The following is a 215,135-nucleotide window of genomic DNA, read 5'->3' as shown; positions in this document are numbered from 1 at the left end:
GCAAGAAAATCAGAATGAATAGTTCATCTGGAGGAGCTCTAAGAAATGTATTTGTAGCACAAAGCTTTTGAGGCCAGAACCTACTTCATCCAATGATGAGCAAACAAAGGTTGGCTGGATATTAATAAATAATCATTCATGTAAAAGAATGTGACTTTAACATTCAGTTACTGGTTCAGTGACAACACCACAGCTTATACTATAGTCCACTTAGAAATATTTTCAACAGGCTGTTCCACAATGCCAGCACGATGACTAGTCATGCAGGAGCTTCCTTGTCATGGTTACCTGACAATGCATGGCACAGTTTAGTTGGTGGGATTACTGTGTGAACTACTTCACGTGGTAAAATTCCTACAAGGCACAACTGGGCTTCATAGTACACATATACAACAAAATATAGAGATGTGAGAATAAAAAAATGGCAAACTAGGCATTCAATTTCCTACTTGCTAGTGTTTTTGGAATTTTGTCAAATTGGAAGCATTCTTGTGGCAGCCATGTTAAAAACTCCTTTAGGAGTTACTTCATTACAAATGTGGTCATACACACACACACAAATAAAAAGTGGAAATCCTCTAGTTATCATGCTTGACAAATGAAGACCTAGACAACATGAACTATAGAACACAGACCACCAGCAATGTTTAGTGACTCACATCTTCTGGTTTTGCTGGGTGCCTGACAAGCCCAGATTATAATGTACAATTGGAGAAATTGTACCAGGGCTCTTGCCAGAAGAATATCTAGTGAAACCGTGGAATAAGTGTAATGAAATGTGTTTGCCAAGAGTCTCATGAACCTGATCAGGAGAGCTTTAAACTAGATCATGAAGGGGAGGAAGACAACACAACAGATGACAGAAGAACACCTGGTACTGGGGATAAAACTTCATTGTACAGGAACTTTCCATGTACAGAAAACTGAGGAGGGTATTGACAAGCTGGAACATCTACAGAAGAGGGCAAGAAGATGATCAAGGGTCTGGAAACCAACCCATATGAGGAACAGTTGAAGGAGCTGGGTATGTTTAGCCTGGAAAAGAGGACAGTGAGAGGAGATAAGATAGCCATCTTCAAATATCTATTTTTTTTAATTATTAAATATTTATTAAATTTTCCAAAATTAGAAAGACAAAATTACAAAAGCAAAAAGACCAAGTACAACAAAATAGAAGAAGGGAAAAGGGAAAAAAAGCAAAAACCCAAAAATACATAAAAAACACCCTCCCTCCACCCCACCAACACAAAAAGAAAAACCATAAACATTCAAAAGGAAAAAATTTCCATTTTTCAAATTCCATCTTTCAATAACTTGTTTCTTCGGCCTCCTCTCACCTCCCTTCTTGTATTCCAGTTATTAATCGGATCAGCAAATTCTTTCCATCTTTCACTGCTTACTCACTTATTTACCTTGGTCCCTTTAAATCTTATTCTCCCATCAAGTAAGCATCTAAAAAAAAAAATTGTCCATACTCCAATTCACTAAATGAAAAAAAGAAAGAAAAGAAAAAACCTTAGATCTTATACCCTTAAATCCTAATATCATAGACCCTTAAATCCTAATATCTCAAATCTTTATCTTATTTCCACTAAAGCCAGATAGATCATTCCACCATCCCCCAAAAGTCCCCCAAAAATCATACAATATTATACCAAATACTATTTTTAAAAGTACCCAATTTCTCCCACCATCTCTTCCCCCTGGTTTCGGATTCTGCCAGTCCTTTTTACAAGTTTTATCAGTCTTTCCTGTCAAATCATCTCCCTGAACTGTCCGCAAGTTTCTTTCCCAGCCTAAAATTGAGTCCCAAAGAACATCTTTCCCGACGTCTCCTTTAATCCTCTTCAGCACGCTTGCCCAAACTCCATATTCCACTTTGTAGACCAAGCAATATTCCAGAGCATACTCCACAGTCTCTTTGGGGTTGAAGAAATCCATCTTTCCAAACTTTCCCACAGTGCCACCCTCCAACATATTGATCATCCATCCTACTTTACTCAGTTCAAGTGGGGCACTGCCTCTCCAAGTCAGTCCTTCAACCTCCATAGCCTCAAACTTAAATTTATGTCCATCAATTTGAGGCCCTAATATTGGGGCTTCCACATAAAATTCTTCTTGCAGGAACAGAACCGGTTTTGATTGTCCGATCCTCTTATCCGATGCTCGTCCTTGCAAAATTGGTTCCACTTCCCGAACCGCATCTGTTGAATTACTTGTTTTCTGTACCAAACTAGATACATTCCGCTTCAGATCAGAGATGCCCTGTTCAAGAATGCCCACTTTCTCTATAACTTGTTCCAACAGAGCTATTATTCTATCAGCCATGTTCCCAGGCTTTTCTTGTTTTTCCAGAGTTATCTACTGCTCTTCAAGGTCACTTGTCTGCCAGCTCCATGAAATTTTCCATCCAAAGATGTAACAGAGCAGTAACAGTCACAGTTTCTGAATGCCCTCTATCTGCCACAGTTTCCTTGGTTATTTTCCATTTAAACAAGGTTACAAAATTACAGATCAGCTCCTTTCCTTCCAAATACCACAAAGTCAGTACGTAGAAAAATAAATCTCTGATTGTCCTTCCATAAAGATATACTCCCTTCCTCCGTTATTGTTATTTTTAAGTTGTAAAACTTTTTGACAGCCCGATCCCAGGCTTGAGACGGTAGTGAATCAGGTCGGTTTTTGTTTGTTTGTTTTTTTACAGTCCTGCAGGTCTCAATCATCCACCAAAGAAATCTCCCCCTCTTCCCCTGCTTCCGAGGGGGGGTTTAAAAAAACTTAAATGATGAAAATTTATACTTTGCCAAGTGCTTTTCATAAGCTCCAGCTTAAAGCGGCTTTGCTTTGTTCTTTCTACAAAATGGAAGGTGGGCTTCCTGTTTAAACCTTCACGTTCAAGTGCCAAATTCAAAAAAAATTGTAATCCAATTCCGTTTACTTACGAAGTTTATTTAAGTCCAAATGTCCACAGGAAAAGTCGGCGCTATCTGGTAACAGCTGTGCGGCTTCACTCCCCGAAAACAGCGATCGATTCGATGTGCCGCGCCACTCACCCCACGTCGCTCCGGAGCCCCGAAACCGGGTCTCCCCGCGAGTAGGGGAGGCGCAAAAGGCATGTGCCGAATCCCAAGCCCACGGTCTTCCTCCGACCGTGGTTTTTTGCGGGTCTCTGCCTCGCCGTGGCGGTCAGGCCCTTCTTTCCAGAGAGCGGTTTCCTCCGAGACGGAGGAAATCCGCCATTATCCAGCCGCGCCAACCCGAAAGCCCGCCATCTTCAAATATCTCAAGGGCTGTCACATGGAAGATGGCACAAGCTTGTTTTCTCCTGCTCCAAAGGGTAGGGCTCAAACCAGTGGCTTCAAGTTACAAGAAAGGAGATTCCTACTAAACTTCAGGAATAACTTTCTGAAAGTAAGAGCTGTTCAGCAGTGGAAAAGACTCCTTTGGGAGGTTGTGGACTCCTTCCTTGGAGGTTTTTAAGCAGAGGTTGAGTCTGCAGTTAGTCCTACAATTAGTCCTGCAGTCGTTAACAGTCGTCAAGAGGTTTACCATACCCATCTCCTACTACCATTCTGAAAAAACCCCACCCCACCCCACCCTCCCACTATATATAAGGGTCTGGTGACTTCTGTTTCAGTGAATCTGGAGAAGTGTCCATGCACACGGAAGCTTATACCAGAACAAACTTGGTCGATAAGTTGCTACTGGACAATTTTTTTAAAAAAATAATTTTATTTTGACTGTGTCAGACCAACACGGCTACCTACCTGAATAGGTAATCATTATTAGGGATATGCTGTACAGGGGAAACAGCTCCCTTCACCCCAACAAAACATCTGGGCACCCAGGTGAGCTCCAAAGATGGCACAGCTGCTGGCAGAGCTGGAAGTTCATGGCTAGTAACCTTCCTGACTTGCAACTTATCCCACATCATACACATAGCTGCTGCACCTTCCCTGTGCCATCAGCCTTTCCTTTCAGGGCAGTTCAGTTGCCACAGGGGACTGGAACTTTTGCTGCAATGTGTGGCACGGTGTCCTTAAGCAGTCTACAATTGCTTCTCCAAAACATATTGTTACATAATGGGTGATGATAGGAACTTCCAGAGGTGACCTCTTTATGGGTCTGTTTACTTGTAATGAGAGAGCGCTGGAAACTTGTGGCTTTTTGAGATTTATTTGCTTACAAACAGGCTCCTAAAGTAGGCTGCCATTCATTATAAAATCCCCAGACTGAAGGCTGCTTCTGGCTCAGCTAACTCCAGCTAAAAGCTCTTAGCTCTCCAAATGTCACATCCACATTTCTGTTTACCCCGCTGCTTTACCCTGGGAAAAACTAAATGAGAGCAAACAGCAATCAGGGTTTCCACGGGCTGCTGTTTCTTCCAATTTAGAACTGGAGGGGGTTTTCTGGGGGAAAGCGGCAAGGCAAAGGCAAAATTGCTCCAAACATTGCTTTCTAGGCATGGGACAAGCGGGAGTTTGGATCAGTGCTAAGTGATGGGTTCTCTGCTCCTATCAAACTTGCCTCAAGCTGTCTCCATCTCCCTCCCTTAGACTGTGATGAGTGAGATTTCCACTAGGTTCCTTTTGTCTACCATTAGGGTGGCAGGTTATACAAAACAAAGGGATAGACTCAGTGCCGGATTTACGTATAAGCTACACAAACTATTGCTTAGGGCCCGAGTGCCCCCCCCCCAATTAATTGTATTTCAGTTCAACAATTACTTTGATAAAATACATATTTTGTTATGTGCATATGGCTATAGATTAGTTCATAAATTACAATATAGCATATAGGTAAATGTAAAGGGACCCCTGACTGTTAGGTCCAGTTGCGGACGACTCTGGGGTTGCAGCACTCATCTCACTTTACTGGCCAAGGGAGCGGGTGTACAGCTTCCGGGTCATGTGGCCAGCATGACTAAGCCACTTCTGGCGAACCAGAGCAGCACATGTTTACCTTCTCACCGGAGCGGTACCTATTTATCTACTTGCACTTTGATGTGCTTTCGAACTGCTAGGTTGGCAGGAGCAGGGACTGAGCATCGGGAACTCAACCTGTCATGGGGATTCGAACCGCCGGCCTTCTGATCAGCAAACCCTAGGCTCTGCGGTAAATGTAATGAAAAGTGTTTGCCAAGAGTCTCATGAACCTGATCAGGAGAGCTTTAAACTAGATCATGAAGGGGAGGAAGACAACACAACAGATGACAGAAGAACACCTGGTACTGGGGATAAAACTTCATTGTACAGGAACTTTCCATGTACAGAAAACTGAGGAGGGTATTGATAAGCTGGGAACATCTACAGAAAGAGCAAGAAAATGATCAAGGGTCTGGAAACCAACCCATATGAGGAGCAGTTGAAGGAGCCGGGTATGTTTAGCCTGGAAAAGAGGACAGTGAGAGGAGATAAGATAGCCATCTTCAAATATTTACTGCTATACCATTTTATGACCTCAGTTCTTAATGGCATACTGATCAGCAAATCAGTGATATAACTACAAATGAGGTCAATGAAGATAAGGCAGAAATATTGCCACCTGACAGCTGTTGCTGTCTTATATAGTAATGGCCCAATTTCTAGAGACAGAACAGCAATCTAGCTGTAAAGCAAGTACGATTTGCTCATATAATCGATGAGCTGGAAGTTATATTAATAACACTACTTAGCATGCATAGACATGCATCTTTAGAATATTTTAAGCACTCCACACATTAAGTAATCCTTGCAGCTCCCCTGTTCATAGAATCATAGAATCATAGAGTTGGAAGAGACCACAAGGGCCATTGAGTCCAACCCCCTGCCAAGCAGGAAACACCATCAGAGCACTCCTGACATATGGTTGTCAAGCCTCTGCTTAAAGACCTCCAAAGAAGGAGACTCCACCACACTCCTTGGCAGCAAATTCCACTGTCGAACAGCTCTTACTGTCAGGAAGTTCTTCCTAATGTTTAGGTGGAATCTTCTTTCTTGTAGTTTGGATCCATTGCTCCGTGTCCGCTTCTCTGGAGCAGCAGAAAACAACCTTGCTCCCTCCTCTATGTGACATCCTTTTATATATTTGCACATGGCTATCATATCACCCCTTAACCTCCTCTTCTCCAGGCTAAACATGCCCAGCTCCCTTAGCCGTTCCTCATAAGGCGTTGTTTCCAGAACTGGGCACAGTACTCCAGGTGAGGTCTGACCAGAGCAGAGTACAGTGGCACTATTACTTCCCTTGATCTAGATGCTATACTCCTATTGATGCAGCCCAGAATTGCATTGGCTTTTTTAGCTGCCGCGTCACACTGTTGGCTCATGTCAAGTTTGTGGTCAACCAAGACTCCTAGATCCTTTTCACATGTACTGCTCTCAAGCCAGGTGTCACCCATCTTGTATTTGTGCCTCTCATTTTTTTTGCCCAAGTGCAATACTTTACATTTCTCCCTGTTAAAATTCATCTTGTTTGTTTTGGCCCAGTTCTCTAATCTGTCAAGGTCGTTTTGAAGTGTGATCCTGTCCTCTGGGGTGTTAGCCACCCCTCCCAGTTTGGTGTCATCTGCAAATTTGATCAGGATGCCCTTGAGTCCATCATCCAAGTCGTTGATAAAGATGTTGAATAAGACCGGGCCCAAGACAGAACCCTGTGGCACCCCACTAGTCACTCTTCTCCAGGATGAAGAGGAACCATTGATGAGCACCCTTTGGGTCCGGTCAGTCAGCCAGTTACAAATCCACTGAGTGGTAGCATAGTCAAGACTGCATTTTACCAGCTTCTTTACAAGAATATCATGGGGCACCTTGTCAAATGCCTTGCTGAAATCAAGGTAGGCTACATCCACTGCGTTCCCTTCATCTACCAGGCTTGTAATTCTGTCAAAAAACGAGATCAGGTTAGTCTGACATGACTTATTTTTCAGAAATCCATGCTGACTATTGGTGATCACAGCATTCCTTTCTAGTTGCTCACAGACTGTTTGCTTAATGATCTGCTCCAGAATCTTCCCTGGTATTGATGTCAGACTGACTGGGCGGTAATTATTTGGGTCCTCTCTTTTCCCCTTTTTGAAAATAGGGACAACATTTGGCCTCCTCCAGTCTGCCGGGACTTCGCCTGTTCTCCAGGAATTCTCAAAGATGATTGCCAGTGGTTCTGAGATCACATCTGCCAGTTCTTTTAATACTCTTGGATGCAGTTCATCTGGCCCTGGAGACTTGAATACATCTAAACTAGCCAAGTATTCTTGTACTAGAGGGGGCAGGGTTTCTGTTGAGGCAGGTGATTAGCTGTGGGAGGAGCTTATCAGTGTTTGCAGGGCAGCGGCTGAAGAAGGAGCCAAAAGGGGTTTCTTGTGTGTGTGATTCTTGTGGCTGATTAGCTGCTTTCCCTGGTCAAAGGTCAGAGGGGGCAGGGTTTCTGTTGAGGCAGGTGATTAGCTGTGGGAGGAGCTTATCAGTGTTTGCAGGGCAGCGGCTGAAGAAGGAGCCAAAAGGGGTTTCTTGTGTGTGTGATTCTTGTGGCTGATTAGCTGCTTTCCCTGGTCAAAGGTCAGAGGGGGCAGGGTTTCTGTTGAGGCAGGTGATTAGCTGTGGGAGGAGCTTATCAGTGTTTGCAGGGCAGCGGCTGAAGAAGGAGCCAAAAGGGGTTTCTTGTGTGTGTGATTCTTGTGGCTGATTAGCTGCTTTCCCTGGTCAAAGGTCAGAGGGGGCAGGGTTTCTGTTGAGTTTAAACCATCTTTTAGATTTAGGGGAGCTAATCTCAAGCCCAACGACACATTCTCAAGATGGAGGGGGAAGGAACAGCTGCAGTCGCCTGCGGTTCCTGCGCAATGTTTGCCATCTTGCCAAAGGTTGCAGGCAGCTTTACGTGCAGCAATTGCATGTTGATTGCCCTCCTAAAAGACAAAGTCCAGCAACTGGAGGAATGTGTAGCTACGCTCCAAAGAATTAGAGAGCTGGAGCTCTTCTTGGAAGCAACAGAGCACACCGTCTCCACCAAGGAGGAGACAGGGGACTCCCCTGAGAAGGAGGCTAGTTCACCAACACAGGAGCCCGATATGTGGAGAAACGTGACTCAAAGAAGTAGGAGGCCCAGGGTTCGCTCTGATTGTCTAGAAATACACAATCGCTTTGAGGTCCTCTCCCCTAGCATGGAAGACGAAGAGCAGACTCCATTTGAGGATCTCTCCCTCATTACAGTCGATCACGTATATGAAGATGAGCAGCAAAGTCAGTCCTCAGGGAATGTGCAGGCGACCTTGGAACGGACCGCTCACGGAAGAACCCTGACCAAACCTAAGAGAAGGCGTGTAGTGGTGATAGGGGATTCCTTACTGAGGGGAACTGAAGCAGTGATCTGTGGGCCTGACAAGATGTCTCGGGAAGTGTGCTGTCTCCCCGGGGCTAAGATCCAAGATGTAACTGAACGACTGCAAGGAATCATAAAACCCACTGACAAATACCCCTTCCTCTTGGTTCATGTGGGAACCAATGACACTGCAAGCAATAGCCTCCAGAAGATCAAAAGAGACTACGAGGCTCTGGGCAGGAAATTAAAGCAATTAAATGCACAAATCGTCATCTCATCTGTCCTCCCAGTTGAACGACGTGGCCCAGGGAGAGAGAGGAAAATAGTGGAAGTAAACAGCTGGCTTCGCAAATGGTGTAAACAGGAACGGTTTGGATTCTTAGATCACGGACTGCAGTTTCTTGAGGATGGACTTCTGGCAAGCGATGGGCTGCACCTCACAACGGTTGGGAGGAATGTTTTTGCCAAAAAACTAAGAAACCTCATCAGGAGGGCTTTAAACTGACTAATGCGGGGGAGGGAGACAGTGCTCCTGAAGGTAGGAGTCTATTAATTGATGAAGATGATCATCCAAATGTCATAGACCAAATGGAGCAAACAGCAAGCAGACCTAGTGGTGGGAGGAAAAAATCCTTAAATAAGAGACACGGGGGAATGACTAATGGACTTCAATGTCTGTACACTAATGCACAAAGCATGGGAAATAAACAAGATGAGCTTGAGCTCTTGGTACAGCAAACTAAATATGACATAATAGGCATCACTGAAACCTGGTGGGATAAGTCCCACGATTGGAATGTAATAATGGAGGGATACAATCTATTTCAGAGAAACAGACCAGACAAGAAAGGAGGAGGAGTGGCGTTATATGTCAGGGATGTGTATACCTGTGAAGAGATCCAAGATTTAGAACCTCAAAGCCAAAGTGAGAGCATTTGGGTCAAAATTAAGGGAGAGAAGAATAACAGTGACCTCATTGTGGGAGTTTACTATAGATCCCCAAGCCAAACGGAGGACATAGATGATGCCTTCCTGGAACAGATGGCCAAGCATGCAAAAGGAAGGGAGATAGTAGTAATGGGGACTTCAATTACCCAGATATTTGTTGGATGTCAAACTCAGCCAAGAGCATAAGGTCAAACAAATTCCTCACTGGCCTTGCAGACAACTTCATTGTCCAGAAAGTGGGAGAAGCAACAAGAGGAACAGCCATTTTAGATCTGGTCCTAACCAATGTCGATGACCTGGTTAATGGGGTAGAAGTGGAAGGATCATTAGGCGCAAGTGATCATGCTCTTCTGAAGTTTACTATACAACGGAAAGGAGCAGCCAAGCATACTAGGACTCAATTTCTTGACTTTAAGAAAGCCGACTTCATAAAACTTAGGGAAGTGCTGGGTGAGATCCCATGGACAGTAATACTAAAAGGAAAGGGAGTTCATGATGGCTGGGAGTTTGTTAAGAGGGAGATAGTAAAAGCACAACTTCAGGCAATACCAATGAGACGGAAACATGGAAGGTGCCTAAAGAAGCCAGGGTGGCTATCTAAAGAACTTTTAACTGAGTTAAGATTTAAAAAGGATGTGTACAAAAAATGGAAAAGGGGGGAAACCACCAAAGAGGAATTCAAACAAATAGCCAGCACGTGTAGACACAAAGTCAGAAAAGCTAAAGCACAGAATGAACTCAGGCTTGCTAGAGAGGTTAAAAGCAACAAAAAAGGCTTCTATGGGTATGTTCGTAGCAAAAGGAAGAACAAAGAAACAGTGGGGTCACTCAGAGGAGAAGATGGTGAAATGCAAACAGGGGACACAGAAAGGGCTGAACTCCTCAATGCCTTCTTTGCCTCAGTCTTCTCCGATAAAGAAAACAATGCCCGACCTGAAGAATTTGGAGGAAATGATTCAGCAGAGGAAACACAGCCCAGAATAACTAAGGAGATAGTACAAGAATACTTGGCTAGTTTAGATGTATTCAAGTCTCCAGGGCCAGATGAACTGCATCCAAGAGTATTAAAAGAACTGGCAGATGTGATCTCAGAACCACTGGCAATCATCTTTGAGAATTCCTGGAGAACAGGCGAAGTCCCGGCAGACTGGAGGAGGGCAAATGTTGTCCCTATTTTCAAAAAGGGGAAAAGAGAGGACCCAAATAATTACCGCCCAGTCAGTCTAACATCAATACCAGGGAAGATTCTGGAGCAGATCATTAAGCAAACAATCTGTGAGCACCTAGAAAGGAATGCTGTGATCACCAATAGTCAGCATGGATTTCTGAAAAATAAGTCATGTCAGACTAACCTGATATCATTTTTTGACAGAATTACAAGCCTGGTAGATGAAGGGAACGCAGTGGATGTAGTCTACCTTGATTTCAGCAAGGCATTTGACAAGGTGCCCCATGATATTCTTGTAAAGAAGCTGGTAAAATGCGGTCTTGACTATGCTACCACTCAGTGGATTTGTAACTGGCTGACTAACCGGACCCAAAGGGTGCTCATCAATGGTTCCTCTTCATCCTGGAGAAGAGTGACTAGTGGGGTGCCACAGGGTTCTGTCTTGGGCCCGGTCTTATTCAACATCTTTATCAACGACTTGGATGATGGACTCAGGGGCATCCTGATCAAATTTGCAGATGACACCAAACTGGGAGGGGTGGCTAACACCCCAGAAGACAGGATCACACTTCAAAACGACCTTGACAGATTAGAGAACTGGGCCAAAACAAACAAGATGAATTTTAACAGGGAGAAATGTAAAGTATTGCACTTGGGCAAAAAAAATGAGAGGCACAAATACAAGATGGGTGACACCTGGCTTGAGAGCAGTACATGTGAAAAGGATCTAGGAGTCTTGGTTGACCACAAACTTAACATGAGCCAACAGTGTGACGCGGCAGCTAAAAAAGCCAATGCAATTCTGGGCTGCATCAATAGGAGTATAGCATCTAGATCAAGGGAAGTTATAGTGCCACTGTATTCTGCTCTGGTCAGACCTCACCTGGAGTACTGTGTCCAGTTCTGGGCACCACAGTTCAAGAAGGACACTGACAAACTAGAACGTGTACAGAGGAGGGCAACCAAAATGGTCAAAGGCCTGGAAACAATGCCTTATGAGGATCGGCTAAGGGAGCTGGGCATGTTTAGCCTGGAGAAGAGGAGGTTAAGGGGTAATATGATAGCCATGTTCTGATATATAAAAGGATGTCACATAGAGGAGGGAGAAAGGTTGTTTTCTGCTGCTCCAGAGAAGCGGACACGGAGCAATGGATACAAACTACAAGAAAGAAGATTCCACCTAAACATTAGGAAGAACTTCCTGACAGTAAGAGCTGTTCGACAGTGGAATTTGCTGCCAAGGAGTGTGGTGGAGTCTCCTTCTTTGGAGGTCTTTAAGCAGAGGCTTGACAACCATATGTCAGGAGTGCTCTGATGGTGTTTCCTGCTTGGCAGGGGGTTGGACTCGATGACCCTTGTGGTCTCTTCCAACTCTATGATTCTATGATTCTATGATTCTACTATCTCCTTAGTTATTCTGGGCTGTGTTTCCTCTGCTGAATCATTTGCTCCAAATTCTTCAGGTCGGGCATTGTTTTCTTTATCGGAGAAGACTGAGGCAAAGAAGGCATTGAGGAGTTCAGCCCTTTCTGTGTCCCCTGTTTGCATTTCACCATCTTCTCCTCTGAGTGACCCCACTGTTTCTTTGTTCTTCCTTTTGCTACGAACATACCCATAAAAGCCTTTTTTGTTGCTTTTAACCTCTCTAGCAAGCCTGAGTTCATTCTGTGCTTTAGCTTTTCTGACTTTGTGTCTACACGTGATGGCTATTTGTTTGAATTCCTCTTTGGTGGTTTCCCCCCTTTTCCATTTTTTGTACACATCCTTTTTTAATCTTAACTCAGTTAAAAGTTCCTTAGATAGCCACCCTGGCTTTTTTAGGCACCTTCCATGTTTCCGTCTCATTGGTATTGCCTGAAGTTGTGCTTTTACTATCTCCCTCTTAACAAACTCCCAGCCATCATGAACTCCCTTTCCTTTTAGTATTACTGTCCATGGGATCTCACCCAGCACTTCCCTAAGTTTTATGAAGTCGGCTTTCTTAAAGTCAAGAAATTGAGTCCTAGTATGCTTGGCTGCTCCTTTCCGCTGTATAGTAAACTTCAGAAGAGCATGATCACTCGCGCCTAATGATCCTTCCACTTCTACCCCACTAACCAGGTCATCAACATTGGTTAGGACCAGATCTAAAATGGCTGTTCCTCTTGTTGCTTCTCCCACTCTCTGGACAATGAAGTTGTCTGCAAGGCCAGTGAGGAATCTGTTTGACCTTATGCTCTTGGCTGAGTTTGACATCCAACAAATATCCGGGTAATTGAAGTCCCCCATTACTACTATCTCCCTTCCTTTTGCATGCTTGGCCATCTGTTCCAGGAAGGCATCATCTATGTCCTCCGTTTGGCTTGGGGATCTATAGTAAACTCCCACAATGAGGTCACTGTTATTCTTCTCTCCCTTAATTTTGACCCAAATGCTCTCACTTTGGCTTTGAGGTTCTAAATCTTGGATCTCTTCACAGGTATACACATCCCTGACATATAACGCCACTCCTCCTCCTTTCTTGTCTGGTCTGTTTCTCTGAAATAGATTGTATCCCTCCATTATTACATTCCAATCGTGGGACTTATCCCACCAGGTTTCAGTGATGCCTATTATGTCATATTTAGTTTGCTGTACCAAGAGCTCAAGCTCATCTTGTTTATTTCCCATGCTTTGCGCATTAGTGTACAGACATTGAAGTCCATTAATCATTCCCCCGTGTCTCCTATTTAAGGATTTTTTCCTCCCACCACTAGGTCTGCGTGCTGTTTGCTCCATTTGGTCTATGACATTTGGATGATCATCTTCATCAATTGATAGACTCCTACCTTCAGGAGCACTGTCTCCCTCCCCCACATTAGTCAGTTTAAAGCCCTCCTGATGAGGTTTCTGAGATTTTTGGCAAAAACATTCCTCCCAACCGTTGTGAGGTGCAGCCCATCGCTTGCCAGAAATCCATCTTCAAGAAACTGCAGTCCGTGATCTAAGAATCCAAACCGTTCCTGTTTACACCATTTGCGAAGCCAGCAGTTCACTTCCACTATTTTTCCCTCTCTCCCTGGGCCACGTCGTTCAACTGGGAGGACAGATGAGATGACAATTTGTGCATTTAATTGCTTCAATTTCCTGCCCAGAGCCTCGTATCTGTTATCTGAGCTTGGTTTTATTTTCAAATTGCAAGGGGTGGGGGAAAATATCTGCCAGTAGCTTCTGCTTTTGAAAATCATCCTCAGTGCTTTGGAAACTAAATGGATCTATGTAAAGGAAGATCATTCAAAGTGCATTGACTAATCTTTGGATTATCACAGAGACCTGATTGTACAATTCTCACGTTTCCTGAAGCACGCATGCTGATTATATCAAGGATCTGTGCACACTGTTAAGAGACCTAGGATAAGGGATATGTTTGGAGGTAGCAGCAGTTTTCCTCAATCAGTCTTATACACAACGGCCTTCACTTTCAGTTCTGCTATTTTGTATTGCTTCTCTTGAGTCACATCATGGAGTCATATTTAAATGTAGATGAAAGGGAGTATCATCTACATAACTACTTTCACGTTGTGGTGCAACTGGAGTTTCCAGTTTTTACAGATGCCACGCATCTGAACTACGAAAGTGAGTAATACAATACATGAGTAATATCTATATACCATAAGTATGTCCTGAAAATGACATAATTTGGAAACTGTTAGCAAAATCAGCTATTCTAAAGTCATTTCCACCCAATGGTTCCCACTCAAGGAGGTGGTGACTGCACTTGTAACCAAGGTTCAAAGGTTGTTAGGTAGGAGATTGTCTAGGATTATTGTATTTCAAATTAATATATAGGTTTAAGATTTGTGTCAAATCCCATGTGATAGCATTCTATCTAATTCAAGAAAAGTATCAGATATACGGAATGTGGACCAGCCTGGGTCCAGAAGTCAGACACGTCAGACTTCTTACATTTATATCCCTCCTTTCTTCCATGTGGTTCCAAGGTGGTCTCTTATCCAGGCACTGTCAAGACCCAGACCTGCTGAGCTTCAGCAAAGTGGTGGCGGCATTTACCGTATTTTTCGTTCTATAGGACGCACTTTTCCCCCTCCAAAAATGAAGGGGAAATGTTTGTGTGTCCTATGGAGTGAATGCAGGCTCCTTGGCTTCAGCGAAAGCAACGTGAAGCCTCCAAAGCGCAGAGGGAGCGCTCCCTCCATGCTCTGGAGGCTATGCGTTGATTTTGCTGAAGCCTGGAGAGCGAGAGGGGTCAGTGCGCACTGACCCCTCTCGCTCTCCAGGTTTCAGGGATAGCCGCCTGAAGCCTTTGGAGCGCAGCGGGACCTTGCGCTGTGCTCCAAAAGCTTCGGGGTTAGCTGCGCAAAGCCTCTGCAGGGCACTGGGGTGAAGGCACCCCGCTGCCCTGCGGAGGCTTGAAAGGCTGTCCCTGAAGCCAGAACAGCGAGATGGGGTGCTGCGCAGCCCTCCGTCTCACTGTTCTAGCGTCGGGATGGCTGCGGAGGCTTGAAAGGCTGTCCCCGAAGCCAGAACAGCGTCTCGCTGTTCTAGCTTGGGGATGGCTGTGCAAAGCCTCCGTAGGGCAGCGGGGTGAAGGCACCCCGCTGCCCCGCGGAGGCTACAAAGGCTGTCCCCGAAGCCTCAAGCCTTTGGAGTGCAGCAGGAACTCGCACTGCGCTCCAAAGGCTTTGGGTCAGCGAAAGGAACCCGAAGCCTTTGGAGTGCAGTGCGGGGTCCCGCTGCGCTCCAAAGGCTTCAGGGATCTTTGAGGCTGGCGGTGGGGGAAAGCAGTGCTTCCCCCCACAGCCAGCCCCACAAGCTCGGGGGGCAGCGGCAAGGCTGCACGCAGCCTTTGCGCTGTTCCCCGACCTGCTCTTAAACGCACCTTGAATACTCCTTGTTTTAGAGGAGGAGAACAAGAAAGAATTCCCCCCCCCCCTTCTCCCCCTCCTATGGTCCGGTGCGTCCTATAGAGCGAAAAATACGGTAGTCTTCACAAGATATTCAAGGACATCTGATCATGAATCCATGCAGACATTCCAACTCTACACAAATGGAAGAGTTCAGTGATCACTTGAGGAAGGCTCATACTTGCATTGTAAGCTAAAACTACACTATCACATGCCAACATGGGCTTAGCCAGATTTTTAGTTGGGGCAGTACTTTTGTTAGCGGGGCAGAACTTCAGTTTGCTGTGTATTTTTATTGAATTTAATTTATTTAGGGGCAGCAGCTGCCCCCCCCTACGTCCATGCATGCCAACATATGCAACAAACACCAGCAACCACTTCTCTGCCAAACAGCCTTGAGTGCAGCATTGTATTGCAGAAATGGTGGCAGGGAGTGGTTTCTTTTGCAAAAAAATCTCCAGAAACCTGTGAAAGGAGAGTTGTAGAGAGAAAGAGGTTATTAAGGAAAAGCTTAAATCCCCTGCCTGGTTACTAGAAAAGCTAACCAACAGACTAAAATTGACACGGGGAAAAATAGAAGAAGATGCCATCACCCTGGTATTGCATACACAGCCCAACAAGTCAATGACAAAAACCCACCGACAGCATGCGAAGCAAGATGGCTCACTTGAGCCAGCAATCACCTCCCCATACAAACAAATCTCACTTCCGCCAACTAAAGACAACCAACCATGCACCCCCCTCACTGCCAAGGAAATATAATAAACGGATAGAAAGAGAACCTACCCAAGTGACACTGAATTGTAGGACTGATTTCATTGCCTCTCGTTTACTGAACTGTAATCTCCCATATTCTATTTTATCGAACACTGCTTCAGTGACTTTTTGTTGCGAAGAGGTTTATAAATCTGCAAATGCGCCTTTTCATGGGCTTATTTCAAAACGCTGTCAATGGTTTAGAATCATAGTTCAGGAGTCCTCTTCTATGCTCATATGCTTGCCCAAGTCCCAAACTCCAGAACGCTGCTTTAAAGAAACAAAATCCAATTTCTTCCTATGTCACACACTGGCCTTTAGAATGCCACCGTGGTCCGCCTTCGAATACGAGGACTTTTGTGCCCCTGTGTGCATCTTCACAGAAAGGTAGTTTTCAAATCTCCATTCCGCCATCGCACGGCACCAGTCAAAATCCTCCACTAGGAAATGTCCAGAACCACAGAAGCCCTAATGAGGTGAAGCTGATGATCCTTGGTACATCTTGACAGGCCCTTTGAAAGCGACTAAGGTGTAGAACAGATCTAAAGGGACATTTCAAATAGGTGAAAGTCACGTGCTACGTTAAAATTGGTATTTATACTTGTAGAATACTACACACTGTTGCAAGATCAACACGCGAGGTAACACCACAGGTGCTTGGAGCATCATCACTCTTTAACCCCTGTGAATATCAAGCCATGTAACATGCTACACAGCTTGAGTTTTCCTTGTACAGTACTGCCATCTGCTGCATTTTGACATTATGACCAGCAGCAGTGGAGAACCCACACACACACATGCACTAAAATTAGAAAATAAAAGATAGTAAGTCCACTCAAAAGTATATGCCTTGTGCCATAACTTTCTGTTTCTTTAATTTTGCAAGCAGCACTCTGTGGCATAATCTGCAGAAATATTTCAACAGATGCAAAAGGGCAGAAACTGCTGTTCAGTAATTTGCTTACATTTCCCATCATGCAAGCTTGTGCATTACAAATCTTTTTTAATTTCCCGATTTTGTGAACAAATGCAAACTAAAACAGTCAATCATTCTAGTTTGCGACACACAGCATGAATCCCACTTTCTAGTTATTCTTTGGGCTCACTTGTTAAAAATTAATCATCCTAACGTTAGAAAACCTCCTCTTGAGAGCTATATATAAAAGCTGAGCAAACTCTTTTTCTGGCTGGTCCGAAAGTAGTGGAATACCAGACATTATTACAGTTAGTTTCACTAACCTAAGTTCCATCCCACTACTAGCTTTGACTGGTCTTTTCCCCCATCCCTTTTTTGGTTTTTTAAATAACCAGTTTTATAAACAATGATCATAGGAATAAATGATAAAAATAAATAGACCATGTCTTATGTCATTTGTTTGTCACAAAAATAGCACAATAAATTTACCATAATATCTACAACATATGGTTCAATGTGTAAATTTTTGAATCATAAACTGGTTTTAATAAAAACAGAAACAAAGGGGAAACAGGGTAGAACAGATTTAACAGGTAACATTCAACATTACATAGCTAAACCCTTTGTGGTTGGCTTAGAATAAGTATGAAAGATAGTCATTTTTCCTTTTATGTTACCAATGAAACAATATAAAGTTAGTCTATTGATGAACGTGGAGGGCGGGGGGGGGGGGAGTTCAAAGTGAAGAGGTTTTGCGAGACTCTGGAGGTCACCCCCGGAGGTCAGCTCCTGCTGAGGCTGCAGAGATGGTAACTCAGAGCTGCTGCCTTCCCTGCTGTTTTGCTACACAAGCAGCGCTGCCGAGTGACCTGGGCCGGGGGCATGGAGGTCCCTCTGGGCCTGGAAAGCACCAGCTGGGCTGCGGGAGTTGCCAGGAGGAAGCGTAGGAGGCGCCACCCAATAGCCTTCGGGACTCCCCTCCACCCTGGCTGACTCCTGAGCCTTTCCTTCTCCTGAAGATATCTGGCAAGGCAGTGGATTCTTCCTTTCTCGCCAATGAATCGAGCCACAAGGCAGCGGAGGTTTTCCTTCTCCCGGATGCAAGGCAGGGGTCCGCTAGAGTGCAGGGCAGATCTGGAGCGCTGCCCCGGCAGCAGGGGCGGCAGGGGGCGCTGCGGGCAACGCGGCCTCCTGGCGAAGCCGACTTCCGCCCGATGGTGGGCGGGGCCGGGGGGAGCCGCAGAGCTACGAAACATGGAGAGGGGTCCCGGCCCGCCCTGCGCCGGGCACTTCCGGGCTCAGGCTGCCTTCCATCCACGCGGAGACGGGCGCGTCCGCGAGAACAACCGGTGCTGCGCGGGGGGGGGGGGGGGCGTTGAACATTGATGCCGGAGGAAGGGGGCAGCTCGGAGGCCCGTCTCCCTCCTGGGGGAGGCGCCCCCGCTTGAAAGCAGGGCTGGTCCCCGAGCCCCCCAGGCAAGCCGGCTCGGAGCAGGGCTCTCTCCTGGCAGGGAGGACCACCAACACAACACGGGTGCTGACCCTCCACACGTGCCGAGGAGGAAGCGAGCAGGGGAGATGGCAATGCTGTCCTCGTTGTGCGGAGCTGGAGTAGCCTTCACGTCTGGTGTGGACGGAAGGAGAGCCATTCCGAGTCTCCCTCTTCCCCGAGGCTCTTCGCATCCGTCTGTCTCAGGAGACAATGGAGTGCGCCTTCGGGGGTGACTCCGGGCGCCTGGAGGTCCTGGGCTGCCCAGAGGACAAGATCTCTCTTGATCCTCTGACCTGGTCCAAAGGGAAGCAGATCAATACATTGGGCATGTTATGTGATCCGTGATCCGTTTTCCTGAGCTTGAGTCTGGACTAAGGATTCGGAGCTGCTGTGTTCTGATTCCATACAGGATGTTCAATCACAGAACTTTTCAGGATTTGGGCCTCTGCCATTGGCCCTTGAACTCTTGAGTTGTGATTCGCAGGTTGGAAGTTAAGACAGCAAATCACGTTGGAGATGGGAGTGGACCAGGCTTTCAGAAATGTATATAAGCAGTTGCTTTGCCCGTTTCCCAGTTATGTAGTTCAATGAAGGTTCTTGCTGTTATCACTGTCTTGCCATGTGGGGACCCACCTACAGTTCAGGGCACCAGCTAGGCTGCAGGAGTTGCCAGAAGGAGGCAAACAAGTGGCTTGAGAGACAGGTGGTAAAGTAGCAGATAAAAAGGCAAATGGCCCTGGAAGGTGAAAACCCCCAGAACAGAGGCCTCGTGGACATTTTTTTCGTACTTTGCAATGGTGCTTTTTTTACAGCAAAACCCAATTGTCAAGAGTAATCCAGTATTAAATCCAGAAATCTGAACATGGCCCAGCAGTTTTGCATCCTGGTCCACCAAATATTAAGAATCCCAAGCAAGCAAGGTTTATCCTATTTCTTGTAGTGGCCGGTGCTTCACATGGTGCCTTACAAATAGTGCAAGCTTATTTATTACACCATGTCTGCACATTATTTCAGCCTTGCAATAAAAAGCATAAAGCCTGTTAGTGACTGATCTGCCTGTTTGGAGAGTCCACCTTTTCTCTGATGTGCAAAGGCTGAGCACGGAGTCCTCCTCTCTGCTGGTACATCCTGTGCCTTGTTATAGGCAGCTTCCCGTCTCCCACATTGGATAAACCTTTCCAAAGTTTCAACAAAATTGTAAGGGACAAAGAGGCAAAATGTGGAAAACCACATGACTAGAGCACAAGAGCACCATTTCAAATGGCTAGTATGCCTTTATTCTGGTCATTTTTTATTTTTTACTGTTAATGATCCGTTACAGCCTCATAACAGGAACCTCTTTCGGCTGAAGAGCAAGGTTTTTTTAAATTCCCTATATCTAGACCTTTAAGGACTTGCAGACCCAATTCAATAGGCAGCTTCCATTTTAAAATTTCAGTCTGCTAAAAGCTTTCCTATTCGACAAAACTCATGCAGGAAATTGAGATATTTTAAGACCTCATCTCTGATTTTAAATTTTTTTCTTTTTACATGGCTTTTGTGTCACTGGTTTCAGCAGCTATTAATGAGGATATAACCAAAAGGCAAAGAGAAACATCTGCAGCCTGCTCCTGGATCTCTGCTCCTTGGTGGGGAGATATTCCAGGAAGGGCTAGAATCTGCACTCATAATTTATTCACTTATGAGTATATATACCCTGCCTACTAACTGAAAGATGTGAAAGGGTGTGTGTGATTATAGCAAAACCAAACAGGAAAAGAAAAGAGTGCTCTGCAGTTATAAATTGATTTTATTTTGAAAATAATGCTATTATTAATCCTAGGATAGGAGGAAAGCTTCAGAATTAGGCATTCAAGAAGCGTTTGTTAAATCCAAAACTTTTGCTATATAAAAAGGTGATAATGGAACTCCCTTGCATTGCTCCTTTAAAGCAAAAGGTTACCAACCTCTCTTCAAAGCCTGACACCTTCCCTGCATCTTCCATATAAATATATCTTTTAAAATTCTTCCAGGCCTTTTAAACCCCTGCAATTTTAACAGATTATGTGATTGTCATGTTTTGAGCTATTGCTTACAAGCTGTGTAACTTTATCTTTGCTTCTCTTTCTGCCAGGAAGGATTTTCTTTAAATGCTGCAAGCTGTAATTTTTATAATAGAGGAACCCCCCCCCCCATTTAAGTGTGTTCAATTCATGCACAACTGTGCATATGCGTAGCACCAAAAACCCAATGGGGGAGAGACCTGAAGAGCCTCTACAAAACCCCAATGCACCTCCAGCCGACAAAGACTCCCTGGAGCCCAGAGGGCGTCCTCTTTAGGGTCTGGAAAAGAGCTCCTTGCAAGCTGAAGTCGCAGCAGGGTGCCCCCCATTTTTGCACATTTCACTTATGCGCGCAGGGGACCAGAACGTTACCCCCGTGTAAACGGGGAGTCGCCTGTACAGAATTTCTAAAAGGTTTTAGTGTTTTCATGCTGGGTCTTTACCGAGCAGTCATCTCTAACTAGAAGCCAGAAACACATGAGGATGCATTCAGTGACAAAGGCAAGCGGACTGCAGTCACAAGAGAAGCCCACGGGGGGGGGGGGCAGGGGGGAGGCAAGAGCTGAAAAAGCAGATGCAAAGGTATGAGAGAGGAGCCAGGAGGTGCACCCAGTGAGGAACTGGAGAGTGATGGCAGAGACCAGTGAGGAAGAAGATGTGTCTCAGCATCAAAAGCATCTGGAGGTGTTGGGCACAGGTGTGTAGACACACAGGTGTCTTTGCCCCCACCGATGATGATCCTTCACAAGGTCCTGTAGCCCCTGGGCAGGAAAAGGGCTTCCTCCACCCCCCTTTCAAACCCTTAAGCCTTTGCTTAAGTCCTGTGCCACAATGTTTAGGAAGACCCTTGTGGTATCTCGGAGATTTTGTCCAGTGACTTCAGCAGTTCAGCCACCACCTGCAGCTCTTTCGCGCCAGAGAGCAGCTGCCTGGAATGAAAGCAGGAGGTTGTTAGAAAGAAAGGGGGGGAGGGATGAATGAATGAATGTGAGAGTGACTGCTTAGGCCAGGAATTACTTATTTATAAAAATATTTGTATGACCACTGTATCATAAAGATATATATCAAAGCAGTTTACAGCAATAAAAACATAAAACCATACAATAAAAACCACAAAAAGTTAAAAACAAACATCCATTAACCATTGTAGAAGGATGCATTCTAAATTGTCCATGGAGGCCTAGCAGAACAAAAATGTTTTCAGCAGGTGTTTAAAAGTTGGCATTGAAAAAGTTGGCTTGCTGAATCTCCAGTGGCAGAGAGTACCACAGGACTGGACCAAAGACAGTAAAGGCTCAGTTTCTTGTTACTGTCAAATGAACCTCACCAAGGAACGCCCAACAGCCCTCCTGCAGATGATCTTGGTGATCAAGCTGCGGCATAAAGGTCTGGGATAGAAGAGTTCAGGGGCTCCCTGAGGCACCCTGGGCCTATTGAACCTGGCACAGCAATAAGTGGGCTTACTGGCAACTCCCTTATCCCCAACTGCACCCTTGGCAGGTTTTCAAGGAGGCCATGAAAGCATTTGGCTCAGAATAGAAGCTGGCCTACGCAGACATGGACATCTGAGTGAACTTTGGGGAACCCGGATAAAGTGGACCAGAGACTGAGCTGCATTCCTGAGCTGCACACAATTCAAGAGAAGCCCAAGCTATTACTTCCATCTCTTTCGATTACAGATACAGGTAACTCCCATCCTGAATGCTAAGGGAAGTGCAGGGCTTGGGGGCGGGGGCTCTGCCAGGGTCCCAGCCCCCCCCTGCCTCCTCCTCAAAGCTGGGCAAGTACTTACAAGGCTTTGGCATGTCATACCGGTTGCAGACAGATCATTAAAAAAACACAATACTCCCCTAGTAACACAAAATGCTGGGCTCCCTCTGTTTCCACCCAACTCGGACTTGTCCACACTGAACATCTGTGGCTCTGTGGGATTTCACATAGGAGGCTGGAAAATGCCAGAGGCAGAACTTGGGAGAGTCTGCCTGCAAAACTAGCCCTCTGCTACAGCCCTTCCCAAGTTTGTCTTGATGGCAAGGGCTGAGGACTGAAACCATGCTTCGTTTTCAGGGTTGTAGCTCCACACGCAGAAGGTCCTGGGTTCCATTTCCAATGGAATCTGCGGGAGACCCCCTGCCTAAAACCCTGGAGAGCTGCTGCCAGTCAGTGTAGACAATACAAAGTTAGATGGACCAATGGTTCTGACTCTGTAGAAGGCAGCTTCCTAAGTTTCTACCCTGTTCCCCTTTTTAACTCATGGCTGCTGCTTTGAAGTTTCAGGGTCTTCAAGGAAGCGGCCTGTTGGGGGCTTGTGGAAGTCGGCTGGAGTTCATCACATCTCTCGCTGTGTGCTGGAGGCCCAGCAGAGTCTTCAGAGATGCCTTGGCTATGGGGAAAACTCATCTCCCACACAGTTCAGAGGAACCAAGTGCTTCTTGTCTCCACACGCAAGACGAATCTAAACACTACTGACTACTGTATTGGCCCGAATATAAGCCACACTTTTTTTTCCAAATTCCGACTGTGAAAAGTTAAAGTGTGGCTTAAATTCGTTACCTTACAAAAATTGGCTTTTACAATATCGCTGCTGAAACAGACATATGGTAAAATGGAACACTATTTTTTTTATTGCCGATTTGCAAGCTTGAGACTGTTGTGCAATTAACCCACAGCATTTTATTCTACATTTGCCATTTACAGGTGTGAGTGCCTGCGGAATTGTAGCAACTGAATAGCGATTTCAGTGATTGTTTGGTAACTTTTGCTGGCTTGCAAGATCGAAGGCTTAAATTGGCTCAGTTACAATTCTACCAACCACAGCAATTTTCAGCCTGTAACTCAATTTTAAGGGAGCGGCTTATATTCGGGTATTGTCTTTTTTTCCTCCCCCCCCCCCCTAAATTTTAAAGGTGCAGCTTATTTATGGGTATGGCTTATATTTGGGCCAGTATGGTACTATATAGTTCTTTAGGTCTCTGAATTAAAGATACATGTGGACAGAGAGATCTGCTAACACATGGTCTGATAATGCCAAAGTTGCAGGTTCCCTCCCTGCATGGGACAGCTGCATACTCCTGCATTGCAGAGGGTTGGACTAGATGATCCTCAGGGTCCCTTCCAATTCTATGATTCCATGCTAGCTAATGCTACTGAGTAAAACCCATCCTCACAGTCTCAGTCAAACAGGACCGGACAAGGAGAAGACAGAAGCAGTGCCCTAGAGACTGTTATCCTTGTCTTCTCATTCCTGAAACAATGAGGGCGAATGTCTCTGCAAGTCAAACCACTGACCGCTGATGTTGCTATGTTGCCTGGCACCTTATCTCAGAGCATGTGTGTGTGTGTGTGTGTGATGTGCCAACTCAAGGCCTGGACTGCGTCATTTAACTCATTTGTTTACATCACGCAAGATGGCTCATCTATCTTTCGTTGAGTTGCAAGTTGATTTTAATGTACAGATGCCGGATGTTGAAATGTACCTGATGGATGGTTGGGACTTTGTGATGACGGCGAGGAGATTCTGCAAGGCAGCACTGGCATTTTGCTGCACTATGGCCAGGTTAGCCGAGTGGCTAGATTTCAAGGCTTCATTTTCTAACCTGTAGTTCTCCACCTGAACCTTTAAGGTAAAAAACAGGAGGGGGGATACATCAGTGGCTCACCACCCCCAGCTACAGAGACATGTGGATAAAAAGCACAGAGGAGCTAGCTCAAAGGATCCTGGAGATGCCAGCAAGCAAGATTAGTTGAGGATGTTATTGCAAACAATGCAAGTCTGCTAAGCAGGTTTTTTTTTAAAAAAAGCATTTTTCACCCTGCTTTTTCTGCCAAAACGTGTATTTAAAGCCCTTGGCTTCCCCCAAAGCATCCTGGGAACTGTAGTTAACCCCAAATAACTATAACACCCAGCACCCTTAAACTACATTTCCCAGGATTCTTTGGGAGAAGCCAGGTGCTTTGAATTTATGGCGTGTAGCTAGCCACACACACAACACGTGGTCTGGGCAAGTTTCCTGGCAAAGGAGTTCAGCCGTGTCTCGCCTTCAACCTGCAACGTCTCCTCAGCCTCATAAACAGAACAGAAGCGCCTGGGGGCTGGGTCAGGCCAGGGGCCCGTCTGGCTCCTCACCCTGTTCTCACAGGGGCCAACCAAATGCTCATGATATGATGCAAGCAAGAGCCAACTTTCCCCTCTCGCCCTTTCCAGCAACTGGGATTCAGAAGCTGCCTCTGCCATCCTGGCTAGGAGCCAGCTTAGTCCTCCCCTCCTCCCTCAATCGGTCTAATCCTCATTTGGAGCCTTCCAGGTGGGTGACCTTCATGGCCTCTTGCGGGAGAGTCCCCCAGTTTAACTCTCCACCCTCCTCAGCTTTGCCTTAGCAGGTGCTCAGAAACACAAATGCTTGGCTTTTAAAAAGGACTGAGAAGAAAAGGAGACCCAACGGAGCAGGCCCCCAGGCCGTACCTGGAGGAGGGCGTTGTGCTGCTTCAGCTTCACAGTGCTGGTTTCAGCCTTCATGGCCCGTTTCTGGAATAGAGAAGAGAAGGGCTGGTCACTGGAGCCGGAAGAATAAAAAGGGGGGGGGGGCGGGGAGACCCTGAGGTCCCGCTATCAGTCAGAGGCAGTAGGCCTCTCACGACCAGCTACCTGGAGCCACATGCCCTCCTTGTGGGCTTTCCACGGGGGGGGGGGGGGGAGCAGCGTCCCACCAGAGTCTAGGAGCAGAATCCCCCCACCTGCTCGCTGTTATGAGCTTCCATTACAGATGGATCACATTCCCGTTTCGCACAGCTTTCCAGGGGCCACACGCAGGACCAGAGGAAAGAGTGCAGAGCAGCTGAGATAAAGTTGACCTTTTGTGCAGTTGGCATCTTTCTCCAGGCCCTCAGAAGGCAGCCTTCTCTCAAGGACACCGTCCAGGCTGGCAGAAGCCCTCAAGGGGGCAGGAAGTAAGGCTGATTTGGGGGTGGCCTGTGGAGGGTCTTTGGGGCTGGCAGCCTCTCCACGAGCTGCTGGGAGGAGCTGCCCATTGCCCCACCACCACCAAGAGATGGGTCAAGCGAGAGGGGCAGGTAGAGAGATCTGCTTCCATCTGAGATCTCAGAAACAAATTGAGGATAACAGAGACCACTGTCCCCTACAAACCAGGTGTATTATTCAGCAGTTGAGACACAGGGAAGAGTGCCCATTACAGAGCCATCCCAGGGCTGGGAGGACCACGGTCTTCCTCCCCTGGCAGGCCAGACTCACCGCCATCAGCTCAAGGTTCTCCTCCACCTGCTGCACCATCGCCTCCAAGTCCCGCGTCTCCTTCTCCTCTTTCCGCCGACTCTCCTCCAGGGTCCTTTCCAGCTGCTTGATTCTAGTTTACAAAAGGCAACAGCAGGGAATCAAGCATTGCCTTTGGGGGGGGGGGGGCTCCCTAGCTCAGCAATTCCCAAACTTTTGGGGGCCACCACCTCCTTGCTTCCATATATTCCTCCCCCCTCGGTGCCCCCTACCCTATAAACAGAATCATTCAGAATAGTGGTTTGCACAGCGCACTAAGGTAACAGCAGAAAAAAAGTTCAAAACAGTAACAATTTATTGCACCTTCATTCAAAATCAAATTAAAACTATTTAAAACAAATTAACAATTGAAGCTTTTAAACAAAACAGATTTGCTGCCTCCTCCTTGCCTCTTAGCGCCCCCCCCCCATCTCACTGCCTCCCAGTGGGATTGGCCATTTTAGTAATCACCTTAGCTGATAAAGGACCAATTCAATTAGTATAAATTTGCAAGAGCATAGCAATACTTTGCAAGTGTGAAAGCCATCATCTCAGAAGAGATGACTCTCCCCCCGCAGGCCCATTCATGGCAAGAGAAAATGACTCTTCAAGAGATTCAAAAAAATTGCAGGTGCAAATATTAAGGACTTATATTAAAAATAATACTATATGTGCTGCTCAATTGATTGGGAACACGTTTTAAGATGACTTAAAGGCATTCTTAATCAATGAATCCAAGTGATTGATTCACTGTTGAAGTCATAACAAAAATACTTTTCGAGGTTTGGTTTGGTTTTTTTTTTTTTTAAGGGCTTGTTATTTAGCTATGTTGGAGGATTTTTTTTGCGAGAAACAGAGTATGTGTACCTCTCTGCCTGACTCTCAGAAACTGCTTGAAGATGGCTGATCTTACTCCTAAACTTGGAATTTTCTTCTTTTAACTGCAAAAGGAAGAGCAAAAGAAATACCTAATTGAACAAATGTTTGCCTCGTATATCAGTAGCAAAGTTGTTTGGATGAAACTGGATTAAGACAATGTGTATTTTGAGATAAAGAAAAACATGAATATCCAATTTTTTGGTCAAGGACCCAGGTTTGACTCTGTTTGCTCTGTCTGCAAAATTAAAGGGATTTTGAATTATTAGGGGGGGGGGGACCGAGGAAGAATCCAGAGTTCATGGAGCCCAGAGGATGAAGTCAGGATGTTGAAGGTGCCTTTAGGGTAGCCATATTTCAAACAAACCAAGACATATCAGGAATTTTCCTGATGTATGGCAAGCCTACTTTAAGACACCAAAACCCCATCTCTCCACAACCAGGTTCCTGGCTGGGATCCACACTAGTACAGGGCCTCCAAGTAGCCTTTGAGCAGTCCCTGGGGTGAGTTTCAACAGTGTGTGTGATTTGGGGGAAGTGGGGAGTGGAACAACTCTCACTGTTAATTATAATAACCACCTGATGTTTTTAAATACTAGTTTACAACAGTCTTGTTAATAATTTTAATGTTTATTGTAAGCTACTCATAAGATTTGTTACATTCAAGAGGCATATGAATAAAACAAAAAATTAATGGGGGGGAGATACTGCTCCTCCCGAAAAGCCTGAGGTGAACACAGGCCCCTGGGGGCCCATATGGTCCAGCCTACACAGAGGCCCCAATGGAAAGCCCACAAGCGGGGCCTGAGTGCAACAGCAACTCTTCAGCTGTGCTCCCACCAGCTGGCATTCCGGGGTAGACTGCCCCTGGGCAGGGAGGCTCCTGCTATCCCACTAAACCAGGCATAGGCAAACTCAGCCCTCCAGATGTTTTGAGGCTACAAGTCCCATCATCCCTGACCGCTGGTCCTGTTAGCTAGGGGTGATGGGAGTTGTAGTCCCAAAACATCTGGAGGGTCGAGTTTGCCTATGCCTGCACTAAATATTCATATGGAGAACTAAGCTGGATTGGCCCAAAGGGAGCCCATCTGGTCCCGCCTCCTGTCCTCACAGTGGCCAACCAAGATGCCGCAACGAGAAGCCCCAAAACAGGACTGGAGCAAGAGCTCAGAAGCATTACTGCCTCCAACAGGGGCGGCGGCAAAAATAAATTGGGTGGCAGGAATTAAGAAGGGCTACAGAACACTTCCTTCCCTTGCCCAGCCTGGGACTTGAGAACCTCGAAGCAGACCCATTTGCCAGGGAGCAATCCTGGCCTCCCAGCTCATTCAGGAGACGTGGAAGGAGGAGCATTAGGAAGAGACCCAAGCAGCCTACAATTCAGATTCCCATCTTCCTCACTTCTTCGTAAGTCGGCTGGCAAGGAGGCAGATAAAAGCTGTCCCCCCCGGCAGCTCCATCCACAGGCAAGCTCTGGTCCTCCTTGGCCCCCAGCTTCCACGGAGTAAGCCTCTGGAGCTCAGACAGGTCAGAGGGATTGCAGCAGAGAGAGTCACGGGTGCTGTCCAAGGAGGTGCTGGGCATCCTGCCCAGGTGGGCCTCTTCAACGGCTGATGGCTGGTAGGTGCTGCTCCATTCGCTGTCCTCGTCTTCATCCTCCAGCGAGGAGTTAGTTGCCATTGGGTTCGGCGGGGGAAACAGCTTGTGGAAGGCCACATCCAAAGACCCAGGGGACGAGGTGCTGTCGTCCAGGAGGAGTGAGAACCTGGAGGAATCCTAAAATGTCAAAGGGGGGAAATCTGTTCTCAGCCTAAGGAAGAGCCTTGGGATACTTCAAAAACGCAGCCCATCACTCAGGAATAGAAACCCATGGATACCTGACTGTAGTTGCTTAAGAGCAGCCCAGAGAGAAGCGGCTCCGCTGCAGCTCCCAAACACCGTGTGTGTGTGTTTGTGTGTGTGTGTGACTCTCCCCTCTCCCCTGCCTTTGACTCCCAGAGGGGGCTGTAAGGGCCTGCCTGAGCCTGAGGGGGTGCAGGCAGCACAGGCACAGCTTTCCCACCGCTGGAGGAGGAGGGGGGAAAGGAGGAGCCATGCAGGACAGCAGCGCCCCCCTCTCACCGCGCAGCCCCTTGGCACCTGGGGCAGGTCTCTCCTCCCGGCCCCCCCTTTCCTCCGCCAGTAGCCTTCTCTCTGCAGAGCCACTACTCTTCCCACCGGTGGCGCAGGAAAGAGGGAGGCCTGTGAGTGCGAGGAGGTGTGGGAGGTTCCTCTGGGGGAGGGGGACTCAGCCACTTGCCCCCTTGATTCCTGGTGCCCCCCATCGCCTGCTTTGCCCCCCAGGCCTTACCTTGGGGCTGCTGGTGCTTGACCCCGAGGAGGCCAGGGCAACGCCGCTCAGCCCCTTTGCTTCCTCCAGGACAGGGGCTGCCAAATACTGGTTCTTGCTCCGCACAAACTCCTTGAAGGAGAAGGGGTTGGCCTCTTCCTCCTCAGGTGCAATGGAAGATCCAACTGGAGGAGGAAGCCAAGGAAGGAAGGAAGCCTTACAAACAGGGGAAGGAATAAGAGGGAAGATCTGGGACTGGGGGGGGGGGATGCCCACCCCCACCCCAGGGATGCTCATTTTGCTTGCAGCTGCAAACACACACCTGCCTTGACTATGATAAGGGGCGACTTTTATGGCTCCCCCTGGAAAAAACAGGAGAGACGCCTAGCAGTTAGAGCAAGGGCCAGTCCACTGTCCCTCAGACCTTGTGGGGGACCAGACTATTTTTTGGGGGGAGGGGATGAACGAATTCCTATGCCCCACAAATAACCCAGAGATGCATTTTAAATAAAAGCACACTTTCTACTCATGTAAAAACACACTGATTTCCGGACTGTCTGCGGGCCAGATTTAGAAGGCGACTGGGCCGGATCTGGCCCCTGGGCCTTAGGTTGCCTACCCATGAGTCAGAGCTTCAGGCTCGGGCCTGGAGAGAGATTCTGGTGGAGCCCCCAGGGGGCATGGCCTGGGGAGCCTCACCTACCTCACAGGGCTGCTGTTGTGGGGATTCAGTGGGGAGACCCGCCCTGGGGTTTGGAAGAAGGGTGCTGTACTAATTTAATTAGTTAATAATGAAAATCATGCCCCCTTTAACTCCCTGGGAATACAAAAGCAGTCAAAAGCAAAGGACTAGTCCCAGAGGGGACTTCCTCCTCCTCCTCTCGCTCGCTCGCAGGAGCCTCGGCTGCCACTTTCCTTTCAGGCGCTTTTTACAACAAAGACCCTCGTTGTTCTTGCCGAGGCAGCGCTCCAGGCAGCTACTGCTGAGCCGCTTCCAAGGGAGGCGCTCTGCACGCGCTCAGGAGCACCGCCCTCCGAGCTCTGCTTCTGACCCTCTTCTCTCCCGGAGCCCCGCCCAAGGCGCTCTGCCCATGCTCAGAGTCCTACCAGCGGGGCCCGCCCGGGGCGGCTGGCGCCCGAAGGAGGCTTCGCCCGCGGCGGGAGGGCGGCCGGGCCCCGCCATGGAGCCGCGCCGAGGGAGCCCCGCCCGCCCCCTTCCCGGGCTCTAGCCGAGCAGGCGCTTCCGGGCGGGAGGGAGAGCCAAGAAACGGCAGAGTCGCACGCGCGGGCCACGACTTCCGGCACTCCTTCGGCACTTTCTCTCGAGGACAAGCACGACCCGCCCCCGCCCCCCCCCCCGCCGCTCCTGGGAACTGTAGTTTGTTCCGTGTGGCAGGAAGGACTGCGGAAGCAAGGGGCTTTCAAGCCCGTCGCAGCCCCGCCCGGCAGGCGAGGGGGAGAAGGTGCTGCATCCTCCGGGAAAGGCCACGTGGAGCTGCAAGGGGCCCCGGGGCCCCTAGTCCAGCCCCAACAAGGAGCAGCGGAAACAGGATCAAATCTCTCTTCTGATGAGAGCAGCTTTTGCATCTCATTTGGAAACCAAGGACCCAGAGTCTGGAGGAAGAATGCTTGAAGTCCAGTGTGAAGTTTGCACTGTCTGTGTTGATCTGGGGAGCCCTGTCATCAGCTGGTGTTGGTCCACTGTGCTTCATTGAGTCCAGGGTCAACACAGCCATCAACCCGGAGATTTTGGAGCACTTCATGCTTCCTTCCGCAGACGAGCTTTATGGGGATGCTGACTTCATTTTCCAGCAGGACTTTGTCACCTGCCTACACTGCCAAAAGTACCAAAACCTGGTTCAATGCCCATGGGATTACTGTGCTTGATTGGCCAGAAAACTCACCTGACCTGAACCCCATAGAGAATCTATGGGGCATTGCCAAGAGACAGATGAGAGACATGAGACCAAGCAATGCAGAAGAGCTGAAGGCTGCTATTGAAGCATCCTGGTCTTCCATAACACCTCAGCAGTGCCACAGGCTGATAGCATCCATGCCACGCCGCATTGAGAGAGTAATTGATGCAAAAGGGGCTCAAACCAAGTACTGAATACATATGCATGCTTCTACTTCTCAGAGGTCCAATATTGCTCTATTTGCAGTCCTTGTTTTGCTGATTTCATTTAATATTCTAATTTTCTGAGATAGTTAATTTGAGGTTTTCATCAGCTGTACGCAATGATCATCACAATAACAAATAAAGGTTTGACATATCTCGCTTTGCATGTCATGAGTCTATCTCATATATTAGTTTCACCTTTTAAGTTGAATTACTGAACTAAATGAACTTTTCCACAATATTCTAATTTTCTGAGTTTCACCTGTAACCTCCCGTATTCTATTTTATCGAACACTGCTTCAGTGACTTTTTGTTGCGAAGAGGTTTATAAATCTGCAAATGCGCCTTTTCATGGGCTTATTTCAAAACGCTGTCAATGGTTTAGAATCATAGTTCAGGAGTCCTCTTCTATGCTCATATGCTTGCCCAAGTCCCAAACTCCAGAACGCTGCTTTAAAGAAACAAAATCCAATTTCTTCCTATGTCACACACTGGCCTTTAGAATGCCACCGTGGTCCGCCTTCGAATACGAGGAAATTTTAAGAGAGATAAAACTACACCAAGTTCAATATATGCAAATGATAAACCAAGAGATTGAATGGAAGATTAGACAAATGAGACAGAAGACTTTTGAATCGGCAAATAAATGTGGGAAATTATTGGCGTGGCAAATGAGGAAGAGGCAGAAATTAAATACAATTACTAATTTGGAAGTGGAAGGCAGAAGTATACAGAATCCAGTAGAAATCAGGAGTGCTTTTCAAAAGTACTTTAAACAGCTATATTCACAACAACCACAGAAGGAGTAGGACATAGAGGAATTCCTGAAAGTAAATGGGCTACAGAAAATATCTCAAGAGAATAAATCTAAATTGAGTTACAAAATAACAGAGCATGAGGTTGAAAGTGCCATTCAGAATATGCAACTGGGCAAATCTCCGGGACCTGATGGACTGACTTCTAGATATTATAAAACATTGAATGACTGGCTGATTCAACCCTTGAAAGAAGTCTGTAATGACATATTACAGGGGGAAAAGGCACCTGAAACGTGGAAAGTAGCTTTTGTTACACTTATACCAAAAACAGAGTCTGAAAAGGCTCAGCTTAAGAACTACCGCCCTATATCATTGCTTAACGTGGATTACAAAATCTTTGCAGACATTTTGGCTAGAAGATTAAAGAAAGTTCTAGTAGAGGAGATTCATAAGGACCAAGCGGGCTAGACACTTATCTGACAATGTGAGAAATGTAATTGACATTTTGGAACTACTACAAGAGAAAATTAATACCAAGGCAGTTTTGATGGAAACCAAACTCTGGTTAAACACATGGAACCCCTGAAATCTCACACTATTCAGAGATTGGGGTGGTGTGTAACAATATGTTTATGTGTTTTGGGGTGCATGGATCAGTTGTCACTTTCTGCTGCTGCCCTTTCTGTGCCCACAATTTCCTCAGTGCTTTCATTTCTTTCCTGGCTGTGCTCATAACTATTGCTGGTGTCCTCCTGAATGAATATATATTTCTCTCTCTTTTGAATTTTAAGACCAAGCCTGCCAGTTAGCTTATTCAGTTAAAGTCAGTTCAAGTAGTAATCTGGAACTTCATGCTGGAGGCAACCACATGGCGAGAGGAGTCAAATGCATTGTGTGAAGGAAATATGGGAGGTATTATAGGATATTTGAGGGCTCCGTGTCCTTCACTGGTCTCACTTGAGGCAGCTGAGGAATGGAAGAGGGAGCGGGGAGATATACTGAAAGGAAAAAGGTGTCTGTTTTAAACCATGGCTGAAGTTTGAGTAAAGCAGGGAGAGGCCAAAGTCTCTACTCCTGCGGATTCAATGTGCAGGGTTCAACTACGCCAGTCATAGGAGCCAACTCCTAGGGGCTGAGGGGGCTTCGCCTCCCCCCAATAAAATATTGGGGGGGGGGTTGCCATTCAAATGGTGTGCGCACACCATGGCATGTGATCAATTGTGAAGGGTGGGGCTTACCTGCCCCTCCCATATTTTTTTCAAGTTTGTACCCCTGACTCCAATTTTCATTTGAATGGGGAAAACATGGATTAACAGCTAACTGATGCTCAAATGTGGGCAGCCAGCCCTGAATGTCAACACTGACCTTATCACTACAATATCCACCCTAATTTTTGTATTCTTTTTGTGCTTTATTTTCCTTCAACCCCATGGCTTAGAATCATAGAATCATAGAGTTGGAAGAGACCACAAGGGCCATCGAGTCCAACCCCCTGCCAAGCAGGAAACACCATCAGAGCACTCCTGACATAAGGTTGTCAAGCCTCTGCTTAAAGACCTCCAAAGAAGGAGACTCCACCACACTCCTTGGCAGCAAACTCCACTGTCGAACAGCTCTTACTGTCAGGAAGTTCTTCCTAATGTTTAGGTGGAATCTTCTTTCTTGTAGTTTGGATCCATTGCTCCATGTCCGCTTCTCTGGAGCAGCAGAAAACAACCTTTCTCCCTCCTCTATGTGACATCCTTTTATATATTTGAACATGGCTATCATATCACCCCTTAACCTCCTCTTCTCCAGGCTAAACATGCCCAGCTCCTTTAGCCGTTCCTCATAAGGCATCGTTTCCAGGCCTTTGACCATTTTGGTTGCCCTCCTCTGTACACGTTCCAGTTTGTCAGTGTCCTTCTTGAACTGTGGTGCCCAGAACTGGACACAGTACTCCAGGTGAGGTCTGACCAGAGAAGAATACAGTGGCACTATTACTTCCCTTGATCTAGATGCTATACTCCTATTGATGCAGCCCAGAATTGCATTGGCTTTTTTAGCTGCCGCATCACACTGTTGGCTCATGTCAAGTTTGTGGTCAACCAAGACTCCTAAATCCTTTTCACATGTACTGCTCTCAAGCCAGGTGTCACCCATCTTGTATTTGTGCCTCTCATTTTTTTTGCCCAAGTGCAATACTTTACATTTCTCCCTGTTAAAATTCATCTTGTTTGTTTTTGCCCAGTTCTCTAATCTGTCAAGGTCGTTTTGAAGTGTGATCCTGTCCTCTGGGGTGTTAGCCACCCCTCCCAGTTTGGTGTTGTAATGGTTCTAGGGGTTGCTCATGTGTAAGCTTGTCCCAACCTCTGGCTGGGTTACCTTAGTGAATCTTTCCTGTCCGGGCAGCCACTCGCCCGTGACTGTCTCAATCACTGGCAGAATCCGTCAGTGGGCGTTTCTTAAACTTCTTCCAGCAAAGAAGCTCTTTGACGCCAAGTCTTCGCCTACTCTCCCTGCGTGGAAGCCTTCTGTGCAAGGAGGGCGTAGGCAGCGGAGGACCCTTCCTCTCCCCGCTGGTCCCCGGCAAGGAATCATGGGACCGCCTCGCCGATTCCCCCATCTGCCCCCCTTCTCCACTGGAGCTACATTGATTCTCTTCCCCAGAAGACGGGCTGCCTCTCCCACTCCCGGGACACTCTCTGGGAACCCTTTGGAGCTTGCTCTCTCCCTCGGACACTGATGGCAGTTCCCTGACAGGTGTCATCTGCAAATTTGATCAGGATGCCCTTGAGTCCATCATCCAAGTCGTTGATAAAGATGTTGATAAAGATGTTGATAAAGATGATGAGTCCAGTATCCAAGTCGTTGATAAAACTGATAAAGATAATGTTGAATGTTGAATGTTGATAAAGATAAAGATGATAAAGATGTTGAATGTTGATAAAGATGTTGATAAAGCTTCTTGCTTTGTGTAACACCTTGGCCAATGAAAAATTCTGAAGACCTCAAAAGCTTACAACAGTTTTGTGATGTCTTGGTTGGCCATAATAAAGTCCATACAGGAATCAAGTTCTGTCCCAGCTAACACACCATGACTCTGTAGTAAATTTTTTTGCCAAACTGTGGCTTTTGGAATAATAACAATAGTCTCACATATGAGATATTGCACAAATCACTATATGCCACTCTCACCCTCTTCACCTTGTTCCCTTAATTCCAGACAAAACCCCAATAGATTACAACCAAAGAAATTTAAATCAGGCTCCATGCGATGGACTTTTAAACCTGCTTTGAAAATTAGGTTTGCAAAAACCTAAAAAGGAAGAAAAATGGTCCAAGTGAAGCTTAACAGGTCTGATTTCAATAATGTCAAACCCTGAATTTTATGTAGCATGTGTAGGGAGGGGGGATTAAGAAGAAAACAGAACAGAATGAAATGAAATTGAGATGAACGGAAAGCGAGACTATGGATTCATGACTTTTAAAAATTATGTCTCTCTTTCCCATCCCCCAGTGCAGGATACTCTATAGCAAAATATAATGAATCAGCATTTGTTCCCCATTCATTTCTCAGGCAAGGGAAAGCAGTGGAGGGCAACATTCAGAATGAGGTCTGGTTAAGTTTCATGTAAGGGAATTCCTGTGTGAATGGCCTTTGTGTTGGCTTCACACCTGCTGAGCTAGGAGAAGCATAAGAGCTCCTTTCATTGCTCCAGTTAAAGCCTGTCACAAGGATGACATCATTGCTCCCACAGACATTTTAATGTGGGGCTCTGGAGCCAGCCTTTCAAAATGCTTGACAGATCAGAATCTGAACATCTTAAAAACAAAAAAGCAAACCCAATTGTGTTTGGCTAGCGTGCAAGAGCCAGCACAGTTAAGTTACAGGGCTGGTTCGGGGAATTGTGCTTCGAGAGGGCAGGGGCTAAACAAACTTTCCCATGTTGTTTTTAGACAGCGATGGGGTCCGTGGTGAAAAGTGGCTTTTATGCTCGCCTGAGTCTTGGTTAAATATCTCAGATACCACAAGAGCTTGAGTCTCAATGACAGGGAATGCCTGACTTTGGCTTGTTCTCAAATCCTCAGACAAAGGACACCACAGATGGCCATAGTGGGTGTGAGTAGATAGATAGATTAAGCAAAGAAAGAAAAAAATCATTAAGTGAGACTTATGAATACAGCAGAGGGTTTTATTACCGCGTGCCTTGAGAGGTCTTTGTTCACTGTTGTGTCTGCAAATATGAAAATCAGGAGGAAGATTTGGAGGAGGGCACCAAAACATTCACACATTTCTCTTGAATTTCAGGTGAGGCTTCAGCCATGGATTCAATTTTATGCATGCTGGCAATATGAGGTTTTGAAAAAACTAGCACCTTTAAAGTCAATTTGGAAGTGATTTAAGCAACAGCTAGAATGACATGTGGAGAAAGATGAAATTTAGGGGCGGCGGGGGGTATATGAAACATTTGACCCTGCTATCCTTGTAGAGTGGCAAGTTGTGCTACAAATGAAAATCTGCTGTCACAAATTTGAAAATTATCAAGAGGAGAGAAAATTTCAGAGGAATTCTCATGGTTTTTGTTGCGTTTAACTTTTTGTGAGCATCCTTCCTTTCATCCTCTGAGTCATCTCTCTTGTAGTCTGCATTCTACAGCCTCACCATCTGCTCACAAATCCTGAAAACTCCATGACGTTGGAAGGTAGGAATACTCCCTGCAGTGTGCTTGCCAGCTGTTCATTGTTGGTTTTTAAAGTGAAGTATTCTTAGTTTGAAATAAATCAATGTAGAAAAGTTTTTTTGTTTGATTTTTTAAAATTCCCTTCAAAACAAAATTGGTGACTGCACGGATGTCAAGCACTTGGTTCCAGCCTCCTTCACTTCCTGAACTTCCACTAAAGTCCAGGCGATGGCATCATGGAAGCATGCACAGCCTGCAGAGCACTGGCAAAAAGTTTAATGGAAAGAAAAATATGCAGTCCACTCTTGGTCATCTCATAACTTTAAGGGGAGCTTATCCCTGGACCCACTGAATTTCTGAATAAATGATAGAGCACCCTACAAGGAAGGCAGAAAAATGGAAGCTTTCTTCATGGGTGAAGACCACTCTCAAGAAATCAGAGGACAGTTTTCAGCACAGCACTATAACATGCAGGAAAAAACCATTGCAGCGTAAGTGTAATGCACACCAATTGTGATTATTAATATCACAGAATTGTAGAGTTGGAAGGGAAGCCAAGGGCCCAACCCCCTGCAATGCAGGAATCACAGCTAGATCATCTGTGAGATTCCTTACTGGCCTACAGGGCTTTGCAATCCCATGGTACAGAAATTCAATTCAGAGGCATATATGCATTGGCGAGCCAACTTTTGCCATCTTTCCGTCTCTTCTGAAGGACAAGATTTGCACAAAACAACAACATCATATTTTTTTATATATGCTGCCCATCTGACTAGTTGCCCCAGCCACTCTGGGTGGCTCCCAACAAAATATTAAAAATAATAAAACATCAACCATTAAAAACTTCCCTGTACAGGGCTGCCTTCACATGTCTTCTAAAGGTTGTATGGTTAATTATCTCCTTGACATCTGATGAGAGGGTCTTTCACAGGGTGGGCCCACTGCCGAGAAGGCTCCTGCCTGGTTCCCTATAGCTTCACTTCTTGCAATGGGGAAATCACCAGAAGGCCCTCGGAGCTGGACCTCAGTGTCCGGGCTGAATGATGGAGGTGGAGATGCTCCTTCAGGTACACAGGAAATAGGCCATTTGGGGCTTTAAAGGTCACCACCAACCCTTTGAATTGTGCTCAGAAACATACTGGAAGCCAATGTAGACCATAGATCCTTTAGGACTAGTGTTATATGGTCCTGGTGGCTGCTCCCAGTCACCAGTCTAGCTTCCACATTGTGGATTAGTTGTAGTTTCCAAGTCACCTTCAAAGGTAGCCCCACGTAGAGCGCACTGCAGTAGTCCAAGTTGGAGATAACTAGAGCATGCACTACTCTGGCGAGACAGTCTGTGGGCAGGTAGAGTCTCAGCCATTATACCCAGTGGAGCTGGTAGACAGCTGCCCTGGACACATAATTGGCCTGCACCTCCATTGACAGCTGTGAGTCCAAAATGACGCCCAGGTAGTGCACCTGCTCCTTCAGGGGCATGGTTACCCCATTCAGGAACAGAGAGCCCACCCCCCGCATACCCTGTCCCCCAGAAACTTCTGTCTTTAGGGATTCAATTCAACCTCAATCCGTTAACCACCCTCCACCCTCCACCCACCTCCAGACACTCACATAGGACATTCACTGTCTTCATTGGTTCTGATTTAAAGGAGAGGTAGAGCTGGGTATCATCCACATATGGGTGAACCCACAGCCAAATCCCCCTGATGATCTCTTCTAGTGATTTCACTAGGAGAAACAGTTTAATAACCACTAGTTCAAGGGGGTCTGGGAAGACTCCCTCATAGAGGGAAGCAATCACCACTCCAGAGCCCATTGCCCAGCCTGGCTCACTTTTATGAGCCAGGATGGGCAAGGATAAAGCATCCTTTGTCCAAGCATCCTGTCCATATTCTCGGAGGTAACAGGTTTAAATTGAACCCATGCAACTTGACTAGCAGAGCTCTGGCACTCACCCGCCCAGGCCTTGCTACCATGGTAGAGTCTACCTCTTTCTGAATCTGAGTGATTTTATCTGCAAAAAAACTTTGTTACAGGAGATCTTGGAGTCTTCTTGGACCCTGATGGCAACAGTGGTTCTGTTAGACTACAAACCACCTGAAATAGTCTCCTGATGCTGTTTTCCGCAGATGCAACAGAGGCAGTGAGGAAGGTCCTCTTCACTTTTGCTATCACCACTTGGTAGGCTTGACATTGAGCTCTAACCCCGGTTTGGTCTGATTCAGAATGAGTTTTTCATCACCAGTGCTCTAGCTTTCTCAGCGATTGTTTCATTGCCCTCAGCTCTGGAGAAAATCATAGCACCGTCCAGGTTCCATGCAATTGGAGAGGGCGCTTTGGAGCCAGACAGTTGTTAGCCTTGATTAACTCAGCATTCTAGCGGGCCACCAGTGAATCAGCTGAGAGGCCATCAACATGGGATAAGACATCCCCTACAGAAGCTATTGTGGATCCATTAAGTGGCAAGGGCACACCATTCAAATCAGTCCCACCTCCCCACAAAGGGGAAGGGTTACAGAGAAGTTTGGTTGCACCAGGAAGTGATCTCACCATGGCAATTATTTTGTTCCACTGGAACTTAGGGTTAAATCACCCATGTCAACAGAGGTAAACACCAGATCTAAGGCATGTTCATGAGTAATGTCAGATTTATTCAGGGACAGCCCCACGGACGCAATGCTTTCCACAAAGTCTTGAGCAGGCCCTTTTAAGGTAATGTTGCCATGTGGAAACAAGAAGAAATACCAACTAAAGAAGAGTGGCAAGAGAAACTGATGAACTATGCTGAGATGGTGAGACTAACAGGGAAAATTCGGAACCAGCAGGACCAGACTTTCCTAAAGGAATAAGTTTTTGATATATTTGGAAAGCAATTGTAATCAATTGAAATCGTTTGTAGGGTTAAAAGAAGTTTTGTAAGGAGTAATTTATAAATTATTGTGAAAAGAATTAAGAATAGATGTATTGGAAATTTGAGTTTATAACAATAATTATAGTAACAAAATGCATAATTAGAAAGACTTTAGAAAACCACCAGTTGAGGTTGAAGGAAGGCTGTGACCTGGAAGTGTCTCCGGACAGCGCTGGCCCCCGGCCTCTTGAGTGAGATGGGCGCACAACCCTAGAGTCTGTCAAGACTGGCCCGTACGGGCAGGGGTACCTTTACCTTTACCTAAGTGATGTTTGGACACCTTTTCAGAGCTTGAAGTATGGGTACCCCCAACAAAAATTTAAAAATTTGGCTGTATAATTTGGAACTGATGTGATTTAGAACTGATGTGATTTGATTGGCCTGTTAATAAAAATTATATATTTTTTAAAAAAGATAACTGGGCAACACTGGCCTGTGAGTGCTCCAATTGGAGAACAGCCTTTACCAAAGGCTTTGAAAACACACAAACTCAGGACGAAAGGACATGCTAGGTGGAAGGCACGCTTGGCAAACCCTCACCTTGATCAACCCCTGCCCAGAAACCTATGTCCCCACTGTGGAAGGACGTGTGGATCCAGAATTGGCCTCCACAGTCACATGCAGATTCACTGTTAAAACCGTGTTCACGGAAGACAATCTTACTCGGCTACAAGGGATCGCCAAAGAAGAAGTGACAATTTACAGACCCTTGGTTTCATGAAGCATTTAGAGCAACCAGCTTCATCTGGTTGCTTTTGAATCTCCACTTCCCAGGTCCAGCTATTTCCGTTAAAAAAAACCCAGTTATCTGCTTCACATATAAAAGATTGAAGTGTGTTGACATCATTAGAGCCTAACAGAACATTTCAAGTACAATGGACTCTCCAGTGCTCTCTCCTGTAGCTGCAAATTACTATGGATATAAAAGTAAATGGAATATGATGATATACGTGACATCCAGACAGAAAACATTATGCAATATTCAATACTCAATGCAATTTCATATATAGAGGGAGATCAATGCACACAAAATGTAATCAAATCATAAAGATGTGTTTGCCTGAATGCATCTATGGATAGTGCATCTATCTTACTCTATTCAAATATTAAACCAAATATTAAACTGAAGAAAGGTGCATACTTGAGTGGCCTGCTTTAAAGGGAGGCATTAACGGCCCTTAGCATCTTCAAAGGAATGTGATAACATAAGACCATTGGTTTCTCAACAATAACAGCAGCATTCAGTTCCTGGAGATGCTTTGCACCTTCCTTCTTGACATTTGAACCCGCTATTGGTCTTGCCAGCTCAATCCACCAGGGCCTGTCTTCATATGCAGGGGAAGTCCTTAACTCCTCGAGGGTTTGAGACCCATCAGCCACCTTCACCTGGTTACATACAGGCCACCATGAAAATGTTAACCCTTCAGCTGAGGAAACAGAACAAAACAATATTATGCAGGCCACCCACCTCATCTCTCAGCAGCAGCATAAGCAATCACTCCCCCCACTCATCTCACAACCAGGGGTTATAAATGCTCTGGGACATCTCAGTCTCTTATACTGGGCACCCCAAAAGCATAACCTCAAGGTTTCCATATGAACCTACTCGGACCCTGAGATCAACTTCTGAGGTCCTCCTTCATGTGCCCCCTCCTCGAGAGGTCTGGAGGGTGGCAACACAAGAACGGGACTTCTCTGCAGTGGCTCCCCATCTGTGGAATGCTCTCCCCAGGGAAGTCCGCCTGGTGCCTTCATTATACATCTTTAGGCACCAGGCAAAAATGTCCCTTTTTAACCAGGCTAGTGGTTGATCCGATTTACATCATATGCCCTTTTAAAATGTGTTTTTTTGGGGGGGGGCTGTTGGGTTGTTGTTTTTATTTTTATTATGTATTTTGTGGTATTGTATCTTGATTTTATTCTGTGAACTGCCCTCAGACCCTGAGTATAGGGTGGTGTATAAATTCAATAAACAACAACAACCACCCTAAGTATGGAATACATACATTCAGTCTCTGACACACCTGGAATACTTGCTGCATACAATGAACATTAGTGCGGGGGGGGGGGGGCTTGAGTGCTGTGCTTGGGAATGGGGGAGCATTCAAATCTGTGATCCTTCCACCTGGAGCCTGAAGTACAGTCCAGGGAATATTAGCTGCGGTTCAGTTATTTTTTTTTTACAGGAAACCTACCATAGAGGATTCTCGTTTTGGCCACTTCCAGAAACATTTCCAGGCTACGTGAGCTGTAAAAGAATTTGGCAGCTCTGCATTCTAAGCAACAGCAGAATGAGAAGTCCGTTTCCCAATAGGACATTTTGCTTGGACCCAGCCCAAAGACGTAGATTCCACTCCAACATCTCTCTTTCCATTGGAAAAGTTCATACTCAGACAATGTGGCTGAGACCCATGCCTAATTGAAACTGTCCAAGCTCAGTTGTTTACATTTTCTTTTGAGTAAGGGAGCATGTGCTGCAAGACACCCCCTCCCCAGAACTTGCGGGGGGGGGGGGGGGAGAAAAACACTAAAAAGGCACAAAACAAAACTTTCAAGATGCTGATATTTAGTGGAATCCATTTGGTTAGCAATGATCGGTTGCTAAAACATTTGCAAAGAAAAGACATTGTGTGTGGATGTGGATTAATTTTTCTGTATCAACAATCATGCCCTCTTATTCTGAAAGGTACATTATGGAAGGAAATGTAGTCTATGAAGCAGCTGTTTTAAATAAGAGCTATTTCAAGGGTGTACATTCAGGTCATGGTATCACAGCTGTTCAGCTGCAGCTGCAAACAGTTCTGTGACATGGAAAAGGAGGAGAAAACTCACAGAAGGAATGTTAAAAGAAGTACTTTCCTTTCATACCTGAATTAATAGAGCAAAAATAAATTTGAATATTCAGAAATAAAAGCCTGCCCCATTTCTAACATTGGGCTTTGTACTATTAGATTTGCAAACATTTCTTTGACATTAGCAGTTGTATTTGAAATGCAATGCTCTGAGCTTCATCATCTGTTGGGGGAAGAGGAAAGTTTATGTGTGTGTTTTTAAATAGTCTTTTATAAGCACTCAGCAGGCAGAAACCCACCATTAAAATAATTAAAATGAATTAGCATTCATAGCATACAAAGATTAATGCAGACAACCAGCTACAAAGTGGTGACTTGACCGTTGTATTTATGTAATCACATAGCAAGTTGTGGAGTCTTAGCATAGATCTGGACTTGCCTGGTAAAGCCCTTGTACACCACCTCAGAGTTTTACTACCAGAAATCTGTGTATATGTTTTATAAACTAAGATCAATAAAAGTCCTCCTTACCACTTGCAGGGTAATGGAGCAAAAGCAGCCCTACCAAGTGCTGAAGAGAATTTCTTTACAAATCCACACTGGGTTTGAAATTTAAGGAAGCAGAGTAGCAGCATAATATAATTCTCACTACCTAGCAAGATGCTATAGACGAGCTGAAGAAGTGGTCATAGCCATATGTAGTTACAGAAATTTATGTTTGTTTGTTTGTTTGTTTGTTTGTTTGTTTAAGGAGAGAAGATGGACAGTAGCCTGTCAGTCACTGGAAATGTATTGATCTTATTGAGGGTGACAGGACAAACTTTGGAGGCTCTAGTCTAGAGGCTTTGGGACGTTCAAAATCCTGGTGCGGAGATGCCCCACTTTGCCCACAAGAGGAGCCGCCCCCTGCCCATGGGAGCACCAATGCAGGAGCAGAGTTTGACAGAGCTAGCAGCCAAGTTTACCTGCTTCACCTTGCACAACCATTTTTTTTAAAAAAATAGGATTTTCTTGTTTAGTGCTACTCCAATCTCCAAGCAATGCAAGATTCCAGGGGTGCCAGGCACTTACTCAGGGTTCAGTCACCTTGGAAGGAGGGACAACAGAGACGGTGGGGTCTTTAGGATCTGTGGTTTACTTATACAAATATACTACTTTAGCACACCATGGAGGGCCTCACAGGATCTTGCTTCCCCCATAGTCACATCCTTAGCCTATGATGAATAAGCCCTGTGATACTACTTTAAACAGCCATGGCTGCCCTGAAAGAATGACTCTTAACTTTGTTAAGGGAACTCAGTTGTTAAGAGACCTCCTATTTCCTTCACAGAAACAGGTTTCCTCCTGGAGCTGGAACTCACTGGAACTCTTGAGTGTTCTTAAGAAGCCATGACTGCTTCAAGTGGTGTCATACTACTTTAAATGTATGTTTAAATACGTGGATTCAGATTCAGTCATCAACAGGAAAACAGTGCCCAGCCTGGTGATAATACAATGAATGATGCAAAGAGAAGCTGCAGCCCAAGGCAGGAAAAGAGGTGGTAAAGGAACATCTGGGGATTTAAATGATTTCAAATGAATGCACAATTCCAGGGCCCAATGAGCTGCACCCAAGGGTACTTGCAGATGTAATCTCAGAGCCTCTGCCTATAATCTTTGTGCTTTTTTTGAGAACAGGGGAGGTCCCTGCAGACTGGAGGTGGGCAAATGGGGGGGGGGGGAGACCCAGGTAACTTGACCAGTGAGCTTGACATCGAAACCAGGAAAGGTCCTAGAACAGATAATTCAACAGTCACTCTGTTAGCACTTAGAAAAGGATGCTGTGATTACTAAGACCCAGCATGGGTGTCTCAAAAATAAATCATGCCAGACGAACCTCATTTCTCTTTTTAATGGAGTTACAAACTTGGTGGATAACAGGAATGCTGTAGACATAGTGTATCTTGACTTCAGCAAGGCTTTTGACAAAGTCCCCTATGATACTCTAGCAGAGAAGCTGGTAAAATGTGGTCTAGACTCTAGACAATGTTACTGTTTCGTGGATTTGTAGATGTTTGACTGAGGGAACCCAAAGACTGCTCACTCATAGCTTCTCATGTGGGGTGCTGCAGGGTTCTGACACCAAACTGGGAGGGGGAGCTAATACCTCAGAATCAGGACTAAAGATGACCTTAAGAGATTGGAGAATGGGGCCAAAGCTTGAAAATAAATTTCAGTAGGGACATACGTAAGATTCTACACTTAGGCAGGAATAACCTGATGCACAAATATAAGATGGGAGACACCTGGCTTGCCAGTAGTACACACTTCAATGCTTCTGAAGAAATGAGAAAAACCACTCATATACCTGCTTTTTCAGTGATGTTGCCAAGACAAATCCCTGAGCCAACAGTATGAGAAAATAATTATCTCCAAGTATATATTGTCTAAGCACAGGCCCTAACAATTTATCCTGTCAACATTTGCATCCACCCAAGTGTTGGCATGCCTACTTTTAAGTACAGCCTTGGGCAATTAATAATAATGATAATAATAATAATAATAATAATAATAATAATAATAATAATAATTTATTTATACCCTGCCCATCTGGCTGGGCTTCCCCAGCCACTCTGGGTGGCTTCCAAAAAAATATTAAAATACTGTAATACATCAAACATTAAAAACTTCCCTAAACAGGGCTGCCTTCAGATGTCTTCTAAAAGTCTCATAGTTGTTGTTCTCTTTGACATCTGGTGGGAGGGCGTTCCACAGGGAGGGTGCCACTACCGAGAAGGCCCTCTGCCTGGTTCCCTGTAACTTGGCTTCTCGCAGTGAGGGAACCGCCAGAAGGCCCACGGAGCTGGACCTCAGTGTCCGGGTAGAACGGCGGGGGTGGAGACACTCCTTCAGATATACTGGGTCGAGGCCGTTTAGGGCTTTAAAGGTCAGCACCAACATTTTGAATTGTGCTCGGAAACGTACTGGGAGCCAATGTAGGTCTTTCAAGACTGGTGTTATGTGGTCTCAGTGGCTGTTCCCAGTCACCAGTCTAGCTGCTGAGTTCTGGATTAGTTGTAGTTTCCGGGTCACCTTCAAAGGTAGCCCCACGTAGAGTGCATTGCAGTAGTCCAAGTGGGAGATAACCAGAGCATGCACCACTCTGGCGAGGCAGTCTGCAGGCGGATAGGGTCTCAGCCTGCATACCAGATGGAGCTGGTAAACAGCTGCCCTGGACAAAGATTTGACCTGTGCCTCCATGGACAGCTGTGAGTCCAAAATGACTCCCAGGCTGCGCACCTGATCCTTCAGGGGCACAGTTACCCCATTCAGGACCAGGGAGTCCTCCACACTCGCCCGCCTCCTGTCCCCCCAAAACAGTACTTCTGTCTTGTCAGGATTCAACCTCAACTTGTTAGCCGCCATCCATCCTCCAACCACCTCCAGACACTCACACAGGACCTTCACCGCCTTCACTGGTTCTGATTTAAAAGAGAAAACAGTACTTCTGTCTTGTCAGGATTCAACCTCAACTTGTTAGCCGCCATCCATCCTCCAACCACCTCCAGACACAGGAGCTTCACCGCCTTCACTGGTTCTGATTTAAAAGAGAGGTAGAGCTGGGTATCATCCGCTTACTGATGAACACCCAGCCCAAACCCCATGATGATCTCTCCCAGCGGCTGCATGTAGATGTTGAAAAGCATGGGAGAGAGGATGGAACCCTGAGGCACCCACAAGTGAAAGCCCAGGGGTCTGAACACTCATCCCTCCCTCCCCACCACTTTCTGAACACGGCCCAGGAGGAAGGAGCGGAACCACTGTATGACAGTGCCCCCAGCTCCCAGCCCCTCAAGACGGTCCAGAAGGATGTTATGGTTGATGGTATCAAACGCCACTGAGATATCCAATAGAACTAGGAAACAGCTCTCACCTTTGTCCCTAGCCCGCTGGAGATCATCGACCAGTGCGACCAAGGCAGTTTCAGTCCCATGATGAGGCCTGAATCCCGACTGGAAGGGATCCAAATGGTCCGCTTCTTCCAGATGTGCCTGGAGTTGTTCAGCAACCACTCGCTCAATCACCTTGCCCAAGAATGGAAGATTTGAGACTGAGCGATAGTTGGCCATCATGGCCATCTAAAGAGGGTTTTTTAAGAAGCAGTTTAATAACCGCCTTTTTCAGCGGGTCTGGGAAGCTCCCTCACAGAGGGAAGCATTCACCACCCCACGAAGCCCATCGCCCAGCCCTTCCCGGCTAGCTTCTATAAGCCAGGATGGGCAAGGATCAAGGAGACAAGTGGTTGGTTTCACTCGTCCAAGCAGCCTGTCCACATCCTCGGGGGTAACAGATTGGAATTGATCCCACACAACAGGACAGGACTCTAGCACTCTCCCGCCCCAGCCCTGCTCCCATGGTGGAGTCTACCTCTTCTCGAATCTGAGTGAATTTATCTGCAAAAAACTTTGCAAAATCATTGCAGGAGATCATGTGGCCCATACTGGGCCCTGATGGAACAGGTGGTTCCGCTAAATTGCGAACCACCTGAAAGAGTCTCCTGCTGCTGTTTTCCGTAAATGCAATAGAGGCGGTGAAGAAAGTCTTCTTCGCCGTCGCTGTCGCCACTTGGTAGGCTCGACATTGAGTTCTAACCCGTGTCCGGTCAGATTCAGAATGGGTTATTCTGCCACCAGCGCTCTAGCCGTCTCAGTGATTGTTTCATTGCCCTCAGATCCATAGAAAACCACGGGGCTGTCTGGGCTCCATGCAATCGGAGAGGGCACTTCGGTGCCAAATAGTCAATAGCCCTGGTTAACTCCACATTCCAGTGGGCCACCAGGGAATCAGCTGAAAGGCCATCAACATGGGATAAAACATGGGTTTGCAGCAGTTGGAAATAGATTTTTACATGAGTACTTTGGGTTTTCACAATGAAAGAAAACACTCAGATCTAGGCTCACAGAACAAGTTAAAGTCATTGTGACCTTACAGGGAAACAGAAGCAGGACACATAATGTTGGGTTGACCAGGGGTCAACAATGTTTTTTGAGGCCAGGCCGGTCCACTCCCTGGCAGACCTCTCATTGGGCTAGAGCGTGCAAGCCTGTGTAGGCGCACACACTATTTCCAGCACATTTCCGGAATGGAGGAGCGCCTGTGTGCATGCGCACACACTTCCGGAAGTCGGTCCCTGCAGCGAGAAAAAAAATGGCACCGCGGGGAAAAAGCACGGAATCCACACGCCGATCCACAGAATGGCCATGGGCCTTAGGTTGCCGACCTCTGGTTTATACATTTAAATGCCAAACTGATCTGCATAGTCTCAATGGTGCAGAAGAGTACATTTGCTTTGTTAAAATGTTTGGTGTCATATGACTGCACACGAGCAACTTTACTTACTAGGAAACTAAAATATCTGAATTCTGTAGCATACAATGGATGAATGAAGCCATTACAGGGATTTCCTATATTATTGTTATAGATCTTGGGGGGGGGGGGGGCTAAATGCTTGGGTTTAATAAATGTTTGTATTTAATTAGAACTGGTGTGTTAGGACAGGTAATAGAAAGACACATGCATATTTAAGATGTGGACTAAAAGGTAAAGGTAAAGGACCCCTGAGAGATAAGTCCAGTTGCAGGTGACTCTGGGGTTGCGGTGCTCATCTCGCTTTACAGGCTGAAGGAGCCAGCGTTTGTCCACAGACAGTTTTCCCGGGTCATGTGGCCAGTATGACTAAGCCGCTTCTGGCGCAATGGAACACTGAAACCAGAGCAGCACACAGAAACGCATGTTGATTGCCCTCCTAAAAGACAAAGTCCAGCAACTGGAGGAACGTGTAGCTACGCTCCAAAGAATTAGAGAGCTGGAGCTCTTCTTGGAAGCAACAGAGCACACCGTCTCCACCAAGGAGGAGACAGGGGACTCCACTGAGAAGGAGGCTAGTTCACCAACACAGGAGCCCGATATGTGGAGAAACGTGACTCAAAGAAGTAGGAGGCCCAGGGTTCGCTCTGATTGTCTAGAAATACACAATCGCTTTGAGGTCCTCTCCCCTAGCATGGAAGACGAAGAGCAGACTCCATTTGAGGATCTCTCCCTCATATATGAAGATGAGCAGCAAAGTCAGTCCTCAGGGAATGTGCAGGCGACCTTGGAACGGACCGCTCACGGAAGAACCCTGACCAAACCTAAGAGAAGGCGTGTAGTGGTGATAGGGGATTCCCTACTGAGGGGAACAGAAGCAGTGATCTGTGGGCCTGACAAGATGTCTCGGGAAGTGTGCTGTCTCCCCGGGGCTAAGATCCAAGATGTAACTGAACGACTGCAAGGAATCATAAAACCCACTGACAAATACCCCTTCCTCTTGGTTCATGTGGGAACCAATGACACTGCAAGCAATAGCCTCCAGAAGATCAAAAGAGACTACGAGGCTCTGGGCAGGAAATTGAAGCAATTAAATGCACAAATCGTCATCTCATCTGTCCTCCCAGTTGAACGACGTGGCCCAGGGAGAGACAGGAAAATAGTGGAAGTAAACAGCTGGCTTCGCAAATGGTGTAAACAGGAACGGTTTGGATTCTTAGATCACGGACTGCAGTTTCTTGAGGATGGACTTCTGGCAAGCGATGGGCTGCACCTCACAACGGTTGGGAGGAATGTTTTTGCCAAAAAACTAAGAAACCTCATCAGGAGGGCTTTAAACTGACTAATGCGGGGGAGGGAGACAGTGCTCCTGAAGGTAGGAGTCTATTAATTGATGAAGATGATCATCCAAATGTCATAGACCAAATGGAGCAAACAGCAAGCAGACCTAGTGGTGGGAGGAAAAAATCCTTAAATAAGAGACACGGGGGAATGACTAATGGACTTCAATGTTTGTACACTAATGCACAAAGCATGGGAAATAAACAAGATGAGCTTGAGCTCTTGGTACAGCAAACTAAATATGACATAATAGGCATCACTGAAACCTGGTGGGATAAGTCCCACGATTGGAATGTAAAAATGGAGGGATACAATCTATTTCAGAGAAACAGACCAGACAAGAAAGGAGGAGGAGTGGCGTTATATGTCAGGGATGTGTATACCTGTGAAGAGATCCAAGATTTAGAACCTCAAAGCCAAAGTGAGAGCATTTGGGTCAAAATTAAGGGAGAGAAGAATAATAGTGACCTCATTGTGGGAGTTTACTATAGATCCCCAAGCCAAACGGAGGACATAGATGATGCCTTCCTGGAACAGATGGCCAAGCATGCAAAAGGAAGGGAGATAGTAGTAATGGGGGACTTCAATTACCCAGATATTTGTTGGATGTCAAACTCAGCCAAGAGCATAAGGTCAAACAGATTCCTCACTGGCCTTGCAGACAACTTCATTGTCCAGAAAGTGGGAGAAGCAACAAGAGGAACAGCCATTTTAGATCTGGTCCTAACCAATGTCGATGACCTGGTTAATGGGGTAGAAGTGGAAGGATCATTAGGCGCAAGTGATCATGCTCTTCTGAAGTTTACTATACAACGGAAAGGAGCAGCCAAGCATACTAGGACTCAATTTCTTGACTTTAAGAAAGCCGACTTCATAAAACTTAGGGAAGTGCTGGGTGAGATCCCATGGACAGTAATACTAAAAGGAAAGGGAGTTCATGATGGCTGGGAGTTTGTTAAGAGGGAGATAGTAAAAGCACAACTTCAGGCAATACCAATGAGACGGAAACATGGAAGGTCCCTAAAGAAGCCAGGGTGGCTATCTAAAGAACTTTTAACTGAGTTAAGATTAAAAAAGGATGTGTACAAAAAATGGAAAAGGGGGGAAACCACCAAAGAGGAATTCAAACAAATAGCCAGCACGTGTAGACACAAAGTCAGAAAAGCTAAAGCACAGAATGAACTCAGGCTTGCTAGAGAGGTTAAAAGCAACAAAAAAGGCTTCTATGGGTATGTTCGTAGCAAAAGGAAGAACAAAGAAACAGTGGGGTCACTCAGAGGAGAAGATGGTGAAATGCAAACAGGGGACACAGAAAGGGCTGAACTCCTCAATGCCTTCTTTGCCTCAGTCTTCTCCGATAAAGAAAACAATGCCCGACCTGAAGAATTTGGAGGAAATGATTCAGCAGAGGAAACACAGCCCAGAATAACTAAGGAGATAGTACAAGAATACTTGGCTAGTTTAGATGTATTCAAGTCTCCAGGGCCAGATGAACTGCATCCAAGAGTATTAAAAGAACTGGCAGATGTGATCTCAGAACCACTGGCAGTCATCTTTGAGAATTCCTGGAGAACAGGCGAAGTCCCGGCAGACTGGAGGAGGGCAAATGTTGTCCCTATTTTCAAAAAGGGGAAAAGAGAGGACCCAAATAATTACCGCCCAGTCAGTCTAACATCAATACCAGGGAAGATTCTGGAGCAGATCATTAAGCAAACAATCTGTGAGCACCTAGAAAGGAATGCTGTGATCACCAATAGTCAGCATGGATTTCTGAAAAATAAGTCATGTCAGACTAACCTGATCTCATTTTTTGACAGAATTACAAGCCTGGTAGATGAAGGGAACGCAGTGGATGTAGTCTACCTTGATTTCAGCAAGGCATTTGACAAGGTGCCCCATGATATTCTTGTAAAGAAGCTGGTAAAATGCGGTCTTGACTATGCTACCACTCAGTGGATTTGTAACTGGCTGACTGACCGGACCCAAAGGGTGCTCATCAATGGTTCCTCTTCATCCTGGAGAAGAGTGACTAGTGGGGTGCCACAGGGTTCTGTCTTGGGCCCGGTCTTATTCAACATCTTTATCAACGACTTGGATGATGGACTCAAGGGCATCCTGATCAAATTTGCAGATGACACCAAACTGGGAGGGGTGGCTAACACCCCAGAAGACAGGATCACACTTCAAAACGACCTTGACAGATTAGAGAACTGGGCCAAAACAAACAAGATGAATTTTAACAGGGAGAAATGTAAAGTATTGCACTTGGGCAAAAAAAATGAGAGGCACAAATACAAGATGGGTGACACCTGGCTTGAGAGCAGTACATGTGAAAAGGATCTAGGAGTCTTGGTTGACCACAAACTTAACATGAGCCAACAGTGTGACGCGGCAGCTAAAAAAGCCAATGCAATTCTGGGCTGCATCAATAGGAGTATAGCATCTAGATCAAGGGAAGTTATAGTGCCACTGTATTCTGCTCTGGTCAGACCTCACCTGGAGTACTGTGTCCAGTTCTGGGCACCACAGTTCAAGAAGGACACTGACAAACTAGAACGTGTACAGAGGAGGGCAACCAAAATGGTCAAAGGCCTGGAAACAATGCCTTATGAGGATCGGCTAAGGGAGCTGGGCATGTTTAGCCTGGAGAAGAGGAGGTTAAGGGGTGATATGATAGCCATGTTCAAATATATAAAAGGATGTCACATAGAGGAGGGAGAAAGGTTGTTTTCTGCTGCTCCAGAGAAGCGGACACGGAGCAATGGATACAAACTACAAGAAAGAAGATTCCACCTAAACATTAGGAAGAACTTCCTGACAGTAAGAGCTGTTCGACAGTGGAATTTGCTGCCAAGGAGTGTGGTGGAGTCTCCTTCTTTGGAAGTCTTTAAGCAGAGGCTTGACAACCATATGTCAGGAGTGCTCTGATGGTGTTTCCTGCTTGGCAGGGGGTTGGACTCGATGACCCTTGTGGTCTCTTCCAACTCTATGATTCTATGATTCTACCTTCCTGCCAAAGTGGTACCTATTTATCTGCTTGCACTTTTTGGCATGCTTTTGAACTGCTAGGTTGGCAGGAGCTGGGACTGATCAACTGGAGCTCACCCCGTCGCTGGGATTCAAACCGCTAACCTTCTGATTGGCAAGCCCAAGAGGCTCAGTAGTTTAGACCACAGCGCCACCCGCATCCCTCAAGATGTGGACTAGCCATTGTTAAACCCCTGGAATTAGCATGTGTGTAGAGTTAATTAACCTAGGCACACTTCCTGGGTTGTGTCTTGGACATTGTAATCTTAGCCAAATCAACAAGTGTTAATGAACACAAAGGCTGACTTCCTTGTGAGGTGACTGCCCGAAGGGGATAAACAGGGAGTATCAAAGGATTAGGTGTGAACACAACACAGTATCAAAGGAAATATGTGTGAGAATGCAAATGCGAGGCCTCTCCCTGAGGTAGAAAAGGAAAGCAGCGAAGCTATGAGCTTAGAGCTGGAGTCAGGCAACCAGGAAACAAAGAACGGGGCAGTTAGGCTGGGTTATGCTCTGCAGTGCAAGAGAGGCTGCAGAGAAAGGAAGGTGCTGTTATTATGGAATAAGTTGTTCTATGGGGTGCTGCTATGAGCCCCCCCCCCATAAGTAGGCTCAGGCTGTATATATGTGTAAATAAGCCATATTTGTAGCTGGTTGATAGACAGAACCCAAGGAACCCTCAAAATCCTCGAAAAAAGTGACAAGTGGGGTGCCATAGGGTTCTGTCCTGGACCCGTTGTTGTTCAACGTCTTTATAAATGACTGAGAGGATGCTCCTTAAATTTTCAGATGACTCCAAACTGGGAGGGGTAGATAATACATGGGAAGAGAGAATCAGGATTCAATATGACCTTAACAGATTGGAAAACTGGGCACAAGCTAACAAAATGAATTTCAGCAGGGACAAATGTAAGGTTCTGCCCTTATGCAGGAAGAACCAGATGCACAAATATAAGATGGGATATACTTGGCTTGCCCGGAGCACATGTGAAAAGGATGTAGGGGTCTTAGTAGACCACAAGCTTAGCATGAGTCAACAGTTTGATGCAGCAGCAAGAAAGAGCTAACACTATTCTCGGCTGCATCCACAGACGTATAGTGTCCAGATCAAGGGAAGTCATATTCCCACTCTATTCTTCCTTAATCAGACCACACTTGGAATACTGTGTCCAGTTCTGGGCGCCACAATTTGAGGAGGATGTTGACAAGCTGGAGCGTGTGCACAGGAAGGCAACCAAGATGATCAAGGGTCTGGAAACCAAGCCTTATGTGGAAAGGTTGAAGGAGCTGGTATGTTTAGCCTGGATAAGAGAAGACTGAGAGGAGATATGGCAGCCCTCTTCAAATATCTCAAGGAGGATGGAAGATGGAGCAAGTTACAAGAAAGGAGATTCCAAATAAACATCAGGAAGAACTTTCTGACAATGAGAGCAGTTGGATAGTGAAATGGATTCTCTCAGGGAGTTTTGGGCTTTTCTTCCTTGGAGGCTTTTAAGCAGAGGCTGGATGGCCACCTGTCCTGAATGCTTTAGTTGAGATTCCTGCATCACAAGGGTTGGACTACATGACCTATGATTCTATGAAAATGAGGCCTCCCAACTTCTTCTGAGGTTGGCTCAGAACCTTAGGAGGCCTACTCTGCAGACAGCACTTCAACCTCTGCCCAGCCTGCAATGCCTGCACCTTCCCTGAGCCCACAAGGCGCTGGCTGGCCTTGGGCTAATGGTTGTTTCGCATGTAGCAGAGAAAGCTGACATCATCTGTCCACTTGACCCTGTCGGAGCCTCCTTACGACCGAGCTGTATCCAGGCTCTTCCTCCGGTCGTGTCTTCAGAATCTCCTCCGACGTTGATTAACAACCTAAGCCTTTGAATGAGGCGTCAGGCACGTTCCCCATTACGCAGAGTATCCAGACAGCAGAAGGAGCCGAAATATGTGCTACATTGCTAGGTTTATTTTTAACTATGCAGAACAGAAAAGAATATGTGTCTGCTCTCTGTGAGAGACAGAAAAAAACAACAGAAAGAAAGAAACAGGAAACCAGTAACATCAACATCCGTCTCTCATCTCCCGTGAGACTTCCAACAGTCTGGAATGTCAACAGAGTCTTGTGACTCCAATAACTGCACAGTGGCATAACAGAAACCTAACAGACCCGTCATGGTCTGACCATGCCTTCCTATGGGCTGCGCCTTCATGGCGTGTGCCTGTGTACACACGCATTTGTTCCATTCGCATAGTGGCCTTGAGCAACCTCTGAAGGAAAACGGGCAGCTGGGAGCACCTTTGGCAGCCCCCGCTTGCAGGTTCTCCAGCTGTGCTCCTTTTCTGAGATGGCTATTCATGTCCCTGTGTTACAGTTCCTGCTTTCCCACTGTGGCTTCATTACAGATCGAGGCTCATCCCAGGCAGGCAGAAACACAATGTGTGGAGCTGGTCAGTGATGGGGGGAGGGGCTGATGAACCCCCCAGGGGTTGGGGAAGTTGGGGGGCTGCCCCCCCAGCCAGATATTCCACACTCTGGTACTGAAGGAACAACTCTGGGGAAGCTTGACTCTGTAGTCCTTTTTGGCTCAGGATTGTCCTTTTTCATGATGTATCTTTCTCTTTATGCCTTCCTAAATGGTGCTTGCTCAACAGATTAGAACCCTTTGATGCTTTGGTAAGAGGGCTAAAATGCTAAATTACAGAAATTTGTTTTTCTTTACATTTTAATGTACTTTGAGGGACTATAGAATTAGCATATGACCACATAAACTTCCAGCTTGCCTCCTGGGGATTTCTCATTGAAGGTTTGCATGGTTTTTGTAATCTAGCCAAATGTTAAATTACTGCAGCTTCAGGATAAAGTTTCAGGTGGTTTTCGGGGAATAAAGCCACAGAAAAGAGAAGAAGAAGAAAATATGCTGCTTTTATGTAGCTACCAAATTTTTAAAATCTGTTAATATCTAAAGAAATGGGGGGGGGGGTGCAGAGGGAGGAGATGGGGAAGAGAAGCTGCTTCCCCCTCTCAAACCAGGATATTGAAATCTGTAATGGTAATAAAACATTGTATTTTTAGAGTGGGCCCCAAGCATTTCATTTACTTTCCCTCAAGCTTATACTGTAGGGGTTGCAGACTGGGGGTCAGGGGAAATGGTGCCCCAGGGCTGCTTCTCCTGTGTAACAAACTGAGGTGGGAACAAGGTGGCAAAACAAGCTGTACCAATTAGATTGTTAGAGCTGGAAGGGATCCTGAGGGTCATCTAGTCCAACCCCCTGCAATGCAGGAATCCAGCTAAAGTCAATGACAGATGGCCATCCAAGCTTTACTTGAAAACCTCCAAGGAAGGAGAGTCCACCCCCTTCTGTGGCAGCTCTTACTGTCAGAAAGTTCTTCCTGAACTTTAGTCGAAATCTCCTTTCTTGTAACTTGAATCCATTGGTTCGGGTTCCATCCTCCAGACCAGGAGAAAACAAGCTCACTCCATATTCTCTTATCATACTCTTATCATATTCATATCATACTGGGAGGGGTGGCTAACACCTCAGAGGACAGGATCACACTTCAAAACGACCTTGACAGATTAGAGAACTGGGCCAAAACAAACAAGATGAATTTTAACAGGGAGAAATGTAAAGTATTGCACTTGGGCAAAAAAAAATGAGAGGCACAAATACAAGATGGGTGACACCTGGCTTGAGAGCAGTACATGTGAAAAGGATCTAGGAGTCTTGGTTGACCACAAACTTGACATGAGCCAACAGTGTGATGCGGCAGCTAAACAAGCCAATGCAATTCTGGGCTGCATCAATAGGAGTGTAGCATCTAGAACAAGGGAAGTAATAGTGCCACTGTATTCTGCTCTGGTCAGGCCTCACCTGGAGTACTGTGTCCAGTTCTGGGCACCACAGTTCAAGAAGGACACTGACAAACTGGAACGTGTCCAGAGGAGGGCAACCAAAATGGTCAAAGGCCTGGAAACGATGCCTTATGAGGAACGGCTAAGGGAGCTGGGCATGTTTAGCCTGGAGAAGAGGAGGTTAAGGGGTGATATGATAGCCATGTTCAAATATATAAAAGGATGTCACATAGAGGAGGGAGAAAGGTTGTTTTCTGCTGCTCCAGAGAAGCGGACACGGAGCAATGGATCCAAACTACAGGAAAGAAGATTCCACCTAAACATTAGGAAGAACTGTTCGACAGTGGAATTTGCTGCCAAGGAGTGTGGTGGAGTCTCCTTCTTCGGAGGTCTTTAAGCAGAGGCTTGACAACCATATGTCAGGAGTGCTCTGATGGTGTTTCCTGCTTGGCAGGGGGTTGGACTCGATGGCCCTTGTGGTCTCTTCCAACTCTATGATTCTATGATTCTATTCATTGTGCACTTTTTTTTGGGGGGGGGAGGGCTGGCATCACATTTCTAAATGCTCCTTTCTGTATAAAAACTCTTCTGAGGAAGCCAGCTGGAAAATCCTTGGACAGACAACTGTTTTCTGAATTGCTCCTTCCTATAATAGTAAAAGGGACACGGGTGGCGCTGTGGGTAAAACCTCAGTGCCTAGGACTTGCCGATTGCATGGTCAGCGGTTCGAATCCCCGCGGTGGGGTGTACTCCCGTCGTTCGGTCCCAGTGCCTGCCAACCTAGCCGTTCGGAAGCACCTCCGGGTGCAAGTAGATAAATAGGGACCGCTTACCACCACGAACGTAAACGGCGTTCCGTGTGCTGCGCTGGATCGCCAGATGCAGCTTGTCACGCTGGCCACGTGACCCGGAAGTTTCTGCGGAGAGCGCTGGCTCCCGGCCTATAGAGTGAGATGAGCGCAAAACCCTAGAGTCTGGCAAGACTGGCCCGTACGGGCAGGGGTACCTTTACCTTTATAATAAAGGTAAAGGGACCCCTGACCGTTAGGTCCAGTCGCAGACGACTCTGGGGTTGCGGTGCTCATCTCGATTTACTGCCCAAGGGAGCCGGTATGCAGCTTACAGGTCATGTGGCCAGCATGGCTAAGCCGCTTCTGGCAAATCAGAGCAGCGCACGGAAACGCCGTTTACTTTCCCAACGGAATGGTACCTATTTATCTACTTGCACTTTGACGTGCTTTTGAACTGCTAGGTTGGCAGGAGCAGGGACCAAGCAACAGGAGCTCACCCCATCGCGGGGATTCGAACCGCCGACCTTCTGATCGGCAAGCCCTAGGCTCTGTGGTTTAACCCACAGTGCCACCCACATCCCTTTTCCTATAATAGTAGTTGCAGTTAAATACAGATAACAGCAGTTATAGCATGATGTTTTTCTGGTTTTTTTCTCTGCAGCATAATAGATGCTGCTGTGAGGTTTTATTTTCGTGGGTACCGGTATATCAAATGCAAGTGTGTTATTAGTTATAACCAATGACAGGAAAAAGAAAGGCTGAATATTAAATAATAACTTAATAAGGTACATGGTGTACCCCTCTGTCCCAGCAGCAGAGAGAATTAGCACTTGGGTCACCTAATAAACAACTGCTTTAGCTCTTAATGCGCTGATACAACTTTAATTGAATTACTTCTAGTACAACATACATCTCCTTGGTAAAATATCAAAATTATATGCCTAGTCTTTAGAATTTTTCTTCTTTGTTTTTGTACTTAAAAAAATCACATTATACAGCTGGAAACATGTTATGTACTGAGTTGAATAGGATCCAAACTGCAGCAGTCTGATTGGTCCTAGAACAATGCAGCAGTATGATTGGTTGGCCGGAACCACCCAATCATGCTCCAGATATAAGTGTATCCACAACCTGATTGGCTTACAGTAGAATTCCAGAATTAGCCAATCATGTGCAGCCCATTGTGTAAATAATGTATATAAAGCAGGTACTTTGAGGGGACTTACATTCATTCCTCCTCACCACTATGAGCTGAATAAAGAGCATGAAATCACTTTGTGACTGAGTATATTTCAAAACAATATTTGAAGGGAGGTGGCAAATTGTTCTCTTAAAAATGATTGGTAACCCTTGAAAACATTTCAGATGCACAACATTTACAACCTCACCACTTAGACATCTTCCTTCCATCCGCTCCGGCTTAAGAGCCTTCTTCAGGCGTATATGTGTCTTCCTGTTGAACTGTGTATCCACAACCTGATTGGCTTACAGTAGAATTCCAGAATTAGCCAATCATGTGCAGCCCATTGTGTAAATAATGTATTGTGTACATTGTGTACATTGTGTAAATAATGTACAGAAGAGAAGTGGAGAACCTCTGGTCTATGGGACCCTCTTGGTCTGCCAGGGGTCCATGATGTTGCCCTGCCAGGCCATTTCTCCCAAACCATGCCATCTGCCCCTCCGCAGACATCACACAGTGGAGGGCAGGATTCAGTCCTCCTGGGTGCTGCACATTCCATGGAGGGACAACTGCAGCACTGTGGATTGAACTTCCTTTCATCCACTGGAGAGTGAAGGCTTCAGTCCTGCTGGTGCTGCTTTGCTGGATGGGCTGGTGAAGCAGACCCCTCCTCCACCAGCTAACTTGACTACCCACCCATCAGTCACCTGACAACACCATGACGTTAGATGTTGACCCCTGGGGGTGTGGGTGGGGGGGGGAGATAAAGTTCTGGCATACAAGACCAAAATGGTTCTCCAAGCCTGGGGTCATGGTATGTGACAAAACACATATGCTGCATGCAGAAGAATATCGACAAATCCTTCTGCCCCTTGCCTTTGTGCTTTCTCGTTGGCTGTTTCATTTGTTGTATTTATTTATTCAACATCTGTTTGGGCTATGGGGTTGTTGAAAGAGATTTAAGGAAAATAACAGCATATGTCCCTGTACTAATAAAGGACAGATCTTTGCTGCCACAATGAAGTTTCCACATGCTCTCACACTGTATTGAAACCTGTAAACTCCATTTGTCTCTCCTTGCCCTCTTCCCCCCTTCTCCTTTCCCCTCCCCCTCCCTCCCTTCGTTTCTTTTTTACACTGTATAGACCTTGCCTTTTTTGCTGAAAGGCTGTACCTTTTCTGAACTTTATAGTAGCTTGTGCAGAGGTCAGCAAACTTTTCCAGGAGGGGGCCTGTCCGCTGTCCCTCAGACCTTGTGGGGGGGAATGAACGAATTCCTATGCTCCACAAATAACCCAGAGATGCATTTTAAATAAAAGCACACATTCTACTCATGTAAAAACACGCTGATTCCTGGCCTGTCTGTGGGCCGGATTTAGAAGGCGATTGGGCCGGATCCAGCTACCGGGCCTTAGTTTGTCTACCCATGAGCTTGTGTGTCTGTATCAAATGTAACTTTAGTAATGTAAGTCTGTGTAAGTTTGTCACTTTTAGATGTAAAATGTAGTCATCATGTTGCATGGGAAGGATAAAGTAACGAAAACCTGTCAGAGAATGGACGCAAAGGCGCAGCGACACCCACTAAGTCTGCTAGCCATGAATCTCATTCATAAAAACTATACATTCATTCACAAAGAACACAAACTCCCATTCACAAAATACAACTTCATTTACAAATGAAAATCATTATTATCATCCTGCATATCCTTGACAGACTACAGGCAAATCGTTCAAATCATGTCTCCTTATCAGCCCACTCCAAGTATCACACGGATTGCTCTGCAAACAGAAACGTACCAGTAAATGTGTCACAAAATAGTTTGCATAAGCTTCTTGCTGACATCACCCAGGGAAAACAATGTAAATCACCCACAAGCACTGTTGTTAACATGGATGTTTACCCTGAAATGTCATTCACCTGCAAATCCACTCACTCTGTGCCTAGCCTGAAGTCTTCTGTAATCCATTGTCCTGTATGTAAAACCAAGTGTATAAATATCAGGGCTTGTCCTTTGTTCGGGGTTCCTTCTCTTGAAGCAAGGAACCCTGTTACAACAGAATTCTCTTTGTTTGCAATAAAGAACAGGCTTACAAGCCACCTTGCTTTGAATTTCCCGGTTTGGTCTCTATTCTTTATTCCCGACCAAGAGCCTAAAGCGTGCCTTTTTGGTGGTTACAGTTTCCCTTAAGGAAGGTAACATTTTTGGGTTTAAATTCTACTAACAGGGTCATAGGAACAGTTTTAATTATCCCAAAACCAAGGCCAGATTATAATGGTGCAATTGCACCAAGGCCCATATCTGCAAAGAGAAAGTAAGTCTCTAGCTCTCCTAGAACTGTGCAGACAACTATCTAAACATTTTTTGTGAGTTGAGCCAACCTTGCTGTGACTTCTTTCAGTGTTTTTAGCCTAGGAGTGGTCAGAGTTGCAATTGAGAAGCGAGCTTTTTGGAATATAGGTTATAGTATTCCCTGGGGTCCCAAAGTTCTCTTTCATTTTTCATTAATGCCTCTAAAATCTCCCTTTTCTTTTATCCTCTCTGCTTCCTTCTGTACGTATTTTCTAAATAAATATCACGACTGCTTTACTGGCATCCCATACTACCTGAATTTTGGTATCCTTATTAAGATTTAATTCAAAATAATCTTCTAAAGTTTTTTGTGCTTTTTCTAAAAAAAACCCAATCCTCTAACAAATCCTCATTTAATCTCCACCTAAAAGTGGACTGAGTTTCATTTTGCATTTCTAAAGAAACAGGGTTATGATCTGATATTGTTCCTTGCATTCAACTCTAATTCTTTAGACACCCATATTGCATTTTGGGAACTGGAGGCAGGATGGATTTTGGAAGGGAATGGAGTTCACGGTCTTGCTTGTCCATCTCTATATATCAGGGTCACTGTCTGAAGAGACAACAGAACCATTAATTGTTTAAACCACAGAGCCTTGGGCTTGCCAATCAGAAGGTCTGCGGGCAAACGTCGGCTCCCTCGGCCAGTAAAGCGAGATGAGTACCGCAACCCCAGAGTCATTCAAGACTGGACTTAACTGTCAGGCACCCTTTTTTTACTCAAGGTGGAGGAGGATGCAGGTGGATCAAAACGCTAGATAGGGAGGACACATGTGGACTGAAAGCTACCCCTACCCAACAGGGCCTGTATTAGCAGGTGATATAGTCCTAGAATGGTAGAGTTGGAAGGGACACCAAGAGTCATCTAATCCATTTAACTCTGTTTAAAAACCTCCAAAAAAGGAGAGTCCACCACCTTTTTTTTTTATAATATTTTTATTAAGGTTTTTACATAAAAAGAAAAAAACAACAGAACAACAAAAATACAAAAATACAAAACAACAAAAACAACAACACAAAAGAGAAAAAAAGAAGAAAGGATAAAAACAATTCCATTTTCATAGTATTCCTTGCATTTACTTATTTCCCAGACTTCCCCACACCTCCCCTCACTGTATTCCAGTTCATATATTTGTCCACCACCTTTTGAGGGAGTCTGTGTGATGTTAACATATGAGAGTGCTGGAGGTGAAATAGTTAAACAGGTTACCCAATCAGAACCCAGGGGGGTGGAGTCAGAGGGACTATAAAACCAGCTCTGGGAGGGGCGAAGGGAGTTCGTTGGGAGTTGGGTGGTTGGTTGGAGTGGGAGTGAATTGGGATAGAGTCTGTGGGTAGGTTGAGTTAGTGTAGTGAAATAAGCTGAGTCAGGAACAGTTAGGAGCTAGGAAGACAAGTAAATATCTGAAAGGTGGTTTAGTGAGTGAGAGCAGGTACTGGAGGTTATAGGTCTGGATAGGCACCCCATGACTGTAATTGACTGAGACCGTTTATGAAACCACATGCTTGTTAAACTGCAATAAATAAGCAGAAGTTTATGTTCCAATCTAACCCTGACTGGACTCAGTATTTTACCAGGTAGGGCCTAGGTGGTGGCAGCAAGACATAAAGTGGTGGCACAGGGATCAATTGACGGTGAAACGTCCGGGGACCCTGTGTGATCACCACAGTCTGTTCCACTGTCAAACAACTCTTATGAATTATTCTGAACCACAACTTCAGCACACTTTATTTTAACTGGCACATGCCAAAGTCAACAAAGTGAACCAGATCATTAACGGTGCAAATATTTATGCCCAATAGTAAGAAAATGCTTCTCAAAAGTCTTATGAAATTTTGCTTAGCTTTGTACATATTGGTGTGTACATCTGATTTGTTGGTATAAGTTGTAAGTAAACAAGTTGGAGTTCACATACTTTAATATTGTTCTCATGTTCTCTAAACATCCCTTTTAATTCAACAAATAGGCAATTTAGTCATAGGTCAAGCATTTATCACAAGGCTTGAATCCACAATGTTTAAAAATGTCTGGGGAACTGTTGTTAGAAAAAAATGCCTGAAAAAATAGCCCACTTTGATATTTTACAGTGATTAAAAGAATTCTAAGGTGTTCATTCACTTACAGTCCAAATGAACAGGTTTTAAAAACAAAATTTTTATTCTAAAAGAGTGTCATGTTACTCTATTGGTTCCTGGATTCTGCTTCCTTCTACATGTCCAGTTCAAATTTTTCTAACAGTGAATTCTTTGTATCTCAACTAAAAAGGAAGCCCGAATGATTTCAGTGGGACTTACTCTACTGTAGGTATGTCAGAGAATCCTAACAAAAAATGGAAATAGGGACTGAAATTGCCCTTGTTCACTTCTGTTTGATGTACAGAATGGAAATCAATGCACACATGTGCACACATGTGCACACATGCACACTTGCTTAACTAATATCTAAGGCTCCGTGTAGGTTGCTGTTGTCATGCATTTCTCAAAAGTGCGACATAAATTTCAGCTAGAAAATTAGTCTTGTGTTGAATGTTGTCCTCTGACCATTCCCTCTTATGTCTGACTCTTCAGCAAGATATGCAGTCAAAATATGAAACTCCTGTCCTTCCCTCTTTTTATTTAGAAATAGTATTCTGAGTTCTTAACCTTTAATAACACTGGCCTGTCACCAAGAACTTTGCATGCCATATTGTTCAATGTCTGACCCAGTCATGTCACATTCTAGAATAAATTGTTCTTCAAGGTTGGCTAGGTTTTTCTTGGATTCTTGTAACTCAATGATGCTCAAACTGTTTTCTCTGGGCCACACTTACAGAATAAAAATATGTTTGTGCCACACCAATTTTTAATTGATTTGAAACACATTGGAAAACAAATGGAAACAAAAACTAGCAGTACTTGATTTTGGAAAGATATCTATCTATCTACCTAATCTACAAAAAAAATTTTTTGGATGTGAACACAGGTTTTGACGTTAACTGAGCCTGATATTTCCAATTCAGTCAAGAATCTGTGTTTATGTGTGTCTCAGGGTCTGCTAGAGTCCCAATGCTTGTGGTGGACTCTGGAGGCTGAGCCAGTTCTTTGGTGGCCAATCCATATGGCTCTTCTAGTCAGTGAGCAGGTAAGCTGCATGGAAACATGAAGCGGGCGCAAGCTGCATGTGATAAAGGTGGGACCAGAAGCAGCCAAGTCTCCACAGGCTTCCCTTGAGATGAGTCTGCACACCACCTGGTGTTCCTCAGAATCCACCAAAGAAAGTTTTCCCAGAACAGAAAACGATGAAGGAAGGCTGAGGAAGAGTGGCCTGGAGCAGTCCGGCAAATGATTACCCTAAGAACTGAACAAAGCAGGGACTGCAATTCCTTCCAAAACGCTGATGACTTTAAGGACAATAATGGATGGGCAGGGCCTGGAATGCCAAGTACTTTTCATTTAGTAAGCCTCTACCCAACCTATCGATGCAAGTTTCATGCCATATAATGGCCAAAGGATCCTATGTAGTTTCTAGCTGAGCAGAGCTCCCGGTCCCTGGGTGAGGGGCAGGGCAGAGAGCATCCCCCAGCCAGGGAGGGAGGCTGGTGGAAGAGGGCAAAACTCCCAGGTGAGAGCAGCGAGGGTCCATTCTTCTGCACGTGGAATAAAGGTTAAGATATAATTGCAGTTGAGGGTCTTGTATTTCTTCTCCTTTCTTTTTTCTTATTTCTCTGCTTTAGATTAGTTTGCCTTATTGTATTTTATGTTGAAAACTTTTAATTAAAATTGTTTTAAAAAATACGGTATCTCCCAGCCAGGTAACTTGGGTATTGTAGGGGAAGGTGGAAATGTTTTCCCGTAAATGTAAATTTAGACTTAATCCAAAAATCAGTGGAAAATATGCACTGGAGGAAGTCTCTCTGTTTCTTTTCTGCAATTAATTACTAGCTAAGTACAGTGGTACCTCGGGTTAAGAACTGAATTCGTTCCAGAGGTTTGTTCTTAACCTGAAACTGTTCTTAACCTGAGGTATCACTTTAACTAATGGGGCCTCCCGCTGCCACTGTGCCACCGTCGCACGATTTCTGTTCTCATCCTGAAGCAAAGTTCTTAACCCAAGGTACTATTTCTGGGTTAGCGGCGTCTGTAACCTGAAGCGTCTGTAACCCGAGGTACCACTATAGAGACAGGTATTTTTATTAGATATAGCAATGAGTGTCTTGCTTCTACATTGCATTTCACATGCAGTCATGTGAACTGTTAACACACAAGGAAGGGACATGCCAAAAACACTCTGTGCAAGATGTTGACAGCAGCCAAATGAATTAATAGCCACAGAGAATTGGGGGGAGGGGGGAATCACAGCTGCCGCACAGAAAAAGCGAAACATATGTTGTACAATTCCCTAGGAAATTGCTTCTTTTATAATTTCTTTCTAGGAAATGCTTGTGTTCAAATACTATAATAAGCAGACAATAATTGATTGCAAATTGCAGATGTGAATAGTTGGAATGTGACAATCCTAGAACTGCAGGCTCCCCCAAATGGAACTTTCAAATGTAGGCCATGTGTTGCTTAACTCAGGAAAGGGTCAGCTAACTTGAGGCTCAAGCTTTCTGGCTGTAGTAAAGGTAAAGGTACCCCTGCCCTTACGGGCCAGTCTTGACAGACTCTAGGGTTGTGCGCCCATCTCACTCAAGAGGCCGGGGGCCAGCGCTGTCCGGAGACACTTCCGGGTCACGTGGCCAGCGTGACATCGCTGCTCTGGCAAGCCAGAGCCGCATACGGAAACGCCGTTTACCTTCCCGCTAGTAAGCGGTCCCTATTTATCCACTTGCACCCGGGAGTGCTTTTGAACTGCTAGGTTGGCAGGCGCTGGGACCGAATGACGGGAGCGCACCCCGCCGCGGGGATTCGAACCACTGACCTTTTGATCGGCATGCCCTAGGCGCTGAGGCTTTTCTGGCTTTATTGGGATGCTAATTCCAACTTCTCCCCCTGCCCTCCAGGACAAAGAGGTTAGAGCTTTGGGGGGGGGGCAACATTGTGGTCTCTTCTCTTCCCCACAAAGAGATTTTGCCTCTGAAAACCAAACAATATGTTTTTTTAAAAATGCTTTTTATTGATTTTTCATTTAATACAAACAAACAAAGTACAATAATATTCAGCAATCATTTACCCACATTCTTTCCCAACACACTGCCAAGCATTGACTTCATTCCCTCCCTTCAACAGGTTTTCTTACTTCAGTCACCTTTCCACAGTTTCTTATTATATCCAGTCCAGTCTACATCGTAAGATTTATTTCAGTCCTGCTAGAGTCTTCAAATTTCTGCAGTTATTATTTATATAATCCATAAATTTACCCCACTCTCTTTGGAATTTTGTTTCCTCCTGGTTTCGGATCCTGCAGGTCAGTTTTGCTAGTTCTGCATAATCCACCATTTCGTCTGCCACTCCTCCACTGTTGGCAAATCTGGTACAAAGTTCTAGCAGCAGTCGTAGCATACATAAATAACCTTTGATCTGCTTTTTCTATTTCCTCTCCCATCAAGCCTAGCAAAAAAGCTTCCAGCTTTTAGGGAAAGTATATTTGAACATCTTTTTCAATTCGTTATAAATCAGTTCTGAAAACTGTTTCATTTTCTCACATGTCCACCACATGTGGTAAAAATCTCCAACCTTATCTTTACATTTCCAACATGTCTTACTACTCATCCTACACATTCTCACCAATTTAACAGGTGCCAAATACCTGTTCATCGGCTCCTGGGCTGCTGGAACTGCCGCTGCCAGCACCGATACTGGAGAGGAACGGGGGGGGGGGCGCCCGTAGCAAACCGCAGCCCCCCCTGTGACCTTGACCGAGCCAGGACCAAGTGCACCCAGCCATCCAGAGCTCCGAGGTCAATATAATAAAAAATTATATAATAAATTTTATCTTTATTTCTACTTCAAATCTTTCTTTGAAAAATTAAAATGGCAGTGCCCAGAAGAGAGCCCTGAACCAGCACAGGCCACTCCACCCCAGACACGCAACTCCTTTTTATTTACCATTTCCCCTTATTTTTTCCTTTCATCTCACTTTTTACTTTTCATCCTCATTTTTTGTTTTTTAAAATCAGGCCCCCTTTTTAGCCTGTTTGTCAGTCTGTTTTTGAGGGGGGAGCCCTTTCTCCCACCACCCCCTCCTTTAAAACAAAACCTTTCCCCATACCACTGCCACTACTACAGTTTCCTCTCCCTCTCCCTCCCCCACCCCCTTTTCTTCTTCTTCCCATCTCTCCTCTTACTTCTCTCTTTCTCCATCCCCCTTTCTCTTTCCCTCTCTCCATCCCCCCCTTTCCCCCCTCTCTCTTTAAAGAAAGCACATACATACACTCATACACACATACCACTGTATTATACTTTGCCCCTCTTATACTATAGCTAAAACTATCACTGCAATCTGTTACCACGGTTATTACACTACTTTCTCTCCTTCTTTCTCCCTTTCTGTCTTTTTCTCCCTTTTATTTTACTCTACTTTCCCCTTCCTCCTACCTTCTCCCCCTTTCTCCCCCCTTTTTCTTTTTCTTTTTTTCCTTCTTCTTCCTCTTTTCCCTCCACCCTTTGCCTATATTCTGTTTTGTCTGGTTCTGTTCCTGAACACATTCCTAACCCCACCTTCCACCTTAATTGGACCCCAGTACCCCTTTTGTGTATATGAGTGTGCAGGCATGTACACACGGGTGCACCCACAAATACCTAATTACCCCCTAAACAACACTTCCCCTGGCCCCACCCCTCTGGTCTCTCGCATCTCTGCCTGCTAACCCCCCTTTTTATGTGAACTGTCTGTTTGTTGGTCTACCTACCTGTTAGCTTACCTGTCCCCCTCCCTGCTCTGGCGGCACTGCTGAAGTGACTACAGGAACTCCAAAGAAGTTCTTAAAACACAGCCTAGACGCAACACAAATGGCCACCTAATCTGAACGCTCTGTAAAAGCCACCAGTCAACAACATCTGTTCAGCTCAGCAACCCAACAACACCCAGGAACCATCACCACCACCACAACTCCTAACCACAACACGCCCTACTCCAAGAGGACACCAAGCAGACCCCAAACCAAAACCATTAAGGAGATTGAGATGACACCAACCAGGGAGATGGCATATAGTGCTGAGACCGCAACACCCCTTCAAGATGACGACCACCCAATAACAAAATGAGATCTGAGGGAAATGGAAGTGAGATTAGCAGAAACACTGAAGGCCACAGTGGCTCCCCTGCAGGTATTAATCAACGATCTAACCTCCAAAATGAAACCTCTAGAGAACAAGAACCAAATGCAAGAAAGAATAATAGAGCAATACTGGGAGGAGAACGCACTTGTGAATAAGAAATTGGATGAACTGGTAAATAACAGTAAATAACTGGAAACAGAAAGCACAGAAATGAGAATCAAACAGGCGGACCTCAGAGATCGCAATAGACATTGCAACATCCGCTTCTGAAACTTTAATAAAAAAGCAGAAGAGAAAAGCCTAATGGTACGCTGGCTGAAAAATACAATCTCAAACCTGACTTGAGGTAGACAACCTGAAGAGGGCTCACAGAGCCCTAAAACCTATGCTGAAACCCAGTGGCCCCCCCCTCCAAGAGACATCACCGTGTGCTTCTCACACTACAAAAAGAAGGAAGAGGTATGGAACAACCTCAGAAACTCAACCAACCTGCGATATGGAGAAACCCCCATATTGGCCTTACAGAATTTATCTCAGGATACCCTAAACTGGAGGAAAAGCCTACATCGATGCCCCCAGCGTCTCCAACAAGTAGGGATCAAGTACTGATGGGGCTTCCCTTTCCATCTCATCACAACAACCAACACAACACAACAGCCACCAACATACCTGAAGCCTTGCAACTACTGAAGAACCTCGAACTCGACCTTCCACTGGAATGGCAACCGACAAACCCACCAAGTGACAGTCACAACCATGATGAAACAACAGCAAAGAATTGGTTGACAGTAAAGAAGAAAAAGAAACAACATAAGTGGCACGACAATGCAAACCAATACAGTCAAGCATCATGCACAGAATTATCCCGCCAGCCATATGACACAAGAAACCAGACCAAGATTAACCAAACCAACTCATCACAGATGTACAACCCTACAACAACCCTAGCTGAATGAAGCAACCGGAAAAAACCACAAACTGAAGGACTGGTGATTCTCCCCCCTCTTCCCCTCTCTCCTCTCCCCCCCCCAGACTATTGATATAGTTAACACCATCAACATCCCCCCCAACCCTGCACCTCCACAGAAATCCCCACCCCAACACCAGTCCAGATGACCTCAAACCACATTCCCCATCACCCATCACCCAACAACCCATAACCCACACCTTCAGCATCCCCCTACCCCATACTAAGGAAAAACAACTCCTCCAACCTTAACAACACAACCCACAATCAGGCTAAAATCTGATACCCAACCAGCACAATGGTGGCACCAGAACATACCAAGACCCACATCCCCACCCCAACATACCAATGATTTTGCTAATAACATTGGCAACATTGCTTATGAACCCTATACCTGACATTGGCATCACAAAGACTCTTCACACCGCCTCGCACCCCCTATCGCAAACGACAGGGGGGATGGCCTGTCCCTGAACATGGCCCTCCACACCAGCTGAGACCTAGGACCAACCGGCTAAATGCCAGATGGCCCAAAATACCCCAAACAAACACCTATATGACTACATATAGGAAATTCTCTACAACCTACCCCCTATTCTTTAACCCAAATCTAACTCTAATCCCACTAGTCCCCCACCCACCACACTCTAGATCAGCACAACCCCATTGGTTTGTTAAACAACACGAAGTGAGAGACACAGGACAACCCGGACAGGTTGGCAGGGAATCGCCCTACATAATAGATAAGCAAGATGGCTAACTTAAAAGCAATTACATTAAATGTGAGGGGGTTGGGAAACCCCATAAAAAAATGCATCACCTCATACATAAATACCATGAAACTACACATCACCTTCATACAAGAAATACACAACCCACCCAAAGGGAGCAAACTCCTGAATGACCCCCGCTTCAGTCAACAATGGGTTGCACCTGGCTTAGGGAAGGACCGCAGAGTAGCTATAGTACTCAGTAGAGACCTGAACTGTTATGCTGGGGAAGGTTTAAGGACCGCCCACTCCCAGATTCTGCTAGCAACTGAGCAGACATGGACTTGAGATGCTCTGCACTGTAAATATTTTTGTACAGATAATAAAGCCTGGAAAAGACCAGTGGGAGTCTTGCCTGTTCACTCTCAAGCAGCCACGTTGGCATATAACAGCAATCTGGGAGTTTCTGAAGTTGCTCTGGGGTAGCTGTGAAAGGCAGCACGATGAGCAAGCCAGGGACAGCCGCTGAGATGGAGCAGGAGAAAGCAATGAGAGCCCTGATGGAACAGGGCCTTGGAGGCTTATGTAGCTACTCTGTCAACCCGGTTGGAGGAGCACCCAGCACAAGACAGCCAGGTCAGAGTTACTCCAATTGGGAGGAAGGTCCCAGCGCTGGTGAACAAGTTTTTGGGGGGACAGGACTACAATGCTTTTAGAACAATATGCGTTGGACTTGAAAGAAGGGGAGTTGGCTAGTGACAGGGAAAAAGTTGCTTTCGTAATTGGACACCTGTAGGGGTGTGCTAGAGAATGGGTGAGGCCCCTCATAGGAGTGGGAAACGATGCCCTAAAGAACCTAGCCAAGTTTTATCAGGTGATGGACGCTATGTTCTTCAACGACGTGGAGGGGAGTGTGACGCGACAGGAGTTGCTGAATTTCCGGCAGGGATCTCTGACCGTTCGAACTTACTGGTTGCGCTTTGCGATGCTAGTGAACAAGTTAAGCTGGGATTTAGATTCTGAACCCCTGCACACTCTTTTTGAGGCAGGCTTGAATCCAGAGGTGAAAGATGAATTGTCGAGGGGTCCTCATCCGCGTTAACTAAAGCGGCGTTAGCCATCGGAGTTCAACAGGAGGCACGCGCGCAGGAAAGGCAGGAGGCCAGAGGGGAGCGTTTCCATGGTAGCCGCATTCCTGATGCCAGCAGGGGCTTCCCACAGGCTGCCACCAGCAGAGTCGATGGAAATCGATGGAGCCTGCATGCGGGAGTTTTCAAATGCTGATGGTCTCAAGAAGAAAGAGGGGTGATATGATAGCCATGTTCAAATATATAAAAGGATGTCACATAGAGGAGGGAGAAAGGTTGTTTTCTGCTGCTCCAGAGAAGCGGACACGGAGCAATGGATCCAAACTACAAGAAAGAAGATTCCACCTAAACATTAGGAAGAACTTCCTGACAGTAAGAGCTGTTCGACAGGGGAATTTGCTGCCAAGGAGTGTGGTGGAGTCTCCTTCTTTGGAGGTCTTTAAGCAGAGGCTTGACAACCATATGTCAGGAGTGCTCTGATGGTGGTTCCTGCTTGGCAGGGGGTTGGACTCGATGGCCCTTGTGGTCTCTTCCAACTCTATGATTCTATGATTCTATGGAAGGGACTGGAAGTCAGCCAAAAAATGTTTTATCTGTCAGCGTCCTGGGCATTTCGCAAAGGCCTGTCCCCAGAAAAAAGCCTGGCAAGGCATGGTGGGGGCAGCTGGTGAAGAGGAGGACGGAGAGAAGGCTCAGGTACAGGGAAACGAAAGAGCCTGGCTGCAGACCAACAGGGGCAGCAGCCAAGCGGGCGACCAGTGGAAGAGCCCCAGCCAGACCCTCCCAAGGCGAGTATAGCCGTGCAAGCGGTCCTGGAGCTTCCTAATGGGCATCCAATAGAAGTCCAGGCCCTTTTAGATTCTGGAGCATCTTGTAACTTTTTCAGCAGAGACTTCGCTTTAGCACACCAGCTACACCTGTTGCCACTAGATTTCCCCTTGCAAGTGACCACCACTGATGGGAGAGAGCTGCTGGGAGGGGAAGTGATGCACCAGACACCCCCCGATGAGGACGAGGGTTTCCAGGCTTGTAGAAACCATTGCCTAAGATCCAAGATTTAGAACCTCAAAGCCAAAGTGAGAGCATTTGGGTCAAAATTATGGGAGAGAAGAATAACAGTGACCTCATTGTGAGAGTTTATTATAGATCCCCAAGCCAAACGGAGGACATAGATGATGCCTTCCTGGAACAGATGGCCAAGCAAGCAAAAGGAAGGGAGATAGTAGTAATGGGGGACTTCAATTACCCAGATATTTGTTGGATGTCAAACTCAGCCAAGAGCATAAGGTCAAACAGATTCCTCACTGGCCTTGCAGACAACTTCATTGTCCAGAAAGTGGGAGAAGCAACAAGAGGAATAGCCATTTTAGATCTGGTCCTAACCAATGTTGATGACCTGGTTAATGGGGTAGAAGTGGAAGGATCATTAGGCGCAAGTGATCATGCTCTTCTGAAGTTTACTATACAACGGAAAGGAGCAGCCAAGCATACTAGGACTCAATTTCTTGACTTTAAGAAAGCCGACTTCATAAAACTTAGGGAAGTGCTGGGTGAGATCCCATGGACAGTAATACTAAAAGGAAAGGGAGTTCATGATGGCTGGGAGTTTGTTAAGAGGGAGATAGTAAAAGCACAACTTCAGGCAATACCAATGAGACGGAAACATGGAAGGTGCCTAAAGAAGCCAGGGTGGCTATCTAAAGAACTTTTAACTGAGTTAAGATTAAAAAAGGATGTGTACAAAAAATGGAAAAGGGGGGAAACCACCAAAGAGGAATTCAAACAAATAGCCAGCACGTGTAGACACAAAGTCAGAAAAGCTAAAGCACAGAATGAACTCAGGCTTGCTAGAGAGGTTAAAAGCAACAAAAAAGGCTTCTATGGGTATGTTCGTAGCAAAAGGAAGAACAAAGAAACAGTGGGGTCACTCAGAGGAGAAGATGGTGAAATGCAAACAGGGGACACAGAAAGGGCTGAACTCCTCAATGCCTTCTTTGCCTCAGTCTTCTCCGATAAAGAAAACAATGCCCGACCTGAAGAATTTGGAGGAAATGATTCAGCAGAGGAAACACAGCCCAGAATAACTAAGGAGATAGTACAAGAATACTTGGCTAGTTTAGATGTATTCAAGTCTCCAGGGCCAGATGAACTGCATCCAAGAGTATTAAAAGAACTGGCAGATGTGATCTCAGAACCACTGGCAATCATCTTTGAGAATTCCTGGAGAACAGGCGAAGTCCCAGCAGACTGGAGGAGGGCAAATGTTGTCCCTATTTTCAAAAAGGGGAAAAGAGAGGACCCAAATAATTACCGCCCAGTCAGTCTGACATCAATACCAGGGAAGATTCTGGAGCAGATCATTAAGCAAACAATCTGTGAGCACCTAGAAAGGAATGCTGTGATCACCAATAGTCAGCATGGATTTCTGAAAAATAAGTCATGTCAGACGAACCTGATCTCATTTTTTGACAGAATTACAAGCCTGGTAGATGAAGGGAATGCAGTGGATGTAGCCTACCTTGATTTCAGCAAGGCATTTGGCAAGGTGCCCCATGATATTCTTGTAAAGAAGCTGGTGAAATGCGGTCTTGACTATGCTACCACTCAGTGGATTTGTAACTGGCTGACTGACCGGACCCAAAGGGTGCTCATCAATGGTTCCTCTTCATCCTGGGGAAGAGTGACTAGTGGGGTGCCACAGGGTTCTGTCTTGGGCCCGGTCTTATTCAACATCTTTATCAATGACTTGGATGATGGACTCAAGGGCATCCTGATCAAATTTGCAGATGACACCAAACTGGGAGGGGTGGCTAACACCCCAGAGGACAGGATCACACTTCAAAACGACCTTGACAGATTAGAGAACTGGGCCAAAACAAACAAGATGAATTTTAACAGGGAGAAATGTAAAGTATTGCACTTGGGCAAAAAAAATGAGAGGCACAAATACAAGATGGGTGACACCTGGCTTGAGAGCAGTACATGTGAAAAGGATCTAGGAGTCTTGGTTGACCACAAACTTGACATGAGCCAACAGTGTGACGCGGCAGCTAAAAAAGCCAATGCAATTCTGGGCTGCATCAATAGGAGTATAGCATCTAGATCAAGGGAAGTAATAGTGCCACTGTATTCTGCTCTGGTCAGACCTCACCTGGAGTACTGTGTCCAGTTCTGGGCACCACAGTTCAAGAAGGACACTGACAAACTGGAACGTGTCCAGAGGAGGGCAACCAAAATGGTCAAAGGCCTGGAAACGATGCCTTATGAGGAACGGCTAAGGGAGCTGGGCATGTTTAGCCTGGAGAAGAGGAGGTTAAGGGGGGATATGATAGCCATGTTCAAATATATAAAAGGATGTCACATAGAGGAGGGAGAAAGGTTGTTTTCTGCTGCTCCAGAGAAGCGGACACGGAGCAATGGATCCAAACTACAAGAAAGAAGATTCCACCTAAACATTAGGAAGAACTTCCTGACAGTAAGAGCTGTTCGACAGTGGAATTTGCTGCCAAGGAGTGTGGTGGAGTCTCCTTCTTTGGAGGTCTTTAAGCAGAGGCTTGACAACCATATGTCAGGAGTGCTCTGATGGTGTTTCCTGCTTGGCAGGGGGTTGGACTCGATGGCCCTATGATTCTATGATTCTATGATTCTTTCATGTGGCCACATTGGCAGGACCCCCATTATACTGGGAATGAGTTGGTTGGCACTCCATGACCCAGTGGTGTCGTGGCATCAACGATCCCTTACCTTTGGGTCGGCTCACTGCTTGGAACACTGGGGGGGAAGGAGCTGCGAGTGACTATGGCCAGGGTTGCTGGGGTGACTCTGGAGGAGAGGGAGAGCGTTCCACAACAATATGCAGATTTGAAGGAGGTGTTCAGTGAGAGGGAGGCTGACAAGCTGCCCCCCCACAGGCCCTATGACTACCAGATCAACCTGGTCCTAGGGGCCAAGCTGCTGGTGGGTAAGCTGTATTCGATGTCTGACCAAGAGATACAAGAGTTTATTGACAAAAATTTAAAGAGGGGTTTTATAAGGGAATCCAAGGCAGTGGGGGGGGGGGCAGTCCAGTTTTCTTTGTGCACAAGCGAGGGACAAAAGAACATCGTTTGGGCATGGACTTCAGGCTCCTGAACAGTTTAACGGAACCCATGGCATTCCCCATGCCCAGAATTGGCAATGTTTTGGCGTGAGTGAGGCAAGGAAATTTTTTTACCAAGCTGGACCTCAGGGGGGGCGTACAACCTGATTAGGATGCGGGAGGGAGATGAATGGAAGATGACCATGTTCACCCCCCTTGGGGCATTTGAATACCTCGTTATGCCGTTTGGATTACAATCAGGCTCTGCCTGCTTTCAAGCCTTTATGCACCATGTGTTGGGCCCCCTGCTGTACAAGAATTGTGTGGCCTTTTTGGATGATGTTTTAATCTTCTTGGAAAATGAAGCACAGCACGTGAATGGCATCAGGCAAGTGCTGGAGAGATTGAAGAAGCATCAGTTGTCAAGCTGGAGAAATGCCAATTCCATGCTCGGGAGGTCGAGTTCCTGTGGTACCGACTGTCGGACAAGGGGCTGGCCATAGACCCGGAGAAGGTGAAGGCAGTGCTGGACTGGAAGAGCCCCAAGACAAAGAAGGGTGTGCAGCAGTTCCTGGGTTTCAGCAACTTCTACAGGACGTTTATCAAGAACTTTGCACACTTGACAGTGCCAATAACTGATTGTCTCAATGGCAAGAAGTTTGCGTGCACAGCAGGCCTTTGAAAGTTTAAAAAAGGCCTTCGCATCTGAGGAGCAGCTCCTGCACGTGGATCCTGGGAAGCCCTTGAGGGTGGAGACAGACGCTTCAGACTGAGCCATCAGAGCAGTTCTGTTGCAGCAAGGCCCAGGGGAGGATTGGAGGCCTTGTTCCTTTTTCTCCAGGAAGCTGAGCAAATCAGCAAAATTACACTATTTATGACAAAGAGTTGCTAGCCATATATGCAGCTTTTAAGCAGTGGAGACCCTTTTTGATCGGGGCACAGCACCAGATCCAGGTACGAATGGACCACAAGAACCTGGAATACTGGCACACAGTGCGCATGCTCAACCAGAGACAGGTCAGATGGGCGGAGGCTTTCTCTCAGTATAACTTTAAGATACAATACGTCCCTGGGGGTGGGGAAACGTGAGAGCAGACGCACTTTCCAGGAAGCCGGAGTACATGGAAGGGGAAGGACCGCCTGTGGCCAGGCAAATGTTCCAAGATGGTCATGTGGGGGAGCACTGACAGGGGAGGAGGAACTGGTTGGCTTCACTAGAGACGATGAGTTTGCTCAAACTAAAATTAGGTCACTTAGAGATGGTAAGAGAGAAAATGGGGGTTTTGAGGAGAAAGGAGGGCTCTTGTTCTACAAAGGGGCACTGTATGTACCGGGAAAGCTATTGAGGGTCAAAATCCTCAGACAGCTCCATGACAACCCCACAGCTGGGCATTTTGGGCAACATAAGACCATGTTACTAGTCCAGGCAGTTCTGGTGGCCCAAGGTAAGGGAGGATGTACAGGAATATGTCCGAGGGTGTGCCAGGTGTCAGAGGGCCAAAGGGCCAAGAGCAGCACCAGTGGGGTTACTGGAACCCTTACCAACACCGGGGAGGCCCTGGGAGGTGGCATCCATAGATTTCATGGCGGATCTGCCCAGGTCACGAGGAAAGATGGCGGTGATGGTGGTGGTCGACCTGCTGACCAAAATGTGTCACTTCGTGGCATGTTCCCACGTGGTGACAGCTGAGGAAACGGCCAAGCTGTTCGTAGATCATGTCTTTTGACTGCATGGGACCCCATTGAGGAAAGACCCCATTGCGAAAGAAAGTTCACCTCACGGTTCTGGCGTAAACTCATGAGCCTGTTGCAGGTAGAGGTGAGCTTCTCGACAGCAAGACACCCAGAAACCAATGGGCAAGCCGAAAGAACCAACGCCATATTGCAGCAGTACTTACGCTGCTATGTCAGTCAGAGGCAGAATGATTGGGTGGAGAAATTAGCACTAGCTGAGTTTGCATATACCAATGCTGAACATGTGTCCACTGGGATGAGCCCCTTTATGGTCAACTACAGGTGTCACCCCAGGGCCTTCTCAGGACGGGGCAAGGGGGAATGGAGTGTTCCAGTGGCAGAGCAGTTTGCAGAAGAGATGGAGGCTTTGCACCAGCAGCTCCAATTGAACCTGGAAAGGGCCAAAGAGGTATATAAAAAGCACACAGACAGGCATCACAGGCCAGGAGAGGTCATACAGGTGGGGGACAAAGTGTGGTTGTCATCCCAGGGGTTGCCCTTAAGGTGTGTGTGTGCAAAAAACTGCAGCCTAGACAGCTGGGGCCCTTTGAGGTAATCCATCAGGTCAACCCAGTGACATTCAGGCTGAAATTGCCGGACAGCATGAGAATATATCCGGTGTTTCATAGGTCCTTACTTTCACCTTATAGGGAGGGACACGGCTCCCCGGGAAGGGAGGAAGGGGTGTCCAGCCATCCACACATAGAGGAGAGGGAACGCTGTAATGAAGTAACAGAAATACTCGATTCCAGGTGGAAAGGGCACCAGATAGAGTACTTGGTGGCCTGGGAGGGGGAACCCAGCTCAGAAAACGTGTGGGTTCCCGCAGGCTCCATCACAGAGGAATATCTGGTGGAGGAATTCCATGCTCTGTTCCCACACAAGCCAAAACCCCAAGAGAGGTTCTTTGACGAAGTGTTTGGACCCACAGAGGACGAGGGGGACTTCGTAGGCTTTCCATCCTCAGGGGGAGAGGACAAACTACGGGACGAAGTCACGGAGCTGTCTGAGGGGGAGGAAGCTAACTGGGACTTCCTGTCAGCAGCAGGGGGGCGGACACGGGAGGATGGGAAGCAATTTTTGAATCCACAGAGGACGATGACTATTCTTTCCAGGGTTTCCCCCTCTCTCCTACCAACGCCCAGGAAGGGGATGCTGTTAGAGACCCCACCAACGGGGAGGGGGGTCTTGAGGGGGGGTGGATGTCAGGGAACTGCCATCAGCTCAAAGGCAAGAGGTGGAAGGGCAGTTGTGTCACAGGGAGCCTCCAAAGATTGTGCGAAGCAGCTCTTCCTCCGGTGAGGAGGGAAGCCACGCCTCCAGTGGGGAAGGGATGCAGGGATCAGAAGATGCTAGAGAGAGCCGCAAACCAAGCCTGAGCAAAGCGGGGGGGGGGGAGGCAAGTCCTCCTTTGCCAACGCCCTCTCTGTGCAGTCGGTTTGTGAGCAGAGAGGGGAGGAGAAGGATAGGGGTCAAAAGACTGTTATGCTGGGGAAGGTTTAAGGACCGCCCACTCCCCGATTCTGCTAGCGACTGAGCAGACATGGACTTGAGACGTTCTGCACCGTAAATGTTTTTGAACAGATAATAAAGCCTGGAAAAGACCGGTGGGAGTCTTGCCTGTTCGCTCTCAAGCAACCACACTGGCACATAACAATTGCCAACCAAATACGCCGTATAATCCCATATATACTAGAATATGAGACAAAACAATGGATACACCTAGAGAGGGACACAGTTGAAAATACCTGCACCACAGCATACCCTCTCCTCCCAAACAAACTAAGGAAAATTCCCACAACACTTCACAGGTTCACACAGACCATGCTCAAAGCATGGAAAACAGAAATAGGCAAACTATCCCCAACCCCATCCCCACTAACTCCCCTGGCGTAGTACCCATTATTCCACCATGCAGCACAAAACCTCCAGGTTAAAACCTGGCAAACCAAAGGCGTATATCACCTAATAGACTTCTATAAAAATAACAAACCTTTGTCAACACAAGAAATACAAGACAAACTAGAAGACACCCAAATGCCCTGGTTAACACACCACCAATTACATGCCCTCTTAAACAATCCAGTAGTAAAATCAGCAGCAACTAGGCCTCTGACAACCTTCGAAAACCTCCTCCTAACAACAAAGGGACACGGTAGAGGGATGGTATCCGCAATATACAAAATACTACTCAAAAATGCCATGAACTCCCTAGACCCAATCAAAAAACAATGGGAGGATGACATAGGCTATGAGATTAACCCCACTCAATGGACCAGAATGTGGTCTAAACCCCCCTTTAAATCCATATCAACAAAAAGAAAAGAACTCACTCTGAAACAGGTGGTACCTAACACCAAGAAAACTAGCACTAATATGCCCAGGAACCTCACCAAAATCCTGGAGAGGGTGCACCTCCACAGGCACATACCTCCACATGTGGTGGGAGTGCCCCAAAATCCAACTATTCTGGACAACAACCATATGAGAAATATGTAAAATAACCAAGCAAGTATTAGAAATCACCCCAGAATTGGCCTTACATCTTCCAAGACAAAAATGCCCACTTACACCACAAAGAACTCATAACCCACCTACTTTCAGCAGGCAGAAACATCATAACCAGACACTGGAGAGACCCATCAGGAGCAAGCATGGACCAATGGTACCAAATAGTATGGGAAACAGCCTTACTAGAAAAATTAACCAATAAACGGAAACTGACATGGGGACAAATAGAAGAAGATGCCTTCTTATCCCTTTTATCACACACACAGCCCAACAAGACAATGACAAAAATCCCCCAACAGCATACAAATCAATATGGCTAACCTGAACCTAAACACCCACCCACCCACCCCACTCACACATGAAAACAAAGACCGCCACAGCCAACCACAAATGAACAACCACACCCTGGGCCAACCCCAACCTCTCTCACCATCAAAGGACCACAAGTGAACAGCAGAGAACCTGCACAAGCAACGCTGACACCAAACCCCATATACATTAAGCAAAATAGAAACATCATCACCCAACCCCACCCATCTTTCCCCCCTCCCTCCCCCCTTTTCTTCCTAACGTCTCAACAAATGAAACTGATTTGTAAAAATGTTACATGGAAAAATACAAGAGAGAGACATTGCACATACTTTTGTAAATCAAGAAAATCTTTAATAAAAATACATTAAAAAAATATAATGCGTTCAATCTCACTGTCATTCTCATCAAACCAGTCCTGGTGTTTCTTGGCTTGGTATCCAATAGTTTGTTCACAAGCTGCAATAATGGATGTTTTTAACTTGGTTCAGTGTTCCTCAATGTTATCAGGGAATTCCAAAAGCAGATAGAGTTGTTTGGGAGCCGTCTCGCTTAATAGGATCTTGAAGGGCTTGACTGTTCATTTTGTGCCTTGGTTTCCTTCCTTGAAGCCTGTGTTAAGATATAATATTGATAGCCACCGTGGAGTGTATTAATCAGTGATCTGTCCAGCACTCATTGGTACTCATCATAGCTCTGGTAAGGAGCACATCATGACGATCTTCAGCTCGGACAATTACATAGTCTAGGAGGTGCTAGTGGTTTGACCGAGGCTGCCTCCAAGATGTTCTTAATTTATTTTTTTGTCGAAAGGGTATGTTGGTAATAACAAGGTTGTGCTTCACATATCGTCAAAAGTAAGATTCCGTTCTGGTTGCTGTTCCCAATTCCTTCTTTCCCAATAGTCCCAGGCCACTGATCGGAATCTCACCCAACTCTTTCATTAAAATCACCCAGGAGGATAATTTTATCTTCCTTAGGCATCTCTGATAGGATGGTATCCAGCTGAGAGTAAAAATTTTCTTTACTGTTTTTATTGGCATCCAGTGTTGGTGCAGAAGCGCCTGTTGGTTTCTGGCAAGTTTTTTTCCGACAGGTTGAAAGTCACTCATTAATGCCAGCAGGGACATCTGACAAGAGCTTTACAAGATCATTTTTGATAGCAAAGACTACTCTATGTATTTGACGTTCTTGTTCAGGTAGACCTTTCCAGAAGAATGTGTAGCCTCATTTTTCTTCCTTCAGTTGTCCCTTACCTGGTCTTTGAGTTTCTTGAAGTGCTGCAATATCGATGTGAAAACGTCACAGCTCTCTTGCAATGATGGCAGTTCTGCGTTTGGAACGCTTATTATCTGTGCTATCCAACAAAGTCCATATATTTCATGTTCCAAAGTTCAATTGTCTTTTATGACTGCTGGTGGTGACCCCACTGGGCATTGGTAATCCAGTCAGGGGAAAAGGGAGGCAGACTAAGTTTAGGGCACCTTTTCTAGCCCCTCCCCCTTTTGGGGTGAGCAGAGTGGATCCTAAATAGGGCTGCTCAGTCATGGATGCAGCTGCCGAGCTGCTCAACTGCCTCATTCCTTGAGTCAGAGCGACTGAATCTGTATCCACCGCCCATGTGCTGGTTCATGACTAGGGGCTTCCAGATTTCACGGTCCTGCCCCCTTTACCATTTGCTGATTGCCATGGGACTTTTAGGGGTTTGGGTTTGGGATGGATTTTTGAAAGATGCCTGTGCGAGAATTTGTTTTATGTGTGTAGATCAGTGCACACTGACCAATGCAGAGTCTTCACAGTAAGGCTTTGTTCCTCTGGCATGAGAACCGGTAGATTCTTATCTGCTGCAGCCTTCATCTGCCTTCACAGCCGTTGTAACATACCGCTTGTTATCTTTCGCCTGTTCTGCCGTTGAGGACTTCTTGGATCATTCTTTGTCTAGCTCCTTCCCTTTGACCTTAACACCTTGGGTGACCCTGCTGGGAGTATGAGACTTCCGACAGCTTTGCTCACAAGGGTCATACCAGCAAGTGAGAAAGTACCAGCCAAGTGAGGACGAGGGAAGGCATGGGCACAGAGGGCACCATCACTAGTCATGGTGCTCACCATCTTGATTCACAACCATTTCCTGAACAAAGGGACTAATGACAGTACTTAAGTGGCAAGGGATGACACTTACCTTGCATTAACTTGTCTGACTAGTTGAGCAATAGATTCCCCCCCCCCATTAGATTTTAACCCTTGCCTGATATAGGACCCCCGGAATTAGAAGGGGCTCAGGACACCATGCAGATGGGCTCCAAACTCACAACAATATATAGGTTACTCTGGGAGGTAGTTTAGACTGTCCTATGGGAATTCCATGGACTTCATAGCTGGTTGGGGTTAGGGTTAGGGTTAGGGTTAGGGTCTGGGTCCTCCGGCCTATTCTGACACTTTAACCAGGATACCTCACTGCCTAGTTCAACATTCCCCAAACAGATCTAACACAGGGGTAGAATGCTTATCAATATTCACAAGGCTTTGTCAATCTGTTATCTGGATGTCAGTTAAAGCAATGACGCTGCATTATTTTCAATATATAAGAGCAACATCTGCAAAATATCTGAACTTCTTTCAGAAGCCACACTCTCTCCCTCCTCTTAACAAAACCAAAGCTTGAGAACATCTAAAAACACACATGTCCATGTGACTGTCTCTTGACAAAGAAAAATGAGAGAATGCAAGCTGTAGAAAAACAAAATGTTCTTTGGACAAGTCTCACATTTTGTTTTTCATTCATTGCTTTTACATTGCTTTTTGCCAGTTTTGTTGTTGCTGAGTTGCTAAATCCCACCCCACCCCCCGTAGCTCCTGTGCTCTTCCCCTGGGGGTGGAGGAGTCCAGGAAGTAGGTGGTTTAGGAACAGACACAGCTGGGTGCATTACAGATGTGCGGACTGCAAAATGAATTGCCATCATTTAGGTCACCTGGTAGAGAGCGCCAGGGAGGAGTCAGTGGTTGCATAGGGCATGTTGGCACCAATGAACTGGGGAAGGCCTGGAGGCCTGGCAGTGAAGTTTAGGTTGCCAGGTGGGATGCTGAGAGCCAAGATCTCTCTGTGGAACTACCAGTTCCATATGAAGGGCCAGTTAGACAAGCACAGCTTGCCCCATGGCTGGATGAGAGGGGGTTAGATTTGCTAGGCTCTGGGGAACATTTTGGGAGAAGACCAGCTTCTACAAAAGGAGTGGGCTCCACTTGAACTGGGATGGAGGTAGACTGCTAGCACCAAAGATCAAGAAGGTGGAAGATTAGCTTTTACACTGATGGGAAAGGGGGCCAATAGGAACCGAGGACGGTCCAGTTCGGAACAAAACTTCATCCCAAGATGAAGGTGGAAAAATAAGATAATTTAAGTGGGAGAGAGCAGCACAAGGCATTGAGAGTGCAGGGGCCAGAGCACCCCAGGCTAAAGCGCAAGTGCCAGAAACCTTTGGAGAGAGAGCCTGCATGTAAGGATTTCTGCATCAATGCTAGAAGCCTCCCAGCGAAGAGGGGTGGGCTGGCATGCTCCATCTGGAAAGGAAGCACAGGTGGAGTGGGCATAACAGAAACCTGGGGGAATGGAGAGAAACAGCAGGAGACAGGCACCTCTGGATACAAAGTCCATAGCCGGGGAAGGGAATCTCTGGCCAAAGGGCAAAACATGGCTTGTCAGGGGTCTCAGTTTGGCCTGCGGCTCTATCTTCCTCAAACCACACCTGCTTGCCCCACACCGGGCATAATACATGAGAAGGATACAGACTTCAAAGGAACAATCAGGAGTGCATCGTTAAACTGTGGAACTCCCTCCCACAAGAGGCAGTGATGGCCACCAACTTGAATGGCTTTTAAAAGAGAATTGGACAAATTCATGGACGAGGAGGAGGAGGAGAGGAGGAGGAGGAGGAGGAGGAGGAGGAGGAGGAGGAGGAGGAGAGGGCTATCAATGGCTAGAAGCCAGGATGGCTCTGCTCTACCTCCACACTTGGAGGCAGCAAGGCTTCCAAATACCAGTTGCTGGAAACCACGGGAGGGGAGAGGTGCTCTTGTGCTCATGTTCCGTTCGCTGGTTTCCACAGGCATCTGGTTGGCGACTGTGAGAACAGGATGGTGGACCAGGTGGGCCACTGGCCTGATCTGGCAGGATCAAAGTGAGCTCCTGAAGGCTCCTGTGGTTGGATTCAAGGCTTTCTTCCACTTCCACAGTGGTTTTTGTGCAGATGCTCCCCTCTCCTGGAGCAACGCAGGCTCCAACCATCCAAAGCGCCAGTCATCGGTCTGGGAGTGCCCTTTGCAGAGAATCATAGACTTGGAAGAGACCCTGTGCCAGAGCAGGTGTCAAGAGAAGGCCAGCAATAGCCCACAAGGTGTTGGGGTAGTTAAATCTTTACTCAACTACACAAAACAGTGAAGGCTTAGTGAGCACAGCAACTTTTTCCAGTAGATCTTGTCCTCCCCCAGGTCCTTCCCAATCAATATGAGACTTCTTAGCCTTTGCTCCACCCTCTTCATACATCTGCAGGTTCTGGGAGACCAGGGGGGAGGACTCCCGGGTTTCCTCACCAACCGGCCTCATCTCTGCCTCTTGAGCCCCCTCCTCTCCAGCCTCCACCTCTGCTTCTGATTCTGGACTGTCCTCTGCCACAGCCTCTTCCTGCTCAATGAATCCTCTTACCTCTTCAGGTTCCAACACCTCTTCCATCTTCTCAGTCTGCCCCCTCTTCTCCATCTGACCACTCACCACTGTCCCACCACCACTTCTGGGGCTCTGAGCCTTCTCCCTTTGGGGGTTCCCCAGCCGATTCTTCCCACCACTCCTCTGCATCCAGCCAGTCCATGATATCATGAGGGTCATCTAATGCAACCTCCTGCGATGCAGGAATAATACACAGCGGTTCCTGAGAACCAAAGACCCAGGTTGCTCTCAGGAGCTCAGGAACCCCATGCAAAGGATGTTGGAAAGTAGGTGGGACAAATTGCTCGTCAATCATGTCATGTCATAAGGATGCCATGTGATTCAGAGGTGGGTTTTCCCACCCACCTGCCAGAGTTGGCCTGTGTGGGGACAGATAAAGATCTGCTCCATGTAGTCAAAAGTTTCCCAACCCATGCTCAATAAGAAGGCTAAGGAAGGATGTGGGGCCATTTTCTTTGCCAACAAGTTGGAAACGCCAAAAGGGGAAGACTCCTTGCCCAAAAATGTTTTGGGTGACACTGGGCCCCAAGAGTAAGTTAGTACTGAAGGTGTGTTCCAGTCACAACAAAGAGACAAAATGTCTAGATACCCTAAATTGTTGGATGGCTTTTAATACATAGGTAGGAGAAAATATCTCAGATGCAATTTATCCCTCCAGGTTCCCATGTGTTGAACAGAGTTTAAAAGTCCCACCCTTGGCAGCAAAATCAAAGCATATAGGAATAGGCTGTGAAGCCTTCATTAAATTAAGCCCAGCTGTGAAGCAAGCTGACTTCCCCTTTTCATTTAACAAGGACATCAGACAACAGATTGTGGAAGTAAGCTTAAAACGTGATTTAGTTACTCATGGTCATGCACCCAGCTATAGAAGCACTAAAAGCTATGCAGATAAAATACTTATATTTACAGTAGAAACAGTCTCAGGCCCATGTCTCACAAGGAGCAAGCAGATGTACACCCTCCTGCTTGAGAAATAGGTGGGGAGAGAGGAACAGGAAATTACATATGCTGCTTTCCTCCCAGAAGAGGAGTGGAAATGACACCACACAGAGCCCTCTCTACCAACTGCATTTCTGTGGTCTGAGTCTTTGCCTATCAGCAATATTGCTGTGTGGTCATTTGCCCCTAAACTTACCAACTAGCATGGTTGGATTTTGACTGCTCTCTTCCACATAACTGGCTGTGCTGTAGAACAGCTGGTCATGGAACTGATCATGGAACTGGATTTAATCTTAAGTGGAGCTCAGGGCCTGGTGCAAGATGCAAGAGTTGTTGAGCTGGAATTTGGAATCTCCCAATGTAACTGGTCTGTGGTAGGTTGAATTAATTTTTTTCAGACAGCTGAAAAAATATTTATTTATTTGGAACATTTGTACCCTACTCTTCGGTCTAAAAGTATCGTAGAGGGGCTTACTATCAGTTGAAACAAGGACAGACCCTACCCATAACTTTACAATCTAAAAAGGAAAAGAAAGACACACAAGGGAAAAGGAACAGGGAGGGAAGAAGAAAAAAATCAAACTCGGGTTCCAATTCTTAAACAATAGTTCTTATAATGTCCAGCTGTCACAATTCAAGGGCAGGAGGTGCCTGGTGGAGCTGGTTTTTTGGCAAAGCTGTTGGAATGAGCCCTGCTTCCCATCTCTCCTCCTGGGGCAGTCTCACAGAATGGCTGCCCCCATTAAGAGGTTAACAGAAAATTTATTGCCATAAGGTATGGTGAAATAATCATCATCATAATTTGGTAGTGTATAGTCACCCATCCTTAAACAGACCCTGGACAATTTTCAATAAAATACTAACAGCACAATATAGAATAATAATTAAAACCAATAGTAAATAGCAGCTGAAGAAACAAAGAGCAGCTTCCTTGTATAAAATAAAATAGTTTACAGCCTGGATTTAAAGCACAGCATCATCATCATCATCATCATCATCATCATCATTTATTAGAATTATAGTGATTAATGGTGGCAGCCCCTTACACCGATGACCCTAAAATATAACCTTCATGCCAATAAGGTCTTAGCCATGAGAGCCAAATGGGCTCCCAGTGACCAAGTATGACTGTCTCCACTGTGCCCAACTTTCCCAGAGACATTTGGTTGGTCATGGCTGGAGACGGAGGCCTGGCCAGAAGACCTTTGATCTTACCCAAGAAAGCAAAATGTGACAAGAATGAAGGTTAGAAGCTACAGCTGGCAATCCAAGAAGCTTCCACTTCTGCCGCTCCCCTTTTAGGAACATGCAGTATAGCAGATGGGACCCACGAAAAGCAGACTGGTGTGAGGAACTGGTTGCTGGCATGGAAGGAGAGAGTCATCTGCAGAAGGGCTGGAGGGATCCCCATGTGCAGACTTCAGATGTGGCTGGACTGCAGCTCCCTCCATCGCTGACCACTGGCCATGCTGGCAGGGGGGCGGGGAGCTGGAGTCCAACAACACCTCAGACCCTCCAAGTGCCCCCGTTTTCTAGGGACACCCCTGATTTAGAGAAGCTGCCCTGATTTCTGATCTGATTCCGGAATGTCCCGCTTTTTCTTAGGACATACCTATTTTCATTGAAGAAATGTTGGAGGGTATGGAGTTATCCGCCCTGCCCCCCCATGCCGCGTGAAGACAATCCTATATAGGGAAGTTTTTTTTAATGTTTAATGTTTTATTATATTTGTATATATGTTGGAAGCCGCCCAGAGTGGCTGGGGCAACCCAGTAAGATGTGTGGGGGTATAAATAGTAAAATTATCATTATGGAATGGGACGTCCCTATTTTCAATGGAGAAATGTTGGAGGGTATGACATCTTGAGGGCCATAGAATAGCGCCCCCCCCGTGTCCTATAACTTTGGAATATTCTAAACTGCTGAATTGCTGACTGTATCCCTTAATTTAGCAGCCAGGGTAGGTGGAAACAATCATAACTAAAAACAACACAAGCTCATGTCCTATAAATCACCCATCTCTTTCAGATTAAATGCAGCCAATTTATTCCTCTGATGAAAACAGTTTAGTTTACAGTAGCTAAAAGCAATGAGTAACATTTGGCCTTGGTTAAGATTCAATGGCTCAGCAAGCAAAGCAAGTTTAAGACTTTATTTTTTACATATTTTTGCAGCAGTTATGTCTAAGGAAAAAAGTTACTAAACAAAGAAATAATTGTGTTGATTAGACACAGCAAAGTAACCTAACATTGAACCCAGCAAATGTTTTTGCTGATATAATTCTATTTTAATTTATGACCTTCAAGCTGATACTATTGTTCACATAGCATTTTAAATATTTAGCTTGGAGTTGCAAGCTCTCGATACATTGGCAAGCAGCAAAGGCAGCAAGGCTTGTCTTTTTTTATCCCTTACTTTACAAATAGCTGTTTTTATTATTTCTGTAAAACATCTGCTTGGATGTGCATGGTTTTGTTTTTAAAGAAAGGCTATCACCAGTTATGTTAGGGGAAAACCCAAAGTTAGAAGAGTTAAATTCTCCTCAGAGTATCATGATGTGCGCATAGCTCAGCAATGACATTCTCATTACTGAATGGCTACAATATTGAGATCCAATATGCCAAACAGAACTCATACATCAATCGCATCGCCTGAAATGCAGTACTGGTCAGTGAGGCTCATTGGTCCACACATTCTGATGTGAGGTATTAAATGATGAGTACATGACCCATCTTTCATGGCAGGTGGGCGGGTGGGTTCTCAGTCATGCACTACATGCATGCAACCTGTGGCAAAATGCTTGTTACAATGCCTGATTTTGAATGCTTGATTTTGTTTAAACAAATCAGGAGGGCCCCTAGCTCAGCTCTTGCATGCAGAAGGTCTTAGTGTCAGTCTTCCTGGCATTTCCACGAAAGCATATTTATGGTATGGGAAAGCCAAAGTGCATAAAAGTTTATTAGGAAGAATTTATATATGGTATGGGATAAATACAAAAAATTGTTAGAAAGGAAGACACCGTGGTGGCTTTCCCCACTTGAGGCTATATCAGTGGGGAGGATGGGACATGAGACGTATTAACACAAGTAGCTCAAGAGATAAAATTAAAGAGGTTTGGAGAGCTAGGGCAACAAGTAACTGGCTACAATATCATCAAATTAATGAAATATTTAAGTTGGACAAAAAAAAATGGTTTTTCGAATCTCTAAGCAATACTTCAGGGATGGGTGTGGAGCTATGGTCTAAACCACAGAGCCTAGGGCTTGCCAATCAGAAGGTCAGCGGTTCGAATCCCCGCGACGGGGTGAGCTCCCATTGCTCACTCCCTGCTCCTGCCAACCTAGCAGTTCGAAAGCACGTCAAAATGCAAGTACAGTGGTACCTCTAGATACAAACAGGATCCGTCCTGGAGCCCCGTTCGCATCTAGAGGTAAATGTAACTAGCGACGGCATGTCTGCACATGCAAGTGTTGCTTTTCGCTGCTTCTGCGCATGCGCAAGGAGCGAAACCCAGAAGTAATGTGCTCCGTTGCTACGGAGTGCATCTCGTATATGCTCAACTTGAAGCGTATTCAACCTGAGGTATGACTGTAGATAAATAGGTACCGCTCCTGCGGGAAGGTAAACGGCATTTCCATGCACTCCTCTGGTTCACCAGAAGTGGCTTAGTCATGCTGGCCACATGACCAGGAAGCTGTACGCCAGCTCCCTCGGCCAAGAAAGCGAGATGAGCGCCGCAACCCCAGAGTCATCCGTGACTGGACCTAATGGTCAGGGGTCCCTTTACCTTAAGCAATACTTCTAGGACCAGAATGAAACGTTATAGGGATAATGGGCATCCTTGCCTTGTTCCCTTCAGGCTTGACCCAGGAGTGGGGCTGCCAGTTGCAGCTCAGCCGCTTGTCGGAAGTGAAGGCTGGGTAAGTGGAGGGTGAAGAGCACTGTCTGTGCCTCACCCAGCCCTCGCTGCTGACAGGCGGGCACTCACGCACCAGGCACTCACCCACCTGCACAATGGAGATCTCTGCTGGGTATGTGTGCCTGGTTTGCACCCCCCTCCCCATTGTGTGCCTGGGGCAACAGCCCCCCCCCCCAGCACCTCCATGCTACACCAGTGCACCCAGGGGATTCTCCTTTTATACCGTCTCCCCCTTTCAATCCACATAAATAACCCGTTCACTAGAAAACCAAAGGAACACTAACATCAAAATTGCAATTTTATGATAAAATTCCTTGTTGAAGACTCACTTGTATGGCAGTTTTTGCACCCTTCTAGTTGACAAGGTCTCCTGTGAGGGGCATGTCTGGAGCCCCATAATAGCAACTCTGTTGTTTTCCTTGCTAAAGTTCTTTTTGAAATTGGTTGGATAAGTGCCCTGGCCTACCAAGCGGCTCTTCACAACCTAACGCTATTTCAGTATGCAATAAATAAAATTTCCCAAGAAACAATCTGCCATCTCCCAAAAAAGGCCTAGGTTGATGAGAATTTCATTGATAGGGTGCCCCAACAAAATTATTCCTAAAACTTTATATATCTTATCTAAATTCAGTAGGAGGAGAGATTGGGTGATTGCATGCTGACTTCTTGGTCACTTCATGCCTGCTAGGCCAAATATGATGCACTATGCAATGGTTCAAAAGTTGGGAGCTGATCACAAAATCTAGACAATCTTGTTTTTCTTGGGGGGGGGGGGATGAAATGTGCAATCCCACTGGGCAGAGAATCACATGCTACTTGCTCAGACATGATTCATGCAACTTGATTTAGTAGACAAATCATAAGTTTCCATGAAAAAGAAACTGTATGATATTTATGACCCAGTACAACATGATATTTTAAGCTAGATGATTGACTTGTTGATGAACCAAGGAGCAGTTTGGTCAGTGTTCTGATTGCCAAAGCTCTCTCAAGTCAGTGAAATATGCACTCGTGGAATTGGTGTCTCTGTGTTTCCAAGAGAGCTCAGCAGCACTCATTTTCTGGCAAGCAATTCACATCGCATCGTCCTCTGAGTCAACTGGAAGAGACCTCATGCTTTCCCCTCTCCTATCAATCCTGCTTGCTGTCGGACCACTAATAAACATGCTCCCGCTATTTTTAGCTTGACTTTGGCCTTTGTTACAGAAAGTTTTAAGAATTTCATAAGTGCTTTTCCACCAGTGAAATGCAAATGCATATGAATGGCAGCAAAATACTTAGGGGTGATGTTTGATTCTCATATTTTGGTGTTTCATACAGGAATTAATGGGAAGAGAAACTTAGAGGGTTAGAAATGAACACCCCAAACCCAGCGTAAGGGAACTGCCTGCCCTTGGATTAGAACCATGCGGGAATGGAAATAATTTATTTTTATGAAGCCACTATAAAATTTTTCACTATTGTCAGGAATGCGTATGGTTGCTCACGAAGTAAACAGCCCAGGACTCTGACCTGCCTTTTACAGTTTTTATTGTGTGCAAAACTATGTACAGTGCAGAAGTCCAAAATGCATGTCTGCCTCAATCGCTAGCAGATTCCGAGAGTGGGTTCTTCCGGTTTCCCCTCCAGAATAAAAACGGGGCACCCCCACTCTCCTCCTCTTTTCCTTACGCTTAATTCCCTTGTGAAAACTATGCAATGGAAGCTGCACGTCACTCTCCCTTTCTTGCCTGGGATTGGTGCTGTGGCTCACAGAAGCCTCTGTGAGCCTTTGTTCCACCCCCTCCCCCCTTGTCTCTTCTTCCATTCCTCCTGAGGTGTTGCCTTCACCAGTCTTTGACGAAGTGCTACTGCTCAGCAAGGGGGGAGGCTGCCTGTACGTTCCTGCCTCCCTCCCCTCTCTTGATGGCAGTTCCCTGACATCCATGGACTTCCAGGTTCATATGTATTATACATGTATATTGTTTACGATCAGTATCTGATACCCAGTTTTTCAGTTGTACAAAATAAAGTGAAAAAAAGAAAGAGAAGAAACATAATACAATATGTGAATATATGTGGGAAGGTTTACTTTAGCAGAGTTAAACAATCCCCTTTATAAGTTTATGCAGTGATCAGCTTGTTGCATTGGCTATATCAGGTCTGCATGTGGTTGTTCATAGAATCATAGAATAGAATCAACACTGTTGTTGTTGTTTAGTCGTTCAGTCGTGTCCGACTCTTTGTGACCCCATGGACCAGAGCACGCCAGGCACTCCTGTCTTCCACTGCCACCCGCAGTTTGGTCAGATTCATGTTTGTAGCTTCGAGAACACTGTCCAACCATCTCGTCCTCTGTCGTCCTCTTCTCCTTGTGCCCTCCATCTTTCCCAACGTCAGGGTCTTTTCCAGTGAGTCTTCTCTTCTCATGAGGTGGCCAAAGTATTGGAGCCTCAGCTTCACAATCTGTCCTTCCAGTGAGCACTCAGGGCTGATTTCCTTAAGAATGGATGCGTTTGATCTTCTTGCAGTCCATGGGACTCTCAAGAGTCTCCTCCAGCACCATAATTCAAAAGCGTCAATTCTTCGGCGATCAGCCTTCTTTATGGTCCAGCTCTCACTTCCATACATCACTACTGGGAAAACCATAGCTTTTACTATACGGACCTTTGTTGGCAAGGTGATGTCTCTACTTTTTAAAATGCTATCTAGGTTTGCCATTGCTTTCCTCCCAAGAAGCAGGCGTCTCTTAATTTCGTGGCTGCTGTCACCATCTGCAGTGATCATGGAGCCCAAGAAAGTAAAATCTCTCATTGCCTCCATTTCCTCCCCTTCTATTTGCCAGGAGGTGATGGGACCAGTGGCCATGATCTTCGTTTTTTTGATGTTGAGCTTCAGACCATATTTTGTGCTCTCCTCTTTCACCCTCAATAAAAGGTTTTTTAATTCCTCCTCACTTTCTGCCATCAAGGTTGTGTCATCTGCATATCTGAGGTTGTTGATATTTCTTCCAGCAATCTGAATTCTGGCTAGGGATTCATCCAGCCCAGCCTTTCGCATGATGAATTCTGCATATAAGTTAAATAAGCAGGGAGACAAAATACAGCCTTGTCGTACTCCTTTCCCAATTTTGAACCAATCAGTTGTTCCATATCCAGTTCTAACTGTAGCTTCTTGTCCCACATAGAGATTTCTCAGGAGACAGATGAGGTGATCAGGCACTCCCATTTCTTTAAGAACTTGCCATAGTTTGCTGTGATCGACACAGTCAAAGGCTTTTGCATAGTCAATGAAGCAGAAGTAGATGTCTTTCTGGAACTCTCTAGCTTTCTCCATAATCCAGCGCATGTTTGCAATTTGGTCTCTGGTTCCCCTGCCTCTTCTAAATCCAGCTTGCACTTCTGGGAGTTCTCGGTCCACATACTGCTTGAGCCTTCCTTGAAGAATTTTAAGCATAACCTTGCTAGCGTGTGAAATGAGTGCAATTGTGCGGTAGTTGGAGCATTCTTTAGCACTGCCCTTCTTTGGGATTGGGATGTAGACTGACCTTCTCCAATCCTCTGGCCACTGCTGAGTTTTCCAAACTTGCTGGCATATTGAGTGTAGCACCTTAACAGCATCATCTTTTAAAATTTTAAATAGTTCAGCTGGAATACCATCACTTCCACTGGCCTTGTTATTTGCAATGCTTTCTAAGGCCCATTTGACTTCACTCTCCAGGATGTCTGGCTCAAGGTCAGCAACCACACTACCTGGGGTGTACGAGACATCCATATCTTTCTGGTATAGTTCCTCTGTGTATTCTTGCCACCTCTTCTTGATGTCTTCTGCTTCTGTTAGGTCCTTACCACTTTTGTCCTTTATTATGGTAATCTTTGAACGAAATGTTCCTTTCATATCTCCAATTTTCTTGAACAGATCTCTGGTTCTTCCCATTCTGTTGTTTTCCTCAATTTCTTTGCATTGCTCATTTAAGAAGGCCTTCTTGTCTCTCCTTGCTATTTTTTGGAATTCTGCATTCAATTTCCTGTATCTTTCTCTATCTCCCTCGCATTTTGCTTGCCTTCTCTCCTCCGCTATTTGTAAGGCCTCATTGGACAGCCACTTTGCTTTCTTGCATTTCCTTTTCATTGGGATGGTTTTTGTTGCTGCCTCCTGTATAATGTTTCGAGCTTCCATCCATAGTTCTTCAGGCACTTTGTCCAGCAATTCTAAATCCTTAAACCTGTTCCTCACTTCCACTGTGTATTCATAAGGGATTTGGTTTAGATTGTATCTTACCGGCCCAGTGGTTTTTCCTACTTTCTTCAGTTTAAGCTTGAATTTTGCTATAAGAAGCTGATGATCTGAGCCACAGTCAGCTCCAGGTCTTGTTTTTGCTGACTGTATAGAGCTTCTCCATCTTTGGCTGCAGAGAATATAATCAATCTGATTTCGATGCTGCCCATCTGGTGATGTCCATGTGTAGAGTCGTCTCTTGTGTTGTTGGAAAAGAGTGTTTGTGATGACCAGCTTGTTCTCTTGACAGAACTCTATTAGCCTTTGCCCTGCTTCGTTTTGAATTCCAAGACCAAATTTGCCAGTTGTTCCTTTTATCTCTTGATTCCCTACTTTAGCATTCCAATCCCCTATAATGAGAAGAACATCCTTCTTTGGTGTCACTTCTATAAGGTGTTGTAAGTCTTCATAGAATTGGTCAATTTCAGTTTCTTCAGCACCAGTAGTTGGTGCATAAACTTGGATTACTGTGATGTTAAAAGGTCTGCCTTGGATTCGTATCGAGATCATTCTATCATTTTTGAGATTGCATCCCAGTACAGCTTTCGCCACTCTTTTGATGACTATGAGGGCCACTCCATTTCTTTTACGGGTTTCTTATCCACAGTAGTAGATATGATGGTCATCCGAACTGAATTCGCCCATTCCCGTCCATTTTAGTTCACTGATGCCCAGGATGTAAATGTTTATTCTTGCCATCTCATTTTTGACCACATCCAACTTACCCAGGTTCATGGTTCTTACATTCCAGGTTCCTATGCAATATTTTTCTTTACAGCATTGGACTTTCCTTTCGCTTCCATGCATATCCGCAACTGAGCGTCCTTTCGGCTTTGGCCCAGCCGCTTCATCAGCTCTGGATCTACTTGTACTTGTCCTCCGCTCTTCCCCAGTAGCATGTTGGACGCCTTCCGACCTGAGGGGCTCATCTTCCAGCGTCATAACTTTTATATACCTGTTGTCTTTGTCCATGGAGTTTTCTTGGCAGGGATACTGGAGTGGCTTGCCGATTCCTGCATGTGGTAACTAAATACAAAAGTTTACCAATCATTGACTGATACTCATTGTTGTCTGGCAACGGATTTGAATTCTCCTGATTCTTTAAGAAGTCAGTGGCCAGGGGTGTAGCAACTGTGTTTGCAACTTGCATCTGCATGCTTTCAATGAGGTCATGGATCTTTTGACTTTGATTCAGTCGTCGTACATAAAGTACTCACATTTGCAATCACTGGGCCTTTTCTTTGCAAATTGCTTGCCAATGGGGATTTCTTGGGTGTATTTCCTGACTCCTCCTCTTCTAAATATCTCATCTTTGTCCAATACTCCGGTGGTTCTATGGTTATCATTCTGTTGTGGCCATTGGATCTATTATCAATCTCTGCCTCCGGTTCTTTAATCTCTTTCAATGTCTGGCTCATAAGATCAAGCCTCTTGATAACTGTTTGTTGCTCTTCCTGAGGGAGATTCCTAAAGGAGCTGAGAAAATCCTCTTCCAAAGGATTTACAGAGTGCTCAGATTCCTGAAGATGAATATCTAGAGGAATCGGCTGTTCCTTTTGGCTCACCTGGTTATTTTGATGTTGGGCATGATCCTGCGAATTCAACTCAGGCATGTCTGTTTCCTCCCCACCTGTCAAGTTTTTTTGTGATGTCATTACTTCCATTGGGGATGCAGGCATTGGTTTTGTGGGCCCTTCTGAAGCACTAGTCCTCATCTTACATAAGGGTGCAACAATAGAATTGCGAAATACCCGGGTTGGAAAAACTCTGCTTGACAATCTGTTCAGCTTGTGAATCAGTGAGGGCAGTCTAGTAGAGGAAAAAGTTAACATAATTTTTTGGCTTTGATTTATGGTATTGTTACGGTAAAATCTGGGTGCGAGGCTGCTCTGCCACCCAGCTCGTCGGACTAAGTCCACGGGTCCCTGCGGAGGAAAATGAGTTCAGCCGGAGACAGGAGCAAACTGCAGAAGATCCAAGTTTATTGCGCAACAGGTTCAAGGCGAGATTGAACAGCGAGAAAGGGGTGACATGAACTTTTGAAACTGTTATGTACTGAGGTTCTCACCCTGGGCCAGCAGGGGGTTACTGTAGATAGTTTTCACTCAGGTCCACGTCAGTTATTTTAGGCGTGAAACCCTGGGTTGTTGTTGCTACAATGTTGACAGACGGCTCCTATAAAAGGAGGCCGGCTGAGCTGTTTGCTGTTCAGTCTGTCCAGCTTACAATAAAGAGCTGCTCTGGAGAAATCACTGTGTCGTCTGATATGTTCGCCCACAACTTAACAGAAACTTCCCTCCATGTCCCAGAATACAGTGCAAAATACATCCCAGTTACATCATGAATACATTAAGAAGAGGTTGGGTTACACAGATTACATCATGAATACATTAAGAAGAGGTTGGGTTACACAGAATTAACATATGGAGGAGGGAGGGGGGAATATGCAGAGCTGGAGATATGCGCAGATAAGTACATCCTGAGTACCGGTGATGAGAAGACAATGGTCCATGTATGCATAGTCTGCCACATGGCATTGCCCAGAGGAAAGGCTTGGCAGAGTGATTTGACAGGATTAGGGTCTTGACCCCTTGCTTGAGGGATTATGGAGGACAGGGGAGGTGTCATGGAGTCCTAGAGAAATTGAGCAAATTGGCACGTTGATTTTCTATGAATTTTATAGATTTTAGTCCCTTTTGACATTGACAATTGGAAATAAATTGATATATTGTAGCGAAGAAGGAGGTGAAGAAGACATGCCCCCCCCTTCCGTATCAGTCCCCCATTCGGAGATAGATTTGCATTAAAAGTTCTGTAAGAACTTGCAAATCTTTTCTCCACACCCTAGATTTTGGTGATCTCGTACTCCCCTTCCCCCAAGTGCCCATTTGCAAGTATAGCAGTGCAGATAGCTGGATATAGGATTTTACTTAAAAAGAACATCTGTTGTATTTTGTTACTAAATTACTTGTGCCATTCTAGCTCTTGGGAGAAACATTTTTCTTTTCTTTTTTTTATAATAATATTTATTATTTTTCCAGAAACACAAAAATTACAACAACAAAAGAGAATCAAATACAGCAAAATAGAGAAAAAAGAAAAAAGGCGAAGAAAGCAAAAACCCAAATATGCATAAAGAAAAACAAGGAAAAACCCACACCCTCCCTCCACCCCTCCCACCAACACAAAAAAAGCCAAAAACAAAAACATTCAGAAAAAAAGATAAATTTCCATTTTTCAAATTCTATTTTTCAATAACTTATTTCCTCGGCCTCCTCCCACCTCCCTTTCTGTATTCCAGTTGTTAATCAGGTCAGCAAATTCTTTCCATCTTTCACTGCTTACTCACTTGTTTACCTTAATCCATTTATACCTTGTTCTCTCATCCACATCGCAATTTAGGTAAGCATTTAAAAAGAAGTTATCCAAGATCCAATTCACCAGATAAGAAGAAAAAATGAAAGAAAACAAAAAACCTTAGATCTTATACTTTTAAATCATATACCCTTGTATCTTAATGTCTTAAATCTTTATGTTGCTTCCACTAAAGCCAGATAGAATCATTCCACCATCTCCCAAAAGTTCTTAATCATGCCATATTATACTGAATACTATTTTTCAAAATTCCCAATTTTTCCCACCATCTCATCCCCCTGGTTTCGGATTCTGCCAGTCCTTTTTACAAATTTTATCAGTCTTTCTTGTTAACAAATCAAATCCCTAACCCGGTTCCCTTATGTCTGAGGCTCTCAAGTCGTCTCCCTGGACTGCCTGCAAGTTTCTTTTCCGGTCTGAAGTTAAGTCCCAAAGAGCTTCTATCCCAGCATCTCCTTTAATCCTCTTCAGCATGCTTGCCCAAACTTCATATTTCAGTTCATAAGCCAAAAAGTATCCCACAGCGTACTCCACAGTCTCTTTGGGGTTACAATGCTCCATCTTTCCAAACTTTTCCGCAGTGCCACCCTCCAGCATATTGATCATCCATCCTGCATCCCTCAATCCACAAGGGCCACTGCTTTTCCAAATCTGCCCTTCGGCCTCAGTAACCTCGAACTTGTATTTATCTCCATCAATTTGAGGCTCTGTTATTAAGACATCCACATGAGATTCCTCTTGCTGAATCAGAACCGGTTTTAGTTGCTTCGTCCTCTTCTCCAGTACTTGACTTTGTGAATTTGGTTCCTTTTCTCGAGCCATATCTGTTAAATTGTTCCCATTCTGTACCAAAATCAATACATTTTCCCTCAGATCAGAGACACCCTGTACCTGAAGGCAGGCTTAGGTTACATAACAAGCAAATAAACTATACCAGAGGGAAGTTGGTCCTGAGGTGACTGCAACTGAGCAGTTATCTTTCAAAACTACCAGTAACCGACAAACTGGTTGTCACAGCAACATGGAGGCCGTTAATCCTTTGTTGGAATGTTGCACTTGACTGCACCTTTACATCCCACAATATACAGGGTGAGTCTTTTAAAAGAGGCCCTGTGGAACATGTGTACTCTGTATCCACGGGACCTCTTTTAAAGGACTCACCCTGTATGTGTGTGTGTGAATACGTATATAATTATTAATAACCTACCATATTCTGTATAAACTTGTTCCAAATGTCATTATATTTATCTGAACAAAGTCTGTGTCTATAAGCAATCTGTTCATATGTTGGGAGTGCTGTCATGTCTTCAATCCATTAGTTAAAGCTAACAGGACCAGTGGTCAGGGATGATGGGAAATGTAGTCCCAAAACAGCTGGAGGGCCAAGTTTGGCCATCACTGGGTTAAAGGAAACCATAGTTTTGTTCTTCCAGTTCATCAATACCAGTCTTTTGGCCATAGTTGGGGCATGTAGAATTCATTTTTGTTGTCCAGCTGTCAACTTCCATATAACAGGTATACAATTCAAAAGAATATTTTCTTCTGAAATTTTCAAGTTTTTCCATACAGTCAGATTTGTACAGTTCAACACTTTCTCCCAAAACCTAGTGAGAAAAAGTCATTGTAAGAACATATGCTTCAAAGAGGAAGTATCCTTATTACATCTCAAATAAATACTAAACCAAGACTTCTACAATACAAAATAATATTTAGAATCTATTGTACTCCACTACATTTGTATATAAAAGGACTGTCTAGCGCTGCTCTTTGTTGGTGAAAGTAATAGACTCTTAACATCCACTATTTGAAATTTGACTGTTGACTCGATACAGTACATAATATTTGACACCTGTTGATATTGGACAGTAAATTATATATATTTAGTACTGGATCTTCACTGTTTGATAAACTGTAACAACTAATTAAACTTGGTCTCGTTGTTTTACCAGTAATGCTAGCTGATATTCAGTATCAGTAGTTGGACAATATTTGATGTACACATGTGCCATGAGATTCCAGTTATCACTTGTTGTTCTTGGCATCCATTTGATGGTTGCAGCGCCTGCTGTGGCTGTAGAGACAGGAGATGCAGGAGAGACAGTTTTGTTGCAGCTGGGGCAGAGGAAGGCGTCTGGTGGTGGTGCTGCAGATGCACAAGCCTGGGCAGTGTGTCTGGAGGTCCTGGACTGCCCAGATGACAAGACACCCCCCTTCAGCTTCTCTAATATGGTCCAAAAGGAAGCAGAGCAATACATTTGGCACCAGCTTGGTTGCAAAAGTTGCCAAAAGGAGGTGTACAAGATGCCACTACATGATTTCTATCGACGCATATCTTACTTTTGTGCTCTTGTAGTTTTGAAGTCTTTTGATGATCAGCAATATTTCACCCAATTGCAAAAAGCTTGTGAGTTTGTCAAGAAAATGAGTGCGATCATTAAAAAAAAAGAGTGAAGAGGAGGGGCTGTTTCCTGGGGCTGTTACAATCATATCACTAGGCTAGGGCATCTTGTAATGCGAAAAACTCTCTTACCCACTCTGATAACATATGATATGATTCACAACCCACATTGGAACGGCTTCTCTGATGCTTGGAGATATATAAGACTTGTTGGTTCATGTTTTGCATAGCTGTGACCTCGGGTATTCCAGTTCTGCATTAATGACATTCTGGGCTAGTTTAAACATTTCACTACACTTACAACTATATAATGATGAGCAGTAAACTGCAAGCAAAAATACTCAGCCCCCCCACTTAGTTAGAAGAAAGGTTGAAGAGGAAAGAAGGTGGGGTTTTTTTGCCTGCAAATGAAAAATAAACATAAAGACTATCCTGTTAAGGGCACATTAATAGTTACAAAACAGCCATCAGAATTAAAACATAAAACTACTAGAAAGGGGAAATACACAGTCAAATATCTTTTTAAACAGCTGCCTCTTTGATAGTGGTCTAAAGCAGTAAGTGAGGTGGCCTGATGGAACTCATTTGGCAAGGCCTTCTCCTGGGAGGAGGCCACTCCAGGAAAGGCTTGAGCGCCTCATGGTGTTGAAAGGTCTGGAGCAGAGCTTCATGGGAATCAAAGGGCAAACAAGTTTTCTCCAGCCACCTGCAGGAACCACGTTGGAGCATGAATGTGCTTGTGATGGTTCACTGTATGTCTATTTTGGATATATGTATGCATGTAAATCCCTTTTAACTAGAGAGGTGAACTTGGGACTTTCTAAATACATTGTGCAGAGCATATGCTCTGTCTCTGAGTATTCCTTCTCTAATAAAGTTAGAACATCAAGTTTATGGGTGCTCATGGTCCATGACAAAGTTACATGCCACCAGGCACATATCAAGTTGGAAACTTGTAATTGGATACTTGGATATGCTGGAGCATTTCTGGTTCATATACATACTTAGGTTAGGTAAAGGTAAAGGTACCCCTGCCCGTACGGGCCAGTCGTGTCCGACTCTAGGGTTGTGCGCCCATCTCACTTAAGAGGCCGGGGGCCAGCGCTGTCCGGAGACACTTCCAGGTCACTTGGCAAGCGTGACGAAGCTGCTCTGGCGAGCCAGCACCAGCGCAGCACACGGAAACGCCATTTACCTTCCCGCTGGTAAGCGGTCCCTATTTATCTACTTGCACTTAAGGGTGCTTTCGAACTGCTAGCTGGGCAGGAGCTGGGACCGAAAGACAGGAGCACACCCCGCCGCGGGGATTCGAACCGTTGACCATGCGATCGGCAAGTCCTAGGCACTGAGGTTTTACCCACAGCGCCACCTGCGTCCCATGCATACTTAGGTTACTTTTCTTCAAAAATAAAATAAAACAATTCAAAAGAAAACAAATTCAGACTCCAAGGTGCTGACAATGCCAAGGTTGCTTATTGATCCCCATAAGCGACAGCTGCATATTCCTGCATTGAAGGGGGTTGGACCCTCAGGGTCCCTTCCTACTCTATGACTCTATGAGTGGCTCTATGAGACAGTGGCTTTTTGGGGGTGGGGTGGGGACTGTATTCAACCATCCATGCAATACAAAAACGTTTTGTAACTAGCAGTCCATTCATCTACAATTACAATTGTCTCGTGGGGTCAAGGTCACAAAGACCTTGAGTATAAGACACCTATCGCATAATATTACAAATTATTGATAATGAATGCAATTTATTTCATTCTCTTGACAATTATCATATTTGAGTCAATTTACTTCCTCTTTCATGGCTTTTGGCAGATCACGCATTAAATTATGAATGACTCCAATTTCATTTCAGCATGAGTGCAGTGTCTGCATATTCTAAACCTGAATACAAAGCCTATTACTTTGCTTACATTGAAATATGAGCTTAGATCACACCTTTTTGTTATTGAGCAGCATATAAATCAATAATAATTATTGTATTTTCAGTTGCAACATTTCCCCAAAGCAAACACAGGTTGCTAAGCTCACCATTTGCGTATTGACAGGCATTTCCATTGCTTACCTGTTCAAGCCAGATGAAGAGGCTGGAAGCAGATGCCCAGAGGTAGGATCATGATGCCGCTGTGATGTCAGAAGGGACAGCCGGCCAATCAGCAGCCAGCCAGCCAGCCAGCCAGCCAGCCACCCCCCACTGCTCTTGCTGATGTTGAAGCAGCCTCCTCTGCTCCCTCCCCCGCTGCTGCCAGGGGACAGTCCCCTGGGTGGCACTGCAAAACCAGCTGGCTGAGAGGCTCCGGTGCTGGCTGAGCACAGGGGTCCCCTTGGGAAGGGGACGTTCATGTTTTACTGTGGAGTTTGCCCTCAAGTTGCAGGTTGGTGAAATGTAAGAACTGATGAAGAATTCATGGCTGCCGGGGCTTCACAGGATTTGACTTTAAAAAATAAACTCCTGTCAGTGTACCTGCCCTCCCACTTAAACTTATGCCATTATTTAAAACAGCATAGCTAGTAATGTTGTTTTAGACGTCTCAGGTCCATGACTTACCAGAGTTCCCAACTGGTGCTCCCATGTGGGCAGAAGTCTTCGGTCCTCACTGCCATGGCATTTTGGCTCCCCACACAGGGAGGGGGCAGAGCTTGCTCCCTCTGGGAGCCAATAGAAGGTTTTCTTAGGCCACTGGACTTGGGTCAGACTGAAGGTTTCACTGAGTCTGGTCCACTCCCTTGTCATAAATAGGGACCCCCCCAACAGCTGACCTCATCAGTTTATTGGCAACTTCTACAACCATCTGGCCTCTTCCTTTTGCTTGTTATGTTTCATTTTTATGCTGTTTCATTGTTATGCTCATGGGTGAATTATCTGCAGAATTTGCTGTGGGCTCCAGTCAGACTGCTTCCCTCTCCTGGAATGAAATAACATTTCTGCTCCAAATACCGGTTGCCGCAAACCTACAGGTGAAGAGAAACACACTTGGGCTGTCTCCACAGGCAGAGGACTCAGAACTGTTGAATTCTGTGGGGTTTTATTTGACTCTATATTTGTGCACATGTCTGTGGGATGTGGGGCACATCAAACCTGCCAGCTTCATTCATGCCTTCAAGAACAGGAGTGACCTTAGCCAGAAAACTGGCTATGGTTCTGCTACTCCTGGACTCAGCAGGGTAGGGTGATGAGCAGGTCCACACATGGCATGGAGCCTCCCCTTTTGGGGTCTTGAGATCATTGAAAAGGCTGTAAACTGCTCAGAAGCTGTGCTTCTCAGATTTGGAGCAGACCCTGTGCAGACAAAGGGCATTTCCACAGCTGGTCCCCTTGGAGCCTGGGCTCACCTAGATCTAAGTCCTGGTCCCCTTCTAGAGCCTGATGGAGGAACAATATTGGTGCATAATGTAGAGGAGAACTTTATTGCTTATACTGTGTTATTATTTGATGCATGTCCCACTGCTTTAGTTTAGTTGTTATCATTTATTGTTTTTAGTTGTTATTGTTGGATAGCTCCGTTGGTAGAGCACGAGACTCTTAATCTCAGGGTCATGGGTTCAAGCCCCACATTGGGCAAAAAATTCCTGCGTTGCAGGGGTTGGACTAGATGACCCTGGTGGTCCCTTCCAGCTCTACAATTCTATGATTCTGCTGCATTTCAGTATTTCGGGCACTGCCCTGCCCTGAGAGAGAGATAACAGCTCAGGAGAATATGTCATGAGAATACTTGCTCACCCTAATGTTACCATCATGTGGCGCCCTCAAGCCTTCCAGATTGAACTACAAGGTGGTCAAAATTAACAGGGCTGTCCGCTCTGTGATTATGCATCTCGGTGGCTGAGTGGTAAACCATACTGACATTAAACCCAACAGGACCAGCTTAGGGGAATGAACACTGGCTGGATGATGTCAGGCATTGCCTGGAGGAATGGTTGGTGAAGAAGAAGAAGAGTTTGGATTTGATATCCCACTTTATCACTACCCAAAGGAGTCTCAAAGCGGCTAACATTCTCCTTCCCTTTCTCCCCCACAACAAACACTCTGTGAGGTGTGTGGGGCTGAGAGACTTCAAAGATGTGTGACTAGCCCAAGGTCACCCAGCAGCTGCATGTGGAGGAGCGAAGACGCGAACCCAGTTCACCAGATTACGAGTCCACTGCTCTTAACCACTACACCATGCTGGCTCTCCAGTGAACTGCTAGTGGGTTTTCAGTTCTAGGTAGTCTTGGCAGTGAGATCACGATTTTGTGGTCTCGGGTGGAGGTTTTAGGCCTTGGGCAGAATCCTTGGGCAGAACCGCCCCTGAACCGAGCCGTCCGCTTGGCAAGTCCCCACATGCTGTGCTAAACCAGCACAGCGCAGAGCGGGGACGCGCTTCCACAGTGCCGGAAATCACGTTTGTGGTGCATTTCTGCTTGTCCTCTTCTGTTTAATGGTTGGTCTTCTCTCCACTGATTCTGCAACGGCATGAGGTAACAAGAACACAAAGAGGAGGCAAGCTCAGGATGGCTTGTTTTCTGTTTGAACTACCAGCCAAACATTCCTGTCTGTGTCCTGAAAGAGCCCTCCTTCCATTGCCCACATCCTGTCAGATACGGACTGCATTTCTATGCAAAGTTCCTTGGGAGTAAGTCCCACTGAATGGGATAGGATTGCTTCTGGATAAGCATACAGAGATTAGACTTCTAAACCGTAACCCTAATCTAGTTTACTTGACCTATGTGGGTGTTTTTTTTTAAGGGAATGGAGCCCAGCAACTTTCATGCCTCTTCAAGAATCACTTTAGTGTTGTAGATCCCAGTTAGTTAGTTAGTAGATCCCAAACTGAGTAGGCGATGGGGAGATGGTAACTCATGAGCATTGTTTTTAGTTATTTGGGTGGACAGGCAGAGTCCCCACAACCCCAGGCAACCCCTGAACAGAATAATGACTCAAGACAATGTGCTATGGGATTAAAATTGGCCACAACTTCATTAAATTTCAGATGTAGGGAGACCTTGGCTCAGGCATTGGGCGTTTATCCTTCCCAGTTCCCAGCCGGGGATCTGGGAGACATCAGGGTTATCCAGAATGTGTGGGGATTGGGCCAGCTCTGGAGAACATATGTTTAAGCAGAGAGCCCACCCCCTCCATTTCACCGCCGTTGGAGGGGAGAGTAGTGACAACCCTTTAACGGGGAACCCTGAGATCACCGCCGCAAGGGGGGCATGGGTCACCGTTTCATGCCCCCCCCCCCTTTTAGGAAGCTAGACCAAGGCCTGAAACCGCCAAAGCTGTGATGTTTTGCTATGGGAAAGGCAAAACCTGACAATGCAGAAAAATTCCTTTCTGGCCCTTTAACAGCGACCCTGATGTAGCAGCGCCTGCGGACCTGTGGAAAAGAAGTTAACCTGCAAAAGAAGACTTAACTGAGGGAGGGCAGGGTGGGAGAAGCTCTGGAGCCAACTGATGCTTTGCAGGTAAGATTCACCTTCTGTTGTGTGGTCAGGGTGGTCCCTCCCCTTACCCTGGCAACAGCTCCCCAGACGGGATTGGGCGATTGGCTGAGGTAGGCAGAGACCTCCACGTATCCAGCCTGGAGAGGATGAAGCCAGCCTGAACTACCAGGAGTCGCACTGGGATCCGGGGGGCTGCGCGCAACCACACAAAAGGTGCTCCCATTTGATGTGTGGAGCGGTCATCCCAGTACTTGGCATACAATAAAAAATTCCTCATAAAATTTACAAATTGATACAATGAATCAACCAATCATCAGATCAATATTGTGTGTGGCTCCAGCTTGTTTCCCTCCCCATGCATCAATGATAGAAATAAGGTTCCCATCCTTGGATTAAACTGATTTTTGGCAAATCTGTTACTCCCCTGGTGCTCTTCTACAACTCAGCATGCAAAATGTTTCATTATGCCTTGTTGCACTCTTACAAAATGACTATGGGGTGGCTCACACAACTGAAAGCTAACATCTGACAAAGCCTTGAACTCCATTTGCCCTTGCACAACAAAGGAGATGCGTTTGCCCATCCAGCCAAGCCAGACATAGTGATGAACTGTGCATGTTTGCCCACCAGGAGCTTGGCTAAACTCTGCACTGTAGCGCCTGCCTGAACTGCAACAGCCATGGGGGAGGCGGGGGTGGAGGGTGGTCAAGCACTTGGCCAGCAGCCATGCATGGCTGGTGGGCTGAGTTTGGCTCAGAGTGCCATGCATGCTGGATGACCATTAACTAACCAACCAACCAACCAACCAACCAACCAAACACACACAGCACTCACCTCACTGTTGGCATCAGAAAAAAAGATAATTTTGAAAAGCACACGCATGGCAGTTGAAGGTTGATGCAAATCTTTCCATGCACACTGTGCTGCTGGCTTCTGCCATTTGTGAAGCATCAGTTTAATGACGCTCATCTTTCCATGTGAGGAGCGATTACTTGAAAGAGAAACAAAGTAAGCTGGGGCCCATTCACACCAGATGTGGTTCCACCTGGAAGAGTATTCTCCCAACATGCTCAGGGAAACAAGTGGCAGCCTGGCAGAGAGAAGGAACTCCAGTCAGGAACAACCAGATGGTGAATAGAATAGAATAGAATAGAATAGAATAGAATAGAATATAGAATAGAATCATAGAGTTGGAATAGACCACAAGGGCAATCGAGTCCAACCCCCTGCCAAGCAGGAACCACCATCAAAGCACTCCTGACATATGGTTGTCAAGCCTCTGCTTAAAGACCTCCAAAGAAGGAGACTCCACCACACTCCTTGGCAGCAAATTCCACTGTCGAACAGCTCTTACTGTCAGGAAGTTCTTCCTAATGTTTAAGTGGAATCTTCTTTCTTGTAGTTTGGATCCATTGCTCCGTGTCCGCTTCTCTGGTGCTCACAGATTGTTTGCTTAATGATCTGCTCCAGAATCTTCCCTGGTATTGATGTCAGACTGACTGGGCGGTAATTATTTGGGTCCTCTCTTTCCCCCTTTTTGAAAATAGGGACAACATTTGCCCTCCTCCAGTCTGCCGGGACTTCGCCTGTTCTCCAGGAAGAAGTTAAGCTTTTGAGAAACCTATGTCACTTATTTCACAAAACGAACCAGATTAGCCACTAGAAAGGCGACTTGTGAGACTATTGAAACCTCTTGATAGGAAATGAGCTAATCTCTTTTCTCAGCTCAGCTGAGAATTAGTTGTCTTTTTTGCAAGTATTTTAAATTGGTTTTCACATGTGCATAAAAAACATAACTAGACAACAAAATTCATGGATCACTGCCTTGCCGTGGCGAAGGGGCTTGAAGAACTCAGAGAAGCTATGAACTATGCCGAGCAGGGCACCCAAGATGAACAGGTCATAGTGGAGAGTTTTGACCAAACGTGATCCACCTGGAGCAGGAACCGGCAAGCCACTCCAGTATCCCTGCCAAGAAAATTCCATGGACAAAGACAACAGGCATATAAAAGATATGACGCTGGAAGATGAGCCCCTCAGGTCGGAAGGCGTCCAACATGCTACTGGGGAAGAGGGGAGGACAAGTACAAGTGTTTGCAGGGCAGCGGCTGAAGAAGGAGCCAAAAGGGGTTTCTTGTGTGTGTGATTCTTGTGGCTGATTAGCTGCTTTCCCTGGTCAAAGGTCAGAGGGGGCAGGGTTTCTGTTGAGGCAGGTGATTAGCTGTGGGAGGAGCTTATCAGTGTTTGCAGGGCAGCGGCTGAAGAAGGAGCCAAAAGGGGTTTCTTGTGTGTGTGATTCTTGTGGCTGATTAGCTGCTTTCCCTGGTCAAAGGTCAGAGGGGGCAGGGTTTCTGTTGAGGCAGGTGATTAGCTGTGGGAGGAGCTTATCAGTGTTTGCAGGGCAGCGGCGCGCGCCAGTTTGAACCATCTTTTAGATTTAGGGGAGCTAGTCTCAAGCCCAACAACACATTCTCAAGATGGAGGGGGAGGGAACAGCTGCAGTCGCCTGCGGTTCCTGCGCAATGTTTGCCATCTTGCCAAAGGTTGCAGGCAGCTTTACGTGCAGCAATTGCATGTTGATTGCCCTCCTAAAGGACAAAGTCCAGCAACTGGAGGAACGTGTAGCTACGCTCCAAAGAATTAGAGAGCTGGAGCTCTTCTTGGAAGCAACAGAGCACACTGTCTCCACCAAGGAGGAGACAGGGGACTCCCCTGAGAAGGAGGCTAGTTCACCAACACAGGAGCCCGATATGTGGAGAAACGTGACTCAAAGAAGTAGGAGGCCCAGGGTTCGCTCTGATTGTCTAGAAATACACAATCGCTTTGAGGTCCTCTCCCCTAGCATGGAAGACGAAGAGCAGACTCCATTTGAGGATCTCTCCCTCATTACAGTCGATCACGTATATGAAGATGAGCAGCAAAGTCAGTCCTCAGGGAATGTGCAGGCGACCTTGGAACGGACCGCTCACGGAAGAACCCCGACCAAACCTAAGAGGAGGCGTGTAGTGGTGATAGGGGATTCCCTACTGAGGGGAACAGAAGCAGTGATCTGTGGGCCTGACAAGATGTCTCGGGAAGTGTGCTGTCTCCCCGGGGCTAAGATCCAAGATGTAACTGAACGACTGCCAGGAATCATAAAACCCACTGACAAATACCCCTTCCTCTTGGTTCATGTGGGAACCAATGACACTGCAAGCAATAGCCTCCAGAAGATCAAAAGAGACTACGAGGCTCTGGGCAGGAAATTGAAGCAATTAAATGCACAAATCGTCATCTCATCTGTCCTCCCAGTTGAACGATGTGGCCCAGGGAGAGAGAGGAAAATAGTGGAAGTAAACAGCTGGCTTCGCAAATGGTGTAAACAGGAACGGTTTGGATTCTTAGATCACGGACTGCAGTTTCTTGAGGATGGACTTCTGGCAAGCGATGGGCTGCACCTCACAACGGTTGGGAGGAATGTTTTTGCCAAAAAACTAAGAAACCTCATCAGGAGGGCTTTAAACTGACTAATGTGGGGGAGGGAGACAGTGCTCCTGAAGGTAGGAGTCTATTAATTGATGAAGATGATCATCCAAATGTCATAGACCAAATGGAGCAAACAGCAAGCAGACCTAGTGGTGGGAGGAAAAAATCCTTAAATAAGAGACACGGGGGAATGACTAATGGACTTCAATGTCTGTACACTAATGCACAAAGCATGGGAAATAAACAAGATGAGCTTGAGCTCTTGGTACAACAAACTAAATATGACATAATAGGCATCACTGAAACCTGGTGGGATAAGTCCCACGATTGGAATGTAAAAATGGAGGGATACAATCTATTTCAGAGAAACAGACCAGACAAGAAAGGAGGAGGAGTGGCGTTATATGTCAGGGATGTGTATACCTGTGAAGAGATCCAAGATTTAGAACCTCAAAGCCAAAGTGAGAGCATTTGGGTCAAAATTAAGGGAGAGAAGAATAATAGTGACCTCATTGTGGGAGTTTACTATAGATCCCCAAGCCAAACGGAGGACATAGATGATGCCTTCCTGGAACAGATGGCCAAGCATGCAAAAGGAAGGGAGATAGTAGTAATGGGGACTTCAATTATCCAGATATTTGTTGGATGTCAAACTCAGCCAAGAGCATAAGGTCAAACAGATTCCTCACTGGCCTTGCAGACAACTTCATTGTCCAGAAAGTGGGAGAAGCAACAAGAGGAACAGCCATTTTAGATCTGGTCCTAACCAATGTCGATGACCTGGTTAATGGGGTAGAAGTGGAAGGATCATTAGGCGCAAGTGATCATGCTCTTCTGAAGTTTACTATACAACGGAAAGGAGCAGCCAAGCATACTAGGACTCAATTTCTTGACTTTAAGAAAGCCGACTTCATAAAACTTAGGGAAGTGCTGGGTGAGATCCCATGGACAGTAATACTAAAAGGAAAGGGAGTTCATGATGGCTGGGAGTTTGTTAAGAGGGAGATAGTAAAAGCACAACTTCAGGCAATACCAATGAGACAGAAACATGGAAGGTGCCTAAAGAAGCCAGGGTGGCTATCTAAAGAACTTTTAACTGAGTTAAGATTAAAAAAGGATGTGTACAAAAAATGGAAAAGGGGGGAAACCACCAAAGAGGAATTCAAACAAATAGCCAGCACGTGTAGACACAAAGTCAGAAAAGCTAAAGCACAGAATGAACTCAGGCTTGCTAGAGAGGTTAAAAGCAACAAAAAAGGCTTCTATGGGTATGTTCGTAGCAAAAGGAAGAACAAAGAAACAGTGGGGTCACTCAGAGGAGAAGATGGTGAAATGCAAACAGGGGACACAGAAAGGGCTGAACTCCTCAATGCCTTCTTTGCCTCAGTCTTCTCCGATAAAGAAAACAATGCCCGACCTGAAGAATTTGGAGGAAATGATTCAGCAGAGGAAACACAGCCCAGAATAACTAAGGAGATAGTACAAGAATACTTGGCTAGTTTAGATGTATTCAAGTCTCCAGGGCCAGATGAACTGCATCCAAGAGTATTAAAAGAACTGGCAGATGTGATCTCAGAACCACTGGCAGTCATCTTTGAGAATTCCTGGAGAACAGGCGAAGTCCCGGCAGACTGGAGGAGGGCAAATGTTGTCCCTATTTTCAAAAAGGGGAAAAGAGAGGACCCAAATAATTACCGCCCAGTCAGTCTAACATCAATACCAGGGAAGATTCTGGAGCAGATCATTAAGCAAACAATCTGTGAGCACCTAGAAAGGAATGCTGTGATCACCAATAGTCAGCATGGATTTCTGAAAAATAAGTCATGTCAGACTAACCTGATCTCATTTTTTGACAGAATTACAAGCCTGGTAGATGAAGGGAACGCAGTGGATGTAGTCTACCTTGATTTCAGCAAGGCATTTGACAAGGTGCCCCATGATATTCTTGTAAAGAAGCTGGTAAAATGCGGTCTTGACTATGCTACCACTCAGTGGATTTGTAACTGGCTGACTGACCGGACCCAAAGGGTGCTCATCAATGGTTCCTCTTCATCCTGGAGAAGAGTGACTAGTGGGGTGCCACAGGGTTCTGTCTTGGGCCCGGTCTTATTCAACATCTTTATCAACGACTTGGATGAAGCGGACACGGAGCAATGGATCCAAACTACAAGAAAGAAGATTCCACCTAAACATTAGGAAGAACTTCCTGACAGTAAGAGCTGTTCGACAGTGGAATTTGCTGCCAAGGAGTGTGGTGGAGTCTCCTTCTTTGGAGGTCTTTAAGCAGAGGCTTGATAACCATATGTCAGGAGTACTCTGATGGTGTTTCCTGCTTGGCAGGGGGTTGGACTCGATGACCCTTGTGGTCTCTTCCAACTCTATGATTCTATGATTCTATGATTCTATGAACTTTCCCAGATCCAGAGCTGATGAAGCGGCTGGGCCAAAGCCGAAAGGACGCTCAGTTGCGGATATGCATGGAAGCGAAAGGAAAGTCCAATGCTGTAAAGAAAAATATTGCATAGGAACCTGGAATGTAAGAACCATGAACCTTGGTAAGTTGGATGTGGTCAAAAATGAGATGGCAAGAATAAATATTGACATCCTGGGCATCAGTGAACTAAAATGGACGGGAATGGGCGAATTCAGTTCGGATGACCATCATATCTACTACTGTGGACAAGAAACCCGCAAAAGAAATGGAGTGGCCCTCATAGTCAACAAAAGAGTGGCGAAAGCTGTACTGGGATGCAATCTCAAAAATGATAGAATGATCTCGATACGAATCCAAGGCAAACCTTTTAACACAACAATAATCCAAGTTTATGCACCAACTACTGGTGCTGAAGAAACTGAAATTGACCAATTCTATGAAGACTTACAAGACCTTATAGAAGTGACCAAAGAAGGATGTTCTTTTCATTATAGGGGATTGGAATGCTAAAGTAGGGAATCAAGAGATAAAAGGAACAACTGGCAAATTTGGTCTTGGAATTCAAAACGAAGCAGGGCAAAGGCTAATAGAGTTCTGTCAAGAGAACAAGCTGGTCATCGCAAACACTCTTTTCCAACAACACAAGAGACGACTCTACACATGGACATCACCAGATGGGCAGCATCGTAATCAGATTGATTATATTCTTTGCAGCCAAAGATGGAGAAGCTCTGTACAGTCAGCAAAAACAAGACCTGGAGCTGACTGTGGCTCAGATCATCAGCTTCTTATAGCAAAATTCAAGCTTAAACTGAAGAAAGTAGGAAAAACCACTGGGCCGGTAAGATACAATCTAAACCAAATCCCTTATGAATACACAGTGGAAGTGAGGAACAGGTTTAAGGATTTAGATTTGCTCGACAGAGTACCTGAAGAACTATGGATGGAGACTCGAAACATTATACAGGAGGCAGCAATGAAAACCATCCCAATGAAAAAGAAATGTAAGAAAGCAAAGTGGCAGTCCAATGAGGCCTTACAAATAGCGGGGGAGAGAAGGCAAGCAAAATGCGAGGGAGATAGAGAAAGATACAGGAAATTGAATGCAGAATTCCAAAAAATAGCAAGGAGAGACAAGAAGGCCTTCCTAAATGAGCAATGCAAAGAAATAGAGGAAAACAACAGAATGGGAAGAACCAGAGATCTGTTCAAGAAAATTGGAGATATGAAAGGAACATTTCGTTCAAAGATTACCATAATAAAGGACAAAAGTGGTAAGGACCTAACAGAAGCAGAAGACATCAAGAAGAGGTGGCAAGAATACACAGAGGAATTATACCAGAAAGATATGGATGTCTCTTACACCCCAGGTAGTGTGGTTGCTGACCTTGAGCCAGACATCCTGGAGAGTGAAGTCAAATGGGCCTTAGAAAGCATTGCAAATAACAAGGCCAGTGGAAGTGATGGTATTCCAGCTGAACTATTTAAAATTTTAAAAGATGATGCTGTTAAGGTGCTACACTCAATATGCCAGCAAGTTTGGAAAACTCAGCAGTGGCCAGAGGATTGGAGAAGGTCAGTCTACATCCCAATCCCAAAGAAGGGCAGTGCTAAAGAATGCTCCAACTACCGCACAATTGCACTCATTTCACACGCTAGCAAGGTTATGCTTAAAATTCTTCAAGGAAGGCTCAAGCAGTATGTGGACCGAGAACTCCCAGAAGTGCAAGCTGGATTTAGAAGAGGCAGAGGAACCAGAGACCAAATTGCAAACATGCGCTGGATTATGGAGAAAGCTAGAGAGTTCCAGAAAGACATCTACTTCTGCTTCATTGACTATGCAAAAGCCTTTGACTGTGTCGACCACAGCAAACTATGGCAAGTTCTTAAAGAAACGGGAGTGCCTGATCACCTCATCTGTCTCCTGAGAAATCTCTATGTGGGACAAGAAGCTACAGTTCATAGAATCATAGAATCATAGAGTTGGAAGAGACCACAAGGGCCATCGAGTCCAACCCCCTGCCAAGCAGGAAACACCATCAGAGCACTCCTGACATATGGTTGTCAAACCTCTGCTTAAAGACCTCCAAAGAAGGAGACTCCACCACACTCCTTGGCAGCAAATTCCACTGTCGAACAGCTCTTACTGTCAGGAAGTTCTTCCTAATGTTTAGGTGGAATCTTCTTTCTTGTAGTTTGTATCCATTGCTCCGTGTCCGCTTCTCTGGAGCAGCAGAAAACAACCTTTCTCCCTCCTCTATGTGACATCCTTTTATATATTTGAACATGGCTATCATATCACCCCTTAACCTCCTCTTCTCCAGGCTAAACATGCCCAGCTCCCTTAGCCGATCCTCATAAGGCATTGTTTCCAGGCCTTTGACCATTTTGGTTTGCCCTCCTCTGTACACGTTCCAGTTTGTCAGTGTCCTTCTTGAACTGTGGTGCCCAGAACTGGACACAGTACTCCAGGTGAGGTCTGACCAGAGCAGAATACAGTGGCACTATAACTTCCCTTGATCTAGATGCTATACTCCTATTGATGCAGCCCAGAATTGCATTGGCTTTTTTAGCTGCCGCGTCACACTGTTGGCTCATGTTAAGTTTGTGGTCAACCAAGACTCCTAGATCCTTTTCACATGTACTGCTCTCAAGCCAGGTGTCACCCATCTTGTATTTGTGCCTCTCATTTTTTTTGCCCAAGTGCAATACTTTACATTTCTCCCTGTTAAAATTCATCTTGTTTGTTTTGGCCCAGTTCTCTAATCTGTCAAGGTCGTTTTGAAGTGTGATCCTGTCTTCTGGGGTGTTAGCCACCCCTCCCAGTTTGGTGTCATCTGCAAATTTGATCAGGATGCCCTTGAGTCCATCATCCAAGTCGTTGATAAAGATGTTGAATAAGACCGGGCCCAAGACAGAACCCTGTGGCACCCCACTAGTCACTCTTCTCCAGGATGAAGAGGAACCATTGATGAGCACCCTTTGGGTCCGGTCAGTCAGCCAGTTACAAATCCACTGAGTGGTAGCATAGTCAAGACCGCATTTTACCAGCTTCTTTACAAGAATATCATGGGGCACCTTGTCAAATGCCTTGCTGAAATCAAGGTAGACTACATCCACTGCGTTCCCTTCATCTACCAGGCTTGTAATTCTGTCAAAAAATGAGATCAGGTTAGTCTGGTTAGAACTGGATATGGAACAACTGATTGGTTCAAAATTGGGAAAGGAGTACGACAAGGCTGTATTTTGTCTCCCTGCTTATTTAACTTATATGCAGAATTCATCATGCGAAAGGCTGGGCTGGATGAATCACTAGCCGGAATTAAGATTGCTGGAAGAAATATCAACAACCTCAGATATGCAGATGACACAACCTTGATGGCAGAAAGTGAGGAGGAATTAAAAAACCTTTTATTGAGGGTGAAAGAGGAGAGCGCAAAATATGGTCTGAAGCTCAACATCAAAAAAATGAAGATCATGGCCACTGGTCCCATCACCTCCTGGCAAATAGAAGGGGAGGAAATGGAGGCAGTGAGAGATTTTACTTTCTTGGGATCCATGATCACTGCAGATGGTGACAGCAGTCACGAAATTAAGAGACGCCTGCTTCTTGGGAGGAAAGCAATGACAAACCTAGACAGCATTTTAAAAAGTAGAGACATCACCTTGCCAACAAAGGTCCGTATAGTAAAAGCTATGGTTTTCCCAGTAGTGATGTACGGAAGTGAGAGCTGGACCATAAAGAAGGCTGATCGCCGAAGAATTGACGCTTTTGAATTATGGTGCTGGAGGAAACTCTTGAGAGTCCCATGGACTGCAAGAAGATCAAACGCATCCATTCTTAAGGAAATCAGCCCTGAGTGCTCACTGGAAGGACAGATCGTGAAGCTGAGGCTCCAATACTCTGGCCACCTCATGAGAAGAGAAGACTCACTGGAAAAGACCCTGATGTTGGGAAAGATGGAGGGCACAAGGAGAAGGGGACGACAGAGGATGAGATGGTTAGACAGTGTTCTCAAAGCTACAAACATGAACCTGACCAAACTGCGGGTGGCAGTGGAAGACAGGAGTGCCTGGCGTGCTCTGGTCCATGGGGTCACGAAGAGTCGGACACGACTGAACGACTAAACAACAACAACAAACAACAACAAAACATCTCTCCCCTACCCCCCCAACTCCTACCAGCTGCTGCATAAGTATACATGTGTCAGAGCTGGCTCCTGGTCCCAGCTCACAGAGGACCAACGCTAGCCGGTAGTAATGTACAAAAGTCTTTATTGAAGTACAGTTTCCATTTTCAAGCCGCAGCGCCCCAGCTCTACGTCTAGGGTTTAGACCGGCGAAGCTCCATCTGAATCTCCGCCCCCTGTACACCAGTTTAAGACTCTAGCCTTACTCCACCTCTTCCGTCTCTCCTTTCTCCTCTGGGTCCTGCTACCCCCCGGGGTTCCTTCCTTCCTGGACTCTTCCGACGCAGACGTTGACCCCCCTGACTCCTCCCTCTCTCTTCGGCGGGCTTTAGGACCTGGCTCCCTATCCGGGCTGCCAACAGTGCCGCCCTCCTGTACATTTGAACTTGGCGCGCGCGCGCAGCCCTCAACCTTCCTCTTGACCGTTTCCTCGCTCCCCGACGGAGGCGTGGTCAATCCTCCCTCATGTTCTCCCGCTGGCAGCGCGCCGCCTGATCCCGATGCCTGGGACTCCTCCCCCCTACTGCACTCTGGTGTGGACGCTGGTCCGGATTTCCAACTGCTGCTCTCTGAGTCCCCTCTGGCCCCTTCTTCCTGGGGTGTCCCCCTAGGCACCCCCCTTGCCCTGACCATGGGAGCCCCTTTCTGTGAATCATCCGATTCACTGGAAAGACTCAGAGACCTCGGACCGCTGTCATCGCTGACATTTCCTTCGGACTCCTCCCCCTCGCTCTCCATTTCCTCCCTTCCCTGTGCCTCTGCTCCTGAACCCCTGACAACATGTCTTATAACATTCATTCCTCTTTTGGGTTTTCTACAGGATTCTCTTATATAATTCTGTCAGGATTGTTTGGAAGCATCTATCCAAAGTGAGGCCATCTTCTCCAACTGAAGTATCAGTAAGTATACATGGCCACAACAAGCAAATTTGTAGAGATGTAGCTGATGACATATTTTGAAGACCCTTTTTATTAGTATATGAAATACCGTATTTTTCACTCTATAGGATGTACTTTCCCCCCTCCAAAAATGAAGGGGAAATGTGTGTGGAGCGAATGCAGGCTTTCGCTGAAGCCTGGAAAGTGAGAGGGAAGCTATCCGCAAGCCTTCGGAGCGCAGCGGGAGTGCCCGCCGGGCTCTGAAGGCTTGCGGATAGCAGCCTGCAGCCCGAAGCCCGGGGAGCGCAGTGCTGCGCACCCCGGGCTTCGGGCAGATATCCGCAAGCCTTCGGAGCCTGGCAGGAACTCCCGCTGGGCTCCGAAGGCTTGCGGATGGCAGCAAGCTCCAGGAGCAAAGGTGAGGTTGCGCACAACCTCGCCCCCGCTCCCGGACCCGTTCTGGGGGCTGGGATCGGGGGAAGATCGGGCTTCCCCCACCCCAGCCCCACGGCTAAAAAGGAAGCCAAGACAGCGAGCGGGATAATTTTTTCTTCTTCTTTATTTCCCTCCCAAAAAACTAGGTGCGCCCTATGGTCCAGTGCGCCCTATAGAGCAAAAATATGGTAATCAACTATGAAAGGGCATACAATGTGTCATTTCCCCCCTATTCTTTCAGCACGATTACATTAGGTTATTTTTTCAGCTACAGCCAGCTTTCATGGTTATTATAACCTACAGGGTTTGAGAGTAGACCTATGGTATATCATGTTTGGGCAATAGGTGGTTTCACTGTAATAAGCAAAAATATCAGGAGGTCTCTTGTCTTAACCTACTTAGCAGGCTCTTGAAAGGGTGAGCATTAAAAACAAGAGTGAGAGTGGGGTAAAACAATTTGTTTCCATATAATATTAGAAATCTCTGAATGTTTTCTCTACCAAAATAACTGTATTGCTGAGGCAGCCCCACCACAAAGTTTGACCCCATAAAATTTCAACCCCTCCAACATGTTGATGCTATTCTAGAATTAATGTTTGTTTGTTCAGTTAGTTACTGGTCACCCAGCATGCATGGGACTCTCTCTCCCACCACCTCCTGAGACCCCAGCCTGCCCTGCAAGAAACAGATGCCCTGAGAGCTCTCCAGTGGGAGAATGGACCTCCCCCTTTGGCCACTGAGACCCCCACACGGCCGCCTAATCCCTCTTCCACATGGCAGGTTGGCAAGGCCATTGCTCCTTTCACATTGCATTGCCTCTTTTAGACCATAAGCCTGAGAGCAGAGGCTGCTTTACCTCAGGCTGAAGAATAGGGTAAAAATGTTTTCAATAAATAAACAAGCAATTCCTCTTGACATAAGGGAGGTTTCAAAGATGTGTATCCCTTATCTGAAGTCTGGAAAGTTATTGTATTGGATTTCTACCCCCGCCTCTCTTATCATGGTACCACAGGCATAGGCAAACTCGGCCCTCCAGCTGTTTTGGGACTACAGTTCCCATCATCCCTGACCACTGGTCCTGTTAGCTAGGGATGATGGGAGTTGTAGTCCCAAAAGATCTGGAGGGCCGAGTTTGCCTATGCCTGATTGTCAGGGAACTGCCATCAGTGCTGGGGGGAGAGAGCAAAATCCAGAGGGATTTCGGAGAGCGTCCCGGGATTGGGAGAGGCAGCCCATCTTCTGGGGAAGAGAATCAGCGTAGCACCAGCGGAGAAGGGGGGCAGATGGGGGAAGCAGCGAGGCGGTCCCATGACTCCTTGCCGGGGAGCAGAGGGGAGAGTAGAGGTCCTCCGCTGCCTACGCCCTCCTTGCGCAGAAGGCTGTCGCGCAGAGAGAGTAGGAGAAGACTAGGCGTCAAAGAGCTTCTTTGCTGGAAGAAGTTTAAGAAACGCCCACTGACGAATGAATGTTAGAATGATGTTGGATGGAGGTTAAGGGGTTTTTAGCAATAATGTTATGAAGGAATATGCAAAAATGGAATGTTAACAGGTGAAAAGTTAAAGTTATAATATATTAAGATCAAGATAAGGATAAAGGTAAAGAGGGAAAGGATTTGCTGAATAAATAAATTGAACTGGAATACAAAGAGGGGAGGTGTGGGGAGGTCCGGGAAACAAGCAAATGCAAGATATGTTATGAAAGACTGAACTGTTTTTAATTGTTTTTTATTTTTTTATTTTTTCTTTTTCCTTTTTCCTTTTTGTGATGTTATGGAAAATCTTAATAAAATATTATTAAAAAAAGAAGAAAAAAAGAAACGCCCACTGACGGATTCTGCCAGCAATTGAGACAGCCACAGGTGAGTGGCTGTCCGGACAGAAAAGGTTCACTCAGGCAATCCAGCCAGGTGTTTGCACTGGCTTACGCACGAGCAACCCCTAGAACCATTACAGCAATCCGTCAGTCCCTGACGTTGCTTGTGCGCAGCACCGGAGAGGCAGCACGATGAGCCAAACGGGGCTGGCCGGGGCGACTTCCGGGTTAGCGCCTCCGGCAATGGCAGATTTCCTCTGATAGGGAGGAATCCGCTCCATGGAAATCAGGGTCTGGACGCCACGGCGAAGGCGGAGACCCATTAAAAACCACAGGCGGGAGAAGCCTGTGGACGTGGGATTCGGCTGGCACCTTTTGCGCCTCCCCTACTCACGGGGAAACCCGGTTTCGGGGATCCGGAGCGACGTGGGGTGAGCGGCGCGGTGCTTCGAATCGACTGCTTCTTTCATGGAGTGAAGCCGCATTGCTGTTGCCGGAGAGCGCTGACTTTTTCCTGTGGACAATTGGACTTTAAACAACTACTCGTGAGTAGAACGGAAAATTGGATTTTTAAACATCTTAATTTGGCACCGAAACGGGAAGGTTTCAAACAGGAAATCCGCCTTCCTCTTTTGTAAATATATTAAAGCAAAGACGCTGCAAGCTAAAGTCTTGGAAAGCCTTTTGTAATAGGATTAAATTTTCATCGGTTAAAATTACTAAACCCCCCTTGGAAGCAGGAGAAGAGGGGGGAAATTTTGGATCGTCTAAGCCTGCAGGAGAGAGAGTGAAGAGAGATAAATTACCACCGTTTTGAACTGGGACCGGGCTGCCAGTAAGATTGACGTTTTGGGAAAGTCCATTGACTGCGAATAAAACGTATGTTGACAGATAGTTAAATAAGAGAAATATATTGTTTCCATTGTTTTCTTCTGCACTTAAAAAGGAGCAAAAGTAGCTGAAAATTGAAACTAACTTTGTTGCTGGATCTGTGTTTAAAAGGACGGATACAAATAGAAATTGTTTCCTCTAGAGGGAGCTTTTGAAACTGTTGCAGGAGTGGAGCTGGGGAATTTTCCAGCTGCAGAGATTAAAGACCGTAAGAATCAGAGATTGACCTTGGACAAGAATGTCGACAGAAGAAGCCTTAGGGATTGCATTTTGCAAGATAAGTGCTTTATTGGAACAGCTTCATGAGAAGACGGATGTGATGATTATTAAAATTGATAATTTGGGACAACAAACGACTGATTTGGGACAAAAAGTGAATATTTATACAGAAACTACTCAGGAATCGATTCAGGAATCTACTTTGACATGGCAAGTTGCGGAGAAGACGAGGGAGGTTGTTGAAACTCAAGTAACACAAGTGGAGAGAGCCTCGGCTTCACAGAGGCAATTTGATGAATATAAGCTGTTGCCTTTTACGATTGAATTTAGAGAAAGTCAGATTTGGAGGGATGGAGTCCCGCTTGGATTGGAGAAGGAAAGTTGGATAGATCCCCTTATGCAGGGATGTTCTGGCCTTTGGGATTTGGATTTGGGTCAGGGGGAGATTGGAGTTGTGGGGGCGTTTAGTTTCGGAGGGATTTTGAAACATGCTCTGAAATATCTTTTGGACTTTAGTTTTGACTATGGAGAATGGGCTGACCTGTCGAGAAGGAAGAAAGACATTGTTAGGTTGGAGTTTCCCCAAGATCTACTCCTCAGCGCCAAAGGAAGGAAATTAAGAACAAGTTCAGCAGAAGATAAAGTAAAGTGTGTGCATAAATACGAAGAAGATCTGCAGAAGGGACATGGAAAAGAGTTAAGAGCCTCGGACAGAAGATCACCAGGTTGATGGACCATATGGAACTGATAGAAAGGACTGACAGAATCCGAGACCAGGGACAAGAGACGGTGGAAGAAGATTGGAAAAAAAGTTTAAAAATTTATTTAGAGAAATATTGTAAAATTAATGAATGTTAGAAAAATGTTGGAATGAAATTACACGGCTTCAGTAGAAACATAAGGAGTTAAGTACAAATAAGTTTTAGGGTTTTAATGGTAAGATAAGGTCAAAATAAATTAAGATAATTAAATGACAGAAAACAGTGAAAGGTGGAAAGGATTTGCTGAAATAATTAATAACTAGAACACAAAAAAGGGAGGTGTGAGGAAGTCGATGAAACAAGTTAATGAAAGATAATTATAAATATTGGATGTGTTTTTCATAGAATCATAGAATCATAGAGTTGGAAGAGACCACAAGGGCTATCGAGTCCAACCCCCTGCCAAGCAGGAAACACCATCAGAGCACTCCTGACATATGGTTGTCAAGCCTCTGCTTAAAGACCTCCAAAGAAGGAGACTCCACCACACTCCTTGGCAGCAAACTCCACTGTCGAACAGCTCTTACTGTCAGGAAGTTCTTCCTAATGTTTAGGTGGAATCTTCTTTCTTGTAGTTTGGATCCATTGCTCTGTGTCCGCTTCTCTGGAGCAGCAGAAAACAACCTTTCTCCCTCCTCTATGTGACATCCTTTTATATATTTGAACATGGCTATCATATCACCCCTTAACCTCCTCTTCTCCAGGCTAAACATGCCCAGCTCCCTTAGCCGTTCCTCATAAGGCATCGTTTCCAGGCCTTTGACCATTTTGGTTGCCCTCCTCTGGACACATTCCAGTTTGTCAGTGTCCTTCTTGAACTGTGGTGTCCAGAACTGGACACAGTACTCCAGGTGAGGTCTGACCAGAGCAGAATACAGTGGCACTATAACTTCCCTTGATCTAGATGCTATACTCCTATTGATGCAGCCCAGAATTGCATTGGCTTTTTTAGCTGCCACGTCACACTGTTGGCTCATGTCAAGTTTGTGGTCAACCAAGACTCCTAGATCCTTTTCACATGTACTGCTCTTAAGCCAGGTGTCATCCATCTTGTATTTGTGCCTCTCATTTTTTTTGCCCAAGTGCAATACTTTACATTTTCCCCTGTTAAGGTTCATCTCGTTTGTTTTGGCCCAGTTCTCTAATCTGTCAAGGTCGTTTTGAAGTGTGATCCTGTCCTCTGGGGTGTTAGCCACCCCTCCCAGCTTGGTGTCATCTGCAAATTTGAACAGGATGCCCTTGAGTCCATCATCCAAGTCGTTGATAAAGATGTTGAATAAGACCGGGCCCAAGACAGAACCCTGTGGCACCCCACTAGTCACTCTTCTCCAGGATGAAGAGGAACCATTGATGAGCACCCTTTGGGTCCGGTCAGTCAGCCAGTTACAAATCCATTGAGTGGTAGCATAGTCAAGACCGCATTTTACCAGCTTCTTTACAAGAATATCATGGGGCACCTTGCCAAATGCCTTGCTGAAATCAAGGTAGGCTACATCCACTGCGTTCCCTTCATCTACCAGGCTTGTAATCCTGTCAAAAAACGAGATCAGGTTAGTCTGACATGACTTATTTTTCAGAAATCCATGCTGACTATTGGTGATCACAGCATTCCTTTCTAGGTGCTCACAGACTGTTTGCTTAATGATCTGCTCCAGAATCTTCCCTGGTATTGATGTCAGACTGACTGGGCGGTAATTATTTGGGTCCTCTCTTTCCCCCTTTTTGAAAATAGGGACAACATTTGCCCTCCTCCAGTCTGCCGGGACTTCACCTGTTCTCCAGGAATTCTCAAAGATGACTGCCAGTGGTTCTGAGATCACATCTGCCAGTTCTTTTAATACTCTTGGATGCAGTTCATCTGGCCCTGGAGACTTGAATACATCTAAACTAGCCAAGTATTCTTGTACTAACTCCTTAGTTATTCTGGGCTGTGTTTTCTCTGCTGAATCATTTGCTCCAAATTCTTCAGGTCGGGCATTGTTTTCTTTATCGGAGAAGACTGAGGCAAAGAAGGCATTGAGGAGTTCAGCCCTTTCTGTGTCCCCTGTTTGCATTTCACCATCTTCTCCTCTGAGTGACCCCACTGTTTCTTTGTTATTCCTTTTGCTACGAACATACCCATAAAAGCCTTTTTTGTTGCTTTTAACCTCTCTAGCAAGCCTGAGTTCATTCTGTGCTTTAGCTTTTCTGACTTTGTGTCTACATGTGCTGGCTATTTGTTTGAATTCCTCTTTGGTGGTTTCCCCCCTTTTCCATTTTTTGTACACATCCTTTTTTAATCTTAACTCAGTTAAAAGTTCTTTAGATAGCCACCCTGGCTTCTTTAGGCACCTTCCATGTTTCCGTCTCATTGGTATTGCCTGAAGTTGTGCTTTTACTATCTCCCTCTTAACAAACTCCCAGCCATCATGAACTCCCTTTCCTTTTAGTATTACTGTCCATGGGATCTCACCCAGCACTTCCCTAAGTTTTATGAAGTCGGCTTTCTTAAAGTCAAGAAATTGAGTCCTAGTATGCTTGGCTGCTCCTTTCCGTTGTATAGTAAACTTCAGAAGAGCATGATCACTTGCGCCTAATGATCCTTCCACTTCTACCCCATTAACCAGGTCATCAACATTGGTTAGGACCAGATCTAAAATGGCTGTTCCTCTTGTTGCTTCTCCCACTTTCTGGACAATGAAGTTGTCTGCAAGGCCAGTGAGGAATCTGTTTGACCTTATGCTCTTGGCTGAGTTTGACATCCAACAAATATCTGGGTAATTGAAGTCCCCCATTACCACTATCTCCCTTCCTTTTGCATGCTTGGCCATCTGTTCCAGGAAGGCATCATCTATGTCCTCTGTTTGGCTTGGGGATCTATAGTAAACTCCCACAATGAGGTCACTGTTATTCTTCTCTCCCTTAATTTTGACCCAAATGCTCCCACTTTGGCTTTGAGGTTCTAAATCTTGGATCTCTTCACAGGTATACAGATCCCTGACATATAACGCCACTCCTCCTCCTTTCTTGTCTGGTCTGTTTCTCTGAAATAGATTGTATCCCTCCATTTTTACATTCCAATCGTGGGACTTATCCCACCAGGTTTCAGTGATGCCTATTATGTCATATTTAGTTTGCTGTACCAAGAGCTCAAGCTCATCTTGTTTATTTCCCATGCTTTGTGCATTAGTGTACAGACATTGAAGTCCATTAGTCATTCCCCCGTGTCTCTTATTTAAGGATTTTTTCCTCCCACTACTAGGTCTGCTTGCTGTTTGCTCCATTTGGTCTATGACATTTGGATGATCATCTTCATCAATTGATAGACTCCTACCTTCAGGAGCACTGTCTCCCTCCCCCACATTAGTCAGTTTAAAGCCCTCCTGATGAGGTTTCTGAGTTTTTTGGCAAAAACATTCCTCCCAAGCGTTGTGAGGTGCAGCCCATCGCTTGCCAGAAGTCCATCTTCAAGAAACTGTAGTCCGTGATCTAAGAATCCAAACCGTTCCTGTTTACACCATTTGCGAAGCCAGCTGTTTACTTCCACTATTTTCCCCTCTCTCCCTGGGCCACGTCGTTCAACTGGGAGGACAGATGAGATGACGATTTGTGCATTTAATTGCTTCAATTTCCTGCCCAGAGCCTCGTAGTCTCTTTTGATCTTCTGGAGGCTATTGCTTGCAGTGTCATTGGTTCCCACATGAACCAAGAGGAAGGGGTATTTGTCAGTGGGTTTTATGATTCCTGGCAGTCGTTCAGTTACATCTTGGATCTTAGCCCCGGGGAGACAGCACACTTCCCGAGACCTCTTGTCAGGCCCACATATCACTGCTTCTGTTCCCCTCAGTAGGGAATCCCCTATCACCACTACACGCCTCCTCTTAGGTTTGGTCGGGGTTCTTCCGTGAGCGGTCTGTTCCAAGGTCGCCTGCACATTCCCTGAGGACTGACTTTGCTGCTCATCTTCATATACCTGATCGACTGTAATGAGGGAGAGATCCTCAAATGGAGTCTGCTCTTCGTCTTCCATGCTAGGGGAGAGGACCTGAAAGCGATTGTGTATTTCTAAACAATCAGAGCGAACCCTGGGTCTCCTACTTCTTTGAGTCACGTTTCTCCACATATCAGGCTCCTGTGTTCGTGAACTAGCCTCCTTCCCAGGGGAGTCTCCTGTCTCCTCCTTGGTGGAGACGGTGTGCTCTGCTGCTTCCAAGAAGAGCTCCAGCTCTCTAATTCTTTGGAGTGTAGCTACACGTTCCTCCAGTTGCTGGACTTTGTCTTTTAGGAGGGCAATCAACATGCAATTGCTGCATGTAAAGCTGCCTGCAACCTTTGGCAAGATGGCAAGCATTGCGCAGGAACTGCAGGCGACTGCAGCTGTTCCCTCCCCCTCCATCTTGAGAATGTGTCGTTGGGGGTGGCTACAGCGGTCCTGCATCATAAAAAGTGTGAAGACAGGACTAATAACTCCCCCCCCCCAAAAAACCTAGGTCTCCCCCAACAAACGTTTGAGACTAGCTCCCGTAAATCTAAAAGATGGATCAAACTGCGCGCGCCGCTGACCTGCAAGGTCTGATAAGCTCCTCCCACAGCTAATCACCTGCCTCAACAGAAACCCTGCCCCCCTGACCTTTGTACAGGGAGAGCAGCTAATTAGCCACAAAGAATCACACACACAAGAAAACCCTTTTGGCTCCTTCTTCAGCCGCTGGCCTGCAAGGACTGATAAGCTCCTCCCACAGCTAATCACCTGCCTCAACAGAAACCCTGCCCCCTCTGACCTTTGTACAGGGAGAGCAGCTAATTAGCCATGAAAATATGATAGGACAAATAAGAGAAGACAGAACATCGCTAGACTTTTTTTAAAAAACCAAACAAACAACAGCTTTAATAAAAGCATTGTCAAAGCTCACAAATATGCTGTTTGTTTTAGAAGGAAGTTTCCGCAACTCCTACAGTGCTACTTTTAATTAAGGATGATTATTCCATTATCTTATTTTCCTAATCTTTCTTCATCTGCCAGAATTCTGTCAAGTAAATAGTTCCTTTGATTTAGGTCAAGATGAAGCAGCTAAAGGTTGTAGTTACATAATGGGAACTGTTTCCTCTGCATTGTTACAGAACAGAATGTGGATATGCAAGGAATTATTATAAACCGGAGGGCTCCTCTATTTCATGAGAAACTCTGGAAGAATGGGGAGTCTATGCATATAATGTTTCTGAAACCTTTCACTAGCAGCTTTTAGGCCTCTTCACACATTATGTTAGCTTCTTAATTTACTGACTGCATTTGTATCTCCCCTTATCTCCGACAAACTCAGGGGAGTAAACCCTTTTATCCTATATGAGGGAAGATGGGAGATAGTGACTGGCCCAAGATTGTGACCAACTACAGCAAATTTGAACCTCGGTCTCCACTTACAATAAGATTTTGCTCTTTTCACATAATCATAATCATGGAATATTAGAGTTGGAAGGGACCCTGAGAGTCATCTAGTCCAACTCCCTGCAATGCAGGAATCTCAACTAAAGCATCCAAGACATATGGCCATCCAACCTCTGCTTAAAAACCTCCAGGGAAGGAGAACCCACCTTCTGAAGGAGTCTGTTTCACTATTGAACAGCTCTTACTGTCAGAAAGTTCTTCCTGGTCTAGTTGTAACCTACTGCCTTGTAATGTGAAGTCATTGGTTTGAGTCCTATCCTCCAGAGCAGGAGAAAACAAGCTTGTTCCCCCTTCCATGTGACAGTCCTTCAGATATTTGAAGATGGATGTCATCTCTCCTCTCACCCACCCTCTGGCTAAATATACCCAGATCCTTCAACTGTTGCTCATAAAGCTTGAATTTCAGACCCTTGATCATTTTGATTGTCCCCCTCTGCAAACATTCTAGCTTATCAACATCCTTCTTAAATTGTGGCACCCAGAACTTGACACAGTATTCCAGGTGTGGCAGAATAGGCAGAACACAGCAGTACCATGACTTCCCTTGATCTGGACACTATGTTTCTGTTGATGTAGCCTAGAATAGTATTAGTTTTTTTTTCTTTGCTGCTGCATCACCCTGTTGACTCACATTAAGCTTGTAGTTCACTAAGACCCCAAGATCCTTTTCATATGTACTACTAGTAAGCCAGGTCTTATATTGGTGTAGTAGGTTGTTCCTGCCTAACTGCAGAACCTTACATTTTACCCTATTGAAGTTCATTTTGTTAGCTTTGGCCCAATTTTCCAATCTGTTAAGGTCATTTTGAATTCTGATTCTCTCTTCTGTAGCATTAGCTACCCCTTCCAGTTTGGTGTCAATGCAAATTTGATGAGCACCCCCTCAATTCTTTCATCTGTATCATTTATGAAGACGTTGAACAACAGGCCCAGGACAGAACCCTGCGGCACCCCACTTGTCACTTTTTCCCAGGATGGCGAGGAACCATTAATGAGTACTCTTTGGGTTTGGTCAGTCAACCAGCTTAAACAATATATGCTTGGAGATAATTATTTTCTCATGTTGTTGGCTCAGGACTTTCTCAGCAACATCATTGAAAAAGCAGGCATACAAATGATTTATCTAATTTCTTCAGAAAAACATCTACTTCTGTTTCATTGACTGCGCAAAAGCCTTTGACTGTGTCGACCACAGCAAACTATAGCAAGTTCTTAAAGAAATGGGAGTGCCTGATCACTTCATCTGTCTCCTGAGAAAGCTTTATGTGGGACAAGAAGCTACAGTTAGAACTGAATATGGAACAACTGATTGGTTCAAAATTGGGAAAGGAGTACGGCAAGGCTGTATATTGTCTCCCTGCTTATTTAACTTATATGCAGAATTCATCATGCGAAAGGCTGGGCTGGATGAATCCCAAGTCGGAATTAAGATTGCCGGAAGAAATATCAACAACCTCAGATATGCAGATGACACAACTTTGATGGCAGAAAGTGAGGAGGAATTAAAGAACCTTTTAATGAGGGTGAAAGAGGAGAGCGCAAAATATGGTCTGAAGCAGAATATATATATATAAAAAAACCTAAGATCATGGCCATTGGTCCCTTCACCTCCTGGCAAATAGAAGGAGAAGAAATGGAGGCAGTGAGAAATTTTACTTTCTTGGGCTTGGGCTCCATGATCCCTGCAGATGGTGACAGCAGTCACGAAATTAAAAGACGCCTGCTTCTTGAGAAAAGCTATGACAAGCCTAGACAGCATCTTTAAAAGCAGAGACATCACCTTACTGACAAAGGTCTGTATAGTAAAAGTTATGGTTTTCCCAGTAGTGATGTATGGAAGTGAGAGCTGGACCATCAAGAAGGCTGATCGCCGAAGAATTGATGCTTTTGAATTATGGTGCTGGAGGAGACTCTTGAGAGTCCCATGGACTGCAAGAAGATCAAACCTATCCATTCTGAAGGAAATCAGCCCTGAGTGCTCACTGGAAGGACAAATCCTGAAGCTGAGGCTCCAATACTTTGGCCACCTCATGTGAAGAGAAGACTCCCTGGAAAAGACCCTGATGTTGGGAAAGATGGAGGGTACAAGGAGAAGGGGACGACAGAGGACGAGATGGTGGGACAGTGTTCTCGAAGCTACCAGCATGAGTTTGACCGAACTGTGGGAGGCAGGAGAAGACAGGAGTGCCTGGCGTGCTCTGGTCCAGGGGGTCCCAAAGAGTCGGACACGACTAAACAACAACCATTTCTTCAAAAGCATTGAAGTGTGTACTACAGACAAACCAGGTGTCTCCCATCTTATATCTGTGCATCAGGTTATTCTTGCCTAAGTGTAGAATCTTACATATGTTCCTACTGAAATTCATTTTGTAAGTTTTGGCCCCATTCTCCAACCTGTTAAGGTCATCTTTAGTCTGATTCTGAGGTATTAGCTCCCCCTCCCAGTTTGGTGTCAGAACTCTGCAGCACCCCACATGAGAAGCCATGAGTGAGCAGTCTTTAGCCTGCCTGACCTTCACCCTGCAATTGTTGGCTACTTGTGGATACACCTCTTTAGTGATTTCCTCTTTTTCCCATTTCTTATACATGTACTTCTTAAATCTCAACTCATCTGTAAGCTCCTTATGCAGCCAAACTGGTTTCTTTAGATTCCTCCCACTTTTATTTCTTGTTGGAATTGTCTGCATTTGGGCCATTAATATTTCTTATTTGGGTACAAGTGATCGCCAAAGAAGAAAAAGAAGAAGATAACATGATTGTTGATCATACAAGACATTGTAAGGGCAGGGAATTCTTTCTCCACAGTTGTAACAAACCAGTGGGTCCAGAGTGGGCTTTTTAAGGAGTGCTCCGGTCACTGCCTCTCTCAGGATAACTGGGATCCCTCCCTCCCACAAAGGTGGACCTCCCCCTGAAGCCACTGGGTCCTGCTCCCTCAACAGGCTTCAAGGGGAGCTTCAAGGGTTAAGGAGAAACAGGGTTCAAGGGGGGTTGCTTGTTTTTGAGAGAGGCATGCCTTAAACACATTTCCCCCTTACATGTAGTCTTACATAGTCTCTGCAGGAATATTCTGGTTAATGTGAGCTTTGATTACACACTAAATGCTTAAATATTAAGAGGAAGTGTCTGTTGCCTTTATATGCTGCAATGTCTTCTTTTTTCTATAGGCAGCAGACAACTCAGTTTTACCTCAGGCATTTGATTGTGGTTTTATAATGAAAAAAACATTTCACAGAAAATAAAGCCCTACAAGCAATTTAACAGAATTCACAATACAAAAGACTATTCTGCTCAAATATAGACGTCATTATCTCATTCATATATGTGTGTGTGTGTGTGTCCGTGTGCGTGCGCGCATGCGCACTGCTGCATTGGTGTGGGGGTGGGAGAAAGAGCACATTTTGGCCTTCTTGATGTGTACAGTAGAGCATGTCTTCCTTCGCAATACGTCATGCCAGCTGCAACCCTTTAGTTTGCTAATAGGACCTGTTTAGCTACCCCAGACAGTGACCCGTAGGGAACCATCTTGGTGGCTTCTTCCAGACATTGCTTACTAAAATGGTTTTCAGGGTATTCTCTTAAAGCTCATACCCAATGTGCCAATTCTCCTGCTCACCATACATTTTGAGAACCTTGTGACTGGTGAGCAGTGACCAACCTGCAATATGGAGACCACAGATGACACAGACCTTGGGTGTATGAGATGCTCCTGAACTGAGGAACAGTTGAAAGAGTTGTGTGTGTTCAGCCTGGAGAAGAGGAAATGGAGGGGTGATATGATAGTCACTTTCAAATATCTGAAGCGTTGAACTTGGAAGATGGAGCAAGTTTGTTTCCTGCTGCTCTAGAGAATACAACCCAAGCCAATGGATTCAAATATGAAAGCAGATTCTGACTAAACCTATCTGATAGCAAGAGCTATTTGACAGTGGAACAGCCTCCTTGAGAAGGGGGTGGACTTTGTTTCCCTGGAGGTTTTTAAGCAGAGATTGGGGGCCATTTGTCCTGGATGCTTTAGTTGAGATTGCTGCATTGCAGGGGGTTGGACTAGATGACCCTCGGGGGTCCCTTCCAACTCTGCAGTTCTGCAAGTTTGTGAAGCATGAGGGGCAACAGGCCTTGTATGCCATGCAATCAGGCCTGTGCTCTTGACTGTCTCTCCAGTCTATGTGACTGTCTGAACGCAGCTTCAGTCAACAAGATGCATGCGCACAGTCTGAATGCTCACTCTGCACTGGGGTCGACTAAGGCGCACAGCCGGGTTCTTGCAGCAATGCTGCTTGTAGAACAACTTGTACATTTCTTAGGATTTAAAAAATAAACAAACACAGCATTCTCTAATGTGCATGCAACAGAACAACCAAATAGAAATGTATGTAAACCTAGACATTGATGTAATAGAGATTTATGCAAAATGTAACATTTTCACTGCTTCCCTCCTTTCCAGCCCCTTTAGTTCCTCAGCAAAATGTCCCTTCCATTAAAAAAACACACTAGTTTCTTTTCCCTCATAACGTTTGAAAGTAAAAGCCTATAGAAAATTCAGCTAAATTCTATGATACATTGTGTCTTGTGTATGTAGTGCTGTAGGCTCTCCTTTTTTTTATTAACCACAATATTGGTCTGTTTATAGACTGCTCTTTTCCATCCACAAAATGTATGGTTCTAAATATAACTCTGAATGATAGCTGTATTTTCATTAACAAAGCATGCATATTTGTAGCAATTTAAATATTGTGGAAAATATGTAATGAGTTTAAACACGTCCTTCCACCCTTCTCCTTGGTGGTCTCTTTTTATCTAAATCGTTTAAGCCCCCGAGTTATGAATAAGTAGACTCCCTGGAACCACACATCCTAATCCCAGCAGAGGTGACTCAGCCCTTCTCTCCCGGAAAAAGACACATTTGATACTATAGCAGTTTACTTAGTTTTCTAAATGAGACAAACAGCATATTAAACAACCATTCAAACCTCAGAACAAGGTGGCTTATCCAATCTTGGGTGTTTGTGTGTGTTGTGTGTGTTTAAAAAAAACGCAACACACCATTTCATCTGCATGATCTCAGACCGTTTCCACAAATTCCCCTCTCCTTTAACACAGTGTTTAACACAATTATGTACAAAGTACTTAAATGTGAAAATAATGCTCTGAATATACAAATATATAACATTTCTAACCATTAATTTTGATTGAAATTTTAAGAGGATTGTATTTAAAAGGAAACATAAATTTGGTATATTATACATACGATGAAGGTACAAAAGGATAATGTATGGGGTCTGGAGAACCTCCAACCAGTGGGCCTCCCCATTTGTCCCACAAGGCTATTTTGGCCAAGTCATACCCACCTTGGCTAAAAGGGGCTTTGCAGGCACTGCAATTGGTCAACATTGCCAGTTGCTTCAGAAGTCCTGTGCCTGGAAACAGGGCTTGCCCACAGCTTGCCAAGAACTTTGCCCAGGGCTCTGGCAGATAGAAATTGCCCAATGTCATTATGATATCCGATGACTCTCATAGTTGGCCTGTGGCCAACTAAGTTCTCCTCAGAGACCCACTGAAATGAATGAACTTAAGTTAGCCATGCCTATTAATTTTAGTGGGACTACTCTGAGTAGGTTATTATCCAAAGTTCTGGACCATAAAGGCTCTTCACCCCTGCAATATAGGGAGGGATCAAAGAAACATCAGCTGAAATTTCAACGTGGTGGCTGGCCAGAATGGCTGTGGTCTCCCTCCAGCTGGAGGCAGCAGTGCTTCTGAATGCCAGTTGCTGGAAACCCTGCTGCTCTGGGGCTCCTGCTCTGTTTGAGGGTCTGCCTTTCAGGCATCTGGGCGGCCACTATGAAAACAGGATGCTAAGACCAGATGGGCGATTGGCCTGATCCAGCAGGACTCTTCTTATGTTCTCAAGTTCTTCTATTTGGCAGGAATGCTGCCTTTGGATAGCACAGGTTCTATTCAGGTTAAGAAGAAAAACCCAGCAGACAGCAAATCTTGTTTTTGAGCTAGGTTTTGAGCCAAATGTAGTTGAATGAGTAAAGCTTACATGTAAACCACAGGCAGACAACCCATGATCTTCCTGTGTTGGTCCATCTGCATATTGTTATAATGGGTGTGTGCCACCCCCAATCTCTACCAAGGGGTAGCAAGAATCCAGGGGTTTCAGGCCCTTACGCTGTGTTTTCTTTGAGAAATCAAAGCACAATGGAGACCAGTGTCTTTATGAATCATGGTCTATTGAACACATACGGTATTTATACCTGGGGCTACTTTGGAGAGAGTTCACAACATTCACATCTCAGGAGGAGCCCATCCTTCACAACAGCCCAGCATGGGATTCCCAGACATCTCTTCTGCAGCCAGCCTGCAAAGATGGTTCTGGCCTTCAAAGCAGCTCATGGAGTCCTCCTTCTCCCTCAGCTTCTACATTTCAAAAGAAAATATTTATTCTGTGTGACATTGCACCGCTGTCACTTTGGCAACCTCCTCCCTTCACCTCAACCCTCCTGCCTGTTTGATGGGTTAACCATTGGTGGGTTAAGTTTTAAGAATTGCAGGTGGCAATTCTATTGGGAAAATGAAAGAATATTTTGAGACACACTGGATGATAAACCTAGAAAGTAGAGATAGAGAGGTTATGGAACAACCAATTTCAGAAAAAGAAATAGAGGAAGTTAAAAGGGGGGAAAGCCCCTGGAGTAGATGGATTGGGAACAGAATATTATAAATTATTTTAAAATATATTGGTTCCTAAATTAAAAGTATTACACAATCTTAATGTATTTAAAGATAACTATGAAAAGGTATGGAAAGAAATAAAAAAGAATTTAGAGATTTGGGGACAGGTGAATTTGTCACTTTTGGAAAGAATATCGGTGATTAAAATGAACGTATTGCCAAAAATGTTATTTCTGTTTCAGTCGGTCCTGGTGATAAGCAACATGAGGTGCTTCAAAGAATGCCAGAAAGATATTATGAGATTTATCTGGAAAGGGAAAAGACAGAGAATAAAATATAAACTTCTTACAGATCTTAAAGTTAGAGGAGGTTTCTTCCTACCAAATCTAAAGATATATTATGAAGCATCCTGTATCTGTTAGATTTGGGACTGGATTAAATTAGAAAACATGTATCTTTTAGATTTAGAAGGACACAAGGATTAGAGCAAAGAGCATTGGACAGAAGATCACCAAAAAGAGGAATTGTGGATATAGCAACATTACTTTTTGGACTGGACCGCCTAGTGAATGAGACACCGACACCACCGACGGAAGAAGAGCAGGCATTGGGTGCAGTTGAAGGAAAATCAGAGTAATTACATCATGGCACTGCAAGTATTAAGCTGGAACATTAATGGTTTGAACTCCCCTGAAAAAAGGAGGAGAGTCTTTCATTTACTTAAAAAAGAACAATTGGACTTGATTTGTCTGCAAGAAACACATGTGATAAGGCTTCACAGGAAGATATTGATTAATAAAAGATTGGGCCAAGAATTTATTTCATCAGACAAAGTAAAAAAAAGAGTAGTCCTTTATGCAAAAGAGCCTATCACCGAAATTTATATTTAAAGATGACCAAGGAAGATTTATTGCAATTGAAATTCAATCACAAGGAGAGAATTTTTTGATAGTAGGTATTTATGCACCAAATGAAGGAAAATCAGAATTTTTCAAGAAGTTACATGAGATCCTGATGGACTATATGGATTATAATATAATTCTGATGGGAGATATGAAAGGAGTGGTGTCTACAAATATGGACAAGGCACAGAGACAGATAGTCACCAAGGATGGTAGACTACCAAAAACCTTTTTTGATATGACTGAAAATATGGACTTAGTTGACATCTGGAGAATGAAGAACCCCCTGGGAAGAGAGGGAACTTTCTTCTCTGAGGCTAAAATGACATGGACAAGAATTGACCAAATTTGGGTAACTAGAGGACTGGCTCCGAAGACTAGTAAAGTGGAAATCTGCCCTAAAACTTGCTCCGACCATAATGCTATGAAGATGGAAATGAAACTGATGCCAATTGGTTCCTTTAGATGGAGGATGAATGATACTTTGTTTAGGAATGAAGAAGTAACTAAGAAGGCCCAAAAAACTTTGAGAGACTATTTTGAGATAAATATGAACACTACTGTGGAAAAAAGAGTAATTTGGGATGCAAGTAAAGCGGTCATGAGAGGATTTATGAGACAACAGAATGCAATCAAGAAGAGAATTCAAAATGAGAAAAAAGACAAAATCCTGGAAAAAATAAAGGAAGGAGAGAAGAAATTGAGGGTGAAACCAAAGTCGCAGGAGATTCTGAAGGAGATAAAGTTATACCAAGTACAATATATGAAAATGACGAATCAGGAAATAGAATGGAAGGTTAAACAGATGAGACAAAAGACATTTGAATCGGCAAATAAGTGCGGGAAACTGTTGGCCTGGCAAATGAAAAAAAGACAAAAACTCAACACCCGCTACGAATTTGGAAGTGGAAGGAAAGAATATACAGAATCCAGTGGAAATTAGAAAGTGCTTCCAGAGGTATTTTAAACAACTATATACACAGGAGAAGCAGAAAGAATTGGACATTGATAGATTTTTGAAAATTAATGGACTACAAAAAATCTCTCAGGAAAATAAAAAATAAGTTAATGCTGAATCACAAAATTACGGTGCAGGAAGTAGAAGGGGCCATTCAGAACATACAACTGGGTAAATCTCCAGGACCGGATGGATTGACTTCAAGATACTACAGATCTCTGAAAGAATGGTTAATACAACCTTTAAAGGAAGTCTGTAATGAAATACTGGAAGGGAAAAGGGCACCAGAGTCATGGAAGGAAGCTTATATCACACTTATACCGAAAACAGAGACTGAAAAGACACAGCTTAAGAATTACCGCCTCATATCACTGCTTAATGTGGATTACAAAATTTTTGCAGATATATTGGCTAAAAGATTAAAAAAGGTGTTAGCAGAAGAAATCCATAAAGATCAAGCGGGCTTTCTCCCGGGCAGACACTTGTCTGACAATACGAGGAACATAATTAATATTTTAGAAAAATTACAAGTGAAGATTAATACTAAAGCAGTTTTGATATTTGTGGATGTGGAGAAAGCCTTTGACAATATTTCTTGGAGGTTTATGAAGAAGAATTTACAGGGGATGGGGGTCGGTTAAAGTTTTGGAAATGGTATAGGTGCAATTTATTCAGAACAGAAGGCTAAATTAATTGTGAATAATGTAGTGATGGAAGAATTTAAGATTGAGAAAGGAACACGACAAGGTTGCCCAATCTCTCCATTGCTTTTTATATCGGTCCTGGAGGTTTTGCTAAATATGATTAGAAGGGACCTATTGGTTAAAGGTATACAAGTGGGAGCTAAACAGTACAAATTGAAAGCATTTGCTGATGGTTTGGTATTGACTCTACAGGAGCCAGAATCTAGTACTAAAAGAGTATTGGAATTGATTCAAGATTTTGGTCAGGTAGCAGGTTTTAAGTTGAACAAGATGAAAACTAAGGTCTTAGAGAAGAATCTAACTGTGATGAAGAGAGATAAGTTTCAGAAGGAGACAGGATTAATACTGGTTAAGAAAGTGAAATATTTGGGGTTAACATGACTGCTAAAAACGTGAACTTATTTAAGGATAACTATGAAAAATGTTGGACTGAAGTGAAAAAGGATTTAGGAATATGGTCAAACTTGAAATTATCACTGTTAGGCCGAATTGCTGCGATAAAAATGAATGTATTGGCAAGGTTGCTGTTTCTGTTTCAAACATTGCAAATTGTGGACAAAATGGACTGTTTCAAGAAGTGGCAGAGAGACATCTCCAGATTTGTCTGGCAGGGCAAGAAGCCTTGAATAAAATTTAAGATATTAACAGATGCTAAAGAAAGAGGTGGATTTGCCCTGCCAGACCTTAAACTTTATTATGAATCAGCCGCATTTTGTTGGCTGAGAGAATGGATGCTTCTTGAAAACACTGATGTGTTGGATTTGGAAGGTTTTAACGATGTATATGCTGGCATGCATATCTGTGGTATGATAAGGTTAAAGTACACAGAGCGCTTAAAAACCATATTGTCAGAAAAGCATTGTTTAATGTCTGGATAAGATATAAGGACTTGTTAGAATATAAAACCCCAAGATGGCTGTCACGAATGGAAGCGAAGGCACTGAAAAAACTCAATATGGAGGCCAAATGGCAGAAGTATTGGGAAATTCTGGAACAAGAGGGAGACAGGTTAAAACTGCAGAGCTTTGAAAAATTAAAAAACAGAGTGCGAGATTGGCTCCATTATTATCAAATAATGGAGGCATATAATCTGGACAAAAAACTAGGCTTCCAGGTGGAAAAATCAAAATTAGAAACAGAATTGTTAGAACCCCAAAGTTAAGAACTTGTCAAGAATGTATAACTTGCTGTTGAAATGGAACACTCAAGATGAAACGGTGAAATCTGCTATGATTAAATGGGCACAAGATGTTGGACATAACATTATGTTGTGGTTCGAGGACCCCCAACCCCCGTGAGGTGGAAATAAACACACAAGGACGCGTGGTATAAGGTTTATGGGCAAGGAAAAGGCCACAACTTTATTGGTTACTGCAATGCAAAGGTATTGGCTTAGGCATTGGATGACCACAGCAGAGGGGTTGAATCATCAGTAGGGTAGACGGAGCCAGTTGATGCCTATCCAACTATGGGCTCACCCCTGATGTCACCGGGGTCGTGCCATGGCCTCCAGCCAAGCAGGCATCGGACAGAATACACGACCGCCAGATTCCTTTAACGGAATACCCAACTCGAAGGCGTAGGCGATGGCCACACCTAGCCTTCCCACACAGCATAACACCCAAATCCAATGCCTAACCGCCACCCGAGCCGAAAAGGCTCGCCGCCAATACCCTCAGAGCCGCAACCAATCCCTAACACTCCTGATTACGCTGTCCAACCATAAGTCATTCCCCTTATCCGTGAGGTGAACCCCATCATCCCGGTATAAGGCACCATCGCCAATCCGGATGCGGTCATGACTGATAACTTGGCCATACAAAAAGCGCACCCAGCGGGACACGGCCCGGTTCAGGACTTTCCTGGATCTCTCAATGGCCATACAGCTCTGCGCACCGCGCCAAACAGTTCTTTTCAGGAGGGAGGACCAAAACACCGTCGTTCCGGGGCACAAGGCCGCAATTTCATCAATATCAGTCCTTATGGCCCAAGATAAGTCCACGCTTTTTCTGCTCACAAGATCATTCTCGCCCAACTGAATGATCAGAATGTCGGGGGGCCCGAAAGCAGCCACCTTCGCCCTCAGCAAGGGCATAAGCTCCTGCCAGAGCATGCCTCTTCTGGCGTACCAATATACGCGTACTCCCGGATGTAAGCCCAGATTGGCGGTGAGGCCCCGGCTGACGGCCCTCTTGTGGGCCCAGTGGACAATACTGTGGCCGCAAATCCACACGGTCTTCCTGAAGGCCACTATGAAAAATGAAGGAGAGAGAGAAGAAGGGTAAACGGGAGGAAGAGATAGGCCCGAATTAACGTATGTAAGTTTTATAAGCGTTAGACTTCCAGCGGCCCAATTCCTTAATCCTATCAGCAGGTAGCCCCAAGCACGCGGCTGTTGTGGCGGCACCGATCCTAAATGAATGCGCCGCGTAATCCTGTGAGGGTAAACCGCACGCGTCAATGGTCTTGCGGAGTACCCTTGAGAACTGGTGTCTCAACAGAGGAGACCCGTCCTCATGGACCAGCAGTGGGCCGGGACCGGGAGGGCGCAGGCAGAGAAAACGTCTGGTATCCATGACCGGGCATGGCCCGGGCTCCGCTGAAGCTGTAAGCTTTATTAGGACCCCCCTGCCAGCCTGATCCGTCTTAGATTGACGTATCCAAATGGTCATGCCTGCCTCCGACAAGTGAAACGGTGAAATCTGCTATGATTAAATGGGCACAAGATGTTGGACATAACATTATGATGGCGGACTGGGAACAGTTATGGACCACAGGTATGAAGTTTACGGCATGTAATGCCTTAAAAGAGAATTTAATGAAAATGATTTATAGGTGGTACATAACACCAGTCAAGCTTGCAAAAATCTATCATTTGCCCGATAATAAATGTTGGAAATGTAATGAGACTGAAGGTACATTCTTTCACCTTTGGTGGACGTGCCCAAGGATTAAGAACTTCTGGGAGATGATTTATAATAAAATGAAAAAAGTATTTAAATATACCTTCTTGAAGAAACCAGAGGCCTTTCTCCTGGGCATGGTCGGCCAATTGGTGCCAAAGAAGGACAGAACTTTTTTTATGTATGCCACAACAGCAGCAAGAATACTTATCGCAAAGTATTGGAAGACACATGATCTACCCACCCGTGAAGAATGGCAGATGAAGCTGATGGACTACATGGAATTGGCGGAAATGACTGACAGAATCCGAGACCAGGAAGAAGAGTCGGTGGAAGAAGATTGGAAAAAATTTAAATTATATTTACAGAAATACTGCAAAATTAATGAATGTTAGAAGAATGCTGGAATGAAGTTATATGGTTTTAACAGAAATGTTATAAAGAATTAAGCAAAAATTGATTGTTAATGGGCCAAAGTGGAAAATTTAAAGTTAGATTGTGTTAAGATAAATTATAGAACAAAAAATTGAGAAAGATGGAAAGGATTTGCTGAAATAGCTAATTGAACTAGAATACAAAAAAAGGGAGGTGTGAGGAGGTCGATGAAACAAGTAAATGAAAGGTAAAGATATGGAAATATTGGATTTGTTTTTAAATGTTTTTCTTTTTCTTGTTGTTTTGATGTATTTTTTGTTTTTCTTTTTATTTTCGATGTATTGTTTGTTAAATTTTTTATTGTTTTTTCCCCTTTTTTCTCTCTCTGTAACTATTAAACTTCTAATAAATATTATTATTATTTTTTATAAAAAAAGAGAATTATATGAAAATGGTGTATCGATGGTATATAACACTGGTAAAGCTTGCTAAAATATATAAAACAAGTTCTAATAAGTGTTGGAAATGCAGAGAAAAAGAGAGTACATTCTATCATATGTGGTGGGAATGTAAGGTTATTAAAAGCTACTGGGAAATGATATATAATGAATTGAAGATAATGTTTAAACTAACTTTTTTTTTAAAAAAAGAAGCTTTTTTATTAGGTGTAACAGGAACAGAAATTCCCAAAGAACAGAAGGAATTATTTATGTATGCCACAACAGCAGTCCGTATGTTAGCCCATAGATGGAAAGAAGAACAGTTGCCAACAATAGAAGAATGGCAAATAAAACTTATGGAATATGCAGAAATGGCAAAACTGATGGCTAAACTCAGAGACTCTGACAATAAGAAGTTTAAAAAAGAATGGAAACAAATAACTGTTTATGTGCAGAAATATTGTAAACAAGTTGGTACTTTGGCAGGTTTGGATTAAGCACTTGTAAGCAGTAAGGAACCAGAAAATTTTAAGGAGTAACAATTCGATAAAAATGATAACAAATTGCTGAGAATGATGTAAGATGTAAAGAACTAATAGAAGAGGGTGGAAGGAAGTATTGAGGTTTAAAGAATCTCAAAAGAAGGCTTCTAAAATAGTAGGATTCCTTATTAGAAGTTCAAATGTTAGATTGTGGTTTGATTTTTGTATCCTTATTTTATTGTTTACTATCTGTGAAAATTTTAGAAAAATTATTTACACACACACACACACACACACACACACAGGATTATATAATTCAGAATTAGAGGGTGAGAGGATCCCTCTGTCATGGGAACAATAAATAATTATCTCAATTCCAAAACCAGGAAAAGATTTGAAGGACAGAGGGAAACATTCACCACCCTGCAGAGCCCATCACCCAGCCCTTCCCAGCTTGCTTTTATGAAGCTGGATGGGCAAGGATCAAGGAGACAGGTGGTCAGTTTCACTCGTCCAAGCAGCCTTTCTACATCCTTGGAGGTAACAGATTGGAATTGATCCCATGCAACTTGACTAGACAGGACTCTAGCACTCTCCCGCCCCAGCCCTGCTCCCCTCCCATGGTGGAGTCTACCTCTTGCCAAATCTGTGTGACTTTATCTGCAAAAAAACTTTGCAGGAGATCTTGGGGTCCTTACTAGGCCCTGATGGCAAAGGTGGTTCCATTAGATTGCGAACCACCTGAAAGAGTATCCTGCTGCTGTTTTCTGCAGATGCAATAGAGGTGGTGAAGAAGGTCCTCTTCGCTGTTTCTGTCACCACTTGGTAGGCTCAACGTTGACCTCTAACCCATGTCTAGTCAGATTCAGAGTGAGCTTTCTGCCACCGGTGCTCTAGCCATCTCAGCAATTGTTTCATCGCCCTCAGCTCTGGGGAAAGCCATGGGGCTGTCCGGGCTCCATGCAATCGGAGAGGGCGTTTCGGAGCCAGGCCACATTCCAGCAGGCCACCAAGGAATCAGCTGAAAGTCCATCAACATGGGATAAAACATCCCGTACTACTCTCTGGTAACCATTTGGATCTATTAAGTGGTGGGGCGGACCATCCGAATCGGTCCCACCTCCCTGCAAAGGGAATCATAGAATCATAGAGTTGGAAGAGACCACAAGGGTCATCGAGTCCAACCCCCTGCCAAGCAGGAAACACCATCAGACCACTCCTGACATATGGTTGTCAAGCCTCTGCTTAAAGACTTCCAAAGAAGGAGACTCCACCACACTCCTTGGCAGCAAATTCCACTGTCGAACAGCTCTTACTGTCAGGAAGTTCTTCCTAATGTTTAGGTGGAATCTTCTTTCTTGTAGTTTGGATCCATTGCTCCGTGTCCGCTTCTCTGGAGCAGCAGAAAACAACCTTTCTCCCTCCTCTATGTGACATCCTTTTATATATTTGAACATGGCTATCATATCACCCCTTAACCTCCTCTTCTCCAGGCTAAACATGCCCAGCTCCCTTAGCTGTTCCTCATAAGGCATTGTTTCCAGGCCTTTGACCATTTTGGTTGCCCTCCTCTGGACACGTTCCAGTTTGTCAGTGTCCTTCTTGAACTGTGGTGCCCAGAACTGCACACAGTACTCCAGGTGAGGTCTGACCAGAGCAGAATACAGTGGCACTATTACTTCCCTTGATCTAGATGCTATACTCCTATTGATGCAGCCCAGAATTGCATTGGCTTTTTTAGCTGCCGCGTCACACTGTTGGCTCATGTCAAGTTTGTGGTCAACCAAGACTCCTAGATCCTTTTCACATGTACTGCTCTCAAGCCAGGTGTCACCCATCTTGTATTTGTGCCTCTCATTTTTTTTGCCCAAGTGCAATACTTTACATTTCTCCCTGTTAAAATTCATCTTGTTTGTTTTGGCCCAGTTCTCTAATCTGTCAAGGTCGTTTTGAAGTGTGATCCTGTCCTCTGGGGTGTTAGCCACCCCTCCCAGCTTGGTGTCATCTGCAAATTTGATCAGGATGCCCTTGAGTCCATCATCCAAGTCGTTGATAAAGATGTTGAATAAGACCGGGCCCAAGACAGAACCCTGTGGCACCCCACTAGTCACTCTTCTCCAGGATGAAGAGGAACCACTGATGAGCACCCTTTGGGTCCAGTCAGTCAGCCAGTTACAAATCCACTGAGTGGTAGCATAGTCAAGACCGCATTTTACCAGCTTCTTTACAAGAATATCATGGGGCACCTTGTCAAATGCCTTGCTGAAATCAAGGTAGACTACATCCACTGCGTTCTCTTCATCTACCAGGCTTGTAATTCTGTCAAAAAACGAGATCAGGTTAGGCTGACATGACTTATTTTTCAGAAATCCATGCTGACTATTGGTGATCACAGCATTCCTTTCTAGGTGCTCACAGATTGTTTGCTTAATGATCTGCTCCAGAATCTTCCCTGGTATTGATGTTAGACTGACTGGGCGGTAATTATTTGGGTCCTCTCTTTTCCCCTTTTTGAAAATAGGGACAACATTTGCCCTCCTCCAGCCTGCCGGGACTTCGCCTGTTCTCCAGGAATTCTCAAAGATGACTGCCAGTGGTTCTGAGATCACATCTGCCAGTTCTTTTAATACTCTTGGATACAGTTCATCTGGCCCTGGAGACTTGAATACATCTAAACTAGCCAAGTATTCTTGTACTATCTCCTTAGTTATTCTGGGCTGTGTTTCCTCTGCTGAATCATTTGCTCCAAATTCTTCAGGTCGGGCATTGTTTACTTTATCGGAGAAGACTGAGGCAAAGAAGGCATTGAGGAGTTCAGCCCTTTCTGTGTCCCCTGTTTGCATTTCACCATCTTCTCCTCTGAGTGACCCCACTGTTTCTTTGTTCTTCCTTTTGCTACGAACATACCCATAAAAGCCTTTTTTGTTGCTTTTAACCTCTCTAGCAAGCCTGAGTTCATTCTGTGCTTTAGCTTTTCTGACTTTGTGTCTACACGTGCTGGCTATTTGTTTGAATTCCTCTTTGGTGGTTTCCCCCCTTTTCCAGAGAGAAGTCCAGAGAAGTCCAGTTGCACCAGGAAGTGATTTGACCATGGCACTTCTTTTGTTTCACTTTTACTTAGTGTCAGATCACTCATATCCATAGAGATGAACACCAGGTCTAAGACATGTTGGTGACTATGAGTTGGGCCAAACTTATTCAAGGACAGCCCTATGGAGGCCATGCTTTCCATGAAGTCCCAAGTGGCCCCTTGTAAAGTCCTATTGGCATGGATGTTAAAATCCCCTAGGACAACCAAACTAGGTTTCTCCAGGGGGCACATCCACCATGACCAGAAGCAGCTCGGGCAGGGAATCCTTGGTGCAGTGGGGAGGTCAGTAAACCAAAAGGAATCCTATACTGTCCCTATTGCCCAATTTCCAGAACATGCACACAGAAAACTGGGTCATCCCAATAGGATGCCTGGTGCAAGCTAATGACTTCCTAAAAACCACTGCAATCTCCCCTCCCCACCCATATGACCTGGGGTGCTGTGCAAAAGAGAAACCTGGTGGACAAGCAGCAGCAAGAACACGCCCATCCACTTCAACCAACCAAGTCTCTGTTACACATAACAGGTCAAGTCCTCCATCCATGATCAAGTTGTGGGTGACAGCCGTCTTGTGAATCATTGACCTGGAATTGCACAGCAGCACCTTACGGTCATGTGGGTCTCCCTTGTTGATTCCAGTATCCTTCCAGTCAAGACCAGACCTGGAGGCAGGGTTAGTCTTCAAACAACGACTAAGCCTGCCTCCTTGGTCTGGTCTTAGCGTAACTCCTCCTCCTGCCTGTGATCACTGAGATCAGATGTGCATCCCCTCCCCTCCATGGAACCTGCCTCAGCCATTCTGTTGGCTGGGGCCCACTCCCAGGCAGCCCTGACCCTCTCCTCTTAAGAACAGAACTATACAAACTATACAAAACTATACCAGTTATACAAAAAACAAGAACAAAAACTACTACTTAAAAAAAACAATCACAACTATAATAAATTAAACCAATCCCCACCCGAACACCCACCCCACCCCACAACAGAGAAAAACAACAACACATAAACCCCACTATTTAAAATTCCACAGATAAAATACAATTTTTAAACAATTAAAAAGAGGAGCCCTCTTTGCCAAGTAGCAGCAGCAGCAATCCTTTATAGGGCTTTTCAGGCCCCGCCCCAAGCTAGGTGGAGAGAGGCAGGGCAGGGCCCTTCAGGATCAATAGAGCAATAAAAATCAATGTGGCTTTGTAGCAGAAAGACAGATGTCTAGTTTAATAGGAAGAGTGTTGAATAAAATAGATATTATAAGAAGAAATGGATTGAAAGCTGGTATAGTAGCACTGAATATTTTGACTGTGTAGAATGGCTGTCTTTAAAAATGAAAGCTTAGGGTTTGGAGAATGATTTAAGGGATTAATAAATCAATTATACTTGAGGAACAAGGCATATGTTGTAGTGAACAATGGTACAGCAGAACAAAGAACACTAGCCTGAAGTACAAGACAAGGATGCCCCCTTTCCCCAATTTTATTTGTATTGGTCATTGAAACTCTGGCCAATGTAATTAGAGAGGATGGAAATATAAAATGAATAAGCAATAACGGAAAAGAGAAAATAAACATATTTGCAGTTGGAAGAAGAAGAAGAGGCATTTGGATTTGCTATCCCGCTTTATCACTACCCTAGGGAGTCTCAAAGCGGCTCATATTCACCTTTCCCTTCCTCCCCCACAACAAACACTCTGTGAGGTGAGTGGGGTTGAGAGACTTCAGAGAAGTGTGACTGGCCCAAGGTCACCCAGCAGCTGCAGGTGGAGGAGCGGAGACGCGAACCCGGTTCCCCAGATTACGAGACTACCGCTCTTAACCACTACAGCACACTGGCTCTCTGGAAAATATGCAGGTAATAGAGGCACATTTAGGAAAAAATTGAGAAATAACAGGGTTGTGAATTAATTGGTCCAGATCAAAGATGAGGATATTTAACCATGATGGAGATGTAAAATGAAGATTTTTGAAGGAAATAAAAATAGATATAAAATTAAGAAATGTATTAAAATACTTGGGAATAAATATAATAAGAAATCTAGAAAATTTGGAACAAGATAATCTTAGCAAAGGTGTTAAGGAAAAGCTGAATATTTTTTTTTAAAAAAATATTTATGATTTTCAGGTTTTTAAATTTCAATAATTTTACAGTCATTTTAACATTTCAAAACTGGAGGAATATAAGAAAACTAAGCTTTCATGGTTTGGAAGAATAGTGATAATTAAAATGAAAATGTTGTCTAGAATAATATTTTTTATTTAGAATGTTACCAATTAAGATATTAGAGACAGAGATAAAGAGTTGGCAAAGTATGATTAATAAATTTTGTAATGGGGATAAAAAACCTAGAATTAATAAAAGATGGTATAAACCCCAGAAAACAGGTGGACTGGGTCCCCAAGTTATATAACAAATCAGTTATGATATATCATAGACGGGATAACAGAACAAGGAGAGTTAGAATGGTTAGAGAGTGGTGCACAGGAAATGAGGAAGAAGTTAGTGAATTTTTTTTTTAATCAAACCAAATAGGCAAAATCCCTTATTAAGAAGCATCACTAAGATATGGGCAAAATATAAAGGAAAATTGAAACCAGTAAATTCCCCACTAATTCCAGTGGTGATGATAGTAAATTTGGAAAAGGAATTTGAAAAAGAAGCGAAAAAGAAGAAAATACTTAAAATAAAGGAATGGGTGGAGAAAATGAGAAGCAAAGAACAAATAAGAGAAGCTCTAACCAGAAGTAAAATAACTTGGTTTAATTGTATACAACTGGAGCAATGGACAAAGAAGTGGTTAAGGGAAAACAAGAACTGCAAAGAATACACATAATCTGGAAAAAATGTTTATAGAAAGGGGAGATAAAGAAGAAAATATAGTTATATATTTTTATATTTTATATTTTATATATTATATAAAAGGGGAACCCAGTGAAATTTATAAAATATTAGTAGAAATGGAGGATCAACAAGATAAATTAAAAGACGTGTGGGAAAAGGAGACAACAGGGCAGATAGATAGTCAAACTTGGGGAAAATATGGGAGAAATGCCTATAAGGATAAAAGAAAACTATGATAAATTAGTTTGGAGATGGTGTTTAACACCAGTCAGATTAAATCAAATAAACAAGGAATATTTGATGTTGGAGGGGATGCCAGGAAACTGGGACTTATGTTCACATGTGGTATATATGTACAATTTTTTGACAAAGAATGTTTAAGGCGATAACAGAAATCACAGGGTTAAAGGTGACCAAAAGTCCAGAAATAGCAATTTACAATGGGGTAGAAGGTTTGCTCACAAATTTATTGACAGCTGCGCGGGTTATTATAGCTAGGAAGTGGAAGGGGCAAGCAGAATATAAAATGGAAAAATGGTATAAAGAGGTGTGGGGAAATGATTTTGAGGAGATATGGAAGGTATTTGTAGAATTTGTACTGTTAAAACAGAAAGGGGTCGAACCATTGCAAGAGGCGTTGAAATTTTGGGAGGTTGGATAGTTACAATGGAATGTTCTCTGACGCGCAGCGTAAATTAATAATGCAGAGTTTTTAAAGTGAAAGAATAAAAGCTTTACTGAGTTAAAATAAACTTCTTCATGGAGACTTCCGGGTCAAGCGCCATCAGTAATGGCGGCATCCCTCTGATCTGCGGAGGGAGAGCTCCTAAGAAGCCTGGGTTCTACCGCTACGGCGACGCGGAGGACCCTTGAAATCGTAGGCGGGGGAAGCCTACGACCGTGGGACTCAGCGGGCACCTTTTGCCCCCCCCCAAATCATAAAAGGAGTCCAGTACGGGCTCCGGAGCGTGGCGGGGTTTGTGGCGCGGTGCTGAGTCGACTGCTACTTCTTTGGAGCGACGTCGCATAGCTGTTACCGGAGAGCGCCGGCTTTTTCCTGGGACAATTTGGACTCTAAAAGATCTACCCATGAGTAGGGGAAATATCAGATTTAAAGAAAACGTGGATGTTAAACGTTGGATTTAATTTGGACTTAAAGTAAAAGAAAGCATTAATTTGAAACCGAAGCGGTAAGGTCTAAACAGGAAGTCAGCCTTCCACTCTGTAAATAGATCAAAGCAAAGACTTCGCAAGCTAAAACTTTTAAAGACATTTTTGAAAGGAACTAAAATCTGAACGTCTAAGGAAAGATCCCCCCCCCCCCCGGTAGCAGGAGACGAGGGGGGAAGAACGGAAAGATATATTCCCTGATTGAAAAGACTTTTAAGATTAAGAATCACCGCTCTGACGCCTGGTCCTGGGCTGTCAAAAGACAATAAAAGCCTCTTAAAGGGATCGCGAAAAGATACTTTTTGACTCTTAACTCTGCAGAAATAAATACAGTGTTTCTGTTGGGTCCATCCTGATACTAAAGTGTCTGGAAAATAAGGAGGGGGGCACAAGGGAAAGAAAGAAGACATTTTTTTACTAAAGTAACAACTTGCTAACATTGTGTCCCCCTAGTGGACGTTGGAACTGTTACAAAATAACTGATTTCCACAAAATTTCCACTGTTTTTTAAAGTTGTATAAAATAGCTGCAGCTGGGAGACGACCTTGAGTTTTTATCTTGTGTGGCATGGCAGATGAGAAAGAGAAACTAGAACCGCTTCAGGAAAAAACAACAAGGTCTGGCAGATCTTTTCACACGGGAATTGGACAAAGGAGAGCTTCCGTATCTGGCCCATCAGGAGGTGCTCCTGCACAGCCTAAACCAAAAGGTATGTCAACTGACGAGCTTTTAGCTGCAGGACTGGCTAAAATTCAGGAGTCAATAAACAAATTGACAGAAGAGGTAGCTGAAACAAATAAAAGAGTTGCAGAAGCATCATCCAAAATAGATCAAAATACTGTAAGTATTAATCAAAATACTGTGAGTATCAATAACTTGGGCCAAAAAGTGAATACTAATACAGAAACCATACAGAAATTACTAGAGGAATCTTCCATGATCAGAAAGACAGCTGAGGAAGCGAAGGAGATAGCGGCTGCTGCAGAGGAGAAAATACCACCAATTCATAGATAACTTGAGGATCATAGATCAAGGTTTTCTATGATTGAATTGAAAGACAAGCAAACGAATTTGAGAATCAGGGCTGTGCCGGAACTTGAAAAAGACAGATTAAGTGATTTTCTTACACAGGAGTTTGTGAACTTTTGGGATTTGGATCTGGAGAAAGAAGAGTTTAAAATAGTGAGTGCTTTTAGACTTGGAAAAGGAGGAAGGAAAATCAAGACGAGAGATTGTCTGATCACGCTCAGATCCAAAGAGGAGAGAGATAAAATTTTGGGACTGCACTTTCAAAAGCCTTTGGAAATAAATCAGATAAGAGTGGAAATATTCAAAGACATTCCGAAACATCTTTTGGAACTCAGATCCAACTACAGAGATTTGGTCACCCAGCTGAGAAGGAACAGCATTATTTTTAGGTGGGAATTCCCTGAAGGCCTTTCCTTTAGTATTAAAGGAAGAAAGATCAAAATAAGATCAGTGGAGGACAAAGACAGATTCTTAAAAGACTACGAGGAGGACCTTCAGAAAGAACTTCTAAAAAAGCAAAACCCATTGAAAAGAGCATTGGAGAAAAAAGAATTAGATAGAGCAAAAGCAATTCTTGGTTTGGACAAGGTGACGCCACCGGGATCGACAGAGCAAGAAGACGTTTTGGGAGCAACCGGAGGAACATAACAAACACATCATGTCTCTGCAACTATTAAGCTGGAATTGTAACGGTTTGAACTCGGCAAGGAAAAGGAAATCGATTTTTCATATACTAAAAAAGGAACAATTAGATTTGATTTGTTTGCAGGAAACTCGTGTGATAAGGCTACACAGGAAAGTTCTAATTAACAAGAGATTGGGACAGGAATTTATTTCTTCGGACAAAGTTTAAAAAAGAGTAGTTATTTATGCTAGGGAGAGCCTATCACCGAAATTTATCTTTAAAGATGACCATGGAAGATATCTGGCAATTGAAATTCAAATTCATGGAGAGAAATATTTGATAGTAGGTGTATATGCACCGAATGAAGGAAAATCTGAATTCTTTAAAAAGCTGCATGAGACATTGACAGACTATTTGGATTACAATGTGATTCTGATGGGGGATATGAACGGTGTAGTTTCCACAAACATGGACAAGGCGCAACGGCAGGTAGTCACCAAAGATGGTAGACTACCGAAAACCTTTTTTGAGTTGACAGACAATTTGGACTTAGTAGACATCTGGAGAACAAAGAATCCCCTGGGGAGAGAGGGAACCTTCTTCTCTGAAGCCAAAATGACATGGACAAGAATTGACCAAATTTGGATTACTAGAGGTCTGGCACCAAAGACAAAAAAAGTGGTAATCTGCCCAAAGACTTGCTCCGACCATAACACAGTAAAGATGGTGATGAACTTAACACCAATTGGTTCCTTCAGATAGAGGATGAATGGCACTTTGTTTAGGGATGAAGAAGTGATTAAGAAGGCCCGAAAAACCTTGAGAGATTATTTTGAGATAAACTTGAATACCACAGTTGAGAAAAGAATAATTTGGGACGCAAGTAAAGCTGTTATGAGAGGGTTCTTGATACAACAAAATGCATTAAAGAAGAGATCACAACAGGAAAAGAGAAATAAAATTTTGGAGAAGATAAAAGAAAGCGAAAAGAGACTGAAAGCAAAACCAAAGTCACAGGAAATCTTAAGAGAAATAAAGTTATATCAAGTTCAGTATATGCAAATGATAAATCAAGAGATAGAATGGAAAATTAGACAAATGAGACAAAAGACTTTTGAATCGGCAAACAAGTGTGGGAAATTATTAGCCTGGCAAATGAGGAAGAGACAAAACTTAAATACAATTACTAATTTGGAGGTCAAAGGAAGGATTATACAGAACCCGGCTGAAATTAGAAGTTGTTTTCAAAGGTATTTTAAACAGCTATATTCACAACAGCCACAGAAAGAGGCTGATATAGATGAATTTCTGAAAGCAAATGGACTACAAAAAATCTCTCAAGAGAATAAATTGAAGTTGAACTATAGAATAACAGAACAAGAGGTAGAAAGTGCCATCCAGAGTATGCAATTGGGCAAATCTCCAGGGCCTGATGGATTGACTTCTAGATACTATAAGACGTTGAAAGAATAGTTGATTCAACCTTTGAAAGAAGTCTGCAATGAAATAATGGAGGGGAGAAAGGCACCAGAGTCGTGGAAAGAAGCATTTATTACACTTATACCAAAGACAGAGACCGAAAAGACACAGCTTAAGAACTACCGCCCTATATCACTGCTTAATGTGGATTACAAAATTTTTGCAGACATTTTGGCTAGAAGATTAAAGAAAGTTTTGGCAGAGGAGATTCATAAAGACTAAGCAGGCTTTCTCCCGGGTAGACACTTATCTGACAATGTGAGAAATGTAATTGACATTTTGGAACTATTACAGGAGAAAATTAATACTGTCAGGGGTTCAGGAGCAGAGTCACAGGAGAGGGAGGAAACGGAGAGCGAGGGGGAGGAGTCTGAAGGAAATGTCAGCGACGACAGTAGTCCGAGGTCTCTGAGTCTCTCCAGTGACTCGGAGGATTCACAGAAAGGGGCCCCCATGGTCAGGGCAAGGGGAGTGCCCAGGGGGACACCTCGGGAAGAAGGGGCCAGAGGGGACTCAGAGAGTAGCAGCTGGAAATCCGGACCAGCGTCCCCCCCAGAGTGCAGTAGGGGGGAGGAGTCCAAGGCATCGGGATCAGGGAGCGCGCAGGCAGAGGGAGAACGTGAGGCAGGAGTGACCACACCCTCGTCAGGGAGCGAGGAAACGGTCATCCGGAAAGTTAAACGCACGCGCGCGCCAAGTTCAAATGTACAGGAGGGCGGCAAGGTGGGCAGCCCGGGTAGGGAGCCAGGTCCTAAAGCCCGCCGAAGAGAGGGGGAGGAGTCAGAGGGGTCAAGCTCTGCGTCAGAAGAGTCCAGGAGGAATGAGACCCCGGGGGGTAGTAAGACCCAGAGGAAGAGAGAGAGAAGGAAGAGGTGGAGTAAGATTAGAGTCTTAAACTGGTGCACAGGGGGCGGAGACCCAGACAGAGCTTCGCCGGTCTAAAGTCCAGACGTAGAGCTGGGACGCTGAGACTTGTAAATGGAGACTATTCTTCAATAAAGACTTTGATACTGTACTATCGGCTAGCGTTGGTCCTTGGTGAGCTGGGACCCGGAGCCAGCTCTGACAAATACAAAGGCAGTTTTGATTTTTGTGGACGCGGAGAAAGCCTTTGACAACATTTCTTGGAGCTTTATGAAGAAGAATCTCCAGGGGATGGGGGTAGGTCAAGAATTTGAAAATGGTATAGGTGCAATATATTCTGAACAAAAAGCTAGACTAATTGTTAATAATGTTGTGACGGAGGAGTTCAGAATAGAAAAAGGAACACGACAAGGTTGCCCAATTTCCCCATTGCTTTTTATATCGGTCCTGGAGGTTTTGCTGAATATGACTAGAAAGGACCAATTGGTTAAAGGGATACAGGTCGGAGCCAAACAATATAAATTAAGAGCATTTGCAGATGACCTAGTTTTGACGTTACAGGAGCCAGAATCTAGTACAAGAAGAGTTTTAGAACTGATTCAGGAGTTTGGTTGAGTAGCAGGATTTAAATTGAATAAATTAAAAACAAAGGTTTTGGAAAAGAATTTAACAGAAACTGAGAGAGGTTTCAGAATGAGACAGGTTTGACAGTGGATAAGAAAGTGAAGTACCTGGGGATTAATATGACAGCTAAGAATGGGAACTTATTTAAAGACAATTATGATAAATGTTGGACGGAGATGAAGAAAGATTTAGAAATTTGGTCTAATTTGAAGCTTTCACTGCTAGGCCGTATTGCTGCGATAAAAATGAATGTATTGCCTAGAATGCTGTTTTTATTCCAGACATTGCAAATTATTGACAAAATGGACTGTTTCAAGAAGTGGCAGAAATATATTTCCAGATTTGTCTGGCAGGGCAAAAAGCCAAGAATAAAATTTAAAATATTAACTGATGCAAAAGAAAGAGGAGGCTTTGCCCTGCCAGACCTAAAACTTTACTACGAATCAGCAGCTTTCTGCTGGTTGAAAGAATGGCTGCTTCTTGAAAACACAGACATTTTGGATTTAGAAGGATTCAATAATATTTTTTGGTTGGCATGCATATTTATGGTATGAGAAGGTTAAAGTGCATAGAATGTTTAAAAATCATATTGTCAGGAAAGCATTGTTTAATGTTTGGACAAGGTATAAAGACCTACTTGAAAACAAAACCCCAAGGTGGTTGTCACCAATGGAAGCGAAAGCTCTAAAAAAGCTCAATATGGAGGCCAAATGGCCGAAGTATTGGGAAATTTTGGAACAGGAGGGAGACAAACTAAAATTGCAGAGTTTTGAAAAACTAAAAAGCAAAGTGCGAGATTGGCTTCATTATTACCAGATAATGGAGGCATACAAATTGGATAGAAAAATTGGCTTCCAGGTGGAAAAATCAAAATTGGAAACAGAATTGTTAGAACCCAAAACTAAGATTTTGTCAAGAATGTATAACTTGCTGTTGAAATGGAATACTCAAGATGAAACAGTAAAATCTGCTATGATTAAATGGGCACAAGATGTTGGACATAACATAATGATGGCTGACTGGGAGCAGTTATGGACCACTGGTATGAAATTTACGGCATGTAATGCCTTAAGAATATTATGAAAATGATATACAGGTGGTACATGACACCAGTCAAGCTAGCAAAAATCTATCATTTGCCCGATAATAAATGTTGGAAATGTAAAGAAACTGAAGGTACACCTTTGGTGGACGTGCCCAAGGATTAAGACCTTCTGGGAAATGATATATAATGAAATGAAAAAGGTGTTTAAATACACTTTTCCGAAGAAACCAGAGGCCTTTCTCCTGGGCATGGTCGGCCAATTGGTGCCAAAGAAGGACAGAACTTTTTTCATGTATTCCACAACAGCAGCAAGAATACTTACTGCGCAGTATTGGAAGACACAAGAACTACCCACTCTGGAAGAATGGCAAATGAAGGTGATGGACTATATGGAATTGGCAAAAATGACTGGCAGAATCAGAGACCAGCGAGTAGAGACGGTGGAAGATTGGAAGAAATTTAAAGACTATTTACAGAAATATTATAAGATTAATGAATGTTACAATGTCATCGGATTGAGGTTAAAAGGTTATTAGCAACAAACTGGTGAAGGAGTATGGAAAATTCGAAGGTTAAAAGGTGTAAAATTAAAAGGTTTAACATATTAAGATACTAAGAAAGGATTAGGATACATTAAGGTATTAAGATAAAGATTAAGTGAAGACAGAGGGAAGGGATTTGCTGATTAAATATTTGAATTGGAATACAGTGAGGGGAGGTGTGGGGAAGTCTGGGAAATAAGTAAATGCGAGGAATATAATGAAAATGGAATTGTTTTTACTTGTTTTTTCTGTGTTGTTGTTTTTGTCTTTTTGTCTTTTGGTATTTTGGTATTTTTCTTTTGTTTTTTCTTTTATGTAAAAACCCTAATAAAAAATATTACAAAAAAATAAAAATAAAATAAACTTCTTCATAAACAACATGGTTCCATACATTTTGACTGAGATTACATACAGACTCTGTTCACAGCTGAGGCAGACAGACTCTCACTGACATCTTACAGAGAGCACAAAAGAGAAACTGGCTAAGTCACATGCCAGAATGACTCAACAATTAGCAGTTAGGCCTGAATAACTTCAGTAGGCCCAAATGACTGTGCAGTTCCAGCACTTCCCAGCCTGCTTTGCTGCTTCTGCTCTCATGTGTCTTTGTCACATGACACTCCCCCAAAGACCTAGAGAGCAAAAGTATAAACATGAAAAATTAACTTATGCATATACTTTGCCCACACGATTCAGCTTTGCAATCAATTCTACATGTTACACCAAAAGTCAATTTATCAGGGGGAATTCCCTTGGTAGTCCGTGTGGACTTCCTAGGAATAACCACTGGGCTTTCCTTCTTTGCAAAGTGTCAGTGTCTGAGGGCAAATTTCCCCCACTTTCTAGCCTTTCCTCAGCAGCTGGCTGCCTGAGAGGCTCCTGTGGCTGTACTGAGAGAGGAATTAAAATACTAGGATTGGCATGAACCTGCTCCCTAATATCCTGATCAGCAAATTCAGCATTTTGTGAAATGACTACTCGGCCACGTCCCAAAGCAATATGATAATGCCTGCTAGAATAGCTCTGATAGCCAATGAAACATAGCTTTCTGGTTTTAGGCTCACCTTTGTGTCTCAGAGATTTGGGGATATGAACAAAAGCCCAACTCCCCCACACATGTAAACCTGCGTAATCCGGTTCCTTCCCAAAAAGCATTCTGTAGGGAATATCACCCATGGCAGTAGTGAAAGTACGGTTCACTAAAAAAATAGCAGTCAAGAGAGCTTCTCCGCAGAGCTTTACATCATTTTGCAATCCAGCATCAGTTAACAAGCTGACCTTTACAATTTGTATGACACCCACATGTCTCTCTGCAACTCCATTTTGCCAGGGACTATTTGGACATGTGAGACGATGTGTTATTACATGGCGTTTAAGCCATGCCTGGAAATGATTACTTAAATATTCGCCTCCTCAGTCGGTTTGGAGTTGAATAAGTGGCCTTTGAAAACGGCTTTCTGCCCATACCTTCCAGGACTTAAAAGCATCAGCACATTCTGATTTGTTTCTCAATAGATATAGCCATGAATACCTTGTTTTTGTTAGGATATTTCCGTTCCACCTTAAAAGGGAGCAGGATGTTTGTGTCACAGCCTGCGTATTTCCTGTTTTCACAGGATGTTTCCGTTGTGTCTTTTGCTTTCGTTTCTTGCTCACTGCCGGAAACTCTCTAGCAGGCAGTCATGGTTTTTCTTTGTTCTGATCAACGCTGAATAAACTTGTAAATCATGCTCTCCAGGGTGCATCTTTTGCTGTGCATATCTGCTGATAGAGTGTGCAAGAGCTCTGGATCCTTTTCAAGCTATTTCTGGAGCTCGTGTCGCTAATTGCTGATACTTCGTGTCTGCGGGAGATCAATGGACGGAGACGACATGGAGGTCAAGATGGACTTTGTCTCCCTGGCAGTATCCCAACAGTTTTGTCATCCACAATAATTAGGCCATATCTACATCCTCCCTCACTCTCTGGAGTGGAACCACAGGTCCTGCACATTGCAGATTTGGACTTTGCCAAACAATATTGGGATCGTCTACGTCAGATACACCTGTCTGACAGTGCTGGTTCAATAACTGGACTAACTAGGAGACTGTATAGAACTGTGCTACCTGAAGGTGGATGTTTAACCACATCCCCCTTGGAAATTTTAAAGTCAAAACTTTTTGCTTCTTGAAAACAATGGCACTGCACTGTGTGTCTTAATTTATTTTTTATTATATGTTACATTAGATGTTATCCTTTGAAGATTGTTGATCCCTCTTTCCCAGCTTTAGAATGCACACTGGCCTTGATTCATTTTTGAAATTAGTGAACAGATTTGCACCCCAGCTTGCCATCTCCTAGGATTAATGCTGTCTCCCCAATCCATCTGCAAAAGCTCTACAAGTATAGCTTGGTGGCTCCTGCATTATAAATAACTTAATCTAGTCTCACTTCCAAGTATGCATCATAAGCTGCAGGAGTTTCTGGAAGGAGCTGTACAATGACCCATCCAACTGTCTAGGGGACTCCACTTCAGATTAGTGTAGGGTTTACTCCTTAGCCCTTTTCTTCTTCTGAAGATATTCTTCAAATCTGTGGAAGTTTAGGATCAGAGTTTTCCTTCTCTTCAAGGGGCTCCTCCCTTCCCAGGCTGACATGCCCCACCTGCCTCTCACTTCCCTCTATAGCATGTGCAGAAACTACTTTCTTGACTGTTGGACCCACGTTTGGTCTTGGCTCCATCTGCCAGAGCCTCTTTGCATGCAGAAGAAGCCCCTAACTCACCAAAGGTTTGAGACCCATCGGCTTTCCTCACCTGGTTTAGCCGGCCAGTCGAAGCCATTCCCGGGGTCTGTGCGCTGTCACATGTTGACAGCTTCTAGGAGCCACAGGTGAGAGCTGAGTGCAGTGTGGGGACCAAAGGTGGACAAACTGCCCCAGAAGAAGCACGATGTGTCCCCCACCAGAGATACTATCCCTAACACTCCATACATCCCATTGAAGTTGTAAGCCCACAGTTTACAAAACAGTTGTATGTCTCTCTCCTCCCCCTCCACTGGAAAGTTGGTGTGCTTTTTTTAAAGCAAGTGTAACCTTGGAAGGAGGAATGACTGTGAGGTAGGGTTGCTTAACCTTTTTCTTTCTGGCCCAAGGAATCTTTTTTACTTACCTGGGAGTGATGCACAACCCTACATCTCATCTGCCCCAAAGTGGGTAGAAGTAGCTTGGACGGGGATTTTGAGTTGCCAAGTGGACAGGGGGCAAAGGGTTAGGCAGCCTCCCTCTCTGCCCACATCAGCAGATTCCCAAGGTTGATTTTGTTTAAATGCAAAATCATGTGTGGGGGGGTATGGGTGTATAGGTTGTGTATTGTTCTGTTTTAGGTAGTAATTCAAATGCATTAAAATAAGAACAGCACCCACATACACATTCTAAGTTCCCAGTAGATTAGACCTTAGTTAATGTGAAATTCAATCTGATTTTGCTGTCAGCAGGGCTATGCAGAATAAAATTAAGAACATGCACACATAAGACTCAGGGCCTGCCCACACTTGCCTTTTGCCCGATGCTTTCCAGGTGCAGCTGTGCGCGTTAAGGCTCCTTGTCCAAGTCTGCTTTGTTGCTCTGGAGCTTTCCTCACAAAAGCCTGCTCTTAAAAGGTCAACCAGCACAAACACCAGCCTGTGAAAATCCTGAATAGCTGTTTGTTGCACTTCAGCTTTAGAGAGCAGGTTTTCATAGGGAAAACATTGAGGCGAAAAAGAAAAAAGAGTGATTGGACAAGGCACTTTGAAGTGTGGACCTTTGCCTGGAAAGCATGCGGTAAAAAGTAAGCATGGAGTCATACTTCCTCATATTGTTTAGGCAGGAACAATAGTGCAATTGCTCTGGATTGGTAAAATGCTTGTACTTCTTTCCAAAGCGTGTACTTAATATACTTTTTCATTAATAAAAGCATGTACTTGTGTGTGGACTGGTCTAGTGAAAAGTTAAAGTGCTTACATTATAAATATATATAGACAGGTTCCATCCAAGTTTATGCAGTTCAGTGCCCACCACCAAGTTACCAGTGGTGCAGAACAACTGGCGCCAGCCCCAGCTGTCACCCCCAGGGCTGGTCCCAGGATCAAGGGATGCTCTGGGGGAGGAGTGCCTTCAGCAGCTCCATGGTCTGCTTTGCAGGGCTGCCCAGAAGGTTTATGAGCCCTGCTGCCACCCTCTGCAGGGACCCTTGCATGCGTATACAGAGCTGGGGGCTTTGCAAGCACAGGCCAAACTCACCTGCATCTCTGCCTTGCCCTGGGAGGAAGCAGAATGATAGATGGGCTTCATCAGTCTGAAAGGCCTGCCTAGAAGGAGTTTAGTGAGCAAAATTGAAAGGGATTAATAATTAGTAAGAATTCTTTGAACTGGCTCACTAACTGGATTTCCTCTGCCTCTCCTACCCAGCTAAAGCCCCTATCTTGTGTTTGTGTGCAGGTGGGGAAGGATAATGGTGACCTTGGCACTCTTCCAGGAAAGCAATAAATAAAGAAATCTGTTTTCATTGATGAAATATTGGGCATTGAGGAGGTGTGTTCTGCAGCTTTGAGGGACAAGGTCAAATTCTTTGCAGAGTCACTGACTTACAAAAGCACCTGTTCTGAGACATGCCCGCCTACTTTCTGCCAGATGTCACAGTGCTGGAGTGAAGAGGCTCCTAAGGGCAAAGGAGAGCCTGACCACCTGTAGAAAATGTTTACATCTATTGGCTGTGTGTGCCCTGGCTGTGGAAGAATGAACATCGTGTACAAGGTAGACCTAAGGCACAAAAACAGGAGTGCTATAAAAGTATTTCCAAGGATGTGACCAAGTGTGACTTGCCCAAAGAGTTGAGGAGCTTGTGGCCACAATATGACACAATGCAATATGGCTTGGGCAGTTTTACTATGGAAACTGAGCACCTTGAACCCTTACATAAGTTGTGTATATACTGTCCCTGACTGGCAATTAAGTACTTCTAAAATACAGGCCAGCAGATCTTCCTTCCTAGAATGGAGTATCTCTGTAGCTATTATGAGAGGTAGAATTTACACAAACCATTGGCTTTAAAGAGTGAGGCAGGTGTTACACTTTCTCTGCAGATTATCCAATAGATGTTTCATTTCTTCTTCATTTATAGGAACTGGACTCAAGCCAAACTGTGAATATAAGCTTCATTGTCCGCTAAATAGTCTCCAGCTGAGAGTTTTCTTTTGCTAGTCTTTGACTCTTACTGCCTACTCACCAACCTTCCTGCATTTTATACACAATAAGTGAATTTGGGTTAGTCAGAATAATACTAAGAGAAATTCTGTCTTTCTTCTTGGCAGAAAAAAAACACGCCTTTTGTTGTTGGCATGTGTTGCTAAGAATTAAACCCAAAGAAGTTTCCATTGCTTCATGTTTTGTAAACAAGTTTTATTCATCTGCTACAATTTATCTTGAAAGAAAATCAGGTTTTAATATACAAAGGTTTTTACAGCTAATGGAACTCTTTTTCACTATTCCAGGCTTGCATATTCTTAGAGCAAAACATCTGCTTTAAGACTCTTCCCACAATATTTGCAAAGTACATTGGAAAATCTTATGGAAAACCAAGGATAGGTGAGTGGTTAGCTGATTGTAGGAGTGTTGCGGGTATCCAGCCCAACAGCCGAAATTGTCCTGTGACTTGATCTCCCTCTTCCTCCTCTTTTTCTTCTTCTAAAAGCAGCTGGGGTGGGTGGGTTGGTGGGGGAAGTTAGGATTCAAATTGAGCTGCACTGGCGGGGATGGTGGTGGATCTAACCACAGGACCCATGCCTTGGCCCAAACAATCTGATCCCTTTCTCACCTTGGAGCTGCTATGGTGTTTACCATCCTGCATTTCTTTCTGACTTCCTGTGCAGGGAATGTGGGGGGTGGAGAGACTTCTTTCTTTAAGCCTCTTGAGCAGCAGGAGGAGAAAGCTCCTTTGCCCAGCAAGGGTGGGGCTGGAGCGCAGCATGGCACCTGGCCCAAGCTTGAGTGAACAGCAACAAGCTTATCAAATAGGCAGAATTTGAGGCTCCATTGCAATCCCTGAATCAGGTAAGGGATACCTGGAGGAGCCAGTACTCACAGAAAGATCGCTGTGGTGGGGACAAGAAGAGACGGCATCTAATGCACTGGAATTGAGAGTGAGCCATGAAGAAATGACAAAGTGGTTTCAAAAAGAAAACAAGATGAGGGACAAGCTGGCAGAGATTCATAACGGGTGTCAGCCTAGACTATATCTTGGCGGGGGTGGGGGGAGGAGGCAGGTGGAATTGAAGTCTTTTTTTTAATGTGACAGGGTACTCATAGCCTGACTGGTTAACAGCTAGGTTCCTCCACAGTCACACTGCAGGCACGTTGTGTGAAATGTAAATAAATGTGGCCCCATGTTTTATTCAAACTTCATCTAATGTGTTTTTATATTTTGCTGGAAGCCACCTAGAATGGCTGGGCAACTCAGTCAGATGGGTGGCATATACTTATGCTTATGCTCATTCTTATTATTGTCATGGTTGGTTGCAAAAGTGGAAAGCAACAGTTGAGGGCTCACAGGATGTGGTGTGCACAGGGTGCCCTTTCCTTGCACATTTAGGAAAAGGGCTTGGAGAGCACCTGCACTTAAAGTGCGTTTATGACCTTAAGATATGATATGTGGAACCTTAAGAAATGCTTTGGTAGACCCATGCAGCAAAGGAGAGGAAACTGGGCTGCAGTTAGCTTCCGTTGGTGCTAGTGGGTGCTCTTTTTTTTGTTAATTGCAGTGCAGGGAGTGGTTGTTGCCACAGTCATGGAAAGGGTCAACTCTCACCTCCTCATTCATTGTGTTGTCAGTGTTACAGTCAGGGCCAGCCAGCCTGCCCATGAGGCTGTTGGAAAATGCCCTGGGTTGCCCCTGCAGCCCCCAAACTCTGAGCGTCCTTTGGTATGCACAGCTCTGGAAAAGGCATTTCCTTTCTTCTCCAGTACTCCTCAGCGAAGTATATCAAATGATGTATGCATACTAATCTTCTAGCATAACATCAAGTGTGAGACATTGTAGAGCTAATCTACGTACAGTGGTGCCCCGCAAGACAAATGCCTCGCAAGACGGAAAACCCGCTAGACGAAAGGGTTTTCCATTTTGGAGGTGCTTCGCAGGACGAATTTCTCTATGGGCTTGCTTCGCAAGACGAAAATGTCTTGCGATTCCTGGGGGTTTTTTTTCGCTCCCCACCCCCTTTTTCTAAGGCACTAAGCTGCTAATAGCCTTTTAGCAGCTAATCTGCTAATCCCTTAAGCCTTTAATAGCCGCTAATAGCCGCTAAACCGCTAATAGCGCTAAACCGCTAATCCACTAATGGGCTTGCTTCGCAAGACGAAAAAACCGCTAGACGAAGAGACTCACGGAACGGATTCTTTTCGTCTTGCGAGGCACCACTGTATTTATTTACACACTGTACAAAGGATTCATGGTGTCCTTTCTCTCCAGCTCTGAGAGAAGAAATAGGCAGAAGTAAAAGCAAAAGTACAGTACAATAACTACATACAGCGGAAGAGATAAGGCTGTCTTCCATTCCCACACTCTTCCCAGACAGGCATGTGATTTATACCAATCTCATCTGCAGCATTGGAGGCATGAAATACTAACAGAGGCAAGGATCAACAGGTCAGGCCTCCAAGGAATGCATTGGCCACCACTGCTCTTTCATTAGGAGCACCAATTAGGCAGCTGACTCCTTGGAGGCCAGAGAGGCTGCCTCCTTGGCCCCTACCTCCCATATCTTGCCTCTACCATGGTGCTGGTGGTCTCCTCCCTCCCCCTCTTGCCTGTGTTTATTCCCTCCCCCCAGGGGCGAAGGAAGGCATCATGACACCCGGGGCAGGCATCGCTACGTAGGGTGCAGGTGTGGCATGTGTGGCGTCACTACATACAACACATGCACTGTACATAGCGATGCCGCACATGCGCTGCACATAGTGGTTTGCTGGCGCCCCCGATCCAGTGCCATACGGACGGTGCCGGGATCCTCCATTTGTGGCTGCAGCCGCAAATGGAGGATCTTCCACATGCGGCTGTGTGCTGGCAGCTCACACCGCCGCGAACCCCCACGGGGTGACTTCTTGTCACCCCCACAGACATGGAACCTGGGGCGCACTGCCCCCCGTCCCCCGTTGCGACACCACTGCCTCTCCCCCCCTTGTTCACTCTCTCTTTTCCATGGGGGAGGGGGCTCCATTTTGTGCTTTGCCTCAGGTGCCCAAAGGTCTTGGGCTGGCGCTGGCTATGGCCACTTGCCACTTAGTTCCTGTTGCTTAAGCTGCCCCCTGTCTTTCTTACTCTACCCAAATAATGCTCACACCACCCTTGAGTGGATCTCTTTTAAGTCTAAATTAGTGAATCTCTTGAGTCTTCCCCGACAGATGTTTTTAGACGGGAGGATTTAGGCCTCTCCTCCAAACATGGCTGGAACATCTGTGATGTCTACAGTTGGCATGCAACACAACTTTCAGTAGCCTCCATCTCCCTCTCCTCCAGTGACAGGACCTGACTGATCGAAAGAATGACATATTTGGAAGAAAAGACATTTTGAAATGTGAGTCCTGTCAGGGTCTTCTGTCTTCTGTCAAGCAAATACAATTTAGTTTGATGCCAGTAAGTGAGATGAGTGCTGCAACCCCAGAGTTGTTTGCGACTGGACTTAATTGTCAGGGGTCCTTTACCTTTACCTTTTAATGCTGGAAATTAGAAATGAATATAACCCATTCCCTCACTCTCAATTTCAGGGCATTAATTTAAAAATATTTGATTGGAGGTTTTTCATCATGATACAAACGGAATTGTCTCCAAGCAAATTCCCCTTTCTCCCTCCTTGGCATTAATTTCAAAAATGAATTTGATGCACATTTTCATATTGATATCAACATAAATGGAGTAGTAGTAGTATTATGCTACACAATATTTAAAGACTAAGTAACAGTTTTAAAAAGGAGATGGAGCAGATCCTATTGTGAAAGTAGGATTGGCTGAAATTGGGATATATTTATTTTGCATCCAAATTATATATTTAAATTTATTAAAGTTTTGAGTAGCATCTGTGTAAGGAATGTGTGCACATGTTGTACTGAGGCTTTTCATGAGTAAAAAAGAGGCCTGTTGGGGCTAAGCACTTCTGCAACAGTTAATTAGTTCAAATAGGCTCATTTTATATTGCAATATGATGTAAAAAAAGTACATTTCTGAGCACAATTCAAAGTGCTGGTGCTGACCTTTAAAGCCTTAAATGACCTCAGTCCAGTATACCAGAAGGAGCATCTCCACCCCCATCGTTCTGCTAGACACTGAGGTCCAGTGCTGAGGGCCTTCTGGCGGTTCCCTCATAGCGAGAATCAAAGTTACAGAGAACCAGGCAGAGGGCCTTCTCGGTGGCGGCACCCTCCCTGTGGAATGCCCTCCCATCAGATGTCAAAGAGAAAAACAACTACCAGACTTTTAGAAGACATCTGAAGGCCCCCCTGTTTAGGGAAGCTTTTAATGTTTGACGCACTATTGCATTTTAATATTCTGTTGGGAGCTGCCCAGAGTGGCTGGGGAAACCCAGCCAGATGGGCGGGGTATAAATAAATTATTATTATTATTTATTAAAAGAAAAATTGCTGTGTTTTGCATTTCTGTCCTTGGAGCAATTTAAATCTGGGTGCCAATGGCTGCTTTGGCATTGACAGCACTCATTGACTGTTTTGTCCAGTTTGAAAGGAAATAATGTCTGGGGCAAAAGGCAGATCCCCCCCCCCCCCTTCTGAGCACAGAAATGGCTCAGGGAGGCTTCAAAGCAGGTTATGCACCCAATACTTTTGCTTGAAGTTTGTGCTTCCTTAGTCCTCAGGCAATAAAGGTGGCAGTGCTTGGGGGGCAACCCCTGGGCAACCTCCTGCTGATGCTGGATGACTTTGGCAGTGTTGGTCTTAACTCCATTGAAGTGCTCCCTTTGGGGATTCTCATTGGCTTCCTCTGCCTGGCAAAAGCCACACTCAATCTGGAACAAGGCATCAATGCCCTCTCTTAGCAGGCCAAGTGATTCCTGGCTCTCCCACTTGGCTGCTTCCTCCTTTCACTTCTCCCTCTCTTGGTTAAATGTTCAGGAAATATTTGGATTCATTGCACAATACCCTGTGGGTTCAGCCTGCATGGCCAATAAAATCGAGACTCCAATTGTCAGTCAAACAGGATGTTTATATAGGTGTTGCAAGGCTGGTGTAAAGGTAAAGGACCCCTGGATGGTTAAGTCCAGTCAAATTTGACTATGGGATGCGGCGTTCATCTCTGCTTTCAGACTGAGGGAGCTGGTGTTTGTCTGCAGGCAGCTTTTCTGAGTCATGTGGCCAGCATGACTAAACCGATGTGTCACAACCTCAACCAGCAAGTAGTGGCACGCCAACTATGAAAACAGCACAAGCATTTATATGCTTAGAAGCCAAGGGAAGCAAACGGGTAATCCTGACAAGAGCAAGCCAGCAGTAAATCACACCATTAAAGCCGGAGTTAACTCTTTATTAGCAAGAACTCAGAGTGTCAGGCCTAATGAGCCCAGCAGCTCATTCCCAGTAGGTCTTGCTCCATGGATCAGTTGCTGAGACCGAAAGTCCCTGCCTCCCCACAGCCATCTATGTTCCCTCCTCTCCAGGGCTTTCCCCAAGCAATCAGAGATGATGCCTGAGTGCAGCCAACCTCTCCCCCACCCTTTTCATGCCTCTTCTGGTTCTGGGAAACCAGAAAGTAATGGACTATGCAGAAATGGCAAAGCTCACAGTGAAATTAAGAGAGCAAAATGATGAACCTTTTGTAGAAAATGAAGGCCTTTTGTGCACTATTAAAAAAAATACTATAGTCAAATGAAATCACGGGCAGGACTCAAGATAAAAGTAGTGGAAGAAAAATGATAAAATAGTTGTAATAGAGAACCTTTGTGTTCTCTATATCTATAAAGATATAACGCAGTAGAAAAGTTGAGCCAAAACACTGCGGAAGTGGTGGTGAGGAAAGTCAGTTTATGAAACAATGTAACTATTTGACATGAGGATTATTGTGAAAATGTTTGGGAAATTTAATTTAAAATTATATTACAAAAGAAAAGAGGACGGTGAGAGGAGATATGATAGCTATCTTCAAATATCTCAAGGGGGTTGTCAGCACCCGGGGCAAGGCAAGTAATTTGCGCCCCTAACCCGGGGCAAGGCAAGTAATTTGCGCCCCCCGCTGCACTGTCCCTCCCCCAGATAGTCCCTCGCTCTCTCTCCGCACCGCACCGCATGTCTGGCACCTCCCCTCCACAGTGGGTGGCGACCCGGCGGCTCGGATCGGATTTGCACAGCCAGCACTGCAGTGAGAGAGAGTGAGCCAGGTAGGGGCAGAGAGCTGTGAGTGCGAGCGTGCCCCCCAAAAGTTGCGCCCGGTGCAGCCGGGCCCCCCTGCACCCCCCACGCTACGCCACTGGGTCAGGCAAACTTGTTTTCTGCTGCTCCAGTAGGCAGGACTTGAACTCATGGCTTCAAGCTACAAGAAAGTAGATTCCAACTAAACTTCAGGAAGAACTTTCAGACAGTAAGGCATTCAGCAGTCGATAAGACTCCTTCAGGAGGTGGTGGACTCTCCTTCCATGGAGGTTTTTAAGCAGAGGTTGGGTGACCATCTGTCCTGGATGCTTTAGCTGAGATTCCTGCATTGCAGGGGGTTGGACTAGATGACCCTCAGGTCCCTTCCAACTCTATGATTATATGATTCCATGAAATGACAGATCTATTGGGCTCTCAAGTGCAGGAAACTAAGGAGGAGGAACACAGCACTCTACAGAAGCAGACACACAATGTGGTCATGCAGAACCCCTGGCAGGCATGGCCTCTGCAGGCACAGCTGGAGGGTCAGCTTGCTGCTTGCTGGCTAGCATGGCCATGAGTTCTGTCACTGGAACCACCTTTGTCCTTACTGGTAGGTCAACATGGATAAACTGGCTGTCATCCATCCCCACTGTGTGAGTTTGACTGAGGAGACCACTAGCTAATTGCTTCAGATGCCACTGCTTAAACACCCACATACAAGTGGTGTCTCATGTTTGGATTTTCTACAGCTAGCTGGTAAAGGAAACCCTCCCTGTTGGGCCACAAGCTTGGCTCCCACTGTGCCATCCAGGACAGGTCCAAAGTGATCCACTGGGTCCAGTAAACAACCCTATCACACCATGGCACCACCTTGGGAAAGGGCAAGTCCAGCCCCTGTCCTGTGCTACTACTTACATGCCCCAGCAAACAAGAGGCCTCCACAGAGCACCTCAAGAACACAAGGCCCCTGCAGACCAGGGGTGCAGTGGAATCCTACCCTCCCTGGCCAGCCAGGACACCTCCCTCAGGGAGTGTCTGGGCAAGAAAGCAAAGACCGGAGGAGGGACACCCAGGGACATTCTAGGCATCAGCTGGTGCCTCTGGACAGCTCATGGGGCACCTTGCCAAGACAGGGAACTGTCCAGGACCTCGAAGCCTGCTTGGGTTGAGCTGAGCCTAGGCTGAGCTTGAGAAGCTGGCAGAGGCAGGAGGGAGCTCAGGAGAGGAAACCGCAGCCCAGCTGGTGCTCACAGTGCCAATTTCCCTTCCACAAAGTGCTGCAAGGCAAGGCAGCATGTCACTTCATGTGCCTGGCACCGTTCATTACAGTCGTACCTTTGAAGTCGACCGGAATCTGTTCCGGAGGTCTGTTTGACTTCCAAAACATTTGGAAACCAAAGCGCTGCTTCTGATGGGCTGCAGGAAGCTCCTGCATCCAACCAGAAGCCATGGAAGCCCCGCCAGATGTTTGGGTTCCAAAGAACATTCACAAATCAGAAGACTCCCTTCCGGGTTTGCGGTGTTTGGGAGCCAAAACGTCTTGAGTACCAATGCATTTGGGATCCAAGGTACAACTGTAATTTTCCTTATTTATAAAAAAAACTATATACTGCTTGATTGTACGACAATCTAGAAGCAGTTTTCATGAATACCTTTTCCCATTGCCACCATAGCCTTGCCAGTGTGAGCTCTCTGTGCCCGTGCTCATAGCTCACCTGTTGGTGCCACATGGTCACCATGAGGGATTTCCAATGGGAGGCAGCCTGGGGAATCCACACCGTCTTCACTTCCACCACTAGAAAGAGCCTTCCTGGATGGCAGAGTCGCCCACATGCAGCCCACTGGCTGAACACAGCGGATGAGTTTGTGGTGCTCAAGGAAGCTGGGCAGGCGCCCCTGGGACCGGTCCCTTGTCATGGTCACATCACTTCCTGTTGAGATTTAGGCTCTCAGCACCTTTTCCCCATTTCAGAGGATGGTCCGCCCTTGGTGACTGATGGCTCTGCAGGATTTCCCAGCAGATACGATTGCTGCTCCTGTCAAAGCCCGGGCCGATCTCTCGAACAACCAAATGGCTCAGGTCATTGACACAATTGCCCCAAGTGCCCTCTCCTACTTTGTGGAGTCTGTTTGGCTCCCTGATATACTCCAGAGTTTTGGGCAAGGAAACAAGCTGGGAGACGGCTTGAACATGTGTGGAGGAAACCCCCAGCCAAATGCAATGGAACCCTTATGAGAAGCAACTCCGATGCAGGGCAGGCCCACTCAGGAGACAAAGTGAGGTGTCTGCCTCGGATAGCAGGATCCCAGAATAGATCTTTATTCCCCCTACCTTGCTCGTGATTTAGATCTTGACTTGGCAGGCAGGCAGAGTTGTGGTTGCCCTGAGGTGCTGCCCTGAGTTGTTGACCTTTGTTGGGCTGACCCTGCTTAGATGTTACAATCAGAGACAAGCAAATTGGGAAATGATCAGTCTTCAGATAGCAATACACTTCAAAGCTACTAATGGGGAATCAGATCAAATACAAACAGCCACATAATCAATAACACTTCTCCCCTGGCTAGACTTGAAGGTTATATTGGCTTGAATCTAGAGAGATGGTTGCAGAAGAAGAGCTGGGTTTCTGCTGCAATCATTCAACAGTTGGTTGCTGCTTTGCTCTCTCCCCCCAGTACATAAGTTTGTAAAATTGAAGCACAGAAGTTTATTAGTGGCATTTATTGATTTTTCAGCAGCTTTTGACGACCAGCTTTTGCCTGAGTTCACTGAAAATACGGGGCTTAGACTTACGCTTTAGACACTGGAAGCAATAGCATTGAGAAAAGTAAACATGAAACCCAATTGGGGAACATATAGAGAGCTGTTAATGGAAATGGATAATAAATTAAAATTAAAGGAATATAACAAAATAAAAAATGTAACAGATTTGGTTACAACATTTTCAATTAAATGAAACATTTAAAAATGATAAAAAGAAATGATTTGCATATGAAATTTTAAAATTTCTGAGAGAAATAATAGAAGTGACTATAAACTACTATCAAACATGTATAATATTTTGTTGGAATGGGAAACAAAGGACAAAGAGGTCAAAAGTGTTATGATAAAAGGGGGGAAAGATGTGGGACATAATATACAGATGACAGATTGGGAAAGATTATGGAAAAATGATATAAAATTTACAGCATGTACGGCTCTTAAGAAGAATTATATGAAAATGATGTACAGATGGTATCTAACTCTGGTTAAATTATCAAAAAGGCATAAGACAAAAGATAATAAGTGCTGGAAGTATAAGGAAGTAAAAGGTACGTTTTACCATATGTGGTAGCAATGTAAGGTTATAAAAAGTTTTTGGGAAATGATTTATAATGAATTGAAAAAAAGTGTTAAAAATAACATTTGTTAAAAAGCCAGAAGCTTTGTTAGTAGGTATAACTGGAATGGCTATACCGAAAGAATACAAAAATTTGTTTATGTATGCAACAGCAGCTGCCGGGATATTGATAGCTCAACATTGGAAAGAACAAGTCCCAACTAAAGAAGATTGGCAACTTAAATTTATGGAATATGCTGAAATGGCTAAATTAACTGGTAGACTAAGAAATCAAGAAGACAACAAATTAAAAAAATGGAAAATGTTTATTGCATATTTACAAAAGCATTGTAATGAAGTTAATACAATAGCAGGTTTTTAAAAACACTTGTAATATTAAGGAGAATGTTTAAAATTGAAATAATTAAGGATAAAGAAATTATAGACATGTATATTATAAAAGAACCAGGGGAGGAAATGGAGGGAAGTCAAGGGAATCAGAGTAATCCCAAAATAGGGATTGAATATGGTGTGAAAATGTTTTATTTTCTATTTTCTATAATAATATAATAATAATTTATTATTTATACCCCGCCCATCTGGCTGGGTTTCCCCAGATACTCTGGGCAACTTCCAACAAAATATTAAAGTACAATAGTCTGTCAAACATTAAAAGCTTCCCTAAACAGGGCTGCCTTTAGATGTATTTGTTTGTTATGGTTTATATGATGATAATGTTTAAATGTGAAAATTAATGGAAAAAAATAAAAATATGAAAATCAGGGGCTTAGAAAGCCGCTTACCCAAAATAATTTCCCTACATAACTGCACAAAAGATTTGACAAGGAAATACAGACACACAGGCCTTTGGAAACTGCAGTATAGAATGACAGATAAATATAAAACATTTTATTTTTTCAACTATCTAAAATGGAAATAATAATAAAAGTGTCTGGAGGCTTTTCTGAAGAAAAAGACAGTCTCACTTAGGTATGATTTACACACACAGTTATGGCATCTCAATCCCATTTTACAAATGTTAGCATTACGTGGGCAGGGAGCTCATTTCACAAAGCCAAACAGCAAGCTATTTTTATACAAAGTGTCTTCAGACACTCAGTCTTGTTATGTTTTAAGATACAAATTCAACCCAGTCCTTTTACAAGTCATTTGTTATTTTCTGAATCGTGTGTCCTTGGGAGATAGAATGCTAATCCACGCCCCCCCCCTCTCCTTCCTATCTGATGGGTGGCAGAGGGACTGTAGTAAAGTTAACATAAATTGTGGGCAGACACCGGTCTCTAGGAAGGATAATCGTGTACACCAGTGATCTCTAAGGCAGCCTTTGAAGATAAAACAGAATGGGGAAATGCCAATTTTATCATTTTTATTATCAATGCTGTGCTTGATCTCTGAGAGAGCCAAGTCAGGTATTTTGCCCCAACTTCAACCTCAGCAAATTAGTGTCATTTCTGTTGCAGATGGTTTGGGAGTGAGGAAGTAGTTTTAACAGCAGACTTTGGGGACAATTATCAAGATATGAAAAGATGTCTGCTCAGGATTAATGCCGCTGAGTGGTTTGATGCCATACCTTATCAGGGATCTTATGGGGAACTGAGTTTTAAACAAAATCGTGCAGAAAGATCTCATCAAAGGCTCTATGGACCCTATGACAAGCCACAGTTTGGCAGCCAAACTCCCTAACCACTAGCATATCTCCCCCTGCCCTGTTCTGCAAGGCCACTCTTTCATTCTCAGTTTCTTCACATAACCCCAAATGCCAGAACTGGAGACCACGACCTACAAGGTGTCTTCTTCACACTGTTACAGAGGCACTCTCCGCCTGTGGTCAGCCAAATATCCGCAGTCTGTACTACATCCTGGACATAATGTTCTGCATGTTGCTTTAGCATAGCAGCCAACTCCTAGGGGCCGCGGGGGCTTCGGTTACCCCAATAAAATATTTGAGCCCCCCTTCAAGTTGATGGGCATTGCTATTCAAATGGTGTGCGTGCCCCGCTTCATGTGATCAATTATGCAGGGAGGAGCTTACCTGGGGCCACCCAATCTTTTATTCCAGTTGGTCCCCTGTGCTTTAGTGCAGGTGTGGGGAACCTTTGGCCTTCCAGGGCTGCTAAACTACAGTTCCCATCAGTCTTAGCAAGCATGGCCAGTGGCTTATGGGGGGGGGGCTTATTGTTCGGCAATATCTGAAGGGCTAAAAGTTCCCCATTCCTGTTTTAGTAGTTAAAAAATTAAGTTGTGAACAGTGTTGGCATAGGACTACTGAACTTGGCCCCATGCCTTGCATGCCTTCTCATTTCATGTTTAGCAGCTGCGACCTGGTCCAGGTGAAGGTGTAGGTTTGAGGAAGGAATAAGAAGGTGGAAAACACCAGTTGAACACCACCCTCTGCTGATTAAGGAGAAGTACAAAAATCCGAGAGAAATCTTAATGGACTATGAACCCTGAAATCCTCCAGTGGTGGCAGAAGAGACACAACAAGGAGGTTCTCAGAGCTGTTCTTAGCAAGAAGAAGAGGCTGTAAACTAGAGGAAAATGAACGTAAACGTAAAGATTTAAAAAGGGATTAGTGAGGAGACGAGAAACTGTTGAGCAATAAATCTGAGTAATAGGCGAGTGTTTGAAAGCATTAGTAAGCTTTTAACGAAAAATAAATAAAATGAAACCAAAGCAAATAGCTGCAGTCCAGTTGTGCAGAGCGGAGGTTTCAGCAAGCACAAAACTCAGCAAAATTCACCTTCAATGATGCCTCCCATTGCAGGCCAGACAGGGATGGTGGCCAGCTTTGTTAACCATAACAATCATTTCCTGTGCAACGACAGCTTTTCTTGCCATCTGAATGGCATCCATTTTGCTTCTTTGTTTCCTGGCAAAAGACTCTTGTGTTTTCCCTATCGTTTTGCAATTCAGGTACCAGGACTTACTTTTTAGTATTCATGTCACTAATTAAATTTATTTTTTAAAAGTACATCCCTGCCCTTCCTACAATAGAAACTCAAAGCCGCTCACCATAAAAGATGTGAGTAGGACCAGTAAAGAACAAGCATAATGTGAAATCCACAGGTAGCGGGTTCCCTTGCTCTACTGCTCCACCCTTCACCTAGATCTTGTCTGCTTGTTTCCTTGGCAACCTGCATTCCATTCTCTCCCTCCTCAGCTCCTGGACTGTGCTCTTCTAACAGCCACAGATTTTGGACATGAGGGTTCTTCAATCCTGACATAGTAGTAGTAGTAGTAAGGTTGCCTCAGTTACTCTGGGCAACTTCAAGCAGATATAAAAACATAATAAAACATCAAACATTAAAAACTTCCATGTACCTTCAGATGTCTTCTGAAAGTTGTGTGGTTCTTTAGCTCCTTGAGGATGTTCCATGGGGTGTGTGCCATCACCGAGAAGGTCCTCTGTCTGGCTCCCTAAAACCTCCCTTCTTGCAGGGAGGGAACGCCCAGAAGATTCTCGGATGTGGACCTCTGTGTCCAGGCTGGATGCTGGAGGGTAAGATACCAAATTAGTTTCTCATGCTCTCAAAGGCACAGTGTTCTGCTAGAAAAGATGACCCATCAGCCTGTCCCAGCAGATGATCCAACAGAGTTAATTGGTGGAGGCAGAAAGCAGGAATGAACTCTCCATGCATCAACTGTTACATGGGGAGTTCAATATTGCTTGGTTCAGGTGTGCAAGAGAGTTCTTCTTCTTGCAAACTCTACTAGGGTTTCCCCAGTTGTTTTTTCGTGGGGTGGGGCAGGGCACACAGAATGTAAGAGGGGGGAATTGAGCTAAGGCAAAGAGAACCAAGGATTCATCTAGCCCTCATTTTCCATGTACTGAAAGTTTGTTAGTAGGGGGCCAGTAAAAAATGTTCACAAAAAGCTTCACCACTTGATTCTGGAGGTTGTGCAGTTTGGCTCTTAGTTTTGCAGCATAGAAGATCCAGATTTATTTCTTCTTCTTCTTCTTCTTCTTCTTCTTCTTCTTCTTCTTCTTCTTCTTCTTCTTCTTCTATTTGTATACTGCCCTTCATCTCAGAGCAGTTCACAACATAAAATTACAATATAAAAAACACAAAATACGTAATAAAAATATGAACAAAACAAAACCGATCATCCCCACTCCCACAACATCCTTAAAAGGGCAATTTGTTAGTCTGCCAAATTGAAGAGGAATGTTTTCACCTGGTATCTAAAGGTGTATAATGAAGGTGCCAGCTGAACCTCCCTAGGGAGAGCATTCTTGTTCCCTGAATTCTTGCCCAGGCTTTGCGCTTGATATTGTTATGAGTAGGCTGTAGGTGAGATCCTTCTAACCCCTGGATCCAGCAAGTGTTAAAATATAAGCCAGGCTAGCTTCCTGTTTTGGGGTGATCGCCTGGGTGATGGGCCATTAAGGGAAACAAACTTGAATTTAGAGTGGAGTTGCTGTGATGTGACCTACAAGTAAAGCAGTGAGGAGAGAGAGAGAGAGTGTGTGTGTGTGCCATGCTGCAGCTCTGCTTGATTCCAAGGCTGTGGCTATGGAAGAAACAAGACCTTCTTGAGGTGTTGCTGCTGTGAATGCCTCAGGTTGGATATATGTGTAAATAAAACATATATCCTAATGATACCACAGGCTCGGCTGTGCCTCATTTCTAAAAGGAAACATGAACCCTGGGTAAGCGCCTGAAACCTCAGGAATCTTGCACCTCTCAGAGACTGAGGTGGCATGTAACTATACAGTTAAAGCAATACCTACCACCACATTTTAGGTGTCCATAAAGATTAAATTCTTATGGTATTACTCCTAAAGCAATGATCAGTGAAGCAACAGATCTTCCCACTCCTTGTATCTAGCTGAGACCAGCTGATGTTTCAACATTGTTGTAGAGGTTCCAAATACTTATGGGATCACCTGAATAAATAGATGTACTTTCATCTTGATGCAATCACTTTGTTGAATTAAAGTATCACTAGCCTCTGATATAAAAGGCTGGGTGTTACATCCTAGCTAATCTAACCATGCTTCTCTGTGAGATCCGTACTTATGCTTTTGCAGTAAAAACCCAACCAAACATACTTTGCTGTTTCTTTTAAATTAATTTACTGCTGTAGTTTGGCAAACCCTCAGAAAAACTGTATAATGACCATTGTTTTCAGGGTGGTTTCTCATCTTGAAAGACTCATGTGAGCTAACATGTAGACTTACATCCCTGAAAGATGTGGATTCTTCAGATTCTTGAAATTCCTCAAGGTGATTCAGCAGGCGTGCCAACTTGAATAAAATATTGGGAGGGGGGCAGGTAAGGCCCACCCTGCATAACTGATCACAAGATGCAGTGCACACACATTTGAATTACAATGGCCATCAACTTAGGGGGGCCCTGGCCCCCTCAATTATTTCATTGGTGGGGTTGAAGTGACCTTGGCCCCTAGGATTGGCTCCTATGTGATTCACCGTGCCTCATGGAGGATGTGCACATAATCTATTCATTAAGAGAGAATTGTACATATTCTCGTTGTGCTATGCATAATTTCCAACAGACCTTTGGAAATATGCAAATTTCCTATGTATTTTGTATATTCTATGGGCATTATGTATAATCTCCAACTCCAAAAAGCCTTGAGGAATGTATATATGTTGACTGCTTTTTATATATCCTCTGGATATTAAGCATTAACCTCCTACAGGCCTAGAACATGTGCATGTTTCAACAGGGTTTTATGCATTCTCTGGGTAATATGCATAATCTCCAAGACACACTGGCAGAATTAAGTACACTGCCTGGTCAATCCTCACATTCTCCAGTCAATGCTGGTGTCTCTCCACTGTTGGAAAGCTCACTGATCCAATGGAGCCAGAAATGGAGGCAATCTTGGACAACCTGCTCCTTCCACACACCACATCAACTCCCACAGAGTTTTGAAGGGTCTCAGAGGTTGGGGTGTCATGCAGCAATATATTCTGCCAGTGCATGTATGTAATATGTCTCCCAGACTATGCATTTTACCCCCAAAATGCACAAAACCTCTCAAGATAGGAATATTTCCAAACACGATGGAGATTTTGTGCAATACCCACCAAAAGTATGAAGTTTAATCAAGATGGAGATAAGGCAGTCCCATGTTAACAGTCTTATATTTTATTTTATTCTATTCTATTTTGTCCCTGCCAGAATATTTGAACAGTATACAAGATACTAATTTCCAGGCAAGCAGAACCACTTTGAGGAGGAGCAAGTTAGAGAGGGTGTTTGCTGCTGCTATATCTAGCTTAAACCCTTCTTTGAGACACAAAATATAGACTATAGAGAGACCTAACTAAAGAGAGACCTGCTGATGTTGCAAAGACCTAGCTAAGGAGAGTCCTGCTGATGTTGCAAAGGCTACAAAACCAGAATATTTCACCAGAATGTTTCACAGAGTTTTTCTCTAAGCAGTTCAGAGAAAGAACATTTAGCTTGAAACATGGCTTTCCAACCTCAATACCACTATCAACAGGAAAGTGGTGAATTGAAATATTCCCTAGCAAACAGGTTGAATATTGCATTTGTGTTCCCTCTCTGTGTGGTAATTTGCTCTGCATCACACTGAATTATATCATTTTATTATATTACACTTCACCAGGGTGGCAAACACAGTGACTAGCAGTAACCGGATAGCTAAACGCTTTGAGGATGAAGTTCATTGGCTCTGTATGATATAGATGCTGTTTTGTGACAGTGTTGTGGTACCAGTTCCACTTAATGCAGCCTGATGGTGTAAACAGGATCCAACCACCTGCTCATGAGATCTTTGTCTTATGTAAGCTAGCCTGGGTGGAGTGACTGAAGGTGGTGGAGGTGGTAAATGGATGGAATTTTGCCTGCTGCCTTTAGTGCCAGAGGTGCATCTCTTGTCAAAAAGCCTGTGCTAGACCCAGTGGAGTATGACTCTAGACTGGTCACCAATGCTGCTTTCTGGGAAAAAGCAGCTGCATGTATTCCTGAATGAGAATGATGCTCTAGATCATGGTAGGCAAACTAAGGCCCGGGGGCTGGATCCAGCCCAATTGCCTTCTAAATTGGGCCCGCGGATGGTCCGGGAATCAGGGTGTTTTTACATGAGTAGAATGTGTGCTTTTATCTAAAATGCATCTCTGAGTTATTTGTGGGGTATAGGAATTCGTTCATCCCCCCGCCAAAAAAATATAGTCCAGCCACCCACAAGGTCCGAAGGAAAGTGGCCCCCTGCTGAAAAAGTTTGCTGGCCCCTGATCTAGATCCACTATGGGTTCAGACCTGGTTTAGAAACTGAGCAATCCCAGGACCATTCCTATGTCTGCTAAGAAAAAAGAAATGTGTTATTCAGAAGCAGGGACATCTGCTAAGGACTATTATGATTTGTTAGCTACTTGTCTGAAGTGGTTGATGATAAAATTATTGCTCCTAGCAGCACAGAAAATTAGGAGTGCAAATTGGTGGCTGAGTGGTTGCACCAGGGTGAATGGTAAATGTGGAATAAAAGGAGAGCAATTTAGTGTGTGGGTGGCATTGATATATTAAGAAATAAGAGAATGAAATTGAGTATGCAATGGGTGTTTGATGGGTTTGGAGGGTAGGAAAGGATATTGCTATGTACTGAGTTGAATAGGATCCAAAAGGCAGCAGTCTGATTGGCCCTAGAACAATAGGGTCCAGAATGCAGCAGTCTGATTGGTCCTAGAACAATGCAACAGTATGATTGGTTTGCAGGAGCCACCCACTCCAGCTCAAGGTGGAAGTGAATCCGCAACCTGATTGGCCTACAGGAGAATCCCAGAATTAGCCAATCACGTGCGGCCCATTGTGTAAATAATGTATATAAAGCAGATACTTTGAGGGGACTTTCATTCATTCCTCCTCACCACTATGAGCTGAATAAAGAGCATGAAATCCACTCTCGACTCTGAGTATATTTCACTGGCGACGAAGGTGGTATCCCGCTGAGCTGACTACCACACACAGCACCGCAGCACTGCCACCTGCCGCACCGCTGCCTCGCACCGTGTATCCAGGCTTCAGCTCTGGGACCCAAGGAACTCAGAATGGCAACCAACAGCAGCTTCTCGCCATTCAACCCAGCATCCGGAGACTGGGAAGCGTATGCCTCCTGTTTCACCTTCCTCCTAGAAGCCAAAGGGGTCACTGACGAAGAAGATGCCAAGAAGAGGGCAATATTCTTCAGCGTCTGTGGAGAGGAGACGATCGAAATCGCCCGGGCTCTCCTTGTGCCTGAAGACGTTGCTATTGTTCCTTACAAAATAATAATAGAACGGCTCAAGGGGCACTTTTTGCCGCAGCCCTCAGTGGTGGCTCGTCGAAATGCCTTCTATGCAAAGCAGCAAACTCCTGGGGAAACCATAACTGGGTTTGTGACCTCTCTCCGCCAAGCCGCCCGGTTCTGCAACTTCTCAGAATTGGAGAACATGCTTCGTGACCGCCTCGTCGTTGGCCTGAAGTATGAGAAGCTGCAACGGCGCCTCTACGCTAAGAAGGACCTAACGTTCCATGTTGCTCTGGAGGAGGCCCTGGCAACGGAAGCTGCCAAGAGGTCAATGCAAGAGGCACGGCTGAGCCTGTCGTCCCAACCGAGGGTCCACCACGAAGACCTCACCGACGACTCAGGATCCGACAGGGAGGAGGTGCACCGAGTACAGCGGTGCACTCAAGCAGTGCACAGACCACAGCTGCCTCGATGAGAAGGAGGAAACTGCACAAGCTCACTGCTATGAGCTGAATAAAGAGCATGAAATCCACACTCGGCCGAGTATATTTCAGATATTATTTATTATTTTTCCTTCCTTTTACTCACTTGTGGGAGTTTAACATCTAGTTAGCAGAGTTTAAAATCATCACCCTTTTGCAGTCTGGGACATAGCTGCTTAACCTTATTAATAATCACCCAGGAAGCTTTAGCAGACTGGATCTTTCCCTTTTTATCTCTCTAAACAAAGGATCACAAACAAGTATGCAATGTAATAATAAAATTTTTGTTCACTTACATAAACTTTCAAACCAGATTCCAGCAGAAAGCAGTACTAAAAACAAGATGGACAGAATCTACATTTAGATTACAAAATCTAAAAGATAAAAAATGGAGTCTGTGCTCAGGAGAGCACAGAACAAGCCTCCTTTCTTTTCTGCTACATGGCGAGACTGAACTCTGATGTAGTAAGGATTATTTTCCTTTGTTACTTTTCCTACCAGGGCAAGCAGGGGATATGATCTCACAGAGCATCTTCTTTAGGAATTTACAGGGGAACTTCATGTATCTTAACTTATCTAGCAAAACCTGAAATTCTTATTTTGGCTGTAAGATTATTTCCCACATTGGGGGGCTACATGTTTCTGTGTGGTGTTAGGAGGTGCAAAGGAATGTGTGTGCAATGGAGAGAAAGTTATTTCTTACCCCCTACAGGAAGTTAATTTTATCCCTATTGCAATCAACATTTGATGTGCTATGATTTCATTTAAAGAGAGAAGTAAATAACAAGATAACTGGAAAGGAACCATTGGACATTTAAATAATGTTCTGAATTTATTGCATAATCATACTGTTCCAAGATCTCTCAAGTCCTCTCCTGTTTTACTTTGTCTAAATGCCAGTGATAAAAAAATTATGCCAGCACATGCAGAAAAAGGTGTGCTTTATTTCAAGTTTAGGCAATTTAAGGGACCAAATCTTAAGCTTTCCCTGTGCGGACCTGCTCTTTGGCATTAGATTGGCACAGACGCCAATTCAGGCTTTCAGCAGATTGAGGTTTGCTTGGATTGGGTGCTGAAGGTGGTTTTCATGGGGAGAGCTCCAGGTTTCCATGGGCCCTGGCAGGGTCTGACCAAGGCAGAACAGTGTGGTACTATTACCTCTATTGATCTGGACACTGTATTTCTCTTGTTGCAGCCTAGAAAATTAAGTGGACTGAGCAAATAATATCAGGACTAATTATATGAGTAAAATAAACTAAAGTGAATAAATATTATAACTTTACGACTATGTATAGTTTACAGCTTAGCAAGAAGGAATTTAATAATATTCCTTTCTGAATCATTGTATGGGAAGAACCTTTTGCCTGTTTGTTATTTTACCCCCCACCCTGCTAACTGATTATGTTCTTCAGCCCTAGAAGCAGTCTTGTTATTTTTGCAGACTTATTATTGCAAAGGTGCGTGCCAATTTTCCTGGTGGCTGGATGCTGGGGAAGGAAACCTAGAAGCCCACACACCATCAGATAGCTAAACCACATACATAAATGCAGCTCATTTGTGGCAAGCCTGTTGCCATTTCTTTCCATCAAACCAGGACCTGTGGTGTTGCGGCGAGCAGGGGGGCGGCAAAGGAAGGTGACTTGCAAGTACCTTTGCCTGACCACAACTTCAAGGTGATGCTCAAACAGCTATAAATTGTGAGCAGGAAGGTGTAAAGTGCCCTCAAGGCCAAGAAAGCTCAGGAAGCTCCTATGCCAGAGGGCACAGGAGCTTGAATAAACTTGAATAAAAGTGGCAATGCCCATCAATTGGGGGGACAGTCCCCTTAAATATTTTATTGGGGGGGGGACCCCTCAGCCCCTTCTTACTACTTGTAAAAGTAGTAAGAATTGCCTCAAGACCAGAATATTTCCTCAAACAGCTAGATATTAGGATTAGTATATTGTGTTTCATTGTAGTTAGAAAAGTAAAATGACAAAACTAATAAAGTTTGTGATTCCCACAAAGTGGAGAGTAAGCACCATCTTCTTTTCTTAATGGCACTGAAATTACATCTGGAAGGAGAGTGAACAATAACAAGAAGGTATTTGGGGGTGGGGATCTCTAAAAGACTGTATTTTGCACCAAACTATTCACCCCTGAAAATACAGGATACCCGTCCTACAATTTCTCCCTCTAAAAGCAGTCAGTGATCCTGATCTGCAGGTTCCTGATACAAGTACATTTCAGTGAGGAATCAACCTGTTCTCTTTGGTCTTCTGGTTTCTTAGAAACCGAAGCAGATAGGCAATTTCTACACAGACTTTTACAGGAGATGTGTGAGTAGGTAAAGAGCTAGGTTTTAGGGCTTTTCATTGACATGGTCAATAAATGGCCTCCACTGTTGTCATAGAACAATGTGCATCTGAGGGTTTTATAGTTCTCCCCCTTCATGTGGCTGTAGATACTGATAAGCATCAATGTGCGGACTGGAAAACTAAACGAATAAGCAGAACTCCCTGTCAAACCCTCCTTGGTTAGTATGTAGCTGGCCTTTAATCTTCTTCCATGTGGCGTCAATCAATCCAGCCTGGAAATATCTTAGTTATCTGAAAGGCAATCTGGATGCAAAATGGCTTTGTTTAAAGTGGACAGGGAATAGCAAAACACAGTGAAGTTCCAAGTAGAAGTTGATTTTTTTTTTTTAAAAAAAAAGGTGATGCAGAGAGCATGTGTGGATTTCATGCTCTTTATTCAGCTCATAGTGGTGAGGAGGGAATGAAAGTCCCCTCAAAGTATCTGCTTTATATACATTATTTACACAATGGGCTGCACGTGACTGGCTAATTCCGGAATTCTCCTGTAGGCCAATCAGGTTGTGGATTCACTTCTATCTGGAGCTGGATCAGGTGGCTCCTGCATTGTTCTAGGACCAATCAGACTGCTGCATTTTGGATCCTATTGCTCTAGGACCAATCAGACTGCTGCAGTTTGGATCCTATTCAACTCAGTACATAACACCTCTCCCCTCTAAGTTCCAGTCCTGCTCAGAAGGTTGCATTCATAGTCCTCAAGGTACGCCGGTGGCCTATGTGTGCGTTGTGGCCTGGGGTGTTCCCTGGTCTGGGGTTCAGGTTCTGGCTCATGTTCCAAGGATGCTGGCTGTAATGGGGCCGTTTGGTCTGGTGCAACCCGCTCACTCAGTCGTGGTTCCGGTTCCGGTGTCCTTTCGGCCTCACGGGTCCTCTCTGTATTTACTGATTCTGCCTCTCCTGCTGGCCCCTCCTGTTCTATGGGCCTCACTGTCCCACTGTTCCCTTGGGACTCCTCTGACCTGTCCTCCTCCTGGTTTTCTCCTGGGAATCGACGCCATATCTGGTCGCAGTGGCGGCGCCATCATTGCCCCCCATCCGTTAGCACCTCGTATGACACGGGGCCAGTGACCCTGGTGACTGATGCGGGTACCCATGCTGGGCCTGCCCCAAAATTCTTTGTGTACACTGGGTCCTGGGCCTCGAAGGTCCGGGGGTTCCTGCCTTCCCCCACCACTACCTCATCCTGAGCTCTATCAGGGTGAAGGCGGTCCAGTCTGATTGCGAGGCGCCGACCCATTAGTAGTTCAGCGGGGGTCCGGCCAGTCGTTGAGCTGGGTGTGCTGTGCTAGGAGGAATGTGGCAAGGCGGTACTCCCAATCCCCTTGCGTCATGCGGCGAAGGGTGTCCTTGGTGGTCCGCACCATGCGTTCTGCTTGGCCATTGGTGGCAGGGTGGAATGGCGCCAAGCGGATGTGGCAGATGGCATTCTGCGCTGTGAAGGTTTGGAATTCTCCTGACGTAAATGTGGTCCCGTTGTCTGAGACGAGAGTGTCAGGGAGCCCGTGGGTTGCAAACAGCCTGTGTAGTACCCGCATGGCTGAGGACGTGGAAGTGGACGGTACCAGTGTGACTTCCAGCCATTTGGTGTAGGAGTCCACCACTATGAAGAATGTTTTCCCCTGAAAGGGGCCAGCGAAGTCCACATGCAGGCGTGACCATGGTGCTTGGGCGGACTCCCAGGACTGGACTGGGGCCCTTGGGGGATCTGGGCGGGATTCTTGGCAGGCCTGGCAGTGTTTGACCCAGGCCTCTATCTCTCCCTCGATTCCCGGCCACCACACATAACTCCTGGCAAGGGCCTTCATTCTCACCACCCCTGGGTGTGTCTCATGTAGGGCTGTGAGGACCCTTTTGCGGAGGGGCTGGGGAACAACGACCCTGCTTCCCCATAACAGGCACCCCTTGTGGGCCGACAGTTCATGTTTGCGGGTTGTTTAGCTGGCGAATTCTGGCCCGGGGCTGCTGCTGGGCCATCCCCTCCACACCCAGTCCAGGACCCGGGAGATGACCCTTTCTTTCTTGGAATGGTGTGCAACTTCTTGTGCCTGAATGGGGCAGTCGGGAAGCAGCTCCAGGCTCATAACCTCTTGTGCAGGTGCTGGGTCTGGGCCTGTTTCCGGTAGTGGTAGCCTGCTGAGGGCGTCCACATGGCCCATCGCCTTCCCAGGGCAGTGAATCAGTGCATACTGGTAGCTGGCAAGGAAAATTGACCACCTGAGGACGCGAGGAGACAGCACTTGGGGGGTCTGCCTTTCGGTGGCAAACAAGCCAAGCAACGGCTTGTGGTCAGTCACCATGGTAAAGGGCCGCTCGTACAAGAAATCATGGAATTTTTTTACTCCCTTCATGATTGCCAGACACTCCTTGTCAATTTGCGAGTAGCTCCGCTTGGTTGCGTTGAGTGTCTGGGAAAAGTATGCCACCGGTACCTCTCTTCCATCCAGGAGTTGGTGTCCCAGGACAGCGCCAATGCCATAGGGCGAGGCGTCGCAAGCTAGCACCACCAGCAGCCTCTCGTCGAAGTGTGCCAAGACCGAGTTTGAGACAAGCAAGTCCTTGACTGCCTGGAATGCGGCCTCCTGGCGCTGGCACCACACCCAAGGGGCCCGCTTGTCCAGGTGTCTGTGTAGGGCCTCCGCTACCGCCGCCTTGTGGGGAAGGAAGGAATGGTAAAAGTTCAATAGTCCCAAGAAGGTCTGAAGTTCAGTCTTGCTCTTGGGCGCTGGGGCATCACAAATGGCCTGTACCTTGTCCCCCGTCGGGTGGACCCCTTCTGCGTCCACCATAAATCCCAGAAAGTCCACCTGAGGCACTCCTAGTAGACATTTTTCCCGCTTCACCTTGAGACCCGCCGTCTGGAAATGGTGCAGGACGGTGCGGAGGCGGTCCTCAAACTCCTCTGGTGTGGGCCCAGCAATCAACACATCATCAAAGAAGGGGGTGACGCCAGGAATCCCTTTAAGGAGAGAGTCCATTAGATTCTGGAATATGCCTGGTGCCACGCTGACACCGAATTGCAGCCGCTTTACCCTGAACGCTCCTCTGTGCGTCACTATCGTCTGTGCCTCTGCTGTGGCCTCATCTACTGGCAGCTGTTGATATGCTTGGGCCAAGTCCAGCTTGCCAAAAACATTTGACCCAGCCAGAGTGGCAAGGACATGGCTGACCACTGGCACTGGGTATGTGTGGGTCGTGAGGGCCTTGTTTATGGTACATTTGTAGTCTGCGCAGATGCGGACCAAACCATTAGGCTTGACGGGTGTGACGATTGGGGTTTCCCAGGGGGCATTAGGCACCGGCTCCAGCACTCCTTGCTCCACGAGCCGGTCCAATTCCTCGTCTATACGGGGTTTCAGGGCGAATGGGACCTGGCGGGCCTTGAGCCTGACAGGTCGTACTGCGGGGTCAAGCTGTAGAGCAATGGGGGCGGCGTATACTGTCCCAATTTCCCATCGAAAACCCCTGGAAATTCCTTGTATATGGTGTCCACGTCCACTTGTAAGCTAATGCGGTTTACCCCGGTGACGGCTAGCCCCAGTAGTCCAAACCATGCCAATCCCAGTAAGCTAATGTAGGGGCCCTTGACCACAAGCAAGTCCAGTTGCCGCATCTGCCCTCGATATTGCACCCTGAAGGTCCCCACCCCCTACACCTTACGTTTCTGGAAGTCCCAGAGGGTGAATGGGGCCGGCCTGAGTTTGGGACCCCCACTAGGACACAGTTTCCTTAAGGTGCTTGCCGAGATTATGGATAGAGTTGAACCCGTGTCAAGTTCCATGCAGCACGGGGCCCCCTCTACATAAACTTTCTCTATGTTGGAGTGGGGCAACTGGTATACCTGGAAGTCCGTGAGCTCCGTCGAGTTGCCTTGGTGTGTTGGGCCCTGGGGGCTCTTGGATCAGTCATCCGATGCCTGACGTCGGGTGGGCCGAGCCCAACACACCCGGGCGATGTGTCCCAATTTTCCGCACTGCCTGCACTCTGCGTTGCGGAAATGGCAGGTCCTCCTCTCGTGACTCCCCCCGCAGCTTGCGCAGTTCCCTCCTTCTCGTCCATTCAGTTGTGGTCTGTGCGCTGCTTGAGTGCGCTGCTGTACTCGGTGCACCTCCTCCCTGTCAGATCCTGAGTCGTCGGTGAGGTCTTCGTGGTGGACCCTCGTTTGGGACAGCAGGCTCGGCCGTGCCTCTTGCGTTGACCTTTCGGTAGCTTCCGTTGCCAGGGCCTCCTCCAGAGTGACCTGGAACGTTAGGTCCTTCTTAGCGTAGAGGCGCCGTTGCAGCTTCTCATCCTTCAGGCCACCGACGAGGCAGTCACCAAGCATGTTCTCCAATTCTGAGAAGTTGCAGAACCGGGCGGCTTGGCGGAGAGAGGTCACAAACCCAGTTATGGTTTCCCCAGGGGCTTGCCGCTTTGCGTAGAAGGCATTTCGACGAGCCACCACTGAGGGCTGCGGCGAAAAGTGCCCCATAGCCGTTCCATTATTGTTTTGTATGGAACAGTAGCGACATCTTCAGGTGCAAAGATTGCCCGGGCGATTTCAAACGTCTCCTCTCCGCAGACGCTGAAGAATATCTCCCTCTTCTTGGCATCCTCTTCGTCAGTGACCCCTTTGGCTTCTAGGAGGAAGGTGAAACAGGAGGCATACGCTTCCCAGTCTCCGGATGCTGGGTTGAATGGCGAGAAGCTGCTGTTGGTTGCCATTCTGAGTTCCTTGGGTCCCAGAGCTGAAGCCTGGATACACGGTGCGAGGCAGCGGTGCGGCAGGTGGCAGTGCTGTGGTGCTGTGTGTGGTAGTCAGCTCAGCGGGATCCCACCTTCGTCGCCAGTGAAATATACTCAGAGTCGCAAGGTGATTTCATGCTCTTTATTCAGCTCATAGTGGTGAGGAGGAATGAATGAAAGTCCCCTCAAAGTATCTGCTTTATATACATTATTTACACAATGGGCCGCACGTGATTGGCTAATTCTGGGATTCTCCTGTAGGCCAATCAGGATGTGGATTCACTTCCACCTGGAGCTGGATTGGATGGCTCCTGCCGACCAATCAGACTGCTGCATTGTTCTAGGACCAATCAGACTGCTGCAGTTTGGATCCTACTCAACTCAGTACATAAGAATGTGCATGTGTGTGCATGTGTGTGTGTGTGTAAGGGTGTGTGTGTGTAAGGAGCACCTTTGTTCATGTCATGCTGATGCCACCCTTTGCCAAATCCCCTTCCTTTACACCTCATTAAAAAAAAACAAAACCTCTGCTTTCCTTTGCACCTGGACCAAACCCCCTTCCCCTCACATTCTGCTCTCCACCACCAGCCATGATGATGGTTGCTAGGAAGCTGTCCCTTCCTGCCTCAGTAGCCCACTGGGGGTCATGTGGCACCTGCGCCGCTCACTCATTCTGCTTGCTTGCTCTGCCTGCCTGCCTGGCAGCCACATGAACTATGGTATGACAACATCCTTCCAGTTTTATTATATACTTATTATATACTAAGATATAGATGAACATAGAACTGTTTTGTCAGAACCCAAAATACCAAACAATGAGGGTGTATTTGGAGTGAGGTGAGGCCTCCCCAAGGCTAGTTTGTTGGTAGTATTTTGATTAATCTACTCTTTTATGTATCTAAGCCAGCCTTTCTACTTGTTTGCTTTCTCTCGATTCTTTTTGATTCTTCCCAATCCAACGCAGTCCATTCTTTAATGTGTGTATATGTTTGTGCTGTCTCTTCCCTGTCTCTTATTAGTTTCTTATTGTTTTTAGTAATCAGTTATTTCAACATAGTGTTTTATTGCTGTGGCATTTTTGAATATTTTTCTAAGGATTCCACCCCCCCCCCCCATCCAATATACCTGTTTGCAGTTTGGCAGGGTTAATCCTAGTCTTCAACCCTTTCAGACAGTGACAAGAGCTGCCACCAAAAATTCACCGAGCACAGAATTTAAAGTAATTAAGGTTTTATTCTCAGGCTAGAATTTGTTTTTTTCAATATAATTCCTACAATTAGTGGCTGGCATCCACATGCTACAGCTTCTTTAGTCTGGGATATTCATTGCTATTGCACTTCATGCCACCCACACCAGGGGGGCAGAGCCTGACAGAAGGTCCCTGGCTCCTCCACTACACCCAGCCCCTGCGAAAGCAAATGTTCCATAACCGGCAAAATTGAGACTTGGGGTTTTGTGTGGTGCGGCGTATCAATCCCCATTTGGATTTTTAAAATGAAGACATTTCCCCTCCATAAAAAATAAGAAATTATCAGTTAGGGTAAATTTTAACTCTCATGAATCTGGACTGTCATTGCTGATTGCTTTTGACATGATTGTCACCAGACCCATCATTTATTTAGAGAACTTGAAAACAAAACCAGAACAACTTTATTATGCTCTGCAGGGAAAATGCATTAACTACCAACTTGTCTTCAGTGAAAAGAAAAAAAAAAAGCCACAACAAAGCGCTCTCTGGCAATATTTCCATTTGAAACTCCACAAAAATGCTGTTCCCTGTGGTATTTGGGTTTCTATAATTATGGCAGTAGCCAAAAGACTCAGACATTTGGATGGAAAGCAGTTTTTCCATTCTCTCCAAGAGGACACCATGGGCTTTTTCAAATGATAGAAACATCTAACAGACTCTGTTCAACGAGTCAATGCATTAGAGCCATTTCCTTTGATTTCCTTTCCTTAAGTGCTTCACATATGCAGGAATCCTATTCTTGAGTATTTTTGAATTGTGCACAAGCATTGTATTGCCTAAGTACAGGTGCAATGTTACCAAAAATGAATGAAATGTCTAAACCTTCAAAATAAAATTCTCATATTACCAAATGTTTTCGAGGCTCCACATCCCTCTTCCTTCCTCCAAATCTCTTCTCAAAGCCCACATTTCATCTTCCAGCAGCAAAGTGCAGCCAAAGCCCACTTCCAGGGTTTTGCTTCCCAGGTTGATAAATCACATGAGAGGAACCTAGAGGGAGGCATGTCAGCAGTTGCTCCCACCTCTGTCTCTGTCACCTGCAGCAAGTTAGATGGTGACCTTGTTATAAAATAGATAAACAAGTATCTATTCAATTCGAATCAATTAGACTTACCTTTATCTGGATATGCCCTACTGCACAATAAAAAACAAAAGGTTAGCCCTGGATGAACGTGGCTCATGGGAATTTAAACTAGGGCTCAGCCAAAAATTCTCAGATGTCAGAGAGCTTCCTTTTTCTCCCTACCCTCCTGCTGAAAAAGGAGTTCACTTTGCCTAATCTTCTCCAAATCTTCTCCAACATTTTATTTTTTTTGGTGGCAGTCACCATTCTCTCCCACAGTGTTACACAGAAAGATGTTTTGTACACAGCATTTTTGAGGATGCAAAATGGTGGCCTGGATGCCAACTCCATTGCTGCTGCCGACACTTACAGTAAGAAGGAAGCTATGCTGCTGCTAATGGCAAGTTATACCCCTAAATATCTTTTCCTGGAGAAATTTCATTAAATTGTCTCCCCAGTTTTTTCTCCCTGCAAATAGGGTGGAGAATTTTGAAAGGCTAATGTACACAGCTACGAGAGAGAGAGAGAGAGAGAGAGAGAGAGAGAGAGAGAGAGAATGTATGGGATCAGCTGATTTCCAGCAGAAGCTACAGCAATTAAGTGCATGAGAAAAGTGTGAGAGATTTGCAGTCAAACATAACTAACAACCCCGGGTTCTAATTGCTAGTGTAGGCTCAGTGAAGTCATGCCCCTCGCCCCTGGTAAGGGAGGAAGTGATGTGTTTCTTCTCTTTCTTCCCCTCACTCTCTTCTTCATGATGTAAGCCATGGAGGGAGAATGTGTCTCACACTAGCTCCCAGTTCCAGCCATGTATCTGAAGCTACCTTTCTGTATTTCTGCCCAAGAATATTTTGCCTGCATTATCTATTATTGCTGTGTAAGACAATGCATGATTGAGTTCTAGAAATTTTAAGTAAATAATTTTTAGACTTACTTAGCAGTGTGTGGTCTGTTCATTGCAGAGTGGGGTAGAAAGAGGTCAGCTGCCACACACAGCTGAAATGGGATAAAGAAGGTTTAATGGTCTATCTTCCTATGCTTCACTTAGCTGCATAACTTTGCTAGGGCCTCTCCTCCACCCTGTGCTTTGAATACAGGCAGTAGGCTGATTCCTTTGCTGTTAGAATCATAGAATCATAGAGTTGGAAGAGACCACAAGGGTCTTCGAGTCCAACCCCCTGCCAAGCAGGAAACACCATCAGAGCACTCCTGACATATGGTTGTCAAGCCTCTGCTTAAAGACTTCCAAAGAAGGAGAATCCACCAAACTCCTTGGCAGCAAATTCCACTGTCGAACAGCTCTTACTGTCAGGAAGTTCTTCCTAATGTTTAGGTGGAATCTTCTTTCTTGTAGTTTGGATCCGTTGCTCCGTGTCCGCTTCTCTGGAGCAGCAGAAAACAACCTTTCTCCCTCCTCTATGTGACATCCTTTTATATATTTGAACATGGCTATCATATCACCCCTTAACCTCCTCTTCTCCAGGCTAAACATGCCCAGCTCCCTTAGCCGTTCCTCATAAGGCATCGTTTCCAGGCCTTTGACCATTTTGGTTGCCCTCCTCTGGACACATTCCAGTTTGTCAGTGTCCTTCTTGAACTGTGGTGTCCAGAACTGGACACAGTACTCCAGGTGAGGTCTGACCAGAGCAGAATACAGTGGCACTATAACTTCCCTTGATCTAGATGCTATACTCCTATTGATGCAGCCCAGAATTGCATTGGCTTTTTTAGCTGCCACGTCACACTGTTGGCTCATGTCAAGTTTGTGGTCAACCAAGACTCCTAGATCCTTTTCACATGTACTGCTCTTAAGCCAGGTGTCATCCATCTTGTATTTGTGCCTCTCATTTTTTTTGCCCAAGTGCAATACTTTACATTTTCCCCTGTTAAGGTTCATCTCGTTTGTTTTGGCCCAGTTCTCTAATCTGTCAAGGTCGTTTTGAAGTGTGATCCTGTCCTCTGGGGTGTTAGCCACCCCTCCCAGTTTGGTGTCATCTGCAAATTTGATCAGGATGCCCTTGAGTCCATCATCCAAGTCGTTGATAAAGATGTTGAATAAGACCGGGCCCAAGACAGAACCCTGTGGCACCCCACTAGTCACTCTTCTCCAGGATGAAGAGGAACCATTGATGAGCACCCTTTGGGTCCGGTCAGTCAGCCAGTTACAAATCCACTGAGTGGTAGCATAGTCAAGACCGCATTTTACCAGCTTCTTTACAAGAATATCATGGGGCACCTTGCCAAATGCCTTGCTGAAATCAAGGTAGGCTACATCCACTGCGTTCCCTTCATCTACCAGGCTTGTAATCCTGTCAAAAAACGAGATCAGGTTAGTCTGACATGACTTATTTTTCAGAAATCCATGCTGACTATTGGTGATCACAGCATTCCTTTCTAGGTGCTCACAGACTGTTTGCTTAATGATCTGCTCCAGAATCTTCCCTGGTATTGATGTCAGACTGACTGGGCGGTAATTATTTGGGTCCTCTCTTTTCCCCTTTTTGAAAATAGGGACAACATTTGCCCTCCTCCAGTCTGCCGGGACTTCACCTGTTCTCCAGGAATTCTCAAAGACGACTGCCAGTGGTTCTGAGATCACATCTGCCAGTTCTTTTAATACTCTTGGATGCAGTTCATCTGGCCCTGGAGACTTGAATACATCTAAACTAGCCAAGTATTCTTGTACTATCTCCTTAGTTATTCTGGGCTGTGTTTTCTCTGCTGAATCATTTGCTCCAAATTCTTCAGGTCGGGCATTGTTTTCTTTATCGGAGAAGACTGAGGCAAAGAAGGCATTGAGGAGTTCAGCCCTTTCTGTGTCCCCTGTTTGCATTTCACCATCTTCTCCTCTGAGTGACCCCACTGTTTCTTTGTTCTTCCTTTTGCTACGAACATACCCATAAAAGCCTTTTTTGTTGCTTTTAACCTCTCTAGCAAGCCTGAGTTCATTCTGTCCTTTAGCTTTTCTGACTTTGTGTCTACACGTGCTGGCTATTTGTTTGAATTCCTCTTTGGTGGTTTCCCCCCTTTTCCATTTTTTGTACACATCCTTTTTTAATCTTAACTCAGTTAAAAGTTCTTTAGATAGCCACCCTGGCTTCTTTAGGCACCTTCCATGTTTCCGTCTCATTGGTATTGCCTGAAGTTGTGCTTTTACTATCTCCCTCTTAACAAACTCCCAGCCATCATGAACTCCCTTTCCTTTTAGTATTACTGTCCATGGGATCTCACCCAGCACTTCCCTAAGTTTTATGAAGTCGGCTTTCTTAAAGTCAAGAAATTGAGTCCTAGTATGCTTGGCTGCTCCTTTCCGCTGTATAGTAAACTTCAGAAGAGCATGATCACTTGCGCCTAATGATCCTTCCACTTCTACCCCATTAACCAGGTCATCAACATTGGTTAGGACCAGATCTAAAATGGCTGTTCCTCTTGTTGCTTCTCCCACTTTCTGGACAATGAAGTTGTCTGCAAGGCCAGTGAGGAATCTGTTTGACCTAATGCTCTTGGCTGAGTTTGACATCCAACAAATAATTGAAGTCCCCCATTACTACTATCTCCCTTCCTTTTGCATGCTTGGCCATCTGTTCCAGGAAGGCATCATCTATGTCCTCCGTTTGGCTTGGGGATCTATAGTAAACTCCCACAATGAGGTCACTGTTATTCTTCTCTCCATTAATTTTGACCCAAATGCTCTCACTTTGGCTTTGAGGTTCTAAATCTTGGATCTCTTCACAGGTATACACATCCCTGACATATAACGCCACTCCTCCTCCTTTCTTGTCTGGTCTGTTTCTCTGAAATAGATTGTATCCCTCCATTTTTACATTCCAATCGTGGGACTTATCCCACCAGGTTTCAGTGATGCCTATTATGTCATATTTAGTTTGCTGTACCAAGAGCTCAAGCTCATCTTGTTTATTTCCCATGCTTTGCGCATTAGTGTACAGACATTGAAGTCCATTAATCATTCCCCCGTGCCTCTTATTTAAGGATTTTTTCCTCCCACCACCAGGTCTGCGTGCTGTTTGCTCCATTTGGTCTATAACATTTGGATGATCATCTTCATCAGTTGATAGACTCCTACCTTCAGGAGCACTGTCTCCCTCCCCCACATTAGTCAGTTTAAAGCCCTCCTGATGAGGTTTCTGAGATTTTTGGCAAAAACATTCCTCCCAACCGTTGTGAGGTTGTGTATTTCTAAACAATGAGAGCGAACCCTGGGCCTCCTACTTCTTTGAGTCACGTTTCTCCACATATCGGGCTCCTGTGTTGGTGAACTAGCCTCCTTCCCAGGGGAGTCTCCTGTCTCCTCCTTGGTGGAGACGGTGTGCTCTGCTGCTTCCAAGAAGAGCTCCAGCTCTCTAATTCTTTGGAGCGTAGCTACACGTTCCTCCAGTTGCTGGACTTTGTCTTTTAGGAGGGCAATCAACATGCAATTGCTGCAGGTAAAGCTGCCTGCAACCTTTGGCAAGATGGCAAACATTGCGCAGGAACCGCAGGCGACTGCAGCTGTTCCCTCCCCCTCCATCTTGAGAACGTGTCGTTGGGGGTGGCTACAGCGGTCCTGCATCATAAAAAGCGTGAAGACAGGACAAATAACTGCCCCCCCCAAAAAACCTAGGTCTCCCCAACAAACGTTTGAGACTAGCTCCCTGCTAGGCGCGCGCCGCTGGCCTGCAAGCTCTGATAAGCTCCTCCCACAGCTAATCACCTGCCTCAACAGAAACCCTGCCCCCTCTGACCTTTGCACAGGGAGAGCAGCTAATCAGCCACAAAGAATCACACACACAATGGAATATACTCAGGGTCGCAAAGTGATTTCATGCTCTTTATTCAGCTCATAGTGGTGAGGAGGAATGAATGGAAGTCCCCTCAAAGTATCTGCTTTATATACATTATTTACACAATGGGCTGCACATGATTGGCTAATCCTGGAATTCTACTGGAATTCACTTATATCTGGAGCATGATTGGGTGGTTCCTGCCAACCAATCAGACTGCTGCATTGTTCTAGGACCAATCAGACTGATGCATTCTGAATCCTATTGTTCTAGGACCAATCAGACTGCTGCAATTTGGATCCTATTGTTCTCAGTACATAACACACAAGAAAACCCTTTTGGGTATCTAGGATTAATTATCACTTACCATTTGGACCAAGCTAGCAGCTCATCTAGTCCACATCCTGTTCTCATGGTGGCCCATCTGATGCCTCTGGGAAGCCCCAGAGCAGGACCTGAGCATAGCAGCTCTTTTGCCATGGGGGATTCCCAGCAACTGGCATTCAGATGCATACTGCCTCTGACTGTGGAGGCAGAGTACAGCCATCATGTCTAATCCTCTTTGACAGCCGTCCATGTTGGTGGCCCATCACTACTTCACGGGAAAGAGAATTCCAGTTTAACTATGCATTATGTGAAGCAGAACCTGCTTTTTGTTTGCCCCACATCCTCCAACATTCAGCTTCATTTGATGCCATGAGTTCTAATATTTCAAGGGGGAGGGTGACATTTCTTCTATCCTCTTGTTCCACAACATCTAATATTTTCTACACATCAATATATCTCTTCTTACTTACCTTGTATTCAAACTATTTAGCCTCGAGTGCTGCAACGGTTCCTCATTGGGGAATTGCTCTGTCCCCTTGAGCATTTTGTCTGCCCTTTTCTGAAGCTCTGCAATGTCCTTTTTGGAGGTGAGGTGCTCAGAAATGTACACAGTATTCAATGTGTCCTGCTGGTAACAAATAGCTGAATAAAACAACCCAGATGGCTCAGCTACAAGGAAAGGACAATTTCTCTCTGACTATTGGCCAACCTGACCTGATGGGACATTCCTTCCCAACACCAATCATGGTGGTCAGATCCTGAGCATGAAAAGAAACCCACTACCACAATATAGCTTTGCTTATTATGATTTGTTCCTAATAAAGATGACATAGCAACTTTCCTGGAAATATGTTTCATCACTCTAATATTTCTAAATGTTGAATTTAAATCTGGTTTATTTAAACTGAAACCCATTAGAAAGAACAGTATGTTCAGATGCTCTCTTCTGCATTTGGCCCTTTCTCCTAGTTCTTCCTGTGTGAGGATATGGCCCAAATCTGTGATGAGGAGGCCTAGTCACCATGACCAGGGATGAGGGGAATTGTAGTCCAACAGCACTAGAATTGCCGCGGGCTCACCCTGCTTGGCCCAGATGCTCGTGTAAAAGGTGCTTGGGGTTTTTTCACTTGCTTGTTGATATATCTCCCTACAACATAATTGCTATAGTCATGCCTGTATTAAAATTTTATCACTTCTGATTGGAAGGAGATGCCATTATTTTGATTGATGCAGTTATTACAATGGAGCTCAATATGGCCTTTGTCATAATGCAACTGATAATTCTCCCCCCTTTCTAACCACTTGTAATTCTCACCCCTTAAACATGCTAATGCTTTTTCAGTTAATTATTATGCTTCTTGGGTACATGTGTGGAATATTTCAGATTTGTATTGGTTGAGTTTCAGGTTCTTCTTTACAGCTCTGTCCTATTTTGAATATCAGTTATTTTCACCCCACAACAGCTTATTCCCAGGCCCTTTGCTTATTTTGCTGCATGACATGTACTCCCAAGAACTCAATCAGAGCTATTAATCAGAATGTTAGAATGCCCTAGCCCAAAGGAGATTTTGAGGAAATTACTCCTGTGTTATTCCTTGGAAATAGTGTAGGCACAACATATTGTAAAATTAGGTGAAAAGACAGTGGTACCTTGGGTTACATACACTTCAGGTTACAGACGCTACAGACTCCGCTAACCCAGAAACATTACCTCGGGTTAAGAACTTTGCTTCAGGATGAGAACAGAAATCGTGCAGCAGCTGCGCAGCGGCAGCAGGAAGCCCCATTAGCTTCAGGTTAAGAACAGTTTCAGGTTAAGAACAGGTTAAGGAAAGGAGCACAAATGAGTGACTCAGGCCGGTGCCAAAACTTGAGCTGTGGCTACCAAAGTTTCTGTATAAACGTTTGCCACTTGATGCACAAATCACTAGAAATTATGCTGTCGGGATCACCAGTGCATCCTTCTTAGCTCATTCAGTTTGCCTTTCAAAAACAAATGGTGTGGATAAGGCTGAGAACAATGATCAAGCCATGGACTGACATTGGACTGACTAGCAGAGCTGGCTGACATACAGCATTTTGTCTCAGGGACGGCCATAAAAGATTGTTCTGTAATCATGCAGAATGTTTTCCACTGATTTAATTGCTTAATAATATTTATATAAGAACTGGCAATAGGCACTGTAGTCACCAATGAAGTGATATGGCTTCTCAGATAGCTCTCCCTATATTCAGAGGATCGCACACAACCACTGATCAGACAGTGACAGCTTCCTATGGCATATCTGTCCTTATCAGCAGACTTTGTACTGCACATGTTCTGTTTGCAATTTTCCATCCTATCAGAAAAACATCTGGTTATCATTGAAGCAGTTGCATCATGTAAAAAACTATCAAAACAATTGCTACAAATTTGTGTTGGAAAATGCCCAGTGTAGCAGACATCTGTAGCGTTAAGACTGCCAAAGTGTGTTATAATCAAATTAACATTTTTACTCACCCATTTTTCAAGCACAGCTTTGATGCCTTATGATGCCTGGTGTGTGTATGTGTATGCAGTCATAGGAGAATATATAAATCAAATCTACATAGTAATCTGGAAATAACTGAATGCCCTTTAGAAATTATTGTGTACACTCCTGGATCATTAGCAAGTCTACAAAGTACAAAACAGATCACCAGAGGTGTAATTTAAAAATCCTCCTCTCTGCCACTGACTACATTACTTTCAGTCAAAGGGATAGATAACTAGCCATGGCTTTCAGCAGAAATGAATCCATAGTCACTGAAAAGGTTGCAAATGTATTGTTGCAAATGTTTTCATGGATTACCAAGAAAGTTGCATCAGTGAAGTGGACTCTAATCAAAGGCAGCTTCTGCTGTAACAGATTTGTTGACAGTGCTGTTGCTGTTTGCTTTGTTGTTTTGCTAAAATGGTACTAGGTTGTGGTCTGCACTAACTGAGCAGCTTGATTATTATTTTTAAGTCTTGTACACTCAGGCAAACACACAGTTCACCATGCCATACAAAAGTAATACAATTTATATACATTGCCAGGTTAGCCAGAAATTGATTCCTAACCATGTCTACTCTGCAGTAAGTCTTGTTTAAATCAATAGTGCTTACTTCCAAGTATATCAGATTAGGGTCCACCCTTACTGTGTTGTGCTTTTATACTACTACTAAGTATCACAGAAAAATTCAGCCACCTCTGAATTGTTCTGTGCATTGCTTGCTTGCAGACCAAATTTAAAAGGGGGGGGGGGAAACCTATTTGCAGATGTAATTTAAAAGGGACAGGACCGTTCACCCCCACTGGTATTGCATAATAATAATAATAATAATAATAATAGTAATAATAATAATAATTAATAATAAATTATTTGTACCACGCCCATCTGGCTGGGCTTCCCCAGCCACTCTGGGCAGTTTCCAACAAAATATTAAACTGCAATAGTCTGTCAAACATTAAAAGCTTCCCTAAACAGGGCTGCCTTCAGATGTCTTCTAAAAGTCTGGTAGTTGTTGTTCTCTTTGACATCTGGTAGGAGGGCGTTCCACAGGGCGGGTGCCACTACAGTTGATTCTCGGGTGGCGAACGTGATCTTTGCTGGATGCACGTTTGCAACCCGCAGTGGGGCTTCTGCACATACGCGGGTTGCGATCCGGCACTTCTGTGCATGCACAAAGCACAATTTAGTACTTCTGCGCATGAGTGACCACCAAAACCCGGAAGTAACCTGTTCCAGTATTTCCGGGTTTCAGTGGTCCGTAACCCAAAAAAAACGCAACCAGGGGTCTGAACACTCATCCCCCACCACCACTTTCTGTACACGACCAAGGATGAAGGAGCGGAACCACTGTATAACAGTGCCCCCAGCTCCCAGCCCCTCCAGACAGTCCAGAAGGATGTTATGGTTGATGGTATCAAAAGCCACTGAGAGATCCAGCAGAACTAGGAAACAGCTCTCACCTTTGTCCCTAGCCCGCAGGAGATCATCGACCAGTGCAACCAAGGCAGTTTCAGTCCCATGATGAGGCCTGAATCCTGACTGGAAGGAATCCAAATGGTCCACTTCTTCCAGGCGTGCCTGGAGTTGTTCAGCAACCACTCGCTCAATCACCTTGCCCAAGAATGGAAGATTTGAGACTGGGCAATAGTTGGCTATCGTGGCTGCATCTAAAGATGGTTTTTTAAGAAGTGGTTTGATAACCGTCTCTTTCAGCAGGTCTGAGAAGGCTCCCTCACAGAGAAAAGCATTCACCACCCCGCGAAGCCCATCAACCAGCCCTTCCCGGCTAGCTTCTATAAGCCAGGATGGGCAAGGATCAAGGAAACAGGTGGTTGGTTTCACCCGTCCAAGCAGCCTGTCCACATGCTTGGAGGTAACAGATTGGAATCGATTCTATGCAACTTGACTAGACAGGACTCTAGCACTCTCCCGCCCCAGCCCTTCTTCCTTCCCACAGTGGAGTCTATCTCTTCTCGAATCTGAGCGACTTTATCTGCAAAAAAACTTTGCAAAATCATTGCAGGAGATCATGTGGCCCGTACTGGGCCCCAGTGGAGCAGGTGATTACACTAAATTGCGAACCACCTGAAAGAGTCTTCTGCTGCTGTTTTCTGCAGATACAATAGCGGCGGTGAAGAAGGTCTTCTTCGCCATTGCTATCGCCACATGGTAGGCTCGACATTGAGTTCTAACCCGTGTCCGGTCACATTCAAAATGAGTTATCCGCCACCGGCGCTCTAGCCATCTCAGCGATTGTTTCATTGCCCTCAGATCCGTGGAAAACCACGGGGCTGTCCAGGCTCCATGCAATCGGAGAGGGCGCTTCGGTGCCAAACAGCCAATAGCCCTGGTTAACTCCACATTCCACGGACCACCAGGGAATCAGCTGAAAGGCCATCAATGTGGGATAAAACATCCCCTACCACTCTCTGGAAACCATTTGGATCCATTAAGTGGCGGGGGCGGGCCATCCGAATTGGTCCCACCTCCCTGCAGAGGGGAAGGGTCACAGAGAAGTCCAATTGCGCCAGGAAGTGATCTGACCATGGCGCTTCTTTAGTTTCGCTTTTACTTAGTGTCAGTTCGCTAACATCCATAGAGGTGAACACCAGGTCTAAGGCATATCCGCGGCTATGAGTTGGGCCAAACTTATTCAGGGACAGCCCCATGGAGGCCATGCTTTCCAAAAAGTCCCAAGTGGCCCCTTGTAAAGTCCTATTGGCATGGATGTTAAAATCCCCTAGGACAACCAAACTAGGTGTCTCCAGGAGAACATCCACTACGACCTAAAGCAGCTCAGGCAGGGAATCCTTGGGGAGGTCGGTACACCAAAAGGAATCCTGTACTGCCTCTATTGCCCAACTTCCAGAACATGCACTCAGAAAACTGGGTCATCCCAATAGGACGCCTGGTGCAAACTGGAAAACTGGGTCATGCCAATAGGACGCCTGGTGCAAACTGGAAAACTGGGTCATGCCAATAGGACGCCTGGTGCAAAGTAACGACTTCCTAAAAATCACTGCAACCCCCCCTCCCCGCCCATATGACCTGGGTTGCTGTGTGTAAGAGAAACCTGGTGGACAAGCAGCTACAAGAACAGGCCCATCTGCTTCATCTAATCAAGTCTCTGTTACACATGCCAGGTCAAGTCCTCCATCCACGATCAAGTCATGGATGGCAGTGGTCTTATGAATCATTGACCTGGCATGTGTAACAGGAGTTACGCTAAGACCAGACCCGGAGCTAGGGATAGTGCTCAAACAACAACTAAACCTGCCTCCCCGGTAGTGACATGGTCTGGACTTAGCGTAACTCCTCCTCGTACCCATGATCACCCAACTAAACATCCATCCCACCCCCCACACCCGACGCCTCCTTGGAGTCTTATAAGCTGTGGTGGTGAGTATGGGGCCTCCCCCAGGCCCAAGGTGGAAAATGGGCTTCAAGGGGGAGCGGTCCTCCCCAATACTCACAAGGCAGAGCAGTAGCAGCCAAGATGAGAACAAAGACATCAAAAGGTGAACTAATCACAGCACCCTTGGGGGTGTGCAAATGGATTATTGGTGATGGTGGAAAAGGATGATCAGTAGCAGAACTGCAAACAGCAACATCCATTGTGAAAAAGTTCTCACAACACATACTGGAGAATCCAAGTCTATTACCGTAAGTCATTTTTGCAAAATATGCGAATGGGCCAAGCCGACATGCATTTTAAGAGCTCTGGACCAAAACAAACCGAGTTTATGCAAGGCCACTGCAAGAAAAAATGAGCAAGTATGTTACCCCACTGTCACTTGTGTGACTCTTTTCATATGAGAAATGTGAATGTACAAATCTGGCAGGAGTGACTTGTTAGCCTAGGTTGGTAAAGCTAGCAACCCAGTCTGGAGCAGAAGGAATTCAAGAGCGGGAAGCAGGTATGTGGTTCCCGGGAGCAAGACAAGGGTTGGCATGTAGCATTGACCACATCCTGCTCCTTCTTTTTAAAAGCATTTTAGCCTTTGCCAATCTGCTGCCCTCCAGATGCTCTGGAGGACAACTCCCATCTGCTGGGTTTGAAGGGAGTTGTGCTCCCAAGGCAGAAGATGCCAGGTAAGCCAAGACTGCTTTAGAGCGTTCTAATGGGCGGATAACCCATTCTGAATCTGACCGGACACAGGTTAGAGCTCAATGTCAAGCCTACCAAGTAGCAATAGCAACGGCAAAGAAGACTTTCTTCACCGCCTCTATTGCATTTGCAGAAAACAGCAGCAGGAGACTTTTTCAGGTGGTTCGCAATTTAGCGGAACCACCTGCTCCATCAGGGCCCAGCACGGGCCACATGACCTCCTGCAATGATTTTGCAAAGTTTTTTTGCAGATAAAGTCGCTCAGATTCGAGAAGAGGTAGACTCCACTGTGGGAGGGGAGCAGGGCCAGGGCGGGAGAGTGCTAGAGTCCTGTCTAGTCAAGTTGTGTGGGATCAGTTCCAATCTGTTATCCCCGAGGATGTGGACAGGCTGCTTGGACGAGTGAAACCAACCACTTGATCCTTGCCCATCCTGGCTTATAAACGCTAGCCGGGAAGGACTGGGCGATGGGCTTCGTGGGATGGTGAATGCTTCTCTCTGTGAGAGAGCCTTCCCAGACCCGCTGAAAGAGGCGGTTATTAAACCGCTTCTTAAAAAAACCATCTTTAGATGTAGCCACGATGGTCAACTATCGCCCAGTCTCAAATCTTCCATCCTTTGGCAAGGTGATTGAGCGCGTGGTTGCTGAACAACTCCAGGCATGCCTGGAAGAAGCGGACCATTTGGATCCCTTCCAGTCGGGATTCAGGCCTCATCATGGGACTGAAACTGCCTTGGTCGCACTGGTTGATGATCTCCGGCGGGCTAGGGACAAAGGTGAGAGCTGTTTCCTAGTTCTATTGCATATCTCAGTGGCGTTTGATACCATCAACCATAACATCCTTCTGGACCGTCTTGAGGGGCTGGGAGCTGGGGGCACTGTCATATAGTGGTTCCACTGCTTCCTCCTGGGCCGTGTTCAGAAAGTGGTGGGGAGGGAGGGATGAGTGTTCAGACCCCTGGGCTTTCACTTGTGGGTGCCTCAGGGTTCTGTCCTCTCCCCCATGCTTTTCAACATTTACATGCAGCCGCTGGGAGAGATCATCACGGGGTTTGGGCTGGGTGTTCATCAGTATGCGGATGATACCCATCAGAACCAGTGAAGGCGGCAAAGGTCCTGTGTGAGTGTCTGGAGGTGTTTGGAGGATGGATGGTGGCTAACAGGTTGAGGTTGAATCCTGACAAGAAAGAAGTACTGCTTTTGGGGGACAGGAGGTGGGCAGGTGTGGAGGATTCCCTGGTCCTGAGTGGGATAACTGTGCCCCTGAAGGATCAGGTGCGCAGCCTGGGAGTCATTTTGGACTCACAGCTGTCCATGGAGGCACATGTCAAATCTGTGTCCAGGGCAGCTGTTTACCAGCTCCATCTGGTACGCAGGCTGAGACCCTATCTGCCTGTGGACTGACTCACCAGAGTGGTGCATGCTCTGGTTATCTCCTGCTTGGACTACTGCAATGCGCTCTACTTGGGACTACCTTTGAAGGTGATCTGGAAACTACAACTAATCCAGAACACGGCAGCTAGACTGGTGACTGGGAGCGGCCGCCGAGACCATATAACACCGGTCTTGAAAGACCTACACTGGCTCCTAGTATGTTTCCGAGCACAATTCAAAGTGTTGGTGCTGACCTTTAAAGCCCTAAACGGCCTCGGTCCAGTATATCTGAAGGAGCGTCTGCACCCCCATCGTTCTGCCCGGACACTGAGGTCCAGCACCGAGGGCCTTCTGGTGGTTTCCTCACTGCGAGAAGCCAAGTTACAGGGAACCACGCAGAGGGCCTTCTTGATAGTGGCACCCTCCCTGTGGAACGCCCTCTCACCAGATGTCAAAGAGAACAGCAACTACCAGACTTTTAGAAGACATCTGAAGGCAGCCCTATTTAGGGAAGCTTTTAATGTTTGATGTGTTACGGTATTTTAATATTTTTTTGGAAGCCGCCCAGAGTGGGCGGGGTATAAATAATAAATTATTATTATTATTATTATTATTATTATTATTATTATTATTATTATTATTATTATTTTCAGTAGCCCTCGAAAGGTGACTGGAAAATTGACTTACAACCATGTGCATATTTTTCTTACAGTAAGTCATATATTTAATGAGGGCACAAGAAGTGTTCTCTGCCTGAGCCACTGTTCTCCCCCTATAATGCAAAGGAGCACCTTCAGTTTTATACATCCCCCAACGACATAAAGAGCCCTGATCTTCCCTGGCCTACAGAGGGATATATAAAGGAATGAAATCAAAAATGTTGTGAAGAGAGCATTGGACTTCAGCCTTACAGAAGAACCCAGAGCTCCCCAAGAGACCCTTCAAGGGCAGCCTCCAGCAGTCGCCTTAATGGTTCTGCTTGGCTCCTAGTTGCATGGTTTGCTCCTTGCATTGCCTGCCAGCAGCAGGAAGTGACAGGCCTATTTGCAGGAATGAAAAGTATATTGTGTGAATCATCCCTATTCATATTTAAGCTATTATTTAATTGTCTCAAACTTTAGCTTGGTGAGAACTTATGTGGCAAGGCATGTAAGTCCTGGAATTTAAAATTCCATCTCCCACAGGATGGAACATCTTTTGGCATTTTTCATGGAAAAGGTCAGGACTTATTTGGTTTCCAAACTGATTCTTCTCTCTGTGTGTGGGTGGCTTTTGTTTTTGTGTGTGATTTGTACCACATGTAGGGACTGGATAACGATCACATAAACTGTGATGTTTCACCAGCCGTGGAATAAATTGAAAACCCTTGGATAAAAGGTTTGCTTTATTCTGCCCTTGTGGGTGTCACTGTATAAATTATCTCTTTCTTTTCTCCTCTGACACTCACACAGATAAGTATGTGGGGAAAATACTCCATCCCATAAATCTATACTCTGTCCTTATCAATTGCATTGCAGGGAATAATCTGAAAGGACATGTTGGTAAAGCAAGTCAAACCTCTAGCCAAGGGTCCCTGACCTCAGGACCCATTGGCAGCCCCATAGTGCCCACACAGCAACAACAGCAGCCACCTTCTTCTGCAGCAGAAGACACAAAGGTGTGGTAGGTAGACCACAGGAAGCAGAACCGGAACCAGTTCCAAGAAAGGAGATGCCGACTGGAAGAGCTGTTGGATAGTGGAGTGGTCTCCCTTGGGAGGTGGTGGTCTCTCCTTCCCTGGAAGTTTTCAAGCAGAAGTTGGATGGCCGTCTGTCAGTTCTATGATTCCATGACTTCTCAATGCACATTTTTAAGATCCCCCCCAAAGTGATTTTTATTTGTCAAGTTGCTTACAAAACCCACTGAATCAAATGAGAACACCAGAGTATCTTTACAAGCTTTCCTCACTGTGAGAAGAAATGCTACATTTTGCAGAAATCAAACTGCATCTCCATGTTCAAAGTCATCATTCTGAAACTATACATCTCTGGGTTGGGATCTGGGCAGCAGGGAATCTTTCCTCTAATAGTGGAACCCATGAAATGGACTGGCAGTAGGTTCAGGACAAATGAAAGTACACAACACATAAACTAATATAATGCACATTTGTTAAACGTAGTAACAGCCACTACTACAGTGGTACCTTGGGTTACATACGCTTCAGGTTATATATGCTTCAGGTTACAGACTCCGCTAACCCAGAAATAGTGCTTCAGGTTAAGAACTTTGCTTCAGGATGAGAACAGAAATCGTGCTCCGGCGGCGCGGCAGCAGTGGGAGGCCCCATTAGCTAAAGTGGTGCTTCAGGTTAAGACCAGTTTCAGGTTAAGAACGGACCTCCGGAACGAATTAAGTACTTAACCCGAGGTACCACTGTATTTAAATGTTATTTAAATAGGCATTATATTGCAAAATTATGTGAATATGGTCTGCAAATAGCAGTTGGCCATGACTGCCAAATTCAGCCTTCATGTAGGGTGAGACATTATCCCAAGTTTTGAGTAGTAAAAGGTAAAGGTAAAGGACCCCTGGACAGTTAAGACCAGTCAAAGATGACTATGAGGTGCGGTGCTAATCTTGCTTCAGGCAAAGGAAGCTGGTGTTTGACTGCAGACAGCTTTCCGGATCATGTGGCCAGCATGACTAAACTGCTTCTGGCGTAATGTCACACCGTGACAGAGCAACAGGAGCTCATTCTGTCGAATGGATTCGAACTGCCAACCTTAGCGATGGGAGAAAGCGGTTACTTTCATACCCAACTAGTGAGGCTAGAGGCACCAGACTGGCTGTGACTGGTTTAATCCATCAAGGGAAAGTTCTTAAAAGATGTTTGCAAAGGCCATGAAGGAAGACAAAGCTGTTTAAATAACTGGAAGTAAATGTTGGATGGCTATTTCAAAAGCACACACCTACACAGTCTTCCTCTCTGAAAATTAGGGTAGCCTATATTTGAAGATGCATGGCTATGGCAAGAGCGAGCTGCATCTTAGAGCCATGCCATGCAGTCTGTTCTCCTGCTGAACTCAATGCATTCTGGGGTGGTAGCGAGACGAATTGCTTACTTATGTAAAATTGTTATGTAAACACAGCTAACTCCAGTTTGCTAGCCAGCCAGCAGGTTATTATTTTAACAAACAGAGGCAAGACTGATTGGAGCCTTCAGTATACAAATATGCAATGAAGGGATTAAGAGATTAACCTAGGGGTTCAGTGTAGGACATCGTATGGATTAGACACTGGAGACTGGAGACCTTTTGGTAAACAATATTTTAGCATGAAATATAACCTCCTTGGTTATATGCTGAATTTCATTGTGTGTTAGCTAGAACTGATACTCAGTCCTGAACTGGATTCTTGGCATAATTTAAATCTCACAGTATGCGAGTGGGACTTTCTGAAGGAGCAAAATAATGTTTCACAAATACATGTGTCATAAGGAAATTTTTGAATTCCTAACAGCACAACCATTATATCTATGATTTGGAAATATTTCTGAGGAGTCTTTTGAGAGAGATAGTCAATGGTTCCAAGAGAAGAAGATTTATCATTGGTTAGGTATAGTGTTGTCTATGCTTTGTTTTTAAGAAATATTTTAGGGCGTGCAGTGCCCTTGTGCACTCGAGTTGCCAAGACTTGCCAGGCTTGTAATTAGTCCATCTGTTGGTCCAGCTGGCTTGGTCTGCCTTTACTGATTAGCCGTAAGACCAAGTGAGGTGGCTGCCTCAGGCGGCAGCATTCCCAGGGGTGGCAGAGCAGCGGCAGCCACTCCTTGGAGGCTGGGGCTACTGCCTCTTCCGCAATGGCCAGCTGGGGCTCCAGCTGTGTTGACACACCTGGACTGTGATGAGGAGGAGTTTTGGGAGAGGGGGCAGGAGGGTGGGACCCGAGTGCAAGAGCCCTCTCCCCTCCTGTGAATTCCGGCAACTGGTATGCAGAAGAATTGCTGTCTCCAGCTGTAGGGTATCTGATGAAGGCGACTCTGGCCCAAGAAAGAGCTTGTGCTGTAATAAAGGTGCTAGTGCTCTTGGTTCTTTGGCTAAAACCGCCATAGGTTGTACTTTAAAGGGTTGTTGTGTGGATAAAATTCTATATAACACTTTGTTGCCAAAATTTTGTGGTTACCTATGTTTGTTCATCATTATTATTATAAATTACTTGGATGAAGGAACTGAGGGGATGCTCATCCAGTTTGCAGACACCAAACTGGGAGGGGTAGGTAGTAGACCACAAGCTGAACATGAGTCCACAGGGTGATGCAGCAGCAAAAAAAAGCTAGTGCTCTTGTAGGCTATATCAACAGAAGTCTAATGTCCAGATCAAGGGGAGTAATAATACCGCTCTACTCTGCCTTGGTCAGACCCCACCTGGAATACTCTGTAAAGTTCTGGGTGCCATAATTTAAGGATATTGACAAGCTGGAAGGTGTGCAGATGAGGTTGATGATCAAGGGTTCAGAAACCAAGCCTTATGAGGAATAGTTGCAGGAGCTGGGTATGTTTAGCCTGGAAAAGAGGAGACTGAAAGGAGATATGAGAGCCATCTTCAAATATCTCAAGGGCTGTCACATGGAAGTCCCTCTTGTTTTCTCCTGTTATGGAGGGTAATAATAATACCAACAATTTGTACCCCAGCCAATGGATTCAAGTTACAAGAAAAGAGATTCCAACTGAACACCAGGAATAACTTTCTGACAGGCCCAGGATAGAACCCCACTTGTTCTTTTCCCCAAAGATTATGAGTGGGCACAGCTGGTCATCCAGCTACAAATCCAACTAACTTCAACCAAGCCCATATTTTACCAGCTACTACATCGGAATATCATGCGAGGAAATTAGCAATTAGCCTGATGTTATTAGAAATAGATTTTCCCAACAGATTTTAGATGTCTGATTCCACAATGCGTATGTATTTATATGTCTATATATCCAATTAATTTATTTGACTTCCCACCTTCTACCATAGGAAGGAATGTGGAGCAATTCACAATAATTCCTGATTTTAATGCCAAACAGATTGTCTGCAGATCATCTGAAAGACCATGTTAAAGGTAAAGGTATCCCTGACCGTTACGTCTAGTGGCGGACGACTCTGGGGTTGCGGTGTTCGTCTTGCTCTACTGGCCGAGGGAGCCGGCGTTTGTCTGCAGACAGCTTCCAGGTCATGTGGCCAGCATGACTAAGCCACTTCTGGCGAACCAGAACAGCACACAGAAAAGGCGTTTACCTTCCCGCCAGAGTGGTACCTATTTATCTACTTGCAATTCGATGTGCTTTCGAACTGCTAGGTTGGCAGGAGCTGGGACCGAGCAACGGGAGTTCACCCCATCATGGGAATTCTAACTGCCGACGTTCTGATCGGCAAGCCCTAGGCTAAATGTGAAAACTAGCACATAAAAATATAATTTCACTTGAACTTAGCCAAAACCTTGAGAAGCCAGTAACTAGAAATACATCTCAAAATAACTGGGACAAAGACTTAAGACAAAACATCCTGGAACGAGTATGGGAATTAAACTGGCAACATATCTCTCAACAGACCATGCTCCCATTTAAAATGATGTTGCTGTAAGCTAACCTTTTTGTTGGTACTTAGCACCTTCATTGTTAGATGGGCATCTAGAGAGTGGGACACAGGCTGCCAATGTCCTTCACATCATTTTCTCATGTTATGAAATAATGTTTTTGGAGAACTATAGCTAGTTAGTGAACTTATAACAGGATGACTTACCATTAGAACTATTCATAATTTTATTTAGTTACTTTCTCCTTTTACAGCTGGTCATATAGCAGTGTGCTAGGACTGGGCGGCAGGGGGGGGGGACTTTTCCTATATTACATTGGACAGTGAGAGGAGGTGAATGGGCTCATATAGCAAAATTGACTAGTATTGCTGGCCAGTTCCACTTTGGCCACACCCATGGCGGGCAGAGGGTCCTTGGAGGGCTGACCAAACCTCCCTGCAGCCTTGGGTCATAAAAGATTAGGCACTCTGGATTTAAAACACCAAGTTGCCATTTGGTGGTGCAACTGGCACACCAAGTCATGTTTTGTCTGCTCCAACCAGAAACTCCTGGTCAGAGTCTCAAGCAAGAGTCTTTCCTAGCTATGCAAGCTTTTTAAATTATAGATATAGATATAGATATAGTGCTGTATGACAGGTCCTGCCTGCTCTGAAGTTCCCACATTATTGGAACATGTGAGGTAAAATCAACTGAAAAGTCTATCTACTTCTTGCATAACACATGTATGCGTCTGGCAAATGACTCTAGCAGACACAGTTTTCACAGATTATGACTTCTGCTGTTATTTCAATTAACAGCAGGGGGACCTTTAAGGATTATTTTATTATATAGTGCAGGCATACAAACTGAGCATTATTTATGCACATTCACATTTACACGTCAACTCACCGTCAAGTTGTTCCTGTTTAAATGTTCATGCCATTGAAACTTTTTTTCCTTTTGGCTGTAACACAAAGACATCTGGTGTTTTGTTCATTTTCCTTTTTATGGATTTTCTAATTTCCAGGAGGGTGCTGCCAATGACAACTTTCTACTTCAGAGTGTTCAATTCCCACACTCTGAGGGAGAAAGCAGGCTGCATCGTTATCTGCTAGTGCTAAGCTCATCTTCCATGAAATCATGTTAAAACCTTCTGTCTTCCATTTTGTCTTAACATAACTATTTTTTTTTTATTATGCTTAATTATCCATAATTGCATCAGTACATCAAAGATGTATCTTCCTTATTTTACATAATTCAATTTTGTAAAAAAAAATAAAATAATAAGTCTTCCTACAATACATTTGCTACATAAATTTGACTTCCCGCCCTTTCTAACTTTTTCCACGCTAATAAACCTATTGCCTCAATTTTGTTGTAATTTAGTCATTTAGTCGTGTCCGACTCTTCATGACTCCATGGACCAGAGCACGCCAGGCACTTCTGTCTTCCACTGCCTCCCGCAGTTTAGTCAAGCTCATGCTGGTAGCTTCAAGAACACTGTCCAACCATCACATCCTCTGTCGTCCCCTTCTCCTTGTGCCCTCCATCTTTCCCAACATCAGGGTCTTTTCCAGGGAGTCTTCTCTTCTCATGAGGTGGCCAAAGTCTTGGAGCCTCAGCTTCAGGATCTGTCCTTCCAGTGAGCACTCAGGGCTGATTTCCTTAAGAATGGATAGGTTTGATCTTCTTGCAGTCCACGGGACTCTCAAGAGTCTCCTCCAGCACCATAATTCAAAAGCATCAATTCACTTCCATACATCACTACTGGGAAAACCATAGCTTTAACTATATGGACCTTTGTTGGCAAGGTGATGTCTCTGTTTTTTAAGATGCTGTCTAGGTTTGTCATTGCTTTTCTCCCAAGAAGCAGGCGTCTTTTAATTTCGTGGCTGCTGTCACCATCTGCGGTGATCATGGAGCCCAAGAAAGTAAAATCTCTCACTGCCTCCATTTCTTCTCCTTCTATTTGCCAGGAGGTGAAGGGACCAGTGGCCATGATCTTCGTTTTTTTGATGTTGAGCTTCAAACCATATTTTGCGCTCTCCTCTTTCACCCTCAAGAAAAGGTTCTTTAATTCCTCCTCACTTTCTGCCACCAAGGTTGTGTCATCTGCATATCTGAGGTTGTTGATATTTCTTCCGGCAATCTTAATTCCGGCTTGGGATTCATCCAGCCCAGCCTTTCACATGATGAATTCTGCATATAAGTTAAATAAGCAGGGAGACAATATACAGCTTTGTCGTACTCCTTTCCCAATTTTGAACCAATCAGTTGTTCCATATTCAGTTTTAACTGTAGCTTCTTGTCCCACATAGAGCTTTCTCCGGAGACAGATGAAGTGATCAGGCACTCCCATTTCTTTAAAAACTTGCCATAGTTTGCTGTGGTCGACACAGTCAAAGGCTTTTGCATAGTCAATGAAGCAGAAGTAGATGTCTTTCTGGAACTCTCTAGCTTTCTCCATAATCCAGCACATGTTTGCAATTTGGTCTCTGGTTCCTCTGCCCCTTCGAAAACCAGCTTGCATTTCTGGGAGTTCTCGGTCCACATACTGCTTAAGCCTGCCTTGTAGAATTTTAAGCATAACCTTGCTAGCATGTGGAATGAGTGCAATTGTGCAGTAGTTGGAGCATTCTTTGGTACTGCCCTTCTTTGGGATTGGGATGTAGATTGATCTTAGCCAATCCTCTGGCCACTGCTGAGTTTTCCAAACTTGGTGGCATATTGAGTGTAGTATCTTAACAGAATCATCTTTTAAAATTTTAAATAGTTCAGCTGGAATAACATCACTTCCACTGGCCTTGTTATTTGCAGTGCTTTCTAAGGCCCATTTGACTTCACTCTCCAGGATGTCTGGCTCAAGGTCAGCGACCACGACCCATCCATATCTTTCTGGTATAATTCCTCTGTGTATTCTTGCCACCTCTTCTTGATGTCCTCTGCTTCTGTTAGGTCCTAACCACTTTTGTCCTTTATTATGGTAATCTTTGTACGAAATGTTCCTTTCATATCTCCAATTTTCTTGAACAGATCTCTGGTTCTTCCCATTCTCTTGTTTTCCTCTATTTCTTTGCATTTCTCGTTTAAGAAGGCCTTTTTGTCTCTCCTTGCTATTTTTGGGAAATCTGCATTCAATTTCCTGTATCTTTCACTATCTTGCATTTTGCTTGCCTTCTCTCCCCCGCTATTTGTAAGGCCTCGTTGGACAGCCACTTTGCTTTCTTCCATTTCCTTTTCATTGGGATAGTTTTCATTGCTGCCTCCTGATAATTGTTGCGAGCCTCCATCTTCAGGCACACTGTCCAGCAAATCTAAATCCTTAAACCTGTTCCTCACTTCCACTGTATATTCATAAGGGATTTGATTTAGATTGTATCTTACCGGCCCAGTGGTTTTTCCTACTTTCTTCAGTTTAAGCCTGAATTTTGCTATAAGATGCTGATGATCTGAGCCACAGTCAGCTCCAGGTCTTGTTTTTGCTGACTGTATAGAGCTTCTTCATTTTTGGCTGCAGAGAATATAATCAATCTGATTTTGATGCTGCCCATCTGATGATGTCCATGTGTAGAGTCGTTTCTTGTGTTGTTGGAAAAGAGTGTTTGTGATGACCAGCTTGTTCTCTTGACAGAACTCTATTAGCCTTTTGCCCTGATTTGTTTTGATCTCCAAGGCCAAACTTGCCAGTTGTTCCTTTTATCTCTTGATTCCCTACTTTAGCATTCCAATCCCCTATGATGAAAAGAACATCCTTCTTTGGTGTCACTTCTATAAGGTGTTGTAAGTCTTCATAGAATTGGTCAATTTCAGTTTTTTCAGCACCAGTAGTTGGTGCATAAACTTTGGATTACTGTGATGTTAAAAGGTCTGCCTTGGATTTGTATTGAGATCATTCTATCATTTTTGAGATTGCATCCCAGTACAGCTCTCGCCACTCTTTTGTTGACTATGAGGGCCACTCCATTTCTTTTACGAGATTCTTGCCCACAGTAGTAGATATAGAATCATAGAGTTGGAAGAGACCACAAGGGCCATTGAGTCCAACCCCCTGCCAAGCAGGAAACACCATCAGAGCACTCCTGACATATGGTTGTCAAGCCTCTGCTTAAAGACCTCCAAAGAAGGAGACTCCACCACACACCTTGGCAGCAAATTCCACTGTCGAACAGCTCTTACTGTCAGGAAGTTCTTCCTAATGTTTAGGTGGAATCTTCTTTCTTGTAGTTTGGATCCGTTGCTCCGTGTCCGCTTCTCTGGAGCGGCAGAAAACAACCTTTCTCCCTCCTCTATGTGACATCCTTTTATATATTTGAACATGGCTATCATATCACCCCTTAACCTCCTCTTCTCCAGGCTAAACATGCCCAGCTCCCTTAGCCGTTCCTAATAAGGCATCGTTTCCAGGCCTTTGACCATTTTGGTTGCCCTCCTCTGGACACGTTCCAGTTTGTCAGTGTCCTTCTTGAACTGTGGTGCCCAGAACTGGACACAGTACTCCAGGTGAGGTCTGACCAGAGCAGAATACAGTGGCACTATTACTTCCCTTGATCTAGATGCTATACTCCTATTGATGCAGCCCACTGCCAGTGGTTCTGAGATCAGATCTGCCAGTTCTTTTAATACTCTTGGATGCAGTTCATCTGGCCCTGGAGACTTGAATACATCTAAACTAGCCAAGTATTCTTGTACTATCTCCTTAGTTATTCTGGGCTGTGTTTCCTCTGCTGAATCATTTGCTCCAAATTCTTCAGGTCGGGCATTGTTTACTTTATCGGAGAAGACTGAGGCAAAGAAGGCATTGAGGAGTTCAGCCCTTTCTGTGTCCCCTGTTTGCATTTCACCATCTTCTCCTCTGAGTGACCCCACTGTTTCTTTGTTCTTCCTTTTGCTACGAACATACCCATAAAAGCCTTTTTTGTTGCTTTTAACCTCTCTAGCAAGCCTGAGTTCATTCTGTGCTTTAGCTTTTCTGACTTTGTGTCTACACGTGCTGGTTATTTGTTTGAATTCCTCTTTGGTGGTTCCCCCCTTTTCCATTTTTTGTACACAATAAGATGGTCATCCGAACTGAATTTGCCCATTCTCGTCCATTTTAGTTCACGGATGCCCAGGATGTCAATATTTATTATTGCCATCTCATTTTTGACCACATCCAACTTACCAAGGTTCATGGTTCTTACATTCCAGGTTCCTATGCAATATTTTTCTTTACAGCATTGGATTTTCCGTTCGCTTCCAAGCATATCCGCAACTGAGCGTCCTTTCGGCTTTGGCCCAGCCGCTTCATCAGCTCTGAATCTACTTGTACTTTTCCTCTGCTCTTCCCCAGTATCATGTTGGACTCCTTCCGACCTGAGGGGCTCATCTTCCAGGGTCATAACTTTTATATGCCTGTTGTCTTTGTCCATGGAGTTTTATTGGCAGGGATACTGGAGTGGCTTGCCGGTTGCTCCCCCAGGTGGATCACATTTGGTCAAAATTCTCCACTATGACCTGTCCATCTTGGGTGCCCTGCTCGGCATAGTTCATAGCTTCTCTGAGTTATTCAAGCCCCTTCGCCACATCAAGGCAGTGATCCATGAAGGGGTGTCTCAACTTATCACTATATAATAAAACAATAAAACAATAATATTCATATGTATATATCCCCTTTAACCTCGATTATTTACAGAGATCACTCAAGGGCTGCAACCGAATTCAGATTGCAACAATTATTCTTTATATACCTCCTTAGAGGTTCCCAGTTTGAAATAAACTCCTGTTTTGACTTTTATCTTTTCCAAGAGACTGTCTAATTCTGCATATTCTACCAGCTTTAATAACCATTCTGATCTAGTGGGTATTTTATCACACAGAAAAACTTTTCTTTTCTACCAGTATCTGAACCTGTAATACCCAATAGAAATGATTTTGGGGTTGATGTTTTTTGGAAAGGTTGCATTTAACATTATTTTGAGCTCTATGCATATGGGTTGGACTGGCGCAGCGCGATGCTGGAAATCACGTCTGCGCATGCCCAGATGCCGAAAATCACTTTTGTGCAGGTGATTCATTCCCAAAATATAATTATAAATGAGCCTCTTACATATGTACCTTAAGGATGTATACAAACTCAGTGAGAGGTGTGAGCTTGCTTTTGCCAAGTATTAGGTCTAATCTGAGGCAAACAAACTCTAATTTCCTCGTGAACACAAATAAGACTTTGGTGGAATTTACATACGTATAAAAAAAAGCTGTGAAAATGCTTTTTAAAAAAAGTTTTGAAAAATATATTGAATTTGCCATAGCTCAACATCACCATCTAGTGTCACATTTGTATATTGCACTTTACAACACACTTAAAACATTTATTTGTAGCTGTATAGCTAAGTCCTTTCTCTTTGATGATCTTTCACATTTGTCAGAGTAGACAATCCCCATTCACAACAAGAAGTCAAGGGGAACTATAGAAGAAAAGCCAGTGCTCTGTTTGAATGGTGATTCTGAATCACAACCAGGATTGTTCTCAGTATCACTTGATGCTCTGGCTCTCATTTTGAAAAGATCATATCTATCAATAATCTGCAAATTACAAAAAACCCAATACTATACTATACTGCACTGAAATGTTCAAATGTTTGCTCTTGAATCTTCCCGCTACACTTGCCACCCTCCCCTGCCCCACCGGGGGGGGGGGGCACACCGCACCTTTGGGGAAGCCCCGACTTAAGCGAACAAGGAAAAAGGAGCACCGCCTTCTCTCACAATCCTTCTCCCTCATTCTCTCGGCATAGTAAGTGTTGCCGCTTCCCAGAATCTGTGCAGCCTAACAGCCACACATGTAACCTGGGCAAACCTCCAAGCCTGATGTCACCACATCGGACATCCTGCCTTGCCACAGCAGGAACTTGTTGAGCCAGCTGGCCCCACAAGGAGTATCCTGCTGCAAATGCCAATGTCCTTACAGCCTCCCTGTTCTTTGGAATGAGGCAACTGGCTTCTCTTTTCCATCCCAAAGTAGTATTCTTTGGAGCAGAGAGGCATCATGCCTTCTGACACAACAAAGACTCCTTGGCTAGAAATAAGCCTGGTAACAGAATCTTGGTGTGCAGCATTTCTTAAAGAGTTCCCAGCATTTGTTTTATCTATTTTTTGGTATTATTTTTCCTATCCTGCCCTTCATCCAATCAGAATAAAAATAAACTGAATAGCGACAAAATCTAAAACTAATATTAAAATGACATACACAGCAGAAGGCCTCAGGGACAATATCAAGCAAACCTCCCATTGTCAGCTCTGCCCCAAAGCTGTGTGGATAAAAGCAGCGGCAGATCTTGGGGTCTCCAATTTCAGTGGCACCCTGTGCAACACCAAAATTTGGGGCTTCCCCAGCCTCTCTCACTCCAACCTACTTAATAGTTGTGGCGCCTCCCGCAGTGTCTCTATGGTTCCTCACCCAGAGCGACCAAGCTGGCCATATTCCTCTAAATCCGCTTTTGATAAAAGTCACTTTAAAAGTCTCTCTCTCTCTCTCTCTCTCTCTCTCTCTCTGTGTGTGTGTGTGTGAACAGACAGTAAGCTGTCTTGAGTCACCATCAGGGGAAAAGGCAGAGTATTGTATAAATAAATAAATATATACTAGAAATAATAACTGTCAGAATACGACATTCCATAGTCAGGGCACCACTAAAGCGAAGACCCTTTCCTGCACAGCTGTGGAATGTGGCTCACTCACCTCCTCTGCTGAGCTCATAGCATGGGCTGAGAGGCATATTGGGGAGAGGCTGAGCTGTTGAGGGCTCTATATACAGTAATAATTTTTAACCTGGCCCTTCTAGTGTATAGGCAGAAGCATGATTCCATTTTTCAGTCTCAGAAACCTGTATATCAATCTCACTGCTGTGTTAAGTATTATGAACCCTCAGGGCATGGATAATTGCAGCTACGATATATTTGCTGAATACCAGTTGCAGCTAGAAATACGCATGCCTCATCCTTGAGGTCACCTGAGCCTTTCAGGACAGCTTGGAATCCAGGACTATTGCTGGGTATTGTAGGAGGAATGCAGCATCCTTGGGCAGACATGGATCTGTTGTGCCCAGCATGCAGGATAGCCAGCTTACAGAGGTGGTAGAAGACATTATATACCACATACCTGGGGGGGAGTCACAAAGAGGGGGGAATTTGACCAATGACTATTTAAGGATTGTTAGATTACTTCAAATGCTTACAGCTTTAAGTTGTTGCAAAGGAAAAGATTAATTTTACCATCAAGCTGCTTAGAAGTTGCAAACAGGCTGAATTGCCAACAGAAATGAAACCAGATGTTTCCTGAGGATCAACAAACTGGGATGAGTCAATCTTGGTACTGCTTGATGATATAACTAGGTGACAGGGCATCAGCCTCAATGGTGGAAGAGTACCGAGACTATTATGAGCTAACATTTCAGAAGTACTCTTAACAGTATGAGGTAATTGCAGATGTTCATAAGACATGAGGAAGTGCTGAGTCTGGAAACTTGCCAAGGCCAGTAACAACTTTGCTTGTGTGTAGAATCTAATCAGAGGGTTGTGAGTTTCAGTCAGCCTATATGGTGGCTGTTGTAGATGGACTGGATGCCCAGTCATGATCCCTAAAAGATGGGCATTGTGAATGGGGGGCTGGCCTAAGACAGTTTAGAAAAGTATAAAAGCAGATATCCACACTCATGAGGGTGACTTCTCTTCAGAATCCCAGTGAAATGTCTCACCTCTGGAGGTGTCAAGTGTCTTCTTTCTCTTTGCTGTAATCTTGTAAGTGTTTAGGTTTGTGTTTCAGATGACTTTTGTAATCTAAAAATATAAGATTTTGTAATCTAAAAGTAGATTCTCACCATCTTATTTTCACTGTTGCTTTCTGGTATAATCTGGTCTTGTTATATTACAATTTTTATTGTTACATTACATACTTCAGTGTGGTTCCTTTGTTTAGAAGGTTAAAAGAAAGAAGAAGATCCAATTGGCTAAAGCATCCTGGATTTCTTAATCAGGTTAAGAAACCTTGTTGCAGATGTTTCCACACTTTATGCTGCAAAGGGATGGCAATTTTAAATTCTGCTAACTAAATGTTAAACTCACACAAGTAAGAGGAATGATAAATAATAAATAATATTCTAGCCTACCCTCCAGATCTAAACAACAATATGCAGTCCAGTCTTTGGCAAATCCAATTAAATGGCTTTCAGAAGCAGGCCCATCTCTCTACCTGTCTTTTTAGAGCTGCTGTCAGCACTGAGCTAAATAACCTAGGTTCATATGGAACATGACTAGAGTTTTTCCAAATGAAAAATCTACATGTAAACAAAATGGAAATTAACATATTTGCTCCCTCTCATGTTTGCATCTTAAATTTTGTAGTGCAACTTTTGGTTTTGGACCCAGTGGGATACACAACTCGCCTTCATTCAATTGAGAGAAAAGTGAATTCATTGTCGCATGGAAGGAAATTGCACTTTTGCTGTGGCTTTCGTGCTGCAGTTTTAATGTGACTCCTCTTACAACCTCCGTTTGTTCTCTGGCAACTCTTTCTTCGCCTTGGGACAAAACTCCCTTTCTCAGAGTCTTCTAGTTTTCCCAAGAACAATATAGGTCAAGGGTACCCGTGAGACCTCAGAGGTGGTTTTCCCCCCCACACTGAAGCCTGACAATATCTCTCTGACATGTCCCTCCTCCCAGTTTTATTTCTTCATTGCTCTGTAGTTTTGCTGTTTATGAGAGAGAGATGGTGTGGTTAAAGGGTTTCCATTCTCTCCAAAACTTGTTTGACAGGCACTATTTGGGTCACTCCAGGTGAGTACAGTTTTACCTGAAACACCAAGGTCTTTGCATTATCTTGCTTAAAAGTGGTGTTTCCCCCCCTGTAACATCCTGACAAATTTGCAAGGATGCACAAACACCCTGGCAGCCTTCTCAAGTCTCTTTATTGATAAGAGAGACCTAAGGTAACACATGTTTGAAATACCATGTAATAGCATGAAATATAATAACAGAGTCAGAAATATGTCTTCTGGCAATGAACCCTGAATTTCTGACATTCCAATAAAGATGTTTAGTCTTTTAGCAAAAGCAAAGGTAAACAACTTGGCATCAAAGTTATTCAATGAAATGGGGTGATATGAGCCCATGTGTAAAGAAGGAGGCTTATATGGCTTCCATAAGAGCACTACCTGAGATTCCCTCTACATATGTGGTCTGTTATCCCCATACACAAGCTGGTGTAAATAGGGCACTAGTTGTTGTTGTTGTTTTAGCCTTATGAAATTATCTGCATGATTAACTTTTGTGCATTTTGCCATTCAGTTCACAATACTAAATAAACTTGTTGCATCCTTTACCTTTTTACCTCAATATATAAAACATTTAGCACTTCAGCTTGAGGTCTGATTATCCAATATCACATTTCTGGTTTCAGGCCATTTCTCACACATCTGGGAAATGTAGAACATTCCAAAGTCCTGTAAGGAAAGGCTCATTGAGACCACTTTATTGAGCATTCATCCTTATGCATGCCAATTGCACAGAGCTTATGCAGTGGTTAGACTATGTCCTGTCTTTATTGCACATTTGTTTTGGTTTCTTTATGGGGTGATTATTCTACAATGAGCATTCATTCTGAATCCCTCCTGATTTGTTTCTGTGGTTTTATACCTCTTCCTGTTAGTGACCCAGGCATGGTCAAACTTGGCCCTCCAGCTGTTTTGGAACTACAATTCCCACCATCCCTGACCACTGGTCCAGTTAGCTAGGGATGATGGGAGTTCTAGTCCCAAAACAGTTGGAGGGCAAAGTTTGGCCATGCCTGTACCCTTCTCAGTCATTTCCCTGCCACTTTTCTAACCGCATAAAACTTTTTTAAAAGTGTATTTGTTGTGCCAGCGCAACAGAATTCTAAGCCACTTTCATTGCATAAGCCCAGATTTCCAATATACACTTGAAACCTGCCAGCAAAACAGTGTTGGTCAGTGGACACCCTCTGCAGCTCTTGCCTCACTCCATTCGTGTCTTCTCATGGCCAACATCTGAGTAAGTTCATGAGTTTTGCCAGCTGTTCTCCTTGCTGCCACCCACGTTCTTCCTGTAGTCAGTTGTACATACATTTGTGCATTTCCTTTCTTTTCCTCTCTCCCTTGACTTTGTCTTTTGCTGCTAATGTTGCTCTGCAAAGGCTTGGGCAAGTACAGCAGTGGCGTGTCTCTGGCCAGCAGAAGGTCTCTGGTTCAGTCCCCACTGGCAGCATCTCCAGGCAGAGCTGGGAGAGGCTCCTTTGCTGCTGGTCAGTGCCGACAATGCTGAGCTAGATGGACCCAAGCTCTGGCTCAGTAGATGGCAGCTTCCTAGAAAGGCTTGTGCTCCCCACTCTGGGGGTGATGCCTGCCAAGGGGACCAGGAAGCGCCTTGCCCAAGAGCCAGCAGGGAGCAGCTCCCGTGAGGAGCCAAGGGGCACAGGGAGCCCCCTCCTGGCAGCACAGTCCCCTCCCTTCTCTTGCCTTTACCTCATATGTATAGCAACAACATGCCCAATATCTCGAATGGGGTGTTACTGTGCAAGCATTTTGGACTGACGCTCACTGGAACATTTGCTTTTTAAAAATAAACAAACTGCACCCCAAAATAGTTCAGTTAGCAAAGGACCCAGCCTCTGCTCCAGTCTATGAAGCTTGACAGTGTTTTGAGTATGTGGGACATGTGAAACGTAACAATTTCTAAAGCAGCCATTGCAGTCAAGTGATATTTGGAGTGGCGGCAGATACACCCCCTTCCCAGGGCGCAAAGGAACCCAGGTAGGGTGAGCTTGCTGCTGTGACAAATTCCCTTTGACCTGGGAGTCTTGCCACCATCAGGGATGGATTTTGGTAATGTGCAGCCCTCAGAGAGGACAAAATCCTCCCCCGCCCCCATTTCTCATTTTTACAATAATTCCTTATTTATTCCTTATTATTTTATAATTATTATTTTGTGCCCCTTGGATTAGTGTCCTGTGCGGGGAGCTGCCTGCACCGCCCTAAACCTGGTGCTGCCACCATCCTCCACCCATCCCATTTTATTTTGTGCATATAAAATGTGCACTTTAAAAATAATATTGATGACCTTTAGAATGAGGTGGGGGTTCTTGTTGCTGTTTCATGATAGAGAGGCAAGGGAAAGCTGACTGTAGTTGGACACACATTCCGGTTGCATTCTCATGGAACCCAAGATAGATGGGAGTTTCTTGAAGGTGGAATATTGAAGGCCCAAATGCACACAATTCCAGCACAAAGAAAAGTGGAAGGCATCTAGGGAAACCGGTGTGGCTGCATAAGGAGCTTACAGATGAGCTGAGATGTAAGAAGGGCATTTATAAGAAATGGAAGAAATGGGAAATGCCAAAGAAGGAGTATACATGAGTAGCCAACAGTTGCAAGGAGAATGTCAGGCAGCTCAAAGCTCAGAATGAGCTCAGGCTTGCAAGAGAGCCTAAAAATAATAATAAATGCTTATTTGGCAATGTTCAAAACAACAAGAAGAAAAAGCAAGTGGTTGGTCCTCTGCATGGAGAAGATGGACAGAGAAATGCTATTGGGTTACAGAGAAAAGGCGGAACTGCTCAACACCTACTTTGCCTCTGTCTTCACCCATAAGGAAAGTGATGCCCAACCTGGTTATAACAGAATAAATGATGTGAGGAGGGAGCTGAAGCCCAAGATATAA

General features: G+C 44.9%; 2 protein-coding genes across 4 annotated transcripts; both read right to left on the bottom strand.

Moving 5' to 3' along the window:
- Positions 1 to 11,800: 11,800 nt before the first annotated feature.
- On the bottom strand, positions 11,801 to 188,438 carry LOC310660724 (uncharacterized protein; the record flags this gene model as incomplete). Its single annotated transcript, XM_083405681.1, has 3 exons — positions 188,003 to 188,438; positions 122,443 to 122,884; positions 11,801 to 13,527 (listed from the first exon to the last, which is right to left on the bottom strand). The coding sequence occupies exon 3, from the start codon at positions 13,166 to 13,168 to the stop codon at positions 11,801 to 11,803; it is 1,368 nt and encodes a 455-aa protein (XP_083261807.1). The 5' UTR covers positions 13,169 to 13,527; positions 122,443 to 122,884; positions 188,003 to 188,438.
- Positions 20,230 to 30,248, bottom strand: LOC310661279 (endosome-associated-trafficking regulator 1-like). 3 transcript variants are annotated; one of them, XM_083407111.1, is made up of 8 exons: positions 30,079 to 30,248; positions 28,993 to 29,156; positions 28,044 to 28,418; positions 26,634 to 26,707; positions 25,749 to 25,860; positions 24,963 to 25,025; positions 23,977 to 24,116; positions 20,230 to 21,429 (listed from the first exon to the last, which is right to left on the bottom strand). In XM_083407111.1, the coding sequence occupies exons 1-8, from the start codon at positions 30,152 to 30,154 to the stop codon at positions 21,336 to 21,338; spliced, it is 1,098 nt and encodes a 365-aa protein (XP_083263237.1). In that variant the 5' UTR covers positions 30,155 to 30,248; the 3' UTR covers positions 20,230 to 21,335. The 3 variants fall into 3 exon arrangements, with proteins under 3 accessions (XP_083263237.1, XP_083263239.1, XP_083263238.1); XM_083407113.1 differs by lacking the exon at positions 23,977 to 24,116 and having other exon boundaries at positions 30,079 to 30,235; XM_083407112.1 differs by lacking the exon at positions 24,963 to 25,025 and having other exon boundaries at positions 30,079 to 30,235.
- Positions 188,439 to 215,135: the final 26,697 nt, after the last annotated feature.

This window comes from Podarcis tiliguerta (assembly GCF_965153285.1).
Source record: "Podarcis tiliguerta genome assembly, chromosome: 12".
In the NCBI taxonomy this organism is placed as follows: Eukaryota; Metazoa; Chordata; class Lepidosauria; order Squamata; family Lacertidae; genus Podarcis; species Podarcis tiliguerta.
Note: the sequence above shows the minus strand (reverse complement) of the source record. Positions and strands in the feature narration are given on the sequence as shown.

Bases quoted from the DNA above. Each gene is read 5' to 3' on its own strand.
- LOC310661279 (XM_083407111.1), bottom strand. From the start codon at position 30,154: ATGGCGGGGCCCGGCCGCCCTCCCGCCGCGGGCGAAGCCTCCTTCGGG. The intron at 26,708-28,043 runs GTGAGGAAGATG...TTCCTTTTGCAG, and splicing joins GCCAGCCGACTTACGAAGAA to TTAAAAGAAGAAAATTCCAA. The intron at 21,430-23,976 runs GTACATTTCAAC...CTTTCATTCCAG, and splicing joins AAGTCCCAACCATCCATCAG to GCAGCTGCTCTCTGGCGCGA.